The 288358-nt window shown below is 40.5% G+C and overlaps 1 protein-coding gene across 2 annotated transcripts; it reads right to left on the bottom strand.

The window, feature by feature from the left end:
- Positions 1 to 18540: 18540 nt before the first annotated feature.
- Positions 18541 to 221477, bottom strand: ASCC3 (activating signal cointegrator 1 complex subunit 3). Of its 2 annotated transcripts, XM_088665994.1 has the most exons (43): positions 220789 to 220912; positions 218476 to 218609; positions 215973 to 216121; positions 213628 to 213778; positions 209949 to 210532; positions 201181 to 201301; positions 199914 to 200121; positions 197695 to 197836; positions 193743 to 193868; positions 177986 to 178186; positions 177375 to 177515; positions 157746 to 157910; positions 151269 to 151445; positions 148742 to 148813; positions 127836 to 127970; positions 115334 to 115525; positions 114777 to 115001; positions 104674 to 104793; positions 101458 to 101622; positions 100139 to 100225; positions 98188 to 98364; positions 96921 to 97146; positions 96358 to 96512; positions 95678 to 95776; positions 94916 to 95084; positions 92333 to 92553; positions 91904 to 91989; positions 90977 to 91143; positions 90722 to 90867; positions 90310 to 90430; positions 88730 to 88872; positions 77042 to 77179; positions 76807 to 76927; positions 75319 to 75451; positions 74143 to 74268; positions 63795 to 63906; positions 63330 to 63464; positions 41178 to 41402; positions 30782 to 30933; positions 28959 to 29100; positions 20229 to 20438; positions 19439 to 19614; positions 18541 to 19337 (listed from the first exon to the last, which is right to left on the bottom strand). In XM_088665994.1, exons 3-43 carry the CDS (start codon positions 216060 to 216062, stop codon positions 19190 to 19192), a joined length of 6630 nt encoding a protein of 2209 aa, XP_088522120.1. In that variant the 5' UTR covers positions 216063 to 216121; positions 218476 to 218609; positions 220789 to 220912; the 3' UTR covers positions 18541 to 19189. The 2 variants fall into 2 exon arrangements, with proteins under 2 accessions (XP_088522120.1, XP_034965216.2); XM_035109325.3 differs by lacking the exon at positions 218476 to 218609 and having other exon boundaries at positions 220789 to 221477.
- Between the last annotated feature and the right edge of the window lie 66881 nt (positions 221478 to 288358).

The raw sequence follows: 288358 nt of genomic DNA on the forward strand, positions 1-288358 counted from the left end.
AGAGCAGGCAGGCGGCATAGTAGTGTGGATTGTGTTTGCTCTCTCTACTGATCTGAAATGAAACGTGCCTCAGTCTAAAGCCAATTATGTGCATGCTCAGGGGGGCAATGCAGCCACTGACTAGTAAAATTTCACGGCCCGGAAGGCGATGTTTTGCTAAGGCGACTAGTGGCAAAATAATTTCCTTCTTTTGCACAACTATTAAAGGCACCAGAGTCCTGCTCCTCTATATATGCAGAGAGAGAGAGAGAGAGAGAGAGAGAGAGAGAGAGAGAGAGCACTTGGGGACGTGGTCCTTGATTTAATACCGTTAGGTGTTTAATCTACCCTGATCTGCTGTTTTGTTTGTTTGACAACGGCTAAATGTTATGCAAGTGGAGTTTTCGGATGGGGGAAAAGTCCTCCTAGAGAGGCGTTCCCCGTGGCTTAGATATTTGTACGCCATAAAAGAAGGAGAATGTGGATTTCTCCAGAATATTTCTATTTGGAAAAACTGTGTTTGGCTTCCCCCTTTTCTAATTGGTCCTCTCCTTGAAACTTTGGACACAGGCAAGACATAATCATAATAATTATTCCAAAAATGCCCCCAAATTATCGCTTAATATGAACCCAGATCTTGGAGCCTTTAAGCTCCCAAAGATACCGGAGATCATCTTTCCCTTTCTTCCAGCTCTAAACGGATGCAGGAAGAGATCACAGCTTCCAAGTTAAATGCGCTCTGGGTCAACGTGCCTTCCAAGGGAGCAGGCGCCTGAACTCGAAATACATTTAGTGGGAAAGCCTATTTGCCAATAGACTGCAGTCCTAATGCATTCCTATGAGGGAGTTAGTCTGTGGGACTTGTGTGAGTCAAAGTGTTTGGGATCGGCTTGCACCATGGCAGTTTACAGCCGAGCCTAATGGTGGTAAATTTATTCTATTCCTCAAGAGGGTGGTAATCTTTAGTTTGTTTGTTTGTTTGTTTGTTTTGCCCGATGCAAAAGTGATATCACTAAGAAACCAATGGCCTTCTTTAAAAGCCAAAACAAAACAGAATTCAACGCGTACAGCTTTAAGTTGGGTGGGAGGGAAAGGACGGTCCAGGAGGAGAGATAAATAAGAAAGGCAATGCCATTCCTTCTCTGTGGGCCCATCTACACGCCCTGCCCGGCTCAACCGAATACTGAGCTAAGCCGCTCTTAATTGGGGGGGGGGAGGAGGAGAGAATCGGTTTCAATTCCAGTAGCGGAATTTAGCCAGGGTGGATCGGGCAGAGAAGACGCAGCTCCCAAACGAAGCTATAATCTCTCCAGTAACAGACTGGAGGAGATGATTTCATTAGAGGGAGGAAAGGAAGTGCCATTAATTCCTTTCCCTCGACGGGTCCTTCGCGGACCTGCGATTAAGGCCACCGATTTTTTTGGGGGGGGGACCCGGGGGAGAGACTTTACCATTGCGTCTTTTCGTCCCTTCCGCTCTCCCGTCGCTCGCAGCAAACCCTCTGATCGACAGAGGGGCGAAAACCGCGCCAGGGCCGCGCCATCCACCCACCCCTCGTACGTTATCACTCATTTGCGAGGCCGTCTAGGAGATTGAAACGCGCGAGCCTGAGCTCAGAAGGAACCTGCTGCAGTCGCTGTGAGGGACAGGGCGGCCTGCAGGAGGCTTCCCCCTAAAAGAGACCCCACTGAGGTCTGGGGGGGAGGCTCAGTCCCAACCAAGTGTGCCAACGCGCCTTGGGCCTTTCAGGCTGACGTGCTGCTCCCCGTCGCAACTTCCGACGGCTGTTTGGCAGCCTTGATTCGCGGTTGAAGCACGCAAGTCTGTCCCCCACGAAACGACAATGCGTCGGGTATCTGTGGGGATTTGGCTACTTGGAGAGGGGAAAGGACGGGAAACGGAGCTAGCGTGGATTGGGGCTTCACTAAGGTCCTGGGGACGGTTCTAATAATGTGCTTTAAATTGTTGTAGCCCGCCCCTGGGACTTTAGGGTGAAGAGGGGGTAATAAAATAACAACAAACACCACAGCTACCACCACCACCACCACCAGCAACAACAACAATACTAACAATTATAATTATTATAATAATATATTTAATCAATTCATTGGTACCTTGGGCTTGCGGGTTTAAACAGAATAATAGAATCATAGAAGTGTAGAGATGTAAGGAACCGTCAGGGTCGTCTAGTCCAACCCCCTGCAATGCAAGAATCTCAACTAGATCATCCATGACAGATGGCCATCCAACCTCTGCTTAAAAGCCTCGAAAGAAGGAGAGTCTACAACCTCCCAAGGGAGTCCACACCACTGTAGAACAAGCTCTTACTGTCAGAAAGTTCTTCCTGATGTTTAGTCAGAATCTCCTTTCTTGTCACTTGAATCCACTGGTTCAGGTCCTAGCCTCAGGAGCAGGAGAAAACATACTTGCTCCATCTTCCATGATGTGACAGCCCTTAAGATCTTTGAAGATGGCTATCATACAAAACAAGAAGAAAGAAATATGCTTACGTTACGTTGCTAATTTCAGGATTGCCAACTCTTTCAAGCGCCTTAAACTTTGGCTGCAAATTGTCCTTGAATTGCTGCGCTGACTTTCCAGCGTGGCTGCAAAATGCTGGGCCTACGGCACTGCCTGCCTGCCTGCCTGCCTGCCTGCCTGCCTGCCTGCCTGCCTGCCTGCCTGCCTGCCTGCCTGCCTGCCTCTCTCTCTCTCTCTCTCTCTCTCTCTCTCTCTCTCTCTCTCTCTCTCTCTCTCTCTCTCTCTCTCTCTCTCTCTCTCTCTCTCTCTCTCTCTCTCTCTCTCTCTCACACACACACACACACACACACACACACCAGACGAGCAGCCGAAGGGCTCCTCTTAGCAAGCAACGCTGACAGTCAGTCCGATCCACAACTCACGGAGAGACCTAGGAGCTTCAGGTGATGGAGCTGCGTTCATTTGGACCAGTGTTTCAGGGGACTTCCCAACCCTCGAACAGCTGCCAGATTTCCGGGGCCTTGGGGACAGAGGAGTGATGTCCAAGAAACGGATCAAACCCCAACACCCCTCCTTTGAGGAATTAAACATTGCTGCACTGGTGGCAGCCTGATTGAATGAAGTGGGATATATTTCCCATATATTGCAGTGGTGCAGCTATGGAACTTTAGGCTTTGGGCTTAATGATTTTACACCCCCCTTCTTCAGAAAAAAAGAGATGACAGCTAGCCATGCTGCCTTGGGGTGGAGGGGTGTGTGCGCGCTCTCCTATTCATTCTGCCCTTGACATAATTGACCCAACCCACATTACTTTGGGTTGTGCGTCGTTGCCAATGGGTGGAAGTTCCAAAAAGTTCATTGATGCCTTTTAGGAGGTGTCAGAAAACCAAGTTTTCAACTTGTTATTCTAAGTAACAGACAGCAGAATTACTGACATATTTTCTTGAAAAGCTGCCCTTTTCAATTCTAGCAGTGGTAGTTTTGATTCGTTTTTATCTCTCACACAAGTTAAACTAGTTACAGGTAGGTAGCCGTGTTGGTCTGAGTCGAAGCAAAATAGAAAAAAATTCCTTCAGTAGCACCTTAAAGACCAACTAAGTTTTTATTTTGGTATGAGCTTTCGTGTGCATGCACACATGTATCTGAAGAAGTGTGCATGCACACGAAAGCACATACCAAAATAAAAACTTAGTTGGTCTTTAAGGTGCTACTGAAGGAATTTTTTTCTACAAGTTAAACTGGAATACTGGAATCCCAGCCAAAATGAATCCCGTTCCCACCCTGAAACAAAGGGACACTCCACCCTTACATACTTAGATGCCACCCATTTGTGTTTAAATGTATAGCCCAGTTTCTGCTGTCAAACAGAACCCCATGCAGGTCATAGTCATACCAAAATTGAAACAAAATCACAGGAAAAGAGATAACAACATAAAATAATGCACAATCTACCCCTTCACTAGTTGTGGGGGGGGAGGGAGGGAGGAAAGGTGGGGAATTCAAAAGATGCTTGTGTGGCAACACTTTGCTGACAAATACAGCTGGACCAAAATACTGTTTGACTCCTACAGGAACTGTGGGCAAAAGTTGTCCAACTTTAGGCTGCAATCATAGAAATGGGAATTTTTTTTTATTAAACCTGGTGGGGCTTTCTTCTGAGTAGACATGCACCCTGTTAACTTGCCATCCTATGCACACCTTCCCACCTGCAGTAGGACTTGCTGCTGTGTAAATAGGTTCAGGGTGCACAGTTCCCAATTCTGAAATATGTTCCCATTCTAAAGTCCCACAGTACATACACTACATTTGCTGCACCCTAAAAAAATGTTACTGGCGGGCCACAAGGTAAGCAGCAGCACAAACACTTACAAGTTGCAACACACACAAGCTATCTGCAGCCCACCATTTCTCCTCCGACTCATCCCAAAGTATCCTGCAGCCCATTCACAAAAATAAATACAACTCTAATAAAAAAGAATGGGACGTGGGTGGCACTGTGGGTTAAACCACAGAGCCTAGGGCTTGTCAATCAGAAGGTCAGCGGTTCGAATCCTCATGAAATGTGGAAGAGGAGAACCACCTGAAGCTCCTTGGAGGAAAGGCACAATGTAAATATGCAAAATAAAATAAGAACGGAGCACATGCAAGGCATGCTTTGCATATAAAAGAGGCTAGATTCGATCTCCAGCATGTCCAGGAAAACTCCTGCCTGCAAACCTGGACAGCAGCTTCCAGTCAGGGCAGACAATACTGAGCTAAATAAGCCAGTGGTATAGAGACTGAAAAGGGATGCGGGTGGTGCACAGAGCCTAGGGCTTGCCGATCAGAAGGTCGGTGGTTCGAATCCCCGCAATGGGGGGAGCTCCCGTTGCTCAGTCCCTGCTCCTGCCAACCTAGCAGTTCGAAAGCACGTCAAAGTGCAAGTAGATAAATAGGTAACGCTACAGCAGGAAGGTAAATGGCGTTTCCGTGTGCTGCTCTGGTTCCCCAGAAGCAGCTTTGTCATGACCTGGAAGGTGTACGCCGGCTCCCTCAGCCAATAGAGCGAGATGAGCGCCACAACCCCAGAGTTGGTCACAGAGTCGGTCAGGGGTCCCTTTACTTTTACCTAATAAAAAGGAAATAATAGATTAAATATTTATTATCAAAAGTTTCACACTGTCTGCTGTTGCCCTCTGTCCTCTCTCTAACAAGTACTAAACAAATAAAAAAACACCAACAATTCCCAAGCTTTTTAAATTCCCCTCTCCTATCTGCTTACAAAGAGTGCTTTGAGTTGTTTGGAGGTGTAGCCTTGAAGGAAACAGCTTTGAGCATGCTCATAATATCTCCTGGGTCTGCCCAATAGGTTGGCGAGTTAATATTAGATATATTGGCTGGATTGAGATATTGATAACAGGAGAGAAAGGAAAACTACAACTAGGGCAAATAGTCAGTAGCTCTGGCAAGATAAAATTCTCTTTTTCTGCCTGGAGAGAGATGGGCGAGGTCTCCTATCCATAGCAATATGATTGAGAATGGCTGACTGGTGCAGAGAGGTGATTAGCCAGAGAACAGGAGATTGACAGAAGAGTATCCAGGACTTTACAGTGAAAGGGGTTACGGAGAGGAAAAAGTGAAGCTTTGAGATAAGGGGCGGGGAGATTAAAAAAAATACAGGGCATTTCACTTTATTAAATAAATAAAAAATAGATAATGAAATGTTATGAAGAAGGAATAAAGTGCTGTCTGAATGCAGCCTTTGTTTACTTGGGAACCCAGGTAAATGTGCATAGAATTGCAGTCTATTAGTATCAGGGCTCATGGAGACAGTGAACCCGATGCCTTACTTAAAAGTCAGTCAATTGAACCCAGGGAAGGAAAACACTAGCGTAGTGGTAAATTGTGAAGTGTAGATCCATGCAAATATATAGCATGGTGTCATGGCAGGATGACAGAGAGGAGGAAGAGGATCCTGGCGAGGGGTGTAGCCGGGACTGGGGCACACTGGGGCAAGCAGGGAATGGGGAAGGAAGTACTCATGGCATGATGGAGGATGGCAAGGGGATGGAGGTCAATATACAGGAACCAGAGCAGCAGGACCCATCACCAGAGCCAGAGAGGGCCCTGTCTCCATGAACACAGTGGGCTCTGAGGTGTAGGGAGCAGCAGGAGTGGCACTCTAGGAGGCAAGGGCCCACAGCTCAGGTCCCTAGATGGCCAGCTGGGGCATGCTAGCTCTGGGAGGAGGGGTGTGATTTCTCTGCTGGAGTAGGCTTGGAACAGGTGAGGGTCACCTGCCTCATCAAGCCCAGATGCTGCAGTCAGCATGCAAAGTACCAAAGGGCAGCAGAGCTGAGGGGCTGTGTCTGCTCAACTGCCTGTGTTAATTGACCTTGGCTTGGATGTACCTGGACCTCTACAGGACTGTACTTTGTGGGATGTAATCCATTGGGAACAGTCAAGTACAACATTCCTTGGTTTGCTAGAGTGGACATGCAAGGGAATGTTTGGTCCAGCCAGTGGATACTTCCTGTCCCTCTTGGCCAGGGGCATCCTTCCTTGCATGTGACTTGTAGGTGGGCATGACCTTTCCAGACCTGGCTAAAGGTCCAGTCACACTGCCACCTTTCTCTCTTCCATCTTCCCTTTCATCCTGCAAACTTCCTGGACTGCTAGCCTGCAGTCACTAGGTCAACTCCCATATAGGGTAAACCTATTTGTACATGTTTGTAACTTTAAGCCTAAAGCCTGCCTTCGGGGATCACACTGTGCTCTACCTGATTGTAGGTAAAACTACTTTTGTTACTTATGAATAAGACTGTGGTGTCTTTATTCTTTTAGGAGGGATTCAAAAGGGGATTTTACCAGGAACACACAATTCAATCTGAGCTAGATTGAACTGTATAATAGTAAAAGGCTCAGACAAGTCAGCAACTTGTTTTCTGCTGCGTAAGAAGGGGAATGCACCCTGCTAAGTGAAGGAACTTGCTAGCACAAGTTAGGAAGGATATTAAAAAACAATACCATATCCTCTCCTGCCACCCTCAACATTCCCACATACTTTGGGTTTGGCTTGAAGTTTTTTCCTAGTTATAGCAGGAACACTTGGGATCTCATTTGATTTCTGAAGGAACAGGAACCTTGATTCAGAGAAGAAAAGGGTGGGCCACTCATTTCACTAGTCTCAGGTGGAATTGTATTTTTGGAGAGAGCACTTCTGGACTCTTGCAACAGTATGCATAGGATACAATCTCTCCAAGACTAGGTCTACCTATCAATGGGATTGCATACAACTATTCAAATCTGTGATCAAGCACCATTTGCATTAATAATACTTAAGGTTGCCTAATCTCTTCTGAATTGTGTTCCTAAGTGGTCTGAGTGTCCCAAGGAGTGGTCTGAAAGCCCATGATGTAATTCTACTATTCAAGATAAAGAAGTCCGCCTGGGTGGGAAGCCACGAGTAAAGTATTTGTAGGCTGCTCTTGAGCAACTGTGTGGTAAATAGTAGGAAAAAACCCTAGACTCAGACTAGAAATACAGTACGTGGATTCAAATTGCTACTCCTTGGTAAAGTTCATTGGGTGCCCTTGGGACAATCACAGCTGCCAGGAGGATGAAGATAGCTCTTGAACCTCAATGTGTGAGGACTGAGCCAACCACAGGCTTGCCAGAAGAAAACTGCAAATAACTACTGCTACTAAAAATAATAAAATAACACCATTGCTCCCTGTGACAGTTGTCCCCAGCGCATGCGAATACAAAAACAATAATATATGTATTTTTTAAAATAACTGCTTGGAAGAAAAGTAACATATATACAAAGAAGAGAGAACTGGGTTCTAACAGTACTCACTGTGTTACTTTGTTTATAATATTATATTTTAGCCTCAGTTCCCTAGCCCTAAAATGGGAAGGGTAGTCCGTTCTCTTGAGGAAAGGAATGCTACACCCAAAAGAACATATTGCTTGCGCTCTGTGCTATTTGAAGTTTTATTTATTTATTCCAGACTTCTAAGGAACATCTACAATTTGCATTCTTGTAACCCGGAGCTGAGACCCGTTTTGAATGTAGATTTCAGATTTCTATACTCAATCCAGATGTACAACTGGCTTTGCCCTCTGATAGCGTTTTCTTCTACTCAGCACCTTTTACTGTTCCTGGTAGAAATGATAATGAGAAAGTATTCCAGCAGGAGGAGCTGGTTTTGAAGCAAATGGATTCCATGGCAACTCCTGACTCTGCATGACACCGAGTAACAAGCCTCTGTGCTGGAAATTGCCTGCATTATCTTCCTTCCCAAGATCAGGTCTTTACGTAGGGGTTTCCTTGTTTTAAATCAGAGATGTTAAGAGTTTCGCATTCTGTGCACGGAGAAGCATGAAAGGGAGTGTCTGTCCACGTCGAAATATACAAATAGGCTACTATCCATTGAGCTTCAGGGGTCTCCCGCCCCCCCCCCCCCATGCAGCTCTCAGATAATGATGATGATAATGATAATAACAGCTGAGAAATGCACTGAATTTGGTCCCTTATGAAAGAAGGCGCTTCTGTAGCAGCTGAAAAAATACAAGCGTTGATGAGGATCAGCAAAATATGAAAGCTGAATCACATTTGGATTGGGCAAGCAGTCAGCAGCAGCAGTAAAACTTGATCTGGAGCAGCCCAGTAGGCCTGCTGTACTCTGAAAACAAGAAGATGTTCCAGTGAAAAAACAATTTGTGTTTCCCCAAGTGGGCTATTCCAGGAAACTTCAGAGGAGAGAAGGTGGGCAAGACATTGCATCTTTGTAATCCTCTGTGCAGGCTGGGCAGGTATTTACAGGGGTGCTGCAGGCACCACACAGGTAAGTGGCATAGGGCTGTCATACGTCCAGATTTTCCCAGACATCACTGGGATTTCAAAGGTGGAGTTGACGACTGGGGGGGGGTGGGCTTTCTGAAAAGGTGGATTTGTCCTGGATCTTAGGCATGTCAATTGAAAAATCACATTTTTAAAGCGTTTTTGTAAAAACAACAACAACAACAACAACAACAACAACAACAACAACTCCTCAACTTTCGGGGTTGAAATATGGCAACCCTAAAGCAGCAGGACTCCCAATCTTGCTAAGCATTCTTTTTTATGTATTTCCAGTTGGATCTGGAGGGTTTCAGCCAACCTCAAGGTGGGTGTGACTCGAATTACAGTTCAGTAATAACTAATGCTTATTATGCATCAAATAGCCACTACTAAACTAATAAAATGACATTGTTGTGAACTTTTGGTGGTAGAAACAAAGCCAAACAGGGCCACTGAGAAGCAAGAGGTACAAAGGAGGTTTGCAGAAGTACAAAAAGTCCATGAAGATTGAGCATGCACAATGGCAGTGGAATGTTGTTGTTCCTGCAAGGGGACAATGACAATAAAGTTTATCTTATCTATCTTATCTTACCTTATGTTGACCATCAGCTGGAAAAGGAAAAATGAGATTTGGGAGCAGGAATGGAATACCCTGCTTGAACTAATAATAATAATAATAATAATAATAATAATAATAATAATAATAATAATATTTATACCCCACCCATCTGGCTGGGTTTTCCCCAGCCACTCTGGGTGGCTTCCAATAAAATATTAAAATACAATAGTCTATTAAACATTAAAAGCTTCCCTAAACAGGGCTGCCTTCATATGTCTTCTGCACAATTTATGGGCAAAGAGGAAGGTGCCTGTTACAAGGTGAGAATATACAGTAACATTTTGTTAACTATATCCATGGATGAGTACCAGCATAGTCAGTTCCTGTTTCTGACATATAGCTAGCACAAGGAATTCATTTTTGTGATCGATAACTGTTCTGATTCATGTATTTCATTCATTCATTTTACCTATATTGTTTTGAATCATTTATTGTACTTACTGGGTTTTTCTGTGTTTAGTAATTGTTGTTTGTATCTTTTCATGCTTTATTGTTCTTGTCAGCTGCTTTCAGCTCAAGGTGGTTGTTCGGAAAACAGCATAAAACTATGAAATCTAATCAAATCCATGTTGCCAGAATGCCGCCCCCCTGCAGAATAGAGATACATCTTCAAGGGAACGGTTGTGCATTCTCAAGCTTTGCAGAAGGACAGTTGTTTGAAAGAACAGCTGCCTCCCAAAAAAGGCCAATGAGCAATGAATTCTGACTATTGGGAAAATTCAGAAAAACCAGGAGAGGGAGAATGGAATGGAATCTATTGGAAGAGGGCTGGCTGACACTCTGAACACAACACTTAGCAACATTTTCGTTGCAGTTTCCATTTGTTACTCCTCCTCCTGCTAATACTAGTGCTAAAGAGCTTAATCTGCTTTGAGTTCTCTGTGTCTGCAAGCAAACTGACAAAATTCAATTTTTTCTTCAAGTCTTTGTATTCTGTGCTTTAATTTGATTTGATACTTAGGAAGCAGCCTTATAACAGGATGGAAGCCTTCTCCATCTTCCCTGGCATTGACTACCCTAGCTATGGTCTGAGAATATACCTTTTACACGATCTTTTCACAGCCTAGGCCAAGGACTGTCAACAAAACAAATATCTTTGTTACTTAACAGAGCCATGATCATAGTAAGCTCCATGACATAGGATCCAGAGCTCTCTGACTTGACTAGATGTACAGATTATTGTTGTTCAGCAAGTAAGCAGTGCCATATGTTATAACATGGTTCCCATTATGCAACTATGATTGTGTAATGGGAATTCATAAACAGTATGGTGCATAGGCCTTTCTGGTTGGTCTCATATAATATCTCACAAGAGTTATCGCTGTTGCATTGGAACAAAGTTGTCATTTGTGGTTTGTGTTTATATTATATGGCTCTGTTAATAACAGCAAACATTTCTTTGTGGCAAATGGCAGTCAGCATTTCCAGTAACTTGCGCTGGGAACAAACAAAACCCTGCTGCTTCTAAATTCCTGACTGGGTCAAAAAACTACCTCCTCCAATCAAAAGGAAACATGATCCTTGTTTGGGGAGGTTGCCACCCAGCCAATTTCAGAGGTCCATCTTCATTTTCTTTTTCCTGAAATACAAAGTGAAATAAAAAAAGACAAATGAACTGAATCTGAACGGTAAAAATTCAAGAGAAATGCGGGGAATAATTTGAATACCCAAGCAGTTTCAGTGCACATCATTAACACACACACACACACACACACACACACACACACACTCCCTTCACTGTCCAATTCCTACACAGGAATTTAAGTGAAACTTAACTTTCACAGTCTCAAAAACCCCCAGATGATAAGTCAGAAACTGACACTGGGAGTGATCTTACACGGAGTAATTAATCCCTAATGATGCAGAGTTGCTGGCAAATAAACAAAGTTGGGTGACCCCCCCCCCAGCAACCTTCCACCAAGTGTAATTGGCAACAGAAGTTTGTTCTAAACAGAAGAGTTGTAACACTTACCAGCAGGGAGGAAAGATACCACTGGAAGCACAGTGAGAAAGCATCTCTCAGTCTGTGCCAATTAATGGGCTGCACTACTGCTTCAAGGTGTGAATGCTCATGGTCCGAATAATCTAGTTTGCAATAATGGCTTCTAATATGTTAATAAGCAGCGAAGGAAAAGCAGTGCTTCACATTTCAAGGGACATGTCATGACAGCGGTATATTAAGTTTATATATAAATGTAGGGTTGCACACAGGGATATGTCACAGTCTGAGTACTCAGATTGTCCAGAGGGGTGCTGCTAGTTGTTCCCCATGTAACAGAAGCCTGACTGGCCTCCTCTAGAAGTCTGGCATTTAATATTGCTGGTCTGATGCTCTCTCTTCCAGCAGATATTTGGCAGGCACCCTCGCTTTTGACTTTCAGTATACCACCCAGATATTTTGTTGGAGGGTAAGACTCTCTTTTTTGTGGTTTGTTTTAAAAATAAATAAGTAATGGTGATGATTTTGACTTTCAAACATCACTTTCCACATTCTTTTCTGAAGTTGAGCTAAACATGTCAACAGCTATTTGGAAATAGCAATGCAGCCATTGTTAACTTCGATCTCCTCTGACTCCTACACAATTCATTTTGAAATGAGCTTGCATTTGTGCACTGCGATTGTACAAATGGTCTTTAGAAAAAGATTGAAGGCAACTGGCTCTGCATCTGGAACCCAGATCTGAACATGGAGGTTACAAAAGCAATGCAGTAGCCATTGACAGATCTGCCCTCCAAAGGTAAGAGTAGGAGTCATCAAGCCCTTGAAAAACACAGAATTTGACTTGTGCCATGATTAGAATGACCATTTGAACCAACTATGTATCTAGGATCTGTTCAAAGACTTTGATTTCTTGAAGCAGTAAAAACATATTTTCATCACATCAGCTGTTCACACGAATTCACATCCCTTTGAATTTTTATGCAAGACAAACTCCAAACAAGAATTGGAATGACTTTAAAATAAACAAAATGCAAGTTCTGAGGCAGAAATTTTAGTTCCTTCAGCATCTTCCAAAGCAGGGTCCCAGAAACCCCTTTCATCCCTTGGGATGCATTCCTTTCTGGAAGACACATGCCACTAGCAGGGCAGGGCCAGAGGCAAAAGTGAGCAGAGCAACAAAAGTAAATTGTTACTTTTACATAGGTGGGCTAGTGTTTACACCCCACTAGCCTCCAGCCACCCATCAAAGCAAGAAGCACCATCAGGAGTCAATAACTCACTACAACCAAGCAAAAACACCCAAGGATGCAAAGTAGGAGTGGTAAGGGATGTGGCCTAGAGAAGGGCCAGACAGAGAAGACCAGAGGGATGTATTTGCCTCATGGGCCTGAGGTCCCCCAGCCCTGTCCCGAAGTTATTAGGAAAAATTACGGGTCCTTAACTGGAGATTACTGAGTAGAATTTTGAAACAATATGCAGCTTACACAAATAAGTGCTTCTGTGTTAGTAGTGTATAATGGCAACTACTAAGCAACGTGAAGTGCAAGAAAAGATTTGAGCTTTCTTCAGTTGCCAGCAGCAGATACAATTGCAATTTTCCAAGTATACAACATCAGATAAATTGTTCATTAGGAGGCCTCATCAATGTGGAGAATGGTGGAGCCAAGTTAAAATGAGAAACCTGGAGCTTCAGTAGGAGATACAATCCAAGACCCTTACTAAGATATTTAATTGTTATGCAATGTAATAACTGTGTATAATCTTTCTTGTAAAGGGATTATTTTCTGTCTATAGTAAGAAATTCTCCATAAAGTTAACTGACATAGAGATCCAAGTGGGAGATTTGCAAGAGATCTTTCTCAAAAGAATTCCTAGCATGGAAATTATGCTCGCTCATTTAAAGGCCCAGTTGTTTAACCTCAGCCTGATGCCAGTCTTCCTTATGGATTTTCAAAATAAAAAAAACTACAGATTTTCTTCAGTGCAGGCTGGTTGTGTCCCAGATCCAACAATGCATGCTAAAATACACAAGGCAGAGTTAACATGAACTACTGACATTTTTATAGGAGTTGGTGTTGCAATTTAAGAGCCGTAAGCCGTAAGTGGTCATCACTAAATGCTGGCAATAAACAAGAAGGGATCACTAATCACAATAAATTTTCCAAGGGACACTGCAGGAGAACACAAGCCTTTGGTTTTCTACACAACAGTCTTTCTTAATTAAATCTAGGCTAATATGCTCAAATAAAAACCATGTTTTTAGAATTAAGTGTGTGGCTCAGAATGGAAAGGGTCATCCTTCTTACTGCGCAAATGTGCTCTCATATCATATGCAATCTTACAAACAGTTCAGTGAACTTTGGCCCTGTAGAACTTAAGCCCTCAATAATTTCTATGGTTTCTGTCCGAAGTATGATTGTAATGGACCATGTATTACTCTACTTCAGAAGAACTGAGACATCCAAATAAACCAAAACACACTCTGCCACTTTTTTTTAAAAAAATAAGAAAATAAAGACTTAACATCTGTTCATGCATTTGTCCTGGAATACAACACTTTATGCTTGGCAATTGTTTTAAAACTGTACAATAAAGTTTGTAAAAACAAAAAACCCCATAAAATAAAATGTTGCATTACATTTTAAATATAAGGTTATAAAGCAATGAGCTTGGGACCAGTTTGGTGAAAAACCACATTATACAAGCTGGAATAACTACTTATTAAGTTTTGAGATCTGTAGATAGGCTTGTGAAACTGTTCTGATGTTCTTTATCTCTCCCTTCGATAGCATTAAAATGACAGCACTTCAGTGACATTTTCCAGTACATGAATATCATCTTTCAGCTCTATAATAGCTTCCCAAACATCTTTGGTTTCCATCTTCATTTTCTCTCTCTCCATGTGGCGCCTGAGGTTTTAGCTGTTGGTTGATTAAGATGTCATTTTCAACATCTCTTACCATTTTCTAAATCACCATCGTTAGTTATATGATCACTCCCTAATTCCTTGTCGTTTGTTCCAAGATAATTCTCATAATATTGGAAAAAGGCCTGTCACACAGAATTACGCTTTGCCTTTAACCTGCAAGGTTTATCAGGGAACAGTAAAAATATATCTACATACCACACATAAATAACTACCACGTCAGATGTTTAGTGTATATTTTTCCTTGGTTTATAATCCTCCTGATCGATTATGATTGCACAGCCTGCTGTCTGGAATATACTGTATATAAAGTTTGCTTAGGAACTATTTTATATAAAACTGATTGCAATAAATTTGCCTCCATTAGGTAGACTGTGAATTTATTTTACAAAGCCAATATTTTTTTGCAACCAGGGTATTTCAGACATATTTTGAAAACCTAATGTCCTAAAAACATATCAAACAACACTAAGTGACGAAAGTAATATGTGAACACAGATATTTGGCATGAAAAAACCTGCTTCATTTAAAGCGCAACTTCATATTGTGATAATAGGCGTCAATGAAAAGCATTACATATTTATATATGGCATGTAGTTTCCACATAATCCACATTTAATGGATAGAACAATGCTGCTAATGGAAGTCAAGTTTTATTCTTAACTGTCTAGTCTATCTCCAGCTCAGTCCTGTATGGGGCTTCGCTTCACTAGACTGGTGTTGATTTTTTAAAAAGTATTTTACAGCCTGGTGAAGTAGAGGTAGCCACAAACTCAAAAGCACTCCAAGGATATACCATATATATTCGAGGATAAGCCTACTTTTTCAGCACCAAAAATGTGTTGAAAAAGCCGCCCTCGGCTTATATTCGAGGTAAGGCGGGCGGTGGCGGAGAAAGGCACAGGACTGGGGGTTCAGAGAAGCGCTGTGCGGCGACTCTCCAAACCCCCGTCCTATGCCTGCTCTGTGCGAGGTGGCGGCAGCTGGGAAAGGCATAGGATGGTATTTATTTTTATTTTTGAAATTTACCAGTAGCTGCTGCATTTCCCACCCTCGGCTTATACTCGAGTCAATAAGTTTTTGACAGTTTTTTTGAGGTAAAATTAGGTGCCTTGGCTTATATTCGGGTCGGCTTATACTCGAGTATATAGGGTTAATTTCTTGAGACAGTTGACCCCTGCATCTCCGAACACTGGTCCTCCTCTTAATGGGGAGGAATATTAAGATAGATATTAACAATTTTTTTGTTGTATTGCCACCATTCAGTTAATTATGCATCACACTGATTTAATTCTGTGAAGCAATTGCTCTACAGCTGTGGACATTGCAAAGCCATTCAATTTATTTCCTGGCACCATGAGGTGTATAGTTAAAATATCATAGCCTTTTCAAAAATGTAGATTTGGATGCAGGTCGAACACAATAAAAACTATCCGCAGCTCTCTGAGGATGTTCAAAATGACTGGATATATTTCCCACTCTCTCAAAAATTAGGGCATTCTAGTGGGTGTGTTTAAAAAAATGACTTTGAAATTGTTATTTTTTTTCACTGAGGAGCTGACCCTTTGAAACTATCCATTGTCTGTGCAGGGATAATGAAAAAAATCAGGTAGGTCTTTTCTTTCTATGGAAGGCATTCAGAAATACCCTTCTGTATTCTCTGTGTTAACTTATCTGAAGCACAGTGAACATTTATGTATACCCTCCAAGGAAAAGTAAGTACTTTCAGGTAAAGAACAAAAGCACCCAGTATTGCAAACCTGAGAGTCCTTGAATAGGCTCTTAAACATGTTACATTAAATAGTAGGATTTCAAAGGCAACGAGCAAATATGCTGCACCCCAACCAATGTGACCAAATGAGCATGGTATCCGCATGTGAATTATTATGTTTGCAATAAAATATTTTAAGAGCTCTATCTCGGAATATGAGACAAGTCTCAGCAACATCATTTAGTTGTGATACAAAAGGTAGCAGAATAGAAATATTATTGGCATGTCATCCCGTGATTATTTATTAAACTTGTATGGTAAGGTAAGGTGACCTAAAAATAATGTAATTATACTGACACTGGAAACAAAGCACATTTTTCTGAAACTGAAAAACCTTAATACTGAATATTGTGGTGCTTTCTATCTAGCTCCCTGCTGCTGTTGCTGGCTTGTTAAATGGGTAAAGGGAAGCGAAACGCTATAGCTGCTGCTCTTGGACAATACATAGGCTCACAAAAAACAAAGCACACGGTTCTCCACTACTGGTTCAATCCAGACAAGATGGAAATAGTTTTAGATGTGGCGCATCAATGCAGATGCGGGTTCATCCTGCTCTGGAGGGATTTACATTGCCCCTAAAGAATCAGGGTTTGCAGCTTGGGAGATGTTCACTGAGGCAACCTTGTTGGTAGAGACACAAGTGGCTTTTGCAGCGCAAACAGCCTTTTGTTAGCTTTAGTCGATATACCAACCACAGCCACAACTGTATGGAGACAGCCTTCCTTCAGTTATCAGTGCTCTGGTAACCTCCTGCTTTGATTACAGCAATGGAATCGCCTTTGAAAATGATCCAGGAGCCTCAGTTGGTCGAGAACAGGGGACACGACTTACCTGCGACTCTGCAATTAGCTCATATTACGCCAGTGCTTTGTCAGCTGTCCTGGATTCCAGTCCGCTTCCAGGTCCAATTCAACATGCTGGCTTTAACAGAGAAAGCTCCAAACACCTTGGGAATAGGTTACCTGAAGGACAGCCTCTTCCCTTATGGACCAACACATACCAGGAGACCACTTTTGGAGGCCCTTCTTCATGGACCCCCACCAAGTAAAGTTTGGCATTGGGGAAGGGGCTTTTCAGTGGCAGCACCTTGGGTGTGGAATGCTCTCCCAGAGCACACACTTTGCTGTATTTTTGGCAGCAGATAAAACCCTTTTTATTTTCTCCAGCTTTTTAAATTCTTGATTTTTATATCGCAAACCTATTGAATGTATTTCTAATGTGCTTTATCGTAAGCTGCCCAGATAACTTTATATGCCACCCAGAAACAAACAAATAAAAATACCCATTGACATCGTTTTGTACTAGCTATTAATTAGGCCTTTCTAAACACATTTATCAAGTGCAGTAGCTGTGTTTGTTTTAATGAGGAATTTTTTAGACCCCCAATAAACTTACCAGTATAAACCACTGCAGTACCAGTCACTCTACAGACATTAAACATGCATTGCTACCGTATATTCCGGTGTATAAGGCGACTAGGCGTATAAGACGACCCCCTACTTTTCCAGTCAAAATATAGAGTTTGGGATATACTTACCTTAATGAGTATATCCCAAAATTCCAACGCACACCAATTAAAAATTTTCTGTATCTCTTCCTTTCCCCGCTTTTTAAACACCAGTAAATGAAGCCAAAAGAGAGACATCAGTGCTTAAATGCACAGGTGTTTAAATGCACTTACTTGCAGGCATGCTAAGAACTACTTGAACTACCGTAGATTTCATTCGGAGGGAGGGGAGGAGAGGTGGGGAGAGGGAGAAGGGGAGGGAGCCTGCTCCACTGGCACTCTGTTGTTCCAGGCACCGAGGTGAGGGGGGGGGAGAGAAAGAAAGAGGCTGCCGTGCATGTTTTCTTTCTGTGCTTTTCTTTCCCCTCTTCCTGCAGGAAAAGAAAGCGGCAGTTGCTTACACACGCGTAATTAGGTGACGCTTTCTTTCCCTGCAGGGAGGAGGGAGGAGGGAGGAAAGCTTCGTGCGTCCCCTCTGCTGCACGGAAAAAAAGCGGCTGCTGCTTACATGCGAGTAAGCGGCTGCTGCTTTATTTCCCTGCAAGGAGGAAAGCCCTGTGCGTTCCCTCTTCCTGCATGGAAAGAAAGCGGAGGCTGCTGCTTACATGCGAGTAAGCGGCTGTTGCTTTCTTTCCTGCAGGGAGGAAAGCCCCACGTATCCCCTCTTCCTGCACGGAAAGAAAGCGGCAGCCGCTTACACGGTCGCTGCATATGGCGGGGATGCGCTTGCGGGCCGTTTTGGAGCTCCCCCCACCATATGCGGTGACCGCAGAATCTTATACCCGGCGTATAAGACGACCCCCCAACTTCTGAAAAGATTTTCCTGGGTTCAAAAGTCGTCTTATAGGCCAGAATATACGGTACTTTACATTCCTAATTTCAGCTTGAACTCTTTTGTATGTAACCTCAAATGGCACAGCCTATTGAATGTACAGTCAATTTTCAAGTCCTTTAAAAAGGCCCGTGTACAATGACTTTTCAAACGTATGATGTGCTTAAGTGCTGAACTTTATTACTATTTCCTATACATTTTACACAGAAAATTCTGAGATGACAAAATGTGCCACAGGCATTGTCTTCAGTACAAAACCTTGCAATGTACCTCAGCAACGTTCCCCCATCGCCATGTCTCATAAATTAAAGGGGGGAAAGAACCATGTACACAGAGTGGCTGTGATTGAAATACTTCATTCATGCACAAACCATCCATGCAGTTGGAACTTTCTTGCCTCTTTGAGAGCTAGTTTGGAATCTCCAGCTTACTAACACATAAATGGTGTGTTTGGATCACAGAAAGTGGCTGCAATGATGATTTCAGGAACACTAATGAAAAGGTTAAGTTTTTGCAAATCAAAGGATCTGCTCCTTTCATATCCTGACCTGCCAAAACCAACAGTGGCAATATACATTAATAGGAAAACAGAGTCGCTTTGCAAGAAACCTAGAAAATGATTTATTTTAAAAAATGCAACCCTTTTATTGGGTAAAAGGCCACTGTGGCTAACTCTGTGTTATCAGAATCAATACAGTAGTCACTTTCAATTTCCTAGGTGTCGAAGTTGGATGCTGATTGCACTTTGGCAAACACAATTTCCCTTTCCTAGAATGAACATGTGCACAGGTGAGTACAAAGGCCATGTTAGTTCAGAGCCAGGTCATTTAAGGCACCAGAGATCTCTGTGTTGACCTGTGCTGATGTATTGGTTGGTAGGGTATTCAGATAAATGTCATACTGTTGGTCCATTCCGAGGTAGCTGTCACTCATAAGATACAAAGTGTAGATATACCTGTGATAAAGTGAAAGAAAATGATATCAGTTTGTTTCACCCCCACAAAAAGAAGTCCCAGTTTCAAAAACCAAAACAGCTTTCATTCAGTAATATCTTACTTTCCAGGAGTTTCTGGGGTGTAAAAAGCAACTGAAACCGCACTCTGATTTCTGACATATCCAACTCTTTTCAAAGCAACAAGTTCCTTTTTGTCCACTTCTCCGAGGATCAAGAACCACCCTTCGTCTTTAGTCTTGGGGAACCGTGGCGCAATGGCTTTGCTGTCTTGCCTGCCCTGGAAGGAAGAAAATGCACATTTATGGAATGACCACCCCAAAATTTCTAAGTTGTGCGCAACAGTTAAAAAAAAAGCAGAGTGGGAAAAATCAAAATTAATTGTAAAAACAGAATGTGGACTTAATATATGCATTTTAAGCTGAAATAGAAAGGTATTTGTGCATGGCTCCTGGTTGGTATGAGCTGTTCATCTTAGTCATGGGTAACCACTAATATAGACTCCCCCCAATGTTCGCATTGATTGGGCAGGAATATAAGGAAACAGGCAATCCTTAAGCCAGGTACTGGCAAACTCAGCCCTCCAGATGTTTTGGGACTACAGCTCCCATCATCCCTAGCTAACAGGACCAGTGGTCAGGGATGATGGGAGTTGTGGTCCCAAAACATCTGGAAGGCCATCGGGCTTAGAATTCACAATACGGCGAATACAAGCCCTACCCATGTGATTTTTCAAGCAAAATAGTCATCATATGAAATTGACCTGATGAAGCCATACCATGATGACTCTAGGATATCCAAAAGGAGGACAAGAAATGGGCATTAGGCACCAGTGACTGGGACAGGGAGAAAGAACAGCAAAAAACCCACAAAAAAAACAGTACAAAAATCTACCTTGGTGTAACCCATATGCAATCTCCTCAATTTTATCTGGAGGACATATTCTTGGTCCGCATGCAACTTGATCCACTTTTTGTTATCCCGCATGTTTGTTGCCAGCATTGGGACAGGTAGTTCATTCTGTTCTTGAACTGCTTCGTCCGAGCCACCTTTAATAGTCATATTAACTTCTATAACAGGCAAGTGGGACAAGAAATGCCAAGCCTGTAGAGTAGGAAAAACACAAAAAATAAAAGTCTCCCAAACATTCTCACAACTGTTTTTGTTTTTCAATTTTATGTGCAAAATCTCATTATGTAATTATGTGTTTCATTCTGGATTTTTGCATATTACAAAACTGCTGTCCATTATTCCTTCGCAGGTCTTAACTTTCCATTGCAGGGGTGGAGAACTCTTTTGGCCTGGTGGATCAGATCACTATCAGTCCCCACCCCTATGGGCCAACATTGACATTAGGACACCTTTGCTAGGGGAGTAAATGGCAACCCCCTACCCTCTCCGGGGGTTACGGAGAGGGGCCGCTGGCCCGCGATGCCCCCAGACCCACTCCGACTGTTTTTGGAGTGGGGGGAGCTTGGGCTGAGCACTTACGAGGGCCAGGACTCCCGGACGCTAATCTGCATGGCGGGGATTTCCATGGTTAAAGAAGATAATTAGGCTTAAATCTATGGACATACTTCAGAAGGAGGGGAAGAAGCGCTGTTTACTGCTGAGAAATTTATGCTGCTGAGGGAGAGGAGTCAAAGATTGTACTGCATCTGGAAGAAGGATTGATGGGGACGGAGCGATAAGGGAAGTGAGTTTTTATTTTTTTTTCCTTCATATTGTTGCCTCGTACCTTCCCGGACGCGATGTCCTGGCTTGTTTGGAGTGAAAGAGAAGCAAAAGACTGTGTGAGTTGAACTTTATAACTGTTGTTACTGAGCATATTTTTTAAAGATGTGGAGTTGCCGATGAGAAAAGCCCCCCCCTAGTCGGACGGAAGGAGTTCTGGACGCGCTCGGAGGATTTATGAGCTGTGACGCACTTTAAATTGGAGCAGCGACCTGAAGCTAAGTTCAGCTATAGGGCAAGGAGATCCATTAATTTACCAAGAGTTTATGGTTTGATGTTTGGGTCTCCTGCCTGAAAAAGCTGTAAATTCTATAATGATCGTAAATCTTCATGGCTATGAGAGAAAACGAAAGTGATTTGAGCTTTTTAAGATGGCGCTGCTTCGGGCTGCTTCGACGCAACAGGGAGCTCCATTAAGAAGATTTATGGGGAGGCTGGACTGATTAACTCACACAGGAGAAAGAACATCTGTGAAACTTTGTTTGATATTTATCTCAGCAGCTGGGAAACAATCGGATGAAAGTGGAAAACATCTATGTGACTGTAAGGGGAAGATCTGGATTATTATGAACTTGGAGGACGATTTGAACTTTAGAAAAAAGACGGCAGTGGACAGTTGCGAGGAATTCCCAATTTCTTGAAGCATGGGAACCCAAATAAAAAATTCTTTAGATGATTTGGCATAACATTCGGTTTGATTGATATATATATGTGTATAATTTGAAATATTGAATGTGATATAATTGGTTTTAATTGGAAAATTAATAAAAATATTTTTTTAAAAAAAGACATTAGGACACCTTATGATTGACAAGTGTGTTGTCTCACCCGCCTGCCTAAGTCCCTTGTGCAGCATTTTCCAAGCGTCTGAACGTCATGCAGTTGGCAGGCACTTGGGAACTGCAGAGCAGGGGGATTTGCCAGCCCAAAGTGGCAAGCGTAGGATTAACAAAGCTGCTTACTACAGGAACCAGCTGTGTGATCGAGATCCCCAGGAGGAACTCAAGACATGCAGCTGATCTAGCTGTGTCTCTACCCATATCATGTGAGGAGGTGCGGTTTGGCAAAAATGGCCTTGTGGGCCAAACAGGGACCTGTACTGGGCCAACTTTGTCCTGTGGGCTGCAGGGTTCCCACCCCTGCTCTGTTATCAGTCTTTTTGATTTGGCTCCTCTGCTGCATTGGGATACCAGGCTCTGATACCTACTTACTCTAGAGTTCAACAGATCAGATTGAAAGATTTGCAGAAAAGTGCAACCTGCAATAGGCACTCATATTATATCAACGGTACCCAAATTATTCCCCTTTCCAGCTGCTCACCTTCCCTTAGTACTGAATCTATTGGTATAACCACAGGACAACTACTGGGTAGGGAAGAAGATAGAGAAATCTCTCCACTTTTAATTTTGGTGAGAATTTTGGCCTACAATCCTAGATGCCAAGCATTACGTACCTGAAAGAAATCTTATACCACTAGTTTAAGGGAGGCTCCTCTGCACGTAATGCTACTCTATATGCTGTTTGGATTGTAGGGCATGTATGTTAATGAACAGCTAATGAATTAATAAATAATTAATGTTGCCTGATTAAAGAAACTTAACCAATTAAATAGTTTTAATTGAACCATCAATTAATTAAACCTGCATATGACCAAAACAATAAATTTGAAGAAAACACCTACTTCGTCTTAAGCTAGTGCATGCATCTGCCTTCTTGGATGAAGCGCTCCCTGCTATGTGACACCAGATTTTCTTCCATTGTGGCTTTGATTTAATGGAAGGCCCTTTGTTTGTGCAATGCAGAGTATTCCATTTAAAAAATTATTCCCCTTGGTTATCGCAACCTGCCACACAATATTCCACTCTGTCACAGACGGTACCCCAAAACTCAACCACTCTGATGTCTGTTGGAACTCAAACTCTGCCAAGAATTGTATCACTAACAATTTCATTTCCCAGAAGGTGTAAGAAGCAACAAGCGGGTCATCTCTCTTGGCCCTAATTCAGGGGTCAGCAACCTTTTTCAGCCATGGGCCGGTCCACCATCCCTCAGACCATGTGGTGGGCCGGACTATATTTTGAAAAAAAATATGAACGAATTCCTATGCCCCACAATTACCCAGAGGTGCATTTTAAATAAAAGCATACATTCTACTCATGTAAAAACACCAGGCAGGCCCAACAAATAACCCAGAGATGCATTTTAAATAAAAGGACACATTCTACTCATGTAAAAACACGCTGATTCCTGGATCGTCCATGGGCCGGATTGAGAAGGCTAGCCTGAGGTTGCCTACCCTTGCCCTAATTGCATTCCTGTTAATCATGGGTATATGGTGAGCAATGATCGAAGCTGAGTGGCAACAGGCAAATTGTTAGAACCACACAAAAAGTAGCTAGGTTTGCTATCCTCCAGGTGGAACAAACTTAATCAGGGGTGGGCAGATTGGAGGTCTGGGGGACTAAGTTTTCACACCGACTAACTCAGGGGCCAGCTTATTCAGCCTCTCGTGGAACTGAGAATTTCAGTCAATCCCCAAGATACATCCTGATGTGGCATCATTACCCATTTATGAGGGACGCAGAAAAACATATGGCAGGCTGCACACAGCTCACAGGCTGTGATTGAAACAAAACAGGCATATGCATGTTTGAACATACAACCAGGTACCACACACCATTACATTAAATGCAGACACACAAATTAAATGGCTTATCTGGCTTTTCAAGAGCTCAGAAACATGGAAGATCCATAAACACACAAAACCAAGATTGGACACCAGCACTCTGTGAAACATAGCCCTAAAATACAAAAATAGATGTTTCAGAAACATCCACCCCTGAGTCTTTCACACAAGGATATGGGCTGGAGCTACATGTCACAACTGCCGTGGTAGTCCAAGAGAGAGGAAAGAAACATGGGTCAAGGGTAGATCATTCCTGAATCCCTCCAACATCGATCTCCAGTGCTTTAGGGATATTTCTCCATTTCCGTAAGAGTCAATGGGTCTGTTTGTTTTAACATAACTGCTAGAATTGTCACCATAAATATTTCACTCCTTAATTTGACTTTGCCAGCACAAACAAAGCAAATATGAAACCCCCGAGGAGCACTACACATGCTTTAGAAAGATTATTTTATGTCCATTTTTTATGTAAAAAAATTGTCTTACCCCTACTGATTAAACTATTCTTCTATAAGCCACTGAAAACTACTTATAATTACATTCTGAATTAAATCTTCCCAACATAATCCATAATGAGTGAGTCACTGAAGTGCTAATTAGTGATAAGGCAAACCACAGAGAGTTCAGAGGATCAGTTCAGATAATTACCCAAAAGTTCAAATTCTTATGGAAAGTTATCCACATTCTAAGTTGCTTACTGCAACCAAAGTGGATTGAATCTTTAATGTCCTTAAAATAGTTAGCGACTATCACTTTTCCTATACTTTTTGGCAGTTTTCAGGACTTCCTCAAGATCAAAAGTTCCTTACATTCCGGATCAGCTTTGTATTTCAAACTGGAGCTTTAGTTTGAAGTGAGCAAGGGCTAAGCCTTGAGTAGCTTTGGCTGTGCCCAGAGATTCACTTCTCTATGTGCTACCTAGTGCTTGCTCTGGGTTTTGGGCAAGATAGTCTCTATGTATACCTGAAGGAGCGTCTCCACCCCCATTGTTCAGCCTGGACACTGAGGTCCAGTGACAAGGGCCTTCCGGCGGTTCCCTCACTGCGAGAAGCAAAGTTACAGGGAACCAGGCAGAGGGCCTTCTCAGTAGTGGCGCCCACCCTGTGGAATGCCCTCCCATCAGATATCAAAGAAATAAACAACTATCTGACTTTTAGAAGACACCTGAAGGCAGCCCTGTTTAGGGAAGCTTTTAGTATCTGATGAATTACCGTGTTTCTCCAAAAATAAGACACCGTCTTATATTTATTTTTCCTAAAAAAACAACAACCACGGTGGCTTATTTTCAGGGGATGTCTTTATTATTATTATTATTAAGTATGGTACAGTTTAACTGACAAGGTTAAACTGCCTATCACTATGGCTTATTTTCGGGGTATGGCTTATTTTCGGAGAACGGTATGTATTTGAATGTTTTGCTGGAAGCCGCCCAGAGTGGCTGGGGAAACCCAGCCAGATGGGTGGGGTAATAATAATAATAATAATGGTCCCCCCCCACTTTCCACTCTGCAACAACTCAACAGAGATCATAAGTGGGCTCTTTGCTGGGATGTGGGTCCTTGGGAGATGCCTGACCATGTTCAAACTCACCTTTCCCCCATGCTGGCACTTATGCTGACACAGGCACAGCATTCTTTAACCATTTCCCCATTCCACTGAGTACAGCAAACAAGGTTCTTTCAGAACTTTCACCTTATTCCCTTAATGGCTCACTTATTTTCTGTGACTTGGCTTGTACAGAACTGGGCGGCTGAGGGATGCAAGGGGGGAATTCAGACAGAACTTCTGTTATAGTTCTCACTTGGCCAGGGTTAAAAAGCTTTTCCTCTGTGCCGGTTGCGTGGCACTTGTGTGGCTCCCTATTCTCCCAGTGTCCAATCAGGTGCTTGTGGGAAGCACTCAGTGACAGCCTGCTGGGAAATGGGCACTGCCCATTACTGCCTAATCCATCAGTCAAAATGTCTTTCTTAAAAAAATGATTTTACAAGTCTCTTAACTGGAATTGCAACTTTGATAGCTTTAATCTCCATTTCAAGACAGATCTATTGCAGATATTTCAAATCAGGATTGGAGAACTGTTTTTGGCCAGAAAGCTACATCTTTATATCCCTCACCCCTGATATGCCAAAGTTCACAGGGGGGCAGGGCCACCCCCTTTTTAATTACCTGGCGCTGGGGGATGTTTATAAAGGGCTTTCAAATGCCCCCCACTTGTATTTTGAATCTTCATGGAAGTTTGAAGCAGAAATGTGGGGGTGGGTTTTATTTTTGAAGGCCTTGTGAAATACATGCTCCTACCCTCTGTCAGCTGATGGGGTAGGGTGAAAATGCATTTAAAAAAATCCCCTACAGTTTCTCCTTCAAATCATGGAGGTTTGAAGGAGAAGCACTGGTGTGGTGTTGTTTTGTGTGTGTGAAAGGTTTCTCTTTTTCATTCCTCCCCTACCCCACTGCCTCTGCTGCAACAAGAAGGGAGAGAGAGAGAAAGTCTACATGTTGAAATCCAGCTCCCTATATCAAACTTCTGTATCCTTGACAAAATTGAAGTGCTGCAAACTCTTTGCGGGAACTACGTATTGTCTTAAGACTAAGCTTTGGCCCATATAAAGTGATGTGCTTTAGAAAAATTGTACAACAAAACAGTGGGCAGGATCTACTTTACTGCAGGGTTCCAATAGGATTCTATCTTACACTCCTTTACTGGAATGTTAAGGGGACTGTGGTAGATTGGTAGGTACCAGTATGTTTACCTTGTGTTCATCCAGCACACACAAGAGGCTTCCAATCCCCCAAACATGCTGTCTACCATGTGTAAGTGATGGTGAGGAGGAGAAACTTCTGCCTCTGGATGTGTTGAGAGTCACTCTTGCCCATTCAGATTACTGTATGTTCATTTTCACAGGTAATTCATATTTTCTTTGGCTTCTTATTTATTTGGTTTAGAAAGAGGCGAATGAAAAATTAAGCCCATTAAGCCCTGCAACTTATTTCTGTGATAGTTTCTCTTTTAAAAATAATGACAAATGTTTTAGAAGCATATTTATATTTGGGCCTGCAAAGCACATCCATGGGCTTCATACAGATGTGTTGCATGGCCACTTCAAACTCAGCTGAGCGTTTCCTTCTAGGTTGTAATATAATGTATTTATTTACACTTACATGCATCTAGATGTATAGTGTAAGCAGAGTTTATGTTATTGACATATTAAACAGACACATGAAAGATATGGCCACACCACATACACAAAAGCTATTTTTGAAGAAACTGCTAAGACATTTCAATACCAGCCAAACATATTTATCTGAGGATTAATCTTCATCTATTGAATCAGACACGAACACTACCATGCATACAATTATTTAATTAGCAGCCAAATCCTCTGCCAGTCAGCCGCTGTTCCAGGCATACTGATGGGGAGGGAGATGCAAATCTCACAGTAGTACTGCTTTTTCTCATTACTACTGCAATTAGCACTTAAATTGATGCTTTAAACATACTAATTTCTGGAATAATTCAGGATTTGTATGTTACCTGGGATCGTCTCACTGCAGAGACGACACCAGATTGCTACGCAAATTGAAGCACTTTTGAGCCAAATAACCATCATCGTATCAGACAGAGCCAATTTGCATTTGGTTTTTAAGATAACAAAACGGCAATTTATGCAAATAAATTAAGTTAGTTTACTTCTGAGTTTTCCCTGAACTAATTATAACAATGTTCTAATTTTTCAACACATCTACAACTTGGACTTAAGTCAATTGTATATTATGTTAGAAATCTGTTGTTAAAGAAGGTTTTGTTTTGATCTTAATGCATTTTTACTCACAATTTTGATGACATTTTATATATAAATACAATTGTTGGTAATGGACATTAAAATAGTTACCTTTTGTTTGGAAGCAAAATTTTAGCTTATCTGAAATTAAGGAGAAAAGTGCGAAGGACATCCAGTTTTATATTTAGGTAAATCACTAACCGCTCAATCTAACTATGTTTACCAAGAATTCAATGGGGCTTGCTCTCATGTAAGTGGGGTTAGGATTGCAGCCTTAGGGTACCTGAAAGAAAACTTGAAGATTTTGTTTTTAGTTAGCACCTGCAGTTTAACTTTACATTCCTGAACCCAGAAAATGCTTCAGCTTGCGACAATGCTATAACATACACAATCTTTTAACAAAGTATTTTTCTTTTCCTCTCTAAAAACACAGGTGGCAGATTCCTCTGATTTAAGGGTGAATTAAAAAAAATGTTAGAATGTCTCTAGTCATAGTTCTGCTACACTTGAGTTGCCCTTGGAATACTAAACTTAATTTCAGCAGCATTTTCTTCTTCAAAATATCGTAGCATACCATTTCTCATTGACATGCAGTTTACATCAACTGTGTGCAGGTATACCCAAGTACAGTACAAGATATGGAGGACCCACACACATAAAAAACCCCAACCCTGTGCAGCAACTTTAAACACAGATTTGTGGTGGGCAATTCGTGTATTGTGGCTACCATTGACAAACAGCACTGCTTACAAACACAAACACACACACACACACACACACACACACACACACCATCATGGGGTTCACCTGCATAAGCCCTAGAATGTGACTTAATACTAGCTCTGCTATGCAAACACTATTTGATGATTAATATATTAGGGTCTATTATATATTAATATATTTGCTTCTGTTATGTGATGGACAAACAAAATCAACCTCTGCAAAGACAATCTTCACACACATGCTCCACATGCAGCAGACAAGTAACATCTATGTTCCATGGTACTGCATGTCGATCCCCTCAGCAACCTCTTGTAGATTTCAGAAATTGGAAAGCATGTTGTACACAAATGGTTCATGGGCATTTGCGGAAGCCAGGACCTGTGGCAGAGCAAGCCAATCAAGAAAGTGTGTGTGCAGAAGACAAAGTGTGTGCCATTACCTTGTTACCTGAGATTATGGCAAATACATTTAGGCTTCAGTCCTGAATTTCTGGTCAAAACTGTGTGTGTTTGAAGTATGGAACACGTTAGATTGAATTAAGCTTTTCTGCACCAATTGTTGAAATCTTAGGTTTCAATTTTAGGTGGATTAAATATATATGTATGCAAAATCATGTTGCTCCATTGAAAGAGTGTAAAGTGGATTTGTTCCATATATATTGACCCAATAACTTTAAACTGTACCCATGAGAGAAAATGTTACCTGTGTAATGTGTGTGGCATGGAAATCGCGGTCTACAATGGAAGCAAAAACCGACTCTTTCCCATCACATGCAGCAATCAGTTCAGGAAGACATTCAATAGGCCCTTGGTAACCACCTTTCCTTTTCCCTTGGTTCCAGTTCCTAGTAAAACAGTAAAGATATATCCAGTTAAGAATTGAAGCTCAGGAAAGGAGTTTAAAAAGAAAGGAAAAAGGAAAGTTGAGAAGGTGAAACTAGAAATACACATTTTAAGATAAAAGAAGGGAAAATCTATTTTAAGTGGAGCTTTGTCTTAGAAGTTCACATCAATAGCCTTATGTTTCAATGAATTTGAAATACAAGTTGCACGAACACCACCATACTGCAAGCTTCATAGTTTAAAAACAGGGTAAATGAGAGACTGTGTATACCACAGTCCGAGGTCAAATAACATTAAGTAGTTACCCTCTTGCTTTAAACTGGTTTAATAAGGAAGAAAATAGCTTTACCATGCAGATTAACATTATTTATTTCAATTTAACATTTAAAATTAATAAGATGACCATTTCTGCACATATCCTTATGCATCTACAACTAAGGCGAGTGTAGTTAGTGGTCCACTTATACAAATTAGCACTCCACTCTGAAGACCACCCAGAAACCTATATGTATCTATCAGCAGATTACTGTATTTTTCTGTGTATAACACGCCCCCATGTATAAGACGACCCCATTTTTGGGACCGCAACAATTTTTGGGGTGGGGTGGGGTGGGGTGGGGAAATTGTCCAAAATTGTTGAGCTATTTTGTGGGGGAGATTTCCCAGAGTTATTGAGCTTTTTTTGGGGGGTGGTCACCCCCACCAATTGCTCTACAGCATGCCCGCCACTGTAAATCGCATGCATCGCCGCGGACACCTATCGTCTGCACACTTGCCGCAAAAAGCCCACGTGACCACTCAACGCAACCACAGACGATAGCACGCCCAATCGCTGCTGCCAATCTCCTGCTGGCTGCTGCCACCAATTGTCCGCCCCCCCACCCCGCTATATGTGAATGAATGAAACTTTATTTGTGTCAGCCATCGGCCATAGCAACAAAAAAAAACATTGCAATATACACAGAACAAAATAAATAGTAGATTATATAAAACACAGTTTAGGGTCCTGAATCAGCAGTCAAATAGTGGACCTTATTCTGATTGCCCCAGCTAGAAACCTTGCAACCTTTGCAGTCATCTGTTCCTCTTGATCTGCCAGGAGAAAAGACACTTTGGCAGTGGTTGGGAGACCCAGAATGGTCAATAAAAGACTTAAGTGTTTTTCGTATGGAATCTGTTGGAATCGTTCCTCAAGTACAGTCGATGCTATACGTATATAAGACGACCAACAATTTTTGCCTATTATTACTAAGGAAAAAGTTTCATCTTAGGCACAGAAAAATATGGTACTTACAAAAGATCAGGTAAGGCATTTCCATAACATGATGAATAAAAGTGCTTCACATTTCTATCTTAAAATATTTGATTGTGCCAAATATTATCAGTCATTGATAATATGAAGCAATGTTTCTGCCATCTCCTCTCAGAGACATGGGTCAAAAGCGAATCCACAAATGGAAAGGATACAACTGAATACACTCCCAAGTGTTAGACTGGAAACTTTGAAAGATCTGTGTTAACATATCTGTTCAGCCATAATGAAGAGGGTGGACGTAAACTGGGAGTATGTAGTGGGAATTACCACAATCAGGACTTCACGAAATGGTCCTGGCTCACATGTCACTATGTGTGTGTGGGGAAGCAAGGGATATCTGCATTCTGTACCCAAGAAGAAATGCATACCTGAAGAGGTGAAGATGTTGGTATTCAACGTTAGGTAAAGTAAGCAAAGAGGAGTCATGGATCCATCGCCCCTGAATCAGCATCTGTACCAAACTGGTTATGTTTAGAGCAGTCACCAACCAACCTTCGTTTGCTGCAATATCCAGCATTGCCTAAATCAAGAAGACGACAATTTTAGTTACTCCTTATCGATTTCTCACATGATCAATGGAAGCCACATAATGAGAAATAATATGATATTGTTTATCTTCACCTGGGGGACCCAGGTGGCGCTGTGGTTAAACCACTGAGCCTAGGGCTTGCTGATCAGAAGGTCGGCGGTTCAAATCCCTGTGACGGGGTGAGCTCCCGTTGCTTGGTCCCAGCTCCTGCCAACCTAGCAGTTCGAAAGCACGTCAAAATGCAAGTAGATAAATAGGAACCGCTACAGCGGGAAGGTAAACGGCGTTTCCATGTGCTGCTCTGGTTTGCCAGAAGCGGCTTTGTCATGCTGACACATGACCTGGAAGCTATACGCCGGCTCCCTCGGCCAATAATGCGAGATGAGCGCGCAACCCCAGAGTTGGTCACGACTGGACCTAATGGTCAGGGGTCCCTTTACCTTTACCTTCACAGTAGTTCTGTGAGACTGTGCACTATTACTTCCTTGTCCCCATTTGGGAAACTTAAGAGAACAGAATTAGTACTTCTAGACTGAGATCCTGTGCAGTGGTTCATAAGCATATCTCTTTTTTTTAAAAAAAGAAAAGTGCAGGTCACATCTTGCCTGAGGAAAAGAAGGAAAGCATAAAACTGTCTTCCAATACAACTCTTCTCCAGTAAGGTGGGTTATAGGGGTTGGCACGATTTTCCATACCAGTGTTAATGGTCCCCAGGACAATGTTAGCATGAGAAGCAACCATGTTGCCAGTATCAACCATGTGAACCATTTCCTTTGAACAATACTGAAATTAGTCACACCACTGTTGAGAATATTTAAATCAGGGTAATGTTTATACGGAGGTTTTTTTTAGGGCAATCACATGGGAGTATACCTATACATTTTCCCTAAGAATATTAGACTTTTGCAGCAGGTTAAGAAAGTACACCGCCCTACAGTAAAACCATCAAAATCACGTGTTGACATTAGCAGTAGCTAAAGGCTATCTAAACTGTACATGATGACAAGTGTACAACTGCCAGAAAAAACAAGAAGCATTCAAAGAGGGTTGAAAAGCTTTAGTAGGTTGACGTTTCATGAATATACCTGGAAAGCTAATCACTGACAGCATTGGAAGCAGAAGGTTTTTTATTTTCAGTATAAGTTTTTGTTTTATTTTATTTAAAAAATAAATACAGGGAGCATCTGGGCTGCATTTTGATGCTAAAATGTATGCTCCAGACTTCTTATACAGCCCACTAGAGGAATGCTAAGCTGTCTATATTAGCCTGTACATTTAATCAAATGTTTTACAGACAAACAAAAGGCAGCATTTACTTAAGGCAAACTAAACAACGAAATCTTCTTTAAACAAAGGAGTTGTTTACACATGCAGAGCTATTTCAATTAAATTACACTGATCCTGGAGAAATGTTGAGTTTAAAAGGTACACAAAGCTGGTTGCAGCCATGGGGGAAGAGATTCAGCTTGGAAACGGTAGTTTATGCTTACCTTTCAAAAGGTTTATTTCTGACCAAGTTTGCTTAGTGTTTGCTAAGGACCAATGTTCAAAACTATTTTGCCTACGGTTCAATGTCCTGTGAGCTTTTGATTTTTTATAAGAGAAAATGGTGTCCAATGTGATTGTAGGAAACAACACTGCTACCATAACACTCATTGCATGACACTGTGGATTTCAGATGGAGGCAAAAAAAAAAATATGGACAGGAAGGTAACTTCATATTTTTTAAAATGGTGATTTCCAATCTCTCTCCTCTTGACACAATCATGTAATACAATTTGAGGAGGACAACTTTTTAGGATTCTTCCAACTGGTAAGCATTTAAAGGGGTGAATGGCCTACTCAGTAGAAAAATGCATGGATGACTTTTTGCATATGTTGGATCCTTACTTCTCTGCTTCCATGGGAGAGCGGAACAGTACAAACCACTGCATGCCTAAAATGGGCTATGCACTCTGTCTAGCCAGCACTACATTTTCAGCCCTGGATGACCTGGAGGTGGGTGGGAAGAGGAGTGATTCCCCCCCCCAGCTTTTCCAATGGACTCTTCCTGAACTTTCAGTTGCTTACTTATAGCACCAGTTTGGACCATGCAGACATTCACTTAGCTTAGGCGTCATGGTACTTACAGAAAATACAATATCTATCCTTTGAAAAAGCCTGATCAGCATAATTTCTCACTACTCATACTTCTGGGGTTGTGGCTGAAAAGTAGCGAAACGCGGAAGGGCTTAGCAAACCTCTCTTAGCATACCACTTCATTGCTTCAAACTGCACCCACCCCAACACCACTTTGAAAAAGAAAAGATGTGTGGGCAAAGATTTGTGAGGTCATTTGTCTACCCTGATTTTCTATGTAAATCCCTATAGCTGCCTTTGAGAGGGGGGATGGTAGCCACCTCCGCCCTGCCAATATGCACCTTTCACTGTTGTCTTTTTAAAATCGATGTATGGGTGAATTAGTTTCAAAACTTGCTTTGACCTTTATCATTATTGGCACCATCACCTGCCACATTAACCACTACAGCATCAGAGGACACCACTGTTTAACACATTCTGCCAGTTACTGATGTAAAGCAACAAACATGCATGTGCTAATGCACAACAGGTTTCCTCTAGCAACAGAATAATGCTTAGATGCATCATAAGACAATTGAGGACAAGCATTGCTGGTCCCGGCCACTCCATCCTTCTTATCTAGAGTTGGGTCTAAAAGAACTAAAAAAGAAGTGTGAGTGCATGGAGTATAAATGGTAAGGAAGTACAATTTGTGACACTGCACATTATTACTGATCACAGGGCATGTCTTTAAAGACATTAACCTTAGCTTCCAATTTCCTGGCTTTGTTGAGCTTGAATCAACACAAGATAGCCTTAACTCTTTTACCCCACCTACTGACCGTACTGAAATTTATGCACATAGACAGCCGTAGTGATAATATTCTCATAGTGTAATATACAAATTCAGTGTGTGAAGGGGAGAGGGCTTTGGGCTGCACAATGTATTCTATTGGCACTTTTTCTTTTCTTTTTCCTCGCTAAGCAGGTTTTTTTTTTGACAAAGGAATAAGGACCTGAGCAAGCAAATCTACAATCTGCCAGCTGCAGAAATTTGTTATAGGATCTTCTGCCACACAGAGAGCTTTGCACAAATTGACAGCCGTTTATTCGTATCCAATAAGGAATAACAAACGCTTGAGTGTGTGGGTGTGTTCTACACAGTGCCTAAGGCCCACGCGGCAAATCCTCTTTCCCCTCTTATTCTGTGCTCTCTCATCCATAATATTTATTCATAGCATCTCTATCCTGGTGTGAAATCCAGCACAGGGACATTGTGAAGAAATCAGAACCGTAGCCAGATCATCTCCTTCCATTTGCTGCTTGGAAACCCATTCACATTTTCATTCATTAGCTAAGTGCAACACGCATAAATGCTTAACACATCAATGGAAAATGAAATCCTTTCAAATACTCAAAGTAGCAAATTGAGTCATTCTGCTTGCGCTCTCCAAGTCACTCAGTCACATGTATACTAGAGCAACTAATGGAGAACATATTTAAGAGATCTGATCCATTCTGTAAATACTGATTTTGCACCTGTAGCCATCACCATAATAGTATTTTTTAAAAAGACAACCTATTATCTATTTCTTTGGTGAGGTAAAGTCCTTCCTTTTTAAAAATGAAACAAAAATATCATATTTATTTTGCATTTCTCATAATGCTTAAGTATGTTTTGTGATGCCATTAACTCTGTGCTGCTCCGTACGGACAGGATCACAGCTAGAACCCTCCTTAGAAACACTGGGTTCTACAGGCAGCCTTGGAAATGACCTCAGCCAAGGTTGCTCTTATTGGCATGAATAGTAATTCATTAATATCTGGCACTGAAATGTCAGAAGTCGTCGCACTGAAACAGGAAAAAGGACTACTAAACCAAGAATTCCTGACACCCAAGATGAAATATCCAAATGGTACCATCCTGGAGTTAGATACTTTAATGATGCCCCAAATTTGTAACCTGAAGCAACCACCTTGTTTTGCCTTATGGTAGTGCAAGTTGTGGAGCAGGTATACTGTAAGTGTATATTGTATATTCTAGTGGAATAGCAGATTTTTTTTTTTTACATTGACACAGAATAGATTGAATACTTTGAAAGCCTGAAAGTTCTATTATTTTCATGCCAAGATATTAATTCAAATTCCAAATTTTAAATCAGGTTTTACCATACTTACTTGAGTCTAATGTGCCATCAGATCTAATGCACACCTTAATTTTCGCAAGGTAATTTGGCCAAAAAAGGTGAGCAAAGATTTGAGTAAATACGGTATTTTAAGTGAAATTCTTTTGGGTTGAAAGGCACATGTGTTGAATAAAACAGCCACATTTCTTTGTGTGTGATTATATTATATTGTATAAATATAGAAGATGCTCCAACAACTAGCAACAGAAGCATTAAATCATGTGAAGTAACTTCAATGAAATGCAGAGTTTTAAAGTTTCTGAAAAAATTGAAGCCAAGGCGGGGAAATTGAAAGTTTGTGGAAAAACTAAAATATATGCAGTACTTAATTAAAAAAACAAACAAACCAAAACTTACTTTACTGCTATAAGAATGTAACATTTATCATGTACAACTCAGAATATGAAATTGTATTATTTGGCATATTTATGGAATTTACAGCTACAAGTACCTAGTTTTGTTAATGCAAAATTGTGACTATACTCAGCAGTAGTCAACTTCCTTCTGTTAGCCATGGTTAGAGTTCACTTTCTATCCAAACTTCCAGATATTTCATCTTAGGTTTGACACCCACAAAAGGTGTTGTTGTTGGTTTTCTTTTTTGCAGTTTTGCTCCTACCTTCTAATGTTTTTATTTTTCAAACACTGCTGCAGTTTCCTGAACTGCTGGAGGGAAGAGCTGAAAAGTTGGCCGTAAGGAAGAGGCCAAGTCAAAGGAAAAGCAGAAAAGGACAGTTGCTTCTAATATCACCAAGCTAGACCAAAGGTCATCAGAAGGCGGCAAGCAGCAATTCACAAGCAAACAACTTATGAAGATGGCAGAACCCTCTGGGTGCAGAAATTTATATTGGATTTGAGTGCTATGTATGTCAGAATTCTCATTCCCTTGTGCTGGAGATCATATTTCATTCCCCCCCCCCGCTGTGTTCCCCCAAATTTCCTCTCTAGCTTCTTCTGTCCCCCCACCAGCCCTTCATATCTCAATTTAAAGCAGATGATATACTATGTAAAAAACATATCTGTGATATCACGGATGCCCTATATTTGTCTACATACAGTGGTACTTCTGGTTATGAACTTAATTTGTTCCGGAGGTCCGTTCTTAACCTGAAAACGTTCTTAACCTGAGCTACCACTTATGGGTACCTCCCGCTGCCACCGTCTTGTGATTTCTGTTCTCATCCTGAGGTAAAGTTCTTAACCTGAGGTACTACTTCCGGGTTAGCGGAGTCTGTAACCCAAAGTGTTTATAACCGAGGTGTTTGTAACCCGAGGTACCACACTGTACAATTATTTAAGATGGGCATTCAGAGACTTATTAATTGTGCAAAGAATTAAATGAGATAAAAGCAAATGAAGTGCTCTTTTTATAAGGTAATCATCATTTACAGGTAATTACTATTCCGTCAAAGCTGCATTAAGATGGTAAGTAGATTTAATTAAGGAAAAATAAAAATAGAATTTATTACACAAGCTGACATATTTTGAAAATACTTATCTCTCTTGTCACAACATGCATCACTGGATACTTTCTTCAACAGACATATTCATTATAGTCAGCAAATTAAAACAATTAATTTATATTTCAGTGGAAAGGTACCTAAATGCCTAGTGCTAAGATTTGCTGCTCAGGATAATAAATCCACATATCCACAACCACCAATTACCTCCGAGAATGAAAAGACATGTGCACATAAAGCTGACCCTTCCAGTGAAGTGAATGGGAAGTCTGGACAAAGACTGCATAAGCTATGATAATGCATAGCTGATTTGCAATTTGTCTGAGTTCTATGTCTGTGTACCACAAGGATAGATCATGCTCCACATTTTAAAGCCAATAGTCTTGTCCACAGGCACAACCAATTTCTTCCAATGATTAAGTGAAATATAGAAATATTCCTTCAAAACCCAAAAGCATACCAAATTACAAAATTCTAATCCACTTGCCAGGCCACGCTCAATATTCTTGGAAAAGGAAAATCTAAAACCCTCCCCCCAGTCACACCTGCACCTTTTGGGGGGGGGAGAGGGAGGGAGTTAAGGTCAATTTCCTTAGAATATTCAATATTTTGTAAATAATTAAATATTTATAGTGTTTCAGAGAATTCCTCTCAATGGCAACAGTTGTTCACAATAACTTTCTCCTGAACTTTTAGCCCCGTAAGGTTAGCATTCAGGAAGCTCAGCTGCTATCTAACAAACTTAATTAATCAAAAAGTCATTTCCGAGCAGTAACTATGAGTAAAAGTGCTTCAAGTGTGCTAGCAAGCCTACAAGTTAATCAAAATGCTAATGCAGTACAAATTAAAGTTGTGATTAACATTTCACAGTAGCTGCTTAAGTGAATTGATCACACAAATGGGTTAAGCATTAGTCATTTTCTCCAGTGCCAACTGGGAAAAGATTTGTCATGAGTTTTGGGGAGGGGGAGAGAATTGTACATAAGGAGAGAACCATATCATCAAATTGTCACCAAATATACTACCACATAGCAGTACTTACGGCTACCTGGGGTGTTTAAAAACAAACATGTGGGGGGGAAAAGCTTAGACAGATGGAAAGTAACTCTGTATAGGCAATTAAGATTTTTTTTTAAAATGACATGCTCATTTGAATCTATTAACCATAGCTACAGGGAAGGATTTATTAGCCATAGTACAGGGAAGGATATTCACATTTACCCCCTCTACCAAGTGACTTTTTTAAAAAAGGCTAAGGTATCTGAAAGACCCAGGAATAATTATCTGCACATGGAAATGTTTGAAAATGGACAGTAATAATGACCAAGTGGTTCCAAAAGAAACATGTAGCTAGACACCCAAACACGATGGGGGCCACAGAAGAAAGATGTATGGTGAAAACTGGGAATCTGGATTGAATGGAAGGGCTTTTACTTGCCAAATCCACTTTTGGATAGAAGTCATGACTTTCCAAAATTTCTAATCAAGTTTTTGAGCTATTAAATTGGCCCAAATATGGCACTATCAGAGCAAACAATTATTGCACAAATAAACAACACACTAGGTGCAACATGCACATCAGGATGCATATCTTACACTATATTAATGACATACAGTATAAAATTAGCAGAGGGCGAGCCATGTTAATCTTTTGCAGCAAAACCCACCAGTCTCGTGAACCAAAAATACTAACAAATGTACTTAATTTGTTATTATGCTTGTGCCTTTGTGGCATGCCTTCATATGCATGAAGATAAGTCTTAGTTGGATGGTATATAAAGGAGAAAATTGTAAGGTGGAATTTGACTGGCAATGAGGTGCAAAAATCACAGCCAGTGATAAATTAGCAATAGAGGCCTGGCAACAAAGTAGTGACAGAGGTCAGGCTTATTATTTCTCCCAAAGAATAATTTTACAGACTTAGTATTTTGTCCGAAAATTACACTGTGTGTGAAACTGCTATCTCGATAAAGTCTGTGGGCACTATTCAACTACCACATTCTGTCACTGTATTTTCATTTGCGCAACATGACTCCTCCCCCTGCGCATGCCCCATTTAGAGATGCCCTAAAACAGATAAATGGGGAGAGGAGAGGTGGAGAGAGGTCCTGTGCTTAAAGAGAAATCCTTGTGGATGGAATGAGAGGTTTAGTGCTATGTCGGATTTCACCGTCAGGATGGTTTCTTATTTGATATGGGGTACAATACTTTGGCCACCTCATGAGAAGACTCCCTGGAAAAGACCCTGATGTTGGAAAAGATGGAGGGCACAAGGAGAAGGGGACGACAGAGGACGAGATGGCTGGACAGTGTTCTTGAAGCTACAAACATGAGTTTGACCAAACTGCGGGAGGCAGTGGAAGACAGGAATGCCTGGCGTGCTATGGTCCATGAAGTCACGAAGAGTTGGACACGACTAAACAACAACAAGAACTCAGATGGGTATATTGAAAGTACAACACACATGTGAATCTGCCTACTAATTAAAGGGTAGGTATGCATAAACAGCTGAATTTCTCTATAAAATATATGCAAGTGGAAGGAAAAGAAATGAATTCCTACTTCCATTTATTACAAGGGGCAACACAATTATTTCTATCTACGCCTGCCTTTCACAATGATGGGAGTTCTCGTCAAATGAGAAGCTGATCTAAAGTCCCCCCCTCCTGTGTGTGTGTATAGTAGGTTTTCTGATTTGGATGAGGCATTTAAAAATCATAAAAACCATGGAGTTGCATGGCAGTGAAAAATCAAGGCATAAACACCTCCCTTAAGCAGTTAAGAAATACAATTCTAACATTCTCTCAATGTACAGGTACCCTACTGAGATGTGCTTAACTCATCCATGGGCAAACACTTCTCAAAGGTTAAGACCGAGCACCATGACAGTCTCACTACTTGGCAATGGTAAAATATTTTATCAACAATTCTACAAGTGGAGGCTCACTGCCAATCAAAATGCAAAGTGGGCAACTGTCAGATTATTTCTCAGAAGTAGTGATTGCCCTCTGAGTGAAGAACTGAAAGGTATTACTACTTCAATTACCTCTTTCAATTAATACAAATTCAAAAGGCGGTTTCAAACAGCAGAATGAAAACTAATCACTGAACTTGCAGTAATAAAGTATTTGACGCAAAGAAAGAATGAGTGATTTCACATATTCTGGTACAATAATAATAATATGATGACTTTAAATTACTGAAGCTAACTTTTCAGCACCGCCCCCCCCCCCAAGAAACTCTTATTGAACTAATGCCATGCAAATGCTCAACAATACAGATAAGAAACCACACACACTTTTAACAGAAAAATGGAATACGGTATTATTTTTAACACACATATTATTTGGGAAAAAAACTGCTTGGGAACTTTATTGTTGTAAACAATGCTGGATGCCATAGTAACAAGGTAGACTTCTAAGCAGCTGAATCGAAGAATCATGAAAATTAAGTTCTTGGGTGCTTAAATGCACAGAAACATTAATGACTTGCTTTAGGCTTAATATGAAGCCAGTAAAAGACCAATAAATAAATTTCACATATCCAGCACCCCCTGAGTATGGCTAGCACATGTAGCAGAATAAAGTGGTAGAACAGACTGTATCAATGTCAGATGGGAAATGGGGAATACAATTTTGAATGCTCCACTGTATAGAAGCACCACCTTTAAAGTTTTAAAAGAGAGACTTCAAAGTTTTAAAAGAGAGCAAACCCTAGCATATCAGAATTTTTTCCCCACTTTAGCTCATTCTCTAATAGGCTTTCTTTTTTAAAAGCTTTTTTAAGGAAGTTTTTTTTTACAGCTAGTAAAGTCTTTAAAAAATGTGATCCCCCTATCTGCGAACTGAAATAGTACAATCTATGCTAACACTTCATGACTCTACTACTTTATTCTGTTGAATGTGCTGATCAGATCCAGTCTAATGTTTAAACGCAACATTATCTTGCTTCTCTTAATCAGCCTTCTCCATCCTGGTGCCCTCCAGATACTATAAAAACTCCCATCAGCCCTAGTTTTAATTGTGTTCAATTGAAGGTACGCTTGCTGTCACTGGAAACTGAGAAGCCAGGGTTCCAATTGGTGAGATTTCTAATCGTGTTCAATTACATGTGCTTACAAACCTTCTTCATATGTTTGTTCTAGTTACACAAATATCTGAAGAGGAGCCTGCGCATTCCGTTCTCTTGAGGGCGGGGCTTACATCCACTTCCTTGTCCCCATCTGTGTCTGCCTAACCACAACTTCTGAGGGATCAACATGGACTTTGCCTACATCTCAGCCCTAAATTAACACACTACATTCTTCTTCTTCTGACATTCCCTGCCTAGGGGAACCATTAAAGCCTACCTACCTCACAGGACCGTTGTGAGGGTGCACAAAATAAGAACTGCAAAGTATTTTGTACAGAAAAATGCTAGAATGCCGTACTAATGTAATCTCTGTGAACAATTCAGGAGCATTCTTGGATCCATATTATGACAGCGATCAATAGCAAACCAAGCAAGTGATCATAAAAGAGTGCAACTGTACCTGACATATTCTAATTGACTGGTCTAACACCGTCTTGGTATCAGTGACATAATCCGGGCACGGTAACAGAGCGTGTTCAAAATGGGCTTGCATCAGAAGATGGGTTTTTGTGTGTGAACTGTCAAAAGAATGCGTATTGACTTCAACGGGGACATGTTTGGCCAGTTCACTGTTCATTTGATCTTCATTATGTCGTACTGGAAGGTCTGCATACTCTTCAGCATCCTTAATAATAATAAAAGGGGGGGGGGAGGAGAAAGAGAAGAAACGTTAGTGCAGAAAACATGATGGCTGTGATCTACAGGGCTGTGAGCTTGCTTCTGCAGATTTTGTTGCTGTTCCTTCCCTTCACAACAGCCATTGTGTCCTTCAATAAGCAATAAGCTGCTCACAAGGGCAGGGATACCCTCTGGATGGCATCTGATGTACTGCAAGAGGCTGCAACTAGAAGCAAACATTGGGCAAGTTCCACATGTGTCCTTAAAGCTCTCCTGCCAGAGGTGGGGGGGGGGCAGAAGAGGTCTCACTGGGAAGAGCAGTGCTTGGGGAAGAATGGATAGCGTTTACAATATTCTACTACCCTGTTTCCCCTTTTTTAATACATAGTCATAAAGTAAGCCATGGCAGGGTTTTTAAGGATTTGAGAAATATAAGACATACCCCGAAAATAAGCCATACTTCTGCGCCGCGGAAACCAACCCCCACAGGCACCTCCACTCACAGAGTCACTCCATGCGGCCGGCACTGCAGGAGCACGATCAGCTGTGAAGCGGCGCTCCAAGAGTGTCGCTTAACAGCTGATCGCGCTCCCGCCTTGCTGGCTGCATCCCCGTGCTCCGCCTTCTCATCCACTGCCGTCCCTGCTGCTTCCGTGCTTGCCGCCACTGCTGGGCTCACTGCTTCTTCCTTGCCTGGCCCGGCCAAGGAGCCTGGAGCGCCCTGCAGCAGCGGGCGGAGCGCCTGAGCCAGCGGCCTCCGCCTGGCCTGGTCAAGGACGCCTGCCGCCCCGCCACCTGGAACCAGTGGCTGCTGCAGCACCGAGCACTCAAGAGAGCCCAGCGGCGCCCTGAGCCATAAATACCATACCGGCAATAAAAAAAAATAAGACACCCCACCGAAAGTAAGCCACCCTGTGTTTTTTTGAGGAAAAAAAGTTATAAGACGGTGTCTTAAAAAAGGGGAAACACGGTATTTTTGCATTTATTACCAAAGCTAGCAGGTTTCCCACCAGAATGTTCAAGAGAGAGCTTTGCAATGGCAAAATCAATACTTTTAAAGGGGGAAAGGTCTCTCAACTTTTAATTTCACCAAATGCACAATTAATATGGTCAGGTTTCCCCATCATTTCTTGAACTGTAGATCTCTGGGACAAAACGGCTACATTTCTCACAAATCCACAGGAATTAAATGTTCGCCCAGATGAATCCTCCTTCAAGCCCCACCTCCCCAAGAAGCTGTAAATACATTAGCCAAACTTCAGATGTTCCTAAAAGACAATGGAACTTTGCTGACATTGTTGAAATACGGAGGCAGAAGGAAGGTTTAACTGTATCCACTGTTAATATTCAACAAAAGTATTCACTTCTGATTATAAACAATATCACATGTTGTAGCAATGCTACTGCCAAAAGGTAAAAGGATGTTTAGAAAAGCTTTGAAATAAAGTTTATGTTTCTTAAAAAAAATAAAAATCATGCTCTTTAAGCAGGTTTCTTTCTTCTTCGTCATAAAAAGACTGACTGAAGACAACTGCTAACTAATCCTTGATGTCTCTGCCAGATCTCTTGTGAAAACTGTGGTCATTTATTTTCAGAACCTAAAGGTCACCACCATTTTAAGCCCTATTGAATTCTGCATGTTTGCCTCACTCTTATTTAACTTGCACCCTTTTAAAGATATTTTAAAGAATATTTACCAAGGAGATTTTCCCCCTCCCACTCAATACGGCCTAGCAGCTACAACTGGGAGACAGACTAGGCTGGGGGGGGGGAGAGGCTGGAGTAGGGAAGGCAGGGTCAAAGGAGTAGCTGCAGCTTAGCTGGTATTTCTGCAAAAAGAAAATAGCTCCCGAGACTCCTTCCCTCCCCCCAAATACAACCTGTTTTATTTACTTCCAAAACACTCCTCTTGTTTCAAACAACTTGCCTACTTCATTTCCTGTGTGTGATGGATGATTGTAAGTGAAGTTCATTTTCTTATCTGCATCATGTAAGTAATTAAAGGAAATTGAGAATGGGCACTGAAGCTTTTATACAACTGGGAATGAAGCTGAATGGAGGGCACCAAGGTCAGCACAGTCCATTATATTTTTTTATGCGAGAGGCCGGTCTGTATGCCCTGTCCCTGTTTGTTTAGTGTAGGCAGGACAGACTGCTAACTGCAAATCTGTGCTTCTGATTTGCCCAGCTGTCCTTGAATAAAGACATCTCCCACTGCAAATGTTAAATGACAGTGATTGACAACCTGATGATGAACTCTGCTTGTAACCCCCTGCTACTGTTTTCAGATTGCACAAGGAAAGACAGAATAAAGAAACATCCTCCATAATCAAATCAAATAGGTCCGGCTGTTCACTCTGTATTTTCCATTTGGGTTTCCCTTTTCAGTACAAACCTTATCCTAGTCTGCAAATGCCGTGGGTTCAACAATGGCAGTCTAAGCACAAAAATATTTTGTTTCATTATAGTATTGATTTCAACAAAAAGTTGGCAATAAAACTACTTTCAAAACCCAAGGCACTGAAGTCTACAATTTTAGGGGAACAATAGACAAGAACATCCTTACTTGTTTTCTCTGATGTTGCTTTGAGTCCTATCATTTAGGACACAAATGAAGTTGAAAGTTGAACAATTCCAACAGCTAGAAGCTCTTTGATAACTCCTCTTGGAATAACATACAATTCTCCCATAATTTCTATATTTTGTCCAGAGGCGGGGAAAGTTAAGCAACTGAAGGCAGATGCCCTGGACACATTTAACACTCACGTTGGTTCTTCACCACCTTCTCCCCTTCTTTCTTTGGCAGGCTGAATGGAACCCAAGGTCCATTAATTAAGCAGTCACCAAGTTTACTGTGTGGAAGTTCTAACCTACAGCACCCTCACTACACAATCCATCACCTTTCTATAGATTTCCAAATGCCTGAGGACTGAGTTGACTCACCATGTGCCAGAAGGACATCCCAGTGGCCACACTACATTTTTTAAAGTCACCATCATATGTTAATGGGCATCCAATTCCATCTCTACTATTCACTGCTCAAAAGGCAGTGGTGAGTAGGAAGTAATTCATGATTGTCTACCAGATGTGCTTGTCCAAGCATTTTCAGGTTCACCCCAAAGTGACTGAGGACTGTATCCGCTGATGGCTAGGCAACCACAAAATCCTCCTCAGTTTACTCAGTAACTGAATAAGGTCAGTTTGGAATGATTCATGAAAGCATGCAAAAGGGGAGGATCAGTGCAGAAAAAATAAATTGTAATATGAGTGAGAAGAAGAGCACACTGAAGATGACATAGACCAAAATGAGGGTAGGAATAAAAAATAAAAATAGGCTTCCAACATCCTAGCTTACAATATTTGCACTTTCATTTCCACTGCTAATAATTGACCGCAAAACCTAGATTAGCACAAACCTTTCTACCAACTGTGGAACCTTAGATGGGGAATCTATGGTTCTCCAGATATTGCTGGATTACAGCTCCCATAATCACTGACCATTTGCTATGCTGCCTGATGGAGCTGGAGTCCAACAACACCCCAAGAGGCACAGGTTCTCTGCCATTCCTTTATTAAAGGTTTTACAAATGCCCTCCAAAGCATCATCTTTTTTCAACCTTTTCCCATCATGTTACCTGTCAACAGTGCCTTTCTTCCAGAAAAAGAGGTGCTGGTGCTGTGTACCCATGAGTACCCCCAGAAAAAAGCACTGCCTGTCAATTAAAATATTTTCTTTACTAAATGTTAGCACAATTTTTAAAAGACTGATTAAAAGGTACACTGTCAGTAATAAAATTAAAAGGCCTAACCTAAAATCCCTAATACGACTAATTCTAAATTATGACTATGCAAACATATTCCCAACCGTGCCTATGTTTAAAACAAACAAAGGCAAATTTATTGATGCACAGAGTGGTACTCAATTGAGTCCCATCAGCGGAAGCGCTGATCAAGGACTTCCTCTTGTGTAAGGGGGCTTTCCCTCCTCTTCCCACAAATGCCCCTGAAATTGGCCCCAGAGAAACACAGCGGGGGTGGGGTGGGGGAAGATGGGAGATTCTCTGCCTGGAAAGCCAAAATACTTGTTCCGATGGAACAATTGCCCTAGTGTGATGTTGAATTCCTTCCATTGTATCTGAAGGACTGAGAACACATGGCTTTCTTTCTTTTATTTAACAGGCTGGGGGGAAAAAAGTCACTGTGAAATTAATTAAATAATAGGTATCACATGTAAGCTCTTATTTCTTTCAGTAAGATTATTCTTCTATTCCAGTGATTTAAATAAAACAAAGCATTCAATGTAGATTTATACAGCACACTAGCTCAAAAATATAAAAAGCTAATAGGTAACACATTTCATAGTAGGCTAAGGCTGCACTCCTTTGCATGCTTGAATACAATGAGTCTTGCCCCCAAGTAAGCATGCTAGAATTACACTGCAGGACTGTAATCCTATGCAGACTAACTAGGGAATAAGTCCCATTGAACTCAATTATGAACAAATATGCACTGGATCAGGCTGTGAGTAAGAGATGTGGGATGCCATGATGATGCAGGTGACAAAAGAAAGCCTTATTTATGCTAAAACTTAAGTTCAGCTATGAGAACCGGCAAAGCCTTTAAAGTTAATGAGTTCTAGACTTTTCGGACCAAGCTGATTAATTTGTAACACTGAGGCTTTTAAGCCAAACCAAATTAGTCTCTCACATTCCTGAAGCTTGTTTCCACTACTGAAGGTGCAAAAGTGTGCTCTTTACCAAGAGATCGCAATATTGGCAGATTTCAGATTTCACTTATGTTTAAATTGGAATTTGAGGTCAAAACTGCCAACAGGTGTATGCAGTTTTAGATCTATGTCATTTTAGGATGCAGGTTTCATTTTAAAACTCTACCAGTGCAGAAAAGAAGAGTATGCACAAGTCAAAGTAGCGTATTTGTGAAAGAAATATCTTGTTGCCAGTGATGTTTAGTGATATCAAAACTACACATTTTTAATGGACTCCCCCCTTTTTAAGGAATGCGACAGGTCAATTGTATTTAATGTCAACTGTGCTGCAGAATCTCAAAAATTATTGCATTTACCTCAACTTTCTAAGCATCTGGGTAGGCTTGCCTAAACAAGAATGTTTTTAGCAGGTGCTGAAAAGAGTACAGTGAAGGTGCCTGCTTGATCTCAATCGGCAGGGAGTTCCAAAGTGTGGGTGATGCCATACTAAACAACTGAATTCTTACACATGCGGTATAGGTATTATGTGGCACCTATAGTAGTGGCAACTGCAGTCTGATGCTGTCCAAGGCAGCTAAGATATCCGACTGAACTGGATTAGCCTTGGAATTTCAAGGTAGCCACACACTCTTTTTTTTTTTAAGTTAGGCCTCTTACTCTAATTCGTTGCAAAAGAACTGGGACAAACTAGCCATAGGAGTGTATAAACAAGCTACTACTCTGCGAGCACAAGGGAGCACCAGTAATTAAGCACTGAGAAGATGGTAAGGAGGCAATTTAAGCACTTAGGTGAATTCAGCAATAGGTCAAGGAAGGCAGGGAAGTAAACATCCATAAGACTATATAATATGGATTAGGCCAAAGGCCTAACTTAGTCCAGCATCCTATTCTCACAGTGGCCAACCAGATGCTTATGGGAAGCCCTCAAACAGTTTAAGTACTCACTCTGTGAAAAAGTACCTATTTTTGTATGTCCTGAATATTTCAGCATTCAGCTTCAATTGATGACCCCAAGGTCTAGCATCTCCCTTTCCAGTTTCCCCACACCATGTGCAATCTTATGCATCTCTGTCATGAAGTCCAACACTAGGAAGGCCACAGATTCAACACCCGATTTATAGAAATGCTATCTGTTCTACATATAGGACCGGCAGTGGATTCTCAATGCATGGATGAAAAGGTGGTGCTAGATAAGGGGTCAAGATATGTCAGACACTGGGGGATATTTTGGGTCAATATGACCCTGCTAAAAAGAGAAAGGCTTTATAATAGAGCCAGACAGCTGAAGTGTAAAATCAATAAGGTTTCAGAGCAGCTTTCAAACTTGCTTCTAGGGGGAAACCAACAAAAGCTGGAGAGCACCCACTTTGTAACAACTCATCCTATCTGTGATGATTGTGTGACTGCTTCAAATTCTCAAAGTGCAATGGAGATACACATTGCTGCTTCTTTAGCTGCGATTAATCCAGCATGCACATAACACCAGTGTTTAATGAAGTAGCTGGGGTACAAAGATGTATCCAAGAGGAAGTTTTAAAATCACAAGTGCCTGCGGGAAACGTACATAATGCCAAATGGCCTACTTTTTTCTGGGTGGCCACACTTGGCTCTGACTGCTAATGATGTCTGGTTGTTAATCTCTGCACATTCCACTGACTAAAAGTGTACTGAACATAATCTAATATCCCTTTGTATTCACACAGTCTCATCAACCCCCAGAAATGTTATATTAGTCTGAGACACAGCCAGCCAAACGCCAAACAGCAATTGTTAGAGCACATTTACTAATAGAGTAATCCTAACTCCTCACCACCACCACTGCAGCTCTACAGAGCTGCAGCTGCTGCACAAGGTGGAGACAGGCCAGCTCAGACTGACCCTCCGAATACCTTATTTTGTGGCTTACCACAAGCAAGCCTGACATCTGCTTGCATGTTCAGTGGCTCACAGGAGGGCATCTGAGTCTGCAGAAGTGCATGGAGGGACTCCTACTCTCAATCCAACCCCCTCCTTTCAATTATTTTAGCATAAGGGTATGCGTGTGGATCGAAGCCTAAGGCCTAAAAGGACATGTACGATCTCACTTTCATTATCTCAGAGGAAGGAAAGCAAAACAAAACAGCGCATTTTGGATTTTGTTCTTTTCCACCCTTGTCATCAAACATCTGACACAAAACTCCCATTCACTAGCAATACTTCATATTACCATCCAATACTTTATCATTCAACTCTTAGACAGCACATTAAGTGCAAGTTTGATTTATAAGCCCATACATATATGTACTAGCAAGCAGATGGAATTAAGTCAGGCACAGATTTATGAGCAGCAAACAAACTTAGCACAAGGAAATGTCGCTGTTCCAGTGGCACCAAGTAGTACCACTAGTTAAAATTAGGTCTGTATCAGTTAATTCTTCTTACAACTTTCTATTCTTCTTACAACTTAGAGGAGTTTATTTCTAGTCCATAAAAGAAGATTGGCCTTCTGGTTCCAGCTTTATATTGCACATGGATTTTGACGATTTAGAAGCACATGAACAATTTTTTTCTTGTTCTGGCACATATTCAAGCACAGTGAGGACAGCCCTCAAACTGAGGACAGATATGAGTGTGTCATATAAATTTGTAAGGGTTTTAAGTGATAAATGCGCATGCTCTTGCTTTGACTCTATTAAACAATGTGCTGTTTGTACCTTCAGGGAGATTTTAAGGTCCTTGGCATGATCACTCTTAGCAAGCACCAAATCATTTGAGAGCCTGTCTAGGCATCACAGGCAAGGAAAACTCTCAAAGTGCTGGCTAAGGTAGGGTGAGGATGTTGCTTCAGGTAGCAGAAGCCCCCCAGGCAGCATGCCCATGGGTGCCCTGTCACCTCCATCAGCGGTGGTGACGTGCCGCCATTAGTGCAAATTTTGGGCAAGATCACAACCATTTTGGGTGAGATATCACCTGAAACCAGTGTGATCTTGCCCCAAATCAGTGCCAATGGCTGTGCCGCTTCTCTGCCACTGGTGGATGTGGCAGGGTGTGTAGCAGAGCAGGTGGCAGCAGAAGAAGGTGGCAGGAGTGGCAGTACTCCCCATTGCATCGCCCCTGCTCTCCACCCAACACAAGTCTCAGGCCTCACATACCCAGTTAGTGCCAAGCACAACATGCAGTACAAACAAAATGGACGATGCATTTATTTTAATGAAGTATTTCCTTGGACCCCTATCTCCAAGTGGCATGTGCTTAGGGGATACCACATTCAAATAAATGCAGTGCAGTTCATTTGATATTTTATTCCTATGAGAAAGAGAGGCACTGGAGAACCTGATATTTTGAGCTGACTGCCCATAATGCAAGATATGAATAAGCCTTGAAACCAGAGTTCTCTCTTCAGTCATGTCGGGATCATGCCTCACCCAGCAGTACCGTGTTTTCCCTTTTTTAAGACACCGTCTTATAACTTTTTTTCTCAAAAAAACACAGGGTGTCTTATTTTCGGTGGGGTGTCTTAGTTTTTTAATTACCTGATGATGATAAGATATAGTTTCCTTTTCTGTACATTACAAAAAGGGAAGAAAACAAGAAGAAAAACTGGCTTAGGTGCTCCGCCCGGCCGGACACTCCAAGCGCTTGGCACTGCGGAGCGCTCAGTGCGCTCCACGCTGCAGCCGCCAGTTCTGGGCGGTGGGGAGGCAGGTCTCCTCGGCCGGGCCAGGCGGAGGCCGCTGGCTCAGGCGCTCCGCCTGGCCCGACAGAGCGCTCCAAGTGCTCGGTCCTGCGGAGCACTCGGCGCACTCCATGCTGCAGCCACTGGTTCTGGGAGGCGGGGAGGCAGGTCTCCTTGGCCGGGCCAGGCAGAGGCAAGACTGCTGGCTTGGGCGCTCTGCGCGCTCGTCGCTGCAGCAGCAGCTGGCTCCAGGCACCGAGCCAGCAGGCCTCCTCCTCCTGCTGCTGCAGCCAGCGTTCTGAGTCCCGCTGGTTGGTTGGGGCGCTCGGTGGTCTCGCTCCACACGGCATGGAGGTATGTCTTATTTTCGGGGTATATCTTATATTTAGCAAATGTTTAAAAATCCTGCCATGGCTTACTTTATGGCTACGTCTTAAAAAAGGGGAAACACAGATGACTGTTAGCCTTTTGCAAGTGGTAAAAGGGATAGCTTTGCTCCAGTTGGCCTTTAAGGTTTTTTTTCTTAAAAAATATCAGATGAAATTAATGTTTTAGCAAAGCTGAGCGAAAAGGCAAACTCTTCCAAGGGTTTAAAGAATACCATAAGTTCCTGTTCTTCTAGGTGAAACTGTTTTAAACTGATTTTAACATTGCATTTTTGTATTGCTGAACCTGCCGTGGTACCTTATGGAGGAGAGAAGGTAAGAAATGTAATGGGTTCTGCTTTGGGGGTCACTAGACTAGGTTCTGGTTCCCCTTGCTACAGTTCACCGCTTCAAAAATAAATACCGTATGTATTTGGAAATGTGTGCTCCTCCCACCATCTCATGTTGCCCTTATATACATATTGTATTTTGAGAGTGTGGCAATAGGAATGGAATGGCCACAATCAAATATTTCCCTCTGCCAAGCAGTATTTGCTGGGCTGTGATATAAGCAAAAATCTGCTCTTATTCCCTAGTCCAAAGGGCATGAAATAAGTTTCTGTTTGAGATTCAATCTTTATGTTCCCAACGTCAATATCAACTGGATCATACAAGTTTACTGTCTAGACAAGAAAGAAAGAAAGAAAGAAAGAAAGAAAGAAAGAAAGAAAGAAAGAAAGAAAGAAAGAAAGAAGCAACATTAGTTAGACTAGGACATGTGATCAGAACCAGCCAAGAGACTGAATGTGGGAAGGCAGCCGTATAGGAGTTGCTGACAGTAACTCTTTGACACACATTATATAGTAGCCCAAGTCCTGCCAAGGAGCTGGAAGGGAAGAAATGCAGAGCTCCAGTTCTTTTTGTAGTCTTGTTTTCCTTACTCCTTTCTCCACCCTTCCATCCATCATGGAGAGAGGACCTGCCTCAGGCAGAAAGGCCAACTTTTAAAAATTTAGTTATGTTTGTTTGGTTTCCGGCCATCAGTAGTTTAGTAAGAAAATGACTTCTGTAAGTCAAGCTGGTGGAATTCATTACTTTGAAAAGTACGTGGCTGAAAACAGACTGTGCTATGACCCACTTTTTCTTTTTTTGGATTAAGGAATTACTATTATATGACCATGGCATTTATGTAACAAGATTCCCTTTCATACTGTACATGTAAAATGTTGGTTGCACTAAGACAGATTGTTCCATGCTGTCCCAAACCTACATCTTCTTGTTTTTGTGGAAGCTCTCCCTCACATAAACAAATAAATTAATGTTAGATGATACAATTTTTAGCACTGTGCGTAGTGATACTGTGGCACATGCACGTAGACTTGAGGTACCAAACATGGTGCTCATGAGTAGTATGGGACACTCAGACACCTTTTTGGTTCCCATCAAGCCCCTCTGACTGTCCCATAAGTGTAAGTGTAATTTTCCCTGCTTTTTTTGGGTGGGAAGGTTCTGAGGACTACCAGTTCTTTTTTTATGAAATGGGTACATTGTAGTACCCCACAAGAATTTCAGAGAAACACAAAGCACTGCAGGCTGCTTTTTAGCTGCATGTTATGCTGCCATAATTCATCTTCCCATTCTTGCCTGTGTTGTAAGTTGTGCCATGTATATAACATGTCACATACTTTAAGCATGTTGAATGCATATTTTAACACCCTGATCCCATTAACATTAAAAACAGCAATAACACAACACTCATGAGAAGTACATTTCTGCACAGCAAGACATCTCTATGGCTCCTTAAAACCCCCTGAGCGTTTATTTAGTTTCCAACTTTACCTCCTTACCTAACTGTGCAGAGAACTATGGATGGCATCTGTAATTATCAAGGGATCAGGAATCCAAATGACCTTTCCCACTGTGAGAGAGCACAGGAAGGTCAAACTTAGTTAAAAGCAAGGCGGACTGACCAAAAGTTCAGAGTTCTTTTGGGGTGTGAACTTAAATTGCCATGCTGTAATGAGCATCACACCATAGCGAAATTAGAATATCGTACCAATGACATTTAACACTTAGCACAGAATCAACAACAAGATCCGCAATTAGAGCAACCTTTTCCACAAACATTTTATAGATATTAGTTTCACTGCCACAATGAAGCATGTAAAAGAAAAAGCTACACCTGTGGATGTATTTGAATGGAGAGGGAATAATTCCTATCAGAATGAACCTTGAAGGCAGACCAAGAGTAATTTCATGGTAGTTTCTTTTAGAACCTCCTGGAAAATCTTTGAAAAACTTTTATGTAATAATTATATTAATTCCTCACATAAAATTAAACTCTTTCTCGAGCTCCTACAAACCACTGCATTAAATGAAAGGTTCTGAAGTGATATCAGCATAAGGCATAAAGTCTTCATAGGCCTAGGATGCAATCCGATTCCTGTGCCACAATAAAGTTTTTTTTTCATTTTTTAGTATCTTTTTGATGTGAAGAATGCAAAGGACTGTAAGCATCTGAGGAAAGGTTTCTGGCTAAGTATCAACAAAACTGCTATTATCCATGATAGCTAAATGGGAATCTCTGTGTTAATATACTTTTTTGAGTACCAGATGCGATGGACAAGCAATATGAAAATCTAGAGTATTCATAAAAATTCTCAACATGGGGGAAAACATAGACATGAATCTTTATCACCCTACGTCCGTCTTCCCCAGATGTTTGGGACTCCATCTTCTATCCATCCCCAGCTAGCATGACTAATGACAGTCCAAAACATCTGCAGGACACCAAGTTGGGGAAGGCTATGTATCTGAGCAGCAGACCAGACTTTTCATTGGTAAACATGAACGCAATGCCATGGTGCAGAAAAGATCCTGAGAACCTTGACAATATTTTATTCCAAACAACTTTCAATATTATATTATACACTGATAAAGTGTCCAAGGACACTTAAAAAGAATGTCTAGGTTTCATGGTTTAAGCTGACTTGTCAGGAGAAAAAGAAGTTTTAACTTACTGCAGTTCCATTAGAATGTCTGCCCATGTTTTTAAGATTAATAGACTGTTTTGGCACAGTTTGTATGAACCGATGACAGTAATAAAGCAGTACCAGCAGATTTGCTTAGCAGCTGCCCAGAAGGAAATAATCGGTCAACTTTTTGTTTCAGGCTTTGAACTAAATACCTAAAGTTAGAGGGAAGCAGACTAGAGCACATGCCTGATAAAGTGAAGAACTCAACTTATTTGGCCTCTGTATGGTGCCAGATATATGTTTCAAAGTATTCAGATGCAGGTTGGGAACATCACAACTCCCAACATCATAAATTGGCATGATATACAATGCACTTCTTAGTTTCCCACAATCAGTATGATGCGAAACATACTCATTCCAGTGAATTTTACTTCAACAGAAGCATATCCAGGACAGCACTGTCTACTGAAAAATTATTTTAGAGCTATGAGTCTCATGGAGATAAGGTTTTTCAGGGCTGATACACACACATACTGCATAGTTACATCATTCCAGCATCATTATTATTTTATTTACTGAGGACCAGTAAAAACAAAACCTAAACATGGACAATTTTCTTCATTGTTAAGGATATTTTAACAGCAGTTATGGGAGCCTTGGTTTTCCAGAAGTTGTTGCACTGCAATTCTCATTATTATTCTCATTATTATTGACCAAGCAGGCTGTGGCTGATGAGAATTGAAGTCCAACAAAATCTAGGTAATGCCAGGTTCCCCTAGCCCTGTATTACAGTTTCTATTGCCTGTTGGTAGGGTTTTTTTTTAAAAAAACTTATTTTTAAAGACAAAATCCTGAAACTAGAAGTGAAAAATAGGTTTGTTGGAATCCTGGACTCAGGGAATGCCTGTGTAAACAGGTACTAGCACAACATCTCTCAGTTGCTGCCTGATCTTTGCTAGCACAACAGCCCCCAACAAGTCTCTCGGGCTACTGAACACACAGCTTTTATCAACTTTGCCTTGGCTCCTGTTTGCCACAGTTCCTACATCCTCACCTCGTTTTCCGGCTGCTCAAACCTGAACTGAGGAACTGAATTTGGACATTCATTCAGTCAGTTCCCATTCTGAGCACTGCTGGGTCTGGGAGTCTGAGGCCCCTGGTTTTCCTTAGGGGAACCTTGCTCAGGAGTGCTGTCTCCAGGGGGTCCAGGGGACTCTGGGCAGTTAGGATCCAGTTCATTCAGGCTTGGTGTTGGGGCCTGTGTGCGCTTACCACTCCAATGACTTGTCTTCCTGATCAAGCTGATACCTCCCTCTCCATATGAGTCCTGCATGCTAGTCAGGGTTATTAGATAAACCGGGGATAGCAAAAACTGATTTTTACTACCAAATTTCACAAAACTAAACCAGTTTAAAATCAGCCAGTAACTTGGCCCATTGTTTTGGTGAGCATAAAACAAGCTACCAGGCAATATTAGCAGGTGGCTTTCATCCAAAGCAATGTTAAGCTTTTAAGGAAAAAAAATAATTCACTGTAAATAAAGGATAAATCTCTATTTCATTAACTTGGTTTAGGTGTTTTGAGCTACTAGGAGTACAGTATGTTCCCACTGAGCCATATCCTCTAAAATAATGGGGTTACGTGCAGCTTTTGGGGGTGAGGGAGGGGGATAACCTGGAACTTGGCGGTTTTGTAAAAGGGCTGGCAATACCGACATTTGATAAGACCTGTAAGCTTAAAATTTCTACTCAGCTTACATTTCTATTTGCCACTTGTAAAAAGAAAAAAAATCTAACTATTAAGACAAGATCTGCCAAGAATAATAGAGGAAGATAACTGAAGAGAGCTACTTTTGCTGTGATTCAAACTTGCAAGAACTTCTATTAAAAACAACAAAGAAAAAAACAACAAGAGATTTTCAGTACCAGATGTCTGGGAAGATCCCATTTGGATTTGAGCTACTTAAATTTGCAATCATGTATTTATACATCTAGCAGAGCTTCTGTTTCTCCTAGAATCTGAAAATTAACTAGCTTTGTAGCATCTTCCTTGATCTGCCACCCGTGCCCTGAGGATTAGAGACTCCACCTGAGCTTGTTTTACAAGCATAAGAGAAAAAATTAATCTCTGCTGGCAGCGATCCCACTGGGATACTGATGAATAATGATATCCCTCTCTTGCTGCCCTCTCAGTCCACTAGAAAAGCCACTCTAACCCAGCAACGTGGAAAATGCTGAAACCATTCCAGCTGTGGATTAGCAGGCAGTCAAGCATCCATCTGCTCTGTGTAAAGCGAGAGAAGGCAAGCATACATTCTTATACCTCACACAGTGTTCACGACTAACATCTTTTAGAACCAGTTAGATAAATATTAAAAGAATCTTTTAATGAAGACCTAAAGTGCTTAATCTATTTTCTATAGAATCATACCATTTCTAACACGATTGCTCTGGGGTACTCTACATTTATTTATTTAACAAAATGTATACACTGCTCGAGTGCAAGAAAATCTCTAAGCAGTTTACAAAAATATAAAATAAAACATTAGAATTCTCAGTAAGAAACAGTTAAAAGCAAGTACACAAAAGCATTCAAAAGACTAATAAAACACATGTAACTTCTACATGTCTGGACACATCTGCCAAAACAAAAATGTCTCAAGCGGGTGCTGATTTATATAACCTTATCTATCATACAAATAGGGCTTGCCAATCAGAAGGTCGGCGGTTCGAATCCCCGCGACGGGGTGAGCTCCCATTGCTCGGTCCCAGCTCCTGCCAACCTAGCAGTTCGAAAGCACGTCAAAGTGCAAGTAGACAAATAGATACCACTCCGGCGGGAAGGTAAACGGCATTTCTGTGTGCTGCTCTGGTTCACTAGAAGCGGCTTTGTCATGCTGGCCACATGACCTGGAAGCTGTACGTCGGTTCCCTCGGCCAATAACGCGAGATGAGTGCCGCAACCCCAGAGTTGGTCATGACTGGACCTAATGGTCAGGGGTCCCTTTACCTTTACCTTTTATCATACATATGCCGAAAACCTCCAAGTCGTGAATTGGGCAGTTCATTTAAACTATGAAATATAGTGAAAGCAACACAGACGGAATTAAGTAGAGGACATTTAAAATTAATCAAATTTCATCTTATTTGTGGAAGGGGTAATGCCAGGCAAACTTCTTGGGATCAAATTCTCACAAAAATCAATGGGAGTAACTTACAAATAAACACGTCTGAGGCACAAGGCAGTCTTGTACATTTACATGGGAAATGGACCATACTACTTTTTTAAAAAACCCCAACATGCTTCACCAACATGTGTCACAAGATGGGTGAAGTGACAAATCCAGCAAGCTCTTTTAGAATTTTAGACTTGCTTTGTAAGTAACAGTAAGGCCAGAATAACATTCTACTATAAAAGCAATCACGTTATAGCCTATTTCTATTAACAATGCATTTTAGTTTTAGAAAACATACTGTACTAAAGGTTACATTTAATTAAGTTACCAGTAATGCTAGACATAATGGGATGCAGGTGGCGCTGTGGGTTAAACCACAGAGCCTAGGGCTTGCCGCTCAGAAGGTCGGCGGTCTGAATCCCCACAACGGGGTGAGCTCCCGTTGCTCGGTCCCAGCTCCTGCCAACCTAGCAGTTCGAAAGCATGTCAAAGTGCAAGTAGATAAATAGGTACCGCTCCAGCGGGAAGGTAAACGGTGTTTCCATGCACTGCTCTGGTTCGCCAGAAGCAGCTTAGTCATGCTGGCCACATGACCCGGAAGCTGTACGCCGGCTCCCTTGGCCAGTAAAGCAACTAATAGTCAGGGGTCCCTTTACCTTTATATTTAATGGTAGACATGGTGGTGGTGGTGAGATCTGGAATGAGATTCAACTAAATTGTTGTGTGCATAGAACAAGCTCTTCTCCTGCAATGGAACTTTCCATCTCTCATCTTCCTCCATGTCCCCAGCACCCCCCTAAATCTGCTCAGTGGGTTTAGAGGATACATGGGGGAGAAGAGGGGAAGTTTCATTGCACAAGTGAATCTCATTCTGTGCATATACACCCTACTTAGCACTATGATGAATTCTACCAACAGGCATTAATATCACCTCTAGACCTCCATTATAAGAAACTGAGAAACAGATGGGTCATACTTTTCACCATAAAACTCTTATATCTTACTTTATCTCAATATTCTTTTACCTTTGTTTTTAAATCAGCTAGTTTAAAGAGAAGTGAAATTAGACCATGGCAAAAGAACGATAAAACATTTGTTTACCCTGAATTAAAAATAAGCATAGAAGGGTGATGTATATTCTTTGTTTCCTAAATGTCAGGGTTTTGTGCTTTTGAACTTGGTTCCACTCTCTATCCCTCCCACCGCCCCTAAATTCTGTGCTGCATGAAAAATACGATATGCCACATTCAGTCAGCAATGAGTGGTGGGCATTGTCATCTTGATTTACCTACTGATTGTGCTTTGCTGGGAAGGCAGAGAACACCAGGTGTTTTTAGTTTAAAGTTAGCTTTAGAACTAAAAGGGAGAAAAAAGCAATGATGGAATTACTTGTGTCTGGGGAGACACTCAGAATTAAGGTCACGGAACTATGGAATGCATGCACTGAAAAATACACAATGCCACCGTATTCTGGAAAGATGACTTTAGCTTGGAAAACTGCCCCATTTACTCAGATTATAGAAAACCAAAACAAATGTATTTATGTGTGAGCACTATTGTAAACGCATTTCAAAACCTGAGCTACAAATCAGTAAAAGCTATAGTACTTAGATTTAAGTAGAATTCAAAGTTCCAGACTATTTCAATATTAGTTATACATTTAAGTCAATAGAAGAAGCACCATACTCTCTGTGAGTTATATGGCTGCAATGGCATAGAGTAGGTATGCCTGATACAGTTTCAGTCATAGGTGCTGGCTCCAGGGGGCTGAGGCTCTTTGGGCCCCCTCAGTCTTTGTTTTTGAGGCCCACATTGTTGAGGTCAAAAGCGGAGCCTGGCACAGATCAACGCTAGGATGTTGCATTGGGCCCCCTCAATAGACTTTGGAAGATGGTGCCTTTAGTTTCAGTTGACACATAGTAATGCATATAGGGATGTGGTTGATGCCCATCTTCATCTCCCCAAACCACCAGAATCAGGTGAGGCAGTACAAGTGCTTGGACCATTTTCTGAAAGCAAGAATGGGCTGGAAGAGGGCCAATATACTGAAGGCGAATCTTCAATAATATCTAGGTACTATTGGGAGATGGTTACTATGTCTGGAAATTGGGGAAACAGCCTATCCTATATAGAGACCATAAAGTTTTTTAGTTGGGGGTATTCCTTGATCCAATCCATCTCTGGAGCTTAGATGGGTTCAGTGGAATGGGGTGCCTATGCCTAGGTCTTACTGGTATGCCAGAGGGTGTCATAGCACTGTTTTTGCAGGTGAAAATGGATAAATGCCCAAGTAACCTCATGATTATATTACTGTAATAAGCATCTGAAGACAATCCAGAGATGCAGCTAGTGTAGAACGTGACCACCTGAGTTGTGAGTGGTGTATCTAACTGGAACGATAAAACACCAATTCTGCATGAACTGCATTAGCTGCCAATATGCCACCAGGCCCAATTCAAGCTTTTGATGCTAACATTAAAATCTCTGAAAGGCTTGGGCCTCAAATATGTGGAGGAACAGCTCTCACTGTATGGGCTTTAAGTTCTACTGGGGCTATGAGATACTGCTACTGTAAATAGATAACAGAGTCCAAGTAATCAACAACTTATAGCTTGCTGAAAGTTCCAGGATCAGTGTGCCTGGCCAGTTCTATGAAGCCAGTGCCCTTCTTTGCTTAAGATACTGCTAAATACAGTTAAAATAATAGACAATACCAGGGAGGTATTAAGAAATATGCAGCTTAGCTTGGGAGACTGGGTGTGTGCATGTAGAAGTGACACCACCAATTCCCAGGGGAAACACAAAGATAAATGCCTCTAATTTCTCCCCAGCCTCTCTTATCTCCCTTTGCCTTAAATTACTATCATTAAGGAAGGGGATGGGAGAAGAGAGAGGCTCAGCTCCCCACCCACTCCATGTGGGTAAGCTAGATTTATCTAACATGGGTAGATATATTTCTCCTTGCCCAAGTGAGCCCTCAGCATGCAGGGCTATCAGCATCTGTGATGTGTGTGTTGCTAATAGGATATAGATAACCCTTTACAAGTTGTTTTCAGTTTTGAAAGGCTACAAAATAGAAAGACCATTCACTCTATCTGAAAGTTAAAGCATTTTAGAAAAGAATCACACAAACATATTCAAGATACATAAAAACCTTACAAATAGATTGTGAACTACACAACTGTTATTGCACCCATGTTCATGTTTTGCAATGTTGACATGCCTTTTTTCACTGTGGCCCACATTTTTCACTGCCAGCATCATTAAGAGATTCTTCAAATTACTTTTTAAATATCCATCTCCCCAAGGACTTTCACTTGCATCTAATTAGAGTACTTGCCCCGTGCCATGTAATTCCCTGTTGCCAAAACTGCTAAATGCTCCAATAACTAAGTGAGAAGGGCATCAATGGAGCAAGACAGATGCAATGCCACTGGTTAACAATAGAGGTGTGAAGTGACTCCCTTAATTATAAAGCTCATTAATGCATAGTGTTTAGAGAGAGAAAAAAACACAGCTTGGTGATAATTCTGTTAAAGTGCCTAATGCCTTCAACACAGCAAACAATTGCAATAAAAACTTCCAATTTGTATCTTTGGTTAAAAAAAAGCTGGGAGAGTAGCTTATCTAATAATTATGAAAACCAACATAAAAATGTTAAAAAAACTAAACTTTAGGCTGAAAGATAAACCATTAGCACAAAAAGACTTTACTCAACTTCCAGAAAAGCTAGGATAATAGTTTACCTAACAATTATGAAAACCATCATATAAAAATAATTATAAAAGACCTTTAAGTTGAAATTATTACCACAAACCACTTAGAAGCGATTTTGGCATCTAAGCAATATAAATGTATTGTTGTTGTAGAATGATACTTCACTCAACGCAATTATACCTTTTAGGTTAACATTTATACTAATTGAATATTCAACTTAAATGTGGGATTTAGTCTTACTCATTTTGGAATGGTAAATGGACAATTCACAAGAATAGTAAGTGTGAGGGGCAATTTTGAGTGATGAAGTATGGCAAACATGATACAACTTCTCCAAAAAAGCCAGTGTTTGAATACAACCACTGTGTGTACCCACTAGATGAGGGATTTCAGGATGCAGCAAAATGAAAAAGGTATTTCATTACAACCCTGAAAATTCTTGCCCAGTGCACAAAAACCTAAATCAGAACAACTTACTGAACAATCTTGAATTTCTTCAACGAGAAGGAACTTCTTCAACGAGAAATTGAACTTCTTCAACGAGAAGGAAAACATCATTTCTTCATGTATAACAGCTTTTAATTCATTTATACCGGTAATAATTGTGGCAATCTATGTTTGAGGAAAATGAATCCTTGTTGATTGTTGGGCAGACTTTAAACCAGGTTAGTTACAGGCTATTCCATTTTTTATGGCTTTTACCAATATATTTCACTAAGGTTTGGTCCACAAGTTTGGACTGAACTTAGTAGTCAGCCATTATTTCATCAAATCATAGAACCGTAGAGTTGGAAGGGACCCCAAGAGATTCCCATGCATCTTGGAATCCCTTCTCTTTGGGTATCTCTGACTATGGGATCTCTCCAGTAGTTCCTTAAACTTTCCGAAACCGACCTTCTTAAAGTCCAGAGTGCATGTCTTTCCCTTGCCTCTGTATCATGAAACCCAGGATGACATGATTATGTCCTCTCAAGTTTCCCAGTACTTCCATGGATCAGTTCCTCCCTGTTGGGGTCCAAGAGAGATGATCCTCTTGTTGCTTCTTCCACCTTCTAGGAAATGAAATTGTCAGCAAGGCAACGGAGGAATTTGTTGGACCTTACATTCTTGGCAGAATGTCCCTGATATCTGTCGAGTCCCAATTGAATTTTTGAATGTCTTGTAATCTCGTCTAGGAAGGCATCATCCAAGTCTTCAGTCTGGCTTGGAGGTCTATAGCAGGTGCCTCACAGTAAAGTCACTGCTGTTTCCGTCTTCTCAGTTTTCATCCATTTACTTTCTATCTGCCTTCCTTGCTCCAGGTCATGGATCTCTTCACAAATGTACACATCCTTCCTCCTCCTCCTTTTCTGTTTGGTCTATTCCTCTTGAACAGCTTATACACCTTAATTTCTACATTCCAGTCATGAGTCTCATGGGGGATCCAAGCTTGAAAATCTCCATTCTCCCCCTGCTTGCAAAGCAGGATCCACACTTGCATAGCCACCAGAGAATGACTTGAGCATCTGTGTGGGCTGCCCTTAAGATCTCTGAATGCTGCAGGCAGTCCACAGCCTTGGGTTGCTTATATAACTTGGGGAAAGGATGTTACCATATCATTGCAGTTTAATATAGATGGTCACAGATTATTTATATAGCATCATCCACATACCAGGCAAGAAATTCAACACAGTGCTAAAGTGATTGTTCCATCAGAGCTAGCATTTTTGCTTGCCAGATGAACAATCCTTCCTCTCCTCCCACTCTGTGCACTTTTCTCACCCGATTATGAGCCAATCTTGGAGTAAGCATGCAGGGTGGTGCAAAGAGGTGGGAAAACGCCACTGTGCAAGTGAAGTCCTTGTGCAGGCTTCAGATGATGAGAATCAGCTGAATATCACCCATAATACTAGACTGCCCTGCACCATTTCAGAATCTCCCAACACATAGGAGAACACACACATGCACACTGGGCAAGGGACTAAAATGAATTTTAGTTCAGCCCTTTTCCAAGACAGAAACTTCCACACCAACTTGTCAAAAGTCAAATCATACAATCTAGATGAACTACAATTAAAGATCAAGTGGACTTCAGATAGCAAAAAAAAAAGAGGCCTACAAGTTACAATGGGGGAAAAGAGAGCTGAAATTACAGTGATTGTCTCATTAATGGACCAAATCCACAGAATCACACAGCTAGCAGTTGAGCACACCCAAAGGAGTTTTGGATTTTGATTTCTAAAACTTTATGTCTCCCCCATTGCCATCCCTGACACATGCAAAACTTCTTTTGAAACTGAAGGGCCTTTCAAAAGTGGTTAGTTATATGGAATGGGGTTCTGCTGTTCAAAGGGATGAGTCACAAATTCCACTGAGGGTGTGCCCAAAGTAGCTCTCTGGATCTTGGCCAATAGGTTTCAAGGTTTGGGGTTTTTTTTTTTAAAAGAAAATTATACTACTGTATAACATGTGCTCCATCTTTAATAACAGCTGCCTTTGGCTGCCAGACAATACATTAAGCTGGCATGGACATAGTTTAAAATTAAAACCATGAAAGAAATTTCCATCATTATAACATGACGTCTAACAATACTCAGCAGTGTGAAATATTTCTTTGAACAAAAGGGTTATCAAGATAATTACTCCAAGAAAACAATACTTTACTTTCAACATCTGTACATTCCTGTACTATCACTGTACCTTACTTTAAAGATTCCCAAATTGAAATGGATCAAGACCTTTTATTCCAATTTATCTAGAATCTGTATTATTTTCTTGTCTGCTGCAAGGCAAATGTAAAGGGTTTCAGTCAATTGTGTTGCTCCACAAATGGAAAAGGCAGGCAGACATCTTACTGCCATTTCCCCCCTTTTCCCTACAGCAACCTAATCCGAAGGGTCCTTCACCTTCCAGAAAATATTTAGGGGAGAGTGCTTCTGCAGGGGGTGGGGGGGGGGGAGAAGAAGAAGGGAATTTGCCAAAAATGGTCTCATTTGTCTTCCCCTGATGGAGTCCTTTCACCAGTGGAGTGACATTGTTGGACACAAACAAAACAGATGATTTAACCAGAACATACAGGTGGTGACCAGTGCTCTAGAATGTCATCTAGTTTACAAAGAAATGGAAGGACTAGGAGAAAAATGAAGCTGTATCAGCAAATGTACCGTCTTCATAGTTTTTGCTACACCACCTATGATTGCAATAGGTATGTCAATATCCTGGGGGAGTGGTCTTCACATCTGTATGTCCTATTTCATTATAGTGCTGGATGAGCTAAAAATTACTTCATTTGGATTAAGAATTATTTAACCCAATAATTAATCAAACAGAATAGCAACTTACTGTCAGAACTGAGAGCAGATCTTCAACACTAGATTCGGGTTTCAAACGATCCTTGAACATCCTGACGGTTGGGTGCTTCAAATAATAATATGACGCAATGCGGCCATGAGTCAGAGGTTCAATGCTGTGGTCGTCCTGTTACACATAGGGAAATATATACATTTTAGATAAATACTGTATGATTCAAGGTGCTTAGTGCCTTCCTGGAGGCAAGCACATTTTATGCAGTATTCTAATGGAGGTGTTATGTTTTAAAAACTTCACAATAGCGAGCCACAAATACATGTTACTGGTTCAAATGCCAAAGGAACTGCAAAACCTCAGTAGCTGCAACGGGAGGTCGCACAGCAGCCTACATGTATTTCATAATTCAACAAACATCAGGATGAAAGATAATCCCTAATAAATATTACGGCTGCCCAGTTCTTCTTTTCAGACTTTTTATGAAGTATAAATTAGCCTTACCTCCCCCAATTTAATGCAGTAGGAGTATTCCAGATCAACGAGTGATTTCTCCACAAGGTTTGAAAGGAACTTGTTCATGTTGTCATGGCTGACGGCATCTAAGTTATAGTAACTGCGTAAGTGAAAATGTAATAGAGTTAGATGCTTTGAAAATATTGCTGACACAAATTAAGGTTCTTGTAACACTAGCAAAGAACATGACTAAAGTAAGAGTGGTCATGTATTATAGGTGGCAATCAATGACCATATCCAATGTTACATATGCCTGATTGTGATTTTAAAATGATTGCAGGGATGTGGCCAGTTAAGATGACAAGAAGAGTCATTTCCAGCCCCATATGAACCTGGAATCCCATAAATTTTAAAAAAATGAAGGTTTCATTGTCAGGTTTGACCTACCAAACATTACAAATATGTATGGTTATTTTCTGGCTGCTGGAAGATACCCAATTCCACTCATCGTCTCCCCAGTAGTGCTTTGAAGATTACACAACACACTGAATTATTTTGTACATGTACCAACAAAACTGTGTTATAATTTTGTACTATTCCTAATTATTCTGATTTCTTTTCTTGTTGTTCTTGATGTAATACTGTTATACAAATCAGGAATGTAGTCATTGAGATAAACATGTAACAAAAACAGATCTAAAACAAATATTTTATTATGGACTGCTGCATAAAATAGGCCAGTTTCCTAGCAATAAGAGCAAAATTCATGTGCTTTTTATTATTCTTGAGCAGATCACATAAGAAGCTAGTTTACATGATTGCATTATTAGCTAGCTGAATACAACGTGTATATTTCCTAGAGACTTTGCTATGTAGGATGGAAAATGTGAAAAAATGCGTGAATAAGTCACTTTAACAAATCACTTCTGTAGCAATGTGTGGTTTGCAAATAAAGAAATAGAAGTGGAATATGAAAATGGATTAGCTTAAAGCTTTAATTTTAAAAATCAAGTAATATAAAACAGTAATGTGCCTCAGCACCGTTATAGTCTTATTTCATGTTTCAGTTTCTGCTCTTAATTCTTGCACATTATCTTTCTCTTTTTCATGCATATGAACACAAAATCTAAGTGTTCTTTGACTGACAATTCATTAACTTGCTTAAATAAGATGCAATTTGGATCACTATTCTTGCTTGTCCATATAACTCCCAACAAAACTGATGTAATGTGCTAAAAACAGTGGCTTGCTGAGAGTCCAGAGATGGGCTTTCAATCAGTATGATGCTGAGAATATGAAATTACAGAACTTTGGATAAAACAGACTTCAACTACTTTAGCCATAGTCCTGCAATTTCATGATCCCAGAATGGCAGCTGAGAGGTCCAATGGTGCTAAGTTAGTACACATTGTAAACATAAACAAAATCCTCCCAGTAATAAAGGAGGAACAAGTGAGACAATGGGTGAGAAAAGAGGAAGCTTATTGCTCAGATTAATCACTAGAAGGCTTTTATTTATTTAATGAAATGCACTGTTTGACACTCATGCATACACAAAAAACCTGGAAGTGGAGCACTACATTGCGATAGATTATGAAATATGTTTTTGAGTAGAAAAAGCAAGGCTGTTTTACTTAATGTGCATTAGAGATGGGTGTTGTCTTAACTGCATTTCATGTGAATGGCTACTTATCATGGCCACATAAAATATACAAAGATAAAACCAGTGTAGAAAATATACAAAGATAAAACCAGTGACCACCAATCACAAGCTTATAAGGGAGTGGCGGGTGGCGCTGTGGTCTAAACCATAGAGCCTAGGGCTTGCTGATCAGAAGGTCAGCAGTTTGAATCCCCGCGACGGGGTGAGCTCCCGTTGCTCGGTCCCAGCTCCTGCCAACCTAGCAGTTCGAAAGCACGTCAAAGTGCAAGTAGATAAATAAGCACCGCTCCAGCGGGAAGGTAAACAGTGTTTCCGTGTGCGCTGCTCTGGTTTGCCAGAAGCGGCGTAGTCATGCTGGTCACTTGACCCAGAAGCTGTATGCCGGCTCCCTCAGCCAGTAAAGCGAGATGAGCGCCGCAACCCCAGAGTTGTCTACGACTGGACCTAACGGTCAGGGGTCCCTTTACCCTTTTTAAATATTCTAATTAAAAATGTTATGTAAAATTTAATGAAACCACATGTTCAGTAGCCTACATTCTGATTTAATGAAGCCATGATCTAGCCAAAAACTAAGAGACTACAAGACTTTAATTCTCAATGGGATTGGTATGTTTAAATCTCTCTCAGTTGAACCTAAATATGCTTTACAATACGTACTCAGATTTAAGTTTGCAGAGTTCACTAGGACTTACTCTCAATTGGGTATAAAATTGTAGCCTAAAAGTAGCTGACTCGCACAAGCCAGGATCAAAAGAACTACATCAGATGCACCCAAATGATTAAACATACCTAATAGGTTTTTAATTTCCTCCCCTTTCAACAGCAGGCCCCAGGTCATATCACAAACTGCTTTTTAAACTCTCCACATTTCAAAATAGGCTTCTCATGTGGCAGGAAGAGCTGAACTTTAGGGAATACAAGTCTAAAGTTTGAGTGGGTGCACAATACTAGTTTTGCTGCTATTTGAATCCAGATTTCTATTTCCCCCCAGAATGTATGTTTCAAGGATCTGTTGTTTTGATATACCTTTGTGCTTTAAAGGTAACTGTTAGTAACTACTGCTGAAAAATGATTTATCTTAATTGCAGCACTGTTTTTAAACCTGTATATTCAAATAAAGCTACATTTATGGACAAGCCTATTCATTCCCACTCAGAATAAATTCTGGAAAGTTTAGTGGGGCTACATCCAGGTAGAGGTTACAGGACTGCAGCCTAAAACTGGAATTATAGATAATTTAATGGTGTATGAAAATGATTTGTCGTGATCCTACCAATATAAGGAAAAGCTGAAAATCTTTCTTTTGTTTAAGGAGCGAATTTTGCCAAGCCTTTAATTTTGTTTTCATAGAGTTTGGTTGTTTTTCTAGTCCCAACACTAGACACCTTTCACAGCTACAATATGGCACTAAACAATGGCTAATTTAGCAAGAATGCAGTTGGTGAAATAGTTGAAGGCATTGTATAATACAAACCATTTTTTTTTAAAAAAAGCACTTCAATCCGTGAAAAAAAATATCACGAAAAATACAAAAACTATGGCACTTTTTAAAATAAAAAAACCCATAGCTCTTAATATACCTTCCTTTTTTAAAAAGAAAAACTCAACTAAAGGAAATCCAAAATAGTCATACTTCTAGGAATCGTAGGTTCCAATCCTTAACACAAGAGAGAGTAAGCCCCACAGAACCCAGTCAGCCTAAGTGTTGAGTAAACAGGCGCAAGACTGAGCTGTATAGGTAGGATTTCAAAGTCATTTTCATGAGATCTCAAGTGAAATGCTTCTTTCTGTTAGACAGAATAGGAATCCAACCAGAGAGATTATGTACTTCTCAGTTAAGATTTTATTAATCCAATACTTTAAAAAGCATACCACAGAAAATCAGAGGTGTTTGAATGCTCATACGTTCAAAATACACTATATATCAGCCCCCCGTTTCTGAGTGACTGTATTATCTAACTATTTAATTACAGATAAAGAATAAAAACAGTGCAGTTTCATGGTCACTGCATTGAATCATCCAGTCATTATTTCCCCTCTGCTGCAAACAGACAACCCACCTTTTTGTCAGCGCACCATTTCATTTATTTCACAGTGAAACCCAGTTTCACAATAATTGACTTGTCAGCAGCTCTAATTTATGAGGCTGGGCTCTGTAAGCCTTCTCCTATATTCTGCTCAACCTGCACACAAGCAAGGTTGAATATTTACAATGCTGTTAACAGGTGCTGAGTTGTTTAATGATTCTAATAGCCAGAAGCGTACTGAGAAAGCCAGCGGGATCACAATTACAGGCTGTTTGAACACAACAATTACTCGTCCCCTGAGAGGTGTGAAAGTCAAAGGCAGTTTTATACTAACAGCATCTAGCACATGGGGTAGACAGGCTAACTTCCATTAGTAGCCCATTGGGAAAAAAGCAATAACAAACCCCTAGGTACCGTAAAAATTTACAAAGTACATAACATTTAAACAATCAAAACAATGAAGGAAGAAACTTTTCCAATTTCCTTTTAAACAATATATAAACAAACAAACAAACAAAAACTCCTACTGCTAAACCTGATAATATATATAGAATGAACTCAACGGGAAACATGAACTTGTTTTTCTAATCTAAGCCAGTGTGGCATTTCACCAGCTGAGAAAAAGGGAAACATGCAAGGACATAAAATGCAGATGAAGTTACACTGACCATTTTCGGTTTAATGTGGATTGTGGTGGCAATTGCTTCCTGTTTGAGTTTTATGTAAACCTGATCCAAGATCTGCCTGGGAAATTTTTCATCAGCCTTGAAATGGTAGTGCTATAACTGTCAGGCCTGTGAAGTCATTTGTTACAAACACCATGTTTTTTATGTTCAGATTATACGGTAGTAGTAATGACACAGATAATGAAAGCGAGTCCCCGGGACAACTGAAAAACACTTTAAGAAAAACTCTTGCTTGTAATCCAAGTATTTCTTGGGGAAAACCACAAGAGCTCAGCTCACAATAATTTGTTGAGATTTGCCATTTTAAGAAGGAAATTTAATTTAAAGCACAGGGTAGACAAATAGTTATCTTCTCAAAAGGTGTTCTATTGTATTCACTGAGACATGCTGCAACTGAGATGATTTTTCTAAACGTGAAATTTACTAAACCCAGACCACGGATATGAGGCTTAGATGAAATCTATTATTCTAAGCCTATCCCTGATGGATGGAACACTGGAGAGATGATCCAATCAACATATTTTCTGGATCTAATCCACGAGTTGTAAGGCGGTTCAATGGGAAGGAAACCAAGATACTCCCTTGAGAGCAACCTCATTTGCAAGAGAAATAAGGCTTATGTCATTGAGTAATATACATTGAATGACCATCATTATCATTTCGGAATGGCAATCAAAGTGAACCAAATTCATTATTAAAATGGCCACCAACACTTAAAAATACTGTATCTCTGGCACTGACAATCTGAAATATTAATAGAGCCATCTTGTTTTATCATCTCAGAATATTTTTTCTTCACCAATTGTGATTCCCCCCTACTTTTTAAAATATTTTTTCTACTTTAATTGTGAAGAACTCAGATGGGGAATCTGTTACTAAAAATTACTATTTTGTGAGTTTAATGTATTTAATGTAATTTCTAAGGTGCACATCTTGCAGACTGATCATTATGAAGATCCTTCAGCCGTATCAGGGTCCCTTCCAATTCTACAATTTTATGTAATTCACTATGAGGTGAGGTGCATTATATGTCTCATCAGGTAGAAGATAGAATGACTGGGAACATCCCAAGAAAAGAAAAACTAGTTCAATGTCTGACTGAAGGAAAACTAGAAGGACGAAGGACCAGATATAGCCACATATGAAAGAAAAAGATGGGAGACAAATGCCAACCTGGGAAAGCTTATGTAAAGTAGACACAGTTGATAGCTGGGAGGAGCACAAAATAGTGAATGATCACTAGATTTAAATAATTAAACAGAATAACTACACAGCTGGTAGTAAATGGGTGAGATGTATTAGAACCATTAGATTCAGTGTAAGATTGCTATGTACTTCTAGAGGTTATGGACTGCACCTTCAGACTACATTTACAATTAGCCATTGCAACCTGCCAGCAGTGCTTCAAGGTGAGCATTTGATTTCATTTCAAACATAGACCTGGACCTCTAGAGGAGAGTAGGACCTAACAGTACTTAACACAGCCTTCATATTCATCTTTACCCACAGGTAGGTCTCACTGAGTCATATCTAACATTAGTCATACTCACAATAGTCCCACTGAAATTAATGGAAATGACTGGACCCATTAACTCCAGTGGGTCTATTCAGAGTATAATTAAGTTAGATACAACCCATGATGCTCAACAGGGAAATTGCAGCCCTAGAATTATATATAAATGGCAAGCCTTTCACTTCATTATAAGATAACTTGTGCATCAAATCAAATGCCCATTTGATTTATAAATTCATATCTTCTCCTATTACTTTACTGGCATTTGAGATAATTCCATGGCCCTTAATCTACTGTTCTTTACTTCTTATCTGTTTATATACTGGTAAATTTCCAGTAGTTTATTATTTTAGTATTGTATTTTACTGTGTGTGGCTGTTGTAGTAATAATAGTGGTTGCTATTGAAAGCAGCCTGGGGGCCATTCAAAGAGAAAGGCAGAATGGAAACTCCATAAAATAAATATGTTTTTTATTTTCAGCCATATAGGTTGAATATAAAGATGGAAGAAGGAGTAGCTAATAATATTTTTGTTAATAGAACATGTAATATATTACCTTACAGCCTGCTTTTCTTAAGAACAGACAAAGTAGGTTTTGGTTGAACCAAAAACATTTTGAAATGCTACGGTCTGAATAAAATTGGGGGGGGGGGGAACCTACCCCCTTCATAACATTAGCAACAGCTACAACACACTGTGAGACATTTGGTTCCTTCATCAACACTGCCCAACTAATTTGTGGTCTATTTATAATCTCTATTCAAGCAAGGAGTCATTCAACATTCCTTTGAACAAGGCCAGCTGCCAACTAGCAACACTAGCATCAGGGTTTTTTTTTTTTGCAATAGCATTAAAAAAAGCATTTTCACAGACAGAACAGATGAACTAACAAATAAGACCACAGAGTTTTGAATCCTTTTTTTAAATAAAAAAATACGTCTATTGCATCGTGACAAAATTACTTCAGTATCTGTCAGCAGTTAATTTTCCTGTTGTATGTGTTTAAGAAGCACTCAGGTGGAACTGAAAGATAGTAGCTCATTTTTAAGATATCCTAAGCATTATCTAGGGGACACAGGTGGCGCTGTGGTCTAAACCACAGAGCCTAGGGCTTGCCGATCAGAAGGTCGGCAGTTCGAATCCCTGCGACGGGGTGAGCTCCTGTTGTTTGGTCCCAGCTCCTGCCAACCTAGTAACCTAGTAGTTCGAAAGCACGTCAAAGTGCAAGTAGATAAATAGGTACCGCTCCGGCGGGAAGGTAAACGGCGTTTCCATGCGCTGCTCTGGTTTGCCAGAAGCTGTATGCTGGCTCCCTCGGCCAGTAAAGTGAGATGAGCGCTGCAACCCCAGAGTCGTCTGCGACTGGACCTAACGGTCAGGGGTCCCTTTACCCTTTTTAAATATTCTAATTAAAAATGTTATACAAAATTTAATGAAACCACATGTTTCATTAAATGATTTAATGAAGGCATGATCTAGCCGAAAACTAAGGGACTTCAAGACCTTGATTCTCAATGCGATTGGTATGCTTAAATCTATCTCAGTTGAACCTAAATATGCTTTACATAAATATGTTTCCATGCACTGCTCTGGTTTGCCAGAAGCAGCTTAGTCATGCTGGCCACATGATCTGGAAGCTGTATGCCGCCTCCCTCGGCCAGTAAAGTGAGATGAGCGCCACAACCCCAGAGGCATCCACGACTGGACCTAATGGTCGGTGGTCCCTTTAACTTTAAGCATTATCTACAGGAGCCGAAATCTGGAAAAGTTATTTGTGTCTCTGTTTTGTTGAAATCAAGGGGATTTAAGTGAGGGGAGTAGTGGCTAAGCTCATTTAAACTGCACAGATTTAAACAGGTGTGACTAAATTTCTCTGTATCAGGACAAGTGAATTAAAAATTTTGATAAATGTTTTCAGATACATATTTTCACTGATTCCCTGTGAAGAACACACTTCACAACAACATATCAAAATAAAACATGTTAACATTTAAATCCATACCAGAAATATTAGTACATAGGGCCATGGGGATTGCTCTGATTGTCCAAAAATGGAGTTTAGTGCAATCCTAAATCTGTCTACTACTCATGAGTAAACTCCCAGGAGATTTTGTTTAGGATTGTTCCTAGCTATGGAAAATACTCCCCAAGGAAATAAGGCAATCCTGTCCTTATTTGCATTCAAGAAACATGTAAAGACTTGTATTTATTGATTCATGTTTTTGGCTGATAGTTTTATGTTTTTACACTACAGGTTTTAGTGGCAGTCTGCAATATGTTAGTGTGTTGTTTTCATGCAATTTATTATTGTGAGCCCTCTTGGACATCTTTTGGGGAGGGGCAGTGGGTTATAAATTCAGACTAAATAAATGTAATAGAGTTGTCCTTTTAAAAAAATATCATCACTATAATATTTTGTAAAACACTTTAAGCTTTCTACACCCCCTCCATCAAGCGGTATATATAAATTTTAGGAAATAAATATAATTAAAATATTCACAGATAAGGAGTGGCTTCAAAAACATTTGTTCCACAGATGGACAGTATTCTGGTGGTGCTCTTTTAGCCATCTGTATTTCAAGACTGTGGTTAACATAACTTTCTGGTATTCTGGTGTAGTCTTAAACTCTCTAGGCCAATCATCAAGCTATTTTGGCTAGAAGAGATGCACTGGTTTTTAACAGAACTGGAATATTAAAATCCAAGTTGTGTGGGTTTTTTTTATATAAAGAAAATAGAATGATTCAGTCCTTAAGAAGTATAATTAATTTTATGATAATTATTTAAGATTAATGCAAGATGGCCAAGATCAAATGAGCCACAGAAGTAGTTCCAAAAGCTGAAGGGAGCTTGTTTTTCTGTAACAGCAGCCTGGCCATACAGCCTTTGAAACTGACGGAAGTTTCTGAAGCAGTTTGTGGAATGGCATGGAAAGGTCATTTGTTCAAAGACAAATTTCTACTGGTCTAGGGAAAGCAGCTTGTATGAAACTCAGTAGTTCTTTGGATCCTGGCTGAGAGCTATAATTTGAGCAGCTTAAGTAACAAACCAAGCTAACAAGAGCACTTGGATTTGAACCAATGTGTGTGGGCTTGGTTGCCAGTTAGCATGATTAGAAGAAGAAAAAGCTCTGTCCTAAGTAGGGAGGGAGGAATCAACCAGCTATTTATATATTCTCACTTGGCAACATGCAAAACTGGGCACTTATATACCATTATTTATAACTACAGTAACAAAATAAAAAGCACTTTATATATCATGCATATAGGAATTACTTAGCCCCCTACAACCAAAAAAAATACCACCATCATTGTTATTATATTTCTTACCTGCCCTTCACCAAGATGCCCCAAGGGCAGATTACAAAAATTTAAAAATACAGTTTTAAAAATAAATTAAAAACAGTACCATTTGAATAAAATCCACAGCAATGGTGATCAAGATACAACACCTGTACTGAAATAAATTCAACATGACTAAACCCTAAGCTTCATTTTGAAGATAAAATCATTTGTTTCCACCAGGACCTTGACTCCACTGTTATAGCAGATGAATCCCAAGAGGTGTCCAGAGGGGGTTCCTATAGATGGCATGCAAGCAAATCCTGCTTTCCCAACCAGTGAGGATCAAGGGCTATGCATTTATGCCTACATGTATATGTAGACAGCAGAGAAACCTGTGGAACGTTGAGCACTCACTCAGCCAGGACGGAGTTAGTCTGCAACTAAGTGACTTGCAACACACTTGTGGAACAACAGGGAGTTCGGGTAAGGCCAGGCCTCTGAGAATGTGCAACTTCCATACTTTCTTTGAATCGGACCCACTCTCCTGCCCCAATATTCTTCAAAATGAAAGGGAGCGAATCAGATACACCTCCAGATGCATTTCTGAGTTTAGAATCAGTAGACTGCCTGCAATGGAATGTGGACTCAGAGGTTATCCGTCATCTACGCTACATCAAATGTGTGTCAGAGTGCTCATTCCACTGAACAAAAAGCAGTGTGGATAGACAGCTTTTACATCTGGATGTAAATTTTGATTTCGGCCTACTGTCTCTGATTCGGAAAGTGATACATAAAGCAAAGTCTGCTTCCATGAGAGGATCTCAACAGCTGGACTAGGCAAGAAAGTATGTGGAAGGGATGAAGACAAGCAAGGGTGAAAGGATTGTCCTCTCCCTCTTTCTCTTTTTTTCAAAGCTGGGATGTAACCAAACAAAAACAGAAAAAGGAAAATACACAAACTGTACTTTTTTATTTTTAAGAACCCATCTTTTTGTTGGTCTAGTTGTGATTTCTGTAGTAAACAACGGTCAAAGTGATTTACAGTATTATTACCAATCTATAGGGTGTCTACAAAGTTTCTATTTTACAAAGAAAGGACTTAGATAAAAATATAGTGACATGGCCAGCATGTCCATAAGCGAGAAGGGATATGAACCAAGGTAATCAAGGTTCCCTACTATGCACACTAAACTTCACTGGTGCTCAATTTCTTAGCGGCTCACCTTGGATTCATGATAAGGCGACGGAAAAAGTAAGTCCAGGTGATATAATCCATTGCATCTTGCTTTGAAGTTATAGTTCCAGCTGCAATTTCAGCATTTAAGTGATCAGACAGAACTTCCAGTAAACTAAAACAAATAAACAAAAATTAAAATGGCACCATTTCACTTAGATTAATTGTGGAATAGTATTATGTTCTCAAAACACTCAATTGGAGTGGGTAGATAACTAATCTTATCTGGCTACAGATGTTAAAATCTGTAAAAACTGGCTGCAGTACCTGGACTGATTCTAGTAAGCACTTTTTTTCTTTTAAATTAAGTTACTTATAGACTGTGCAAGACAGGAGTGCCTGGCGTGCTATGGTCCATGGGGTCACGAAGAGTCGGACACGACTAAACGACTAAACAACAACAACAACTTATAGACTGCCTTTTAGGGCAACAGGACCACAGTATCTTTTAAGGAGAAAGCAACTTGAAATGGATACGACTTTAGAGCCTGTCTAAAATGGGGAAATGGCATTTGAGAAGGATACTGCTATTCTAACACCCGCTATCAGCCATTATGCTCATAGATGAGACATCTCTCTGCCTAGGGGCTACCAAAAATCACTGGACTAAAGGGCTGAGGATCTCCTAACAGACACTGAGACACCAGAAACTTTAAAATGATAATGTCTGTTTGTGAACAATGTTGCTTTTGTTGCCACTGTTTCATCTATTGTCTTATCCATTTGCCTTTTTAGCTACCCCACCTCCACAGCCCAAGAACTTTCTGTGTTGGGATTTGTGTGTGCAGCTAGGAGCAGGAAAAAAGGGAAGATTTTACTACAGATACAATGTTGCCATCCACCTTAGATACATGTAATCAAGACTTAGTGCCAAAAATCCTAACTAAAGTCTACTCAGCAAAGGGATTTTCAGCAAAGTCCAATTGCATTCAATGAAGCTTACTCCCAGGTAAGCGGGGCTAGGATTGCAGCCTGACAAAGGAATTATCTTGGCAATAGGGTGCAACTTGGAAAAATAAATTGAGTACCTAGGAGAAACCTTCACATGAAATGGAATTTGGACTATCTGAAGATGATAATTTTTCAGTTTGTAGGTCTGTGAAATACAGTGCATTTGTGAATCACGTTTCCCCATATTAACTGTGGTATTTATTTATTTATTTACCTTGATTCTACTGGGAAAGGTTCATAAAGAAATTTTTTGTAGAAGTCTTTCTTGATGTCATGAACCAGAATGACTGCTTTTCCTTGATCATCAAACTGAGGCCTCCCAGCACGTCCCATCATCTGAAGAACATCTGCAAATGTAAATTGATGACAACATTAAGCATAGTGCAGAGTACTTTTTTATATTAAGGCAAATGTTCAGATATAGCACCACCCTTATAAACTGCACAAATATTGCTTAAAAGATATATGAAATATTTAAACTGGAAAAAGGACCAGAAAATTTACACTGAAACTATTTTTTTCCTAATGTTTCTTTGCAAAATCTGGCTACAAGCTCTATCTGAAAGTTGAACTCTGATTTTGCAAAGTCTCAATAAAATGAGGTTTGGTAATCTTGTTTCAAGGCTGCCAAACACCCCATCCAAATGCTTCAGCAAGACGCCTCACCCCAAATAGCCTTTGTTCCACATGGCTGATACAAAACTGACAAGTCTAGCATACAAATATATGAAATTTCCTTATATTTAAGACCCGGCTCTGCTATCTGAAATTCTTCTTAAGTGGAGATAGCAGATCTGTGTGCAAAGCATGGACTCTACCCCTGAGCTATATCAGTTCACATAGTTTCCTATACTCTTTTCAGTGGTATCCTAGGGTAAAGGTACTGGCCCTCTCCTAATATACTTCTCTGTTCCCATTTAAATAGTTATATGTTGATATTATTATTTTTTTATGAAGTAATGCTGAAATCAAAACAAAGACAAGTATTCCCCATCTAACCTGCAATGTTGCAGGTAAGAAACTGAAACTAAATGCCTGGCTACTCTCATATGTTTTGAGATTAAATGATTAATTAAGGCAAGTTAATTAAGATCAGATTATTATTCATCCATATAAGATATCTAATAAGCTATATATCACTTGCTTGTAAGCACTTTATGGTATGTTTGTTCAATAGTGACTTAAAAAAAATATGTTTTACCATACCCTCCCGATTTGTTCTCTCTTCTCAGATATTGTTCTTTGCTATCAAATTCTGCTCAATTATTCCAATTCAGTATTCTCAAAGCACAGCTAAAAGTTTACCATGTAGTAGTAAGGAATGTGATGTAGTATGGTTAAAGAAACTGAACAAAAGATACGGCAACTCTATTTCAACTTCCATATTTAACTTCCATGTTCATGCAAAATAAAAAAAAATCCAGTAGCACCTTAGAGAACTACTGTAAGTTTGTCATTGGTATGAGCTTTTGTGTGCATGCACACTTCTTCAGATACACTGAAAGAGAAATGCACATGAAAGCTCATACCAATGACAAACTTAGTTGGTCTCTAAGGTGCTACTGGAAAGAATTTTTTTATTTGGTTTCGACTACGGCAGACCAACATGGCTACCTACCTGTAACTAGTTCCATGTTCATGGATATCAGCAGTTAATTATAACATGTATATTTTCTAAGAAATTTGTGATTTCTGACAATACCTGTAATTGGGTAATCAACATAACGCCTTGTTTTTCCATCATAAAATTCTGTCCCTTTAACAATCACTAAATGTGCTGGAAAATTGACACCCCAGGCTAATGTGCTAGTAGCAATAAGGACCTAAAAAGAAAAGATATAAGATTTAAAAATATATAAAGGAACTCTGTGTGAAGTAAACAGAAGTTTAAGAAATGAGTAAGAATATCTCAGTATAATGTTACAGAACAAGCGTACTTGGATTTTGCAATTCACAAATAACTCTTCAACAGTTTTTCTGTCTCGTTCATGCAGGCCAGCATGATGGATGCCTATTCCAAAAGCAAGGGTCAGTTTGAGATTGGACTCCCTGATTGTTCCTATGATGACACTCATCTGCAACACAAAAAAGGATTAACCTAAGAATCTTTCAGAACATTTCCCCCCAGCAATAGGACATTAGTAGATACTTATCAATATACTATACAGTCTTACTAGTAAACAAAGGGAAAAGACAGTCTCTTCATTAAGGAATTCACAGGAGAAGCAAGCAAATATAGAAGCATAAGGAAGGGGAGGGGAGCAACTCTGATACACTTTATACTTGATTTCCCCCTCTTTTCTCCATTTCCCCCCATGACTGCCTAATTTAAACAGACCATCAGTTCGGTTTTTATATCCTTTTTCTTAAAATACTCTTCCACTCTTATAATTGGAAAAAAGTAACGCAAGTCAAAGAGAATGGGAAAGTTAAGCGATGTGTTGTGATTTGGAAGTTAAATTTTCTTTTTTTAATGGTACTGTATATGAATTAGTTGTATACAATTTATTATCTATTTAGGTGATTTATTTCTTCTGTATTGAATTTTAATGAATTAAATAAAGATTTGTTTTTAAAATTTTAAAATTAAAAAAAAAGGAAGGGGAGGGGAGCAATAAGCTATACAAACACCTTTATAATGCACTCCACATATTATTAATATACCGTATTTTTCTGTACTAAAAGAAATTACTGTAGGCAAAAATTAGATGTTGGCTTATACACGGATAGTGAATGCAGAGGGGGGGGCATGTGTTTAATGGCAGCAGCAAGCAGGAGATTGGCAGCGGTGATTGGCTGGGTGATTAGTAGCTGCAGCAAGGCCAATTGGCGGCTGTGGCGAGGTGTGCGATCGGCAGTGGCTGTGGCAAGTGATCGCCAGTGGCGGGCAGGCAGGTGAGCAATTGACGGAAGTGACCTCCCCCACCCCCCCAAAAAACTAAGCAACTTAATTTCTTATTTTTGGGTTAAAAAATAGGGGTCATCTTATACATGGGGGCGTCTTATACACGAAAAAATACAGTAACTTACGAAAAGCTGTGCTGTCTGGAAATAATGTGAGTGGCATACTGAAAGTTGTATGGTCTTTAGTTCATGGCCTTTTAAAATAGCCACACGGTATAATAGTTAAATTTACATTTTAAGAAACCTTTCATAGTTATAGAAACACAGGGTGGTATTCAACTAGCTTTAATTCAGAGTAGACCCATTGAAATTAATGAGCATAGCTGTGGTAGGTCCATTAATTTCAGTGGATCTACTCTGAATAAAATCTAGCTTAACACCACCCATACAGTTCAACTAACTGTTAGTATTAGTCTCCAATTACACTCCTTTCCAAGTGGTATTTAATGCCAGCTACATCAATATTCTATGCTGAAGATGCAAAACTACAACACAGATACATTGCATGTATTTTGGTCATGCCTCCAACTAAGACACTTCCAGATTGCTGTACTAGAAGAAACAAGTATATAAAAGTAAATGTTCCGCCTCTGCACAGTTACATACTGCGATACGTAAAATACCTTGTTATTTTAGAAGACAGGGAAACGGCACACTTTTAAACAGCGCCCCATATGGTAATTAGTTCTAAACTGAAAAAAAATCAATGTGCCAATAGTAGACAAATAGACTGTAGGAGTATGGGATGGAGTTCAATTGTTAAAACTAAACAATATTCTTAAAGTATGAGAAGGGGGACAAATTGATGATAAATTCATTGAGAAATGGAGCCCATTTATTGCATATTGCTACTATAAAACACAGGAAAATGCTGAACTATATCTACTGTTGGGTACCTTGGTATTGTAAGAGACCAATCCTTTGATTCAAAGAGCATAGACATTGTAAAGATGTCTGTAAATTGTTTTTGTAAATGTTGTACCTTCTATTATTCTTGCTATACTACTTGCTATTTGTCACTTAACAAAAAGAAAACTCAATAAAAAAACAAAAAAACAAATTTCATGAAACTGTCTATCAAGTACAACCAATAGACTATTTAGTATTATCTCTGCACTGGCTGGCAGAAGCTCTCCAGGTTTTCAGATGCAAGTCTTTCTGAGCCTTATCTAGAGGTGCCTTGGGGGCTTTAATAAACACGAACAACTTCTGAACATCAAAACATATCTGTTTTTCTATTTTATATTTGAGTAAATGGTAACTTGCATCATGTCAACAGATAATACCAATATTACGGGTACTATATACTTGTAAAATTGTGGCAAAATGTTATTTAATTCACAAAACTCACAAAATTAATACAATTATTCATATCTCACCTATTTAGACTAGTTTATCAAGCCAAAAGAGCCAAATATAATGTAAACCCCACAATGATCTGACAATGATGCACAACAGGGAACCCTGTTTTCTGAAGTGATGTTTTGGTTCTGCTTGCTGCCAATTTACATGATCTGAGGAAAGCTCCTAGATCAGCCCAAGGATAGAAGCTGCTACCCAAATGCTTATTGTAAATCACTGGAAAATGAAAGTTTGATGTGTGCACCAGAGTATAGGATGGAAACATAAGGAAATCGTATATTTACAGAAGCTCAACTGGATGGGTAGAATGAATGAATACAGTGCAAGGAGATAAATGCAACGGGAGAAGAATAAAAGTAAGGCCGTTGTTAACATACATCTTAAACAAAGACACTATTTTATAGTGCCTATAACTGAGGGAGCCCTCAGTTTTCTGTAAAGGAGTAACAACTGATATTTTGTGGGGGGGGAGTATGGGGTATGAATTCTTTTGAGACTTCTAATCACTGTTCCAAGAAGTAAAATAAGCTTTGTGTCTAAGAGCCAACATATCAGTGGGATAGTTTAATCAAAGCCTTTGATTTTCAAACAACTTTTTGAGCCAGGAGCCAGTCATTGCAAACTGCCTGCCTCACAATGGTTTGGGTCCTGTAGCTAAAACATTTGGTTCACTATTTGGGAAGAAAACATGACTTGCAATGATATTTAAAAGGATCAAGTATACATTCATTGTATTTGTAAGTAGGGAACATTGCACAGATCAGCCACATCCTTTTTAACATTGGCTTATGTTGCAAGACCTGCAGCAGTGTAGTTATAGTGCTATTTATTCTAGCTCAGCATCAGTGAAATGCTCAGACCTCCAAGAAATATAAAAACATGAAATTGTTTTCTTGTTTACTTTGGCCAATCGACTTTATACTCCCCCCCCCCCCGGTTGTTATCAGAGTTTTAAGCACAGAACATCTCTTCCCATTACACTGCTGGACATTTATTCACAGAGGAAGTTCTTACCGTTTGCTGTGATGATGATGTTATTCAACCCCTCCCAATCCGCCCACTGCCTTTGTACTAAAGCAATGTCCTGCCGTGCTGTTAGCTATACCTGCAAAGCTGTGTAATTTAACACAGCAAAACTAAAGGACCCTTAGCAGGAGTGCTGGCATATGCACTGTGAGCCTGTCATTCTAGCAGCGGGGAATCTTGGCCATTTTTAGCAGACCCCCCTCACTTTTAGCAGACCCCCCTCACTTTCACATAAATCAGTGCAATAAAAACCAACAACTCCAAACACCTATTTTACCCACAACCACATTCCACAGCTTTAAAAATTCTCAAGACAATTTGTTTTTTAGAAAACCACTTTCCTGGAGCCTATTTTTGCATGCATATTCCATTCACCTTATAAAATACGACAAAACATGAGGAATGCTAGAAGGACAATTGCCAGATCAACTATGCTGAGATAAAAGTTCTCGTGAAACCTCGGAGATGGCTTTCAGTGCAAGATGTTTGCAAACTGCCCATCTCAAGCATGAAGCAAACTTTAATGATTTTTCTAGCTTTGCTCAAGACATCACTGCCAAAAGAAAACCTGTCAATGGAATGTGTACACATTAACACACGTACATAACAGCTCTTTGGAAAGCAAGAACAAGTGTTAACCATGAAAAGGCACAGTACATTTACCAGATGCATTTGTTATCGATATTAATTTGAAGCAGCAAGAAAACGGTGTTTTCAGTCGCTCAGCTAAGGTTTGTTAATTTGAAGTGGGCTGGTTAAAACATTAATATCAATAATCAAAGAGACCCAACCCACTCTGGTGTGACCTGTTGATTTTTAAACTCTGGAAATGTGCCATTTAAAAGTTATCTTTGAAAGATGCACCTAAGATTCCTTTTGTAACATAAATAATTTTTTTAAAAAAAAAAAGTTGCAAGGAGCGGGAAAAAAATCTCATGACAACACCAGCAAGATTTTTCTCAAACTAAACCACAGTATTTCTCTCTCTCTCACTCCTTCCGCACATATAAAATTCTGAACAATTTAATGTTACCAGGGTTTAAAAATATATTTTTAAAAATTTATTATACCTAAAAAGCTTTTCGTAGAAAGATAGAATTCCATTTAAGTAGATACATTACCCTGAGTCTGAAATTCATTCCAGTCAGGGTATAATTCAGCAAGTTGATGACAACACTGGCTCCAAAAGAAAGGAGGAGACCAGATTGGACAAGAATGAGCTAACAGATTGTGCAGCCCAATTCTGTCCCTTTGAGTGTGATATATTGTTTCAAGATGCTAAAACCCCATACTTTCTCAAAGCATATCTGCCGCCCTGGTTTTCCCATTTTCGCAGAATCCTCATTATTAGTACTCTGTACCCTTTTCAAAGCACATCAGACCCAGACCATATGCTACTGCATAAGGCTTATCGATTGTCTGAAATGGCTGGTAAAAAAAAAGATGGGCTGAACAAAAGAATCAGGAAAGTTATGAAGCCTTTAAAAGAAAATATAATTACACATTTCACATCTGGCACAGATGTTAAGTTTAGTTAAAGTGCTGCTGCGTTAAAAGTTAAATGGCATTTTTTTATGATAAAGCACAACACTGCAGAAGGAAGAGGCACTGCAAATCCTGAGAAAGGTCCCCCACTACACGGATTCAGCCCACACATTATGTTGCTATGCCTCATTCTAAGCACCATCCATGCAGCAAGAGTGGGGCTTGATCTGGGAGGTATGTACTCAAATCCCCACTCAGCCATGAAGCTTCCTGGGTGACTTTCACCCCGTTACTATTTTTTCAGTCTAATCTACCTCACAGGGTTGTTGCAAGGATAAAATGTGTATCTTGTCCTAAGATCTTTGGGGAAAAGGCAGGATAAATACGTGCAAACAAGAAACACATACGCAATCTTAATACAAATGAATAGAATTAAAAAAATTGAATTCTAAAATACAGAGAGATTTATTTTGTATTTTTTAAAATTTCCTGCTGAATCTGTCAACTCATAGAAAAGGTCCCAACCCAGTCACAACAAATGTTTTAATTTTAAATTAAAAAAATAAGGTGAAAGCCTAGCTAAAAAAATATTGGGTTTAAAATAGGAGCAAATGACATTATTTTACAAAGACAGATTTCCAGGTTTCCTGTGAGTGGAGTTCTGCTCAAGGGACACTTCCTGACTCAAGGAAAGGGGGCCTCCCCCCCATTTTTCTTTTCCCTTTGCCTCCCGAAAAGCTGCTCTAAACAGTATGGGGACCCCGTAGAACAGAATAGGAGCCAGTGATGTGGGCTGCAGAAATCATTTCCCTCCTTCCTGTTGTGGCAGCTTTTGCTGAATCAGAATCTCTTCTGCGAATGGAAAGAGCTTTTCTATTTGTGGAAGGGCATGCCTTCATCCAACCCAAACGTATTTGTTTCAGAATATTAAAAGCCCCAAGAAGAAATGATTAAAGAAATATATTTGGGTGAGATCCAGTCTGCCATTCTGCTTGTGAAATGGCTTTTGATCTAGCATAGACATTCACCGTACTAACGTGAGAAAAGGGAAGGCTATTTGCCCCAAATTCCCTCCACACTGCAGACCTTTGCACCCCCAAAAAATCTGTTCCAAAGGGTTGGGGTACTCTCCAGCAAGGGGTGGTAGAGGGCCTGCAGACAGAAGGGACAAAGAGAGATAATCACCTTTCTTTCTCTCTTTCTGATGGATTAGAATACATTTTGTGAACAGAGCAGCAGCATTAAATTTCACCCACGAACTACAGATTGCCCTAACATTGCCTTTAAAATTGGAGAGAGAGAGAGCTGTCACAACATGTTCAAAACCACTCTATTTTTCTTTCTTTGAAAATCGTATTGAAAATATTAAGTTATTGGTATGAATGTTAGAAGCAAAAGAATATGCTTGACACTCTCTTGACACTCTCTAAACAGAGCAGTTTGCTAAACTTCTATTTTTAGATCTATATAGGAAGCATATTCCTTTGTATACATGCACACACATTCTGCTTCATATTCACAGCTGCACATGCATTTTCCTGTTCAGAAGCTATAAAGGCCTCCACCCCCTTCCACAATATGTGTGGTAGTCTTTTCAATGTTCTTAGCAGGAACTGGATGAGACCTTCCTAAGGTCTCATCCAATTCCTGATAATGTCATTGTTTAAAAGGTGCTACATTAGCTTTATTAAATTAGCTGTAGTACAATCTTAACAAACTGTAAATACACTATGGAAAGAGGTTGCAATCGCAGTTTAAAAGCCACATACCAGCACTAGATTTCCCTTCTCCTCATGAGTCTTATCTGTTAAAATTTCAGACTATAGTAAAGAGAATCAAATGCAAGCAAATATTAATTTAGTATGTTGCACATTTTACATTTGCAGAAAACTAGCTTCTGTTTTCAACAGGATCTTTCCTAAGTAAATAACATAATACTTTAGGTTACACAGGACTGAATCTGTGGGTGACCTCTTTGCAGTTTAGGAGTTACATACACCCTATAAATAAATCTCCTTAATTTTGTTTCACCTACACTGATCAATCACAAGGATTGTGATTAAAGACATTAAAAGCAAATCAAACTACTGGGTCTAGTGAGGCTATACTACTATTGCTTTCAAAACATGAATCTTCAGGGAAACTGTCATAGACCCCTTAAACAGAAAAAAATATAACTGTTTCTCAATACTGTGAAAGTTTGTTCTCAATACTGTGAGTACATTGCTCATCTGCATCTGGCTTTGGTCACTATGACCTAATCATGTGTTGCTTGTGTGTAGGGAACACAAATACAAACCAGTGCGGGGACACACAAAAAGCAAATGTGTGAGCATCTCCTCATTTGTAGGGGGCTCCCAGTAGCACAAAGCCCTTACGCCAGAAGAGAACCTCACACATTTGCTTTTTTATACAAGCAAGACAGCCCCACACAACATACAGTTAAGAAAGATGAGCTGATGTTGGAGCAAAGCTAAAAGTGCCGTTCCACTCTAGCTGGTATACGTGAGTAACACTTACATAAGGCTGTCTCTGCTATATCTGTCAAATTGTCAGGATAGCCTGGACTGCTCAAACTGGCGACACACCTAGCAATTTACTATCCCCTTTGTGCTCTAGCATGCAACAGACACCACAGGATATTCTCAGAATGGTACAGCATGACATATAGGTTGTTTCAGGCCTTGTGTTGAATGGGCAGCTCCGTCTACAATCATCAGCTGAAGAGTTTTGTTAAAAAAGAATGAAATAAAAGGCAACTGACCTGGATTAATCAACTGGGATTTAAAAAGTGACAGTATTAGTCATCTCCTACAATTGCTCCCAGCACCTGTAGTGGGGTAGGAGAGCTGAAAATAATGCCAATGTATTTCACATCTGGCAAACAATGTGCCCCTTTTGTTTCAGATAGTACATGGGTAGACAAGTCTAAAAAGCCCAGGACACCAATTGTCACAGCCCTCTAGCAGCTAGGGTGGATCATTTACCAGGAATAATGTATTTAGCATTATCTCTGGAAGTGTATACTTGATTCTGACCAAACTGAGCCTTCTGATGTATATGTTGCTTTAGAAAGCTTAGTTCTGTCTACCAGTCTGAAATAACCAGGCCAAATGATGCCTGTCCTGAAGAAGATACTGAATCTACAAATCTATTTGCCCTCATAGGAGGTACGGATGCTCAGCAATAACATTGTTTACATCAGGGGTGGCCAACTCCCAAGAGACTGCGATCTACTCATAGTTAAAAACTGGCAGTGATCTACCCCCCTTTTTTGGGGTGGTGGTGGTTTGGGTCAAAGCTGTTGAGCTTTTGCAGGGAGGAGGTAAAATGTTGAGCTTTTTTAAAGGTTGTTCAGCTTCTTTGGGGGGAGCCAATGATCTACCAGTGATCTATCACAGACGTCCAGTGATCTACCAGTAGATCACGATCTACCTGTTGGACATGCCTGGTTTACTTGAACTATCACAACCAAAGTGGAAGAAGAGGAGACTTTAGAACAATAACACACAAAAAATTAAATCCTACAGATCACATCTGTTCTGCCAAGGTTTTTATTCTGACTTGCTGCTGCTGTACAGTGATTTTCTGAGGACTGGCTCAGTAGAAAAGTAGAAGGTAGAAACTATTCATGGGGCCCAAACAACTTGCATCTGTTCAATAAGACACCTATAACCACCTCCTAGCCGAAATAATTTAGGTCTAAAATTGTAATTGTAGAAGAATTTGATAAAAGCAGATCACTTGACATCAAAGCACCTAAATAAATGAAAAGTTGAAAATGTGCTTTTAAGGCAACCAACTTTCAGAGTTGTCTATGAACTTGTATGTCAAAGCTTCTAGAATTCTTCCACTGATTTCAAAAACCCTTCTAAGACTAGCATTGCTTCTGGGGGCTTGTCAGTCATTTCCTAAATCCTAACTGCCTTTGGATAATTGAATGTCCTTAAGTAGTCTCTACTTTAAGAGCTATTCAAAAGGAGAAACTATTTTATTAGCACACAACTCAAAAATCTTGCCTTCATCAGTTCTGTTCCATGGCCACTGTGGATATCACACAAGCATCTCTCTTTTCAATGACATCTGCACAATGAATCCTCTTTTTCCTTGCTTATGCTACAGTACAATTCAGATGATCATGTGCTGTATTAAAAATGTTTGGATATAAAGGAAGCTCTCCCAATGCACTGTACACCCTGTCAAGTAGTTTTTCCTGTCCTTAGGAATGTGTTAAAACCTAAGGGCCTATATCACTTGCAACTCTGAAGATATTCAAGTAAGGATTTAAGGTGTCAAATTAGTAATAACCATTGTGAACCTGACGTTATCTTCTTTGCAATTTTGTTCTATTTCATTTACTCTTATGTAGCTTCAGGTATTTCAACTGATTTCATTGAAGAGGAGGAAGCAGCAGTACTGAAACAGAGTTTGTCGAGTTTTCTCTTTTGCTTTGTGGATAAGAATGAAAGGCCCACTAAAATATAATGGCCACAGCCACAAAATGGCTCCCATGGGATGCATGGCCAGTCACAAAATGTAATGTACCCTGTATGTGAATTGGACCTGTCAGGGGACCTCCCTACAGGGAGCCTCTCCCCCATCATCCTGACCAACACTTCGCCCAGCGAGAACGGCAGCAGCGGGTCAGGGAAAAAAAATGAGGATGGGAGCGGAGTGGAGGAGGGACAGCTCAGCGATGTATCAGAGCCCCTGCACCATTCCAGCCAGCAAGTAGGAGAGGGAGCATAGCCGCTTCCAGCGCCCGAATTGAGGCGCACGCCCAAATGCAAGGTTAGAGGGCGGTGTTTCGGGGTGCCCAAGCTTTTATGCTGGCCCCGAAGCAGAAGGGCGCCATTGCCGGATTCTGTGAGTGACTAGGTCATGTTTTCAGCTATCTCTGCACTGTAAATACTATGCACAATAAAACCGTTAAAGACAGAACGGACTTGGGCGTATTTACTCAGGAGTAGCCGCAACAATCCCCTGACAGGACCCTTCAGCCCACCTGCACATGGTGGGAATAATACTGTACTGGCCTAGGTTACAGGGCTGTTATGAAGATTATGATGATGTTGAAAGTACGTGAAGCAGTATGAGCACTGAAATGTGCTATGAATAGAAATGCTAGGTATCAGCGTGTGCTATCTTATGTACACCCATGCATAAATAATATCCAACACCTGCACAATTCATGCAACTGATGATGGCTTACGCAATAATAATTGTATTTGCTTTTATGGTGCAACAAGACCCCTGGGATGTTGTAATTTCATAAGTATCTTCCTGACAATTTCCCTCCTCCTCTTTTACACAATTGCCAAATTTAATTGCCAACATTTTTGTGCTGTTGTGCTGATGAGCAGTTTTTTCACACCTTGGAATTGGAAGAGTATGCTTGCATCTAATGTTCTCAAAATTCCTGACACGCCGGGCACTGTGCACAATGTCCCCTTTCTGCTCCAATCAGAAGATCTCTAAAATAGTTCTTCTTCAGTTCATTTACCCACCCGGTGAATTCTCCACCCATGTTCTGCTCCAAATTAATTCTCCTTCAACTACACCACATTCATCATTATACCCCATACCACCTTTACATAAATACCTCTTAAATTAATTACATAAATACCTCTTAAATTAATTACATAAATACCTCTTAAATTAATTTAATTTCCCAAATTAATATCCTATCAATAAAATGGTCTGTGGACCTTTTTAAAGGATGTCATATAGAGGAGGGAGAAAGATTGTTTTCTGCTGCTCCAGAGAATCGGACACGGAGTAATGGATTCAAACTACAAGAAAGAAGATTCCACCTAAACCACTGATGACAATTATAGTTAACACTGCTTTAGTTAAAATTTTAAAGACATTACCATCTAAGGACACACTCTGGAATTTTTAGAATGTCCAAGGGAAGATGTGACATTTAGCTAAATGGCTAAGAGATACAAGGTCATTTTCATAAGACAAAATGGGAACTGTTAAGTGACAATTTATTCTTAAGTATTTTACCATACTGAATATGTGCTCTGAATCGTTTGTTGCTATTAGCCAACTGAATTTGATTTCTAGAGTACCATGTGCAATACACCACAAGCCACCTAAACATAGCTAGCTAGTAATTGAAGTCTAACCCTTTGTGCACTACTATTAAGAATAGGGTGCTCAGAACTTTTCACTCAATGAAACATGAAGACAGGGGTTGGGGAGAATTCAACCACTCAATTTTAGCATCAGAGGTAAATCATCAGTTTCGAAGCAAACTACTCGCCCCCACCTAAAAAAAAGATGGCAGTAAGTTTTACCAACTCAGGAGACTCCCTAGGCACAGAGAAGTGTGTAACTTTGTAAATTAAAATAAAAGGGAAAATTTAAGCACTCCAAAAGCAGCCCTGCAAGGACCAGTGAGCTTCCAGGGACTTATGGAATGTTGATGGCATTGGAATGTATATAAATGAGAAATTCTGGAATAACTCTCCCAGCCATCTGCAGTGCAGGGCATTCCAGCTTCCCATTGAGTGAACTTCCATAGTTGCTGCTACCTTTTGGTTTTGGTAGGTGGAGCACACAGCTGCTAAATCATAGCTATGCTATGCTGGATTGCTTCATTTGTTACAGGAAGATTCCATCCTGTCCCAGTGAAGGGGGAATCTAAAGGAAGCAGAAGTTGAGCATACTGTGCAAGTTTAGTCTATCCTTGAGATCTGTTGTGAGATAGAATGCCAGGACGTCAAGTTGAAGAAAAAAAAAGCAAATAAAATAGAAGGGTGGTAAAAAGAATTTGGGAGGAAGGGGAAAGAAGAGAAAAAACAGAAATCCCCTTAATTCAATTAACAGAAAATGTATACCTCTCTTTCATCCATATTCAGCCACTGTTTTGGATCATCCTCAGTTGCCAAAAAAGCAATCAACTCCAAAGCAGTAAGTCTAGTCTGACGTCTGGATGATACAAATATAAGAACTGGCTTCGCTGGAGAATGACTCCTGATAGCTGTGGAAAACCAGAAATTCAGAAAAATGCAACATATTTCCTTCAGTCAGCAATCCTTGCACAATCCCTTTACATCAGCCATGGATTCATTTGAATGGAAACTGCCTGTGACTTAAATTGGTATTTTTATTATTGTTTTGTTGTGCTTTTGCACTTCGAATACCAAAACAAACAAGCCAAACAATCCAGTTGTATTTTTTAAGTATGGAAAGTTTCAGCTGGCAACAAAATTTTATGGGCTGTGAAATGGAGATTATAAAGGAAAATGTTGACACATTCACAACCATATTATATCAAACAAGTGTAAAGAAAACCTCTCTATAAATCAAATTTCTATAGCAATTTGATCAATCAGCCAAAGTTTTAAGAGCAGCACCAAGCTACTGTTTCAGATACTATCATCAATATGTACCACATACTTGTTTAAATGCTAATGGATTTGCTGAATATAAAATGATTTTATCCCTTCATGCAGTCTTCTGAAGTTCCACTTAATTTTAGGAGAAATCATGGCAAAACATTTCTGCAAATGGAAACCAATGCATGTACACGTAAGTACGATAGGAGACAATGTAAATATTGTGTCTTCGTATAGAAATCAATATATCTATTGCCTAAAGAAATCTTGACAGCTAATGAATTTTTGTTGCTTCTGGAACAGGTGTAGCTGAACAGCTCTGGACAGATTTATTGTTCATTAGTGTTTTTCTACAATACTCCTCCTTGAGGTGTAAATAATCTGAACTGCCAAGATTGGTCTCCAGTCCCCAATCAATACTTAGTTTCTGTCACAAGGCTAATTAGATCAGCTAAAAAGTCACCTCACAACTGTCGCCTTACAATCAACAGCAGTTCACATCACAAAATTTATTTGGGGACTTCTTTTTAATTGATATAATAAATATTCCTTATGGAACGTACACAGAACATGTTTCAATAAAATATGAAGGTGGTTCTTAAATCTATCCCGCTTGCCAGTTTAAGAATAAAGTATTGAAAACAGAGACATATTTGGGCACATTGAAAATTCTGAAGTTTATGGTTATTGCCCTGAAATCAGAATTATGCAAGCTTAGCTTGACATGCAACTTCTGTTTGCAATTTTTTAATGCTTCCACGAGGAGCAAATCTCTTACTGAATTAATACCACAAAAGGTTTTATGTTGTAAATCTTAAAATATTAATAGAAAAATGTTTACACAGTGTCAAATGTGAACGGTAATTTCAATTATTCTATCTGAAATACACTGAAGTTCCACTGACATGTGTGGTGCTAGCATATTTAATGTACGAGGACTGAAGCTGGGTAATGCTGCTGAAACAAACAAAAAACCAAAACCTTCTTCTTAAAGCAAACCAAGAAGATACACAACAACACATAATACAATTTGTCTATCACAGACTTATAAAAATAAAGTTGTATCTTTGGATGCATACCCTGAAATGCTGGCTTGTTCATGCTAGCCATACGAGGACAATAATGCTGGCCTGGGAAGCCCTGAATGTGTACTTCCAATGGAACTGGGCGCACTGAGGGCCTGAAGTTGAATAGCCCCATCTAAAGAGAAAATGTATATATGGTTAATCAGCCAATCACCCATTCTCACCACCCTTCTGAGTAATACCCCCACCCCCACCCTCTGACTATACATAAGGGTCTGGTGACTTCTGTTTCAGTGTATCTGAAGAAGTGTGCAAGCACGTGAAATCTCATACCTATGACAAACTTAGTTGGTGCTACTGGAAGGAATTTTTTTGTTTTTTGTTCATGCTTAAGGTTGTTTTTATCCCCAAACCAATGCCAGAGTGTTCCTCTCAAAAACAAGTGGCATCCATGTATTTTGCATACCTGATTGATATTTAGCCAATCGGCAAGATCCCTGGCATTAGCTAATGCAGTCGACAAACCAACAACTCTGACAGGCTTTTCTGTGTGAGATGAGATGAAGTTAGTACGAGACACAATAACTTCCAGCACAGGGCCTCTCTCATCCCCTAGGAAAGGAGGAAAAGGAAAACAGACATCAATATTCTTTAAAGTTCAACTCGCAATGCCAGAGCACACTTCAATTCCAGCAACAATAATGGTGAAAACGATGCTCACCTAGCAGATGGATCTCATCTATGATGAGAATGGAAACTTTTTGAACATAGCTTCTGTTCTGCCAGCTTCTGCTGACCCCATCCCACTTCTCTGGTGTAGTAACAATGAGGTCAGCTTGGGCAATTGACCTCATATCAGGAGTCACATCCCCTGTCAACTCCACAACCCTGTAAAGGGAGTCAAATGGTCATTGTGAAGCAATACAACACAGATTCATATCCGTTTTGGAGTAGACAGTAGGGCCAGAACACCAACCCTTAATATAAACATGCAGAAAAACCCCAAACCCTTTGCTGCCCCTGAATGCAAGGATGAATCAACAATAGGATCCCAAGGCTGACTTCCTAATCCATCACCCTAGCTGAAAATGGAAAGTAGTCAATCTCCATTCTAGTTGTAGTGGCTCCTTTTACAGACAAGATCAAAGCTGGAGTTGTCAGGAAAGTGGTAGCCTAGAGGTCAGTCGGGAAAAACAAAATTCATTCTAATACAGGACCATACTTATCCATGATGACAAAGCAGAAGATCTTCTATCTACCCTAGTCATGATTTTTCATAAAGGCATCCCTATTATAAAGTTATTTCAAGGTGTGATGTATAATATCTGAATATTTATGACATATACAGATTCTTAGCTAATGCTAGATCAATGTACAGGAAGTTTCTGCTGGGCTAGGATCAGTATATATGTATGCTTGTTGCTGCTTTACAAGTTTTACAACTTTACAAGTTTTACTTGTAAAGACAGCACAATTCTCAAAGGACAAGAAGTTCTGAAGAACACAACTTCCTTTTTTTATGCTACCTGTTGACAATTCTCTCGACATGGAAGCTACCCTTTACCTGAATATGCTTTACCTGTTGCTTTTCTTTTCTTTTTTTACAGAAAAGTTTTATTTCTGACCATGTTAAAAAAATCAAGCTTACTTTTTACCAAGCTTTTCTTCAATTCTAATTTTCCAGTCTTCAATTCTCTCTCGCACCAGCGCTTTCAGGGGAGCAATATACACTGCCTGCAAGACAAAGGAAGCAGGAAAAAGTGTGAACACACAGAATCGCTGCTCTATTATATGTATTATATTGTAGGTTTATAAAGAATAAGAACATTTAAAACAACTACGACATATTGTGTTTACTTCCTTGCATTTCTCATTCATTGGAAACAAAAATATTCATATTTAGTAGTGGTTTTTCCATTTCACAAGTGTGGTAAAACATTTTTTAAGGGAAACACTCAGATAAGAAAGAAGTGTTCTTACACAATAGCACTGTCATTTGCATGGCAAGTTCAGAACTAATAAAAAGCAGAATAAAAAAAGCGAACATTTCTCAGGAAAATAAATGTTTTTTGCAAACCTTGGATGTCGGATAGTTGTTGAAAATTCTGAAGATAGCCAGTTCTGCTGCAACTGTCTTCCCAGAGCCAGTGGGAGCTCCAAGAAGAACATTACAATCTGTGTGATAAAGTGTATGGAATATCTGCGTCTGAATTGGGTTGAAATGAGTGAATTTGTACAGGGCTTCATACTCAGGACGTCCCAAAGCTGTGATAGGTAAAGGCTGGAGATCCAGTAATTCTAAAAATTGAGGAATTACGATTAGTATATATTTAAGCTTGCAATAAACAACATCACATCGTTTATAATCTCAGCACCAAAAACCCTGGAAAACACATAATATATGAACCAGATTGTGAAGGATGCTGTCCACATTGTCTCTTCAAACCTATTGAAATTAGATCAAAATCTGCCATATCAAAGTAAACACAACCCATCATTTATAATTAGAATAATTAAATCATGGAGGAAAACACTGTGGTTCAGGAAAAGTATACCGAAAGCCTTGAAAAAACTGGTGTCTGCTTATACAGTAGCAGTTTATTAAGAGAAAAGTCTTAAAATACAGTTGTGATTGGGGGGGATTCAGAAGTAGAAAAAAGAAACAGTGATGTATAATCAGATTTAATAGTACAAAAGCACATGGAAGTACTCAGTACTTGCATGAATGGAAGGCAGCAAACATAACTTACTTCACTACTCTTTCTCCTTACAATCCCATGCACCCCTCAAATCCCTCTCAGTATAGTTTTTTTTTTTGGGGGGGGGGCTGTGTTATTAGGGTCTACAACGGGGGAAGTGACCAAAACTGAGTGGAGGGATCTTGCTCCAATGGGTTCCCCTACAATGTTCTCCCAAAGTTTCCATGTCTTGCTCATGACTCCACCAGAGGAGAGGGGATGAGGGAATATAGAAGCCCAAAACTCACTCAATGCTAAACCATAGTTAACTTCATGTCTGAACATGGTCGTTATGTCCTATGCCTGAAAATGATACAAATAGGACAATGGAAGATCTCCCATATTTGGACCTCTAAAAATCTATTCACATGTGCGGGTCTGAATTATGATAATCTCAAAGTTGTTCTACATGGCAAGGCGCGTGGCGGAGGACTGATGTTTTGGTGTTACAGGGAAAACAGTGTTTCTTTACAATGAAGCAAAATAAACAGAAGCTTCTTAATATCTAGGGGGGGGGGGAACAACAGTTCAAAAGAATGGGCCCACTCTATGGACAAGCAGTGGTGAAGCTGAGACCACAACATTAGTCCAAGCAAAGATAGTTTGTTAACTTTATTGCCATAGTAAAGAAATGACAAATCACCACAGAAAATTTGATTGATTGATCAGGATAGACCATATCCCAATTATATTTTTAAAATGCAATGAGAAATTCAAGAGAAAACAACAGGATTATATAGAACATTCTGGAAGTATCTGATTGCCAAACAATTATGAGCTATGGAGAGCTGAAGCTCTGATATGTATATAACGAGACTGGATTGGACTTCTATTAAATTAGTCAGGACTTGCATCGATTCTGTTACACAGATGCTTTCTTTGAAGTTATGTTTGGCTCAAGATCTCAGTGCCTCTTTTAGGATGCTTCACAGTAAGGTATGGACGGAGAGCCATAAAATCTGCTGCAGGACTTAATATTCACAGCATACTTTTCATAGATATTTCAGAACTCTTTCATCATTCCCTGCTAATGCTGTGATTTCTTGGGATCTGTCCCAAGAAGAAAGGGAGAAAAGGCCTTTTCTTGATCTTTGTCTAGCAGGACCTCTGTACACTTCATTGTTTCAGAGGAACCAGATGGGAATGGCAGTCAATTACCATAAATCCTGGAGGTCCCCTATCTGCTGATGTGTAAATATCTTTTTGTTTCTTCTGAATAGCACTCATTGATCAGTCAATTAGATAAATAGGGTACACGTTTAGCCAGACAGCTTAGGTACAGCACAACAATGGCTAAACACATCCCATGCACGTATGAATTTATACATGCAAAAACAGGGAGCTGTCAGCTCCAGACATGTACATTCTGAATGCACTAAGCATACTGGATTTTAAACAGGGATGATGACAAAAGAAGTCTATACAATAATAGGCACACTGATGTTATATCTCTCTGGTAAACCTAGAAGCAGCAAACAAATGCATGTGCCACCTGTTTTTGATTTTGTGACTAATAAATGTGGGGAATGAATAAAATAATGTGAAAGTAGTATTAGTTCCTAGATAAAACAAATAGTATAGTAAAGAAAAAAATTATCCCTCTCTTTTACGGACAAAATATATTTTTACTAATAGCACAAAATACTGAAAATTCCACTTCTTTTAGTGTTTTGCTCAGAGACAATTAGAGAAAAATGTTGTAAAGCATAAGACAATTTGCTGTAGCTAAGCGAGAAGTTTCAAAGATTCATTAAAGATTAGCTAATAGATTTCACCGTTGTAAAGTACTGACAATCTAAACTAGCAACAAGTGAGGAAGGGAAAAAATAAACAATGCTGCATTTTATCATTTTAGGATGAATGATCGCCTTAGAAATCAAAATGACCTATGACTGTGCAGGAATGCTGCTCTCCTTTGTTACCTGTATGAGGTGGATGTCTTTCTGGCAAAATCAGATGCTGAAAATTGATGATACAGACAGCCTCAGCTCCTAACCATCTATCAGATACAGCCCGGATATAGTATTGGGATGGAAGTGGTTCAAAAATGGGAATTGTGAATACCAACAGCTGAGCCTCTTTTGCAATGACCTATGGTAAAAATAAATGTAAAAAATACACATACATACTACAATAATCACTCTCCAGATGGCAAAAATTATGTTGCTCCGTATTTTCATGTAAATGCAAAAAATGAAATACATATAAGCAACCAAGCATCTGTTTATATTCATAAAACACAGTAAAACAGAAGAGAAGCAATTCCTCTCTTATGGTTCTTTGGGCTTTAGAGACAGATTCTGTACTAAATGGCTTAACACAATAGGATTGGGCTCCTGCTTATTAAGTGATTTCTTTTGATGGAACTGTAGCCAGTAATAATCTGTATTGACATCTGTAATAGAAGGTAGTGTCACATATTTGATTTTTCATCTGCAAGTAATTGTCCCTTCAGACACACCAGAAAGGCAAATCCTTTATTAGATTTTATTTTAAAAGTGATGCCAGTGAATGATCATGCAGAAAGCCAATTTTAGCGTGTGAATCTGAAAACAAAATTCAGACAGATACTGGATACCTAATAAAATTGTATTACAACATTTATATTAAATTGATGTTTATGGAAGTCTATCCCACCACTTTACGTGGTATGTGCTTTGAACTGCTGTGTACAATACATTTACCTGCTTTTTTTGAATAATAAAATATTCTGAATGGTAAATATGATCATTGGTAGGGTCTTCCACCCAAATCCACCAGGGCTCTCCACCTGTTCCATGTACCTAGTTGACAAAGAAAATCCACACTCATTAAAAATATTCTAGCTCTGTTAAGACTTTCAATCTCCACATTAAAGTAAACTGGCAAGTGCATTATTTTGACTGATGAAAAAAGTGTTGGTAAAATGTCTCAGAATACCTCTGCGCCTAACATTAGCAAGGCATTATTTGAACCAATTTAGTGTGGAAAGGAAGGACTCCTGTCTACTACTTAGATGTCCCCATGCAAGAATGTGTGGGACCAGCAGATCTTTTTTTCTTAGTAGGCTTCTTGCAAAAAGCTGTGCTTTGTAGAATGTTCAGTTTTCCTGGAGTCATGGGATTGCTTAAAATTTACCCACATGGTTGGCAACATTCAGTGTGATGGATGTCAATTTAGAGGCATAGCTTCACGACCAAAATGCTTCTGATCTTAGTGAAGCAAACTACAAGATTCATATACCATACATCAAAATAATCTGAAGTATAGGCAAGGAAAAGTTACTTTAAAAAAATCATGCTAACTGGCTGTGTGTTGAGTCAAACCCAGAGGAGTCCAAGTCATCTAGCATATTCTTCAGGCTTTATGTTTTAGGCATCTTTACCTGATCGCTCCATTTGAAATCCGAAGTGATGTTCAACCTAACTCTCAGCACAGTGCGTGTAATTGGCTGGATGGTGGCTTCCATTGTAATGGAGGGGATTTGATGGACGCACTGTTTGACCTTTAAGCCAATATTCACATGATGAAGCATATGACCTGCGAAGTAAATATAAAACTTGAAACAAATCTGCATTTAACAGAAGTCTAAGGGAAGTGGTGGGGAAAGGAGGCAATCACACAACAACTTTTAAATTGGCCGAGAGAGAGAAATATTGCTTGGCCCAAAGACCTTGTCCATGTCATCAGGTCGTATTTGAGCTACATGGGACTCGGTAGAAGGCAGATTAGTATGTTTCTAAGAACAAAGCAGTGTGCATGCAAGTCAATATAAATTTAGGTTGTGAGCCTTTATTACAGAGAAGTATTTTCAGTAGCCTAAGATTAATACCACAAAGACCTCAGGATAAGGATAGGATTGAAATGCAAGCAAAACAGTAAAGACAGAAATAGAGTAGAGTTCAATCTAGTCAAAACACACTGACTTAGCTTTTTCCTATATCTTACCGATTTCATCTTTCCTCATGTCTTTCAACTTATCAATAGTGAGATTCTTTTGCTCCAATTTGGAAAGGACTGACGGTGGCAGGACTGAGAATTGTCGCAGAGGGCTGACCCAACCCCACAATCGCTTGTCAATTACTTTGCTAAGGTTTAGTAGCCGGTATGTCATTGCAGGCCAGCGTTTTCGAAGAGCCACTTCAAAAAGAGCTCGGACAATACGTGCTGCATTCTGTAGGGCACAAGCAGGTAATAAAATGTATTGTTATGTCTATTCCTTATCCATTACAATAAACATACGTTTCAAATGGAATGTTGCAACTATGGATGACATTAATTGATCATATTTATTTCGGCCAAAAACCCAGTGTAGACTACAATTTAAACTACTAAAACAAACAAATGGCAAAAATATTCTTATCCCAACTTCAGGGAGCTGACAGCACTAACTTCCAGGCCTGGCCACCTAATTTCTGCCTTCCCTCGGGGGCACACAGAACTTTATGAAGGGATGGTGCCCCAACATGGACCTTCAGGAAGGTCTTTCTCTATTGTAGTATCCATATTATGTAATTTTCTCTTGAAGAGGCAGCTGGCAGCTTCACTTTACAGCTTCCAACAACAAGCTGAAAGCTACTTTGTTTCACAAGTCATTTGCTGAGAAATTATTATTTTTTAAAAACGGCTGCTTTATCATCTTATCTGTGCTACCATATTGTATGTTATTTATTTGTTTCTTGTGGTTGAACATCGCCTTGGATATGCATTTGAATAGAAAAGCTTTTAGTCAACAAAGAGCACAAAGTTTGTGAAGAAAATACAGCAAGAGTTTTCAATCAAGGTTTTTTGAAACCCTAGAGGATAGGGTTTCTGAAAGCCACGATAATCTACCATGATAAATCTTGCCTTACAATGACCAACCAGAGAAGTGAGCATTGGGTGTATTTTAGTCTGACTCTTCTTTCCTGATTGACAATGGTTAGGTCAACAGGTTTTATAAAATAAGAGAACATTTCCATTGTCCTGTGCAATATTTCAGGGCTTCCCGGCAGATGCACAGAGCTCCTCAACAAACAACGTGAAAAGGATCCCCTGTGGGCAATAAGCTCTCTCTCTCTGCGCATTACATATAGATCGATACACACGCACACAAAGCTATTAGTTTTTCAAATCCAAATCTCATGTCAAATGTGTATGGGCTTGAACAAATGGGACCTCTAGTTTTCTGTGTTTCTGGGGTAAGTCTTCATTGAATACATGCACACATTCATACCTGTGCAACATAAGCAGAATCAGAAATAAGGGAAAAGCTGTCCATCTCTCCTCGGCTAACGTATGTTTGCAGAAGGATATTTATTTTCCCGTAACTGTTCTCTACACCACCAGGAGCTGGAAGTTCACAGAAATCACCCAGCAAGGCTTCGAGCTCTTCTATTTCTTCTTCTCTCACCTGAAACACAAATTAATAGACTTTGAAAAGACTGGTGCAACTTGTTAAATCTTCCACATGAAAATTAAATGTCAATTATCTCTCAATAAATGTGTTTTTAAACAGTCTACAGTTTCTGAAAAACAAGTCTCCCAGCACTGTACTTAATAAAACTTAATTGAAACTATCTTAATAATGACACAATTGCATTTCATTATGCATCACCTTTTATTAAGGTTGCCATTGACACATAAAAATGTGATATGCCTCAAAAATTAAGTCTTCTGACCGTACCATCCTCAAACTGATGAGATTTCCCTTTTTATTTGACCAGAGTATGACCTCTGTCCTTCTGGATTAGGGCCAACCTGAATTAACATTAAATGCATTCATTAAAATCATATAGTTTGCATGTGGCATATTATGTTCTTAGCTCAAAACTCTGAAGTACTATGATTCATGGTATTAAGGTTTTCACTGTTAATAAGATTAAGTCTTAATGCAAGTAAAGAAATATTCATATCTACAGTTTGAATAATGCATAGTATTTCAAATTTTCACTCATACTTGCAAAACAGAGCATACATTTACATATTCTTTGATTTGCTGAAAGTCTATTAGTCTAAAACTTATTTAAAGAGGGTAAATGTTTGGAACCTGCAGGGAACCATACAGAGGCCGTTTCCCTTAAGCCCTGACCAGCTCATTCAATATGAAAGCAGAGCAGAAAAGTCACAAATGTCACTTGAACCATTTGCAGGATTTCTCAATCATCCTCCAATTATTTCACTTCAAGAAGACCCCACTCTGTTAGCTACTGAACTACAGTTTGTTAACATCAAATCTTTTCCTTCACTGGCACTTGTCCACAGCTTTTGAATGAATAAAGTGGCTGAGGTTTCAATAAACATGAAGCAGCATCTAAACTCTCATCACAATGTCAGTTTTGCCGTTCTTCCTAACTTTTAGGAACATTTGCATCCAGATTCAAAGCAGACTTTGGGAGATTGCAGTGATTTGATATTTTTTAATTTTAAATTTTGCAAAAGAAAGTGACTATTCTCTAATGCAATGCTATCCAGTAAAACTCCAACTCATCTTGAAAGGATTTCTTTATAAAGTACACTCAACCTCTTCCCCGTTTCTTGAAGAGCTGCCAGAACAGAACACTCACAGCCCTCTTGGTTGCATTCATCATTAAGACTATTCACTTTAAAGTGAATTCCATGAATTAAAAACTGGGGGTGAGATGAGATGTAGCATGAGCAGGCATCTGCTTGCGTAACAGGGTTTCTCCATTCTTTCTCTCTCTCCCCCTCCCAACAGCTCTCTGCACACATCCAAAACCTGCTCTAGATAGTTGAGAAACCCTGCAGAACAGATTCTGGAAGCATGGACAGGGGCTGCAGAGGAGAGAATAGAAACTGGAAGTCTTTTTAGCACTGGATTTCCAGTTGTTGCACTGGATCAAGGGAGGCAGACATCACTGAATGTTGTCCAGGGTTAGGAAAATGTACTCTAGTTAGAAAATAAGATTCTGGCCTAAATCATGTATATCTGGCCAGCTGTACTCAAGGAGCCCCTGTTAGTGTTGGCTTTAGCATTCACCACACTGACAGGTACAACACTGTGCATGGGAGACAGAGAGATGCATGGAGCTGTCATTATATATGAAACATGTATCTGTATATATACAGAAACATGAAGAGGTTTTTGTATCCAGTAACACACCCACACCCACACCCCTTTCCATGTGTAGGAAAGAGGCCTTTAAAAAATGATGATGCGTTCTTACCTTGATCTGTTCAAATTCCTCTGCTTTAGACACTATAGCAAGAATGTCACCTTCTGTTTTATGAGCATCAAACAGTTCATTGAAAGTCTGCAAAAAAGAGAGGTTTGAGAATATTTATCAATAGTGCCAATCTAGATACAAAGTGGTAGAGATGGAGAACTTACTGTCAACATCGCCGCTCAAAAGAAACCTTTATTTTAATTTTGAAAAGCTATGAGGAGTTTTGAACATAGGAAGCATATATACTAGTTTCACATTGTGCACTTTAAAGCATTAGCTCGAATTTTGTTAAAGGAGCTTGCTACACACAGGGCAAGATTCTTCTGAGAAGTCAAGTCATCAAGGTGTCAATGGTGTATCCATTTTTTAAAAACTGAAAGTATAAGGTGTTGTTGTTTAGTCGTGTCCGACTCTTCGTGACCCCATGGACCAGAGCACGCCAGGCACTTTTGTCTTCCACTGCCTCCCGCAGTTTGGTCAGACTCATGTATACTAAAATGTGACTGTGTCCAAATATACTTCAATGGGACTGTATGTTCAAAGATGCAACATATTTCAATTAAGATCCTCATAGTAAGTCTTTCAAATATGGAGCAACAAATACTAACACTTTTCAGAAGTGCATATCACTTCTGCAAACACATACACAAATGTTCTTCCTAAGGTGTTGGAGAATTATGTCAGAAATGGAAATGGGAGCTGAAATTGCCACAATTCAAATGTTTGTCCAAGGTCAGTAACTAAATCATACTAACAGTATTCACTCTCTCTCTATTTTTAGACTGCAAATAATATGTAAATAATTGTTATTTTAGGCATTGGATTCAGTGTTTCCTTTCCACTGAAATGCACTAAAATTAATTACACGATTAATTACATTAGTTCCAGCCATCATGGATCGTGAGACAAATAATCAAGATTTTAGTGGAAACCATGCTGCTTGTGACCAACACATAACAGGACAGAAATCACTGCCTCCTTACAATCCCGAGTTCTGCAACACTCTAATTACCAAAATGTCTTCAGAATATACACATTTCCAGCATGTTGAATAAGATGGTGTTTTCCATAGAGTCAATCCTACCTTACTAGTAGTTTTTTTAATAACCCTCCCTTATAGAATAAGAGTATGCAAACTATAATGTTACACCAGATCAAGTCCCCTCACCCCTCCAGAACTTGGATTTAAAAGCACATAAGCAAGCACAGAATTGTAGCTATTTATTTTATTACAAATCTAAGATGAAGATGCTGTTAAACAGATCTTTGTGGCGTTATTTCAAAATATGAGAAAGTGTGCAGAGAAATAGCATGGGTACCTCAATTGTATTATATTTAATGTAGTAGTGGCTGGCAATTCTGCCTAGATCTGTAGAAGAAAAAAATCCAGTTCTCTCTTCAAAACGAATCATCCGAGCTTTGTCCAACTTTCGGCCAACTTCAATCACTAGCTGCTCTCTGTGCTTCTCTAAGCCTGGATCCATCTAAAATACAGTAAAGCATTATATATATTAATCTGTCCCCTGTCCTCCCACTTTTACAGCTTCAGATTAATATATGGATATGCATACATAATACAATTTCATTGATTTCATTTGACTCCGTTCAATTTATCTGGAATATTTAGAACTGAAATGCTTAATAAGTTTGGGATGTGTCGGTATACATAACTTGACAATTATGGATAGTACTAGTGTCATTCAGCCCGTTAAGTAACGGGTGCTAGCCGGGCGGGAACGGAGGGGAAGCCCTGGGACCGCGCAGGCGTCGCCTCCACCGGCGGGGATGTGCGTCGAGGGCCCCAGGCTCCCCCTGGGTGGTTTGCTGTGGCGGCGGGCGGGCGGTTTGTGTGTGTGTGCGCGCGCGCGAGAGAGATAAGCAAGCGGGGCTTCTCCAGGACGCGCTGCCTGTGCGAGCTAAGGGAAAAAGAAGCAGCCGTGAGAGGGGAAAGTTGCGGCTACGCTTCCCTCCAGTTGAGCGGGGAGTGGCGGCCAGAGCTTGAAGGGTGGGAGGGCGAGGGAGGGAAGGAGGCAGGCAGGAGGTCCGACATGGGGCAACTTCCCCTTCCCCTCAGAGTCGGATTCTCCCCCCCTCTCCAAACCGTCGCCAATTTCCCCCACCATTTTGTCTCCTTTCCTCTTCGGACACTACCCACCTTCTCATAACTCCACCTTTCTTTACTTTTTCTTGAGGGGGAATCCCCAATGGTGCCTTCCATTATGTCCTCTCAACACCATTCAGGGGGGTGGGGTGGGTGGGGAGAGAGCGCGTGTGTGCGTCCAGTCTCTGCGTCCAATCCCTGTGTCTGTGGGGCACATGCACAGTAGCGCAAACCCAGGGACACAGGGAATACTGGATGCAGAGACACTTGCACTTTATTATATAGGATTAACAAAAGGTTAATTTTAGAAGAGAAGAATGAATTGTAGCTGTTGTTATTATACTAAATAATAACCAGGTATATTGATGGTTTGAAGAATATTTGCAAGATATGAAATGCAAGGGGAAGAGGAACTAATTTTTGTTTCACTATTCCTAAAATTGCGCTCACAAAATCAAGCTTCCCCTCTAAGATTAAACCCATCCCTTTGAAACAGTGGGGCTGGGGCCAATTTGTTCTGGGCTCAGAGATGAAAAAAGTTTTAATTCAGTGTAACCACTTGCAGAAGTAGGAAGAAGTTACTACAAACAACTACTGAATGTTAGCATAAAGCTCTAAATCCCTTAACTGTATAAAGAATAAAAAGTCTCATTTTTTCTGTAGTATATATGAAGACAGGCAAAGATTCACTGTACATAGAATTATCCCCTTTTTCCAGTGTGGGCTCCTAAAAGTCTCAATATCTCCCTATGAGAATATTCTGTGTTATAAAGCAGGCATCCCCAAACTTCGGCCCTCCAGATGTTTTGGACTACAATTCCCATAATCCCTGACCACTGGTCCTCTTAGCTAGGGATCATGGGAGTTGTAGGCCAAAACATCTGGAGGGCCACAGTTTGGGGATGCCTGTTATAAAGGATCTTTTCAGAATTCAAATATATTCAAGCATTCAAATATATTCAAGATGAATAGAGGGAATTGGATTTTATTTAATGTTATAGGAACATCTTAAGCAAACAATAGGTACTAAAGGCAGATTTAAGAAATTTTCTCAGAATTTTATATTTGAGCCTGCGCAGACTACATACAGCAGCAAAGACAAACACCTGCCTTTTCAGCATTTGTAAACGGTAAGTCTCATTAGAATGTGAAAGTAAAGAATAAATTATCAGCCATAAAAAGGAGAAAGAGCCTAGCTTTGACCTGAGTGTGGTCAAATGATACCTTGTGGGACAAAATATTATACTTGACAAACTATCCAGTCGCTGCTCGTAGCTATGATGTTGCAATTCACTTCCAAGAAAAATGGGTTTTAAAATTTTTTTTAAAAGGATTCTACCAAATAATTATCATAATCACTTTCCCCTACTGAAGTTTTCTCAAGCAATGTGGGATGCCACCAATTATCTTTTTGTAACCAAGGTAGACAAATTATTATTATGCTTCTATGAGTAGTGGCAGGGCTGGATTTAGGTTTGATGAGGCCCAAAGCTACTGAAGGTAATGGGGCACTTTATATATCTAGATTATTTTTCTCAACAACAAACTTTCACTGTTTTTTGTGTTGAAGATATGCTATATGGTAATTTATGGACCTAATAGGTATCTAAAGCCATTTGCACATAACAAAATATGTATTTTATCAAAGTAATTGTTGAACTGAAAAACAATTAAGAAGAAGTATATTAATAAAAAGGTAAAGGACGCCTGGCAGTTAAATCCAGTCACGAACGACTCTGGGGTTGCAGCGCTCATCTCGCTTTACAGGCGGAGGGAGCCGGCATTTGACCGCAGACAGTTTTTCTGGATCATGTGGCCAGCATGACTAAGCCGCTTCTGGTGCAATGGAACACCAAAACCAGAGCAGTGCATGGAAACGCCATTGACTTTCCCGCTGGAGCGGGACCTATTTATCTACTTGCACTTTTGGGCGTGCTTTTTAACTGCTAGGTTGGCAGGACCTGGGACCGAGCAATGGGAGCTCACCCCGTCGCGGGGATTTGAACCGCCGACCTTCTGATCGACAAGCCCAAGGCTCAGGGGTTTAGACCACAGCGCCACCCCCATCCCTTGGTATATTAATAGTGAAATACAATGAACATTTTCACATTTAGTTTTCAAAGCTTATATTTAGCACCGAAATACCGAGAGAGATTGCTGCACGAAACCAGGTCTGAATATGATGTGTGCTCATTTGACTGTATTCTGTGTGTTCTGCCTGACTGTTCAAAACTTTATCTATCAGGATGTCTCAGGAAAAATAATTCAAGTTGCTTTCCTTTTTACATTTTGCTCAATGGAGTATTTTCCATGTTTTAAAGCACTTAGAGGAGTTGCTGACGTCAGGAAAAGCAGCACTGGCAAATATTTAATCTCCCATCAGGAAAGGATTATGGAACCAGAAAGCAGGTTAGTTTTTTCATGCATTTTCTACCTGATAAGCCTTGTGACTGATGCCATATACTAATGGGTTTGCTCTCATCCGTACATAAAGGTAAGTGTAACTTATCCACTTTACTGCTTCCTCGACATTTGTCACTGTTCCGAGAGCAATCTGCAAGTAGGAAGAAATAAATTTAAATTTACATGTTAATTTGATATAAAGGCAACCATAAATTCTATGAGCAGGAAATGAGGAATGCTATAATGAAATATTCCCAAACTGACAAATTAAGGGGCTTCGATTTTTTTTAAATAAAGAATGCACCAAGATTTATCTCACAATTTATTTATTTGACGTATTTCATCCTATGGCTTATTCTTGAAATCAGAGGCCCTGATAGAAAGTTTCTCCACAATGGCAGTTCCTTCACAGTAGGAGGGTCATATTCTGCCAACAAACTTAGAACGCAGTACACTTGGAAAACCAGATTATGCATTTCAACCTTACTCTGATGTTTTATGGAAAATGTTTGCTCAAGTGTCCTGGGCATCAACAGGATATTGAGTTGCATCCAGTTTTGATCCTTCACTCACAGAAGGCTTTTTGCTTTCGTGGAGACATTCATGAACAGAAGAGAGAAGGCAATTTCTTCTGATTCTCATTTCCCCCTATGGCCTCCCATCATGCAAATGTGCTAAAGGAAGCTGGAGAACTCACTGGTACAATACGGGAGGTTATAATCTTGCTTTCTGTATATTGGTCTGGGTTTAGAAGTTCCATTCCATAAACAGTGGGAGCTTCAATTCATGGGAGCAGAGTTCTACTCACCAAATGATCACTTTCAAATGAAACTTTGGATCCTACTGCATCCCATCATCATCTTGGGCGTTAAGATTTTTGTACAATTCCAAGTGGGGAACACTCTTCTATTTAGTCATATTTATTTAAGTGGGAATGCATGTCAAGGTTAACAGATACATACACAAACACTGAAGTGATGCCACAGAATTTATGTACAATTTTCTTTTAAAAAAACAACAACATTTCAATTATTTGATTATTTTACAGCTCTATCCTCTTTTCTCTTGAACTGCACATCTAGCTAAAGGGGTTGTTTTTAAAAGGGCAATGGCAGAATGGAAACTACCACAATAAGATAATTACATGTCACCCCATATGGCTAGAATATATTGCAATATGGACTCTCCAAGTTGACTCATACAACACAAATGCTGAAATGTGATTGAGACGTATAGATAGGCCCTAAATGCACACAATGCCGTTCCAAGCACCAAACTATATTCAGTGCTATGTAAAAACCAGCACCCAAACTACCCAAAGCACCAGATTATATGGAATAACTAACAAAAAAGTTCATGAGATAAATTCTGAAATTCCACACCTTCCTTGATATTCACTTAGAAATTAGCCTCACTGATTTATATGGAAACTAGTTCCAAGCAAGTGAATTTATAATGGCAAACCTCGCATCCCTAAAAAAGCACATTTACTTGAAAATAAGTACTACCAACTCATTCCCCAAGAGTCTAACCATCGTAATCCAATTCTCCTCTCCAAAATTATCCTATAAAACATTTCCATTCGTTCTAACACCCCAAGCTTCTATTTTATCATAAACAACGTGTTCTCCCAACCGAGCCCCACAACCTGTGTCAGGATGACATGAAGCTGTTTAAAGTATCTTTAATACGAAATTCTCCAACTGCATTAATAGCACCAAATTTTTTCTGAGCCAAATTGTATCTCTCTGCTATCGTGGACATTTAAAGTCAAATAAAGGTTATTTTGATATCTGAATGGGGCCGCATAGAGGTTAAAAATGCAGATCTACACTAAATGAGTGCATCTCCATCCAAACGAGAGGAAAAAAGGTACTAAGCCACGGGCATATCACACAATTTGTTACCTAAACTAATGTATGCATTTGATTTCTGCCCATGATTCAGTGAAGTAGGCTACTTGCTTGTTCTATTTCGAAAGAGTGAAGGCATTTCATCCTATTACACAACAACATTACTGCTCCTGGAAATGATAAGCTTTGGACTATTGAAACTATAACACTCCTTTCAGAAAAGGTAACAATGTGCTCCTTCTCATCATGTTCTCTCCCTGCCCTGCTATGATAGCAACATTGGCCTTGCAAAAATTTACCCATCTGAACCAAAATGCTGCTTTTAAAAATACTGTATGCAGCAGGCAAATATGCAAAATAGCCCTAAAAAAACCCTCACTGTGGAGTTGCACTCGTTAAACATCAACAGGGCTACTACAGAACGAATGGATTAAAAGACTGCAGCCATGAAGATGTTAAACTCTTTAATGTTATTATTATAGCCCTTATTGAACACAGATGGTGCTGTAGAACAGAAACTACTTTTGAAGATATGCTGCCACCTTGTGTCCACTTCAGTGCCCTGTCGTCTTTTTTTTTTAACAGAGAAAAAGGAAAACTGAGCTGAAACCATCTATTTTGTGTCACTGCTGCTTTTTAAACACCTCCCATTTCAAGGGGGCACAGAAAAATATACTGAAAATGTCACCTATCTTTTTTGTTCAGGTCATGTGCAAAGGCCCCAGGGAACTGTGGACACACAGACCGTGGAAGCCCCAGAACTCCGGGGATACAAGGGAGCAGAGAAACCCATTATCCTTGCATGATCACACCTGGGCAGGTTCCAGACATGAGCTGCCACTTAGGCAAAATCTCTTTGCATACTGTACTCTCCAATCTATTTCCTTAGCAGGCATATTCTGACCTCTGCCACCAGTCAGGAATCCATGCGCCACGGGCGTCAGAGGAGGGCCGGCTGCATCCCCACTTCTCAGGAAGAACATAATGACAAGGGGGACACCAGCCTGCCCCTTACATTGGCCAAGGAAAGGACAATTACAGGAGTTTGCTTCCTGACACCTTGCCAAAAGAACACTATGCTCCAACATCCAATTGCCCTCAAGCTGCAGAAGGGGTGGGAGGGAGGAAAGCAACGTTCTGGTTCCATCCACTGGCCAAGAGAACCAGGACCGCCAACTGGTATCCAAGGAAGACCACCAGCAAAGGAAGATCAGCCTAGCCCAAACTGGATTTAAATGGCTGTAGTTCACCATATACTCTAGGCATTTATGACTCCATCCTTTGGCCAAAAAGGCTCAAGAGTGGTTTACAACAATCTATTTTGACTTTGTTTTGGCCTTGAAGAAGAACTGATCTCAACCTTTCCTCTCCACATTCTGCCCCTTGTGGGTCTTGTTCTCTCTCTCTCTCTTTTTTAATAATAATTTTTATTCATTTTTTCCAAATTAACAAATAAAACAAACAAAACAACATTTTTGACACAGTTCATCTTAAATTCACTCATCTCATTTTGCTCTGCTGAGCTTTGACTTCCCTCCCTCCCTTCCCACGGTTTTCTTGTTTACTCCTGTCTCACAGTTTATTATTGTCCTCACTTCAATCAATTTGTAGGATTCATTTCAATCCTGCAAGTGTTTTTAAACTTCTACAGTTTTTCTCCATATAATCCACAAATTTACTCCAGTCTTTTCAGAACTTTGTCTCTCCCTGGTTTCGGATCCTGCATGTCAGTTTTGCTGATTCAGCATAGTCTATCAGTTTCATCTGCCACTCATCAATCGTTGGTATTTCCTGATTTTTCCATTTTTGGGCCAACAAAGTCCTGGCCGCGGTTGTCGCATACATAAACAGTATTTGGTCTTCTTTCGCAATCTCCCCTCCCATGATTCCTAACAAAAATGCCTCTGATTTTTTGGGAAAGGTATATTTAAAAATCTTTTTCAATTCATTATATATCATTTCCCAAAATCTTTTAACTCTGTCACATGTCCACCACATATGATAAAATTCACCATCTTTTTCTTTACATTTCCAGCAAGTTTTACTACTCATTCTATACATCTTAGCCAATTTTACTGGTGTTAAATACCATCTATACATCATCTTCCAAACATTCTCTTTCAAGGTGGTACATGCTGTAAACTTCAATGTTTGATTCCACAATTTCAACCACGCATCATATTCAATATTATGCCCAACATCTTTTGCCCATTTAATCATAGCATCTTTTGTCCCTTGTGGGTCTTGTTCTCTTTGTTTGTAAGCCTGGGCCTGTTCCTTTCCTCTTTTTGAAAACTCATGTGAACGGCTTTGGGAGAGAACAATTGTCTGAGAAGTGGCATAAAAATATAGTAAATAGATAGATGGATAAGTAGGAAAGAGGGACTCTGCCTAGACTCCAGTTCCAAGTATGAAAGCTGCCATAGGCATTGCCATACAAGTACAGATTCCCCTCTCCCCAAATCTTGGGAGACATCTCTGAGCTGTGCCCTATGGCGGCACCTTAAGAAAAAATCATTTGGGAGGTGTTGGTATACAGGACTTGGACACAGAAAGAAACACTTCATTTTGCGCATTTTGTTTGGCAGCTTGGCAAACTCGCAAATTTTGACACTCAACGCCGCCACCCCACCCACAATAAAATGAGTTCTAAGACAGGGCTTGGAAATGCTTTTAAATTCTGTGAATGATTCATAACTACATAACTAAGAACATTTTATCATAACAGTTTTGTTGGCTTATTTCCCCCAGAAACTTGACTAAAAAAAAAAGCATTGTATTGCCCGCTTGATAAGGAAAACCCAAAGTAGCAGGTAGAATTCTGCTTTTTTTTCTCTTTGCAAAGCTTAATTGATTTTGTTTGTAGGTAGGCAAAGAAGTAACTGTTCTTTGCTGTTTACAAGAAAGGAAGGCAGGTGCATAGCTCTGTTAGTACCAACATATGCCAGAGTAGATAACAAAACAACTGCTATGTCCAACTGCCATTAAAAACTGTACACATAGATTAACTCATTTTCAGAAACATAGACTATAATAAGTTAAAATAACTAGCAATGCTGTTCCTGGAGTAAATAATTATTCATTTATTATGTTTATAATTCTATTATTTTAAAAAAATCATATAAACAATCTGAGAGATTGTAATGTGGATTAGTTTTGTCTCCATGCCCTTTCCCCTCTCAAACCAACCATACTTGTGCAGATCATCAGTAAATGTACATCATTACAAATGACCTTCTCCAAGATAAGCGTAGAGGACACTGTAATGAAAGAAAGATCTGCACAGAAGATGTAAAACACTTTTAATGAACTATAGCCCTGCGCAAAAGTTACTGGTTAGCTGAAGTATTGAGCACGATAATTAAATCAAAATTTGCAAGGGGGGAGGGGAAATCTGGTGTGTGAAGAAGATTGAACATTTGCTTTCAAGTGCTTCATCAGCATAGTCATGCCAGTTTGCTTGTTTTGGAACTGCTACTATATTCTGAATGGCCATCTATTTGCCACAACATACCCAACAAACCCCCCCCCCCACAACTGCTCAATATTTTATGTCCTGCCTGAATAACCTTCAATTTACTTGTTATTTTTAAAGCAATATCTCTGAACTTATTTGCCATACTCAACAGTGGGAGACATGCTTCATAGTATGTTAAGTCCTTAACAAAAGCACTATTTCAGATCCTTCCAGAGGCCTGTTCCTCTCCCCTTTTCTCTCTCTATAAATTACCCCTTCATGTCACAGACCATGCTGCAAACATCTCGGCATCAATCCTGAATGCTGTGCATACTGATAATTCCCCTCACTTTTCAGATATGTTTAAGGATGCCTGGTGTTGCACTACTGTACCATAGCAGGCTATTTATATGAAGCCAAGGCAAGGTTCTCCCATGTCCCACCTTGGAGCACCCTCCCCACCCATTGCCTCCCTAGCAACACACCCTCTCTCTGGGCCATGCCCCTCATCAGCCCTGTCCTTGAACTCTGATGGTGCCTTTTGCTTGCCTGCATAAAGGTCAGAGACTTGTTTGTGAGCATGCATACAAACTAGCCTACTTTAAAAATGTACACTCTGACACTGGCACGTGACCCCACAAGGTTGCCCAGCAGGGAATGTGCCCCTCAGGCTGCAAAAGGTTCCCCACCTTGCTTCCTTACGAGCACCCAGCAGCTCACAATCCACCAGATTCCTTTGCAGAGCTTAGGTGCAGTGGCCCAAGATTGAGAGGCTTCTCTAAAGTGAGGTGTTGGGGGGGGGGGCGTGTGTGTCTCGGTTTGAGTTCAATCATGTGCCACTTCTTTTGAACACCTGAAGACTCACTTTTCCAAACTAAGTATTGGAAATGTATGAGCGTATCAAACAGAGAAGAGCTTTTGCTTGGTCTTTTAATAACATGTATCATTAGTATAATCCGTAACACCTATACATAGCTTATTCTACTAAAGATTCTGATTTTTGAGTGATGTTGCTTATGTAGTCAAAATGGCACCACACACACACACACACACACACACGCGCGCGGTGCCAGGTTTTGGGGAATTCCAAGGTATGCAAAAGTAAAAAACATATTTAGAGAGAAAAAATCCACTGTGGGAAACTACGTGTTAAGAACTGAGCGTGCTTAGCAGCCATGGAAGGCTGACTGACTATTCCAGGAAGTGGTTACAAAATTGAGTGGGAGGGAAGACAGAATGGAGTATTGTGGAGGAGGGTATGGCTGGCTAACTGGAGTAAACCAACAGGAGTGCTCCAAAAGTGTCGACATTTTGTTTCAGGTTCTCATTGTTCTATTTCTAGTTTTCAGGCTGCGCATGCCGTTGCTTATGCAGTCAAAATCCCTAATGTGAGCCACCACCCATGATGTAAGAGAGAGAAGTTACCAGAGCTCCAACAATCTCAAATCCATCTTGATTTCTGATTAAATTTCTAAATCACCACAACAATTTACAGCAATTTGATCTAACTCTTTTTCCCTTGGAATTTTTTTTTATTTTTTTTAAACAGTGCATAGGGGGTGGGCACTCTGTGTGTTAAAAAGCTATTCTTGTCACTCAAAAGAAAACAAACCATTTCTGCTGGGACGCACCTGCTTACTTTGTGAACAAAGGTTTCAGAAAGCAATTTCTTGGGTCTCTATATAAGCAGCAGGCTACCAGATAATGAGTGATGTCTTCCACCTGAGGTTGACCACAAATACAATGCCTGTCTGCGTGGGACCTTCCTGTAGCAGCCATCTAAGACTGCAGTGGGCTTAACTCGGAAATGCAGCTCAGTAAAGGCATTTCTTATGGAAACTGGTGAGAGTTTGGTCAGATTACTATCTCTAAAATGCTCTGTTCTCAAGAGTAGATACGAAGAGAAAATCTGGTGTTTCCAATTAGTTGGAGGTCCCTTCTGGATTCTAACCAGAAGACCCAACGCCTTAGAACAGGCATGTCCAACAAGTAGATCGTGTTCTAGATAACTGGACGTTTGTGGTAGATCACTGGCTCCCCCAAAGAAGCTCAACAACTTCGGCTCCCCTAAAAAAAGCTCAACAACAACTTTGACCTGAATGCCTGCTGAATGCCTTAAAAACGGGGCTTTCCTCCTCCCCAAAAAAGCTCAACAACTTTGACCTGAACCCCCCCAAAAGGGGGTAGATTACTGCCAGTTTTTAACTCTGTGAGTAGATTGCAGTCGCTTGGGAGTTGGCCACCCCTGCCTTAGAACATTCCACATTACAACACTGTGCTGCATGTCCTACTTGCCCATCTTGTTTTGAAAGCCTTTCTTTGTTTTAAACCTAAATTGGCCTTTAACAACCAAGTGTCTTCCCACTGGGACTGATAAGAATGCAGTAGTTTTAATTATGAGCCACTGAAGCACGGCCTTAGACCCAGCTTAGTGCAAGCGGAAGGCAGTTACACACCTATACACACACACACACACACACACACACACACACACACACACACACACAGGATTTCTGATGTCCACTGACGTATGCCATTGTTCCAACTGTGACAACCCCCACAGCCACATCAAATACCATTCTGGAGGCTTCCCAGTAGTTTTTGGGGAAGTGCAGGGTATTGCAACAGGAAGAGAATGGATGCAACATCTCTTTGTGTAATTTCAACAGAATTGAACACAGAGAAGCAGGTGGTACTAATTGCTCTCTGCGTTACTTTTGCTGGTAACTTTATTAGGATTTCTCCTGATGACTCCAAAGCAAAAGCTAGTTAAGCAAGAATGGAAGATATTTATAAGATCATCTGAGCTGAAAGAGATAAATGATTGAGTTACAATCAAGAGAAACGAAAGACTTTTGTAATTGGCTTGACTTACAATTGATTTTCTGTAATCAAGCAAGTACCGATCTTTCCTGGCTTGTCATGTCAGCAGGAAAAGTCATGTCCAGTGTTCCAGAGTACATAAAAAATGATGGTTTCATGGCCCTGTCAGTGCTTCACACTTTTGCTTTTCAGCATTTTCAGTTACACCAGCTGAGATGCATTGCTATTTTCACTAACATAAGTTTATTAGAAATCATTAACACACTTCAACATTGACCCTCAGTTGTCGGAAACTGGCACAGTTCCTGACCATTGAAGATTAATTTTATGCTTACTGTGCACTAGATCTTTTAAAGCATAATTAAACTTTTACGAAAACGAAATTGCATTTTGGGGTGGTCAAAGAAAAATGAATGTTCTAACTTTCTTTCTGCTTTTTTTCTGATATGGAAGCTAGATTGCCTCCTGTGGTCAATGTTCAAAGCAGTATGAGGCAGTACATGCATGCCCATTGTCATAATAGGGAGCAAAACAAAGGTCAGGACCAGGAAAGCAGTCCTTCACTGGTTTGTCTATATTGTTGCCTCAAGAATATGGCATTTTACTGGAAGATGGGAGGGAGGGGAAATAGGAGAGTGACTACATCTGGGCGCCAGGCAAAACATTTGTCTTCTCTTCTCCCAGGCCTCTGGCTAATTAAAAAATCTATGGCATTTAAACCATGTGTCAGGTGGTGGCGGTGATTACTTTTGATTGTTACTGTAGTATGTATTTTGTGTTTTTGTATTGTAAACCACCCTGTGATCCTCAGATGAAGGGTGGTATAGAAATCTAATAAATAATGACACATCTCAGAGGGCAATTGGCATATCTATCATACAAGGTAATGCCAAATTGCTCAATTTTTCAAAGAGATGTAAACATAAGAAATGCCCTGTTGATTCAGGTCAAAGGTCTATCTACTCCAGCATTCATTTTTTGGTCAACAGATTACCCTGGGAGGTCCACAAGCAGGGCATGAGGACAATAACCATCTCCTCCTGTTGCTCCCCAGAGATGGGTATTAAGGGTCATGCTGCCTCTGATCTTGGACGTACTATATAATAATCATGACTAGCAAACACTGATGGCCTTTATCCTTTTTTAAAAAAGGCATTTGTTCTCACCCACAATTGTTTCAGATCTAAATCAACAGCACTGTGATGGGTACCTGTGTGAATCTGCACACTATGCTAACATAATCCTGACAAATTAGAAGACTGATACTATAGCTTCTAATATTAACTACTTCTTCTTGACCCAAGAAACACCACTCACACCATTCTCATAGTCTAGGAGACTATGGGAAGGAAGCCCTCTGCAGCAGCCCAAGAAGCACAGAATTCCACACTTGTGCTGATCCTCCCTCTTCTGGGCTCTTATAACCTGACAGAAAGGTATGTGTCAGAATCCTAAAAAGAGCAGAGTTTAATGTGGAGCTTCAAAAATGAATTGGTCTATCCTCACGATCCGTCAAACGTTGCACAACTCACTTGTTTTGTTTTTACATCTGCATGTGCAGATTGAAATCCACTTGAGAAAGGTTTGTACAAGGAGAATAATCAGGAAAAGTATAATCCCTTCTTGTAATATGTAATTATCTCCTCTTTGGACCAACCTCTTACACACAACACGCTGCAGTAAGAACAGCCATTAAATCTTCTGATGTGTTGAGCGTCTTTTAAAAACTGCTTGAGAGCTGTTAAACCAGACTTGGTCTTATTCATAAATGGCTAACCACATTAAAAAAACAATTCAGTATTCTTGATTTAGACTCTACAGAGCACTCCTACATTTGCAAAATATGTTACCCAGTGTCACTACGCAAACCCTGGAAACTATTTAGTGAAGCTGCTATAATTTAAGAATATAAAGACTACTGAATTTTCCTCACATTTTCTTCATATTGGTTTCAAAAGGGTAGTATGTATTAGCTACGCAGAATAGCTTAAGAAAACGTACCTCTGCATTCAAGTTGTCTGCCAGACTTTCAAGAAATTGGCTCTCGATTGGATTCTGCTGAGTAAGCAGGGTCAGGTAATGGCTGAGTTTGTCATGTGTTGTAATAATGACGCCTTCTCCAAATTTGTCAAACTGAGGTCGTCCAGCTCGACCAAATATCTGCATGACATCTAAAATTCCGAGGTCAACAAAGGAGCCTCTTTTTGCAGCATAGATCTGTGTTCCCTGGTTGACGAAAAGTTAATAAAAATTAACATAAACACACATGAGTCTAATCCAGATGAGCTGAAGACCAAAATTAGGCAAATACAGCAGGATTTCAGGAGTGTACTTAAACTAATCCTTCCATAATCTATGATATATTTAAATCTTTACTATCCAACTAGATTCCCAAAGGAGAGAGACAGTTTTTTCAAGCAACCCCGTTCCAACATTACTAGATAAGTAGCAGCATACCTTACCCCCACAAACCTACCCTTCCTTTTGCAAACATTGTTAAATATATGACACTTTATAGATTTTTTAATGGCTGATATGGAGAGAGGATATGCTCTTACCTTAATAATGACAGCATGAGCAGGAAGATTGACACCCCAAGCTAATGTAGCTGTACAAACCAAGACTTTTATATATCCACGAGAAAACAAGTTTTCCACCAAACTTCTGTCTTGCCGCAGCATTCCTGCATGATGAATACTGAATCCATCAGGAAACATTTCACGCATTTGCTTGTTTCTGGATCTTTGAACCTTTTCATGGACAAGTGAAAAAATAATATTTACATTAAAATACAATAATCCTGGCACATACAAAATTGCTTCCAACAAAATAACCACAGATAGGATGCAAATAAACTGCTCTTCTAACCACATTAGTGGTTTGTTATTGCTGTTACTGGAAATGGATATTATTCATATTGTTAGTTCTATATCCCTAAACAGTAAGGTAAAAGGTAAAGCACCCCTGGACAGTTAAGTCCAGTCAAAGGTGACCATGGGGTTGCAGTGCTCATCCTCGCCTTCAGGCGGAGGGAGCCGGCATTTGTCCACAGACAGCTTTCCAGGTCATGTGGCCAGCATGACTAAACCGCTTCTGGTGCAAGAGAACACCGTGACAGAAGCCAGAGCGCACGGAAATGCCGTTTTCCTTCCTGCCGAAGTGGTACCTATTTATCTACTTGCCACTGGTGCACTTTCGAACTGCTAGATTGGCAGAAGCTGGGACAGAGCAATGGGAGCTCACTCCATCATGTAGATTCGAACCACTGACCTTCTGGCTGGCCAGCCCAAGAGGCTTAGTGGTTTAGACCACAGCGCCACCCATGTCCCATTCCCTAAACAGTACAGGCCATGAAGGCCAAATGGTGTAAGAGACAGTAAAGCACTGTTTAAGACAAATCACAGGGCAACTGGATGTTTTCCACTGCAGACTGCTCCGCAAAAAATTCCACCCTTGCAGTCCAAATACGCATTTTGAGACTCACTTCTTAATTTACCATGATATATTTGTATGATGTTAGTGCTGCTGGCGTGGCTCATCTTAGGTCAGACTCTTGTTTCCTAGTAATCTAGGAAAGTTGGATGTCATCCATAAATAATAAAGTCAAACTCAGAGCAGATTTACTGAAATCAGTGGATTTGATTTCAACGGGTCTACTCTGACAAACATTGGCTATCACCCTATGACTTTAATTTTAATGGAAGTAACTCTTACAAAACCATTCTGATTCAGAGGACTGACTTACGTCTCAGACAGCAAAAACCTGCACAAATTGAAGTTTTTACAAAGAATATTGGGATTTCATAACATCCTTGCGGAAATGAGCTCATATTTGTGGGCCAGAAGCTGAGCTGCAATGCTTCTACAGAATTGCCAAATGGATGTATGCTCAAAGGGGCATTCTCAGGTCTTCCTTGAGCAGCACAAGTAAAATACTCAGTGTAGAGGGGCAGTTAATAGGCTTCTAAATATGCATAGCTGCATATTTCAGTTGATGCATGTTTTGGAACAGAGGAACGGACGTAAAGATAGCATCCCAAAACAAAATTGGATTATTTGCATTCCAAAAGATTGGGTTCTATTCAGATACTGAATAAATTTCAGTTACCAAATGATGTAGTTCATCTTCAAGAATGCTTCATGGTTAACTTCTGAAGAACTGATATATTACTATGACATAGACCTCCTTCCTTTCCTGAGGTTGTAGGCAGTAAGAGGAAGCCCATTTTCCAGAACAAACATTTCATGTCTCCAGATTTCAAAGGCACATTAGAAAGGGACTTCTGCTGAAGACCTTAACATAGCCAACCAAACATTACGTTCAATTTACAGCCTGGGCTCAATTCCTCACTTCCTTTTCAGTAGCTTCTAAAGTATGGATGCAGGACTACAAATTACATTTGAAGGCAAAGAAGAATAAATTGAGATTTCAAGGGTGCTCTCTCAGGATTTCCATTAAAAAACATAAAACTGGAAAGACTGCTAAAGCTGACTTTGCTTCAGTGGTAACAAAGATAAAAACATGCTCCAAATTGTTCCGCCTCCTAAATGCACACAATCTAACCAACAAAACACATTCTGAAAAGACCTCCGGGTATAGGGAGGAATATAAATTCAAACAATCAATCAATCAATCAATCAATCAAATAAATAAATAAATAAATTCAATGGTTGGTAACCAAGTCCCAACCTACATATTTCAGAGTTCTTTCAAAGTAAACTGATCCTCCAAAAGTTTGAACAATGCCCATTTAGCAACCTTGATTTAATGTTGTCCACAGTGCAATAAACTTACTGGACTTTCACTATTATTGTGTATAACCTTTAGGATTAAATCACAATTAAAGACATTTCTGATTATGTTTGTTCAACCTTATGAACCAGGAGATTATACATAATTACAGTTATACCTCCGGTTAAGTACGCTTCAGGTTGAGTACTTTCAATTTAAGTACTCCATGGACCCATCTGGAGCAGATTAATCCACTTTCCATTACTTTCAATAGGAAAGTTCGCTTCAGGTTAAATACACTTCAGGTTAAGTACGGACTTCCAGAACCAATTAAGTACTTAACTTGAGGTACCACTGTACTATAATAAAAAATCTGTTACGAAGTTCTAACACTAAAGCTCATCTTCTGAGGAAGTCTACCAACATACACATCATAAGCTGCCAACTTAAGTATCTCCTCAGGCCATAGACATTTCAGGCAGTGAAAAGAAAAACGGGCATGGCTGGTGTAAGAAACAGAAAAAAGGATAATGATATGGGGTTCCTCTCCTTTCTTGTCTGTTCTCTCTCCTGCAGGTGCTATCTTGCTCCTCGACATCAGCTCCCAACAAGGACAAGTGGGTCATTCTAGGCAATGGCAGATCACATTGCACCATTTCCAAGGAATAGTCCCTTCCAACTCTGCAATTTTATGATTCTATGAGAGAGTGTAGCAGGAGTTGTACATTGTTTCACAGTCCAAAAACAAATGACCCAAGGTGGCTCATATGATGGTAGTCTCCTCCTCCCTAGGTTTTTTTTTGTTTTTAATGTTCTCATACAATCTTGCATGCAGAGAACAAAACAATGTCATAATGATGTATCTTCTCTCAAGCAGTAACCAAGAGAGATTAATTTTACTATTGACACTTCCCCTCAAAATACCTTGTGAAGGAAAATGCACAATCCTAGAGTGCTGCAGAGATGGTGCATCACAGGGAAAACAGAACTCATATATCAAAGGCAGCAACAATAACCATCTTAATGCAGAATACAATGAATATGTAATACTTAGGAGTATCTAAATAATAAGTACATTGTAAGCTGATGTACTTTGGATTAAGCTACTTTTCTCAATTTACTTGAGTAGGATTAAACATATTTATCAGGTTATATCCATGAGACTTTCACTCATGCAATGGGACTTTCTCTTCCTCATTTCGCCCTGTGCACTCTCAAAACCTGTTCCAGTGGGTTGAGGGAATCTCCACAGCAGATTCTTGGGGTGATTGGGGGCAGGGCTTCAGGGGGGAGGAGAGGTAGGGGAAACCCTGTTTTGTGAACTGAAGTCTGTTCTGTTTACACAACAGCAGCATAAGATTCAACCCATTGGGTAGGAGTTAGCCAACGAGTCCTGTCAGCAGACACCCGCCCAAGGACGGCTGCTTGCACAATGTGGCCTTCCCCCTGTGCGCGCTCACAGTGGGGCAGCCAGGAGAAGCCTCAGAACAGGGAAAGGCATGCCAAAACGCTTGCCCTGATGGAACAATCACTTTAGTGAGATGTTGAATTCCTCCCATTATGTTATTTATTATGGGTTATATTCAGATTAGTGGAAGGAGAACCTGAAGCATCTGCAGGAAGAAGGAGGGGAAGTGATTCCTCGTTCTCCCTGCATCTCACAAACAACTGCTCAGAAGTTAGGAAAATGATGCTGGAGGGCTGCAGAGGGTAGGGCGAACCCACAAAATTCCCCTTTCTCATATACTCTCTTCTCATAGACTCATAGAATTGTAGAGCTGGAAGGTACACCAAGGGTCATCTAGTTCAAGCCCCTGCAAAGCAAGAATCTCAACTAAAGTACCTGGTTAAAAACCTCCAAGGAAGGAGAGTCCACTACCTCCTGAGGGAGTCTGTTCTACTGTTGAACAGCTCTTCCTATCAAAAGTTCTTCCTGATGTTTATTTGGAATCTCCTTTCTTGTAACTCGAATCCATTGGTTGGTTCATAGCCTCTGGAGCAGGAGAAAACAAGCTCGCTCCATCGTCCATATGACAGCCCTTTAGATATTTGAAGATGGCTATCGTATCTCCTCTTCTGCTAGATCTCAAATCATTTTGTAAAGAGAATTGCAAGCCTGGATCTTACTCTATATTTATAACCAGCATTTCCTATGGTGACATACCTTACAGGGCAGCTGCGAGGAAAAAATGAGGTGGAGTAATGTATCTCAGTTTATATAAAGTAGTTATAAACATGCCCTTTATAATACGCAATCAGCTGCCAATATACATGATTAATAGTTAGATATCTAGTCATACTAGTAATCTATGAAATGAGTAATACCAAATTTCATTATGCCATCCTGAACAACTCTGTCATCCTATAAGCAGATGCCATACCCATAGAAATATTAGGAGGGTTCAAAAATACATACGTAGTTATCTGCTTTTGAGGTGGCTATATCTTTCAAGAACGTACATTTAAAACATTGACATCAGGAGACAAAGGCCAGCGTCGCCCAGTGGATGGAACATTAGGGTTGGATCATTGACAGCAAGGTTCACAAGGCAGCCTCTGCCAGGCTCAGGTGTTCAGATATTACAGAGAAAAGTGACGAAAAAAAAGGGGGGGAGCTACCTGTGCTTTTGCTTTCCCATTTTTTACTGTACTTTGCAAAGCAAGATGTAAATGTCTCAGCTATAACTGAGATCTTACTAAGAAGGAGAGAGAGAGCAAATACCTGTGCTTTAGTTTTCTGGGCTTTCCTCTTTTTCATTCAGCCTAAGATTGGTGGTCAACAAACTGGAAATTGGTTAAAATAGCTTACTCACAAGGCTGCAGTGCAGGGAAATGAGATTATAAACATCCCTTGCTAATTGAAACATTCTGTGTAGAATGATAAACACAAACTAACCCCAAATAAATAGACTTCCAGTCAGGCCAACACAAGAAGTGGACATGTGATTCTTACAGGACTACCCTACTCAAGTTTACTCCGAAGTCCCACTGTGCTCACTTGGGCTCACTGCCTAGTAAGTGTATTTAGAATTGCAGTCTTAACGTACTACATTTTGATCTACTTTCCTGTGGAGTGCTGGAGGATTACATACATCCAGCCAGGTGCTTGTTAAATTCTTGCAAATATACAGCCAATTTAGGCACCTGGCATTGTTGAAGCATAGAACTGGCACCAAAGAGACATTCATTAGTCCTCAATGGTGTTGTTTTGCAAGTTTCAGAGACAAACAGGTAATATACATAATCATCCAGTTGTTTTATACCATCAAGGCATATTTAACAGGAAAGTGTAAAAAGCAACTACACTACCAACAGGAAGGCATTATGTTATTTGGAACATCTGTTACCATTTATCACCATTGAGCATGTTTGAACACAATGGCCCAGGTTGGATGATCCTGGTTTAGTAACCTGAGATTCAGAAGTGTTTTCCTCACACAAGCTGCTTTGTGTGAGTTGTGATTAAACCAGGAAGTTTTTAACCATAGTTTCCCATTTTGTCTGAACCAGCTTCAGTCCTTAAACCAACTTCAAACAATGGTTAAGATCCTGTCTTGTTCTGATGCTGGTGAGGATACTTTCCCAGTTCAGGCAACTTATGGTTAAATAGAGACTACTTGGTTTGATGACTGCATATGGTGAAGGGAGGAATTGAGGGGCTGTGTGTGAGAGCAAGAGACTTCTGCAAATCTTCACTTAAGAAACCAATATATGATCATCTAAATACAGCCAATAACTGCAGAAAGTATTGACCTTGTTAAAATCATTCCATTGGTCACATTCTCGCTCTCACCAGCTTAAAGTAAGAATAGAGGAAAGGTTACTTTCAAAGTGCTGAGTGAAGAAAGTAATCAGAGTATAAACAAAGGTACTAATACTTAAAAAAATAAGTTATTAAAAGACAGCAGCAACCCAGATTATATACTGAAAAATGCCATCAAAAAATGTGCAACAACAAAAAATTCCACAAGGTGGCTCTCAATACTATATATATGCATATACCGATTACACACACACACACACACACACACACACACACACACACACACACACTCCACATATTTTAGTGTTACATTAAAATGTTTCTGTTCTGAAGATAATTTTCAGTTTAAAACTGATTCAAAACTAAAATGCTGGTATAAGGCATGTGACACAGAAGTACATTCTTGGTGTGAACAGCCAACTCAAGGTTCACATAATAGATAAGTGGCTAGAAAATAAAAAACAGCATAGCAAGCCTTTATAAACTTGCAGGCGGTACTTTATTTATAGATTGCTTCTTTTCAACCATCACACCAGCTCAACAACTTTGCTATAAAAAAACAACTTTTGTGTCGGGATATTCACTTTTTGAAATATGGCAACCATAGACTAGGGAGACCAGGGTTGGGATTCAATGAATGAGTCCTGTCGGTGGAAGCTCTGTGCAAGGACTTGTGGTTGTACAAAAGGGATTCTCTTCTTTCCTCCTCCCCCTCCCCATGCCCCTGAAATTGGCTTTGGTGTGGGGTCAAGAGAACTCCCGGAACAGCATGTAGGTGGAAGAGAGGGAAGCCAAAATGCCTTCACACAATGCTGACTTGAAGGTTCAAATCCCTACAAATGAAGCTCACTCAGTGACCTTGGGCCGGTCATCATCTCTCAGCCTAGCTAACTCACAGGGTTGTTATATGAAGATAAAACAAGCAGGGGAGAACTACGTAGAACTCATTGAGCTCCTTGTTCCACGCCCCTCATCCCTAGCCACTACTGAATTTACTGAAATGCAACTTGAAAGACTCTATGACAGCTGCCCATGGTTTAGCATTACAGTAGCACCTCGGGTTACAAATACCCCAGGTTACAAACACTTCGGGTTACAGACTCTGCTAACCCGGAAGTAGTGCCTCGGGTTAAGAACTTTACCTCAGGATAAGAACAGAAATCGCATGGCAGTGGCGCAGTGGCAGCGGGAGGCCCCATTAGCTAAACCTCAGGTTAAGAACGGTTTCAGGTTAAGAACGGACCTCCGGAACGAATTAAGTTCGTAACCAGAGGTACCACTGTATGTCATAGGCACCCCTAGCCAAGAAATGTGTTTGTCTGATAGTTAAATCTTAAGACACTTACAGCAACTCCCATGGTACCCCGGATAAACATTTGCACATGCTTCTAACCTCTAGGCATCTGTTCCAAGGTCTGTGCCCTGTGGAGCAGTTGCAGTAACAGTGGGCCCTTGCCCCTCCACCAGCTTATGTACCCTCACCTGACGGGGTGCATGTACGCAACCTGAGACTTCTCCTGCACAGAAGGCATCACTGCTCTTCCCTCTTCATGCCTCTCCTGGTTCTAGGAGACAGCAGGGAGAGAAGTGGCGGGGATTTGACTGACCCATCCCTCTCCTGAACAGCCTCTTCCCCCAACATGCCCATCTCTGTATGACAGCCCTGGCCATTCCTCTCCCCCTGCTGGCCTGGTTCCAGCCTCATGGCCAGTGTCAAACCCCATAAATGGCTGCCCTCCTCTCCTGGATCAATCCCCTGGCCTCCTGCCTCCGTCACACGCTTGTCAGAGCCCTGCCAGTCCCTGACACATTATGTGTGAAGCAGGCCTTCAACTCTGATTAGCTGCTTTTTCTATAAGCCACTGTTTTCCAGATCCTAACTCTCTCTTTCTCTCTCTCTCTCTTTCTGTGTGTGTGTGTGTTCCTTCTCTGTCAACTATTTCCAATTCTTAATGTTTCTGAAAGGGATTGACATCATCCATAATGCCTGAAAGCTTTAGTCGAGAATAAATTCCTGAGAGTAATTCTTAATTACTTACAGATGTCTGTTAATTCCTATGAGAGTTTTTATTTCAAAATTGAAAGGGCAGGTTGTCTCCTGTCAGGCTCTTAAAAAATCCACTGGCTCTTTATTTTGTCAAAATGTTATGCTATGTGGAATAGGAAGCTGCTGAAGTAAAATAGACTCTCTCTTCAATGTCATCTTTCCCAGCATGAGGACAAAAGTAATTTTGTTTCTAAAACTTGAACGAATTTCATTATTGACCGGTATCCAAACAAATTAAAATTTGTTAATAATTCATGGTGTGGGTTATTCAGAGTGAAGGGGAAGATATGCCTTCAACTACCGTATCCCATCTATCCACACATGCATGTATGTGTACATACACACTATCACTGTGGGTCTGCCTCTCTGCCATATGACTACTGTGACAGAAGAGTCTGCGTGCCCCAATTAAATCAGGGCAAAGTCAAGCCAACCTACCAGAGTCAACCATGTCCCGACAAAGCTGGGTTGCTTCTCTATTGGCAACCCATAAGACACACAATTGAGGTTGGGAACGGAACTGTCCCAGGAACAGCAAACCCTATGACCTCCATATGTTGTGGACTATACTCCAATCATCTCTAACCATAATAGGTGGGGCTGATGGGAGTTGTAGCCCCAAATATCTGGATGACACAATGTAGATAACCCCAGACTATGGAACACCCTCCCATCAGATGTCAAAGAGTATGGTATCTGACCTTTAGAAGACATCTGAAGGCAGCCCTGTTCAGGGAAGTTTTTAAAGACTGTTTTAACGTATTTTTAATCTTTGTTGGAAGCCGCCCAGAGTGGCTGGGGAAACCCAGCCAGATGTGCAGGGTACAAATAAATAAGAATAAGAAGTCTAATTTATAATGTTTGGTTACTTATGTTTGAAGCTAGCAAATATCTGCTTTAAGCCCCCCCCCCCGCCTCCATTGCTATATTAAGAACAGAAAAATGAAAAAATATTGTAGAGCTGCACTCAAAGTTCCCATTGTTCATAATTTCATTTTTTGGATGGATGTGCTGGACAGTTCACAGCACAAGCCAACAATGAGAGAGGAGCAAAGGGCCCATCAGCAGGTTGCTCTTTCACATTAAACCATAGTATATTTTTGCTATGATGGATAATGTAAAGCGCAAACAAGGCCATTTACTCTTAAGAACACAAGTTTGTTTGGCCGCAGTCGGTCCCTCCTTACCCAATCCCTAAACTTTATTTTACTGAGATATTATCTTATTTAATTACGCCAAAGATATTGCCAGAGTATAGATGGGAATATGAACAGTGTTAATTAATAACACCTCCTATATCTCATTCTCCTATATTTATTAAACACTCCCCCCCATTTTATAAGTTCATCTGCAGAATTTTGTAATTACCTGCTTAGCAAGACGCAAACCAGATTAACTTATCTTTTACTGAAAAAGTATTATTGTTCTCAGTAAGCAAATAAGATAATCCTTTTTTTAAAAAAAAACTAAGTCATTTTCATTCAGAACATTTAAAAATAATTCTTCACTAATAGGAATTCATTACAAGATTGCAACATGCTAAAATCAGAAGGGGAGAGGGGGGGGGGGAATGCAGAAAAGGATGCTAACAGCAGAAAGCCCAGAAGCTTCTTGGCAGCCAGTGCAGATGGACCAGGATTGGTGTCATATGCTGAAACCGTCTTGTCCAAGTGAGCAACTTGGATGCCAAATTCTGCACCAGCTGAAGTTTCCAAATCGTCTTCAGATGCAGCCCCACATATAACATGTTGCAGTAATATAACCTAGAGCAGGGGTCAGCAAACTTTTTCAGCTGTGGGCCAGTCCACCGTCCCTAAGACCATGTGGTGGGCCGGACTATATATACAAATTCCTATGCCCCACAAATAACCCAGAGATGCATTTTAAATAAAAGGACACATTCTACTCATGTAAAAACATGCTGGTTCCCGGACCGTCCGTGGGCCGGAATGAGAAGGCGATTGGGCCGCATCCGAACCCCAGGCCTTAAGTTGCCTACCCCTAGAGGTTACCAGAGCATAGTCATCTGAAGTTAGGCTATCTCTGTCCAGAAAGGGGCACAGCTGAGCCACCAGCCAAAGCTGATGAAAGTCGCTCCACATCACTGAGGCCACATGAGGCTCAAGCCATAGAAATGGATCCATGAATAACCATAGTTTAGAGGTTCCGGGCCCTAAGGAAGTCAGACTATCCCTGTCAGGGCCTTTTCAGTGATGGCTCAAACCTGGTGGAATGCTCTGTCCCATGAGACTAGGGCCCTACAGGATTTAACCTCCTTCCGCCGGGCCTGTAAGACAGAGCTATTCCGCCTGGCCTTTAATTTGAACTCAGCCTGATCTTTTATTTCCCTTCTCTTCCCCCTTCCCCCTTTTATGAAGATTACCCGCTCTGGGACCCCACAGCTAATTCTCCCCTGGCCTCCTCGCTGGCCCAAGTAGGTCTAATTTAGCTAGCTAGCGCTGGTGACTATCTAATGTTTATTGGATGGATTTTACCCAAATTGCTTATTGAACTGGCATTTTATTGTTATTCGTGCTTTTATACTGTATTTTATGCTGCTTTTATGTTGTATTCCAATTAAGAGTTATAAATTTGTTGTTAGCCGCCCTGAGCCTGGGTTTTTGAACTGGGAAGGGCGGGGTATAAATAATAATTTATTATTACCCAGAATGGACTCCTTCCTTAATGTAGGTTTTTAAGCATATGTTGGATGTCCATCTGTCATTAATAGTTGGGATTCCTGCATTGCAGGGGGTTGGACTAGATCAGGGGTCAGCAAACATTTTCAGCAGTGGGCCGGTTCACTGTCCCTCAGATCTTGTGGGGGGCTGGACTATATTTTGAAAAAAAATATGAACAAATTCCTATGCCCCACAAATAACCCAGAGATGCATTTAAATAAAAGGACACATTCTAGTCATGTAAAAACACGCTGATTCCCGGACCGTCCCGTGGGCCGGATTTAGAAGGCAACTGGGCCGGATCCAGCCCCCGGGCCTTAGGTTGCCTACCCATGGACTAGATGAACGCCAGTGTCCCTTCCAACTCTGCAGTTCTATGATTCTAGGAAAGCCGCTGACATTTTAAGCAAGGTTATATCTGAAGCAAGCCTTTGATGTGCTCTGCTTCGGTTTTGTTATGATAAATGTTTTGCATAAATGAGCTACAAACTACAAATGACTCTTTCCTGCAAACATCAGCAGATGAAAACATCTCTTTTGTTCGTGTGTCTCACAGGGCAGTGAAATAGCTCCATTAATTATCACTAATGAGAGAGCAACCTATGGGTTTTAGCAGCAAACTGTCATTTATGGAAAATAATATTAATGTTTTAGTAATGTGTCGCTGTATCTTAACAGATGGATTTTAATTAGCATGACATGTCAAGGAGTACCAACAACAACAAAAAATAGTGAACGCACTTAAATCCCATGTTGAAATATTAGCAGACAGCACACGTTCTTCCACCGTAAATTAACCATGGTTGAACTTTGCAGCCACAGCTGGAGCCAGGGAGAAATACAGAAGTCAATGGTAAAGAGCTTGGTGAATAAGTAGAACAGGTAAATTATTAGTAATGTTTCCAGTTGGTTTGGCAAATGAAGTCAAGGATGCAGGCCTTCACTTCTCCAGCCAGAGCCAGTTTCCATGCTACCGGGGATCATGGTTAGATAAACTTATGGTAGGAAGACACGTTTGTCAACTGACATGAGCATAAACTCAATATACACCTAAAAGTACTCACAGAGCAACATCTACACTCTATTTAAGACCAACTTAGAATGCCAATGATTCACTCTTGGTAAACTACCACAACACTAGCATTGATTAACAGCCAGCAGCTGCCACAATGTGAAATACTATCAGAGATACGAAATATTGTGAATATTTTATTTATCGTATTCATATCACATCTCTTCCCCTCCCCCCCAAGGAAACTAGGAATCCTACAAACAGGGGCCACTTGACACTATATTCATGGGTGTAGGTGTCATGTTGTTCTAACTAAAAGATTGAGGCCTTTGAGAAGAATGCACATGGTGCTCCTTCTCGGTGTGAAATTAATCTCCTGGCAACTTAAAAATGGTGGCATGAGAAGGAACCAAGTTGAGGACAGCTCTCATATAGTCAAGACCTTGTGATGTTTCCAAGGTGTTGCAAGAGGGTTAAATGGTACATTGGCTCCCATGCTATGAGGCAACAGCAGAAGTCTTATGGATTACTGCTTACAATATGTTTCGACATACATCTGCCTTGCATAAATCATGAATGCCACATTCATGTTTAAAATACTGCTTTCATCAGAAAAAAAACGTATTTGTAGCCCTAGAAGCAGACAAAAGGTAAATGCAATGCTTGTGAAATTTAACCCTTAGTGTCTTCAAACACAGAACAAAATGTTTAATCCATTAAAAAACAAAAGAAAAACACACCGTGGTAAGCAGTAAAAACAGGAAGATATTAATGGATCTTGTTTTGGTAGGACATCAAAACCAATTAGCCATAGAAACCACTTACTTGTTTTTCTAGTTGCCCATAGTCAGGACCTTGGGTTGGTAAAAAGTAGCAAATGTGACCATTATTTTTAGCTTTCTCACGAAGAGCCATTGCAGTTCTGACAGTAGCATTCCGAGCATGAACAAACACCATCACCTTGAAATAAAAAAGATTTTTCAAAAATTATTTAGCAATAGGAATTGGTTAATAATACTAGTGGTTTAGGACTAAATTAAATAATAAACACATAGAAGTCATTTTAATCGGGGTTAGTTAACCTCTGGCCCTCCAGAGACTGTTTGACTCAAATTCTCATCAGCTTTCGCTAGCATGGCCATTGATCAGGGAAGATGGAAGATGGAGCCCAACAACCTTTAGAGGTCCACAGGTTATCCAGCCTGTTCCAATTTAGAACAAACAAATAGATGGTATGTACAGCAAATGAAAGCATGAACACTTTCCCCCCTTTTCTTTTTCACAGTCTACAATTCAGTTTCAGAGCTCTAACTTAGGCTTAGTCCTCACAAAGAGCATATGAGGTCATACAAGTAGTGCGTGGACCACTTTGGACTGTATATGAGTGCTCATAGGCTTCAAGAACAAGATATCATCACATGTAGAAAACAAGCATACCAGGGAGAATGATATTTTAACTGCAGTGTGTATAGCAACGTGGGTGACCCAGGGTTTTAGCGTTATAAGAGAGAAAAATGTATCCCTATTCTCTCTCCTAAAATTGTATATAGCTTTATAAACCCGCACTACGCTACCTGAATTGGATGGCAACAACTTCATTTACTTCAGGACTAAAACTTTTTTTAAAAGGAAAGGAAAAGACCAGCCTCGATCCAAGACCATGATGCACAGTACTTTCAAAATATATCTTTTTATTTCAGTCTACTGAATGAGCATATAAAACAGAACAACCCTGCGGTTCTAAGCGGGTTAACTTAGCCTGTCCTAAGTATGTCAAGAGATTTTGTATTTTATTTTATTTCAGTGGCTAACCTCTATGCATTACATTATGCAAATAAGTTGGGAAAAGTAATTTGGAATAGAGAAAAGTGGTTCCACGGCTACAAGCTGTGTAATTAGATCTGTACTCTGAAGTTCAAAGCTAGTTCTGGTGTCTCAAGAGCTGAGAGCTTGTGTAGCTTTTCTTAGGGAAAAACTAAGCTTTTAAATGACAAAATATGCAAGCAAAGCACAAAGGAAATGTCTCCAGGTTAACACTACACAATTTTATGACTATCGGGGGGGGGGGGGAGGGAGGGATTAACAAATCTTGCTGAAGACTTTTTAAAAACACTACTGAAAGTGGTTTAAAGGAAGAAGGTGATACTTTCCTTGAACAGAGGTAGCTTTAGCGAAAAAGAAGAGAGAAATAAATCAAAAATATATTTCTTACTATGTTAAAAATGCAACAGTGGATTCAATTTCTACCAAATACAGCACCTTCTCCCTCATATTCTGCGCTGGGTGGCAACAAACAAACAACTTGAAGCAGCTTTCCCCAATCTGGCGCTCTCATGAACGACAACTCTCATTGAACCCAGGACAATGTCCACACTGTGGGGAGTTGTAGTCCAACAAGTTGGTTAGAGCATGGTGCTAATAATGCCAAGGTTGCAGGTTTGAACCCTGTATGGCACAGCTGCATATTCTTGCATTGCAGGCGGCTGAACTAGATGATCCCCAGGGTCCCTTCCAACTCTACAATTCTATGTGAAGTGAACACCTTTGAGACACTCTTGTCACTGAACATTCCATTTTGGTAGCACTATTTCCTATTCAACCTTTCTGATGGGATGGCTGACCACCATTATTAAGACTACCTACAAATGTGGATATTCTCAAAACCAATCAATCAATCAATATACTTTATTCGACCGATAGTCAGAAAAAAAAACATTTCTCAATACAAAGATAAACATATAAAACTGAAGACATCAGAGGGATACATAAAAATATAAAACTAAAGGCATCAGAGGGATACATAAATGGGGTATGACCGCGCTACTAAACCTCCTACAGATAACCCACATCAAGACATTCGATTATACGTTTCCGACACTTGAGCGCCAGGAAGAGGAATTTAGCCACTGAGAAGGTTATTTTCCCAGTGGGCTTGTTTAGCAAATATGCTGCCTGTTGTTCTCTTGGTCGGGAACTAAACTGAGATAAATACGGGTCTATAAGATATTGCCTTAAATCATTATAAAAGGGACAACTCAATAGAATGTGTTCTGTGGATTCTACCTCACCCAAGGCACAATGGCACATTCTCTGACCGTATGGGACTCCTCCAAAGCTTCCCCTCAAAACCGCTGAATCAAGGACATTCAGTCTAGCCGCAGTAATTAGTCTGCAGTATTCCACGTAGTGGATATCCGCCAGGTAACGGGCTGGTGCAGACCGATAACCTGCTCCCCTAAAAACATCCCAGATTTCACGCGGGCTATGTCCTCCTGTCTGGCGATATCCCCCAATCTCTGAGCGATCATCGCTTTAGCGCGGCTGTATGTCATGGACTCAATATAAAGGGAGGACAGACCGCACTTTTGCACTTCCTCTACCACTTCCCTTTCCCATGGAGATTTAAAATTATCCCTCAGAATCAGGGGGGCCAAACCCATCGGTCTAAAACATAGTTTGAGCCATAGCCATAATTTTGCTTTCAGGGCCACATACGTAAAGGCTTGGCAACCGGTCTCCAATCTCATGATCGTACCCGCAACAGAAGGGGGGATCCTGAGAATGGCCCTGAGGAATTGTGATTGGATAATCTTCTCAAAACATTTCCAAATAATCTCTGGCTAGAAAACCTAATCATTTTGTTGATCTCAGTCATTATCATCAAAGAGTCTGGTGGCGGCAAAGGCAGATTAAATGGTGACATTTTGAAGCTGACCAGTTTTGGCACAGATCCTTTTCCTGCCCAGTGGAGCAGGCAGTGGTAAAATCCTTCTTCCGTGATGCCACTGCAACTGAGAATTATCATCCTGTTAAGAATTTCAGTTTATGGTTAAACTAGTAGACCAGAAAAACACATACATTTTTTTTTGGGGGGGGGGTGCTTTATCCAATTTTGATGCATTTTTGCATCTGGTATATATATAAAAAATTAATTCAGCTTGAAGTTGAACAAACACTCAAATTTTGATGAGCAGAAGGCTTCATCTCATGCCCTTTGATTATCTGTAATTAATATTGATCATCACTAGAGAGGAACGCGTAAAAACTAGACGCCACTTCAAGCTCAGCCATGTTAGTTCTCGGTGATTAAAGTTAGCTCTGATAACTTTGAATCAATGCCTCCCAACAGGAACACTTGGCAGGGTATAAATAATAATAATAATAATAATAATAATTTATTGTACACCAATGTGGCAAATCAGCATCATTCTCCCTTCCAGATGTTGTGGACTGCCATGTCCATCATCCCTGACCACTGGGCATGTTGGCTGGTGCTGATGAGAACTGCAAATCACAACATTTAGAGGGCACCATACTGGCTATCCCTGCTGTACACTATTTTTCAAAGCCTCATTTCCCTGCAAGTTTCCCCAATGTATTTTCCCCAATGTACTTTTGGCACAGAATCCACTTATGTTTGAAATATTTAGCTTAGGGTAGGCATGGACAACCATCCTACAACAATGAGTGCTTTTATGCGGGGCTGCCCTTGAAGCTGTCCCAGAAACTCCAGCGGGTGCAGAATGCTGCAGTGAGGCTCCTCACGGGGTCCCTGCCATGGGAGCATATTCACCCAGTGCTTTTCCAGCTGCACTGGCTTCTGGCGGAGTACAGGGTCAGATTTAAGGTGCTGGTTTTGACCTTTAAAGCCCTTTACAGCCTAGGACCCTCGTACTTACAGGACTGTCTCTCCCGGTATGCCCCACAGAGGACCTTAAGGTCCATAAATAGTAATACCTTAGAGGTCCCGGGCGCGAAGGAAATCAGATTAGCCTCAACTAGAACCAGGGCCTTTTCAACCATGGCCCCGACCTGGTGGAACGCTCTGTCTACCGAGACCAGGGCCCTGCGGGACCTGATATCTTTCCGCAGGGCCTGTAAGACAGAGTTGTTCTGCCTGGCATTTGGCCTGGAGCCAACCTGATCCCCTCCCCCATTTTCCCTCCCCCTTTTGTATGAGGCTGCATTTTTATAATTTATAATTTTAATTTTAATGTATTTAGTCTTGTTGTTGAGTTGTAGTTTAACTAGTTGTTTTATATTTGGTGTTAGCCGCTCTGAGCCCGGCCTTGGCTGGGGAGGGCGAGGTATAAAGTAAAATTTATTTATTTATTTATTTATTTATTATTATTTAGCAAAAAGTGTAGAAACTGTGAGCATTTATTTAATATTTCTTGAGTGGCTTTTCCCATTCTGATAAGGAGGTCACAAAGTTTTCTCAAACTAGGTTTTTGCCTGTCCATGGATTGTGGGAAGATTTACAGTTCAGTGCTATCAATATATTCAGCCTTAAAAAACTTCTAAAAAACTTTTGCGTGCAAGTCAGTCAGTGGTGGCACACTGATGGTCTACTACTTCCAACAACAATCAGCACCTTTCCCCCTTCCTTAGTTTGTGTGTATAAATAGGCAAACTATACTGGGATGACAAAATCGAAAGATACATTTATCACTTCAAGGATAAAGAAAAGGGAATGTCTTTGCTGTATCTTTAGTGAAACAGAATTTTAAAGGACTTGATGTCTGCCTCCCCCTGACCTACTTACTGTTCTCTTCCATTGAATTACTCTCTTGCTAACAAATCTCTTCAGTGCTTGACATCAGCTTTGAACCCTGTTACATCTAATAGTCTCCATGGCCATTGCAGATGCTGAAAACCCTGTTAACCATCAACTTCTTCAATCCCCCTTTGGACACTAAAAGTTTCCTAGGTTCACGTATACTTGACCACCAAAGCAAACGATTTCCAAGATACTGTACTACCTAATTTAATTTCAGTTCTATAAAATGGCTAGCTGGTAACAAGCAAGTAAGACATCATTACTGTGTGCTTTGTACAAACTTTACATCTTGCCATCTAGATTTACAGAGCTGCTTTTGCCCCTTCAACATTTGCTGAACCACAGCAAGTATTGCAGCAAGCACTATTTTAGCCAGATGATACATCTATCTTGTTATTGGCAGATTCCCCTGCCGACTTCTAAGAGACAAATGATGAACACCTACAGATTTTGAAGCTTATTAGCAATATTGAGATTGGCTTTTTTCTGGCCAGCTGGATTTAAAGTGCTATTCAGTCTTTATTTCCTCATTATGGTTTCCTAAATAAGATTACAGCCTAATCAGGAAAACTTTCAAGTATACCAGACCACACCATCACTGGTGATTTAGTTAAAACAACTTCTGACAAGATGAACGGAAGAGATAATGGTTGAAATGACTGCAAAGCATTTGTTTCTAGGAGATATTCTTCAATAGCCTTAAAGTTGGTATTTCAAATATGCAAGTCATATACTCCTCTAATTCTTCCAATGCAACTGGATGAAGGATTTTGCCAGCATTCATATGCAGTTTCCTTGAGTTTTGGCTTGTCCTACTATCTGGACCATGGGTGGTTTATCTTGAAAATATGATCTCCTTTGAAGGAGAAACAGGCCGTGTAGCCCTGCTGCTGCTGCTAAGTATTTCACCTGCTTTTGATACCATTAACCATGGTATCCTAGGGGACTATCTCTGTGGTTTGGGAGTTTGGTGGTTCCTATCCTATTTGCATGACCACCAGCAGAGAACTGGGGGACTACCCGTCTACATCTTATGGGGCGTTGCAATTGAGTACCCACATTGGGAACAATCATCAGGAGGTTTGCAACACTCTGATCTACTTTTCTATTTGATTTCAGTCAAGAAAGGCCATACATAAGCTGAACCACTGTCTGGATGCAGGGGTGCATTGGATGAGAGTCAGTGAACTGAAGCTGAATCCAGTTACAGAAGACACGCTATGGGTAAGTGGTTACCAGGTCTGACAACTGGGGTGTGTGTGGCCAGCCTATATGGCCTCCCTCTGGAAAACAGGTACACAGATTGGATCCATCTTTGTCTATGGACCTAGGCAGCCTCTGTTGTAAAGAGTATCACCAACTTTGGTTGGTATGTCAACTACACCCTTTGCTGGATTGGGATAATTTAGCCACTGTGACACATTCATTGATAGCATCATACCTGGACTATTGCAGTGACTCTATGTGGGGCTTCTCTAGTTCAGAGATTGCAGCTTATGCAGAACACTGCAGCCTGGGTGGTGCTCCTTATTGGGCATATATCTTGCCAGTATGGAGGAATCTTCACTAGCTGCCTATTAGCCATTGCACCAGTTTTAAGGTTCTGCTACTAAATAACTCTGAACAAGGTTACCTGAAAAACCATATTTCCTTCAAATGCCTGCTAATGGCAACATGTTCAGCAAATGGAACATGGTTGGTTTTGCCACAACCTGATGATTATCAGAGGAGGGCTTTTTCACTGGTGGTACCAGTGTTGCGGATAGCTTTTCCTGCTGAAATATGAGAGTTTCCATCTGTATTGGCATTGCCTCTTGAAAACATGCCTTTTTGGCAAGCATTCATCTGAACCTGAACTTCTAGTCTTATTGTTTTAACTGTTTTAACTGCCATGCTTTTAAACTTCCTTGATTGTACATTTTAGTTGAGGAAGTTTAAATGGTTTGCTTGGATTATTATTGTGTATTTTAATTTTGTACAGATTTTATAACTGATTTCATAGTTGTAAACCACTTAAAAGCCATTTTTGCATATAAGCGGTTTATAATTTAAATAATCATGTTAATTTATTCCAAACTGTGGCCAGCTGGTTTATTTAAACTGTAATTTGGAATAAGCCATGATCCCTAGAATGAATAAAACAAGTCAAGATCAGCCAAAGTCCATCTCTTAGCCATGTCAGTATGAGAAAAAAGTAATATACAAGTCTGAAGGTCACTGCAGCTCCCTCCTGCTATTGGACATAACATTGTTTGTATGCGGTGCAAACACAACCATGGACACATTGCATGCCATCTCCTACTGATCAAGAAGTTCATTAATGGTAAAGGCTCAGTATAATGACTCGACTGCCTGTACATACATAAAGCTTGCTGAACTAATACTGAACTAATACTCCAAAAGTTACAGACCAAGGTTACCAATTAACTATTTAATGACTCCATTTGTTGAAATTGGAAAACATAGTGAAGGAATGCCAGCATATGCCATATAAGCAGTACATTTGCATTCTTTTTGAATTTACTTCAGAATTGAATCAAGAGTAAAGTTGATGTGAAATGTGGTTAAAAGTGGAAGATGTGCGAAAGGGACAGAAACAAATCTCTCATGTCATTTGTTATTTGTGCTGTAACTTATACGTTTACAGCTTTGAATCTAATTCTTATTATTAACTTTCTACTTACCGTATATACTCGAGTATAAACTGACCCGAATATAAGCCGAGGCACCTAATTTTACCCCCCCCCCAAAAAAAAAATTGGGAAAACTTATTGACTTGAGTGTTCATCACACCACAAACCGGCAGAAGAGGAAGGAGCAGCCTGAAAGGGCTCTTTTCGGGCCGCTCGTCCCTCCGCCACCGCCTCTGCCGCTCGGAGCAGGCATAGGAGCCACAGTTGGGAGAGGCACAGCACAGCACAGCGCCTCTCCCAACCACGGCTACTGTGCCTACCCTTGCGAGAGGCGGGCGGCGGCGGGACCAGCAGCGAGAAAGGGCTCCTTTTGGGCCGCTCGTCCCTCCGCTGCTGCTGCCCGCCTCACTCGAGTATAAGCCAAGGGGGGCTTTTTCAGCATAAAAAATGTGCTGAAAAAGTTGGCTTGAGTATATACGACAATTTGTGAGGCTGGAATAGTCCTGTATAAAGCCTAAAACTCACTTGATTGAAGAAAAATCTAGAATTCTAATGGCAAAGCATGACTTCCAAAGGTAACTTTTGCAGCTTAAAAGCTTGTGGGGTAATTTATATTTGCATAATCTACTTTATTTTATTTATTTATTTATTTTAGCAAGAATCAATTTGTTACCAGCTAGCATGCAAGATCGCCACTAATGGCATATTCACTACACCTTTAGAGCATTAAATCCAGAATTAAAGGCATGACATATTTACTTACATCAAATTAAATTATGCACACTGAAAGACAGAAATCTTCTTTCCAGCTATTTTACTTATGCAACCATCTGAAGCAACCAAATGCTTAAAAGTACGATGATACCAATTCTGAGATAAGGTAAACAGAAATGTAAATAGCATTCAAAAATGGTCATACAGTGGTACCTCTGGTTGTGGACATGATCCGTTCCGGGGTGCCATTCGCACCTCGAAAAGTCTGCAACCACAGTGGCGCTTCTGCGCATGTGCGGCGAGCGATAGAGCGCTTTTGCGCATGCACGAACCGCGCAGAACACTTCTGGACATGTGTGAAGTGCGCAGAAAGGTTCTGCGCACGCGGTGAAACCCAGAAGTAAACACTTATGGGTTTGCCGCGTTCTTAACCCCAAAAACGCAACATGAAGCATTCGCAAGAAGAGGTATGACTTATACTATGAATATATATAAAAGGCACAATGTTACAAAAACATAAATAAATGCTACCATATATCCTAAATTTTACTCTATGAGAAAGAGGAACATTTAGCACACCAAAGGGGGTCCAAGTCAGGATGTGGTTTGCTTTTATTTTATACCAATGTGCACTTGCACTAACTTATACTGATCCCATTGGTCATTCTGTTGCCCATTCACACGGTTTGAAGAAATTCCTCTAAAATTCTTCACAGTCTGATTTTTGTTATGTTAAATAATTTGGCATGCTCTGCAACGTGGCTTAACTTCACTTCTCACCCCACACCAGACTATACGATTTAGTTAATCCCAACAGGGATTCTTTCCTCCATTGTGTACTGTCCATTTGCTTCCTGTCCTTAGCCAAATTACTGATCTATAGCACAAACAGATCTAACCTGCAACTACAAAATTTATAGGAGACTTTGATCTACCATAAGCCTTTTCAAAATCCAAGTATGGAGAGCCTGAAGGTTAAACAAGATTTTATTTTTTTACTGTGACACAATTGATCGCTTAATCTTTTGCCAGCTTCTACTGATAGGTAAACATTCCTGTCAGTAACAATTCAAATATATAGAAACAGCAGTGTCTATTCTGGTACAAAAATTAAGCAAGAGTGGCTAGCCTATTGCCTTGAAAATTTAAGTCATTAGACAGCTAACAAACACATTTCTGTGGATGCCAATGAACTTGAAGGGTTATTATTCAAAATTACAAGCAGCCCAACCAACCCTGGAATGAGGAAAACTAATAAATATTCTGACTACATATAGCCAGACACCCTTGTTATCTTCTCCCATATGCTCATGCACTCAATATACAGAGAGTGTATTATGTATAGGTGTATTGTATACAACTTATGAGGGTGCCTGGAAAAATAAATATATAAATAAATAAATAAATGGAGAGTTGGGAAAACCCACTGTTCCATTTATTCCCCCCCCCCATCCCACACATCTAGTGGGTTTTCCTTGCTTGCTGGGCTCTGGGAATGTCATGGGACAGCTCTGGAAGCGTCTCAGGTCCTTACTGCAACTTTCCCAGAGCCTGGTTAGCAGCCCTCCACGTCGGATGGTAGGGGTGGGGTCGGTTCTGGGCTTCCTGACTTTGAGCCATTTTGTCTTTGTCCTGGAACCAAACCCGCAATACAGAACACAGGTCCTAACTGCCCCTGCTAAAACAGATTATATTTACCGACAAATCCCCCTAATAATATTAAACTGGACCACAGCTATATTGCTTTAGCAGGTGGTAAAGGTAAAGGTAAAGGGACCCCTGACCATTAGGTCCAGTCGTGACCGACTCTGGGGTTGCGCGCTCATCTCGCATTATTGGCCGAGGGAGCCGGCGTACAGCTTCCAGGTCATGTGGCCAGCATGACAAAGCCGCTTCTGGCGAACCAGAGCAGTGCAGGGAAACGCCGTTTACCTTCCCGCTGTAGCGGTTCCTATTTATCTACTTGCATTTTGACGTGCTTTTGAACTGCTAGGTTGGCAGGAGCTGGGACCAAGCAATGGGAGCTCACCCCGTCCCAGGGATTCGAACCGCTGACCTTCTGATCAGCAAGCCCTAGGCTCAGTGGTTTAACCACAGCGCCACCTGGGTCCCTTTTTTAGCAGGTGGTACATAGCTTAAATCAGGAGTCGGGGAACCTGTGGCCTGCTGTTGCTGGTCTACAGGACTGGTCGGGTTGATAGGATTTAATGTGGTTGGGAATCCAATATTTGAAGGACCACAGATTCCCTACCCTCTAGAATTTTCATAATGTGCTAAATATGTTATATGGTTAAACTGGCCTCTAAGGAACTAATTTGATTCATTCATATTCATGTGCAATGGACCCTTAAAAAGACTTACATGCTTAATATTTTTTAATGCTTTACTGCAAAACACCTTGAGTGAGATGTATATAAAAGGTAGTCTACAACTAAGGTGACGGATTCCCCCAAAGCCTACAGCCTACCACAAGTGTCCCCTACCCCAACGGAGAGGAAGTTCCTTAAATTCATCAGAAAACTTCAATTCCCTTTCCAGCTGAGCAGCACTTTCATGCCTTCCAAGTTACTTCAGGCTTTTTGCCTCATTACCTCAGAGAGGTGAAGGAATCTGCCACTCTGCTCACCTCTACACTACTTGTCACAACAAACAAACCCAAGGCTGCAAAAAAAGAAGAGAAAAGCAGGTAGCATAGGACAGTTCTGTCATATGAAAGCATTCAGACACATCAAATATTGCTGAAAAGCACGACTATAAACATATGGCTATGCCAACACCAACCCACAGTACAGAACTGACTGAGTGGCTAGAAGGTAAATCCTAGAGTTTACCTAAATCTACCTGTGTAAGGTTGCATTTAGACATATTCCTTCAGGAGACTCAACACCCTACATTACACGGTCACTACAGTACATAGGAAAATCTTGCTGATATGCATCCTTCCTGGGGTGACACCCCAAGTAGGGGCTGGCTATGACGAGAGCCGATCAGCACTTTCCAGCTTTCCTCTTCAATGTCGGAACCCACCCTTACACCAAATAAGGCAAAAAAAAGGGGGGATGCCACTAAGCACAGACTTTTCAGAGAGGAAGGAAGAATGTTACTTAAACTGGGGCTGACATACTATGAGCTAATGTACACTTTAAAAATAGCAGCCACAGGTTGCATCCTATATACACACAAATGGGAGTCAATCTCATTGAACTCAATGGGATTTACATCTGAGTAGTCACACAAAGGATTCCATTGTTAACGTGACTTCAAAATGGTCCTAAATACTCCTAAACCCAAGTCAAGTAAAAGACAGAAATTCATCTCTATATTATGACAGGCTTGAAATAAATACAGTACAAAAATTAAAAGAAAATGCACATTTGAATAAACTTAAAGGAAATGCAGCTAAGCAACCTGGAACCACATTCCACACAGCACTCACTAGTTATTGCTCTCCTACCTAAAGGACAAATTATGTTTCCCTAGCATTATAATATGATGGTTTTGAGCATTGGGGCAAGCGCATGAACACCAGCTGCAAAGCAAAGGGTCCAGAAAGAGAATGGAATGAGAGTTGTTGTGAAAACACGTTGGAGGTGGCAATGCTGTGGTAAAGGTAAAGGTAAAGGCGCCCCTGACCATCAGGTCCAGTCGTGTCCGACTCTGGGGTTGCGGCGCTCATCTCGCTCTATAGGCCGAGGGAGCCGGCGTTTGTCCGCAGACAGCTTCCGGGTCATGTGGCCAGCATGACAAAGCTGCTTCTGGCGAACCAGAGCAGCACACGGAAACACCGTTTACCTTCCCGCCGGAGCGGTCCCTATTTATCTACTTGCACTTTGATGTGCTTTCGAACTGCTAGGTGGGCAGGAGCTGGGACTGAGCAACGGGAGCTCACCCCGTTGCAGGGATTCGAACCGCCAACCTTCTGATCAGCAAGCCCTAGACTCTGTGGTTTAACCCACAGCGCCACCTGGGTCTCACCATTAATTTTGAGGATGAGTATTTAAGTGTGTGAGCTGTATGGGTGAGGATGGCAGGTACAAATAATATGTGTGGGAAAGAAAGGGGGTTTCAAGAATGCATAAAGAGGATTGCAAATGAAAAGCATGGCAAATTTTTGCAGCTTTCCCCTTCTTGGGACTGTTCCTGAAGCAAAGTGATTTGAAAAACCAAGCTGTCTTATTGACACGAAAGAATGCTAGCTGGTTCTACAATATGGAAAACTAAACTCCTCTTGCATTAAAAAAAAATCCCTTAAAAACACCACGTACAAATTAGGAGTGCATGCACTGCAGTTTATAGATCAGGAAACATCCATGTGTGAAATTAGAAGAAGTTGCAAGCAGGTCAAAACTAAAATGTAATCATTAGTTCAGAAGACACTACTCAGCAGTGCCACTGCTCTCCATTCCTGCAATTTCTGTCTATAATAAAAGCAGTAATATGCAAAGTAACTAAAGGCTGACATTCTCAACAGCAGTTCTCGCTTCAGTGTTATTGTTAAAGCATCATTACGCATTAGTGTATTATATTAAGAGTTTTATGGATGCATGTAATTTTCTTCCCAATATGACAGGAAACATGTGAGAACCAACATGCTTTACATATATTTAATGTTTTGAATGTGTATTCTAGTCTTACTTTGTAGGGAAGCACACCAAGTCTAACATAGTGCTTCTCAACCTTTTAAAACCCATGCCCACTTTTAGGTAACAAGAAAATCCCACGTCTCCCTTCAAACCTAGCTTTCTGAATTATTTTATTCAAAATTTCAAAAGGATTGAAATATTATGAATTTTAATTATTTTAAAATTATACTGTACTTTAAAAAAAAAAACACATCTGCACCTACCCTAAAACCTTCATATCTCCCTCTGGGTGGGATGGGGTGCCCCATCTTTTGAAAAGCACTGTTTTAAACATACATGATTAAAACAAGCCATAAAAAATGCAAAATCTGTTGACTGCAAGGAAGGATTTTATCAGTTAATCAACAAATGACAGTCTAAATAACACATTTCTGCTTCTCAATACGTATGATCACTGTTAAATTTGTTCCTTCTCTTCCCCTCCTGTAACACAAACTAACACTTATTCCATGATAAGGTGGTCAATTACATATTGACACAAAAGAAAAGAAAAGAAAGTCATCACTAAAACAGAGGACAAAAGAGAACAGTAGTTTGCATAAAAACTGTACAGTATATCCTAATTTATATGTACAGATGCAAATTTATGTAAATAATGTAAATATTAATTATATCATCATAGTGGAGCTGACTGTGACCAGTGACCTATGTTCCTCTGCTATCTGAGTGCTGCTGATGCGCAGCTTTAAAGCTTCTGCCCTTCCTTCTTATGGTTTCTTGGGTTTAAAACAGATCTGGGTTGGACACCTTTCAAATAGAGTGGGGTGGGCCACATTTGACAGCCTGAGGTCACATACCGTTCTGATCAACCTCCTGGAAGTAACACACCAGTGGAAAGCAGGGTCAGACACAAAGCGGGGCAGAGCAATCAATGAGAATTTTTTATCTTGGCCTGGGGTTCCCCATCCCTGAAATAGACTGTACTCTGAGAGCCCTTCAAATAGTGTCTCCTCTGTGAAGCGGACATGTTGCCACCCTACTCCATTATGTCAACATCACATTGTTCTGGTTCCTTTATTGTATTGGGAAGTGTTGTTTTTATTTGATAACACTTTAACATTGTGAGCTGCTTTTGAGTTGAGTTCAGATTGGTTTTTGGAAAAGTGGCAGAAAAATATACAAAATCAAATCAAATCAGAGTTTTCCCACTCCAGGTTCAGCATTACCTGCTGGTGGAGGGTTTTGTTTTGTTTTGTTTTAAATTCACAAATACGGTGTCATTTCCCCATCACCCATAACCTAATGTACTATATCCTAATGTACACCTATATCCTAAATGTTGGGCTTTGGCTGACTTCCTTCTGTGGAAAGGAGTTCACACGTGGTGGCCAGCATAATGGGCACTGAAAGTTATAGGAAAGGAATGCCACACTTTCCTCCAAATTCATTTCCCCCTTCCCTGTGTCTTGCTGGCTAATTTAAAAAAGCATCCTATGCTTTCCATGATCCTACCTAGCTCAGCCCCACTTCACCAATATATTGACCTCTTTTGCCCAAGACTAGTCACACTAACCTAGGGCAGAAGGATGACTCTTGATCTTCCATTTGAAAACAATAGTAACATGCTTGTCAGGAACCTAAAAGAAGAAACTGAAACTAAGGATCTCTTCTTCCATCTTTTCCAAACAAGAGAAAAAAATAATTAAAGATTAAACTAGCAGGCATAGGAAAATATTCACCGGGGGAGGGAGACAGTTAACCATTTGGAAAGGGAACTCAAAGCAGCATCCAATGTCATACTCAAAATCTTTTGAGTATTTAGATTTTTCAATTAGAACTGTTCCAATACATTTTTAGTAGAAATATTAAGGGAGCAGGCAGTGCTCTAGAAACCTACAGCTTTCGTAAACACAACCGAGAAAGCAAGTCAACTCTGTATGCAGGTTTTGTGTGTGCGTTTTTTCACCTATTTTTTAAAGGTTTCCATAAAAGAGGGAAAAACACAGCAAGACTAAGACATCTTGCCCTTTCGGCAAGTTAACGCAGGAGGAGGGGCTGAGGGAAGAATGCTATCACTGCGCTTGCATTGAGTAATTCAAAGTGAAGCCTACAAACGAGACATCTCATTAGTTTGAACAGATGGATAAAAATTAAAGGCTGATTCGCCAACTTCTAATTTCCCAATAGCCAAGAGGAGCTCGAAGTCTTGCGGAGCACGACAGTTGAAAAATCAACATGAAAAGATTTTTTTCCATCTGTCATAAGCACATGCCTGTGTAGAATAAAACTACCTCCCACTGTCCTTTATTATTTAATAGCAGTAACACATGCAACATCTATTAATGAACACCAACATACAATATCATCTGAATATCACACGCTACAACCTGTATTACAGTAATGGGACTGAAGCAAACCAGCATGAATTGCAGATGTGAAAATTGTGCCTTGTTAGGATGCTATGTTCTTTCAGGAGCTAAGAATAGTAGATAAAGGATAACCCGTGGATATAATTTATCAAGCTGTCAAAAAGCCTATCACAAACTATTAATAAATCATAGTAGCTACAGTAATGCAGGTAATAATAAATCCAGTCTTAGTTTTGAGTATGGAAAAATGCATTGCTTCCAAATTATTTCTTCATAATGCTATGCTTATTCTGCCAATGCCAATAAAACACTAATATTTTTAGACACCCGAAGTGGTGATACCAAAATAAAGTACCTCCAACAAATAAGTAATACCACCACCTTTGAGCATCTTCAAAGAACAAGTTTCCTCCCACCTCCCTGCAACATAGGATTCCTTTTTTGGCTGCATTTGAGATGTAAATAAAGTCAGTGGAACTGAACTACTAGACATGACATTGAATGCATAATTTCTTTAATGTGCACTTTTAAACTGGAGTGTGAAAGTATGACTGTGTATGCTGTTGACTCTGGCTCCAGGGCTTCTGAATCGGTATACACACAATGTTACTCACAACACAGAGCTATCCTGTGATTTCTTTAGAAATACTGCTGTTTGATGCCTTTCCTAACAACAACAACAACAACAACAACAACAACAACAACAACAACAACAACTTTATCACGGTCATAGACCAGCATATGGAGGGAGGGGTAGAATAATTCAAAATCAATCTCAAACTAGCTTCAATCTGAAAGAAAAATTTATGCCATCTTCATGTCACAGTCAAGCTGAGGTGTACACTTAAGACAGCCATTGCGCATGTGTGAATGACAATGCATGCACAGATGACTACTTCATTGAATAGAAATTGGAAGGGGAGCTCCTGGAGAAGGGAAACCATACGGGCATCGAGTTGAAGACATCCCCACCCTCTCTCTGTTGTGTACAACGGTGTGCAAATGTGGCTTGGAACACAGCAAGGCAAAGGAATCTCACTGCCTTTTAACTCTCACTATGTACACAATAGTAGCTTATGTAGCAGGTTAGGAGGGAGATTTTAACCTTTTCCTCCTCTGCCAAAACCCTAATGAAAATGGTTTCTTTGAAGTTGCTATTTGCGTCGAGGCAAATAGGCCCTAAAGGAATTTTCCTCACAATGAAAATAAGCTGTTTTGAAAGGAAGGATTCTCAGCAGTTCTGCAGCAGGGTAGGAAAGGGTTAAACTTTCCCTCCTTGTATGCTTCCAGCAGCTGCTATTTCCATTTCAAACAAAACAAAACAAAACAAAACAAAACAAAACAAACACATTACAGGGAAAGACATATCTGATGTCACAGGTGGTTTGGGTCCTAGTAAGGCTAGTTATTTCTGACTTCCATACAATTCAATCTAGGGAATCCCCAACCAAATGTTGAATGGAAATGTCTAACACAATTAGCCAAAGCTAAGAACCACTATTAAACTTCTACAATCTGTCTCATGCATGCTTAATGCTTATGGAGTCATTAATGGGTCCATGGGTGTCATGGCAACCATGACATCTTCCATTGGTGCCCATGAAGCCTCTGTTTCCCTCCACTCATTGGCCCCTTGGTCAGGAGATAGTGAGTGGTTATCTTTTTGCCCCTTGAAAAGTACATAGAGTTATTTCCTCACTTCCTTGTTCAGCTTTATAAGTTTTCCAACGCTTAGATTAATTGTACTGCACCACACTTTTACACAGATCCTTTGGAAAAGGGATGTGCACTCTGCCTCTCAGGGGACTGATCCTGGGGAGGGGGTGAAAAATGACCAGGCAGAGGGCACCCTTGACACTCACTCAACATTCAAAATTTGCCCACAGATTTAAAAGGCCTAGTGACCTCTGTAGTAAGTTCTTACACATTAGAGCAGGAATGGGAAATTGCTGTTCAATGGCTCTGAATTCAGATTGCGGCTCCCCCTCCTCAGTCTTGCCTCCCACCCCCCGCCCCAGCAAATATGATGAGAGAAAGTTTCCGTAGGCACCAATGAAAACTCCCCACCCCACCCCCCCTAAGCTTAACTGCTGTGCAGGGAGCAATTTTAAAATCTCTCTCTCCTCTTTCTGTGCCAGGAGGAAGGGTAAATGAATGGCTCCACCCACTTCTGACTTGGGCCTCCATTCTGGGTATGCGGTCCCCAATGAAATTTTCACAGAGGGTGGAGTTCAGCACCCCCTGAGAAGGAAGGCAGCTCTCTACATTGTGTTATAACTTATAAAGCAGGCACAGGCAAACTCAGCCCTCCAGATGTTTCGGGACTACAACTCCCATCATCCCTAGCTAACAGGACCAGTGGTCAGGGATGATGGAAGTTGCTAGTCCCAAAACATCTGGAGGGCTGAGTTTGCCTATGCCTGTTGTAAAGTGTTTGATCTTCACAATCCTTGGTTTATTCAACATGAATGGGCTGAAAAGTATCACTTAAGTACTAAAACTTTGAGAACCTAGAATTATCATTTACCCATGTAAGTTGTTTTAGCTTGTATGTTCAAGATACATTTCTAATTCCTTTGTTTGCTTCTGATGTAAATTCTAATTCTCTTACATCTGCCTCCATTCCTGTGGTTTTCTTTCTTCTTCTTTTACAAAAAAATATAAATCTGTGGCAGTATAATAAAATCTTATTTCCTGATCTGACAGTAGGAAATGGAAAGAAGATTACCTGCTAATAAAAATGAACTCTTTCAACAACGAACAATAATTAGTGCTGAATATCAAACTAATCTTTAGGAAGTTTTTTTAAAAAAAAATATTATATATTAATAGCATCTGCACTTATCCCATTTACAACAGAAGCTGCTCACCTAAGTATTAAAGAAAGTCACACTTACCTCACTTAAAAGATTACAGTTTCCAATGTGTAACTGGCTACATTACATGAAGTTAATATTTTTCATTCCATATTACAGGTAATGGAACAACAGATAAAATGCTGATTTGATCAGTTCTAGTATACAGTTCTGTTTCTGTAATACAGAACTATCTTGAGGAGCCGTCATCAGTAAAAACAGACAATACTGGGACAAGTGGCCTAATAGTCTGATAAGGCCACTTCAGCTATTATTTCAATATTATAACTCATGCACTACTTTAACAATCTCGGTACAATTTATCACAAAATAATAAAACAAATCCACCTTATTTTGTACCCACAATATTTAAACCATGTTTAACTACATTAAAATGGCATGGCTTTATTATATTGGAGACAAGTGAGAAGTCTACCCCTCGGGTATGTATTACAGTCAAAAATCAAAATATCGAACCGTGCTCTGAGTACAGGAAAGAATCAGCGCAGTCCCCAAACGATTGATGAAATGGAGTTCCAATTCTTACTTTTAAAAAAGGGCAAGTTATCACATTTTCCTTTAGGGAATTCTGAATGAACAGCTGTCAAATTCTATAGAGTTTTCTAAAAGGTAGCATTTATCAGTGTTTAGGTTACATGTAGGGCATTTTTAAGAGAAAGCAAGTAGGATGAATTAAAAGAAAAGATTATAAAGGTCTTATTTCTATATCTATCTCTTTGGACATATATCTGAAACCATTCAAAACACATAATTCAGGAGAAACACAGATTAAAATTCATTTCAGGAGGAAAACACTTTCTTAGTAGCTGTAAGCCCTTGGAATATAGATTTGGTAACTTGTCATGTATTAGGAAAGAAACCAGTTTTGGAGAAGAGGAAGGAGGAAGCATGTATTAAGGACACCGTATGAAAACAGCTAGAGGCAGCTTTATTATAGATTTACTAGTAGTAGGTGGAGAGGTTTTATGTCACACTTTTAATACAGTACATTATAGAAAACAGACTTTAATAATAAGTGGGGTTATCATTCAACATCTTTTGCTGCCAGAATGCTTGGCACTTCTAACAGCAAAAATAACAAAACAAAAAAAAACAACTGCAAAAACATCAGACTCTGTTCGAAGCACACCCAACAAACCTCCCCCCTCTTTTTTTATAAAACGTCTCAGTATACAATCATCATTTGGAAATCCTGTGTTTGTGCCATATATGGTACATATCCACTCTCCATGCTATTAAGATCAGTGAGACTTATTAGTCGTGACCCATCTCAACTTTTGACCCAACTAAAGCCCTGTTAATATTTTCAAGTAGTTATGGATGCTGAATGACTAAAAGCCCCACCTAGAATGCACATCATCAGCTCCAGAATCTGATAGGCACACTAGCCCCCCCCCCTCTCTTTTCAATTTTTATGGAGAACTGAGTGGTAGTAGATAGAGCTCAATTTTATTTTCCGTTGTTGTTGTTTAGTCGTTTAGTCGTGTCCGACTCTTCGTGACCCCATGGACCAGAGCACGCCAGGCACTCCTGTCTTGCACTGCCTCCCCCAGAACACTCCAAATGTTGAGTAGTTCAACAGCATTCTTTGAAACAATGCCTCCAGGCACAAAAAATAACAGCCCTAACTAGTAACCATCATTTCCACCCTGGAATGAGATAATAGCATAGCCTTTGAATTACTGCAATGTAGTCAATGGGTTAGTCTTGAGGCTACAAATGGTGCAGAACATAGTGACTAGGTTGCTTGTGGGAGCAGACTTCCACAATAAAACATTGCCTGCGGAATTTGCACCAGTGGCCAATCTGCTACCAGGCAGTTCAAGGTGTTGGTACTAACATATAAGGTCCTATGCAGCTCAGGTCCAGGTTACTTGAAAAACTGTCCTCTCTTACAGTGGTACCTTGGTTCTCGAACTTAAACCGTTCCAGGAGTCCATTCGATTCCCGAAACTGTTTGAAAACCAAGGTGCAGCTTCCGATTGTCTGCAGGAGCTTCCTGCACTCAAGTGGAAACCACATCGCACATTCAGCTTCCGAAAAACGTTCACAAACTGGAACACTTACTTCTGGGTTTCGCAGCATTCGGGAGCCGATTTGTTTGGGAGCCAAGCCATTCAAGAACCAAGGTACCACTGTATATATTTTATATATCACTGCAGTCTATTAGTGAGTTTCTCTTGCAATTTTCAAACATCTCAGAAGCTCACTTTCCAACAACTCAGAAAAGGCTTTCACTGTGGCTGTCCTTGTTCCATGGAATAGCATTCCTGTCAAGATATAATAGGCACCCACTATTTGGACTTTTTGTTCCAGCAGGCTTTTCCAGCTGGATCAATGGGTGCCATTTGTCAAAAAATGCCTATTTTGCATTGTTTTAATTTTGTTTTAAGTGTATCTGCTGTTTGTTGTGTTTTTAGCTTCTTGTTTATTGCACTGCTTTGAGATGATTGAGCAGAAGGTGATAAATAACAACAGTAATAATTTTTGGAAAACAAAACAGTGCCCACAGAAACCAATAATCAAAAAGTAACCAAGGGGTATAAATAGGATAATGATAGTGAACATATTTGCACCCATTCTGATATTTGTTTTGAAATGAAAGAACGTTGAACCAAATGGGCTGCATTCAGTTAATTTTTCATCTGGTATGAAATGAATGCATAACTTCAGTGGAAAAATACATTATTTCATTACAGCAGGGTAATTTTTCTCAAGTTACTATACAGCAGAAGAAGGGCAAATAGCAAACGACAAGTGGAAATAAATTCTACATGTGCTTGCATTTGCATTCTGCAGTATTTGATTGTGCAGACTTCCTTACATGAAAACCTTTCATTTTTAGAAGCTTTTCACCGCCTCCAGAAACCTCAAAAAAGGCCAAGTCAGCTGGTTTCCTGAATAGAACGAAATCCAAGTGTTTATGTGTGCAAAGAATAAATCCTTGTGGATATTCACAAGCAGGTTCTAACTTAAAAGCCAATGAATAAGCATACCTGATGTCCAGCTGTTACTTGCTTCAAGACATTTTCATAACAAACTTCATCCATATTATTCAGCTGCTGCACCTGAGCAATACAACACAAATGCTTTATTGTAGTATCAAAATGTAAAAGACAGTATTCCGATGCTACCAACTTTAACGTGGCATAATTTTAAAAATTTATGATGTTTTACTAATGCTTGATGAAGCCATACTTTTATTATATTGTTACATATTTTTCTTTCATTGAGATGCCGTGGAAACAACGAGGTACAGATATTAACACCAATAACTTAAAAACATTTCTTCTTAGAGAAGTTCTGTTCCTCAAACTAGATCAGGTCTGCAGCTTGCCTTGATCTGTGTAGTGTGAAGATTTCCTAGTCACTATTTCCAGGTCATTAGCTGCATTTGAAACATTCTGAAGTCATCAGAATGACACCACAATTTCAGTGAGTTCCAAAGTCCTACTAGAATGCAAGGCCAGTGGCAACCTTTTGTACTTATAATATCAAATGGAGCCCATTTTTAAAATGGACAAAACCAGCTTCACCAGCTGTACACCACTACTGAACAAACAGGTGCCCTATAGCAGTGCTCCCCAACCTTTTTATTGCCGCGGACCAGTCGACGTTTGATAATTTTACCACGGCCCGCTGAGGGGGGGGGACATTGATTGTTTATATTTTATTTAGATTGTTTTGATTTAATAATTTTAATTTAATTGTATTCAAATGTTTCTTGGGCGACCCGGTACCAATTGATCCACGGACCAGTACCGGTCCGTGGCCCGGGGGTTGAAGACCACTGCCCTATAGGATCACGGAATAAATATTCAAGATTTGCAGCTTCATGGTTAACAGACTGCCTTAGCAGTCTGGTTGCTGTTAAACCAATCAACTGATGCAAAGCTGCAATTTGCATCATTTGCAGAGGTGAGGTAAAAGAAGACTTAACAGAGCAATCCTATACATGTTTTCTCAGAAGTAAGCTAGAAGTCAATGAGACTTACAACCAAGTAAATGTGTAAAGCATTACATACTAAATTGACAGGCTGAGGCGAAGCGTGATGTGTGAACATGTTCAGTGCCACACGGACATAGAGCATGGGACTGTTAATCTCAGGATTGTGGGTTCGAGCCTCACATTGGGCAAAAGATTCCTGCACAGCAGAAGCTTGTGGTACCTTCCAAAAATATGATTCTATCAGTCTATCCTTATTCAGACTCCTTATCCTCTCCAGAGAAAAAACTACTGCTATCTGAATAGTCACTTGTGCTGTCTCTGGATGTTCCTTCTGAATGAAAGGAGAGGATGGGGGGGAAGCCATCAACTTACCTGGATAAACCTGAACTTTAATTTCACAAGCATTTTGCACTATAGAACCCCTTGTGCCTCTTGACTCTTATGCCTTAACATTGATAAAAGACAGCTTCAGAGAAGTAATCTGATATTAACTCTCTATTTATATTAATAATTGGAGAGTAGCATAATTCCTGATCACACTGCAACACAGCTAGCTCTACCTGAGTTCCAAGGGGGACCTAATTCAATCATGAAGGCAGCAACAGCTTAAAATGAAGCCGGGGAATTCATAGTCATAGCTGACACTCTGTCCATAGGACATCATTACTAAAAGGGTAGTTGACTAAAGTGAATAAATAACTCACTAGCAAAGAAATGAAATGCAAACTGCCATCTCTGTTATCATGGCAAAATGTAATCATGAAGGAGAGAAGGGAATTTGACACTATTGAGCAAGGCAAAGAAGTCTCAAATCCAACTCTCAAATGCAAACTTAATGAAGAGAAACAACAATATTCCAAGGAAAAAGTGTCGCTGGATATTTCTTCCAACATCAGCAATACTGTGCTGCTGTAGTATTATGCAGGAACACATAGGAATCAAACAGGAGAACTGAAAAGAGAACTCCAAAGCAATTCCCATGCTTACATGTATTTATTTATCATAATTACTGTGTTGCTGGGTAAAGTCTGAAGCAGAAATTCACACATCTCCCCTGTAATGAGTGTTGCACAGTGACTAATAGTTTATTCCTACGCAACTTTAGTCAGAAGTTCTATTGTGCAATTAAAACTGAGGCTATGTTCCAAATTCAAATCTCAACTCAGCAAAAGATTCACTCTGTTGCCTTATGGCAAACTGTAGATCCCCATTTGATAGATAGGGACCTTGTAGGTTTGTCATAAGGATTGCCAAGATAACATACGTGAATCACTTTGAACAATATACACATGCTAACATACTGGATATTATTTATTTACATGTCCGTGAAACATACAGGGCATTTTGTAGAGTTTTGTAAACCAAACAAAAATTTAATAAGATCCTGACCTCAAAGTAGTAGTCAATCTAAAGCTAATGCTGAAGAAGGTATTACAAGGAAGGGAGAGACAAAGGGATGATAATATGAGAAGGATTGTGACTACTACAGATATATGGGGAAATACTACTTGAACATGTTCCTAAGAATGGTTGTCTCAACATCTCATTCCAAATATTTTATAGCAAAACTCTACCTTGTTAGTTGTCTTGATACCAAGAAATGTCTGTCCAAGTGGAACAGGCCGAAAACGACCATCAAAATAAAACAGTCCAATATAGGGATTAACATGCAGAAATGTAGCAACATCAAGGTAATTAGGTAAAGTGGCTGAAAGGCCCAAGATCCTAATCATGCTTTGGGTAGATTCAACCTGTAAAAAAAGAAAAGAAAATGTCATTAAATTAGCACATTTTTTATTAAAGTCTAGAGTTAATATCACCCTAATAAAATATAAAAATAATTTCCACATAAATATATACTGGTAAATATGTGTGAGTGGATACTAATATTTTGCTCAATGTGTAGTACAGCAGGAGTCCCCCCCCTTTTTCTAACAAAACCCCCAAGGCCCAGCAATTAGAGACACATTTAAAAAAGAAGATTTGAGGGTGTGTTGTTGTGGTCAGAACCTGAGCAGAACTTGTAGTCCTTTCTCAAAAAACCCACTTCTGATTTAGATCAACTCAACTTTGAAAGCCAAAGCCAAGTTGCTTCCATGGTTAAACAACTGTGAGTCAGAAAGCTCTAGACATACTGCAAATCAGTTCAAATCAGACATACTGCAAATCAGTTCAGTTCTGGCATTAAATGAGGCTTTAAAAATGCATCTTTTTACTATAGTCTTCGCTTATAAGAATTTTTGTGATCTACAGTACTTCATTATCTCTCATGTAGCTACTTGTCTGCGCCAGCTCTGCCTGTGGTTCTATCGCAACATTTCTCTCTGAGGGTCACTTTGTGAAATCTTAGCTCTGAAAAGCAACTAATAAATGACCAGAATGAACAAACAAGCCACATCACTCAGACATCTGCAGTAGGTCCTGACAGACCTTGCAGTAGACCCAGCACTTATCTATAGAATGTGCTCTTAAACCGTGGCACTAAGAACTGTTCCTGAAGTGTGTATGCTTCAGACAGAGAACACTTGCAGTAAGATCTTCAAAGCACATGAAGTTCAGAACAAAAAGAAGCTGAACAAAGTTGATGATGTTAAAGAACCTAGCAGCATTAAATTTATAAAGCAGAGCAAGGATTTTCTCAGTTCATGTTCAAATCCATTAATTCTGATATTCACTTGAGTGAGGTCAGAATTTTATGGAAACTTGGTATTGACTGGTTTAACCTCTATGTACCTTTACTGAAGCTGTTTCCTGAGCCAGTGTTTGAAGACTGTGGTCAAATGGATGGGGGAAGAATACCTTAAAACTGAATCCAGAAAACAAAACAAAAAAAGAGGTGAGGAGGAAGAGGAGGAACGGCTGTGGTCTGGAGAGGGAGAGGTCTGCCTGTGAGTGATTGTATCCCTGTGATACAATAAGGAAAGGGCCTGGAGGATATTCCTAGATCCAACATTGATTCCTAAGTTGTCTGTACAAATTGTTGCTAGCAGTGTCTTCTTCTGTCTTTGGCTAGTAAGGGGGCATTTCCCTTTCAGACGGATCAGATGGATCCGTGGTTCTGGATCTCTCAGGCTTGATTACTACAATGCACTTTGCACACGGCTCCCCGCCTCCCAAGACAGTTTTGAAATTTCACCTGGTACAGAATGCTGCTGCATGTCTTCTAACAGGTGTTGATAAGGTACCATAGAAGTCTTTCCAACCTTTTCTGTGGTTGTCAGTTTACTCCAGGCACCTAACTTACGTATTTCTTTCAAGGGAGAAACCTTTTTCTATCTGTTTTAAATCTGTATAGGTGTGCTGTTCTTGTGCTTATTGTTTTGTTTTTAAATTTGATGCAAGCCCCTTTGAACTGCTGTAAAAGAAGTAGAGAAGTAGACAGACAGACAAACAAAGAGAGGCAAAGAACCAACAAGGACTTGTTTTTCATTTTTTTAAAAAGCAATTTAATTTGTACACCAAGTAGTCTGAAGGCAACGCTGTTCCACATTATGATGGTAACACCGAAACGGATTTGAGTCAAAGAGCAATCCTGTCATGATTTATAGGTGTATCTAATTGACAGGTAACTGTAACAGTGTGAGGAAATATGGGAACCGTATAATTTTTGCAATTACTGAAACTAGTGCATGAAAAAGAAAAGAAGGGTGTAGGCAGTTTTTATGGTTCTTTCCAAAATGTTTTTCAGTGACACCTAATCTTACTGCAAGTAGTTTGAAGGGGAGATCAGTACCATACAGTAATATGGACTGTTCAAAGTGGCTCTCTGCATGTCTTAAAATGGCACCATTGCACTGCATGTGACATTAAAAAAAGTTAGAAAGGCATTTTCGATAAAGATAATAAGTTCAAATATTAAACAACACTTTTAAGGTTCAACTCCAGCAGCTTTAGATGCCACATAGATTGAAATGTACAGTACTAAAAATTTAACATTTGATTATAGCTGCAATACCATGCCATTGATACTGAATTTACTATGACTAGGAGTGGAAGAATTCTGAAGAGAGATTATGAGATTAATTGGAGACACGGTTGAATACTTTAATCCCTCATGATGCAAATATACTACCATTGAGTTATTTTAAGGGAATTACCATTTAGCTAATTGCAGCAAAGATTTCTAAAGCTGCAAAAAGGGGCGGGATGTGTTTAGTGGCCGGTGAGAAGATGCACCACCACCAGAAGATATGGTTCCAGAAGATATGGTCAACAGCTTTTATGACCCAAGTTTTCTTAAGAGCATACAGAGACAGACAACAAAACTCACTGAAAATTGAACTTTTTAATGATGTATTAGAATGACAAATTATCAAACTGACGATTAACACCATCAGGTTATGCTTTTAGCATTGCTATGAAAGCTTATTTTTAATTAAAATATACTAAAAGTCTGCGTGGTAATGTTTTCTGCCTGAAAATATTTACTTTGGATTTTGTGAGTATAGCAAATCTTACCTTCCAGTGGTGGGAGAAAGCCCAACATACTTGCACTCAACACTCTTGGGCACACATATACACAGGACAAAGAGCTCCCCACTTTCCAATCATGTCCCCTTTCCACTCACCAAATGATCAATCTGATGACCAGTGAAGAGCCAATTAGCACTCCTATCAGAGCTGAACTACCTCAATACCATGTCTTTCTTTTTGCAGCATTCAGCAAAATTGGGGAGCGTCAGAAAAAACTGCTTGGCGGGTAGCCTGATCCAGTCTCTGGCTACACACACTGGCCTGAAATCCATGTTACCTAGTCAAGGCCCATTTCTAAACTCCCCATCCTGTTTCTCCTTTGCATTGCAGCAGTGGGAAGAGATTTTTGCAAGAGAGAGGCAGTGCTTAGCCCATTTCCTATCTGCCACTTTTCCCCTACAGTCCTTCTTCCCAGTGTTTACCCCTCAGCCAAGCTTCCAATTTTTTTTTTTTTGCATTCCTGACATTGAAAGAACACACCAGAACTCCCCCCTCCCGCCCAGTAAGTGAATGGAGATTGACAGCTAGGGTGGAGGACTGTAATTTTGGAAGACATAGAGATTCAAGTCCTACAACAGCAGTATTTACTAACATTAAGCCTCTATCAGGAAACACCATGCTAAATACCTTTATTCAAGACAAACAACAACAACAACAACAACAACAACAACAACAACAACAACAACAACAGTGGGAGTCAGAGGGTCATATCTGAGCACCAAATTCCATCTCACAGACTGTTATGGGCCTATGCAAGCAGGCATTTCTACAATTATGGCTAAATATTCAGGGTTTAATTATGTATCCATCCTTAAGTGCAACAATGTAAAGGTACAAAACCGCAATAATGATTAGCATAGAAGTTATGCACAAAAACCAACTTGAAAGCATATGTGCCTTAACTATTCAGAACAAAAATGCATTTGTTACTAGGCAACTACCCAACTGAGTAATGCTAAACATGAGTTAATTCTAACAAATGAATTCTGGTGTTTAAAGTACTCTGGCCTCCTGAGCCTCTATTAATAGTAGTCTTAAATCAAACAATAGAGGGGAAACCCACTAAGACAACACTCAGAGCCTTGTAACTCTGCAGTATTCTGTGATGGATAAACAGTTAAAAAAACACAATCAAATTTCTTTGAGTGTACCATAACACATGTTCCTGTAAATGCTAGATAGAATGCAAGAGAATTCTAACACACATTCAACCAAGCAAAAGTTCTGCGTTTTTATTTTATTAATTAATTATTTTAATGAAATTAAATTTCTATATTGCCCTTCACCCAAAGAACACAGGGCAGTTTACAATAGAAAAACACAAAAATACATACCCATAACAACAAAAACAATACCCCCCAGTTTAAAAGGTCATAGATTGTTTAAGTAAAAGGCCAAGAATGATAGACAGAGGCAGGACTAGAATATGTCTAGAGAGCATGGGCAGTATTCTACTAATGTGTCCCATCAGCCCAAGGATTTCCATGTGTTCAGTAGGACTTTCCCACCATGCCCTCCCCAAACCTGCCCCAGAGAGTTCAGGGAACACATACGGTAGAAAAGACTTAGGGTGGGGGACAAGGAGGTAAAAACATTCCATTGCTGCAGCAGAAATCATTGCACTGATGGAATGATTGGATTCCACACCAAGGGTTTTCAGCATTTGCACTGAAATTAATACAAATTGAATGTCCTATTTCAATGAGCACACCACCGCTTCTGGGTTTCTTATGGGGTCAGCGTCCAGAGACACCTTCTGGCTTTGACAAATTGATCGCTGAATGGGTAATGCAATGAACAGCAGCAACCCACCACTAATGAGGGAGAACGCAGGAGAAGTCAAAAAGAGAAGCAGCGTAACAAAGGGACAGTGGTGCAGATGCCTATTTAGAGAATAGAAAACCCTACCAAAAAAGTGAACCTATGGGGCTTCAAAATATATTCTATGATTCTATAATCAGAAGCGTTAGCTGCCTTAACAAAATCGAAGCAATGGAAGGGAAGAGCTAAATGTCTGAGAGAGGAAGGCTTCCGTTTCCACCGTTGCTGCTTAGCCCCCTACCACCACAAATCTTTCCCCTTTCACAAGGGTAAGATTAGGGAATTGGTGTGGGGTACAGGGGGCTGATGTGGAACTCCTTTGTTCTTATTGCAGACCTGGACAGAGCTCACAAAAAATGCTGAGTTTCTCTCTCAGACTACTCCAATAGAGCTTAGAAAAAAGAAGCCAATTTCAAACTGAGAAGTGGGGGGTGGGGGTGGGTAGTGGGAGACTTTTGCCATCACTAATTTAGACAAAATGTCTATGTCAGAAAAGGTAGTCATCAATGCACCAGCCAAATGATGACCAGAAACTTAGAAATTTAAAGTGCACTAATTTGCTAAGTAGATATTACTGAACTGCATGGTTTTTCTGTTTAACTTTTTTCTATTTTAAACATTTAAGCATTTTCATCTTACATCCCTGTTATTTTCAGGAATGCACAATTTTAAACATCAAAGCTACAATTAGTTTCAGAAGAGTCTTTTGATGTTGTATCCACAGCATATGAGCAAAGCTCAAAGCCTTTTTCCACTAAAAAAAGTTTTGTCAATTCAATTTAAATATCTTGTAAAAGGAACCTTTAGAATTCACAAAGTGCATAATGTGCAATCGTGTTTTATACCCTTTTAGCTAAGGTCACATCAGCTTTTACCCTGCGAGATATGTAACTTGACCCCTGAGTTGAAGGGACCAAAATCTGAGCTCAGCAAAGCACATCAAAAAGACAGCTATCCTCCAACCCTCAACAACCATCTTATATACTGCTCTAATTCACAGTCGAATGCAAAAGAAGAAGAAAAAACACCCTTGAGTATTGCCACTCTTCCAATATTTGAACAAAGAATTGCTGAAAATTTTAAGCACCACTTTAGCTAACATCTCCTTCGACCAGAGGATTTCATTTTCACACCTGTGTTATATTTAGTGTATAATGGCATTAATGTTTCTTAACCAATGTTTAAATATCATAAGAGTACTCAACACTTTCTGAGGGTTCCATGTGTCAAGAACTGTTCAATTTCAAATATGAAATCACAGAACTGAAACTACAGACAGGATTCTGCGGAAGCCCTGCACAATGGGGCTTGATCCCCTCTCTTCTTCTCCTGAACACTCCCAACACCACGCCCCCCCCCCCAATTTGTAACAGGGATCTTTTTTTGCTTCTTTTGGTCTTCTCTTCCCCCTTTCTTTACTCTTCTTTTTTTGTATTCAATTGAAATGTTTTTACACTTTGTTTCATTTGTATTTGTATAACAATTCAATAAAAATACTTAGTGTGTCTTATTTTAGGAATTTTTTGCTATATTTTGAATTATTCCTTATTTTAGTCATGTTAGCAAAACAGAAAGTTTCCAGATTAACACATTTTCATCCTTTCCCCTCTCTGTTGTCTTTCGCAGCAGCCTTAATTGACAGCTACATGATCTGGAGGCAGCTTAGGCACAATGAAGGAACCAACTAGAATTATTTGACTTCTCCATGTTCATTCTAATGTTTAATTTGGCTGCTCGAAAAAGGGTTTTGCACATACCTGACGTAAGGTGCGTGCCACTAAACTTTCCAGCACAGGTCCTCTATCTTCATGTAGAAGGTGCACTTCATCAAGAATAAGGAGCTTCACAAGTTGGGAGAGGGCTACATCTCCAACACTCTTCCTTGTCACAACATCCCATTTCTCTGGAGTGGTCACAAGCATCTGACAAAGACAAAAGGAGCAGACACATTTTAATTTATTTATTTTTTGCTGATTAAAAAAACCAAAACAAACAAAAAGAAATGGCTAATAACAAGTTTGTAAACCAATGAAGTCAAGCTTATTCTTGCCAGAGCAGAATTCCACTGCCATTTTGTGTTACAAAGCACACTGGACTCAAACCACTTTCCTCTGATCTCATTCTGAGCTATCCAATGTGGTTCTTACCTTTGTACAGTAGGCTGTATTGAGGCCATACATACAGGACACCCATACCTACCTCCATTCAAGCACATAAGAAGTATCATCAACACAATCCAAGGACACATTCTAGCCAGGAAAAAGAATTCAAGGAGGGCATGGAGCAGGGTCAGTAAGAGGTATGGCCAGGGGAGAGGCCTAGAAGGCAGAATTCAGTCTCCACGCCTTAAGTTTCCAACTTAAGGCGTGGAGACTGAATTCTGCCCTCTAGGCCTCTCCCCAGGCCATACCTCTTACTGATCCTGTTCCATGCCCTAAAACTTCAGCTAAAACTTCTGAGTTATTCAAAAGCAGTGTTAGAAACTGAGATATAAAGGCTAGGCGCTAAATGGCACCTTAAACCTAGGTTATGGGGGCAACAACGGAATGACTAGGCGCACTTTTTAATAAGATGAAAATCAATGAACTGCATCTAAAATATCATGTTCATTTTTCACATGGTCTAGTTCTGACCCTGCTCACCCCCCTAATATTCTTAAGAGGGTCTCTTCTCCAGCCTTAAGAGAGTGACTGGAAGTGGGGAGGCAGAAAAAGACCACCCTTTCCTTCCATTTTGCAGTTCTAATCTGAAATCTTAGGTGCAGTACAGTACTGCATCCAGAGCTTAGAAACTGCTCACCCTAATGAAATTCCCTGTCGCAAAATGTGCCTAGAACAATGGGAGTTCCGAACACTGTTCAAAAGCGCTTCCTTCACATATAAGAAGAACTTTGCAGATGTGTAAGAGGCAGATATCCCAAGCAAAGTGTGGCAACACTATCATTCTGAGGCCAGGTTCTTGGTAGGTTTGGAAGGGAAGTAGATTTTAATCTGATTAGACATCCCCTCTCAAACAATGCAGTTCTAAAAGACCACAGCCCCAACTAACATAAAAACGGCCGAGATCTCTCAGACACATCTTAGGTGCACCCAGCTTATTTCTCATCTAAAAAGAACAGCAGCACCATTCCCCGAGAAAGTTGTGCACCTGGGACTTCTCTCACTGACGCATCATGCACTGACCTGCTCAGCTGGCCTTAGCATAGCACTGGAAATCCCTATGTACCATTCGGTAGGGAATCTAGGAGTCAAGGCTGTGGCTGGTAGACTGGCAAGTCCCCAGAGGACATTAAGGCCAACAAACCTTCATCACTTAATCAGGAAATTTCCTCCTACCATCCGATATATTTTGCCACGCAAGGACTACACCTGAATAAAGCTTACTAGGCAGTGTGTGTAGCTAAAAGGATGACTGTATCCATGAACCTCTTTAAATATGCCACCATTTCTGTACTAACACTGCAGGATTAATCATGTCCACCAGAAATTCAGAGTAACTTCCTGGATGTTCACTGCCTGGCACTTATTGCTGAGATTTGAGAGAAGTTATCTGTTGTATATTTGCATCCCTGTAGTAGAAGTGATAAATCACCAGCCTGGAAATAATAAATCTGAGGTTTCAAGGACATGAAAAAAACATTACCTTCCTCATTCTGTAACTAGAAAAGCCAACTGATACCCATTAAAGCAGGACTTCCTATATAACTTTAAATTCAATAACTACCTTATAAATGGGAACAATTCTAATCATGCTTCAACTACTATACAGAAGGTGCAGCTTTAGATGTTAAAAAAAGGAGGCAAATTCTCATGTAACTTAAAGCGGAAAAATATGAGCTTTTGTTTATTAGCCAATTAATGACTGCATTTTTCTTCCTACACTTGAAAATGGTGCCTACTGGTTAAATACCAATGTGGCCTTTATAAAAGCAATATCTTCCCCAACCAGGTGCTCTCCACATGCTTTGGAATATAACTTCCAGAATTGCCAATGGTGAGATGTTTTTATTTGCTGCCCTGGGCTCCTTTGGGAGGAAGGGCCTGATATAACTGTTTTGCTAGTCAGCATAGTGAATCTGAAAATGGACACTGTATTCTTCACTACCTGTTGTTAGTAGTCATTAATAGCTTCCCTTATGTAACTAGCTAACTTTTAAAGAAAAATTATCTAAGCTACTAAGCTGAAGGTGGCCCTGTTTAGGGAAGTTTTTAATGTTTGATGCGGTACTGTTTTTAATATTCGGTTGGAAGCTGCCCAGAGTGGCTGGGGGAACCCAGCCAGATGGGCAGGGTATAAATAATAAATTATTACTATTATTATAAGCATCACATATTTTGTGGTAAAAGACTCTATTAAGTTGGTACTGCTTTTTTGTTTTTGTTGTTGTCATCTGCCAACCAATGTGAATGGATGCCCTGAAAGTTCAACTTCTAATGAAGTTGGTGTGTGTATGCTTGCACACAGGTGCGCGCACACACAATTATACAAATATTTCAGTCTCAGTCTACTGAAACCTCAGCATCTAATGTATTTACTGATACAACTGGGGGGTTATTTAAACATGGTCAAATTTTAAGGATGATGGCTAAAACAACCTTTAGTACAATCAGCTAAGTCTAAATGTTGTTTGAAAAGTGTAATGTGTGTAAACTTTTCATCCATGATCCTGTAAAATGCCATGGGTATCTTTCTTCACACACAAGCATATGCAAGTGCACAGTCACCTATACTACTAAATGCTATACTATACCTATACTACTTTTACCTTTATACTGCTAAAGGTGGTGGTGGTTATTGTTTTGTTTGTTACTGTGTTATGTCTTTTTTGTTTTATATTGTAACCTGCCTTGTGATCCTTGGATAAAAGGGAGGTATAGACAAATAAATACAAATACAAATTTAAGAAATAAATAAATCTAAGGAAACCAGTTGGAGTTGCCCTATGTTCTCTTTTAAATGTGTAGGCTGATCTAAATGAATGTATACAAAACAGAACCAGCATATTTTGTTTTTTAAAAAGAAGACAGCTAATAAATCTCTATGCCTATGCTAAGGCTCACAGTGCAATCTAATGGAACGTTTATAGATGCTGCAACACTCTATCTGTGGAAATAGAGGCAGAAATATTCTGCTTTTGTCCACTTTCCAGGCACACCCCTCTTTATCCAAACGAACCTCACTGAAAGTACTGTCACTGGCCTTATGGCCAAGCCAGCTAACAATCTACCCTAACAATAGCTAACAATCTTGCTAAGGCAGATAACAACTTATTAGAGGCATAAGATTCTTAGAGCTATTGCTGTATTTGCACTTTGGCTATGGTTGGATTCCAGGGATACTTTGAAGGGACTTTCAAACACCCTACAAGATTCATATATTGCAGAATATGTAGAGGAGAAACAAATGTTCCCAACTACTAGATTATTCCACCAGATTATTTGTTTGTTAAATTTATATCCCACCTTTTCACCAAATGATGCTCAAGGAGGCTTAACATAGAGCGTAGGAAGCTGTCTTATACAGAGTCAGACCACCGGTCAATTTATCTGAGTTTTGTTTAACTGATTAGCAGCAGGTCATCCAGATTTCAAAGCACTTTTCCTAGCCTTACCCGCAGAGACTGGACCAGGGAGCATGTGCTCCGTCACCGAACTTTGACCCTTCCCTATTAAATGCGGAAGTTTAATGCAGTAGAAAATGTGGTTTCCAATGATGTTAACTTTTAGACTGACTTGCCTGAGAAAATGAGAATAGCTAGTGACAAAAGAACAAATCAAAAGCCGAAAGCTCCAAGCCAGCAGTCATAGCCAGTCAATTGTCCCTGCATCTCTCACAAGTAAGGGAAAGGGACTCATCCCCCGTCAACAGCATCTGGTTGCGCGGTGCGGAAAAAGATGAACATGTTAGTCACAAAAGAATTAGATTCAGAGAATCGCAACAATACACTGTGTACAGGGAACATACTGCCTTCTTATGTAATGACGGTGGCCTTTAATGAACCCACTCTAACTCCAAATAGTGAGTGTACAACCAGCATTTATAAAATGCCATCACACCACTGCAGATGTAACTTATTACCACTTTGAAATGAGCCATGTCAACCACGAAAATTAGCAGCTGTAATTTTCATAGAACATTAATTAGCAAACTGTGATGAAATATATTTAGCAAGGCATATTAAGAATTTAAAGGTGTGAAATGCTACAAACGCAAGCTACTTAGCTAATTTGCCAAAGCTAAACTGGTACTGCTGCGATCACACACTTCCTTGTACCACAGCCCTGCTGTCACAATTTAAAATAAAACAGATGCATATTTTCTTTTTCTTCAGTTTTAAAGTATTTAGACACATTCGGCGCTAAGCGTAAAGCTCTTTTACGGCTGCATGTTGTAATTAAAAGTTGCTGATGGCACTCTAAATAACGACGTGAATTAAATGCGGAGTTCTGTATATTGTTATTCTGAAGACAGTGTGAACACATTGAGCACAGCTGCTGCGCAGTCTCCAGCATTGAATTTCAATAGGACTCTGACACAAACACCATTTAAACAAACTGAGGGAGAAAAACAGTGCCAGTGTCTGATGGACTGGACCCAAAGTTAAAAGAACAGTGCATGTCTTGCTAGACAATGCTGCTCGTTTTCAGATTTATGACTAAGGATTTAGGCTCCTGCGAGGAAAGGAGAACAAACAGTCCGGAGATTTCCTCCTCTAAGTGCAGTTGTGTGAGTTGTTTCATCTCTGAGGCAAGAGGAGTAGTTTACTGCTCATCTTGCCTAGAATTCTAACACTGTAACCCAATTACCTTGTAGCACTAAGTGCCAAGGCATGGGGTGGATGAATGAGGGGTTGTTTGTTCCTCCCCTCCATTTGCTGCATAGGATAGCTGGGGAGGAGATTTGGGCAAGAGCAGGTGTGCCTAACATGTAGCCATCCAGATGCTGTTTGAATCCAACGCCTATCAGTCCCAACAAGTATGGCCAATGGTCAGGGATAATGGGAGGTGTGCTGAGGAGAAGGGAAAATATATCAAGTCTGAAGAAGGACCTTTAAAGTTTCAAACAGTTTAGAATTAGATTTAAAACACTGAGCTTCCAAAAGTGGGATACTGATTATGGTTGTAAGATACACTTTTCAGGTTAGCTTCCCCAACCTTAAACCCACCATCAGGATATGGTAAACCAGGAATAGGGAATTTATGGCCCTCCAATTGTTAGACTACAACTTGCACCATCCCTGAGCTCTGGAAATGCTGACGAGAGATAATGGGAGCTGTGAGTCCAACATCTGGAGGGCCACATGTTTCCCATCCCTGCGACAAACTATTAGGTCTTAAGCACACCCATGTCTACCACCCTACTCCAGTTTATTATTTCCTTCTGACATATTCAACATGGCACCTAGAGAAATGCTCAGTTCTTGACTGGGTAAATATGTTTCTCAAAGCATTCGAAAATCTCTATTCTCTTTCCAATTCAACTGTCTTTCTGGTAGGCACAAGACCACTAGTAAAATTAGCTATTGGAATGAAGGGTTTAAAAAAAAAATCACATGTTGTGAGGGGAATCAACACCCCCAGTCCAACTCTGTTTGCAAGAAAATATTCAAATACAGTGGCACCTCGTGTTACATACTTAATCTGCTCCGGAGGTCCGGTCGTAACAGGAAACCGCTCATAACATGAGGCGCGCTTTCTCTAATGGCGCCTCCTGCTGCTGCTGTGCCGCTGGAGTGCGGCTTCTGCTCGCATCCTGGACAAAGGTCGCAACAAGAAGCATCTACTTCCGAGCGGAGCGCATATCCCGCAGCATTCGTAAGGGGGACAGTACGTAACACGAGGTACCACTGTGGAAGCAACTCCCCATTTTTGTGCAGTCAGCATGCATACAACCGCTGGTAAGCACAGAGTTTTTGGCACTGCAATGGGGCAGGGGCATAACAGGCTTACGCACGTTCTGTTGACGCGAGCGGTGCCTTGGAATGTAACCACCCACGTAAATATGTAGTTGCCTGTATAACAACAAGAAGCTTGCCTAGAAATGCACATCTCTGCTCACATCAATACATTCATCTAGGACAGGCGTGTCCAACTTCCAAGAGACTGCAATCTACTCCCATTACATGTGTGTGTGTGTGTGTGTGTGTGTGTGTGTGTGTGTGTATGGCAGAGGATTGACCAGAGGTGTTGAGCTTTTTTGGGGGGGAGGAAGAGCCAAAGTTGCTGAGCTGTTTTGGGGGGGAGGTAGAATCAAAGTGATCGGGATCGACCAGGGACACCCCGTGATCGACTGGTATATCACGATCGACCTGTTGGATATCCCTGACCTAGGAAATGCAGTTGGGGCAAAATGAGCATTACAGTGGAGCTGGGTATATAGGCTGCCCATGAGAAGTGCACATTTCTATGCCACTTGCCCACGCTGGGTTGGGATAATTATAATTTGTTTTGCCATCTCTTCTTTCTTACAGTGACCATGGTAAGCTTCACAGACAGTCATAGCATACTCATTTCAGGATACTGGAAAACCATATCATTTTAAAAAGAGTTTTAAAATACCTTTCTACAGCCATGTTTTCTCTTCCCAGTGAGCAGCACTGCAAAGAGTTTTCATTTATATCACTATTACACCACTTCAGTTCTCTCAGCACAGAAACAGCCAGGAAATAAAGTGTCACATTTGGTTAATGGATTGAAACTCATGCAAGACATTTCAATCTGGTTTTCGTATTAGGGCATGGCCAAATAGAAATGGGCTAACTGTCAATATTTTGACTGTCAACTTACATTTCTCTCTGTCCATGTAATTTCTTCCCACAGCCTCACTTCAGTGGTGCCCAGATTAGTATTAGGAACTACTCCAGAACTAGTTCCATCACTGGGTAAGCATAGAATAAATGTGTGCAGAAGTCTAAAATCGCTGGTCAATTAAAAAATTAATACCAGCTAACAAAAGAGCAACATTTAAGACTTTGGATATAGATATTTAGGTTCCAATCCTATGTCGTGTTACCTGGGATTGAGTCCCAATGTGTGAGGTGGGACTTACTTCTCAGTATACACAGGATTGCAATGCAACAAAAAAGTATTGTAAAGGCTGCTATTGCTATGCTAAACCTTTGCTCGTTTCCATCTGCCCCCCTGCCCCCAAGAATGCATTAACGGGAAGCATGTCACAAAGAAGCAAACCTAATTGGCACACTGCCAGGACAACCTAGTGCTATAGTGCAACAGAAGCACGACCAATCCCCATTCCTCAAAATGGGAACTTTTTTTGGCATGAAAAGTTACAGTCTTTCTGTAAAAAGCTATGGATTGCTACAGATTCTACATGACCATCTAGGAAGTCTAAGGGTGCAAATCAACTGGACTGCAGGAACGCACATGTCCATCCCAGTATATTCAAGAGCAAAAATCAGCCTGATAGCACACTGAGGTGGTCTCTGCAGGATTCCTAAAATTTCACTTAGTAACTACAAAATTCCTATATCCCTATATCTTTCCTATATCTTTGAAATACACTTATCTGGCCAACTTACAAGAAAATATTAAAATCACCATAAAGTTACTAATGCATTAAAATAAGCGAAAAACAGCACCCTTATAAAAGTAGCATCCAGATACAGATCAACTGGAGTTAAAAAGTGAAAACCCCAGTGAAAATAAAAATGCATTCACCTCATGGTAGAAAGACACCAGACTGCCAGGCTAGCATTCTGTGGGGAGAGAAATTTTTGAGCTGGGCATCAGCACAGAAAAGGCCTTCCCCCACGTAGCCACCTGCCACATTTCAGATAGAGGGGGAGACCACAAAAGGATACCTTGTGAAGTACAATGCGCTCATAATGGCTCCCTCCCGGTTAATCTAAGAGCTGTATTCTGAATAGATCACTGAGACCAGCTATCTCTGTTCAAGATGGAAAAAGATGGAAAAACAAACAAGACGTTGAAGCCCTCTTCATACAGATTTCCACATAAAACCAGAAGTCAGGGAAGATGCTCACCCTCAATTTAAACCCACCAGTACAGAAAATAAATCCATGTAAAGATAACAGAGGATAGCACAGTTTTCTTGTGACATCTCAACTATTGCATGCCAGAAGTGGGTGAGACCATAAACAGTGGTGGGTTTAGAAATGGAATAGTAAAGATGGTAACAAAATGAGATTCTGCTGAATATGCATGGCTGTTTAACTGGGAATAATAGTTTACCAACCAAATAAACTGATTAAGGCTTGCACCTATATTTGTATAATAATCAGCAAACATATCCAAAGATAAAAGGACATAAGGGAGCAGAGAGGAGAAAGTGCAAAGAAGGAAGGATAAGATGGGGGAAAGTCATCAGAATAAAGCATACTACGGTATACTGATAAAAAGCAGCATCAAAACAGTATTTCAGGACATTTTTCTAAGGTAAATCTGTCTACACAAAGCACATTTTTAGCCTCCAGAACAAAAGAAGAGGAACAGCTTGTGTGCTTTGTGAAATCCAACACTTGTATTATAAAATACATAATTAGCTCTCAGTCTGCAAGTTTAAATAATGATTTAAATGTTTTAAACAGGAGAGAAATTCCATATTATTATCCTGCTTTCTTTGCTCTAATTCATTTCACTAAACATGGTTATATCAACTCCAATACTCCAGTGTCAGCTTTGACTGGTGCCAATAAGCTCCTTAATCAGGTATGACAACTTTCAGCTAGCGTGCCTCATTAGCACACAGCAATCCTGTTCATGATTTTCTCTTTCCCCCCACATTTCACTGCCCATTTTAAGAGGAGATGCTGTCAAAGTGTGAGGTATAAATCAGGCATGGGAAACATCCAAGCTGCAGGCCAGATGAGGGCATAAACCGCACCTACCTGTCCTACGCCTGATGTCAAATATAATTTCAGGTATGGCACAGGCATGACCCCCGGCTGAAAGTGAGGTATGCAGGTTCCACCAATCAGTAGCATCTTCAAATCCCTTGTGCCTTTTTTTGGGGGGGGCAGGAATAATTTTTATTAGTTTTCCAATATTCCCCTAATAATTGCCAAATTATAAAATTATTAGAAAACCCTTGTGCCTTTGCCTGCACAGCTTTATTTCAAACCATGTGACAATGTTCACCTACTGAAATGGCCCATGGGAGTTAGGGGAGGTGAGTATCTGTCCCTCTGGCTAGATCAGATTCCCTACCCCTGAGTAGTGAAAGCTGATTTACAATTTGTTAAGAAAATATTAAATTCTGAAATACGGTATGAAAAAAAAGTGATATAAAGCAAAATGAAACAAAACCAAGTGTTTCCCTTTTCCTGTACATCACAGGTACCTGACTGATTGTGATGGAACACACACACAGCTAAGAAATCCTACCATCCTATTATCCTGTCTTCACAGAGGGGATTCCTTACATCCAGGAAATGCATTCTGGCTTTCCAGCATGGTAGCTTATTCTATGACATTGTTAGACTATTTGTCTCGCTCAGGATTCTCTGCATTAACTAGCAGGAGCTAACTTACTCTTTCAACCGTGATAACAGGGTTGAACTTAAAAATATTCTGCATTAACAGCACATGCTCTGCTACAAAGCTGAAGTCCCTACCCACTGTTTTATTTCAGACCTAAGTTCTAGTACACAGAGTCAAACTACATGTTGCAAGACAAGCAAAGCAATCCAACCCCGTTTGTAATGGGATGGGAGTGAGCAGCAGTGGAGAAAGCCGCGCGGGTACCTGGGGCGGTGCACCCAGGGGTGGGGCAAGCCGCCCATAGGGGTGGGACAAGCCGTGGGGCCTCCGGAGTCTGCCTTCCCACTCAGCTGCCCTACAGCTGGGTGGGAGACAGTGGGCGGACCATTTGTGCAGCGCGGAGCCTGCATGCGCCTAAGCCACCAAGTCTCTCCCAGAAGAGGCGCATGGCTGGGGCGTGCTGCAAGCCCTGTGGTGAGTGCCACCTGGCATTTTGTCATCCCCCTCAGTGGGGGCACCCCGTGCAGACCGCACCCACTATAGGCCCTTCCTCTGCCCCTGGGAGTGAGTTGGGGATGGAGAGATATTTGCAATGAAGGATTGGCAGATATGTAAAATGCTTAACTGTTTTTAGTCAATTTAGTCTGTTTTCTTTGTTTGTGCCAACTGAGTTCAGAAATGCAAATTAAGCCCAGCTGGAGGATGAGCCTCTGACAGCTAATTTCAGAGGAGACTTGGCAAGTGTAGGTGGGATAAAGCACTACTTTTCCTGATCTGCCCCCTAAAAACCCTGCCTCCATCCTGCCTGTGAATTTTATTACTTCAGCAAATGTGAACTAAGGGTCTCTTCCTTTGCATACTGCAACATATGCATGAAAAATAGTCCCTCTGCTTCCCCCCATCTTCTCCATAATGTAACAGATGAATTAGCTCTGTGGTTCTTTCATTCTCAAATATGACCTACTCATTCTTCATTAGAGACAAATCAGTGAAGGGGATTCATTCCTGCAACATTACACCATTCCCAAAGCCTTGGAAAATCAAACTGGTGTTGTTGTTTTAAAAAAACAAAACAAAAACCCAACAACAATTCAGCAGATACACTCAAAACAAAATCAAAATACCTAAACAAAGGCAAAACTTGTGCAAGGAAAACAAGTGCCTCAGGGTTATATTCTGTTGGTATCGGTTAGCTGACAGAATGTAATTTGATTCAGGCTTGGGTCAGAAGAACAGGGATCAAGGTGATCATTGGTGCTTCCCTACAAAAAACCTCTGCTCTTGATAGCTTGGGGACACTTCAAAACAGCAGGGAGATGATGCAGAAGATCACCTTCATCCTTGCTGCTGCTACTGCTGCTGCTTTGATTCAGCAGTCTTCCATCAAGACCTTCTGAAAGCAAAGAAATGGCAGGAGGATGCAATCTGCAGAAACAGTGTTTAGACTACTTAGCTTTATAGAAGCTTTAGCTTCCCATTTAAACTTCCATCATGTTAAGATTGCACACATTTCAAATTTAAAAGCAGAAATCAAAATTAAAAGATTGCTGATTTCCCTAACAGCAAGTTGGTCAAACAGGGACTAAAATCACGCTGGGAACAATCTTTTACGGCTTTTAACATCTGGGAGGTAAAGATTAATTTGTGCATGTCAATTAAGCAGCTGAAGTAAATTCAATCTGATGGCTACTGAATTGGCAAACAAAATTATTCTGCATGAATTTCAAAAGAAAGCCCACTACACTAGACTGTTATAAAGACATTTTTCATGCACTGATACTATGGTTATATATAATATCCAATTTGTTCTTCATTTCTGCTTTTAGATTAAATGTTAAGTACTATTGGATTCCTCGGTGTTGTTTCCTATTCTATATAATCATCACAGTAAAAGACAGAATATTTTTGTTTTTTAGAAAAAGAACAAAAAGAAAGCAAGCATTACTATGTTCTTCCACTTACATTTTGCCACCCCTCCCCTACTCTCCACATTTCTCACTATTCAAATCCATTTCTCTGCTCAAGAATATTCACTCAACAAGCACAGCTGTTATTCTGAAATCTTTACAGCTAAATCAAAGATAATTGGACTTTAGAGTACTTTTAAATTGTAGCCTAGGAAAAGAATCTAGCTTAATGCATCATTTGCATTACCTATAAAGACTGCTTTTCTATCCTTTTAAATTTAGTGCTTTTTGTATGGGGGGAGCACAAAAGAGTTATACAGTAGTTTTACAGATATGTGGAATTCTTTGCACAAAAGGGCTTTATGAGAAGCTATTAAATCTTGCAAAAGTAAAATAAAATCAATAACCAACTCTGGGGATTCTACAATGTTTAAAGTTATTAATACAAGAAATGAACTATTTCTCATAAGTGGGTCCTATTTGTTTTACGAACAGTATGTTGTAAAAATCATATTTGCACTCAACACACAGTAAAAAGGGTCATCATTTGGTGAGATTTTTTTAATAAAAAAAACCCTATAGTGCAATCAAGCATTAACAGATTCACAAAGCAATTATATAAAGGGAATTTAGTAAAGCTTGATTGTTATAGCAGTTTAAAATGATACAAATCATTATACCCAGTGTTTGCCTGAAAAAACAAATAATGAAATGTTGCAATTCTGGCATGAATTTGCACACAATATCACCACTTTGCCACAGCAGTCAGTATACCATATCCTAAGCAGTTAACACATTGGCATAGAAAGCCCTGCAGCTGTACTGTTAGGTATTCCACATCTGTCTCTGTAAAAATATTATTAATAAGTCTAGTAGTAACAAGTCGGCCATTTATTAAACAAGCACTAATTGCAATCATATCTGGCAAAACATTGCAAGGAGGGCAGCTAGTTATTATTGGTGTTACTACTTTTCAAGGAGGAAAAGGGAATTCTGCCTTTAAATGCTTTCCACTAGCACCCAGAGCACTGAACTGGAAGCTGCTTTGGTGCAACTCTGCAAATGATCACCAGAGCGAGCGTCTTTTGGTCCACAGGACAGGTGGTCTGCTATTCCTCTTCTCATCTTGACCTTCTGCTTCATTTCCCACCAGATGACGAGCCCTCTTGGGGCAAGGTCTCTCTCTTTTTTATGTGGAAAGCAGAATAGGTTTTAGAAATTCAAATTGATGTTTGAGATACTAACTGTCCTAGTAAGCAGTTACAAGAGAAAAGGCTTCAATTGAGTGAAAAACATTTTAAAACTTTGTGAGGCAGGTGCACTTGCTAAATAGCTTATTCAAAGCATTGCCAGTGGTTGACACCTGCAGTCTCAATGCTGTGTTGTGAAGGGCAATAGGAAATCACCACACTGATTTCCCAAATCCTGCAACAATCCTACAGCAGCACCATGCAAAAAGCATGAAAAGGGCCTTTTGTAAGCCAGAGATAATAGAATCATGAATTTTGAAGCAAAAAGTTTTTCCAGCATTTCCCTAAAGGTTCTTCTTTCCATTTATGAAGCCTGACTCTGAAAAAAAATAACCTTAACAGATTTTGATTTTGCATTAATATAAACATTTTAAAAGATTTTAAAAATAAAAAAATACTTGTCAGGTGATGAAATGTCACTTCAAAATGCTTGCCTGCATGAATTAATACATTAATAATTAAATAATAATAATTAATATGTATGTCAGGTTTTACAAATATTAAATCAGATCTAAAACTGACTAGGTAAACTTTCAGAGCAAGGATGGGGAGCTATTCAGATGATGTTGGACTTCCAGCAACCATCAGCTGCAGTCAGCGTAGCCACTAATGAGGGTGACAGATGTAGTTCAGAAATATTCAGAAGACCACACAATCCTCATTCCTGATTTAGGGGAAGTGTCACTAATTTAATCTAATGTACTGTGCGCTTTATTTGAAATAAACATAAACATAAACTATAAACATTCTTTTAACCAACGTGGAGATGAAGAAAAGGTGGGTGAAAGGTTTTTAGGCAAAAGCTTTGCTAGCTTTGGCTATACTGAATTGAAAAATAAAACATTTAACCTTATTTTTTTACTTTACAAAACACTAGCTCTTTTTCTGCACCATATACTGGATTAACAGCTACAAAAATTAAGAAACACATTTTGTTCACCTGCAGGTGACACTGTTGGACCACTCCATGAAAACACATAAGCAACAAGCGGTAAATATTCCTTTTCAGCATGCTCAACTGTTTTGGACTGATGAGGGATCCAAAGAAAAACATTATTTCTTCTTTTTATGTTAGCCCTTTAAAGTTGTTAAACAATGAACCTCAGCATAGCTATTAATTTAACTATTTCATTTTTAGGCCTACTAACACTGATTTTTTTTCCAGACAGTGAGTAAAATAAATGGAAGAGTGTGCATACTTGAAACTAAATCTTCTAAGCAAAAAGCCTGCTTCAATCAACCAGAACATATATAGTTTTGAAATAAAAAAGCCTTTATTATAAAAGGGGATTAAACAATTTTGTCATTAAAAAAATAGGAGAAGGTTCACAAGGAAAGGAGGCAGAACAAAATCAACATACTTTAAAGGAAAGTCGTATTTTGGCAAATCTTCTACCATTAGTAATTAAAAAATAATAAAATATATACTACCTTTCCCAAAATTCAAGGCACCTTACTCTGCTCTTATTTAGCACTTACTGAACGTTCACACTGCTTTGTACAAATCACCTCCCTCCCCTTTATTGTCCCAGTCCAAATTAGGATCCCTTGGCTGCCATTTAAAAGGAGGAGGAGGAATGCAGTTGTGGTCACAAATCTAACACATTGTCTAGCTGGGTTTTGTGCAGCATTAGAAAGTACAGTAGTTTCATGTTATAAAGGTCTAATCAGGAGAACGAGCATGCTCGCAGAATGGTACAGATGACTGTTTTGCAAAGTGCTTACTTGAATACATTGGCAACTAGTAATCTGCCACCATCACCTGTTAGTGTGTCACAAGCAGGAACCTTGAAAGCTGCCTTATATTAGGCCTGTCCATCGAAACCAGTACTGCCTGTTAGGACTGTCAGTGGTTCTCCAAGTTCTAATCAATCCTCTTCCCTTGAGATGCCGTAGATTGTACCTGGGACCTGCTGCAACGGAGTACATGAGCTCTACCACTTCGCTGCCCAGGTGTAACAGTATTCCATATGACAAAGTGATAAAGAAAACCCACAAAGGGTGCATGCAGAGGGTAGAACTCAGCACAGTGCTAAGTGGGGCATGAGTGTGGGGCATGAGGTACAGTCACACAATAAGACTTCTTCCTTCTATTGCCTAAAACAATTCTGGGTTTCCCCTCAAACCCCCAGAACAGTTTTTTTTTGGGGGGGGAAGCAGGTGGAAGTAGAGAGGGGGGAAGTTAGGTTGTGCAAGCAGACCTCATTTTGTGCATGGAACAACTAGTTGAATCCTGCCTTGAGCTCTTTGTGCAGTGAATCAAGCATAAAAATGTTTAGATGTTGTAGTCTGAATGACATCTGGCAGAAACTTTGCCAGAAGATGGGATGGGCAAACGAGTAGATAGTCTTGGAGTTCTGCCCTAAAGACTGGGGGCAGGATTCACCTAATGTGTTCCATGAGCATGAGGCATGCTGTGTCTGCTTGCCCAATGGGATTTTCATGTTGTCCTCCCCCTCACCCCCTGAAATAGCCAATGGGGGGGGGGAAGAACCTCCAGAACAGCATGCAGGGGAAGGAGAGAGGGGATCATTCTATCTGGCAAGCTGCAATGCCTGGACAGATGGAAGGTTCACAAGAGCACTGCTGAATTCCTCCCAAAATATACAATCAAGTGGGATGTAACACTTTATTCTGGGGCACATAAACCACTTTACTATAAAGATGAATCCATAAAGGGAGAACACACAGTGTGAAATAAGGAAGACTTCAGATTATAAAAATGATTGCATATGAAAAGGATGTTCAGCTCCCTATGGAGAGCTAGACATTTTTCTAGGTATCTTCAGCCTCGAACACCACTACCAACCTTTGGGTACATTGTGCTACATTTGAAAAAAGACACAGACATTTTTATATTTCCTTTTGTAGTTCGTTTAAGGGGGGGGCGACAAGAATCTAATTTTAAATAGGGCATGCCTTTCTACCTTGTGAATAAAAGAAATTACTTTCAGCATAGCTGTGACACTGAGAAATGCTGCAAGAGATTTCTCAGCAAAGGAACAAGGCTTCCTCTTTATTAGCAATAGCTTCTTGATGTATTTTGGTATTGCTACAGGTCCCTGCCCAAATGTCGGCCAAAGGCAAATATTCTGATCCCGAAGCTCTGTGGGTGTGCAAAACGCTCAGCATTAGTTTTTTTCTCCATCTAGTTATGATGGAAGAAAATACAAGTACAGTATTATAACAACTGTTTTTTTTCTTTTCAGATGTAACATTTTTAAAGGGGAACTTTTCTTGGCAATGTCGGGGTCTTCAGAGGACCTTCTGTGATTCCAGTTGCTCCTATTTATGTTCAAAAGCCTTTATTCCAAAAGGTCTCACGTGTAAAAAAATAATAAGCGGGTCCTAAAAACAGCAAACATTAAGAAACCAGGCTACCCCACTTGTACTGTCCTCACTATGACAGTGCACAGAGTTGTGATGCTGATGTGAGGTGTGTGAGAGGGAGGGAGGGAGAGAGAGAGAATATGTGTGATATATGTCTATAGTATTTTAATTAAAATAGACCTTTAATACTAGAAAAAGATACTCCACAAAGTGTCTGTTCAGCGCATCACCCAGTTATGAAGGCTGCACATCAGTGGTACTGGGCTTCTGTCTTTCCATTCCTCCATTAAAAAACCAATAGTTTTTTTTACTGCCAGGTGGTAGGTAGAAAAGGGGTGAGGAATCACAGAGTATGAATTAAAGACAAAGGTGAGCCATGGGAGGATACACATATCTGGCTCCATCTCGTGTAACATTTAGGAACCAATGGCCCTTTAAAAATTGCAAGTGAAACAGCAGTCATCAGGAGAAGGAATGGCAGAGTGAGCAGAACAGCAGCTAGGCAACCAACAACCTGAGTAATTAGCAATTCCAAATGGAGACTATACTGCCTGAAAATACAGAGATTTTGTCACACATGCTTAATAACTAAAAGTAAAATAAATAATAAAATTATTACAATCACAATTATTATATTTCCAGAAGCGAAACCATGTTTGTCTGTTTCAGTTTAAGTTATAATACATTTGTTAGACTTTAAAGTGCCACAAAAATACTCCTAGTATTACATTATATGCTAGCAGGGAGTTCCCAGCCCTGCATAGTATTCTTAAAAACAGAAAATATTGTGAATTTTATTTTTTTTTATTTTTTTTTGGTTTAAAAATACTTTTATTTCAAAATTTTTAAAATTACATAATAACAAACCAGAAAGAAGCAAAATACAAGAATAAGAACCAACAGAAAATCCTCAAATAAGAAAAGGAAGAAAGAAAGAAAAAAGGAAAAAAAAGAAAATTCAAAAATCCCTCATTCACGAATTTACATAAATCATATCTTGTACTAATCATGCATACAGTATACAGTATATATGCATACTGAAAAGAACAATGAAAAATTAAAGATACCAATAGAAACACAGATACAAATAAGAAAAAAAAGGAAAGTATAAAGAATATAAAAAATATAAAAAGTGCTTCCGATTGTCTGTCCACTGTTGTTTTACAATATACTCCTCTTCTTACTTGTTACGTTCCCACTTTCCTTTCCGGCCAATTCCGGATAGTTTTTCTTACTTTAACCTAACATATATTATCTCTTTGTACGGATCTTAGTTTATTGTGAATATTGTGAATTTTAAGTGGGTAGTGCACTTTGTGAGTTAGAACCAAACACGTCAAAAATCAGGTAAAATCAAGAGTCACCTTTTGTCCGCCACCTTGGTTCAAAATGGCACCTGACACTCAAACACTATGAGAAACTGCTGTGCACACCTGAAGAAGCCCTCGTGTCAAGTTTGGCGATGATATCTCGAGAGGCAGATAAGCCTACGCCAAAAAACAGGCCAAACAAAAATGGGAGCTGTGCCAAAAACTGTTCCCTCTGAGCAAGGCAGGAAGACATTTGGGAAGTGAGGAATTCTAGCCCTTCCCCACACAAACCATCAAGTCCACTTTTGCTTACCCAAAGTTGGTTGTCGCCCTCCCCTTGAAGGGAAAAACTGCATTGTTCCCTCTTCTGTCAGAATCATTTGCCACTGGACAGAAAAGCCATCATGGCTGAAGTGTCTGAAGTCCATCAGCGGACAAACCCATCAGGGTGCTAATCCATACAGCTCAAAAAGTCTTGGTGTCATTTGCCACCCTCAGGGCTCCTTGCTCTATTCAGCTCTGACACGTCCGTTGTCTGCTTCACTTCTTTCTACTGCACTGTCATCACAAAAGCAATCCATCTACTAATCTTTGAAACAACAATCTGCTTGCCCCCTCCAAGCTATTTCCCCCTTCAAGAAAAGCAACACTGCGCGAGTAACTGGAGAAGTGCCCACTTCACTGAAATATTAGCTTACACAAACAAGTTGTATTTTCGCAAAGTAATAAACCAGTTATATGTAGGAGTTGTGCTACCGACTCTCATTATGGATTTATTAACGTCTCTGTCTCAGAGTTTCAAACATTACCTAACATAATAAACCACATCAACATCTGTCTCACAAGTGTGCTTACCACAAATCTGATTAAAATAGACATTAATGCTGCTCAGATCTTTACAGAAAACCTCTATAAATGAGCTTCAGGAAACTAATTCGCCCACTCCACCTTTTCTACTATGTGGGGAGACAATATGTAAACAGACAGTCCCTGCTGGGTTCTGCTATGCACAAAGAACTGTGAATGAACAAAGGCAGCCATATTGACTTAAGAGTGTCTGTTCACCAGAATAGATTTTTTTGTGCACCCACGTATCCACTGCATGTGGCACTTTTACAGTTGGAAGCTCAGTGTTGGAAGATTCAGTACTTTTTTCACACAGCACATAGCTCAACTATGGGATTCACCCCTACAAGAGGCAGTGATGGTCGTCAACTGGAATGGCTTTAAAGGAGGACCAGACAAATTCACGAAGGATAATCAATGGATATAAACAGCTCTCAATGGCTACTAGCCACAAATGGCTGCCTCCCTGGTTGGAAGCAGCATGTTTCTGAACATCAGTTGTTAGGGAACACAAATGGGGAGCCTGTGCTCAGGTCCTGCCTGTGAGTTTCCTGTAGGTACTTGTTTGAGCACTATGAGAAAAGCATGCCGGGCTACGTGGGCCAACATCAGGGCTCTTCCTATGCTTACACAGAAGCTGAAAGCTCCATTTGTGTATTTCTAGATCTGTTCGCTTCTCTCTCAGATCTGCAAGTGGTAAGAGCACTGATACTGGTGCCATGGCACAAAACAGTTTTTCAGAGTCTTCCAAGAGACGCTAGGGCCACTTGGAAGTTCATATGGAGTTGGTTTCCCAATAAAAGTATCAGTAAGTAAGAACAAGTTTCACTGGATGACTTATTTCTTCATCACTACTGTTTATGCCTTGGCAGTTGAAAGCATGCATACAGTGGAGTGGCGTGTGTGATCTATGCTCATGCAAGGCACTGGTGAAATGCAAAAGGCATGGATTTCTTTTTTCTCTTTAAAAATTTTATTTTCTAATTTTGGATTTTTTTTAGACATACAAATACAAAACTTCCCTATATATATATATATATATATATATATATATATATATATATATATATATATTGACTCCACCCCTTTTGCAGTTTCTTATCATTTTTAATACTGCATTTCCTACGTTATTCGATTTATTAGCTATTCCCTGATTTTTCTTTAACGTTGCATTTAACTTCTTGCTTTACGTTAATCCTGCTAACGAGCTTAAATGTATACAAAGCACATTTATACACTACTGCTTGCATCCATCAATATATTTATGCTTGTCATGTAGCATACCTGGGTTCGTAGAATCTCACTTTTCGACAACTGCATATCACCAGTCAGCTCTTTCACTGTGATGCCTAGTGGCTCCAGCCGCTTACTGAAGTAATTTGTCATCTCAGCTGCCAATGCCTTCATAGGAGCAACATAAACAATCTGTACCAAAAAGGAAACCAGTTTGATAAATGAGCAAAGTGTACAAGACTGTTGGTTTTGCAGCAACTGATACAAATCACAATTTATTGTGAAATATTATACCTAGCACTTACAGCAACGGGGGAAAAACCTAATAGGGGTAGATGGAAAGTGTTTATCGGTGCTGGATAAGTGTGCAGCTTTTTAAAAGACAATAGATTTTGTTTACACGGGCTTATCATTTTGAAAATTGGTTCTGCATCAAAGCTAAATATATTTTCAAAGCTTTTCACATGGGTAATAAGATTTTCAGAACAGAAAAAGGAATTACATAACAGAGATGAAGTAAATCAACAGGCTCCATCTCCGTGTGACTTGGGGAAAACACAATGTCCTTGAAAACTTCTTGAATCCATATAAATGTGCACAACTCTATAATGGGCTTTATCTTACAAGTTATAAAGCTGTCCTGCAGTTCATTACATTCCTACCTTAAACTCGTCCTTTTTGATGACTCCTTGCTGAACATGCTGACGGATTTCATGCAAAACTGTTAACATGGCAATGTTAGTCTTTCCAGCTCCAGTGGGCGCACAGATTAGCATGTTTTCATTTGTATTGTAGGCAGTTTCAAAAACTATGGACTGGATTCGATTTAACCTTTTCATGCCCTTGAAAGCAAGTTGCCCAATCTGCAAAAAAAAAGTCCAGAAAAGAAAAGAAGCATTCAACTAAATAATTAAAACAGTTGCTGTTGACAAGGACTAAAGTGTACAATTCTCTCTAACTTTAATTTGTCCAGTTCATTGTTATGAACTACACCAGGGTGGAGAACCAGATACTGGACTCCTGGCTCTCATTAGTCCCAGCCAGCATAGCCAACAGCCAGGGATTATGAGAGTTATATTATTTGTCCAACTTTTATTTATGTTTATGTATTTCTTACCTGCAGTTGATTCTATTTGGTTTACATCAAGGTCAACAAATGCAATCAAGATAAAAACAAGTTAAAAACAAACAATAAAAGCAGAAATTGCTTTAATTGCTCACTCGAATAAAAGTCTTCAGCTGTAGTCACAACAACATCTGGAGGGCCCCAGTTTCCATCCCTAGACTACATCACACCTAACATTCAACTAACTGAAAAGCATAGTTTCGCATTTATCCACTCCCTTCGTCACTTTTCCCCCCTCCTCAGGTCCTCTTAGTTGTCATCACCTGCCAACTTTCTTTCCACTTCACTACTAAAAATAAACATTTCTCACAACTTTCCCCTTAGTCACACTTCGTTTCCTTTCAAGTTCAGCTAAGATTACAGTCTACCACTTTGACCAAATCAAACAGACCATTATTTACTTCCCCTCCCACTTTGGAATCAACTTTTTTCTTCTAACAGCATATATCTTGTGGCTTTCCCCTCTTTGATACGGACTGATAACAGTTCATTTTAGGCAATTTATAAGCAAGTAACGTTATAAGAATGCTATGCACAGTGCTGGTTGGCCCATCTCAAACGGAATATTATTACTTATTATATTTCTACACCAACTTTCAACTGAGGATCATGGGATGGATTTCAATATAAGAACACAAAAACGCATACCATAGTAACAAACAAAAACAATACCCCCCCTCCGCCGTTTAAAAGGCCACAGATTTTTTTAATTAGCCTGGGAGAAGAGGAAAGTTTTTGCCTGGCACCTAAAAATATGTAACAAAGGCACCAGACAAACCTCCCCGGGGAGATCATTCCACAAAGGGAGAACCACCACAGAAAAGGCACATTCTTGTGTTGCCACCCTCTGGACCTCCTGTGGAGGAGGCACATGAAGAAGGGCCTCAGATTATTATAGCATGGTCTGGGTCAGTTCATCTGGAGAGAGTTATTGCAGTCTTGAGACATTTAAGGCTTTATAGGTCAAAACGAGCACTTTAAATAGGACCCGGAAACTATTTGGCAGCCAGTGCAGCCAAGCCAGGATTGACGTTATATGCCCAAACTGTCTTGCTGCTTTCAGCAACCTGGCAGCCAAACTCTGCACCAAACTGCCTTTAGAGGCAACCCCATGTGTAACTTGTTGCAGTAATCTAACCTAGAGGTTACCAGAGGATAGATGATAGAAGAGAGGCTATCCCTGTCTAGATAGGACATAGCTGGACTAACAGTTGAAGCCAATGGAAGGCACTCCATGCCACCAAGGCCACTTGAGGCTCAAGTGAGAGCAGTGCATCCAGAAGTTGCCTCAAGTTGTGTTTGAAGTGGGTAGGGGGAACCTGTAGTCCTCCAGTTCCTGCTGGCATACAATTCCCATCATCCCTGGCAATGGATACGGGAGTTGGGACCAATCACAACCTGAGGTTCAGCAACCTGTGGTGGGTCACAGGCTCCCCCCCCCACTGTCAGGAATGTATGGTAAGAGAAGCAAATGTTAAAAAGCAATTGAAATGACTACAGGGATCAAGCATCTTCTGTACAAATAACATCAGGACTTTAAGTATACAGGGAGCAGAGAGGACGGAAATATTGTTATTTTATACAGTAAAACAAAAACAAAGCAGTTTTAAGATTTCTTCACAGGAATGCACAATAAACCTATGAAACCTACTACCACAGAATATTAACATGTCACTATCGTCAATGGATTTTTTTTAATTAAATGAGATGGTAAATTCATGAAGGACATATTCACATACAGTGGTACCTCGGTTTATGAACACAATTGGTTCCGGAAGTCTGTTCATAAACTGAAGTGAACTTTCCCATTGAAAGTAATGGAAAGTGGATTAATCCGTTCCAGACGGGTCCACGGAGTACTCAACCTGAAGTGTACTTAACCCGAAGCATGTGTGTAATTGGTTCCGGAAGTCTGTTCATGAACTGAAGCGTTCATAAACTGAAGCGAACTTTCCCATTGAAAATGATGGAAAGTGAATTAATCCGTTCCAGATGGGTCCACAGCGTTTGTAAATCGAAAATTCATAAACCGAGGTGTTCATAAACCGAGGTTCCACTGTAGTAGTATATTCCCGACACTCAGATAACAGGGCACAAAGATGTGGGGCATGCAAACTTTCCTGGCACATTAGATTGGCCACAGATACCAGAGAGAATCTTGAACTAGACAGATCATTTATTTCAGCTAGCATAAGTGTTCTACAGCTGTTGTGCAAGATTATGCGTGTTAATATATGCAATCTAATTTTTTTAGTAATTTCATAATCATGCTAACTGGGAATGAAAAATGTGCTCCCTTTGTTTCTATCGCAGTTCTCAGAAAATTGCCACGTGAAAAGCCAAAGTCATCTTAAGGTTTTCTATTCCAGGTGTGATCAATTCATAAGTGTAGAAGAAAAAGAGAAGGGCAGAAACAGTTTCCAGGAGAAGAATTGCTACCGACATGCTTTGAATTATTTTTTTTTTAAATGGTTACACCAGACAGAGGAGGAAAAGTAGTAGCACTGAGCAACAGCAGATTTTTCAAGATGGGCTGGCAGTCTGTCAAGTCACTACTCCTAAAAGACGGCAGGAACAAGGAATCAAAGCCCAGAAAGAATGAAGCGATCTTGGAAAGCTCTTCAAACATGAACTTCTAAGAGACGGTGGCATGAGGAAAGAGAAGGAAACACAATTCATGAGAACAACCTAAAGAATAGTCTGTTTGAGCAACATACCTTCAGCTGCAAATCACTGCTCAGGAACCCAAGTCTCTATTCTTGCCTGCTTGCAATTGATCAGTTTGCAGCAATGGGAAAATAGGCAAGGGTTAACCCAGGCATAGGCAACCTTGGCTCTCCAGATGTTTTGGAACTACAACCCCCATGATCCCCGACCACTGGCCCTGTTAGCTAGGAATCATGAGAGTTGTAGTTCCAAAACATCTGGAGAGCCAAGGTTGCCTATGCCTGGGTTAACCCTTTCACCACTTCCCCCCTGCAACCCCATCCCCTCCCCTCCGCCAGTCACTTTCCCTCACAATGCAATAAATGTATCTAGCTGGCTACAGGAGCTGGAAGATGTAAAAAGTAATGTTTAGTGGAGGACCAGAAAATACTTCGCTTTTTCTGCTGCACCCCATTTAATTAGCCAGCCCCTTTGCAGCTGTTTCAAAACGACCTGAATTGCCAAACTCAGATCTGACAAATGATCTAGTTTTCTGTGTAAGAAAAGGCAGGAGTCACCATGCTACAAATGCGAAAAGCTGAAAGGTAAGAATGTTGTTATTCTTTTCCATTGTGAGGTATGAATATGTCTACTTATTTTTGAAATCTAACTGTAACAGGAGCTATTTCTAATCCTTATGCCAGAGAATTCTACATCTCAGTTATAAAATTTCTTGTCTGTCCTGAACCAATTTAAGGGCAATTCTAACTACTGGAAGTCAGCATAACTTACATTAGTGTAAGTTATCCATTCCAAACGCTGTTCAGAAGCCTGAGAGGGCTACTGACACCTAACCCAGCAGGTGAATATGGGCCTGAGTTCTGAGACTTGAACCCTAGGTCATATGACTGAGCTGAACAGGGAGTTGGAATAGACTTGAGCATTTCCTTGCCTCACACCTGGAATTTGCAAATTTTTAAAGTTAAACATTAATCTGATTATGGCTTCCCTTTCTCAATGAAACCTTTCCCACTTGTCATGTATTCCCAAATTCATTGCTACTTATGACTCTTGCTTGGTTTGATAAGAATCAATTGCTTTTGAACAACATGTTTACCTAACAAAATAATATGAACAAGCAAAATGGAGAAGAGAATTGAACTTAGCGATGGCTTTGATTTGCCTTGAAAATTATCAAGTTTGTTCTTTCCCTGGACATCTTGCCCATTTGGACTTTTATGGCTAATGGAAAAAAACTCGGACAGTTTAATTGTGCAATGATTAATGGGTATGATGCTGCCAGTTCTTATGAGTTGACTCTTTTCAAAGGTTTAGCAGCAGAATTCTAGATTGCTGTGTAACATCCACTTATTAAAGTAGGTTTCAGGAAGATGATTTATGATAGTTGTAAGATATTTTATCCCAGCTTGTATTTGTCCCTTAAGTCACACTTTGAATATGAAATACAAAGGAGTGAATAGAACAATATCTCATTGATACCTAGTTGCCAGCTAACCTGTGGTGGTACGTTAGGTTTGTGCCTCAAAGGCATTGGGTTTAAATCTAATATCCCTGGAGGTCACAGAATGCAAGGAGCTTGTCTGTTTCGGGAGTTTATTGTTCCTCTACTCAGAGTTGCATTTGATTTTACCATCCATTGATCTGCTGAAATGTTCTGAAAAAATCCAGAGTCAACCTATTCTTCAAAATTTGCCTCTAATAGCTAAGAATTTCTTTGCTGGACCACAACAATATCCACCTATTCCAGAATTCTGCAGCTGAGAAACAATTTAAACCTGGATCTCCTACAGTAAATCACATAATCAAGAGGATTTGATAATATATTAACCAACCCAAAATCCCTCTGGTCCAATATGTATTTCCTTTGAAGAAGGTTCTGTGGGACCTTAATGTCAGCCCTGAAGTGTCCAATGGCTGCTTATTTCCTTCATTCCGCTGTTGATTCTGGCAGCAACATAACATCACATTTGCGATGAAAAGGCTCTGCTGGTGAGCAGTTGCACTTCTGGATCATGACAGGACACAGGAAAAGCCAATTAGCCACCTGCCAGCTAATCTTATGCCTACAGCCAACATTGTCAGGTCCTGTTATTGTAGATGAAAACAGTTCTGCTGTTTGTGTTACAAAAATAGTGATCTACCCTAGTTTCTCCTCTGTGCCACTGCAACAAGCATCAACACCCACTTGTTAGAAAAACCAAGTGGAGTACAGAGTGAAGACGGCAAATTAAAACTGGAATATAAAGAACAAATGCAAAACTATGTTTGGCCATGCAAACCAATTAAAAAATTCACCCACCCACGGTTGTCACTGTGACAAGACATGACCAAAGGCTTCTCTCAGCATCCCAGCCTCTCTCCTTCCTTAGATTTACACCAATAACTGAACCGAGCTCTTGGATTGCAAAAACAAACCAGCAACAAAGAACTGGGGGATTAGTCCAACTCTTTCTTTAAGCTCATAAACTACAGATGAATACAGGTGCAATAACACCTCAGGACACAAGTTCAGGTTCAGATTCTGGCTTGTTTCATCATAGGCACAGCAAGAGTGTGGGACCAGAGCCTTGGGGGTCCCACTCTTCATTCACATCAAATCAGTTTTGTTTTAACATATAGTTTACTGGGAAATGCAACTGGCCCACTGCTTTTATTTTTGCATGTTGCTGTATTCATGTTTCCCCACTAAATAAAATTTACTTTCATTTGGGAAGAAAATAAAGAAGCCTGCGGTACCTTAGTTAACCAAGTTATGGAGGCATGAGCTTTCATTTGCCATTTGTCTACTTCATCCAATGCACAAAGTAGACAGTGAAGGTGTTGAACACCGCTGCCACCCACGTTGGGGCAACATTCAGAATAAACTGCAATGCATCGTAGATTAAGACTGCCTTTGAAGACATGTCAGAAGCTTCAACTGGTCCAACACTCAGCAACTAAGCTCCCAACCGACATGAAATTTAGAACAATGGTCATCAATTCTAAAACAGCTTCATGAGCTCTCCCTGCACTTTATAGGGAATAATCTATAACATTTTACTTTGGATAGGAATACTTCAAGAACTTCCTGTTCCTATATGAACTAGTTGGCTCATATGAAAAGGAAAAACTATTCCCAACTTAGTGAGGTAAAGATTGGGCCTTCTCTGTCAAGACACCCAGATTATACAATACCCTGTTATGAGTTATTGACACAGGTGTGAAAACCCAGGACTTTTAACTAAGGAACACTGTAAATTTATGTGGAGCCTGTTTTTAGCATCGTTTTAGCCTGCCTGCTATTTTACATGCTGTTTTAACTACTATATCCCCCCTTTTATATCTCTTAATTTAACTGTTTAAAAGTAATAAATTGCAGACTCTCATGAGTCAAGAGAGTTATTAAACAAGGTGGAGTGCACAGCTTCCAAACAATGTTTAAAGCTACATTGGAGTGGGAGGAGAGAAAAGCTTAACAACACATTCAACAAAATGCCAGGTCACTGTTGTAGGAGGTAGCTTTGCTGGTATTCCCTACTTTTGCACAGCTTGAAATTAACAACACGAGGATGCGTGGAGGAGAGTGAGGATTAACCCTGTGTCATCCATAACTAAACTACGAAAATATTCAACAGGTGCCCGGTATGTTCATCCAACCATATTCCACTCAGCCTTGTAATCACATTAGAAAACAAATGTGCTGTCCAGAAGAGCACCTGGTTCGCCCTATTGCGCTTTAAGCTCTTGGAAAACATGATTTGACAGCAACAGAAGCACAAACTGGTTGGAAGGTGTGCTCAACAAACGTGTATTTACTGCGAAATAAAATGGTTGAGGAGAAAGACTGTGAGTGAAATTTCTTTCTCTACAGGCACTAACTAATGGCACATCTTCCAGCTGTTCAGGCATGAGTCACGATTAAAGCTCTTAACAATCTTATCACTTTAGAGATCTCCACATGTACTGAATAATGATTTTCAGAGTACATATTTAACTTGCTTGTTCTCTTATGATGGGAGATAAACCACCTCCTTCAAGCTTGGTGCTACAATATCTATTTAACAAAAAGGGGAAGAACTAACATACACTACTTTAAAGGGTAATTATAGCTGACAGAGATAATAAACGTTAACCCATCAAGTAGGAGTGAGGCAACACAGAATGGAAAGAACATTCTTCTGGGGGGGGGAAACACAAATGTCGTGAGCATCTACTTTTTAGGAGTGCACTTGTTTTTTCTTTGTGTAAGCGTTCAGGATCCCAATAACTCTTCATCAGGTTAGATAAAAAAACAGGGCAGTGGGCATAAAGAAAAGGCTGTTCCTCAAGCCATGTTTGTATGCATTTTGTAAGCATCTTAAGGTGGAACATGAGAGAAAATTCAAACAAAGAAAACTTTTTTTTGCCTTAAAAACTTGAAAACCTGCACAATGTTTTGTGACATTTTGGTTGGTCTACCTAATGTTGGTATTACCTAATGTGTATTTTGGATTTTTTTCCCTTATGGGTCGACATGGTTACCTTTTCGTTTGTTTGTTTGTATCCTAATTTCGATCTCACAGCCCCAAAACAAATCACCTACTGTGCCAAAATTAAAGCAAAAATATATTAAAATTGATAATGTGACAAAATTAGTACCATTACATCAATTTGCACAGAAGTAAAATTGGGGGGTGGGGACTTGGTAAATAAAAGGCACATCTCATATTGATGCAAGCTATTTACTTTCAGTCAGAGAACATAGAAATAAAAATATGGAAAAGCTTCATCATGACAGTACCTTCTCTAATTTTGTGTCCTGCCATGTCCCCCATGACACCCATTTTGTGCTATTCCAAATCCCCTTGGAAGCCATTTTGTAACTGGAACCCACTGTACTCTGAAAATTTGAAATGTGCCCACTGCATCAAAAAGGCTGACAACTCCTGTCATAGATGATATCAAGTTGTGACATCCAAATTACAACATGGACTTCTGTTTGCACAAATAGGACTTCCCCTTTCTTCCCCTGACAGCTCACCCCACTTCACCAGAATCTGCTACAGAAGGCTGGGAGACCTTTTGGGAAGAGCATCTGGTATGCCTATGGAAAACTCCACAAGCACATCTTGGAGTTGGCCGAGGGCCCACAGGATCCTAACCCTACTTCATTCCACAGACATATCCCAAAACATGGCCCTATCTACGCCAGCCCTGGAAGTGGTGTAGTTAATTTCTTCCAGTTGACTGCAATGGGGGAAGAAGCACCCCCTCAAAAAGGTAAAAAAATAAAGTTTCCCACCTCTCACCCTGGCTGCTATGCACTGATAGGACTTAGCAAAATGTGATAGCTCAACCAAGAGATTCCCCCTGCTTCCCCCTACAGAAAAACACCCATAAAATTCCTCTGTAAACATCGTTTCTATTTTAAGTGTGTTTTATACTTTGAAACATTCTAACAGGCAAATTCTCCAAGTACCTAAAATATTATCAGACATTACTGCTTGTTCTGGAAAAGAATAGTTTCCCTAATAATTATCATCTATAATTTTTTAGGGCACATTATGTATATGTTCTTAATGTCTAAGACTGAAGCAAGATGACAGTTCGTTATTGTTATGAACAACATACTTTTAATATGCAAAACCTTTAAAATAATTAAGACTGTTTCTACTGTTTGTATAACTTTCATCAAGCGTGCTACACAGAAATCTTAACTCCAGTTAATAACAGTGTTCAAACACTAGTTGTGTCCTAGTAATTATATGGGAACAAAGCAGAAACTTCATGTTTCCTGAAGTAGAAGTTACAAAACAATTGCTTTTAGAAAAACCGAGGAAAACTCCTTACATTTTAATTTCACCAAACATTTTCCTGTTTTTGTTTTCAATGTGAACAAAAATGAGGTGTGGATTTTTGTTCTTAGCTAGAACAAATTAAAAATCAAATGAAATATACTTTGTGAAAGTGTAAATGTATGGCTATAATCTGAAGCACTTTACTATTTTTATGCAGGTAAAACTTGTGCAATAGAGAAATGTTCCGCACTGCATGTGCAGATTGCCCTCCAACTTGTATAAGAAGGAGGCCCCACAAGGTGTGTGTAGCTCCTCAGGCAGTTTGAAACTGACCTAATTTATTGAAACTTCAAATAAAAGAAACGTAGCCTGTAACACAATATAAAAGTATTTCATGTGCAACTTCTAGAAATCCGTTTTTTAAAGTCATTTGAAGGGGCCACATTCAAAGTCCTTCACTAGGTATCTAGGAAAGGGTCGTAGCTCAGAAGTAGGGTACATCCTTTGTATGAAAAACACCCCTGACTAAATTTCTGCCATTTTCAGGTAGGGATAGAAAAGATCCTTGCCTAAAACTTTGGAGAGACACTGCTGGTTAGTGTGGAGCTGGGGTGGAGAACCTGTGGCCCTCCATATGTCGTTTGACTACAGTTCCCGTCATTCCTGACTATTGGCCTTGCTAGCTAGGCCAGACGAGAACTGAAATCCAGCCACATATGGAGGGGCACAGGTTCCCCATCCCCGATGTGGACAATACTGAACTAGTTGGATCAAGAGTATAAGGCAGCTTCTATGTTCCTGTTCTAGGAAACAAGTAAGAAGGTTGTAGAATGAGGAACAAGAGGAGCAAAGATAGACTGGGAGTTTAACAAAAGACATATGAACCCAGATCACCTATTGGACTGACCCTAGCAATTCCATGACATTTGCTGTAACAGCTATATTTGAGTCTCAAGAATTCTGAATATTTATTCCTCATTTACTCATTTCTATGTCCAGTGATTTTGAGCATCTCTGGGGCTGGTCCTGGGTACCTCAATTTATTAACATGGATATCAGGGGCACTCTTTTGTTCAAATTTAGCTTCCGTCAATTCCAGCCAGTCTGGCCAATGATAGGGGATGGAGTTGTAGTTGTAGTACAGCAATATCTGAAGCCACATGTTTTTCACCCCTGCATAAACCCAACCCTTCAGACTATTAGCACAGTTGCAATTCACCACCATTACCACTTTAATCCAGAACTCTCCCTATTTCCCACATTTCAGCTACAGCATGGCTTGAGACGCTCCAGCACCCTAGTTTCTCATTGGTTTACATTATACATATTCTGTGTCCAATTTTGTCTCTGGACCAGCTCAAGGGTTGATGAGCTACAATGCATTCTGAGCTAAAAAGTTTCAAACTAAATGTTTATTTTTACTCATTTGTAACTGCACCTTTCGTTACACTAACACAGGAACAGCAAAGAGAGAGAGGAAGCCATATTCAGCTGTACAATAAACCGTGGAATACTAACTGATGTACAAATAGAGAGCATTGTTTACAATCAATAATGCAAATGGAAGCTTTCTACTTGGTAATTAATACCATGATTAAAATCAATACCCATGAGTCTTATGGCCACATCCCTTCACCACCAATCCCTGATTTTATAAGTATGTTTTAAATTTTAAAAGCCTATTAAACCATATTTTTTCTTTTTTTAAAAAAAGATGAACACATTAGGAAATACTCCACAGGAACCAACACTTTGCATCTATTTTCTACATTAACATTTTTCAAGATGTCTGCTTAGCTCTCATGAATACATTGTGCCTAAACAGCAAGTGAAGGTGTACTGTTGGTTAATATGAACTCGCTACTCACTGTTCTTTCATTGCATGCCTTCTAATAAAGTGCATTTTGCTAAACAAATGTACATGATTCTTGTAGACAGTGATACTGCATCCATTCCAACAAAATGCATGTGCAGCAGCTCAGTCTATATAAGCATTTTTTTGTTTTTGTCTTTGAATGCTGAAACCCTTTTTGGAAGGAATGGAGGTGCCTGAATCTGATTTTACCCCCTCACTTCTCCCAAACTGATCAGCACAGGATTCTGGATATTATAGAATCATAGAATTGGAAGAGGCCACAAGGGCCATCCAGTCCAACCCCCTGCCAAGCAGGAAACACCATCAAAGCATTCTTGACAGATGGCTGTCAAGCCTCCGCTTAAAGACCTCCAAACCTTCTCTTCTCCAGGCTAAACATACCCAGCTCCCTAAGCCGTTTCTCATAAGGCATCGTTTCCAGGCCTTTGACCATTTTGGTTGTCCTCTTCTGGACACGGCATGTCAGTATCCTTCTTGAACTGTGGTGCCCAGAACTGGACACAGTATTCCAGGTGAGGTCTGACCAGAGCGGAATACAGTGGTACTATTACTTCCCTTGATCTAGATGCTATACTCCTATTGCCAGTGGAAATTTCTTAAGCCAAGGTTTGAAGTTGGTTTAAGTTCCTGGATTGTACTGAAACTGGCAATTATAGTTTTCCAGTTAAGACTAAATGGGAAACCTTGGTTATGATGTAGACTTCCTTGTTGAAATTGCAGCTCACCGCCTAAGAAGGTCTGAGTGGGCTGCATGTGTGAGCAAAAGGCTTGTGCATATCTTGCATTAATGAGCAAGCATAGGCCCACCACGTGGCTCAAGGTTTCATGCAGCTGAAGCCATCCTGGGGAGAGTGGCTCTGTAAGCCCCTGCTAAATAAATGCAAGTGGTCCTGTGATAGGGTCTCATCCAGTATTGAATCCATCTGCCTGATAAAGCCCAGCTAGCTGCAGCCAAACAACTGGGAAGTTCGTGCCAGAAGATAATCAGCCTACCATCTATTTTCAAAACTTGCTTTTATAAACATTTCAGATATGTGGCCCCAATACGTCTAGGCAGAAGGAAAAAATAGCTCGACTTCAAAACAGGAAGAAGATAAATTACAATATTACATCAGAATATCTGAGCAAAAGTGAAGGTCATTAATGCTGCAATTTATGCTATCCGGACAGCTCTTAAAAGATGCATAAATAGCATTTTAAAATTTTCACTTCTTAATAATGTACATGGTTATATAAATGACTGCTATATATAAATATATATAGCACCCTCCCCATTACCCGTTGCAAACAATAACTTGTTCTGCATTTTCAAAATCAAGCAGTCCTGCCATACTAAAAAGTGATAGTGTTCAGTTAGCTCAGGAACTTCTCTAGTGCAAGATATGCACCTTTCAAACAGAGCTCCCTTTGTCATCGGAACAGTTTTAAGGGGATGTGGAGGTATGCAGGTGGCAGGGGAATCAAAGCTTGCCTCCTTGCCCTGTTATGCCAATGGATTTCTTTCAACAGCAAACAGAAAGAGCACTGGTTACTCCCAACAGTAAGGATTTCCAGGTTATTAAAATATTGGTAGAAGAAATGTACACTCTCACTCCTGTCCCCTCCCGCTTGTTTTGCTACAGAATGTTGTCATGGCTGCACACACAGCAACAATATTCTTCAAAAGACATCAGTTACTGTCAAGCTTTCATGAAATACCTAAAAAAACCAATAATGATTGACCTCATTCTTCAAGGGAACCTAAGAAACAGTCAAAACATCCTGAAGGGTGACGTCAAAAGTAAAATTTATACATTAATATGTCTGCCTTCAAACAGCCCTGCTTATTAACTAAAACCATAAAAGCAAGAAAACATTACGGAAAGAAAATGAGGGTATTGATTTTGTAATCATTCCTAACCATTATGCAAAGAAAAATAAGTACTTTTTTATTTATTTAGGCCATCGATTAATTACAGCAAGTGAAAGAAAATGGAAATGACATGAAACAAGGAAATAAATCCTATCACGGCCATCCACTTTAGGTAACAGTGGAGCCATTCATCAACAACATGGATACGGTAAGCCTTTCTTTAACCTTAGGAGAGCGGTGAAGAGAACAGGTTTCACCTTGTACCGCAGCCCTGTAAATAGTTTCAAAGCGCTGGCTTACACACTCCCATTCCAGTACTGCATATCAGCCTCTACCTGCCGGCTCCTTGCTTGTACCACAACAGCATTCTATTTTTGAGGAAGAAAGAGCATAGCGGAAGGCATGATAGCATCACAGCAGTCTGGACAGCCCAGGATAAACCAGTGCAAAGCTTTGCATTAGGCTAAAAAAGAATTCCACACAACCAGTCTTGGCCATCCTTCCTGACAGGAAATAGGACTAGTCTTGACAGTACCTCTTTCTTTCATATCAGAAGTACGCTCTGGCAAAATGCCAGAGAAACAGCAGCATGGGCTTTGCACTGCTTTGTCAGGCTGGCAAATACTAGGCCTGTAAAAACAGCCTGTGGGATGCAGGTGGCGCTGTGGGTTAAACCACAGAGCCTAGGGCTTGCTGATCAGAAGGTCTGCGGTTCGAATTCCTGCGACGGGGTGAGCTCCCGTTGCTCAGTCCCAGCTCCTGCCAACCTAGCAGTTCGAAAGCAAGTCAAAGTGCAAGTAGATAAATAGGTACTGCTCCAAGCGGGAAGGTAAACAGCGTCCATGCGCTGCTCTGGTTCGCCAGAAGCGGTTTTGTCATGCTGGCCACATGACCTGGAAGCTGTACGCCGGCTCCCTTGGCCAATAATGCAAGATGAGCGCTGCAACCCCAGAGTCGGTCACAACTGGACCTAATGGTCAGGGGTCCCTTTACCTTTACCTTAAAAGCAGCATAAATTACCTGTGGAAGGAGGGGAAGGCCACCATTCACTTGGTCAGCAAAGGAAAAGGCAAAACTTCTCTTTGTCCCAAGTAAGCAGCAAGATTTCAATACCTTCAAAGTATACACTTCAGGGATGCATGAAGTAAGCATGTTATACGGGAAAGTTTAGCAAATTGAACCATTTTTCTTTTTAGTCTGCTGATCCCCCACTGTTGTGGGGACTGCCTCCAAGGCAGGCTGGACTGAAAGCCACAAGTTTCAAAACATTATAGATCAACTGTTATCCAACCGCAGGCATATTTCTAGGGACCCTTTGCATTTTAAGCAAAATGTGTGAAGGTCATCCTTTTAATTACTATGATGCCAATACTCCAAAATCACATGTAATTTTCAAATAAGAGATGCACTCTGCCGAAGTATGAAATCCTGCAATGGGTACTAAAAATCCCAGCTCAACTTCTAACAAGCAGCTTACATGACTATGCTCCATTGGATAAAAATGTTGGGAGAAGCGTAGAGGAAAAGGTCACAAGTACAATAATGTGCCTCCTTTAGCTCTGAAGGCTTATGGCATAGCATTTCAGTTTTCCATCTGCCATTGGAATCTATTGAAAACCAGTTGACAGATGTCCTTTTACCACCTACTGGGCATCGTGTAACCAAAATTAAGCACTTGTGCTTTTCTAAGTGAAATCAGAGAGCCCAAAGTGCTAAACATTTGCTGGATGATGCCCAAAAGCTAATGCTAGAAAGAGTCCACATCAAACATTCTGCATTATTGTATAATTAGTACAATAAGGAGAGAGGTATGTAGAAAAAAAGGACTGTATGACCTGAATCAGAGAGAAATAGATTTAAATTCCTGTTCAGTGGGTTGTCTTGGTTACATCTCTGCCTCTTAGACTAGCTTGTAGCGCCTCACAAATAGTTGGGGATCAAATGTACCCCCCAATATTATACTTTTATGTGGCTCACTCCTTAACTTCATGTTCCCAATATCCCACCATAAATTACCATGTAGCAATCCAGCCCCAGCACCTCAAATCTCGAGGAAAATCTAGATTTACTCTTACAGCATTTGAAAATCAGTTTTAGTCCTAGTGAAAGAGGAAACTCAAAAACTAGGCACACAAGATGCTAGGTGTCAAAGAAACTGTCCAAAATGTAGCTTGCTAGTTAATTCATGTCTACAAATACTTAACCCAGAACTTCTTATTGCCATGTCATGCAGCAAAGGAGCACAGAGGGGAACTTGTTTCTTTTCCCAACAGATAAATCCCTTAATATCTCGACCAACAGTATCAGGGGTCAACAGTATCCCACAGGTTTACAAAGCCTTTTTACAAACAAAATTAAATCTCCATGCCCCCACCTCCAGTTAGAACCTCCCTGTGAAAAACTATTTTATGTATGTTTTTGTAGTTGTTTATACTTTACATTGTGGGATGTTGCTGACCCCAATTTCTTATCAACTATGGTGTATTGCTGGAAAAAAGAAAATTCTCAATGAAGGCATAATTCTTTAACTTGTCATGCTTCATACCTACCCTTGAAATAATTTAATTCTCTGATTTTTGTAGCATGCATTTGACACACAGACACCTGCATCCAGACTGAATAAAGATTATGTATTGACATAGGGTTAAGGCAGATTACATTATCAAGTTTTCAACTAAAGAAAACTGATCTTGGATTTGATGTTCTACCGCCTTTGCCACCCCACCCAATAAAAGCAAGCAGTTGTCTTTTTTTCTACTTGTGCCATGCTGTAAAGTGTTAGAACATGTGAGAACATTATGGCTTGAATCCAGAGAAGTTCGAAGAAAGCTTGGCCTGCACAATGGGGACTTCTTGGCCTTTCTTCCCCACTGCAACCTTCTGTGCCTGCAAAAAATCCACTGTTGAGTGCTGACAGTGAGAGATGTGGGGTGGAGTGGCAGTGGAATGGGGGTGGGGGGTGCTCAGTGATGTGCAGCTTGTCCAAAACAATCATTGATCCAACCTGATATCAATATTAAACCACACACAAAAATTGAATTTATCTTTTTCTTTCAAACACGCCCGATTCAATATTGATACAATGGAACAAAAGTTTGTATACATGTTCCATAGCACACCACAAAAGTTAAGTTTTCCTCACCTCATCCAAATCGTTAATGTAAACTGGTTTTTCCTCCAAACCAATAGGCATTGGTTCAGTGTGAGGGATCTTTACTTCTTCATACATTTTGTTATTTTCTCTCTCAATACCTTCTGGCAGAAGCATCTGTGAAAATTAAGCAGGAGAAAAGAAAGGGGGGAAACAACTTAAATCAATTAGCTGAATACATAATGTTTTGAAACCTCTCCACAAATGGGTAAAAATCAGTTTGGAGAGAGTCCGGAAATAACACAGCTAGTAGCAAAAAGCATAAAGTAGCAAAAACTAAGCAAAACAAGTTCCTGGAATTCCATGGGAAAAAATCAGTCTCATCTCCACTACAGATTTTTGTGGACTTTAGGGGATTATTTTGGGGTTCTCCAAATAAACAACAACAACAACAACTCAGTTTTACATGAAGGTTTCAAAGTAAGCCTTCTAGAGGAAAGAGAGAGATCAAAAATCTATATAGAACATCAATTAAATCTTTCTGGAAATCAAGGTAAAATTGAATCTGTATGCAGTTATTTATTTCATTGCTTCAATTATATTAACTCTAGAGAAAGCCTTCTGCTTGTGATTTGATTTTATCTTGATTATTTCAAATTTCCAAGTGGTAAAAATGTGTAAGCAGACCAGAAATTGAGTAAGTGGTTTGGAGAAAGTCATACTGATGATCACAAAAATGTGCATCCGCAAGGTATTTTGTTTCTTGCTGTTTATTTCATGAAATGTATAAACCTCTTGATTGTAAAAAAAAAAAAATCAAAGCGGTTGCAATACGTGTTTTAAACACTTGCATTTTGGGTGGTAGTGACCAGTTAAGTTAACCAGATTTATTAATTCTGTTAGGAAAAGAGCTTGAACTACAAAAATTTCATACTACTTAATTCAAGCTACTGGTGGACATGTTCTGTGCCACAAAGTCAAAGGTACAGGATCAGTAACCATATTTCATTAAACTGACCACTACTTTAAATATATTGCCACGAGCTTATTTATTTACAGAAAAGTCTATTTCAAAGCACAAAGTGCTAGATCACCTGCATGTCCTATTTCATAGTATCTTCTCTTAGATGGTGCTGAAAGAGGAATTCAGGAAGGAAAAGGCCACCACTGATTACTAACCATGATGGCTTTGTTCTATCACCACTGGGCTGAACTGTTGTGCTCAGATCCTGCTTACGGGCTTCCCAGAGGCATCTGGTTTGCCACTGTGATAACAGGATGCTGGGCTACATGGGCCACTGATCTGATCCAGCTGGGCTGCTCTTGAACTGTTTTGTGTTCTCTCTCTCCCTCTCTCTTTCAAACCACATTTGGAGGCATGCTGTAGGTTTCACACTCCCTCATATCCTTCTCTCTCCTCCCCCACAGCTTTCCCCCTGCTCCCCATTGTAATTTTATGGCCAACCAATTTTCTCTACCAACCTTTTAAGCAAGGTTTGCAGATGTGTTTTCGAACTCTACCTAAAAGCCATTCACACCTGTATTGATGGTATGGCATGAAATCACATACGAGATCAAAGGAGAGAAAGTGTGGGCATGGGACACTTGCCCGATCTCTTACCCATGGCTAGGAGGTAGAGAACAGCACTTGTTTCGATTTCTAATTAACATGGAGCTCTAAATCCAAAGGCTGGATTTGGAGGACGAATGCATTCTGCTCTGTTTCAGCTGGGAAGACTTGAAATGCTGTAACCTGACAAGTCACCAAAACCAGCTCCACTCGGACTTCCGGTCTGCCGCCATTTGCCGCCAGCGGGGTTTGCTTCGGTTCCCGAGGCACCCATCGCCACCGAGGAGGGGGGGGTTGCGTGGGCGCCGCGCCCCCCCGGAGAACCCCCAGATTGTGCGTTCTGGGGCCATGGGAAACCCAGCGGTGCTCCAAACAGCCTGATGCACGGTCCGGAAAGCTCTTTTTTTAGAGCCCCGAGAGCCGGTTGCGTATGGCGGAGCCTTGGGTCCTTTGCTACCTCGGCGGTGAGAAGCTCCGAGCTGGAGACGGAGGAGCGACAGATACCTCCAAAAACTAGATCTGGACTGTAAGTAAGAAATTTATTGATTGGAAAAAGAATTCGGACCTGGGAGGGGAATCTAAAAGAAACGGAGGTCGTTCCCCCCCCACACCGGGAAGGCTATGCTACAGCGAACACCCCCGCAGCCGCTAAAAGCGAAGAGGTGTGGATCCTTCTAAAAAATTGAACTTGCAATCCCCCCCTTAGGTGGCAGAACCAAGGGGGAGGGAAAAGTATTATTTTGGACAATCTGCAAAATTTATAATTGAAATAATAAGCCCCCTCTGAAACCCAGGGGCAGGAGCCTGAAATCACGACCAGCCGGTAAATATAAGGACTTATAAAGAGAAAGTACTGTTAATTGTTGAATTTAAGATACCACATCGAAATTGATTTGGAAAGAAGATGATTTTTGAATAATTTTGGATTAAACAAAGAAATTAGCCTATGTAATACAGCACCACCTCTGGTGGATTGAGAGACATTTCCCACGGTAATACGAGACGACAAAGAAGGCAGCCAGCCAAAATAACCATGACGCAAATAGAGGAAGTTTGTCTACAGGACATTCTGGATTTTATTCGAGAAATGTCAGAAGAAATACGTTATGGCAAAAGAATTTTCCAGTCCCCAGAGGAAGACCAACAACAGTTACCTCCTACGGAAGTTCTGGAATTGGAAGAAGAAAGAAAATCAACACAACAGATTGAGAATAAGGAGCAACAGACTGAGAAATCAACGCAACCTGTGAGAGAGGAAACGTTGAATAACCACCTGACATCAGAAGAATATGCTCAAGAGAGACCTGAGGACTTGGTCCGCTCTGTGAGAGAGGGGGACCAGACCCCAGAAAAGGACAGCCAAAATGTCGTAGGAGGGAAAATTTTGGTTTGTACCCCCCCAGTGAGAGAGAGGGGGTGCAAGCCAGAAGAGAGACTGGAAACTATAGGGGACAGTGAAAATGAGGACAAGAGTGAGAGACTGGATGAAATGTTAAAACAACAGAATGGGAGGAAGGAAGATCAGGGTGGTCTGGAATGGTTAAGAGAGGGTGTGGGGTAAGAAAGGTGCATAAATAGATTAAATGGATGGATAAAAGGTTTGAATTTGGATAGTATAAGGATGCTGGTCGGGGAATAAGGGAAACTGCTACCAGGGGAGGGGAGGGGGTGGGAAGTGAGATAAATAAGAGAAGGGGTATATTAGAATTCGAAAGTAGGAAGGGGTATTTCTTTTTAGGGGGAAACTAGAGGCTAAGGGAAATTTAAAGAAATAGTTAAAAAATAAGATATTGTGAGAAATATATTATTTTGTATAATATGAAAGCTGTAAAGATAAGATATGAAATGGACCCGGGTAGGGAGGGACGGGGAAGCCTTTTTTCTTTCTCTTTTTTTGTGCTTGTTTTTTTTTATATATATCTTTTTTCTTTTCTTTTTTCTTTTTGGATTTTTGTGCCTGTTAAAAAACCTCAATAAAAATATATTAAAACAAAAAACAAAACCAGCTCCACTCAGGAACAACTTTAATTCACAACCATAATGTGACAGCTTGTAGCAATGTCTTTAACTGCTGGGTGGTCCATTATATATATAATCCCACCAATAGTCCTTAAAAAGATTGTTACACTTTCAATATTCGAAGAAAAACAGTTGAGTATGGCAGAGGCTGCCAAGACCTCAAAACCACTTTAGTGGAACTAATGGCAATGAATTCAGCAGGATCTCTCTGGAATAAGTGACTTCTGGCTGTCACCAAGATTACCAAACATGCAAGTGCTCATTGAGTAGGGGGAAATATTATTAAATCAACGTGAAGACAAATTATTGCCTCCTTTGAGCAGAAAATGTGTTTCTTTTTAATATACAAATGGTTTCAAACAAGTTTTGCACTCCTTCAAATGCAGAATTTAGAAACAAACACCAAAAGCATACCTTCGATCCTCCAATAAATGCTGAGGTTCTCCTAGCTTCAGCTTGAGAGTCGTAAACGTGAGGGTAATGAATTTTTTCAAATTCTGTGTCTCGCTGTCTGCCTAGCACTGGCACTGTGCGGGCATTCAAAAGCGCTTGTTCTCTGTAATCACAAAATAAACCACATTATAATCAAAAGGTTATATTATGCAAACTCAGCAAAACATTTACGTGTATCACAGTTGTTAGAAACACCTTTTACTTGAGCAAACCTGTATTATAAAATGAATGAACCTCCTATTGAAATACACAGGAACTAAGAAATTTCTCTCAGTTGCTTTTTAATTCAGTAAACCTATCAATATAGAATAACTTTTCACAGCCTGTTTGGGAGTTGCTTTTTTAATTATCTACTTGTTTTCCATCTTTTCTTTTTCTTTTTAAGTAGGTATAAAGCCTGAAGTTTCAATTAAATTTGGCTTTCTACAAAGGAGACTAACACCCAAATCTGACTGCTTAGGCGAATTCACATGGAACCTTCCTCCCACCATGCAAATTCAGCTTCAAAATAAATATTCAAAAGAGAACAAATGTGACCTGAAACAAAATGTTACAGTATGTAGGACTAGCATCCATTCATGCCCTTCTGCAGGATACACCATTCCATTTCCCCGCTGGTTTTTTGTCCCTCCCACATCAGCCAGCATTCCATGCTGATTGGTAATTCACTCCTGGTATACCAGACGAAGGCACAATAGTTCCCAATAGCATTTTTTTGAATGTTGGCCCTCACAAATCACAAAAAAAGAAGTCGGGGAGACTGCAAGAAGCTTGGGCCAATTCATGCACTGAGCAGCTTTTATAGATGGGGAAGAAGATTGACAATAAAACTTTACAGTGGAGAAAGATGGAGTCCTATCACTCATGTAGCAGCCAAGCTAAAATTTGTAGTACTATTACTTGCACCAAAATACTGATAAGTAAAAAGTAAGCAAAATGTAATATGCTAAACCCAACACTGTGCAAGGAGAGGAGTTGGGTGGAAAAAAAGATTGTAAAATGCTGGTCAAACCAGGAGCACTCTCTCTTCAGGAAGTACTGTAAATAATGAATGGTGCTCGTCTTAATTAAGGTGGTGACCAAAGGGTGAATAGCCCAGAAATTTTCACTGGACGGGTACATACAGTGTTGGAAAAAAGGTTGAAGGGGCAAGGGAAGTAGAAAAAACAATGGAAAGAAGAAAAAGCTTTTGGCTTTATTATTACACACCTTACTGTTCCCTGACAAGTCTCTAATTGTAGCCCAACCATCATTCCCTCACTTCCTCCACTGTATTTCCTCATCTTCTCTCACTACCTCATCTTTCTTGTACACTTTATATTCTTCACTTGTACAGAGTAAAGGACATAGCCTGCCCATTAAAGGACATGCCCCACTTGCTTTCTGCCAGGCAACATCTTTTAAAGAGGGGAGGAGGTTCTTCCTTCAACAAAGAAAAAGGAGCCGGCAAGGGTAACTGTGGACTGGAGGGAAGCTGAGGTGATTTTCAAGCCAAGAGGCAGGCCTAGATTAAACAAGGAAGAGAGTGCAGCTCTGTTCTGACAGCCAGCTAGCGTCTCTCCCCAGCAAGCAAGAGTTTGTGGCCAAGGACAGTCCTCTGCCACCAGAGATATCCCCCAGCAGCATAGTGGTGCTAGCCCTAATGGGCTGGTTCCAACAAATATAGGGGCAAAGTAAGGGTCATTCCATCTCCCACTCCCTTCTGCACTGATGCAAGGTCTCTACTATCCATTCTTTCTTACCACTCTGCTTCCGCTAAGGTATCTGCCTAAATACATCCTATTTTAGAAATAAATATTGTTATCAAGCTTTCTGTACGCCCCACTCCCCATCCATAATACAACGGCAATGTGAAAAAGGACCAATCTAATGACGAGACAGCTGGTTTTAATACAATGAATATAGACCTTATATGTTTTAAACTAAATGCACAGTGCCCAAGAATGATAGGGTGCCTTTTGCATCTTTACCTCTAACCTGTGTGGGTTAGACTGTGGAGAATATAATTAGGCAGATCACTGCTCTTTTGTTTCATACCAAAAATAATCTGTAGTTGTAATAAAACATGCCCTGAAGGTCAGGTCTATCTAATCCCTGAAGGTGCACTAAGAGAGAACAAATGCTTACTGTACATTAAAAGTTAACAAGAACAGCGTTTTTCCACCGATGGCATTTATTACCTTTGACTGCGGAGCTCTTTGGGATCAAAGCACATTCCTCCATCGACAAAAACGTCTCCATCCTCCCCAGTTCGTTTTTCTCGCCGGGCATTCCGCTTTTCTTCACGACGATATAGTTTCATTAACTGCTTCTCTTGTTCAGACTGAATTGTTACTTGACAGCCATAGTTGGGCTTAGTGTTTTCTCCAGCAAGCTTCCTGCACTGTTCTGCAACATGGAAAAGGGTACAGCTATTTGTAGCATCATGCTGTCTGCAATGTGAATTCTTAGCAAAGTTATTAAATTTATAAGTAGCCTGGAACATTATTTTTTAAAGTTGGGGGGGGGAGCTTTCTTTTGAGATTTCCAAAATATTGTTAGGTTACTTGACACATTCTGAAACATTCAGTTCACCTCACATACTGGGAAATAATTAGCATTGGGGTAAGAAAGGAGGTGGATACAGTATAACCAGCTTGTCTTCCACAACACATTCAACCTCATTTGAATGACTGAATCTTAGCTTAATAAACTGAGATAAGAACAAGCCTTTTGGCTGCACACACAGCCCCTTCACTCCTTCATTTACGGAGTCATCAAACTAATCAGGAAGGTTTCCCATTCCTAGTTTAATCAAAACTAGGAAACTATGATTAGTAGCTTCAGAATAAACTAGGAAATTAATACAATTATGGTTTAATATCTTGGTTTGTTGTTGTTGTTGTTGTTACTATATATTGATTTATACCCCACCTTTTCCCTTCAAAGTGACTTAAAGCAGCAAAAAAATCAGAAAAAGCAATTATTAGATAAGAATTAAACATTAATAAATTTAAAATATCTTTATTAAAAACATACTGATAATTAAAAAAAAAAACCAGCATGGCACCACCCTTTTCATTAAAAGCAGTCAGTTCCCAGTAGCCCATTCCAAAACTTGCCAATGATAGTTTCTCTATTTCTTTCAAACTATTAAAACTATAGTTACAGGAAGACTTTCTAGTTTTCAGGCTCATGCAAGGGGAGAAGAGGCTTCATCATGTTTCAACCCATTAAGCTGAGATGCGATTGTGTGTACTCTCCCTCACAATGAAACTATATACCCTTAACTGTGGAGTTAATAATCCCACTAATAATTTAAAAAAAAATACACTAAGATAAGTTATTTTTGGATGTCTGCCATCCATACCCATGACCACCTCTTTCCCCTGTGTGAGTGGTGTTGTTAAGTGTTTAACTAAGAATTAAGCCATGCAACTAATAACACCCTGTGTGCTATTACTTTACCTTGCAGAGATTGCAGTTTATAGTCATTTGGTCCCGAGAAAGATCTCTCCACAATTGGTGATCTGTTCTGGAGGAGTTTCTCTATGAGTTCAAATCCCTCAGGTCCTAGCAGCTCAAACAACTAAAGAAATTGAAGGAAAAGCCATTGCTTTAGTATTATCAATTATTGGATGAAATATGCTTTACAGAATTGTACTTGTTCACAACTTCCAGGCACTAAGCTGTGATCAAGAATGCTATGAACAAGTGGAGCTCCCACGACCCATTATCACATATGCTGCTGCTATGTGTGGAGGATACTTCCACGGCTGCATTGAAGGATGCCCCCCAAGAGCTGGTTTTCAGGAGTGAAAGTTTCTGTCTGTTTACACAGTTTCAACACGCTATCAAGCAGCAAGCATGCAGATGGCGGCTGCTCTCAGCACTGACAAAACTGACTGCTTACGAGGGATATTATGCAGAATCCAATCCAAAAGATGATTCACACATGGCAGCCCAAGTTCACACTAGGTTTCTGATTAGTGCTGGGAGATGAGTCCAGATCAATCAAGGCATTAAAAAAAAAGACTTTCTTTTCAAAATATCAGTTCTGTTGGCAGAACAGTTGATCTGTAATGTATAAATGGCAATCCAGACTTAATGAGGACGACACACACAAACACACACACACACTTCTTTTCAGTACAGATAAAAGCATAAGGCCAGATTCAGAGTTGCACTCCATTTACTACACATTCCTGCAGGTAAAGAGTGGGGAATTTTTCACCAATCCCGCCAACCCACCGCCACAAATGTTCTGCAGAGGATTGACAAAACCACCAGAAAGCTGTAGAAGGTGGAACAGGGGGAAGGTAGGGAGGGAACCAGTGAAAATCACCTCCCTTTTCTGACCACAGGAGCACTCAACAAGCAGAGCAGGAGTCTTTGTAGAATGGAAATTTCACTGGCAAATGGAAGCAGACCTTTGCAGAGGGCGATTGTGATGTCCGGATATAACACATCAGCTTCCACATAAAAATTACAAAATGCCTGGAGACTAGTAGGAAATGCCCCACCCCCACCATGCACATGTCCCATAGGGTCAGCCAACAACCCCTCTCAGTTAAATCAGGCTATTCATATGGAAGTACATAGTGGTAATAGATCCCTGTTAACTAGTCGACTGATCTGAGGGAAAGTTCAGTCAGTAGAGCACGAGACTCTATCCCAGGGTTGTGGGTTTGAACCCAACATTGGGGAAAATATTTCTACACGGCAGTGATTTGGACTACATTATCCTCGCGGTCTTTTCCAACTCTACAATTTTATGATTCTACTTATAGATTTTACTTATAAGCTGAGGGTTGCCAAACATATATATTTTGCACATTCATACTTAATATGTTAAATTTACACCTAAAAAAGGAAACATAAAAGTTTCCTTTACCTTTTTCATTACTGACACTGCCTTTTCATACATAAAAGGACACATATGGATCAGACTTTCACAAATGAAGTGATTGTTTCAATACTGCAAAGTTGCCACAGCCTTCCCTCCTTTCACACAAACAGAGGCATGGAAATCCTTTGTGCAACATGTCAGAAAATGTATGATTAACATTAATTAAGATTGTTAAGCTGCGATACTCCACTATCAAAACGCCAATGAATCACAGTAATCTCGTGAACTACGCATTTCAAAATGAAGCAACCCTCCCAGTAAAGCTGTAATTATTAATAGTACCATGACACTATTTTGATAAGTTTAGAATGAAGTGACATAGGTAGAATCCTTTTCAGAAACAAGAGAAATTATTGCCTTTATAGTGCATTGCCTTTATACTGAACACCATTGGATATTATTCCTTCCATGGCATATGAAAATCACCTTCCTGGCCATAGGCAGATGTCTAGATCAGGAACAGCCAATTCAGCAGCCACCATATGCTATTTAGACTTCCAACTTCCATCTGCCCTAGCCAGTGTGACCAAGTGCCAAATGTAACATCTGGAGGGTGCTACATTGGCTATCCCTCGTCTAGAGCAATTGTATTTGATATAAGAAAATATATCAGGATCCAAAGCACAGCATGCTCAAAAAATCTTTTGAGCTTTTATTTTTCAAACAGCAACTAGCACACCATGCTGGCAAGCCACTTTTGAGACGCTGGGGGCTTTAAAAAGCAGCTTCTCATCATATGGCAGGAAAGTCTGCTGGGGAAAAAAAGGCAAGAAAAAGTGTACCTAAAGCAGATCTTTGGATCTCAGCCACTGTATTTGCATCCATTTTCATCAGTTCTAGCAAACCACTAAAAAACTGAAATTCCCAACCCCATTTGCTACTAAGTAACTTGTGGAGATCTGCCAGTTGATATAGGTCTATATGGCCCCTTGTGAGATGGGCAGGTGTGGTGGAATGCTACATGAGGAAGATAACACAAAAAGGGTCCAGAGTAAGTGGTGCATGTCCAGACCCAGTCATATGTGCCAAAAGATTTCTATGAACGACTGAACCTGTAAGCATAGCAACTGTAAAAGGTATGTCCTACTAGAAGCTTTAGATTACATGACACATGTCCGCATCCTACGCTGTCATTTCCAACCTGTTTGTGTAAGGTTGTTTGAACTGCAAGATGATCACATGCTCCTTAGACATATGAGATGTTTGGACCCCTGTCAACCTTGCCAGCAGATATAACATACCATAGCTGTACTTGTGACACTGTGCAAAACTGACCACCCCCATTAGATCTCCCACGTGTCTTCAACACATGAATGAAAATACCAAAAGGAGACACTTCAAGTCTGAGGGGGAAAGCTCTACTTCTTTTTGGTCCATCACAAGTCAACAATGAAACTGCAGTCAAGAGTAGCTCTGTGAAAGATTGCGATTATGTTGAACTATGTCATTACTGATATCAAAACACTCCAGTTCAACAGAGCATGTGCACCAAAACTGAGGTAAAATGGATAAAACCAAACACAGCCTTCATTGCACAGATTATTAATAGGTACTTTTTCCTCCATAAAAACAAAACAAAACTCAGTTTCGCTATTAATATTAACTGTTGGGGACTTACATATATAGGTAATCAACTTTAAAAAATCTTCTACTTATTTTTGCAAAAAAATTGTCAGTTTTCAAGACCCTAATTTTAGTGTCAGTTTTGTTATAAACGCCACTACCACCATTTCAGAAGAAACCAATTGATTATATAGTGGATCAGAAGCTTTGCTCATGGTAGGACAAAAAGCAGCTGCGATAAAAATGCTCCAAGTAAACCTTTGGTTCCGTTTCAACTAGGAAGAAAGGCAGCAGCTGGAAGGCATTTGGGAACATTGCATGTTGATTCATCTAGAGGGAGAGAAAGGGCACCAGCTAATATCTAGAAACTAAGCTTTGGATCCTATTGGAGAGCAGCTTGCCAGCAGGGAGCAGAGGTGGGCTGCAGAGTAAGATTTGGAAGCATCTGCTTTGGGACAATTAAAACCCAATTTCCCCACTGTTATAAACAACAGCGCATGCTAGATTTTCAAACATTTTCCTGATATTAGAAAAAAACCTATACATAGGCATGTACTAAAACAATATGTGTTCTATGAATTGTAAATAAATGACACATTCCTACCAGCATACATTTCTTTACTTGATAATGTTGATCTACATTAAACCCAATTCTAGAAGCTTAGAATGCTAAATGTAAATTATAAAGCAGATTAAAAGTAGATTAAAGTAAAAAACAGCCATGGAGCATTGAAACTCCTTCTGAGTTTTGCCAATCTCTCTGTGCTCTTTATGAACCCGCCCCCGGCAACAGACTCTAACCTACATTTCTTCCTGGCCTTGCCTGCTAGCTCTCATGGTTAATCAAACTAAAATGTGTGATCTCTTCCTGAAATGAAAAGGCAAGCAGACATCGTTAAATGCCCATTGGGCTGTTATGTCTTGAACTTAGCCCAATTAGGCTCAAAAGAAAGGTATGTAATATGGAGAATCTATCAATACCCAAACTTCCCGATAGAAAGTCTAGCTCAGCCTTGCCCAACCTGGTGGCCTCAAGGTGTTCTGGACTACTACCGGTATCAGCAAATGGCAATTGTAGTCCAAAACATTTGGAAATAGCTCCATCATTCTCCACCTAAATTAGCCAACTGGCAACAAACACTGCCATAACCACACTAGATCCTACTGATGGGCATGATCTCCTTGTAGCTATGCAGTAAAACACACACTGAGTACACAATGTATTTCTGTCTATTCCTAGGCATTCATTAGCACCCCATCTTTACTGTACAGTGGCCTGACTATTTAGCTATTTTTACTTACTGAGAATGTCCTCAATAGCATTATTGTACTGAGTTTCATAGGGTAAGCTTTCTTAAGACAATGAAAACGTACCCTATGAAATCAAAAGACAGGGTACCAGAAGCCCAATACTCCAGCTACCAGTAACAGGACTATAAATTACTATGATGATTTTGCCCTGTGTTTTTCTTTAAAAAAACACCACATTATGTAAATATCACTGCCGTGAATCTGTATTTGAGTTTTCAATCTTCCCTATCCTTGATGGTGTGATGAAAGAACAGAAAAAAAGAAAACAAAAGCATTTAAAACTCTTGAAACAGATTGAGTTGGCTGCAAAGTAAGTGAGTCATGACGAAGCATGACTAACGTGTTCTCGATCCAAACCACAGTTCCAATTAAGAACTCATCAACTTAATGAGATTAGTAGAGAATACCCCCAATAAAGCATGAATCTTTATTAAGCATGAATCTCTTAAGAATCTTCTTATCACATCTATTCAATGGGCCACGATTCCTCCCATCTGCAACAGGAAAATAAAGAAAGTGACCTAACAGAGTTCTTGTAAACAGCAATGGGATACTCTACACCAGGCATCCCCAAACTGTGGCCCTCCAGATGTTTTCACCTACAACTCCCATGATCCCTAGCTAACAGGACCAGTGGTCGGGGAAGATGGGAATTGTAGTCCAAAACATCTGGAAGGCCAAAGTTTGGGGATGCCTGCTCTACACCAACACACTATATCCAATTGTCAGCAGCACTTCTTGAATTAACATTCTTCCCCTATTCCCAAAAAGTCCCACCCCAACAAATAAATCTATCTGCAGTAAAATCAGTGCACTATTTAGGAAGTAATTCGGAAGATATTTATCCATGAAGATGTTCTGGTTCTTCAGTTTATGTGAAAAACAGAGTAATGTATTGCAACAAGGCAAGGAAACTTAAAATAATTCAATTTCTTCCCTTTAGTGCTGAATATACAAAATAGCCTATAGATCTCATTTGTGCCTGTGAAACACACTTTTAAGCTTAAAATGTCAAAGAACCACAAAGCAGCTCAAACACTCCCAAGAAAATAATAATAATAATAATAATAATAATAATAATACCTGAAACTATTAAGAGAGGCACCAATACAAACAAAAACGGAGAAATCACATGTAGATATAGCCCACTATTTTTAAAGTGGACATTAGTTACATTGAACCAAAGCAGTTGGAGCACTAGTTCCCAATTTTTTGGGGGGACACTGCCCAATGAGCCCCATAAACTCATCCCCAGCGCTCTTTACCCTCCTCAGTAAAAAGCATTACTCAAATTAGCAGTTTGCATGACCCACCAAGAAATATAATAACACAATAATATTCAAAACAGTAACAATTAATTGTGCATTTATTCAAAATTCAATTTGAACTAAATCATGCTCTGCATAGACCCACTAAAACAAACAAACTTAACTTGTCCACTGATTTCAGCATGCCTATTTCTGAGTTAGCCAGATATAACCCAACATATACAATTTTACGAAAAGGGCTAGGTACCAAAATCTTATAAAGTTTGCCATGTTTATATACAGTTCTTGTTAGCTGAAGGTGCAATTTCTATGGTTAATTTCAATAACAAATGAGATTCTGGGATACTAAAAGAGCATGTGACCCCAAATATGCCAGATATATAAAGCTAAATAAATAAATAAATAAATAAAACTAACACTCTTATAGCTCAATAATTTCAGTGGAAAATGAGTATACTGTACTCAATTTTGGGCAGGACAGAAGCCTGTTTCGTTTATTGTTTATACTATATATATTATACTATATTTACTGTGGTGGTACAAGGCAAAGTTCCATTGTCCTAGGCAATGTACAGATACAAAACAAGGATGTTTTCTGTTTATAGTATTTGTAAGCTCAACTTGGCAAACAAAACAAACGTTGTAGAAACAGCAGGATACAGAAATTAAATTGAGAGGAAACAATTATACAACATTCAACAGTGAAAGAGACAACCTCAGCTTATGTATGGATGCCATCACAGTAAGGGAAGTTCTGGCAGCATGCTGTCTCCCAGCACAAGGGCAAAATATGAAGGTGTTTTCAGCTACTCAAAGTAAGCAAGCACTTGGAAACTCTACTGGGTATCAACACAACAGGAAAGATAGCAAAAGCCAAGAAAGGGCTTAAAAGCTGTTTGTGCTTAATACTGTCAAGAATGGGTAACTAGTGAAGCATTCACAAGAGGCCAGTCACACTGTAGAGCAGAGATAGCCAACATGGTGCCCTCCAGATGTGGCTGCGTTCCAACTCTAATCAGTCCCAGCTAGCATGGCTAACGGTTAGGGATGATGGATTTATTCTCCAATAAAATCTGGAGGTACCACATTAGCTAGCCTGCTGTAGGAGTTATAATGCATCTTGCAGCAGCAGCAAATAAGATGGGAGCCATTAAGAATGAACAGAAAAGATGATAAGAGCCCCTTCACTTTTGAAAAGCTACACAAGGAAAAAGCAAGGGCCAAGTTACATGCAGCACCAAATGATATGTAATCTTTCCCTGGGGACTTTGAAAACACCCCCACACAATGTAGTTAGTTATTCTGTAACCTGATTTAACAAAAATCAACAGGAGCAGAGGGGAAGGGGGGGAACATTGGGGTGATTTTCAGCGATTGGAGAAAAACACAGTGGAAAGGGTTTTTAAGCTCCTCGCCCTGCCATAAGTGCTCTGAGACACATTGCAGCAATCTCTGTGACTTAAGTTTGGAACACAAACACACCCTCGCAGGCCAACACTACAAGCAACATGCCTATTACAGGTAGTCTGGTACCAAGAGCAGATACGGAAGGAAATAAAGATTTGAAAGACCTTTTTATTTTTGAATGGAATTCTTTTACCAGCATGTTAATGAGTTCCAGCAGAGGGAGCTATGGTAACATGCCTGTAACAACTTCGAAATGAACCAATTCAATGAAAGGAAGTAACAGAATGGTGGGAGACTCCAATTCAAACTACACATCCCCAAACCATGTGATCCTCAAGGTCCTAGAGGGTTTAGGAAGGTGCATTTGAAATCAGGCGGCACACTGCTAAAAACATAAAGACCACTGACAAAACAAAGCAATTAAATACATTAGTAGCAGGAGATTGTCTAGACCAGGCTTCCTCAACCTCGGCCCTCCAGATGTTTTTGGCCTACAACTCCCATTGATTGTAGTCTCAAAACATCTGGAGGGCCGAGTTTGAGGAAGCCTCCTCTAGACTCTAGAGAGGTGGTTTGGACCCTTAAATGACAAGGGAGTCACCTACATGCTTTGGGGTTTGAACTGGAAGTCACTGACAAGCAACAAGACCTTGGGGTCATAGTGGATAGCTCACTGAAGATGGCAACCCAATGCACTGTAGCTGTGTAAAAGGCAAATTCCATGCTAAGGACCATTAGGAAAGCAACTGCCAATATCATAATGCCTACGCAACTGTGGCGCGACTGCAGTTGGAATACTGTGTACAGTTCTGATCCGAAAGGGTATTGCAGAGCTGGGAAAGGTTCAGAAAAGGGCAGCTGAAATGATCAATGGGATGGAGCAAACCCCCTGTGTGGAAAGGCTGCAGCATTTGGGACTTTTTAGTTTACAGAAAAGGTGAGTAAGAGGCAACATGACAGAAATGTATAAAATAATGCACAACATGCAGAAAGTGGACAGAGAAACCTTCTTCTCTCTCTAGAACTTGCGGCCATCCAATGAAGCTGGAAGTGGAACTTGCTCTCACGGGAATCAGTGGTGGCCACCAATTGGGTGGCTTTAAAAGAAAATTAGTTGAATTTATGCAGCACAAGGCTACCAATGACTACTTCCCACAGTTACTATGCTTTGCTTCCATTGTTGGAGGCAGTAGGCTTCCTGGAAACCACAGGAGGGTTTGCACTCAAGTCTTGCTTGTGAGCTTCCCATAGGCATCTGGTTAGCCACTGTGAGAACAGGGGGCTTGATGAAACGGGTCACTAGCCTGATCCAGTAGGCTTTTCTGATATCTATTTCCCTACTATCTCTCATGAGGCATCCTGTCCTTTACAAAAGAATCAAAAGGGAAACAGCACATAAAACCCAGTCTCTAGGTATCAGTTTGAAATGCATTTTTTCTCAAAACACAGCAAACCTGTTTCATATATTTCCCCATTACAACTATTGCAAGAAGCTGAAGTACTACCACTTCACAAGAAGCCAGCAGAAAATTAGCCCCGGGATTATTCTCAGGCTACTTTACAAAGGAGTGGCTTCAAGAAGCAGCAAGCTGTTTCCATATTGTTTTCTCTGACTCTCCCACCTCAGGCCATTCCCAAGGATTTCCTGAGCATCAGGCCAGGCTTATGAGGATGGGAAGAACAGATGCAGTGGTAGCACAAGTGGGCTCTACTTAAGCACGCTCTGTTCCAAGCCATTGATACTTAAGGCAATACTGAAAACATGATGCATACTGTACCTCATTCTGAAGCTCATCACCACTTTTATGCGAAGCTAGCATCTCATACAAAGTGCAGCAAAGATCCTCTGTTGTTGGGACTCCAGGGGTTTCTTTTAGTGATTCACTCAGGTACTTTCCAACCTCACACCACAGAAAAGAATCATCCACTTTGTCCGATGACTTCATGCCAGAGCTTTCATCATAGCCATTTGGGAAACGTTCCAAATGGTTATTTAGAAATTTATTAAAATCCAAGCTAATACCTTTCTGTTCATCAATTTCACCGTTTACTGGCAGTTCTTCAAAGTGATCCAAATCATACATGTCAAAGGAAAACGCGATGTTTTTACCAAAACACAATTTCCTGTCATCGTTTTTGTCTTCTGTCATCTGCAGAAGGCCAGCTAGCTGATCTTCTGTGAAATGGGAAGCAATCCGATAGGTGGCTTCGTGGGCTTCCGTCGCAGAGGATGAGGGAAAGGGCCCAAACATCTGTTTGATGGCTTTTGTTTCCTCATGACCAACACATTCCTTTGTGTGAAATGTTTTAAAAAGGAAAACAGCACCACTTTCAATGGCTTCCTGACCATTCTCAGATCCCACTGTTCACAGAAAAGAAACCCAGAAAAGATTATAAACACCTACAGTTTAAACCAGCTACCTTATACAACCACCATATTTGAATGATTTTTGTGACAACCAGGTAAGTGGCACAAAGCAAGAATATAAACTGAAGAATAAAACTCTTTTGAAGAACTGAAGTCCTAGGAATTTGAAAAATAATGAGATTCCATTAGATCCAATCTACAGGTAAACTTTATGCAGAGCTAGTAAGCTGCCAGTATGCATGTATGTGAAGGTTTGAGATGGGTGGGGTGGTTAGGTGGAGAAGGGACATAGTTTTGTAATGCTGCCCTCATTTAAAGCTTCTTGCATGTAATAAACTAGAACAGTGCAAGAAGGCTAGGCTAGCCATCTCCCTAATGTGCTAGGATTATCACATGTAGGTAGCACTTTACATAAGAACGGCATCATGCCTCCTACTGATGCTTTTCTAAATGTCTCAGAGATGCTGCTGCAGGTGAATTTCTGTGTTTTTTCCTTAGGATATAGGCAAGGATGAGCTCCACCTTTAAGCTAGAATACCAAAATGCAATTTAGACACTAAACTCATGAGTTTGATCACTTACCTCCCATCCCGGCCAGATGGGCGGGGTATAAATAATAAATTATTATTATTATTATTATTATTATTATTATTATTATTATTATCCTTTCAGTTAATGACAATGACTTCTCTTTCCTATGCTAAGGGTTTGGGGTAGTAACTTCAGTTTTCACCCATCCTCCTCCTTGCCTGGTTGTAGCTGATTTTCAGCCCCAGACCAGAATCTGCCACCTTTCTCAGCACCCAACAACCCCCAATTTGCAAATATAATGCCAATGTGCTTCAATAACTTAAAGAGGAGATGGGGGAATGAGAAGCTCTACAGATGTTGCTTGACACCATTTCCCCTCAGCATCAGGTAGCACGGCCATTAGCCAGGAATGATGGGAGCTGTAGTCCTGCAACATCTACAGGGCAACATCTACAGGGAGTTGCACATGGCCAGAAACAGCAGAGCCTTGACCTAAGTGAGATATGCAATTCCCAGGATATCCTCTCAACCCCACCACCCCAAACCTGTACTTCAGCAGACAAGATATGCAGTCCGCTTTGCTGAAATGGCAATGAATGGGAGCCGCGACGATTTTTCAGCACAGTCTCAACATTTGCTCACAAACTTCAAATAATAAATCCATTTTCATCCTTTTGACATTCTTTGTACCAGCTTTATTTTATGAGACTGAAAGTAGTGCATCAAGGACACCCCATGCATCAATGATCTGAATTAATGTTAAGATGTTCTACTGGACAGGTATTATAAGCTATACAAGTCTGAAGTTATACATTTAACATTTCTATATAGAAATATTTAGTTACAGGTAGGTAGCCGTGTTGGTCTGAGTCGAAGCAAAATAAAAAAATTCCTTCAGTAGCACCTTAAAGACCAACTAAGTTTATATTTTGGTATGAGCTTTCGTGTGCATGCACACTTCTAGTGTGCATGCACACGAAAGCTCATACCAAAATATAAACTTAGTTGGTCTTTAAGGTGCTACTGAAGGAATTTTTTTATTTTATATAGAAATATGTAGAACATGTAAAATATGTTCTATTTTATATAGAAATATGTTCTTCTACAGCTAAAACCGATGCAAATTCACATTGATAGGTTAAAACAACAACAATCAATTTTTACTTATGATCCTTTTCATCAAACACAGGAAGTTGTCAGGAAGTCAGTAGGCATGGGAGGGGGGAATATTGTTTCATTTTTGTTTTAACTATTTATGTTGTGCTTTTATTCTTTTTTTTTATCTTGTGAGCTGCCTTAAGATGCCTTCATCTGCCTTCAGATGAAGGATGGTATATAAATTTTAAAATAATAATAATATAATGATAATAATAATAATAATAATGCCAAACTCTTTTAAAAAAAAACACCACACCATTCAGTATGATCACTTCAACACTTCAAATCCTCAGCACTCAGCCCCTCCATTGGTATCTTTCTGGTACACAATCAGGACCCTGTAAGCTAAGAGTAGATGGCCCATGCTCAGAGTGTGGCCTTCAATTTACCTTTCCTTTCCCACATGCAGAGTGCTAAAATGAAGCCTACATGTATTTATTTAGAAGATTCATATCCCACTTTTTGATCAAGTTATTCTCAAACTTTTTTAGTTGAGATTATAATAATGTGAGTGCACAACACACAGGCAAGAGCCACACAACCTTGCAAACCTTAGTCCCAGCCCAGTATGCTTCTCCTCAGCCCTGTGGTCCTACAGACAGTAGGAACAGAGTGTTCTTTCTGGCCGGGAGGTGGGTGGAAAGAAAGCTTTGTGCATTTACAGAAGCAGCTGGGGGATGCTGGTTGGTGTCTCACTATCAAATTGCTTTGCAACGATTTTGAAGACTATGCAAGATTGCTTACATTAAAGGCATTAGTGGGGAAAATAAGGCACTTCATTAATACTTGAAGATCAAATATTATATCACATACTATTGGGGCGAATTCTGCCAGTAAACATCTCTTGCATTAGGAGCAGAAAGAAAGGAAAGAGGATATAATGGATGTGCCATGGCCGGTACTGTTAGGTGTAGCAATTATGATGTGGCCGGGGTAGGGGGGTGGGGGGAGGTTGTGTGCCTTGTGCCTTTGTTCAGTTAGTCTGAAAAAGGGAAAACAGCAACGATTATATGCAGCATGGTAAGTGCCTGTGGCTTTTCTAAATGTACCTATCTGGTATTACACCGAAGAGGGGAGATATTTGGGGTATTAAAACTGTAATCCCAGAACTGAGTTTTTTAAAGCTGTTCACTCCAAAGTTTCAGAGATTCCCCCCTCCCCCAAAAAGGTGGTTTTTAAAATGCAAGGATAATAAGATAACTTTTGTGGACTCATCTGCAAAGCTAGCCTAATTTCATCATACCATAAATATTCTACAAATAAGTAATTATTTGTAGCAATCACAGGCTTGCAAATGATTAGAAGCCTTTTAAATGTTGCAGCTTTTTGTTCTGCAAGACTAGACTACAGTGTGGCTCAGTCATCTACAAATACTATCCCACTTCTAAATTACCACTTACCTATTTGTTTGGAAGCTTGTAGTATTGTCTTTAAATCTTCAAGTATGGATTGTTTGTTTTCCTTGGCTGAATTTTCATCAACAAAGCTAACTATTTTCTTCCAGGTAAGACCAGACTTCAGTTGCTCTTCTTGCAATTTGGTTCTTTTATTCTGAAGATATAGAACACAAGTAGTCAGAAAGGTTCAGGGTTTTTGGAACAAAGGTATTCTATATGGTAAGAAAAGGAATGTTTTCAAATACTTCCAAACGCTACCTACCTATTGCTTATTAGAGCTGAAAGTTCCAAATGCTAGCACATTATTCATGTGTTAAAAATGATTAGTTTTAAGACAACACCTAAAAATCTAGTGATAAAATTGCATGCTTGAATCTCACATTGTTCTCACATTGTCTAAAGCATTCACCACGCTTTAGCCACTCCTTTAAACTTGACTGGGGAAAGGGGGGGCGGCAAGAAGAGCAGCTGTTGCCGGGCAAAGTTTAAAGCAGTGGTGGCCAAACTTGGCCTTCCAGCTGTTTTGGGACTACAACTCCCATCACCCCTAGCTAACAGGACCAGTGGTCAGGGATGATGGGAACTGTAGTCCCCAAACAGCTGGAGGGCCAAGTTTGGCCATCACTGGTTTAAAGCACTAGTAAGAGATGAGCTTTGAGAGTAGCTTTAATTCTGAACCATTCTTCACTCATGGCTCTATAAATTTGGGTTCCAACCATAGTTAAGAAGTAGGCCTATGTTCAGGCATATTGCTAAGTGATGGGCTAATTTTATCCAAGGATTATAGAATTATAAATTATGGTTAACGAGTATAGTTATAACTGTTGTTTATAAACCATAGTTAAGCTGAGGGGCCAAGTTTGGAAAATCAACTTTAGCTAACGATTAACTAAATCATGGCTTATAAACCATGCAAATCTATCTCTAATGAGTGACAATGGGATTCATGAAACATCTTCTATCTAAAATTTGACTTCTCCCTATTTTTTCCCTGCACAATCTTCCTCTTTCCCCAAACTCCTCTCTGATTTGGGAAAATATGAAATACAACTGACTGATCCATCCTATACCATTTCCCCCCTTTTTCAAAAGGACCCCACTGGAGAATGTAAACAATTCTCCTTCCCCATCACTGATACCACCCTTCATTTCAGCAGCCAATCACAGTCCCTTTTTGAGATTCGTTCCATTCTCATGCAGTTTAGGGGGGCGGCGGCTGCTATTGCCATAAAAAAACAGGCACCTAAAAAAACTGCACAGATTATTATTAAATAGAGCTAGTATTCCAACTCCTCTTTGAGAGCCATCAGAAGATTATTTAAGAAAAAATGCATTAAAGTGCTGTACAGTATGTTCCTTAAATTTATGCTATATTAGTTGTTGCTGATGCTTGTTTCAGTGAATGGATTCTCTTTTAATGGTTCATTTAGTAGTGCACTTACACAATTTCAAATGACATGAAAAGAGAGGGCCAAATTGATGCTCTAGTTATAGTGATGAAAGAATGGAATAGAGGTAAGATTAGAGGAGTTACTCTGGGCTTATAGCGACATGACGGAAATCAGAATAAGCTCTGAAGTGCTTGGGTAGGTGTACGCGTAGGCCTAGATGGCATATCAGTATCAAATTGCAAGATGCCAATTTGTTTCTTTTCAATTTACTTTGAACAGAAGATGCCATTGGCTGGCAACGACTATTTGTGCTATTTCGCCTTTTGTTTCAGGAGTGTCTGCTATTGGTTAAAAGTTTTAGCTTTTCACTTTCTAGAGAGATCAGCAGCTCAGTCACCATAGCCCATTAAAAACAAAGCAAAAGGCAAATACAGTCGGATTATTTTCTCGTGTATATACCCAGTGATGTGGGTTTTCTAGAAAGTTTTATCTGTTTCAGCCTGCCACTCCACTCATGAACCTGGTAAGACCTCAGATCTCATGGCATCCCCCGTGGTCTGCCTAATTTGGCCTAGGAACTAGACATTACACTTGCCTCCTCTACAGATTACTGGTTGGCCAGTGACAGACTGAAGGTCAGAACTAACCCATAGAACGTCACACTCTGGCATGTCCGCAGATGCTAGCAATGGAAAACTGTAGGAAAATATTGCACGCACATCCAACTGTGTGACATTAAAATGACTTTTCGAAGTTACAAAATTTATGGCACTACTGCATCCCTTCAGAGCTCCATCCTCTCCTGTGTGAGCTTTAAAAAAAGATTAATGTTTGCAAAAAAGAAATACATAAAGTACATAATCTGAGGCAAAGCTGTTGACAAAATGACTGAATATAATAAGCAACTAAAAACATCAAAATAATTCTCAATATTTAAGTTTTGAACAAATAATTTACCGTTAAGTCAGCAGATTCTTCACTGTAATCATCTTGTTTAGTGACATTTGAAAAGGAGCGCAGGGCTCCTGTTAGGCGAGGAAGGGCCATTTATTACCCATTCAGTGATCCATATGATGAGACATTAAATTCATCTCCAACAGGTAAACCTCCAAAAAAAACAACATCAAAAACACAGTTAAGTTTTGCCAGTGCTTTGGGAACTTCTCAGTTTAAGTAAATAAACTATTTTATGCAAACAAATGGATGTACACTCAGAGCCTCTGTCTATAACCTATGAAAATTCTTGAAGAACAGGAGAGATCCTTACAGACTGTAGACGGGCAAATGTTGTCCCCATCTTAGAACCGTACAATCATAGAATCATAGAGTTGGAAGGTACCCTGGGGATCATTTAGTCTAAACCTCTACAATACAGAAACATGCAGCTATCCCATACAGGGACTGAACCTGTGACCTTGGCATTATCAGCACCATGCTCTAACCAACTGAGCTATCCAAAAGTTATCTTCAAAGGGGGGGGGGAGAAACCCAGGTCACCAACCAGTCAACTTGACATTGATAGCAGGAAAGGTCCTAGAGCACATAATTAAACAGTCGGTCTGTGAGCACTTAGGAAAGCATGCTGTGATTATTACAACCCAGCATACGTTTCTCAAAAGAAGTAATGTCACATGAATCTCATGTGAAAAGGATTTAGGGGTCTTAGTAGATAGACGACAAGCTTCTAGGCTGCACCAACAGCTTCTAGGCTGCATCTACATTGTCCTGATCAAGGGAAATAATACTACAGTGCTGCTCTATTTTGCCTTGGTCAGACCATACCTGGAGCACTATGTCCAGTTCTGGGTACCACAATTTAAGAAGGATGTTGACAAGCTAAACTGTGTGCAAAGGAGGGCAGCCAAGATGATAAAGGGTCTGGAAACTGAGCCTTATAAGGAGCGGCTGAGGGAAGTGGATATGTTTGGCCTGGAAAAGAGGAGACTGAGATATGATAGCCATCTTCAAATATCTAAAGGGCTGTTACACGAAAGATGGTGCAAGCTTGTTTTCTCCTGCTCCAAAGGGTAGAACCCAGACCAATGGCTTCAAGTTACAAGAAAGGAGATTCCAACTAAACATCAGGAAGAACTTTCTGACAATAAGAGCTTTGAAACAGTGGGATAGACTCCCTTGGAGGGTGATGGGACTCCCTTCCCTTGGAGGTTTTCAAGCAGAGGTTGGATTTCCATCTGCCATGGGTGCACTGCAGGGGGCTGGACTAGATGATCTTTGGAATCCCTTACAACTCTGCAATTCTATGATTCTGTGCATAGGATTGTACTTCGTCTTAAACCAGCAGGCAAGAACTTTAGCAAAAAGAAATTACTTTAAATTATTTGATGAAATAATATAACACAAGGAGCATTATAAACTTATTATAAAATGATAAATTCGTTTTCACTAATTAACAGATAAAGCATACATCCACTGAGTAGGCAAATTTCTCATTTCTCTCCAACCATATTCAGCATTAAACATGATTCAGGTTTACAGTTTCACCTGTACAAATCATGGTTAACACTAACCAGGTTGTTCCTTAACCAGGGATTGAAAATATGTTTCATTGCCCAGTGCAACTTGTTTGAGTGGTATCATAGTCAGCTTTGGGGCAGATGTAATACTGAACCATAATTATGGCTAATGAGGGGATAGGGATTTGCACCAGATGGAAGAACAGAGTTAAGTATGTGTTTCGAAGGCTGGCTCTGAATTTGTAAAATACACGAAGCCAACATTACATCTTCACCAGGTCAATCATGGAAAGGAAATGTCAATGATTTAAGACATGCTGATTTTGTATGCATAAATGCTTACAGGACTCCATTAACTCAGAAGAGATGTGGTGCCACAAAGGGCTATATAGGAGCAAGGAAAGTCACCTCTTATTGCCCTTCCACCAGTGGAAGCCTCCCATGAACAAAACTCTACTCAAGGGATACTCCAACCACCAGGAGAAAACTGAAGATCCACATCAATATCTTTTCCTTAAAATAAATTGTTGAAACTATCAAGCAACTGGAAGACTTCAGCACCTGGCAAATTGAAAAGGCTTAAATTCTTCAAGCAAGACTTCCGTAAGCCAAGTGAATAGGGAACAAGCCCTGCTTCACCTCCAAAGCAAACCAAATAGCTGTGCTCTTGAATAGGAATAAAAGTATTGGTGGTAGCAGCAACCTACATACACATACCTAAAGCCAGTCACCAAGAAGTTCCCAGGTTCCTGTCTCCTCTCTCCTGGGCATGTCATTCTCTCTTGTCATTGCAATTTTCAAAGCCATAGAGAACATAAAACTCTTTTAGCTACTCTGCTAACTGAAGAGCTTTTCTCATACTTTCTTATGCCCTTGGATCATACAGTACTGGATCACTCACTTATAGTCAAGAGACTTTTAATGCTCCTGCAGAAGAGCACTTTCTTAACACCAACAATTAATTTTCCATTTTGGGGACTACTTACTAAGATTTTTCCAGCCTTTGCAAAACTTACACAGAACAGATTTTAGTTAGATGGATTACATGTGAACATGATGCTGTTATCAAGTCCTTTTGTTCCACCTTCATTTGTCAAGTCTTATTTGGTCCAAAAGCTCTCTGGATGGAAACAGAAGTACCACTTGCTTTACTTTAGGTGTCAAGTATGGAGAGAATGCTTTTCCTATCCTCAGAAAAATTTAATGGAACTTCATTACACAACCATTTGAGTCTCTATTTATGGTAGAATAAGCTGGAAACCAAAACAACTTCAACAACAAATCAAAAGATTAAAGCAGCACATACCTTTTTTACTAATATTTATAATGGCTTCTCTTCCAAAATAACACTCATGTCTGCAAAACGCTCAAAAGCTACTTATTTGTAATCTTTCACCCACTATGTCTGCATTGTTTTCATCTTACTATAAACAATGGAACCAAAAGACTATTTATTTTATTCCTATTTAACATAATTTGTATACAGCAGTTTACTCAAAATGTAAAATATACATTAAAATGCAAGATTCTGCAGCGAGTGTGACCAGCTTATCAGAAAAGACTACAATTAAAAAGCAAATAGGTATAATACGAGCTTTAACAGGGAAAGGGGCCCCTGACCGTTAGGTCCAGTCGTGGACGACTCTCATCTCTGGGGTTGCGCACTCATCTCGCTTTATAGGCCGAGGGAGCCGGCGTTTGTCCACAGACAGCTTTTGGGTCATGTGGCCAGCATGACTAAGCCGCTTTTGGCGAACCAGAGCAACACACGGAGACACCGTGTACCTTCCCGCTGGAGCGGTAACTATTTATCTACTTGCACTTTGACGTGCTTTCGAATTGCTAGGTGGGCAGGAGCTGGGACCGAACAACGGAAGCTCACCCCACCACAGGGATTTGAACCGCCAACCTTCTGATCAGCAAGCCCTAGATTCAGTGGTTTAGACCACAGCACCTTACATATTCTTAATATAGGCAGCTGCCTTATACCAGGTTACTTTTTTACAACTAACCCAGTGTCGTCTACTCAAACTGGGAGGTTCTTGCCAGTGTCTCTGGTAAAGATCTTTGCCCGATCCATTTAACTAGAAATGCCATGGGGCATGTAAAGTGTGTGTTCTGCCACTACTGTACCTCTGAGCCTCCCCAGATTATATAATCAGGAGTATTGAGCACACGCTTTACGTAGCCTGAGTAACAAATATACCAAAGGTAACCAGCCTTCATTGGCCTGAGGGCCACATTCACTCTGGGGCTGCATGTCAGCAGTGGGTGTGGTCAAAAGTGGAAGTGGACACCCAAACTCTTGCACACCTCTACACACACAAGGATACAAAACCAATTCCCCACCTTCTCAGCTGATCCATGTGGATGAACTAACTGACAAGCAGCAATTTGTGTGGAAAGGGACTATTTCTCCACTTATCAAATAACTGATGTGGTGCACAGGGAGGAAGTGATGTTGAGCTCTCTGCTGACTGGTGTGCTGTATCTACTTTTTTCTTTTACAACCACTGCCAAAATCAGTGGGGTGGGGAAAAACTGCTTGGAGATGCAGTAGATTAGAACCTAATACTGTATAGCACCTATGGTAGGGGCAGTACTATTAAAATGCATTAATTGGCTCAAGGCCATCTACTTTGACTTAGTCAATGGGAGCTGAATGGAGATGGGGTAAAGTAGCAAGTCATGACGTCTTTTTCCAAATATCCACCTATCCGCAAGTAGGAACCCAGGGCCTCTCGCAGGCAGCCCGATTTAAGAGACACCAGGCTCAGTTTTCCTTTAACTTGCAATGCCAGTCAGTCGCTTACCCCCCTCAGCGGTGACAAAAGCGATCCCTTGCTTACTTGTTGATCTGCCCCGTTACCCAATGGACTTTACTCTCAAACGGCCACGAACAGGACCAGAGAGAACAGGGAGTCTTGCCTGCAATAATAAACACGACCGGGACCGAGAGGCAACCCTCACACCCAAGTGTCACTAGACCAAAGTCGCACACGAGCAAACGGGCACGCAGGGTTGGGCTATGAAAGGCTGCGATCCCCGTCCTCTTCCTCGGGAGCGTGGGCCACTGAATCCCGTGGCTACAAGAAGGGAAGGAAGCCACTAGAAGCGAGGGACGGGCCGCAGACTTTCGCTGCCTGGCTTCTATCCCGGCGGGAAACCCTGCACTGGGGGTGTCAGGGGCGCCTGGGCTCAGCAGGGCTGAGTCTTTCTCTCTCCCTCGCACGGAGGGCGCCTCCTGCTCAGCCCCCAGCCGGGAAGCGGTTCCGTCCGGCGGCGGCTGCCCGGCTTACCTTCTTCGCTTTGCTGCCACGCCGCTTCTCTCCCATGGAGGGCCGACGCTTACTATTTCGACCGAGCCGCTTCCGGGTTCCTCTCCTCGCGCAGCCGCGTTCCTCCCCTTCCGCCGGTTTCGCCGGCTGAGCCGAGGGACGCCGCGTTCGGAAAGCGCGGTGACGGCGGCGCGGCGCTTCGGCCGAGGCGTCAGCCAATGAACGTCCCCTCGTTATGGAAGGCTCCGCCCCCTTATCCTCAACACTTCGACGTGCACAAACCGCCCTCGGAGAATCCGACTTTCTCTTTCGTTTCCTGATGCGCCCCAGAACCGAAGACCAAATCTGTTGCCGGCAGGAAGAGGGGCGGTGCAATCCTGGTTGCTTCTGACGCCGCCTCTGCTTGCGGGATAATAGTGGCAGCTGCCTATACAGTATATAGGGAACAAGCGAAATTCAGAACTGTGGCCGAACAGCGACAGCCGGCTGCTTCCCAGTTGCCGGCCACATCTTCTGCGTTCAGGAGACACCAGGTTCAATTTCTGGCATCTCCGGGTGGGCGGGGAAAAATAATAAATTATTATTAATTATTATAGTAGGGTTGGGAATCTGCCAACCTAGCAGTTCGAAAGCACGGCAAAGTGCAAGTAGATAAATAGGTACCGCTCTGCCGGGAAGGTAAATGGCGTTTCCGTGCGCTGCTCTGGTTCGCCAGAAGCAGCTTAGTCATGCTGGCCACATGACCTGGAAGCTGTACACCTGCTGCCTCGACCAATAACGCGAGATGAGCGCCGCAACCCCAGAGTCATCCACAACTGGACCTAATGGTCAGGGGTCCCTTTACCTTTTTAGGGTTGGGAATGTCTTGGGTCTGAAACTCCGGAAAGATGCTGCCGGTCAGTACAGACAATGCTGAGCTAAACGGAACAGTGAATGGTTTGACTGGTATAAGGCACCTTATTGCAAACGAGTCATTGGGAATGAGTTTTTTTGGGTTTTTTTAAGCACCAAAAAACTTTAAATACAGATTAAATAGGGGGAGGCAGGGATACGGGCTGCCGTTTTGATGCTAATGACATTGTGTTGACTGTAAAAAAGTCTGACTCTACAATGAGCACGCATCTGAAAGCAGACAGAGAATGATTCTCTGAAACATATTTCATATCAATCAGGAACTGGACCAGAGGATGGAATTTTCCACTTTTTATGTCAATTTCATTACATAGATTATGAAGGCCTGTCATGTAGGCTTACCTATTTAGGAAAAGGTATAACTTGGATTTCTTTACTCAGGTGACTTTGACACATTTCAGGACATTCTTTGAAACATTCCAGATGTGCATAGATCTGCAGAGTAAGTCAAGCCGTTTGACCAATGGATTTGAGCATACCCTGTTTCTCATATTTTAAGACATACCCATAAAATAAGCCATAGCAGGATTTTTAAGCATTCAAGGAATATAAGCCATACCCCGGAAATAAGACATAGTGATAGGCGCAGCAGCAATGCTGGCCGCGGCAGGAGGAGGAGAAAAAATATAAGACATCCCTTGAAAATAAGCCATAGTGGGTTTTTTTGAGGAAAAAATAAATATAAGACGTGTCTTATAATATGAGAAACACGGTAGTATTGTGACCAGATATTGTAATTAATAAACTTCCTTAAATGCCTTAAGGCTTTTCTCCCTTCATACACTCTGCATGACATCAAAGATGTTAATCACCACCCCACACTGCTAGTTTGGTGCTACCCTATTTTTACTATACTTGTCTTTCAGTGGGTTTTATGTAAATAGAAAAAAAATATTTCTCACAACTTTTTCTTTTTAACTTTTCAAAGTTCTATATACCACAGTGGGACTAAACACTCTCTCATGTTACAACCAGGCTGCTGTCCAATATATAATAGAACTGAAGCTCCAGCCAAAAGAAAAGCATGAATGACAGAGGTGATTGTGGTAGGGAGGGGAAAGCAGGCAGATAAAGCCAAATGCACAGGCTTCCCTTTGACAGAAGACGTCTGTTCAGATCACAGTGTACAGAGTTTAGTGACATGACGTGCTGTTGCTTGATATGTCAAATGTGTCACCACGACTGGACTACAATTTTAATTCTGTAGTGCACTATGTGGAAGACTTCCACTATTAAGCTACCACATGTGGGTGGGGGGGGTTCTACTTGTGTTCCATTGGTTTGTTTTAATGTCACTAGGTGCAAGATCCAATTTTTTATTTATCAACCGCCCATAGGATCCACAGCTTAATACAGTATTAATTAAAAACTGCCTTTCCCTCCTATCCTTTATACATTTCCTCTGCCACAATTTTATTCTAGCTTGTTTGACATAGTCTCATGTCTCTATCCCGTGTCAGACTCAAATACTTTTATTAAACAGAACATTATAATTTTTAAAAAACACAATTTATTATTATTATATTCATTTATGAATTGCATCACATGAGACATCCCAAAGTGATTTACACTATACAATTTAATATATAATTTATTTACTTTCAAGTAGCTTACATTTTCAGTTGGATAATTGTTTAAATAGGTTTCAGTCGCTATAAAGAGGACAATCTATGCCCTTTTAAAATGTGTTGGGGGATGATTTTGATTATGTATTCTGTGGTTTTATATTCCGATTTTATTCTGTTAACTGCCTTGAGACCTGCGGATATAGGGTGGTATATAAATAATAATAATAGTTGGAGGCTACCTCTAACCCACACCATGCCAGGTAATACAAAGCTGGCAGAAGCCAGACAGTACAATGTTTACTAGCTTCTGTTAGTGGTGCAAGGGGTGAGGAAGGAAGGAGCCTCCTTTCATGAGAGACATCAACCTGCCTCCCATTGGCCACCAAATGCATCATGCACTCCAAAGTCCCCTTTCTAGCTCGAGGCTAATTTCTAGACCAGCTCATTTAACAGAAATATCAGGGCACAGCAGCTCAAATTTATACTTGGAAACTTCTTTTCCTAAACGAAAGCTAAGAGTCTGGGCCCCTTGCTGGTATTTTGGAGTCCTGTACAATTGACTTATTTGCACTGCCATAAATATGTCTCTGCCACATAAGAATACCCCTCTTGAGTCTACTGCTGCTGTCTGTCTGTCAAACTTACTTCAGCTTTCCTCTGAAATCTTAATTTTATGCAGGTACTTGGAAACCCCCAATGACAGCTGAGTAGCTAACCACCAATGAATGTTGCCTGTGCTTTGGGGGATTTGCACATTTCACACATGACCCTTCAACACGCATGAGAAAGGAGTGAAATCTTTTTTGGTGGTTGACTCATACTGCCCTGGGCATGTGCTTAAGGGAGTCCAGGATCTGGAAATTCCAATGCATACCAGGATCTCAAATTGAATGCCAAGGCAGCAGATTTATTAAAGTGAGGTAGGAAAGGGAAATTCAATTACACAATAAATTTGGTACAGTATATTAAACATAAATTCCCCTTTTGCCTCTTACCTAATTCCTTACTGCATTCACATTAAAATGGAGAATAAATTCTCAGAGTGGGGGAAAGAGAGAGAGCTATGTTAAATGCATATATGAAAAAAGATGGGAGCATGCCAATTTGGCACCTGACTCTGGAAAACAGAGAAGGGGTTAATCATTTACCTATCCAGTGTTCAGAGGAGATCTTGCGGCTGTAAATTGATATTATAGTGTGGTATATTTATATACCGGTACCGCCTTTTAGCCCAAAGGCTCCCAGACAATGAGAATAATAATAATAATAATTTCCCCCAGCCACTCTGGGTGGCTTCCAACTGAATATTAAAAACAGTACAGCATAAAAGTACAGTACATAACACATCAGTCAAAACAAAGCAAAAGGGTGATGTTGTGTGTGAATGTATACATGCCAGCACCAGGTTCTTGGGTGATTACAGCTCCTGGTGTTTGGATGCTGGTCCCTTGTTTCTCAGAAAGTTTGGTGGTAAAGGTGTTGGCTTATTTACCCAGCTATGTCATAACCCAAGGAGTAGTGTCTGTTGATTGCAGAATTGGTGGGTCTTGTGTTTGACGAGGAAATTCTACTTCCTGGGATTTATCCAGTTTAATCCAGATCAACGTTTTCGTTTAGTCAGTTCTGTCAGCCTCTGTACTGCTGCAGCATATCAAAGTAGAGAGCTGGGAACTCATGTCAATATGTCAAGGAGGATGATTCCCAGCACACTCCACTGGTTTCTCCAGTTTCGTAGTTCAGTGTCTGGAGACTAAGAATGGGCTGTCAGGTTCCATGGGGTGGGCTGCCTGGGAATAAGTGTGAGATGCACTTGGGCAGGTATCATTTGATGAAAAGGGAAATTAGTGCCAGGAACTCCCTTGTGAAGGTGAGGTCATAAGTCCCAGGGCACCGTTGGTCTCAGGCATGGAATGGCAGGCTATGGAAATTGAACCCCCTGCCTGAAACCCTGGAGAGCTGCTGAATGTAGACAGTACTGAGCCAGATAGACCACAGGTTGACCCACGATACGGCAGCTTTCCTGTGTTTGCAATCAGACTGTTAGCCTGCTCCCCTAATCCCACCTTCTTCGAAATATAATTCATGGAAGCTAGTGGAGCTTCTAATTCAAAGTGTTTCGTACTAAGGGTGCAGTTGTTACAGCATTTGTTAAACAAGCAACACCACTTTTTGCATGTAGTGCATATCCACATGACTAGCAAAATGGCAATTTCCTTTTTCATTATGCTGTATTATGCTTAAGACAATTTAAAATTAGCACTGATTCACTCTTCCTTTGTAGCGAGAAAGGAAATGCAGCTTTCCTTTAAACACTCCAGTGTGTGCAAACTGGAGAGCAAAAGCCACCAGCTGCTGCCCACTCCTTCTGGGCAGCCTGCCCTGTGTTCCTGGCAAGAAGCTGGCAAGGATATTTTGAGCAAGATACCAGCAGGATGCCTCATCTTGTAGTAAGGAAGATTTGCTCCCTTTTTAAAAATCAAACTCAGTGGGAAATATAAACAAAGAAGAAGAAGAAAGTCAATATAGTAAAAATAATTTTGAGGTTGCCTGTTTGGGGAGCTTGGTGGGCCAAGAGAAAGAAACCCCACAGTCCCAGACAAGTCATTGGGAAGGCAGCACCTTCAAAGGCAAACTGTTTTAAGCCTAAGCTTTTGAATTCCCAGAAAATTCACGAAACAAAGAAGTAGTTTTAAGCCAACCTAAACTGCAACACCACTATTGCTGTGTGATTCTGCACCCCAAGGGTATCAGACCCAGGGTTGTATCCAACAGTGTTGATCAATTGGGGGTAAGGCTTTCATTTGTCAGAAAAATGAGAAGAGAACCAATTTTCAGTAATTTCCCTTCCCCCTGAAGTCACCACCCTCTAAATCTACTCCAGAGGGACTCTATAGGTCAGGTTCGGGGGTCATGGGGGAGGGAGGGAGGGAGGGAGGCTATCGACAAGAATGGTTTCCCTCCCTGTTTTGCTGATGGAAGCCTTACTGACAGCTGAGCAGCACAACTGGATACAATCAAAAATAGCTTTTGTTCTTGTTGATAATTATCTGAAGGTTATACCATGTGATCAGCTTTTAAAAGATTTCTGCCCCCTGTTTTCAGCAAACAGGTCATATTTCAAGTTTTTACTCAACACATCTTCCTAATAGATGGCACACAAAGTAAGGCCTTGGGGTGGTTCATGACAAATGCAATTGGCAATAAATGCTTTTTTTCTTGCATCCCTCGTTATTCTCCCAATCCAGCAAGGGTGATGTATGCATAGATCTAGATTCCCGCTTTCACTTTACCTTTTGCAATTGATCCCACTTATTCTGAAGGATGCTGTGGAAGTGATTTTTTTTTTTCATGTTGTTGTTCGAGACTAAGACTATGTTCATTTTGGTGAATTAAGCAGACTGTAACATTAATTATAATGCAGATAATTTATTGAACTATATTTAAGATAATCAAGTACCATGCAACAGAGCCTTAGTTTTTCTGGGGCGGCAGGTGCAGCTAGCCAGGGTTTTTGCCCTGGGTGAAGCCTCCAGAGTGGTGCCATTGAGATTCAACCTCTGCGTGTTTGTTCACAAATGGTGTGTGTGTGTGTGTGTGTGTGTGTGTGTGTGTGTGTACCAAACTGGGTCTTTCACCTAGGTGAAATAAAGCCTAGTTTCACCCCTACTGTGCAATGCTGTGCCTTTTAGGACCATATACTAAGCCAAACCATTGCACCTCCCATATACAGTGGTACCTCTGGTTAAGAACTTAATTCGTTCCGGAGGGCCGTTCTCAACCTGAAACTGTTCTTAACCTGAGGCACCAGTTTAGCTAATGGGGCCTCCTGCTGCCGCCGCGCCGCCGGAGCACGATTTCTGTTCTCATCCTGAAGCAAAGTTCTTAACCCGAGGTACTATTTCTGGGTTAGCGGAGTTTGTAACCTGAAGCATTTGTAACCCGAGGTACCACTGTACTTCAGTTGGGCTTGCACTATTACTTTTTCTACAGTCTATAATAACCTCTTGCAATCAGCTGGGGTGGGTGGGTTATTAGCATTGTATTTTTTCCTAGCCCTTAGGATTTTTTAAAAAATATTGAAGAGATGGAAGTTGGGAAATTTTGGTTTTAGACTAGCTTGGATAGCTACATCAATCCAATAAGAAAATGTTTGTTTAAAAAGTCTAATAGAAACCTTAATGACTGCTACCGAAAGCAATTTACTATGAAAAAATGGTAAGCTATTATTTGGTGCAATGAGGCTTTTGAGCAATTTTCTGAAAATGTTTCCCTTTCACTACTCAAACAATCTTAGGAGCTTCAATTAATTATTTAACAGCACCCAAAATAACAGTGTTCTCATTAAAATTGTAACTAGCCTTTAATGCTTTCTAGTTGATGCTGGTGTAAACCGATGTCAGATGTTGAGCCCGTTAGAAGCCCTGGGGAGGGGAGGGGAGCAAGCTGGGCCAGGGCATGCTGGGCTTATATCCTGTGGGTGCTGCCATGAGATTGGCCGGGAGATTTTCTGGATCCCAAGATCCTATTTGGAACATCCTGGGTAGGGCTGCCATCCGAGTTTGGGCCCAATTTCTGAGGATCGGGCCCTTCCCATTTTCTTCTGGGGTGGGATGCTTTTGCCGGAGCAACTCCCACAGGCTTCCTAGGGTCACATGACCAAACTGGCTTAGGATGCAGTCTAGGTTCCCCTCCTGTCTCTCTCCCCCCCCCCACTGAAACATCTCTTTTTTTGTTTGGATCCCCCGGACACAGCTGCGACAGGAAAGAGAGAAGGACACATGCATATCTTTGGCTAAGCCAAGAATGGCGACACATCCTAACCTGCTCATCTTGGTGGAACTTGCTATAGGATTGCCCCCATAGTCTAATTTTTTTAAAAATAATAATAATAAATTATTAAAGATTTTCATGGTATACAAAAGAACGTGCAGCCCCCATAGTCTTCTGTGTAGAAGTAATATTGTAGTCTCTCTCTTATCCTCCTATTTAAACTCACTTTCCCCAGTCTGGTGCTCTCCAGAGGTTGCTGGAATACAACTTGCATAATCCCTGACCATTGGGCCATACTAGCCAGGGCTAGGCAGTGTTAGCCCTCTACATCTGGAGGAACTCAATATTTGGGGATGGCTGACTTAAATAAGTATTTGTGTTATATGACTTGGAAAAAGCCTGCAAAACAATGGATCTTGTAAATTACATTGATTCTGATATTAATATTCTTGTTGATACGTGTTTACATTTAAAATAAGATTAAAAATGCTAAAAGAATTTGCAGTTTTGTATAGACAAGCAGCAATTCTTGGCCTAAAACTAAACTGCCATTCATGCCATCTCAGTACACCACAGATAAACCTAGACTATTGATGGTGATATCCAGTTAGGGCAGGCTCCCCAAACTGCGGCCCTCCAGGTGTTTTGGCCTACAACTCCCATGATCCCTAGCTAACAGGACCAGTGGTCGGGGAAGATGGGGATTGTAGTCCAAAACATCTGGAGGGCTGAAGTCTAGGGATGCCTGAGTAAGGGCATTCTCATACCCTTTGATGTTAATAGATTAACACAGCATTCCAAGCCCTCTTTGTGCCAGGCTAGTAGAGGGGTTAGCTTGGGCTCAGCACCCAGACCTTCACATAAGAGGCTGAAGTCAGCCTCTTATGTGAAGTGATGGCAGTGTCACTCTGCAAGAGCAGAGTTCTGTCTTCTATCTGCCCAATGAATGGGTGGATTAAAGCCCCAAAATGGGCTGTTCTGGGGATGCAGAAAGACTTGAGTTGCTTCCATCACACAATAACATCAGGGCCAGTTTGGGTCTGTTTGCTGCACTATCTCAAGGTTGGCACAGCAATCTGCCTTTTCTCCCCCGACACACTGTGACTGCTCTCACACACATGAAAATGAAAACAACCAAGATGAACAAATTTGTTATGGCATAAGCCTTTGTGGACAGAGGCACCTTCGTCAGATAAATACCATAATATATGGGATGCTAATCACAGAAAAGTCATTAATGTAACATATTAATGTATTTCTCAAAAAAGATATGCCTTTCATAAGAAAAAGGAAACAAGTCAATGTCCAGAATGGCTCAGCCCTTTTCTTTTGGCAGAGGCAAACTAATTTACCCCACCCTAGTTTTATGTCCCTTTGAGGTTGTGGTGATTTTTTTTGTTTTGGCAGAACCTAACAGACATACTTGACTTGTCATTGATCTCCACAGCTCTCTCTTTTGTGATGAGTGTATCAAGCAATTGAAACAAAACTCCTCTCTGCAGATGCTACTGTTAACGGAAATTGTGAGAAGAATCCTAAATCAGTGTTATTATGTGGGGACAATGCAACTTCCTCAGAAAATATCCAATATCTCTATTGCCCATGATTATGAAGCTATCATACTGTTCGTGGCAACAACAGCAGTGCACCATACTGGGTTGCTATCATTTAGAATCAACTGTCATTCTTCCCTAGTGATCTTGTTCCTGTGGCTTTTAATACCTCTTTTCAAAATGACAGGAAGGATCTAAGTGGTCTGTGGGCTCTTGGGAGAACTGAACACATTGTGTCTCCCAAAAAAAGGTATTGTTGCTGTGTAACATTTGCAAGTCTAATTTGCTTCTGTAGTTATTCTTTATTTGAGTACTAGTTAAGGAAATGGATCTGAAGTCTCCTTTTATCAGCTATACCGTAACTAGAAATATGTTTAAAGTTTTATTGCAAGTTTGTAATTAGATTGCAAAGTTGTAATTAGATTGCAAAAGTTGGTATTAGTGATGATGATAGTAACAACAACAACAAAAACAACAAATTTCTTGTTCCCCATTCTTCTGTCTAGGTTGCCCCAGCCACTGTGGGCAGCTTCCAACAAAGTATAGTGGAACACACCAAAACATCAACCATTAAAAGCTTCCCAAAACACAGCTGCCTTCAGATGTCTCTGAAAAGTCATATGATTGTTTATCTCTTTGACACCCGACAGGAGGGTGTTCCACAGGGTAGGTGCAACTACCAAGAAGGCCCTGTGCCTGGTTTCCTGCAACTTCATTTCTCGCAGTGAGGGAACCATCAGAAGGCTTTTGGAGCTGAATATGGGAGTGGAGATGCTCCTTCAGGTATACAGGGCCAAAGCCATTTAGCACTTTAAAGGTCAGCACCAACACTTTGAATTGTGCTCAGAAACATACCAGGACCCAATGCTGATCTTTTAGGACTGGTGTTATATGGTCCCAGTCACCAATCTAGCAGCTGCATTCTGAATTAATGGTAGTTTCTGGTGGGACAGAAGGCAGGGTCTCAGCTGGTGTACCAGATAAAGCTGGTAGGCAGCTGCCCTAGACACAGAGTTGACCTACGACTCCAAGGACAGTTGTGAGTCCAGAAGGACCCCCATATATATCTTGGCACTCATTACACGAAACAAACCTCTGCAACAGGATCTCTGTAGTGTCTTATACATATTTGTTTAATGAAGTATTCCAGAATCTGCACTTTTCATTAAAATATGTCAAGCAGTACAACATACAAAGTTGTAATAAAATTTGCAAAAACATCTATAAACCGTCAAGGGGGGGGGCTGTAGTTTTTCTCTGGAACTTATACAGCACATCTGTTACTCTTGCTCCTAAGGAATACTGCTCTGATGAGGTCTGCCTCAAACTGGCTCTGTAGTGCAAGGGTGAGTAAGAGGTAGATCTGGATCCATTGGCATATCTGCAGGTCATTTGATTTGATATTTGTATTCTGCTTTTCCAGCAACTGGGCTAAGTTCAAAGCAGCTCACAATAATAACAATAGCATAAAAAATTAGCATTTCCCCCCTACCAATATAATCTTGGGGGGGGGAGAAACCCTACCCACAATAGCACAAAATAAGGCAAATACACACAAAAAACCCTCAGCAAATAATGACAGCAGCTCAATACAAACTCACAATAATTCAAAGTCACTTAAACAAAATTCTATTAATTTGGAAATAATTTGTATACTAATTGGGTTAAAATCTGGAAAAACCATAAAAAATAATTGGCAAAACAATTCAAAAATCAGAAATGGTTACTGATCAGCAATCCAGTGCTTATTTGCAGTAGATCAGTAAGGGTGTCTGACTCCCAACTGGTTAATAATAGCAGCACCAAAATGATCCTGCCCCTGTAATGAAGATAGTTTTTGGTAAAGCAGGGGTGGTTGTGTGTAATGGAAAGAACTTTGAATTCTGTTCAGTTCTAGCACATAAAACCAATTCCTGGTCTTGGAATTCTTTAATTCTAAGTGTATAAATATGTGGTTCCAGCTGATACATCTCAGGGTTCTAATAAAAACAACAACAAAGTACCAGTAGATCCTGAAAGTCCAAAGTTTGCCCATCCCTGGTGTGGGGAATGCCATGTGTTTGTCAGCCCTTGAGACGTGAAGTTTCATTAGTGCAACGGGGAACATGCTGTCTTTCTTCAAATGAGGCACGGGTCAGTTTGAATATTAGGGTAGCATAGCTGTTAAAAGAGCCAGGACAACACTTGCTTTTTGACAACAAACCATTAGGTAGATTTAACCACTATTCTTTCAGCCCCTCTCACCTAAAATAAGGGGCTAATAATGCAGGCTTCCCCTGTAAGGATTAGTGTCCTTGTGGCATTTTAGAGACTAACACATTTATTATTGTGTAAGCCTATGAAAGCTTAAGCCATAATACATTTAGTTTTTAGGTGCCACATTTTGGGTGTTTGTACTGCAGCTAGGGATGGATGACTCTCAATTTTGGTTTCTCCTTCTTCTTCCAGTCTTAAATGCATTTGTCCACATTTCTGCTTCGGTTTGTGCGTTGGCTTGTATGTGTGTATAAAATTTGTCAGCATTTTAGAATGAACTTCTAATAAGCAGATTTCTGTCAGCATTTCCCCTAATACAATGCATTTTGTATGCTGTTTTCACTAATTCATGCATTTTATGCACACTTCCCTCCCCAATATATGCATTTCTATCCAAATTATTTACTCGGAAAGCTGACATTACAAAATTTGGGGAAGTGCAATTTTCACAGGCTAGGGCATGCAAATTAGGTAGTTCCTCCTTAAAATCTAACCAGAGCCCTCTGAAAGCCAAGGTAATATATGCAAAGTACATTGAATGCTCAAAAGTGCTATAGGACTGCTAAGTATTCCTCTTATGGCTGCACGTGCACACAATATACATGAGCTGCTGAGCCATGCTGAGCTCATTTGCCTTACGCGGCTGCTTCCATCAACTAGTACAACCGGATTTTCTTCTCTTTACTGCTACAAGCAATGCCGCCTCTCCTTTCTCCTTCTGAGGAAGGACCAAAGCCAAATACTTTTATAAATGACAGAGCTTAGCCAACCAATTCCCGCCACAATAATAGCTCACAGTCATTAGCCTTGCCTCCTGTGTCCCGCTTCGCTTCACTTACATGCACTGGATATACTGCCAGCCTCCCTTATCTCAAGTGTATCGCTTGTTGCTCCTCACACAGCCCAAACAGCCTCAAAAGCACCATGGAGTCAGAAACCACCTATCTTGATTATTGCTCTTATCTGTGCTCTTGCACCTCACCAGGCAATCTCATAGTAATTCATCCAGTGAACCAAGTGGAACTTGAATATGAGCCAAACAACTAAGCCCTACTATGAGTGTGTGGAGGCACACAACTTCCTGGAGCCTAAACAGAATTTTGTCAACTAGTCACATTTATTTTTATTTAAAAACAACTCCCCGTACCAGCCTTAGGATTAGGCAGTTTGGTATACTAGATAAAATATGGCATGGCACGTTTTTCATATAATTATAATGCGTGTGCGGTGCAATCGAATGCATATTTACCTGGAAGTAAGTCCAGCTATGTCCAATGAAGAACTTGTTTTTACTGGGCTGTTTTATTTGTGTTGCTAATAAACAAATGATAGAAAGCACTGTGTCCAGGTGAACAGTCTGAAATACTGTTCCTTTCTGGCATAATTTGGCTAAGTAAGGGTGCTTTCAGGTAGTTTTAATACTGCAAGCAGGTCACTGACATATTATAAAAGACAACAGGATTTTTTAAACATAGCTTATTTTTCCTGGCCATGAAACCTTTGGATTAAATGCAGATAAAAATATGGGCTGTCATTGTGGGTGCTGGAGAAAATCTGCATTCACAAGCAGCACCAACCACGCAAGAAACATCCATTTTGATGCACTCCATATAATCTTTTGGATGTTTTGTTATAACAACAACAACAAAAAGATAACCGTGTAGTAGGGAACATGTTTTAAAAACAGAATTCCTTGGGAAATGAGATATTTAGGATGATCTCATTATATTAACCTGGCATATTAAGTATGTTGTTAGTGTTAATAATTAATCTGTATACTGCTTACCTGCCAAAATGTGGTTTACAAGCATAAAATCAGCTATAAAGGCCATCCATAATTAGAATAAACAAGAAAACATTAAAAACACCCATTTTTAAAATATACCGCAAAACAAACCCATTAAAAAGTTTAACAATTAGAACAGCTGTCTCAAGAAGTTCAAGTTCAGGGGAATGCTTCTCTAAACAAGTGTATCTTCAAAAGCTAGCAGAAACCAATACGGATGAGGCCTTTTGTAAATGGAACTGTAACCTGATTTTGTTTGATACAATGGTTGTGGGATTTTTTTTAAAAAAATGAATCAGCCTTGTAAAGGCTGGTTATGGAATCTGCTGTTATCATCATTGTCGTCATCCTTACCACAGCCTGCTATGTAAAATGTGTTATTTCTATCCAACCATGATACTGGTGGTCTCCTTTTAAACAACCAACAAAGGCTGCCTTCCTTCTTGGCTTTTTGTAAAGGGTACATGAGCAGCTTTCTGAACTCTTGCAGGCAAGCCTGTGACTCCAGACACCACATTTGCAAGCCTTTCCACATTCATCAGTGCGCACAGAATCCTTTGTCCACCAAATAAACTTTCCATGTTATGATGGCGATGATTTTTTGTTTTGTTTTTGTTTTTAAAAGGCCAAAATAATTACTGAGTAGCACTGTTTATAATTAGTAATTTGCTTGAATAATATGACCTTGTTTTCTGTTTTTAGAACGTTTTGACTAGTACTGATTTGTTTGCTAGTTGTAATCCTTTGAGTGCTTAATGGGCACAGAATTCCAATAATAGCTTGCTTGCAATTTGTATTCAACGTAATACATTGTTTCATTACTGCATGAGTCATTATTTTACTTGTATGGCATTGTTTCATTCTTTCTTTGAACAAGCAGGATTGTAACAAAGTAGCCGAGAGTGCAGTCAATTTGCCCAGCTAACTGCTCTCTCTCTTCATATAACACCTTTGATGTATCTGAAATCAAAGTACAGCAGAAAGTTAAGCAAAAGTTTGCACGCATGTCCATTTCCCCTTTTCTTACCCTATGAATCCTATGGAATGTAGGATGGGCCTTGCGGATTTCATTAAACTCTCACTCTCCTTTCTCTGTGTAATTTGAGCACGGACAAGGGGCTTAAATAGCCCTTGAGTATTTATTTCACTATACATGGGAAAGTTGGGTTGATGCAATGTGGGGGTGGAGGAAATCAGAATGTGTATCCTGGTCAGGGCACATTTTATGTTTGCTTTACAAACTAGCACTGTTTACACCACTACATAAGGCAGGCATAGGCAAACTCCGGCCCTCCAGATGTTTTGGAACTACAATTCCCCTCATCCCTAGCTAACAGGACCAGTGGTCAGGGATGATGGGAATTGTAGTCTCAAAACATCCGGAGGGATGGAGTTTGTCTATGCCTGACATAAGGAATCCTGAAAGCAAGCAGGCATTAGGGAGCTTTGGAGAGCTGTGTTTCGCCGAAGTGAGTTTGCTGCCATCAAGTGTGGAAATGGATGCTGTCCAGTTTCCAGTGCTGAAGTGAGATTCGGAGTTCTTCCAGAGAATCCAGACTGTCACTATTTTCAAGTGGGATTCAATCACATGCCCCAGTGCTCAAAAGCTACTGGGACAAGTTCAGGGTTCTTTTATTAATTTCCAATGCCCTCAACAGTTTGGGTCCAGGATACACGCAAGACTGCCCAATTCCTTATATCCCTGCCTAATTACAGAGGTCTTTGCAGGAGTCACTGCTAGTGGTCCCCCATGGTTTGAATGCATAGCTTGTAGCCACCAGGAGTCATGTGTTTAGTACAGTACTGTGAGCCTAATTTTATGGAACTTCCTTCCAGTTGAGGTCAGACAGGTCCCTGTTGAACTTCCAGCACCTAATGAAGAGTATATATATTTCCAACAGACATTTTTTTGTATTGAGATTCTATAGTTTTACCTGATTTTTTACCTGTACTCTATTGCATTACTTGTACACTGCTTAGAGAGGATAGTAATTGTGTGACATATAAATTGTCAAAATAAATAAACATACCATCAAATTCAAGTTGCACAATTACAGTTTATTAGGAAGCCTTGCAAAACAACCCCCCACAAAAAAGGTTGGGCTTTTTGCAATAAGGAAAGTGACAGGAAAATGATGTGCAGAGAACAGATTTTCTCACCTCACTGCTCTCCTCCACACTTTCAAAAGCCCCTGCTTGGTCGTGTGAACAGAATTACTGATTTGGGGGGGGGGAAGCCACTCTAAGCTTCATATGTGAACACAGCCACTGATCGCTTCTCTGCAGGTTGTATTTTTATAGGAAATGTGTCAGTTACCTCCAGCTGTTTCTGTGCTGAGATGACACAATCAAGTGCATTACAAGTTTCCAAACAGCAGGAGCATATAGTACAAGAACAAACTCTTGCAACACTGGCATATGTTTCCTGGGTGGCATAAGCCTACAATGGGACTGTAGCCTGGGGAGAATCTAATGCAAGTTGAATGAAGGCTCTGGAATGCCGATAGTACCAAATTTCAAACCAGAGTTTCTTCCAAATCGAAGCATGTCTGATTAAAGGGATTCTTCAGATGTTTGTATTTCAAATCTTCATTTTGACCTATTAATGTATTTATGAGCTTTTATGTGGGCCTTCTTTTAGATATTATCAAGTTTACATTTGAGGTTGAATCTAACTAAGGTCCCAACTATACTATGCATTGAAAGCAACAACATAACCACTTTAACAGGCAGTTTCCCCCAAAGAATCCCAAGAACTGTAATTTGTTAAGGGTGCTGAGAGTTGTAAGGAGACCCCTATTCCCCTCAGACAGCTACCATTCCCAGAGTTCCCTGGCAAGAGGGAATGATAAACCGCTCTGGAAATTGTAGCTCAATGAAGGGAACAGTTGTCTCCTAACAACTTTTAGCACCCTTAACAAACTAAAATAGTCCCCAGGATTATTATTATTTTCGGCAGGGGAGAAGCCATAACTGTTTAAAGCAGTATGATATTGGTTTAAGTATATAGCACAGAAGGGCCCTAACTTATACCCAGAATAGGATCATTGAAATAAATGAACATGACTCATGTAGGTCCAGTCACTGGAGTCTTCAGTAGCCTATTTCCAGCCACAAACACATTGTGCTAATGACTGAGGCATAAATCCCCATCACTGCATCTCTGGAGCAAGAAAAAGGTCCAGCTGTTAAATTTTTACCTGTATGCATCAGGAAAGAGCACAAAACATGCAAAATAAAAAGCACCCCAAGTTTGACCATCCTGATATAAATACAGTACTAAGTTATTACAGCAAGGAAATAATAAAATACATTTTGGTGCTTCCCTTATCTGCTTTATGTCACATCAATCGAAAGACAGATTTATTGTAGCATATGAGTGTAGATTTCTTCAGGACAGGTATGATTATTTTTTTAAATAAAAAAACCCCTCTTATTGTTTAGATACAAGAAATGCACACTGTCTGTGCACAAACATAAAACAGATATATTGCAACACTTGAATATTGTTTATTTTAAACCCTCCATACCTGTTTTATGTTGGAAATGAGAGCTCTTTCAATAAGGAGGCATATTTTTCTTCTTTGCTTTGAAAGAAAAACATGGGCTTGGATTACACTGTGGGGCAAGGTGGAATAAATAAACTCGCATGCCATTGTTCTAAAGAGGGAAAACACTGTGTTGTAAAAAGGAATTACAGCTTCTGCAAGCAGGTATGCACATCCTCCCACACAAAAGCCAGATCTATTTCTATAAAGATGGATTTGGAAGGGTCTCAGGGCCCCTGATGCAGACACTTTGCTGAAGCTACACAGGTGGCTATGAATGTCAGTAGCCTCTGGCCATGAAGGCTATGTTCTGCCTCCACTGCTGGAGGTAACTACCAGGAACCAGAAGTGGAGAACCTCTGTTGCACTCAGCTCCTGCTTGCAAACTTCTCATAGGCATCAGGTTGGCCATTGTGAGAACAGGATGATGAACCAGATGGACCTTCAGCCTGATCCAGCAGGGCTACTCTTAGGTTAGGAATGAAGGAAGTTGCCCAGTCAGATCATTGGTCCATCTAGCACACTGACTGGTGGAAGCTCTCCAGGGTTTCAGCAGGTAGGCATGTCTCCTAGCCCTACCTGAATATGCCATGGATTGAACCTGGGACCTTCTGCATGAAAAACCATGACCCCCAAATGTTCAGGCCTGGGTCTTGTGAGCGCTCTGCTAAGATAGCACCTGTCAGTTCTAGGTACACAGATATGGGTTCCATCATTGTGGTAGAAAGGTGGGGATATAAATCAGAAACTCCCTGGCTTAATATTGTATTTCCTGGTGGCATCAGGGTTCAGTGGCAAAGGAGTGGAAGAGAGTTGCTCTCTGCTTCATCCCCTGCTGCCAAGTCCCCACAGAGACAAGGAAATTGCCAAAGAGACCTCTTCAATGATACTGAAACAAATTTCCTGATGGATGGGATATCCAGAAAACCACAACTCTTACTCATGGTCTTTTTGGCCCTTAGGTAACAATGGCATGGTGACAACAGTGAGGAATATGAGAAGCAGCAGCAGTTAGGGGTACCTCCCATGCATTTATCTCTAGCACAGCAGAACAAGGAAGCAAAAATGGGGTGTACAAGTTTATCTTGCCCAACTCTTCCTCCAAAGCCAGCAGTGAAAATCTTAATTTTAAAACAATTTCTGTTTAGTGTTCTGTCACCTGTCCTTTGGAATGAAAAACAAATCAGTATCTGGTTGCTATTGCAAATGAGGGTGGTTAAAGCTGCGATCCTATCCCACTTACTTGAAAAAATACCAGTTTTTATGTCACCTAGCAAAATGAAACTTTTGCATGAACTGAATTATTGAGCCCCCAAATGTTATATGTAAGCTGCCAGTTTTTGCCTGTAACTACCCATTTTGGGCCCAAATGCCCATTAAAAATGTTATTGGGATGAAATGCAGTTACTCTTTACTCATTGTTCTTCAGACCTGAAATAATTGTTAAAAAAAATATGGCAAACAAGTGGATTAGGAGAAGGATTTATCCTTAACTACCATTGCCCACCATTGGCTCTAAACAGTGAGCTAAAACTAATAACAATTTTGCAGTGTTGCACTCAGCAATCAATGAGTCATTTAATAACTTGTTCTTACTTATGCATTTGCACTAAAATAAAACACTTTTAAAAACCTCCAGATCTCTACAATACAATCCTCTTGAATACACACTAGTTCTGCTGATGTTAGTGGCTTTAGGATTGGAAGGGGGAAAATCTGTTTACGTTAAGGACACACACAACTTTTTAGAAGGGGTGTTTTCTGTATAGGGTGACTGGTAGTGATGCCAACTCACCAGAAAAACAGCAACAATGTTGAATAAAATAGGTTCATGTTCTGCAATTCTGTGATTTTTTTTGTTTATTATTTGTAACTCATGAAACGTCTGTTAAACTGTATGCATTTTAATTAAGTCCTGAATACTTCTACTCAGTTTACAAATTAACAGCCACTTTTTAAACAGGATCTTGTGCCTAGAAGTTTTTAAAATAAAAATCTAAGCTTTGTGTCTGTGGGGGTAAAAAGCAAAAACAGGTCAGTTTCATGGCTTTGGAGCCAGCTGACAAAGAAGCAAGGGACAAAGTCTATTTTGTCTCATCTTTTTTATTTTCTTGTTAGATGAATAGACAACTTTTGTGCTGGGCTCTACCCGTAGAGCCAAACCTGCTAGAATCTGTACCATGTGGAAAGATGGTCGCTATGTTGAGCAGATGCAATGGACAGCAGAGATTTGGTACCTTTCCCTTTCTGTTGTGGGGTGAATTTTGGCAGAGGGAGGTTGCAGTGAAAAGAAAATGTAGCTGCTAAAATAATTTATTCTATAGGAATAATAAAGGAACATCTGGTTTATCTTCATAACTTATCCCTGTGCTTAAAAAGCATCATTTAGGATTTTGGAGATCACATTTCAACATCTTTTTTGCTCTGAGTTGAAAATGGGTAGCTGTTTGTCTTGATCAGAACCACAAAACCTGAGCCCTCACACCCTCATATTGCTGGAGCACAACTCATCTCCTGACCAATAGCTATGCTGGCTGAGGCTGGTGGAGTTGCAGTCCAACAACAGGTTCCCAATCTATGATATGGATCTACACAATCTACTTTTGAATTCACAAGTGTTGAATTGCACTGCTATTCTACATGTTTACTTTTTATGCTAATGATTTATAAGCAGCTGTGATGCACTTGTAGAATAGCGGCTAATTATGAGAAGGTTCAGCTTCAACTTATTGTTCATTGAAGGATAGTATTTTAGGCCCTTACATCCACTGTACTCACTTATAGCAAGGTGGAAAGATAACCTTATCTAGGTTTTTCTCTAGAGACTTCACTATTAATAGATTTGAAGATAAACTAGGGAGCTAATCCACAATTTTGCCTAATTAGCCACATCCCAGGCTCTCTCAGGAAACATCATGGCGAGGCAAAAAGCACTATAGTATATAGACCTCACATATGTACTGCTTACATAAAAGATTTGGAATGTAATTCTCTGTGCTGTTCAGCTGCTTAAAACCAGGGGACCCAACAATAACTTCAGGTTTGTGTTGATTAAAACAATCAAACTGTGAGTAGCATTGCAACCTAGGAAGGCAGTGCAGAATGTGGTGGAAGTTCCTGGTACAAATCTGAATTTTACCATCAATTAATAGGGACACGGGTGGTGCTGTGGTCTAAACCTCTGAGCCTAGGGCTTGCTGATCACAAGGTCAGCGGTTCGAATCCCCGCGACGGGGTGAGCTCCCGTTGCTCGGTCCCAGCTCCTGCCCACCTAGCAGTTCAAAAGCACATCAATGTGCAAGTAGATAAATAGGTACCACTCCGGGGGGAAGGTAAATGGTGTTTCCATGTGCTGCTCTGGTTTGCCAGAAGCGGCTTAGTCATGCTGGCCACATGACCCGGAAAAACTGTCTGCCGACAAACGTCGGTGTGGCATTTCCCCATTCTTTTGGGATACGTTTGTATTGGGAGAGAGAAAGGGTTAATAGGTTGACCAATAAGAAAGCTGAGAGGCGGAGCCTACCTGATTTTGCAGCTCAGTCCAAAGGTTTTGGCAGTTAGTTTGATTGGTTCTTTTGGGAGGGGAGTGAGTTATATACAGGGACAAGACTGAGAGGTAATAGAGTGACAGCGTTTCGAATATATTTTGAATCTTGTTTGTGTTTGAAATAAACTTTAATCTTCATTGTTAACTCTACCTGACTGAGACTCAGTACTTCACTGGGGAGCCCTGGGTTTCCCCCCCACAAAATTGGTGGCAGCGGAAGAATAAAGAATAAAGTCAATAGTCCATGAAACGACTGGGGGCTCTGTACGAACGCTGCAGTCGGCTCCCTTGGCCAGTAAAGCGAGATGAGCGCCACAACCCCAGAGTCGTTTGCAACTGGACTTAACTGTCAGCGCTCCTTTACCTTTTTAAAGGAGTGGCCACTATCTCTCAGCCTCCCAGCCTTGCTGATGTAAATTCATGATAATAATGCCTTTGCCTTACTTATACGATCATTGCAAAGATTATTTAGGTTACATATTTGAAGTACTTTAAGCATTTAGGGGGGGGAAGCACTATGTAATACTCAGTACAAATACTATTATTAGTTCTATGTCAGTAAATGATTAGATCAATATCCTTGGCATTTCTATACAGCAAATTAGGTTTGTTAAATTCAAATTAGGTTTTGGCCAAAGAATCAAACCTATTGATCTAAAACATTCACTGGCCAGGACACATTGAATATATTCCCCCTATAATTCTCAATCTAGATTTTAATTTGGGTTCTCCTGGCAGCTAAGTATTTCTGGAGCTTAACAGCTCCTGAATATTAAAGACCTTTTTACGCTAGGATTGTTAAACGTGTCAGCTATTCTGGTTGGGCATATTAAGAGAGTGCCAATGGGTGGCTGACCTTGGCCATGTGGTATTTGGTGACTGAATCAGTGGCACATGCAGGAACATACGACATTGAATCAGACCATTGGTCTAGCTCAGTACTGTCAGTACTGTCTACCCTGATTGACCATGGGAAATGTGTTGTGGCAGCAAGGAGAAGCCCCTTGTGATTGCATTCTCTCTCTCTTTTTTTTTTAAATAATTAAATCTTTATTGATTATTTCAGATAAAAACACACATAAACAATTACACACGCGTGCTCATAAACAGATGTTTCTAAGTTATGTTTCAAAACATTAACAATAAAAACATCTTTAATCGAAAAAAAAATATAGATAACTTAAATAAAGGAACTCGAAAAAAGTAAAAATAAATAAATAGATAAACAGAAAAGAAAGAAGGGAAAAAGAGAAAGGAAAGGAAAGAGTGAAGGACGAAGAAGTTAAAGAAAGCAAAAAGAAGTAGAGAAGAAGGCAGAGGCTGAGAAGAAAAGAAAAAAGAGAGAAGAAAAAGAAAAAAAAGTAATAATATTGACTTCCACCGCTTCATCGTACAGTAAGTAAATTAATACATTCTTAACTTAACTGTCTTTTTGTCCTTATGTCGACACTAGAATAAATTTTTCTTATTTTCATCCTATAAACATCTCATTTCATCAACGACAGGGTTAGTCCAAACATAGCCAGATTTTAGTTCCCAGACCTTGTTTACCTAGATAATCATTTAAATATCCCCATTGTTTCCTTATCAAGGCTTTAGGTTTATTGTTAATTACATCCGTCAATTTTGCTAGTTCCAGATATTCGCAAATTTTATTAATCCATTCACCCTTTGTCGGGATGTCTGTACTTTTCCACTTACTCGCGACTAGCATCCTGGCAGCAGTTGAAGCGTACATAAAAATATTCCTCCTTTCACTAGGAATTTCATTGTACAAAATGCCCAATAAATACATTTCGGCCTTTTTGGGAGGAGACATTTTGATCAGTTTTTTAATCTCTTCATGGATTAGTTCCCAATTTTTTTTTATTTTGGGACAAGCCCACCATATATGAAAAAAATTGCCCACTGCATTGTCACATCTCCAGCATTTATCACTACACGAGTTGTTCATTTTTGCCAATTTGCTAGGCACCATATACCAACGATGGTGCATCTTCATATAATTTTCCTTTAGAGTAATGCTGGCGGTAAAATTTATACCCTTAGTCCAAAAATTACTCCAATTCTCGTGTGCAATTTCATAACCCAAATCTTGCTCCCATTTCAACATCCATTTTCCTTTTGCATCTTCTTCCAATTCTGTGGGACCTAATAATTTATACATTTTGGCTATTGTTTTTTCTTTACTTAACAAAACCTCTTTTTCAAATTTAGTTATTTTCATTCCAATTCCATTACATTTAATATCTTTCTCATATGTCGCTTTTAACTGAAAGAATTCTAGCCAGCTTATTCCTCTTGTTTTTAATATTTCATAATCTTTTAATTTTAAGGTATCATTTTTTTCCTCGATCATGTCTCTATAAGTTGGCCAGACTTCTTTTTTGTTGACTCTCAGGGTGGCATTTGCTTCTATCGGAGAAGCCCAACCGGGTATTCTATCTATAATTTTATCTTTAGTTCGATCCCATACCTCTAGTAGCGCTTTCCTTACCAAATGATTCTTAAAACCATTATGCATTGGGACTTTTCCATAAAATAGATAACCATGCCATCCAAATAATTTATCCCATCCTTCTAAATTTAGAATTTCTATGTCTTTCAAAATTAGCCACTCCTTAATCCAGCTCCAACATGCTGCCTCATAATATCTTCTCAGTTCTGGGAGTGCAAATCCGCCATTTTCTCTTGGTTTTATCAGATTCTCCATTTTTATCCTGGCCTTCTTCCCCTGCCAGATGAAGTCGGCTAGATCTTTTTGCCAATTCTTAAAGTGTCTCAATCCTATCACTACTGGAATGTTTTGGAAGAGGAACATCATTTTCGGTAATATCATCATTTTGACCATTGCAATTCTGCCAGATATTGTTAATTTTAATTTTTCCCATTTTCCCATGCTCTCTTTGATTTCTTTCCATTTTTTGATATAATTATCTTTAAACAAATTAGAATTATTATTCGTAATCCAAATTCCTAAATAATTCACTTTATTTTCAATTTTGATTCCTGTTAATTTAGCCAATTCTTCCTTATTCTTCCCTCTCAGATTTTTCACCAATAACTTGGATTTTTCTTTATTTAATTTAAAGCCCGATACTTTACCGAATTCTTTCATTTTTTCTAATGCTTTAATAATACTTTCCATGGGATTTTCAGTTATTATAATCAGGTCATCGGCAAATGCTTTTGTCTTGTAACAGATTGGTCCTAGATTTACTCCACTAATTTCTTTATCTTTTCTTAGTGCTATTAGAAGCGTTTCAAGTGTTAAAATAAATAACAAGGGGGACAGAGGACAACCTTGTCTTGTCCCCCTTTCAATGTTAAAGTCCTTTGATATCTCATTGTTGATAATTAATTTTGCTTTCTGTCGTTTGTAGATGGCCCGAATTCCGTTCAGTATTTTACTCCCCATATTCAGACTTTCGCAGGTCTTAATCATAAATTGCCAAGACACGCTGTCAAACGCTTTTTCTGCATCCACTAAAAGCATTGACATCTCTATACTTGGGTTCATTTCCGCATACTCTATTATATCTAAGATTGTTCTCATATTATCTTTTATTTGTCTTCCTGGTAGGAAGCCAGCTTGATCTTTTTTGATTATTCTATGTAAGACGGCTTTAAATCTATTCGCTAATACACCTGTGAATATTTTGTAATCTATATTAAGAAGCGAAATTGGTCTATAATTCTTTATTAAATTCAAATCTGCTTCTTTTTTGGGAATCAACGTAATAAACGCCTCCTGCCAAGAATTCGGAATCTCACCTTTCTCTAATATTTCATTCATTAATATCCTTAATTTTGGTATTAATATTTCCTCTAGTTTCTTATAGTAACTCACCGAAATTCCATCGGGACCAGGAGATTTCCCCTCTTTTAAATTTTTAATAACCTTTTTTATTTCATCTTCTTTAATATCCGCATTTAATAATTCATATTCTTTCGCATTGATTTCTGGTATATTATTTTCCAATAAATATTTATTAATTTCATTTTTATCTACACATTCTTCTTTATATAATCGTTTATAGTAACTTACAAATCTATCTTTGATTTGGTCTATATCGGTTATTTCGTTTCCCTCTTCAACTATTTTATTAATTATCCTTTCAATTTGCTTTTCTTTTACTGACCAGGCTAACAATCTTCCCGGTTTATTTGCCTGTTCGAAATATCTTTGCTTCGTCCATATAATTTTATTTTCCACCTCTTTGTTAATCAAATCCTCTAGGTGTCTTTGTAACCTTTTAATCTGTTGTTGAATCTCTTCATTCTTTAGGCTTTTAATTAATTCCTTCTCTTTTCCTCTAATTTGTTCGTTTATTTCCATAATATTTTTCTTTTTTTCTCTTCTAATCCTGGCCATTTGTTGCACTGCGAACCCCCTCATAAACGCTTTACTTGTCTCCCAAATCACATTTTTGTCTGTACCTTGACCCTCATTTATTTCAAAAAATTCTTTTAATAACTCTTTGGCTTTATTTACCCTTTGTTCTTCTCTCCATATTTCGTCGTTGAGTCTCCATCTCCCTTTGGTTTTATTCCTAAATTTTATTTCAATTGTCACCGGGTTATGATCCGAAATTGATTTATTTAATATATCAGCCTTGTCTAAGTATAACATTAATTTTCTTGATAGCCAAATGGCATCTAACCTGCCGCCTGATTTCTGCGCGTCTGAGTAATGGGTTATGTCTCTCACACTGGGATTTTTTGTTCTCCATGTATCGTGCAAGTCAAAGCTTTCCACCAACTGGAAGAAGGATTGTGGTAGTCTGCCTGAGTTGTTTATTCTTTCCCTTTCTGTTCTGTCCATTTCTGTGGACACTACCCCATTCCAATCCCCCATAATCATTATATTCTCTCTTACTTGATCCCATAGTATCTCCTCTACCTTTTTATAGAATTCTTCTTTTTTATTATTTGGGGCATATATGCCCACCACCATTATTTTCCCTTCACCAGAGGTTATTTCGATTCCCAGAATTCTGCCTTCGTCGTCTTTAAATATCAGTTTTGGTTTCAATTTTTCATTTATATAAAAGACTATTCCTCTTTTCTTTTCATCTCCCGAGGATGTAAATTCCAAGCCCAACCTGCTGTTTTCTAGTACTCTAACATGATTTTTAGTTATATGTGTTTCTTGTAAACAAATGATATCGTATTTTCCCTTTTTCAATATGCATTCAACTCTGTTCCTTTTGTATTTGCTATTTAGTCCATTGACATTCCATGAGATACACTTCATTATATTTGCCCTTTATTATTAAAAAAAATAGAAGAAAGAAATTATGGAAGGAAAGACAAATGGCTCCCTTTGAACCCTCCCAAAATTGTTTATGGGAGGAGACAAAGAGAGTCTTTAAGAAAGAGAGAAAGAAAAACCTTAATTCATAGAAAATAAGAAGAACACCGGCCTCAATCCAATTTTTACATTCGGGTACTAGCTGATTTTCGTTCCTGCACTTATTACTTACTTTCCCCCCCTGCCTCAGGCAATTTTTCTCCCCCCAACTCCTCCCAATATTTCCTCCAAAAACTTCGTGTGTCGTCAACCGATCTGAATGTTCTTTTCCTATCCCTATAGGTAAAAGTAAGCCCCTCCGGGAACTCCCATTTAAATCGTATGTTGTTCTTCCATAGCGCCACAGTCATAAATTTATAATTTTCCCTTTTCTTTAAAATTCTTGATGGGATTTCTTTCATTATCTCCACTGTTGCTCCATCGATGATAAGTGGATTCGATCTGCCTTTCATGAGGAGTTTATCTTTGAGCAGTCTTGAGTTGAGGAACATCAGGCAGTCTCCTGGCCCTTTCCTAGTTTTATTTTTGCTTGGACGTATTCTGAATATTTTTTCAATGTCTAGTTGTAAATCCTCTTCTTCCACTCCCAGCCAGTCTGCGATAGCCTTTGTCAACTTTTCTGCGATGTCCTCGTCATGATTTTCCTTGACTCCCCTCACGCGGAGAATTAGATCTTTCTGTTTCATTTCCAAAACTGCCATAGCATCATATATTTCTTCTTTCATTTTCTTTAATTCATCAATCTCCTCTTTGTTTTTCTCCTGAAATCTTTTTAAATCCCTTTGATCTTGTTGTATTTTTTTCATTTGCTCTTCATGTTTCTGGGTTTTGACTTTAACTTCTTGTACAGTAGTTTCCATCTCTTTGTTTTTGACAGTCAGTTGATTTATTTGTTCCAAAAGGTCTACAATTAGTTTTGAGTTCTTTTCTATTTCGGAACCCATGTTGCCCATTTTATTATCAAGTGTCTTTATGTTTCCGTCCATCATTGTGATTTTATCTGTTATATTCTTTTCCATCCTCTCCATGAAGGCTAAGAGCTCCTTCGTGTCCATATTGCTTTCAGGCTCCAAAGTTGTAGATGTTCTGCGTTGGTTGCCTGTAGCAGTGTTCAAACCGCCTGTTAGACCTTTTCTTGATCCCATTGAAGATTATTTCTGACAGTCTTTTAGCGTCTTATCTCTCTTTGTGACGGTCTTTATATGTTAGGGAATTCCCTTCTGAGTCGTTTTTATTTGTCCATTTTAATTATCTATTTGAAAAATAGAAGTCTATTTAACAGTTGGCTTCTCACGACAGTCTTTGGTGTGTAGATCTAATTTTCCAATTCTTTTTTATTTTTGTTTTATTTTTGTTATTGTTTTTTATTATTATTATTATTATTTATTTATTTTTTACAAGCTGGTAAGTTATTTTGTCAAATTATTTTCACCTGCCTTTCTCTTTTTGGCCTGAAGGTGGTGTTTGTCTCAGTAGCCTGTGTGTCTTCTATTCTCTATGTTGTCTTTGCTCCAGCTGACCACCCGTGTCGCTGTTCTTGGCTGCTGTTGCTGCTAGCTCCTCCTGGTTCTCTCTTTATTATTCCTCTCCTCACCTTCTCTTCCGTTTGCTCCCTGGAAGCTTCCGGCAATGGCGGGCGCCTTATTGATTTATTTATTTATTTTATCGGCTGCCGTTCCCCCTGGCGTTTAGGTAAGTCAAAGTTTTATTTTTAGCCAGTTGTGCTCGTATACTTTAAGTTGTTTTGCTGGGTGGTTTTTCACACCGTGTCGTTTAGGCTGACAGACAGCCGCTGTACTTTGAAGCGATCCCCCTTTTCGTTTTAAAACCGCACTCTGGATAAATTGCAATTAAAATTCCTTCCGTCACTTCTCCCCCACAAGCTCCGCTTCCACTGCTCGGAGTCTGTGTTAAGTTAGTAAAAGCGTCCTTAATCTCCTTAGTTTCGTGGGAGGGACGGCTTGATCTTATCAGTTTTTTCTCGGAGAGTACAGCGCTTCCTCGCCGGGGTGTGGAGCGTTGGCGCTGGGAGTTTAGCTGCCCTTAAGCGCGGAGGCCCCCCTCTTGTCCCTCTCTCGCCTTCCGGTTTGAGCGTGGCTTCGAGGGAACCCCTTAATGCGCAGCTTTGGGCTCACGCCCCCAGGATCCCCCCCTGGGGTCGGGAGAACTCACGCTTAGTTTCCCGTTGTTTTTTTCTCTTTCTCTCACCAGCGTCGGTCTGCCTCAAGATAGCAAGAGCGCAGACCTCAGAGAGCTCTCCAGGGTTTCTCAGACAGGAATCCTTCCCAGCCGAGTGTGGAGATGCCAGGAACTGAACCTGGGATTTTCTGCATGCAAAGCAGATGCCGTACTACTAAGCTGTAGAACCTCCTAAATGACACATATGTATTGTTACAAAGGTTGCGCAGACACACCCCAATCTCTACTGAGTGGTAGCACAATTCCAGGGAGTTCCAGGCACTTAGCCAGGGTTGTGTTTCATTGGGAATCACCCCATCTGTCTATTCATTCCCCTATACCATTGTTGTTATTGTTGTTGTTGTTTTTTAAAAAAACAGCATTTTCCTGTGCCACACCATTCCCACATTGCCCTGGCAACCTCCCTCTCAGTTACTGGTAGGGTCTTTTGTCTTGCAAGTTGCTTTTGTGATGGTTTAATGGCAGGGCCACAATCTCCTTCTGCCCCTCTGTCTGGCAAAAAAAACAAGCTCAGCCTGTCAGCTCACCTTCATTATCAAAGTTCTGATTAAAACCCCAGCACCCAAGAATCTAGGAACCTGACACTCAGGGCTCTGGGCAATCCTTGTTCCACACTAACTCATAACAGTATATTTGCGTTCATGTTACACACAATGGGCTAGTTATATCTTCCTTGTAATTCTTTAGAGAAGTCATTTTTCAGCATTTAACCACCCTTCAATATCAAATATTCTCATTGTGAATTATCTAAAATGATATAATGCCATAGAACAAATTGTATCTTCCATTTAATCTGTCTTCCACTCCCTTCACTGTACCTATATGGGTTTGAATCCCTCTTCCCCACTCTGCGTGACTCCCACTTTTTTTTAAAAAAGGGCTCACACACAAATCTTACAGTTAACATTATATAGCGTTTGGCACTTCGGGCTGTTTGAAATGGAAGTTTCTAGAATTCGTTAGTGAAGAAGGCCAGATCTCAGACTCTGCTGCAGTTGAGTGGAAAGGAAAACAGAGTTAAGTGTAAACAGAGCCTGCTATTGTTTGCTATGGGTGTGTTGACAGAAACTAGTCATATTGGAATTAGTACAAAGTAATGAAGCGTGTGTTAGTGGGCTGCCTGTCACAATTGTAGACAGTGCGGCATGTGAAATTATTCAAAATATATCTCAACATCCTATGAATAAATATGATGTGGCAGCAGATATCAGAGATTGTGTCAGAGTTAGGAGTGACTTTTTGTTTAGACTAGAGCTGAAATGCGAAGGGGCTATATAGATACACTTTACGATACCCAAAAATAATCAAACAGCCTTTTCTTATTTTATTTGCATGTCTACCTCTCAGTCAAGACAATACAGAAGGCATTATTATTATTATTATTATTATTATTATTATTATTATTATTTCTATACCATCCTTCATCTGAAGATAACAGGGCAGTTTACAATATAAAAATACATAATATAGTAACATACAAAAGCAACACCCTTGCAACAGTGTGTTTGTTTAATTAGCCAAAGGCCTGGGAGAAGAGGAATGTTTTTGCCTGATGCCTAAAGATATGTAATGAAGGAACCAGGCAAGTCTCCCTGCAGAAAGCATTCCCCAAGTGGGGAGCCACTGACAAAAAGGGTCATACTTGTGTTGCCACCCTCTGGACCTCTCACAGAGGAGACACATGAAGAAGGACCTCAGATGATGATTACAGGGTCCGGGTCAGTTCATGTGGGGAGAGGCAGTCTTCAAGGTATTGAGGTTCCAAGCAGTCTTACGCCTTATAGGTCAAAACCAGCATTTTGAATTGGGCCTGGAAAACAATTGGCAGCCAGAGCAGTTGGGCCAGGATCAGTGTAATATGCTCAAACCCAGTGAGCATCCTGGTCACTGAATTCTGCACCAGCTGAAGTTTCCAAACTACCTTCAGAGGCAGACCCACATATAACATGTTGCAGCAATCTAATCTAGAGGTTACCAGAGCATAGGCAACAGTAGTTAGACTTCCCCTGTCCAGATAGGGGTGCAGCTGGGCCACCAGCCAAAGCTAATGGAGGGCACCCTGCGCCACTGACGATGCCTTTCATACTTTTCATTCTTTACTAATTTAGAGATGTTCTACAGCTTTTTCATCTGCTCTATTTACCCTCCAGGTCAAAGAAAGTTCTTCACAGGATCAATATTCTTGTAGTTAAACACTAAGCAGAACATTTGTGGAGTCCCAGTAAGAGGGAATTTTACTCCACCACAAGATCTCAGCTATACTTAGAGATAACAGCATTTTATGGATAGCAAACCTAAGCAGGATGCTATTTTCATATCTTTATAACTGTTGCACAGCTTCCCCTGAGAATGGACTAGCATGCCCAAAATGCATTAGGAATCTGCTTGGCATTAAATCATTTCTACACTTTACCAGTTTTCACCTTTGCATTTTTTTGGGGGAAACTGAGACTTCCTTTATCTCACTCATCACAGCAAGCCCTTTGGGAGGCCATTTCATACAATTTCTATGAACAGAGCACTGAAGCTGACTGGTACAAGACCACCAACTGAATCCATTATTACTGCTTTAGGTAATATATGAGGCATTGCCGTTTCACCTCTGCCTAACTGGCCCAGAGTGGCTTGAAGGGTTCTTAACAGGGCCAATTTTCTGCCACTCTGTTAATTTGAATAGGGCTATCCTTTGTAGTCAATATTGATTCTGCTGCAACCCTTGGGTGATGTCCTAATGCTTTAGCCTCCTTGGATAACCAGCAGCACTTTATTGCTTAGCGCAACATGATTTTGGTTCTGGCCAGGAACCCCTCTAGGCCAGAAGCAGGCAACCTGCAGCTGTCATTTGGCCTACCACAAAGCGCAGCAGCTAGAGAGCCTCCATAGTGACACCCTAAGCACCTCACTCTGTGATTGGGTTGCATGTACCCAATTTGCTCTTCCAGACTCTTCTGTAAAGGTACAGCAGGCAGTGATGAATAGGTGGGGGATGTGACAGAGGCAAGTACTAGAAATGTGAGAGAAACAGATAGAACGAATGCCAACAGACGATGCATGAATTGAATGCACACTGGTGTGATTGTGTGAATGGGTGAGAAAGAGAATGGATGGTGAAGGCAGGAAAGAAGGGAAGATAGAGGGAAAATGTCCTCACCCACTTTTCCCTCTAAGTTTAACCTGCCAGCTCTGGGTTCTGAACACTTTTCCTTGAGCACATGCAGTCCTCAGCTTCAGAATGTTTGCCCACCTCTCCTGTAGGTTTGCCCCTAATGGATCAGGAAGAACTGAAGTGGTAGAGTCTGCTGCTCTGTCATCTCAGGTAGTCTCTCTACCACATTACTTTACCATCTCGTGAATTTGCCAGCTTATTTTCTTTCATGTATAATTCAGGTCAACTCACCTTCTGTTTCATATCTCATTCTCTTAAATGTTTCCTGCACCCTGAGTATACTACATTAGGCTTGTTAAGTTACCTTGTGAATTCTTTGTGGACTATTACCTAGAATGTTTCCTGTATATAAAGGAAATAGAATGAGCTGAATGGGGAGGGGCTGAAATGTATGCAGCCGACTCTAAATTGGAACACAAATATTAGTACCTTGAAATAGCAAACGCCTTGGATAACAGTAAAAATTCTGGCCTGTTTTACTCTTATGAACTGAGACTTTGCATTAAGAATCTAAATAATGAAATGACTCATGGTGGCCTTTTGATATACTTGTGAAATTCAAGTGTACGTAACGATCTGTTTAAATTTTGTACACATTTAATGGTGGCTTTTATGGAAGCAGCTAATTAAGGTACCTTATTAATGAGACTACAATAATTTATCAGAATTGAGTGATCCACACATAACAAAATAAAAATAGAAGAAATTGAACATATTTCTGTTCATGTATCTAATAGCAATTTTACTCACAAGATCCACCAACTGAGGGGTGATAAGATACATCAGAAACCCTACTAGGTTGGTGGAATGCAAGATATCCCACTGCCATGACAGATATGTCAGCGCAACAGTCTCTAAAGACACACTGCTGGAACAACTAAAATGGGGTACAGTCAGGAATGAGACCTGGACAGCACAACAGAGGAACACTCTTGTACCATGATCTGTGTTCCTCCAGACTACAGCTATGTTGCTGGCACGGCCCCAGATTTGGTGGAGAGAATTTCACTCCCATTGAGTACAATTGCAGTGAGGGGATTCAAACATAGTCTCCCCTGCAGCCCTACCAACCGTGCCATGACAGAGGAGTAACTCAATATCCAAACACAGCTCACCACCACCAGACAGAAGGCCAGAGTTCTGATGATAGGGCATGCAGCATGAGGCTATATTTTCTTCAGGTCATGCACACTTTGAGCTCACAAGGAGGAACTCTAGTGAGGCAAAGCAAGGGGAAATGAGACGTAATACAAAGAGGGAGAACTTTGTATGAACAACCTGGCCTCACATGGGAACATGGCGAACACTGCTTTTCCTCTTCTCTCACAAACACCTATGATATATCCAACTCCTATTAGATGTGCAGACCTGCTGTTGTGGCTCATTGGTTGGGTAACTGCTTTCATTTGCCTCTGTTGCAATGTTTTTGAGCAGGCATTCCAAAGCTGGAAGGGGTTGAATTCCTGTCTGGCTTCCCAACTCTGTGCCCTGTGCCAGAATTAGGGCACCTGTGGCCCTCTAGACACAGCTAGACTCCAACTCCCAAAAGCCTCAACAAGCACAGCCAATAAACAGGAAGAACAACAGGAAGAAGGGCAGTTCTTTAGCAGCTGCTGCAACTGCAGCCTAATCATTAGCCGCACCTGTGCTACCAGATGCTGCTCTGCTTGCAAGGCCCAGGCTTGTTCACTAACTTCCTACAGCAACCAACTGAGGAAATTTCTGCTTTCCCTCCAATTCTGAGCTCATACACTCCTCCTCCTCCTCCTCTGAAGATGAGAAATCAGAGTCCAGGTTCACAACATGAGGTTCTCATCCTTGCTTCACACAGTGAGTCATGATGCTGTTGTCATTGTGAGTCTGGTCTGGTTGCATGTCCTGCTCCCTCCCTTTCACTAGTCAAAGAGTCCTTTTATTCCTCAGTGGGTCTTGCAACCATGACCCAGGAGAGCTGTGTATTCGTTGTGTGGGCCGCCTGCCCAGGTAGCTGTATGGATGCTGTGTTGTGTATGCTCTCCTTCCTCCCCATTGTGTGTTGTGATTCAAAATGGTGGTTATGAATAGCACAACAAGGAGACCCAAGTTTCTGCATGTAGGGTTGCCTGGAGACTGGGCAGTAGTGGGGCCATTGTTGCCTGTGCTACTGAGGTTTATGGAGTAGGGGTGCTTTGGGATTTTAAGTGGTATGTGTAGGGGGCGATATAGAGAGGTCGGGTGGGAGTGTGTCCTCACTGTTGTCAGTCCATGTGGAGGGGCATATGGGCATTGTTGCTACAAAAGTCCCTGATCTGGCTGTGCTTCAGTGGGCACATACCCTCCCAGGCTGAGGGCATGCAGGAAGGATAGGGAACCTGTAGGCCTTCAGATGTATTGGACCTCCCAACAGACCCAGGCAGCATTGCCAATGGTCAGGGACTGAGAGAACTGAAGTTCAGAAACATCTGATGGGCAATAGTTTAAACAGTTTAAACTGAGGAACAGTTTCTATCCAAATGTGATTTTGGTTTTAAATGCAGTGTAAGGTAGTCTTTATATACCCCCGTATATTGTCTTTAATTATGAGGTATCAGAGGGTGTTTTTTTTGGGGGGGGGATAATCAGGATGGGATAACAGGCTTGTTGGTTTTGAATGTCTGATGTAGAGGTTTTTTTTCAATTTTGTTGTTCTGTATGGTACAATGACAATAAAGATCACCTACCTACCTACCTACCGGTATCTATCTATCATCTATCTATCATCTATCTGTGTAGAATATGATGGCCTCTCTGCTGGCAGAATGGATTCACCCCTCCTCTCTCCACCTCCCCATATAATCAGAGTATAGTATTGATCTGCCTGCTCTGTTTTGCTTTCGTTATGGACTTGCAGTCAGGAAGACTTTGCATGGGTACACATGTGAGTACAAATGTGGCGCCTGAAAGGAATAAAAGTGTTAAATCAAATCTTTTGACAGACCGCAGAGGCTATCCAGAAGACCTGTACTGCTATGTAGACAGTTGGCTACAATCTGTATTTGGCTGCCTTATTAATAAGCCTGAAATTTGAATATGTAGACTGTCTGACAGGTTTCCTGGGTACTGCTTTGACTGGCAGATTTATTCTAGACAGATGACTGCTTTACCTTTTTCTCTTTGGTAGATATTATCCTATTTTGCTCACCATGTGATGCTGATCAAGTTCCTTAGATCAGTTTTCACCCTGGATACAATGCTCTTCTGCAGATGTGCTTACATTTGTAATGATTCAGACTGATGGTGGTGGGTTTTTTTTTCTAAAGAAGAAGAAGAAGAGTTTGGATTTGATATCCCGCTTTATCACTACCCGAAGGAGTCTCAAAGCAGCTAACAATCTCCTTTCCCTTCCTCCCCCACAACAAACACTCTGTGAGGTGAGTGAGGCTGAGAGACTTCAGAGAAGTGTGACTAGCCCAAGGTCACCCAGCAGCTGCATGTGGAGGAGCGGAGACGCGAACCCGGTTCCCCAGATTACGAGTCTACCGCTCTTAACCACTACACCACACTGGCTCTCTAAACAATAGCATGCAAGAAAAATCAAATATATGACAGGAGGGAGGGAAAACCTGGCCCTGGGCATACCAAGCTAATAGCCAAATTACACTTTTTAGCCTTAATTAATGTTTTTAGTTCCCTTAGTTCACATATGTGTTTGAAAGATATATTCTGCAGTGGTAAATACTGCCAAAGAACACACAAAACACCAGGAGAATGTTAGCAATTCATTGCCATGTTTGGGTGGTGTGCAGTACAAGGTGGGGGTGGAATTGAGATGTTACAGTGATAGCTGCCCTTGCTCTGTGAACTTATCCTCCTACAGAAGAAACATTCAGCGAATGTAGGTGGGTGTAAAGTAATTAAATGCAATTGAGGTTCAAAAAGGCTGAGTGAAATCTGTACAGTCACATTAATCAGGCAATGACTAACTCTCTAGTATCTGAGTTTTGCAATCAGTGGTGTGCACCTGTAATCTGGTTTGTGGAAATCAGGAAGGTAGCTATGAAGTTAATTTTAGCTGCATCTAATAAAGGAGTGTCTGCAACACTAAAGAGCATCAGGCATATGCAGTGTTTTCAGCTAAACTATTTTGTAGCCTGGTGTGCTGTGCAGGGATGCTTAGAAAGTTGGTTCCTTTCAAGGCATGCCTGTAGGGAGCAGAGATAACGGGCACAACTGTAGGGAGCGGAGATAACGTAATCCCCTCAATATTCCTTAGCAGGGGGCTCAGCCTCTCTCCCCCCCCCCCCAATATTAAGGGGACGGAGGAGGTGGAATCGCTGAGCCGAGTGTAGCACAGCACATCAGACTCCTCCTGAGTGCGAGAGACGAGGAGCCGTAGCCATTGAAGTTGTGCATACTAGGCAAGGCCTGCTCCCGATACCATGCACTGCTGCGCCCCCAATCTTCAGCCCAAGGTGGTGCCTCTGCCCCCCTCTCCTAAAGAAACTTGTGTCTTAACCCCAGGCTCACAGTGCAGAATTTTTTTCCATTAGGGTATAGATCAGTGTTTATCTTCATGCCTTTTGTGTAGCAGCACAAGGGTTCCATGCATGTCAGAAAGGGAGTTGGGAAGAAGAGAGTCTGACCTTGTGATGGCCACCAAAATCACATCCTGCATGTTGCTTTAAGCAGCTTCCCCGAACTTAGTGCCTTCTGGTTGTTGTTGAACTACACAGCCTCCCATCAGTCCCAGCCAAGAGAACCAATGGTTTGGGCTAATGGGAGTGCATCATATAATGGAAGGGTGTTTAAAGGCTCCTGACTGAATAGGAGCGGGGCCTACCTTCTGCCTATGTGTTCCTTCGATCTAGTTCTCACTACATCAAAGCAGGGAAACCAGTGTCTATGCCAGGGGTCAGCAAACTTTTCCAGCAGGGGGCTGGTCCACTGTTACTCAGACCTTGGGGGGGGGGGGCTGGACTATATTTTTTTGGAGGGGATGAACAAATTCCTATGCCCCACAAATAACCCAGAGATACATTTTAAATAGGACACATTCTACTCACGTAAAAACACGCTGATTCTCGGACCATCTGCGGGCTGTATTTAGAAGGCAATTGGGCCGGATCCAGCCCCCAGGCTTTAGTTTGCCTCCCCATGGTCTATGCCATACTCTCGGGTACCACAATTTAAGAAGAATATTGACAGGATGGACCGTGTGCAAAGGAGGGCAACCAAGATGATCAAGGGTCTGGAAACAAAACCTTATGAGGAAATGTTGAGGGATTTGGGTGTGTTTAGCCTGGAAAAGAGGAGACTGAGATGGGTTGTAGAAATGTAATATTCTATTTGTGTAGCTGTGATTGGGGATCTGCCTGGAAAACAATTATGAAGTATAACTTTATAAGAAAAATGTATGGCTACAAATTTCAAAGAAACTTGATAGCTGCTTAAAGGCACACTGAAGACGTGCTTCAGTCAAGAAATTGGAGTAATTGTTTGGAAAGGCCATGGTTTGGTTTACCATAATGTACATGTTGCTTGCCCTTTTCTGTTTGTGTTGCTGTGGTAGATGTAGCTCACTATAGGTACAAGACCCTGATTTACTTCTTACTGCTTTGATCTGGCTAATGCTTCCCCTCACCCCCATCTGACATCTGCACAGCAAGGAATGATTGCACTCTCAAGGTTCCTAGCCTGGTTATAAAGTCTTCTGTAAACCAAGTCAGGCATGTGCCTAAGGAAAGATTAGTCTCTCTGAGCAGCTGTTCTTGCAACAAGTGATCCTATGTGCGCACATGATTTCATCAGATATTCTGGCTCTCTGAAATTAAATATGCTTACTACACTTTGCAGTAATCTAACCTCCCCTGTTGATCTCTTGTATAGTCTGCATGGTCAGTTCTAGACTATTACTGTACTGTTTTCCAAGTGGGATTCAAACACATACTGGCAGATTCAGTATGAAGTAGACTTGATTATGTAATTAGTTTTATGTGGATACTGTCCTTGAATTCAGTAAGGAAGTTTCATGGGTGCTTTCTGGAGTAACCTATCACCAACATTAACACCTGTGTTGAAAGTGTTGCACTGGTTGCCAATTTGTTACCAAGCTAGATTAAAGGTTTTACTACTGGTGTATAAAGCTACTGTATACAGTTCTTGACAAGAGTACAGTGGTACCTCGGTTTATGAACACAATTGGTTCCGGAAGTCTGTTCATAAACTGAAGCGTTCATAAACTGAAGCGAACTTTCCCATTGAAAGTAATGGAAAGTGGATTAATCCGTTCCAGACGGTCCGCGGAGTAACCGTTCATAAACTGAAGCGAACTTTTCCATTGAAAGTAATGGAAAGTGGATTAATCCGTTCCAGATGGGTCCGTGAAGTACTTAAACTGAAGCGTTCATAAACTGAAACATGGGTGTGATTGGTTCCGGAAGTCTGTTCATAAACTGAAGCGTTCATAAACTGAAGCGAACTTTCCCATTAAAAGTAATGGAAAGTGAATTAATCCGTTCCAGATGGGTCCGCGGCGTTCATAAACCGAAAATTCATAAACCGAGGTGTTCATAAACCGAGGTTCTACTGTACTACCGGTATGGTCACCTGAGATTTTTGGATAAATATCTGTTGATGGTGCCACACATTTCTTGTGGATTCTTGCACATATAATTTAGCAAATTAGCAATCATAGTTGCATTTGGTTTCCACGAGTTGATTACTTCATTGTTCAGAACATATACTGTCCATCCGAATTTATATTACTTTAACATTCTTGAAAGACAAGTAGTGTCTTCCATAGAGCCACTGTGAAATTTATGTAAAGTCAGAGATTATGGCTGTTTCCAGGTGACAGTATTTTGTAGACTCAGTACTATTCATGCATCAAAGTTTTTGCAGGGTCTGCACAACTCTGCCAATAACAAGATGCCATCTCATATCCACACACACCTATTGAATTTGGATTTACCACTTCTTGTTTTTAACCCTGCCCCCCTTTTCGCTTAGCTGATTTCCAGCAGAAAACAGCACCATGCCCATAACAAACTGCTGTGTTGGAAAGCATCCCATGTTCCTAACAGGCAATCATTTTCCTCTACTTTTTGAAGAGGTTGGCTAATTGTACCATGAAAGTTTTCATATTGTATAAAAATGGTGTTTATTTTATTCTTCAAGGTAGCCTGGGATATGTGAAATCCCCAATGATTAGTGGTTCAGGCATTTAAGGAGATAAATAGCTAACGCTGCTCTTGTTAGTCATATTGGGGAGAATATGATTCACTAGTTATGACTTCAAGGTTAGACAGAAGCATTATGAAAAATGAGGAATAAACAAACCATTAACCATTGATTGGACATCGTAGATACAAATGATTCAGATGTCCATAAGACATCAGGTCCTTTGTATTCTAACATATAGCAATGTTCTTTTTCATGAGAGACAAATGATTCTGTGCAGCTTTAGATAATATTTATTCCATGCATGTACCTTTTATTGCATGTATTGTTCAACATACCCTTGAAAACAGATAAGGCCTCAGCAGATAACTAAATAATCTACTAATTTATGTCTTGTGTAATGAATGCTGGCAGAATTCTGTTGCTGCATATGCTTATAATGCTGTTATACAAAACTAGTGTGAGGCCATGCTAGGAATATTGGGCACAGTTCTGGTCACCTCACCTAAAAAGAAAAAAGGATGTTGTGGAGCTGTAAAAGGTTTAGAAAATGGCAACTCAAATGTTCAAGGGGGTGGAGCAACTATGAGGAAAGTTTACAGTATCTGAGCCTTTTTAGTTCTGAGAAAAAGCAAGTAAGAGAGGACATGATGGAGGTGCATAGGGTTACACATGGTATGAAGAAAGTGAATAGAGAGGAGTACATCTCCATTTCTCATCATACTTGAAGCCATACAATGAAGTTGAATGTTGGAAGGTTCAGGCAGACAAAACAAAGGACTTCTTCACATAGCCATGCTTAAATATGGAATTTGTTCCCACCAGCTTGGATGGTTTTAAAAGAAAATTAGACACATTCATGGAAGATTAGGCTATCATTGGCTATTAGCCATGATGACTATGTTCTACCTCCATTGTCAGAGTCGGTATGCCTCTGAATGCCAGTTGCTAAGTATAGCAAGCAAGGAGAATGCTGCTATGCTCAGGAATTGCTTTTGGGTTTTTCATAGGCTTCTCTGTTGCAGCTGTGGGAACAGGATGTTGGACGAGATGGCCCTTTGGCCTGATCCAGCAGGTCTCCTCTTATGTGTGCTGGAATAGTCTATTTGCATGTGTAATATTTCCCACACAAATAATTTTTGCTCATAAGAAATGTGATATAAAATGGTTGGATTTAAAATTAAGTTATTCAGGTTTACAGCAGTGATTCCTTTCTCTTGTTTTTTTTAAGTGGTGTGATCAAGGATTAATTGAAAGGATTACAAGGGTGTTTTGCTAAACTGTGTTTAGTTTCATTACACTTTTTAGCATTCAACTAATGAGGAACTGAAAGCTAAAACTGGGCTATTAAAACTAAAACACTCACACTGTAGCCAAATAAAAATTAACAGTGGCATATAGTACAGAAACAGCAAATGTCAGCAGAAGGAACTACAGACTCTGCAATACATATTTTAAAAATTAGCTGCTTAAACCAGTCAACCATTAATTCTGCCTTAACAGGACTAGCATAGAGATTTCATGAAGTAGGATTTGATTCACAAATCACTTTGGCACCACTTACTTTAAAAAAAAAATCCTACCTAATTTATGTGAGTTTCACACATTTCCATTCCCCAAGGAACCCTTCTTCTAACATGAAATGGTTCCAGCATCACTTCTATGACTCTGAAGTGTGCCAAATGTTGGCTGGGGCGGAGCTAACGAGAAAGTAACTCTGCTGTCTCAGCTCCAAGGAGAAAAGAAAATGCCTTAAAATTCTAAAGTGTGTTTGGAGCATCAAAGAACTTGGGCAGTGGTTCTAGGGTGACATACAGCTATTAAAGCTCCAGGATTCAAAAAATTGGAGTTTTTTTTTTTTAAGATACAGGAAAAAATAATCAGCTACTGAAAATAAGCGTTGCATATTCATGTGACTTTTGACTGACTCTCAAGTGGTAACCACACTGGACATTCAAGTTGGTTCAGTCAGACATGATTGATGACTGTATCCTCTGAATAAGTCTATTGACTCTCATGGGCTGTTTCATCCAAAATGCACTCCCCACATTTACATTGAACACAATGATGACATTCTTAATTTGAACAATTCCAAAGGCATAGTTGAAACAGGAGGCCAAATTCAGTGGTCGTGATAAACCATCAACTGTCAGTGATTTTACATTGCCTGCTTTACATCAGACTTGAATCTGAATCCGGCAAGCAACTAAATAATTCAGTCTTCTAACTGAAGATTTTTTATTTTATACAGCTGTTCAGACATCAATGTTCCCTTTACCTCCCCCTTCATCTTCAGAAAAATACTTTAAAAATCAACCCTGCTTCCCCACCCCTTTCTTATGTTTAGGGAAAGCAATGTTTAAAAAATGCATTCAGTAAATAAACCCCTGGTCATTCAGGTCATATGTCATGTATTTCTGTAGAATCTCTTTGTTTAGTTACAGAGGACTAAATAATTCAGACTGGTGGAAAACTTGTTATCATTTCAGTCTGCCTCTACAGCTGTTTAGATCAGGAGAAGAGGTTCTTGTCCTCTTCTGAGGACAGGGAATGGATAGCTCAGATGGATGGCATTTAGAAACAAACAAACACAACAAAGATGGATGGGATATTTCGAAAGCAGTACAGCCGCACTTTGAAAATGACCATAGAACTTCTTTGTATGGCAGCACAGAATATGATTGTTTAAGCTCCATTACATCATGCTGTGCTACATTGTGAAGTGGAGTGACTGCAATGCAATTGAAAAGTAGCTGATATCAAATTGCTTAACAAAAGGGGAAACATAACATAAAATCAAAATGGGCTGGAATAGAGAGCAAAAATGGTGAACTGGAGAGACATTTCTGTGCCCACCTCTCTTATTAAAATGCTGCCGACAAGTGGCTGTAGCCCCACTAAAAATATACTGTGTCTGCCCCTTATCACCTTCACTGAGACCATCCTAATGAATAATAGCTGTGCGAAATTGATACCATAGTGATGGATGTGATATATGAATCTGAATAAAGTACATCTTGCTGTGGGATTTTGAAGTCCCCATTAACTCGTGTTCATCTGATTGCTTCTATATAAATATTAATTTTATAAAAGAAAAGAAACCTAATCAAGATACCTGACTTTGGCTCCAAACAATATAAGATTCAGAAAAATGGCACCACTATAAACACCACCATCTTCTATGTGTAGGTTGGCAAGATATTATGATATTTGCTGTATCCAATCAGAAGCAGTGTTAAACAGAGCAAAGTTCTCAGCTGTGAGCTATTAGGCCAGGCCCTCATCTATGCGTTTCTCTTTATGTAATATTCTCTGTCCAGAATGCCAGGTCCCAAAGTTCTTTAGCTCCTGCACACAGACAGGAGAAGCCAACAGGATGTGATGGGTGACTGGCAGAAAGATGGAGGGACACACAGCATAATAACTGGGGGCAGAAGTGAAGTTCATATGACACTCACTGCATACGTTGAAAGAACATGAGGCTGCTAGTTCTCCCTTGCAGATGCCATGGCACTGCCATACATCCTGTTCTTCCACTCATATAGCAGAAATTCCTGCTCCTTCTCCTCCTCCCCATCTGAGCTCTATACACATACTGATTTGTATATGTAGAACTCCTCTACATGGAAGCAGACTTTAGCCCAATTAGGGCCACACTTTGCATGCAAGATCTGCATGCATGTGTACCAGTATGCAGGTGGACCTCTTCCCCATGGATAGCAGGGGACGGTTTCTCCTGCTTAGATGTGGCTGTGGGGTGCAGTATAGAGCCAAGATAGTTCATACAGTGTGCAACCCTGCTCACCTTATTTCAGAGGAGGGCAGTCATTTCAACCTCCCTATGGAGATCCCAAGGACAGTGGAAAAAACATAGAAGTCCTTTCTTGCCTTTCCCCCAAAACAAATGAGCAAAGGCAAGAGACACAGGTAGTCTGGGTTACAAATTTATACTGGATCCATAGAAATGGTGCTTGGGCAGTGATTGTGCTGAGCACCAAGGGCATGGTTTCCAAAGCAGTGTTCATGTGGTCAGCATCCCTGGCAGGAGTCCATAGCTTTCAGCAATGTTTAGGCCAGTTTCCAAGATGTCTAAAGTAAACAAATCCTCTTTGAAGTAGTGGGCAACAGAAAGCCAAGTAAAGCATCTATCAGAGGGATGGATACATGAGTTCATGAATTGGATGAGGATTCTTAGAAGAGAACCATCTCAGAGTATGGAAAATCTCATGTAGGTGGCGTGTAAAACCGCCATTCTGCCACCTGACCTAGAGCCACACAGGGTGGCATGTATGGTGTCCAGCCATCAATGCCAAGACCATGCATACTTGCTCCATCAGACTGCAACTCCCAACAAGGTACATCTGAATTCCATTCATCCAGGTAACGTATAAATAGAGGCATATGGCACCTTCCATTAAAACCTGGTAAGTAGATAATTTCAAGCTTTAGCTTTGCCTGTTGACGGGTAATATATACCACAAGGAGCAAAGATCAGCTCATTTGCACACTGCTGGAGGAAGGAGTGGTCATTAGCTAGCCTACAAAATGCCTGCTTCCTTACAGCCAGCTGTGTCGGTCACTACATTTCAAAGCTTTCAGAGATGCAATTCCCAGGCATAATTCACATCAGACATTGTAGCTTAAAAGGATTTTAGGTTATCTGCTTCTGGAGCAGAAAATGTAGCTCACTGTGAGAAAAAGGAGGGGTGTGTGCGCCCAGGGTTACACTCAGCTGCGATCTGAAAAGAGAGAGTATTAAAAGAAGGAGCTTGTCTAGCTGAACTAGATTTGGCTAGGTGGTCAAAGAAAGATGATGTTTTGTGGAGTTGGGTGGAGGGAAAGACTGCACAAGAACAGAAATGCTGCTTTAAGAAAGATGATTGGAATCCTATGCAACAAATGAACAAGAAATGCACATCTATTATCAGAGGACAACATAAATAATATGGAAAGGCTTTCATCTGAATGCATTTGAAAGGTGGCACTCTTTTGCAGTTTGGGAGAAAAGAGCTAGAAGAAGACTTTGGACCACCACACAGACTTAGTAAGCACTATCATGAGATGATGCTGTGCAAGAAATGTTGTGAGGTGCCTTATGTAGCAGGCATCTAGAGACCCCGTGTAAGAAGAGATTGCACGGCACCATGTGCTATGTGGATTTGAGTTCTTTTTTTCTCTTTTCTTGCACTAAGCCTGTCCCATCTATTTTCCTGCACCTGAAGGCATCTGCCTACACCAAACACAAGGAGCCTTCTGAAATGACACTCTTTGACCTGACCATCCACCACTAGCCCAGAATTCCTCCTGAGAAGAAGCTGCACTGTGTAGAAAAATGTGAAGTCTTCCTGCTGATGCACCTCAGAATCAAACTTGGCATATTTAGTTATCAGGGACAATAACACCAATGTCTGGGTATTTATGACTTTGATGTGAAATGGCGGCTTTTGAGCCACAGAGAAACAACCAGTCCTCACAAATAACTCCAGGGGGTCCTCCACATGACCCATATTCATTCTGATTTGCTTGTACAAAGGTTAGACTATATCCAGTCTTTATTGAGCATTCATTCTGATTTGTATATGGGGCAGTTATCCTACAATAAGCTTCCATGCTGATTTGCTTGCAGAGTGTTTATATTTATTTCCGCTAATCATTCATTCATTCATTCTGCACTTTTCAGTGTATTTCCTTGTTACTTTCCTAACTGCAAAAAGTCTGTTTTATTTTTGTTTTTAAAAGTGGATTTCTTGTGCAACAGGTGGCGTAGCACTTTAATCAAGTTTAATTTCACAAACCTAAATTTATAGTATGCACATGAAACCCTCACATGAAGCAGGGACAGTCTGGAGGCTCTCTAGGACTGAAATGAACATTTCCCACAGCTGTAGCAAGCAAGTAAAGGCATAGGGTGGTATTCAACTGAATAATAGTGCTAGCACAAGCAATTGAACATTCCCCCATGTCATCCGTTAATCTGCTCCAGAGGGTTGAGGAGAAACCCCAAACAGATGAAGGAGGCACTTGTTGGGAGGAGAACATTCAATTGTCTAAGGAGGAATCCTTGTGCTGACAGAACATCTACCTTTTTGCGACATTGAATACAGCCCATAGCTTCCAGCTTTGTTTTCATGTCCTCAGAAAGCTGGTTGTGCTTGCGTCTGTCCAGGTGGAATGTGCTGCTTATTGCGCACAGGGAAATCTTCCCATGATGAACAGTGCACCCAAGAAAAGCTGCCTTTTGTGTCACTCAAGCGTTGAAGATATAAAATGGCATCCCTTTCTCCGCAAGTTGTTGTCTGGCTGCATCCATACCTTGGTCTTCTGCTCCTATTAAATTCAGCAGCCAAATTCATATTGACTGTAATAGGAGCAGAATTAGACTCATATTGAGATATTGGAACTGCGTAGCTCATGCTGTCAGTAAGATTATGAGTTCCACCATCATCTCGTTCCCCTGACATCTGTCTCTTTCAGCATATAAATGAGCTCACTCGCAACACACTCATACTTCAGGACATTTATACATCTGGCTTTATTGGCAACCAAAAGGAATGTCATGGAGTACTGGAAGCCTGACAAACCCTCTAGCTTTTATAGCTTGGATTACAAGTGTTCTCAATTTAGCCTCATTAGAAGGCTAAATTGATGGCACAGAAAAGAAGGGAAAGGAATATATTTTTCTTGACCGTTTCAGATATGAAATGCAAGTGACAACATGGTCAATGAGGCGTAACAATGAAGCCGGAACAATCCCCATAGCTCAGCATTGTTAGCTCTGATGGTCAGCTACCTCTGCATGCACTTGGCAGAAATGACGTCAGCCAACGCTGTGGCCATTTGGGTACCGATGCAAGTGTGGTGGTATTGATTGAGGCAAAGGAAAGCTAGCCCTAAACTTTGACCTTTAGTAGCATCCTTTCCCCATATGTTACTTTGAACATGCACTGTTCATCATCTGATCCAGATACTTTGGCCTTAGGAAGTTGACTTATACCAAGTTGACTTATACCAACTCAGGCCATTTGTCCATCCAAGTCATTGATGGATTTCCTACCTACCAGGGAGCCTCCATTTTGGGTGCTGCTCTGCCCATGTGTGGGCACCGGAAGTAGGGCAGAGCGGCACCAGAAGTCGCTTCTACGCATGCCCGGCGGCCATCTTGGTCAGGTCAGGTCAGAGCGGCCCCGGAAGTTGCTTCTGCACAACTTCTGGTGCCACGCCACTGCTATTCCCGCATTTTTCAGCGGGAGACTTGGCAGGTATGTTCCCAACAGCAGAAGAGGAGGAGATACTCCTCTACATCCTCTTGCACTTACTGCAACTTTCTTCCAGGGGGCTGCGGGACCCTGGAACTGTGGAGAGAGATGTTGGCTAAAATTATCCCCTCCTCCCTTCTGCCCAGTAGGATCCAACTGCTGGATCAAAATCTTTCCATGTGTGGGAAGAGCTATTCAGTTTGAAACCATATATAATCACCCGGAAAAAATCTTCTAGCTAGCAAGATCGTGTTATGTTAACTGATCACATACATCAGAAATAAACTCCTAGGGAATTGTTCTCTTGTGTTTAACGTAGCACTGATTCCTTGTTAATTGCAGTTAAGATATGAACCGCAAGCCTCAGCAAAACATATTCCTTCCATGCAGCCCTTCTTATCTTATGGGCTATCATTGGCATTTGTAATCCCTATGTACTTGGGTCCTGAAGAATTTCACTCTTAAATACAGCCTGATCCTACTAACACAGCAAAGGAATATCTCAGAGGTGTAAAGAAAGGAGAGACAAAAGAGCTGTCATTTTCCCTTACGCCCCTCCTAAACCAACCCCACTGGCCTGAACAACAGTACATGGTCATATTCATGGGTGTAGCCAGGGGGGCAGGGAGGGGCAGCTGCCCCTTCTAGATCAAGGAAAACAATAGAAATACTTAACCAACTGACCATTCATGTTGGTTCTCCCCTCCCCAAACAAAAGTCCTGCCCCTCCAACAAAGTCCTGTCCCCCTAACAAGAATCCTGGCTATGCCCGTGGCCATATTTGTATTCCTGTATTACCAACATGAGTGTTGACACTGAGGATGAGAAATAGTGGCATGCCTATGGCTGCACAGAAAGTTGATGGCTGAGGTTAAATTGAGTTTACATTTTCACAATCAAAAGGTATGGCTCGTTGTTAGAAGCACTTCTTTAATTCCCTATCACAATAACACAATAACCTTAGAATAGCCCTTAGACTTTAGCCTTACTGATTAAAACTAGCTGCAGCTGATTCATCTGCTAATTAAAACCCTCAGCCCTGTAGCTGATCAGGTAGCAGCACTGCAGTGGTGTGGAATTTTTTGGTATCTGAATTTCACACTGTTGATGAAAATTCAATGTCAATATTTGAGAATCAAAATTACGATCCAGAGTAAGCAGAAATACTATGTCATTACTGGGCATATTGATCTTGGTGGATCTGTGAATTGGAGCTGTTTTCATTATTCAGTGAAGTAACAGAAAATGAGTTGGACTTTGTTTAGCCTGGCACATGCATCATCAGCTGCATCTAATTGCAGCATCTTCTGACAGATGATGATTTATAGTACAGAAAGCACAGTAATTTTTATTCAAATGCCACTCTGATTGTCTGTAGCAACAGTTTACTCAACTGCTCATTTCTGGGATAAACACATCTGACGCGGGGGGGGGGGGGTTAGGGGAAGTAAATGAGTAGCGCTAGAATGGAGTCACCTTCGGAGGAAGTTGCATTTTGCTCATGGGGTGGGTGAGTTTTAAGCAGGGAGCTGGTCAACCAACCCTCCCATGTTTCCTAGAGTTAGGGTGCTATGTGACTCCACAGAATCAGTAAGTGGTGGCTGGTGGGGAGCAGATGGGGACAATTTGTTTTGATTTTATCCCTACCCTCCTCCTTTATGAATGTACTGTGGACATTCAAGCAATGCAGTAGTATAGTTGCTTAATAACTAACTGAACTCAACCTTGTGTCTTTGAGTGGTTGGGAAATTAAGAATATGACTTGGGGTGGTGGGCAGAGTTCACAGGTCTGCCAAGCTATAGATTTGGATTTTGCAGGTAATTAAAAATATAGGTAGGACCCTGACCTAGTCATCAACCTCCCCTGGTATGAGCAGCCATAACTGTCACTCATCTCTAAGTGCCTATTTTATGGAACCAAAGTGGCACTGCGCACACACCAGAGGGAGATATCAGCAGGCCTATGGGAACCCCAAGTAGAAATTAGGGATGCCATACATCTGGGATTTTCCAGACATTACCGGGATTTCAAAGGCGAAAGTGATGTCCGGGGGGGGGATTTCTGGAAGGTGTTGGTATGTCCCGGATCTTTGGCAAGTAAACCTTGCTGGTGTGTGTGTGTATGGAGTGGAATATTCTGGAATAGGGCATAATTGGTTGGAACAAGTCTCTACACTGTGTCATTTTGCTATAGCCTACTTGTATGAGCAGATTGCCAAACCCTTTTCAGCTTGTCTGAAACCCTGGAGAACCACTTCAATTTTCCCTTCCACTGCCCTTTTTTACTAACTCTCGGTGACCTCTTCCATGCTAAGAAGCCCATCTCACCTGCTATCCCATATCACTTTACCCGAAAATCAGTTATCTGTACTGTGGTAAAACCTTGCCCAGTTTCTTTTGAAAAACCAGAATGTATGACACCTACTTATCTCACATAGCACTGCCTTCTTCAAAGAACTCCCAAGGTAAGCATGGGTAGCCATTGGCAGAATCCATGCTAGTTGTCCTTAATTGAAATTGGCACCTGCAGGTGTGCTTCTGCAAAGTCCTGTATTAAAACATATCTCCCTTTTCCTGCCCACGTGAAACTAATATATCTGTTTTACAGACTCCTAGGTTCAGCCCTTTTACATTATTATTAAGTGAAATATTGTCACCAAAGCTTTCAATCTCTTGACTACGATAAATGAGTTGACATGTCACTTATGGTCTTGGATATTTTTCTGCTTCATATTTTGGTATTTTTAGAAGTAGGTTATCATATTCACATGTGTCTAACACAGAGAGTTATGGCAATGATTTGAAGCCAAATTTGGAATGCAGCTTTACAGGTTCTTCTTGATTTATGCCCAGATTTCATAGTGAATTTATTATATTGCCCTGAATACAATATTCAGTCCAGAAATGTATTTTGTTTGTTTTATTCTCTGTAACTACAGTATTTGACCTAACAACATATGCAAGTGAATTATGATATTTATGCATATATCTTTTTATATTTACATGGATGGACAAGGATTCCATTTCATGCATGGAATTTGACAGGTCCACAGACAATAGGGCTGTAATCATATGCACACTTAGCGGAGAGTAAATCTTATGAAACACAGTGGGACTGACTTCTGATTGGGATTGTGCTATAGGTCAATCAATGGCTATTAGTCATGATGGATATATGGACCCTCCATATTCAGAGAAGACTTAAATGGCCTTAAAAACTTTGGAGGAGGGGTGCCTTAGAGCCCCATAAGACCTCAATGGCATGCAGTGTTGAGTGATTGAGTGGGGAAATCTATTAAGTGAGTGAGAGTAGGAATGAAGTCCAGTGTCTTGAATGGAAGAAGGGAGGAACAGAGACATTGATACAAAAATGGCAGAATAAACCATCTCACTAGGTTGGATAGGTTGCATACAAAACTTAACATCTATACATGTATCTGTCCTGGAAGGAGCACTTTATGCTTGGCAACTGCCCATATACATCAAATGAGAGATCTAATATCCTAATGCACCTGGGATTGAGCCATGGTGTGTTCATCCCACCCACCCACCCATGTACGTCCCCCCCAAAAGACAAAATGGAATAACACAGCACCCCAACAACCCATGCTGACTGGCTTTTGGGTGGCAGGCCAAAAAAGGGGGGTGATAATAGTAGTTTCCTGATCATGTATATTGCCCTGTGCTTGTTAAGGATCATTTTCATTGCTTGCTTACCATGAAGGAAGGTTTATTCTATAAAAGGTTAGGAAAATTACAAAATCCCTTTTGTGAGGGAGCCTTCAACATGTCCTAAGTTCATACCTAACACCAATTTCCTTCCCCCTGCATGGTTCTTTATATCAGTTCCTTGTAAACAGTAAGTGAAAATCGAAGCTGTCAGGCCTATCTTCAACTTTTACCATAAAGTACACAACCCACACATTATAATTTAGTTCTTCTAAGCAGCATGGACTTTTTTCCTGTAGCTCTTGATAACCAGAAGTTTGCTTTATCTGTAATAGTTATACCGGCTGGCTTCTGGATTTTTCCATTAGCCCCCATCTATACACTGCCCATCACTTTTAAAAAACCAAGCTGTGATAAAACACTGTTTTAAGGACCACCATCATTCAACCTGAACATAAAATGAACTGAGGATGGGAAGCAATTGTTCAGCAATTACAAAAGAGAGGGGCATTAATAAAGATCTGAGCTGATTTAAATTTTAAAATACAAGCCTAATCTAAAAAGAAAAACAATCCCATTTTGGATGAAAGCTAGTGACAGATGAATCTCTCAATTTAGGTTTGCTTGCTTCTCACTGTACCAATTGTAAATTCCATTTTCCAAATTTTGACATCACTTTGCATTTTTTTTTTAAATGAAACACCCACTTGAAAATTCATCATAATTTTAGTATGAATTTCTCCCATTGTATGCATGTTAATATGCAGTTTCCCCAGTGCAATGTTATTTTGACCAATGCACACATTTTTATGCACACTTTACCCTAGTATATGCATTTTTGTACACAATACTTGGCTGGAGAACAGCACTGCAAAATTTGGAGAAGTGTGAATTTTGAAGGATGACATGCTTCTTTTCACATATTGTTTTGGAAAGTGTGAATTAGGTGGTCACATTTATATGCAAACTAAATTGACTTTCTCTCCTCTTCCCTAGTGAAATCTTTGCAACCCCCATTTAGAGATACTTTTGCATGCAGCAGGAAACCATAACTACAGAAATAAGCTTTTGTTTCCTCCCCCCACATCTGATGAATAAGAATTATGCAACCAAAACAAAGGAGAAGGCCCCCCCATCAATAGCTCCCCCCACCTGCAATAGCCTTGTATGAGAAAATTTCCATTTTTTTGTTCTGATGAAGTATGAAATGGGATGCAATCAAGATCTCATTTAACAATGTGAGGTGTTTGGAGAAATGGTTGTAATTGTCACACCACCAGCTTTTATACCAATTTCATTTTTCCAGTGTGTGTAGGGAGGGGGGGGGTCCTGTCACTTTTGTCTGTTGCTTTGATATGCAAAGAATTGTACATCTCACAGTACATAGGAAACAAAGAGGACAAGGTTGTTTTTCATTTTCTACCTTAACCCTGAGTATCATCAATTTCCTCAAGCCAGCCAGGTATACTGGTATACTGGTGTGAAACTGATTATTCCTTCTGGTAATATTTATAAAAGCCATCACATTGACACTCAGTTTTATTTACTTTGCACAAAAGCTGCTCCAAATGATAATTGTGTAAAGAACAAGGCATCAGGTAAATAGTCCCTACACACTTGGAAATGATTAAAAATGCATTACACATTTATCTGAGGTTTAGCTTCAATGTCCTGTTTTCTTTGAATGCCAAGCTTGGTGGGAAATTTTGAATATCAGCCACAAGCCACAAGCTTTCTACTATTTAATGTAGGATTGCGCTTCAATTGAGCCATGCCAAAAACTGCTGGATTTATCTTTATGCTTGGATTCCCAGGACACAGAGGCTGAAACCCTACACACACATACTTGGGAGCAAGTCACAATGAAGTCAATAAAACCTTCTTCTTTTTTAAGTAGGCATGCATTGGATCCACTGAAAATTTCACTTTTTTATACTACTGGTACATACCCTCTAGAGCTGTGCATGAGCCCTCAATTCAGTTTGGAGCCTAATCTAGCACTTCAGAATACCCCTGATCCAAGCTAGGATGGTCTGGGACTGGACTGACTTGACCTGGATCTGGGCCCTGAGCTGATTTGGGGATTGTGCACAGTCATGTGGTCAGGAGAAGGATACACTTGTATTCTCCCCACCCACCTACACAAGGCCTCCTGAAGGACAATGAGGTATGTTTGTTCCCTGAACCTATTCCAAAATTGTATTTGCTAAGGATTAAAACTACCCAGCATCCAAATGATCTAGAAAGAGTTGCTTATTCTGCATTTGTGACACCTGCACAGACCAAACAGACATTAAAAGCACCCTAAAAGACACTGCAGTTTATCAAGTCAGTACATAAACTAAAGGCTTCTAAGTAGGTTGTGACACAAGAGACTGTGCTGGCTAAAAAGTGTCATGATTTATCAAAGCCTTTGTCCTCTGGAACCATTAAGACATATGATCCCTCCCCTGTCCCCACACAGGGTTTGCTTATTTGTTTGTTTTTCAGTGTGAAATTGGACGCAAAATGTGCAGTTGGAAGAAAAACTGTGCAGTTGGAAAGCTGATAAAATGCAGTTGTAAAATAGGGGCCAAGGGACAAGACACATTAGGAGTATGTGTTTGTTAAGCACAGGCAATGACTGGGCAGTATGTACACAAATCCTATAAGTGTAGAATGGGCTCAGTTTTCATACTTAAAGTGCCTCAACAATCTTGAGAACTCCCACCTTCTTTTTGGCCAGAAACTTCTCTTCTGCACCTTCATCTCCAGGCAGGTAACACTTCATCCTTGTAAATATCCTTAAAATACTCATGGTTGTGTTCCTATGTTCCTTCTTCTGCAACAGCTGGTTTGTGGCCCCACTTAGCCAATGGTGGCATATTATGATAGATGTAAATATAGAAGTTTCAGGAGCTGCTTTCACTCAAGCACAACCCTTGCACTTATTAGTCTCTCAGAACCAGCACTGTGTGGTTCGTCAGAGAGTATGTGGGCAAGGATCTTAGCAGTGATCTTGTAATTTGGTGACTCTGCAAAGAATTTGACCTTTGCCCTCAAAGCCATGGAGTACAGACTCTCAACACACTCAATGCCAAATATTTCATCAATGGATTTTTATTTTATAAATTGGTGGAGTGCTGCACTCACCATCCCCGTAAACATGAGAGACAGAGCAAGAACTTCAGCTGGGTATGGGAGGCAGAGGAAATCCTGCTAGTGATCTAGCCCAGAAAATGACTACTAATTTATTGATCCCTGTTGCCTTTCCTCACTAAACGCCTCAATTTCCTAGCCAGGACTTTCATATTGACCAGACCAACCACAGGCCTGGACCAAGTCAGAAACAGAACATTTGGAAACCTTTTGGAAAAGCTGGTTGGAAGCTTGATTCTGAAGACAATACAAGATCCTCTGGCAGAGGGGACCAGTTGCAGAGCACACTGACAACGACCCACAGCTTGGCCAAACCCATCAGATCAAAAGAAATTATTCAAGTCCCTGTTTGGGCATGAAAAGCAAGTACCAATCTGACTCTGGCTTTGCCAATCTGATGCCACTGAGTTGTTTGGCTGAAGAAACAACTTGTACAGTTTCTTGCTATTTTGCTATGTTTTTTAAAAAAATCATCTTTCAAGAGATTTGTCTCATTTGAAGGTATTTTTCAGACAACCCATAGATCAACATATACTGTATTGTAGTAGCTATATTGAGATTTTAGTAGACCTGGCAATAGGCATAATGATGGTAGCAAAGCAGGAAGTTAGTAGCACTTAAAACTGGTTGAAATTTGACAAGGGAGATCAAATCCTTAAATGAAGTGACATACCTTGCTAATGCTAATTTTTCTAAAAAATACACTTGTATTATGGTCTGATCCTATGTCCCACAGGAAGGTGGTCAGGGGCTGTTGGATACTGCAGACCTTTCTCTCCTTCACCTAACAGATATCATTCTTTGATGGGTAGCATGATCTCTGTATCCAGCAGTGATTTGAACAGAGGCTGCAGGGGCATCAGATGGGGGGAGATGGGTCTCTCTCTGGGCTCAGAGTTGACTGTGGAAGATAGGAAGATCACGGTGTCTGTGCTTCGAGAAATACTCCCAGATCACCCAAGCCTATAGAGACCCTCAGGGACACCTTCCCTGAGCCTGATGCCTCCCACCACACATCTCTGGTCCAGGCCAGAAGGTTGGTCCTTTAAAGGTCTTGTGTTCTCTCAAGGAGGTAGAGCCTGGAGAAGGTAGTCTGGAGGTGAAGGCATAAAACACCTCCGTGTGATAGCAACCTTTGTTGCTGACTTGAAGCTGTCTGTGTCAAGCAACCTTTGACCAACCTTACTTCCAGCCTCGCCATTTCCCCCGCGGTTTCCAGCATTGGACTACTGTAGAACATGACTGTTGGCTCAGCTGCAGTGACTATCCTGCCGAAAGTGGTTTATAAGTGGGAAATTCAAAAGTGGGGCATGTTGGGGGAGGTTTTGAAATCTGCCAAATCCAAAGTCCCCTCATTCCCCAGACATGGTAGAAACTACACAGATTATTATAATTTTTTAAAAGGGGAAAAACCAACAAGAAAATAAAGGCAAAATAAGGTTTAAAGCCCCCCCCCCACCTTATGCCCTGTCTACTGCAAGCATTGTGAGACTTAAGAGATAGCAGCTCCTCTGCCAAATGTCCACAAGTTTGCTTTAATTATGTTAAACTGTCAGTACAATCCTGAATATATCCATCCAGAAGTAAACCCCTATTTATGTTCAGTCAGACTTATTCCCAGGGAGGCCAGTATGTCTTTCCAAACTTGGTGCCCTCCATATGTTCATATCTGCAGTTCCCGTTATCCCTTCCCTCTGGTTGTGTTGGCTGAGATTGAAAACCATTGGAAGTTGGGCTGCAACTCAGCTTACAGAAAGGGGTTTGCATGGATTCTTAGAGCATCCCTGTACATTTGACTTCTATGATGACCTCTCTATCCTTTGAAGTCCAGACTGATACATCTTAGGTTGCATCACCTCCAATTTCTGTCTCCCTCTCATACTCCTCTTTCAGACCTAGGGATGAGAGGGCATCTTATGAACAAGCATGGCTGCCTTTTTCTTCTCTAAATTGACCAGAACTAGAAAGTTTTCTATCTAAGTTATGTACTTCCTAGAATAAATGTCTTTATTATTATTTTTCTCTACAAATATCTCATTGTGTGTGATTGCAGCCGGTAAAGTCTACTCTCTAACCAGATTCACAAGCCACACTCAACATACCAAATTTCAATAATCTGAAGGGCATCCAGCTGCCTAAAACTTTGTGATTGATGTAGAAAGAAATGTGATCAAAGGCAGAAGGATAAGTATATAGTGGATTGGATTCTACATTCCAATGGAAATTTTATTCTGTAATGTTTCTGATTGCGTTGTCTATGGAAACAATATAATTTTAACCACCTTTGGGATTTCTCCCCCCCCCCTTTAATGCATGCTTCATTGATGATCAAGACCTCTTCAGAATAGCTAGGGAAACATCTCTTTGCAATATAAATGGGAATGCTGTTCAAATAAAGTTCAAGGTAGATTCCAGCAAACATTTCAGCTTCCCTCACAGATTGTGAAGGCTCATTGAATTGCATCTCTTTGCTGACAATGAGAATGCAATCACAAGGGGCTTCTCCTTGCTGCCACAACACATTTCCCATTCTCTCCCCTGACAGCCTTCTTGCGGAACCTCAAGTAGAATTTTGGCCTTGGCCTTTGGTGTTGTGCAAATCTTTTGAAGTCGCTGCCTTCTGCCAGATGCTGGAATCTTACTGCTTTTTGGTGCCATTATCCCAGGCCTCAGAAACCCTCCATTTCTCTGCCACTTTTATTATAGCCCTGTTCCATCTTTCACACTATTATGTCTGTTTAGTTCCAGAGCAAACAATACAATCGTGGCAACAGGGTACACAGCAACCATCTGAATTGATCGGAGCTTGCAAATCCTGCCTTTTGTATGCAGCTTTAACTACTGCTTCTGCTTCTGCAAAACCAGGAAACCATGTATTTCCACAATGGGAGTTAATGCTGATGAATGGTTTGTAAATAGCTTTGATGAGCTTGGGATAACTGCCGGCATTATTCCACAGTACTTTGCAGAATGGACAATAGCCCCATTAACAACTGATTCACATGAGCTGGCAGTGTTTAATCACATTTCCAACACAATATAGCTCTATAGCTCTTCAAATAACAATTTTCATTGGTTTGCAATGAAGTGTTTTTGTTTTTTTACGTAAAAAATGCTTTCTATTTTTGTGACTGTCCATGTGCGCCTCACTTCCATTACATATATTATATTACCTCTAGCTGACAATGTCTGTTACAGGTGCAGCTGTGCAAAGTGTGGACAGCAAGTTTTTCAATTTCTAAAATTGCACTAAGATAGAATTAATCATTGACTATACAGATAGGGCATATTGCAGACAAGGTGAATCACTTTTTGAGATTCAATGCTTCCAATGAGAGTTAAGGCACATATTTAAATCTTTCCCATTTAAACCAATGGGATATATTTTTTGTTAATTTTAGCTAGGGTGTGCTAATAATGATTATAATTACTGCTCCCTTTTTCGTGTTATGGTCCTTTCCCTTCCTTATACAGTACATTTTATTTCACAGCAGCCTCTTGAAGTAGATTAGGTTGGAAGGTAACAGTGTCTGCAATCCCATACCTGGGGGTAAGGCGAACTGCATTTAATGAGACTTCCTTTTGCACTGATATAGGTGTAGGTCTGAAATGTTAGTCCCTTCATCTTCATCTCCAGCTGTAATGGAGTCAAGCTCAAACAGTGTGTGCTTATATTCACCCTTCCCTTACTGGAGCATCTCTTCCTCCTCCTTCTGTCACCATCTCCACTATCTGAATTTAGATTTCTAAACTCCTTGGGGAGAGTCCCTTTCTCCCACTTTTTTGCATATGAAACTCAACAAATCATTATGTGGGTGCTGCAATATTTCAAAAAGTAAAAACCAGGACACCCAGAATGTTGTTGAGCTTTTTAAAGACAAACCCCAAAGTTGTTGAGCGATTTTTTGGTTTACTTGCCGAAGAACCAGGACAAGCCACCTTCCAGAAATTCTCCCCGGATGTCACTTCCGCCTTTGAAATCCTGGTAATGTTGGGGAAAACATATATCTCAGCAGCCCTCTTGCACCTCTGCCATTTGTAATATGAGGATAATATTAATATAACAAACATGTGTTTAGTAGCACTTCAAGCACTTAGAAAAAGTGCTGAATAGTTAAGTAATGTCTGTGGAATGCTGTGGCTGCCTGCTATGGTATTTTTCTGGAAAAGAAATGGATTTTAATTCATTTAATATATTAAAAATTCCTAGGAGCTGTGGCCTGTTTGTCTGTCTCTACTGTTGCAAAGTGTTACTTTCCCCTTATTATTTCATGTGCCTGTATTCATGCTTTTCCCTGTCTCTGCTTTTTAAACTCTTTTAAAAGAAATTTTGTTCTAGTTTTGCCCCAGGTTCTTCAACAAGGTCTTGCCTAGCAACTTAATGTTTAAGCTTTTAGGAATGTGTCTGTTTGTTACTCTTGCAATTGTGTTAGCCAGCTATTAGCCCTGATAGAAAGATGCTGTATTCTGGCTATTACCGGGCGAAGTGCCATTGTGAAAGTTGTTTAACTTACTGCTGCATTTGTGTGTTAACTAATGTTTGTCACTCTGTTGGACTGTACCATCAAGTGGTTATTGGCATAGTATACGAATGAGCCATTGCAGAGTTTTCATATCATCCTGTGTAACCCCAAACAGTGCTTCTCAATGGATTCATTTCTCCCAATTGAAGTGCTGAGTCAACATGTAATCAGTAATCAAGTGATAAGAAATCAAATGATGCACAAGCATCTGTGAACCAGCCCTGTGAATTATGTTGATTCAGCTACCGCAAGACCCCCTTCTCCATCCTACAAAACTGGCATTCCATAAAAGTTAGAATCATTAACTAGTGAGAGGAATTTATGCTGCTTGGCTCCCCGAGGCGGTACATACGCAGACCGCCCTGGTGCGTGCATCATGATGTCACGACGTGGCCTGATGCATGCATCATGATGTCATGGGGCACACACCCGGCCGGACTGTGCATGTCCACACATGTGCAGTCCATCCGTGGTGGTGGTGTGTGAGGGCGGCAGCGCTCCGCGAGAGCAGCTGCAGCAGTGGGAGAGCTCCGTGAGGGCTGCTGTGGTGGTAGGCAAGCTCCGCAAGGGCGGGTGCATGCTCGGCTGGAGGAGGCGAGGGGCGGGCCAGGGGCCAGCAGTGCTGCCCCGCGCGCTGCCCCCACCAGACTGGAGCCAGGGGCACCCCTCCCTTGCTACGTGCCTGGCTGAGGCTCCAATACTTTGGCCACCTCATGAGAAGAGAAGACTCCCTGGAAAAGACCCTGATGTTGGGAAAGATTGAGGGCACTAGGAGAAGGGGACGACAGAGGACGAGATGGTTGGACAGTGTTCTTGAAGCTACCAACATGAGTTTGACCAAACTGCGGGAGGCAGTGCAAGACAGGAGTGCCTGGCGTGCTCTGGTCCATGGGGGTCACAAAGATTCGTACATGACTAAACGACGAAACAACAACAAGCTGAGGTTCTCCCCCACAACATGAAGCCTGCCCCTTAGCATAAATCCTGGCTATGCCCATGTGACATCAGTGTGATGCCACATGATTGACAGATGGAGAGGCCTGCTATCCTGTAAAATTCCCCTCTGTGGCTTTGCAAAGTGCCCTTAGAAGCAGCCTCTCCTCTTTCAAAGGTGGGGAGGCTGTTCCAAATAGTGTTTTGCTGTGGTTCTCATTTAAGAAGCTCTTCAGTAAAGAGGATTGCCTCATCCTTCACCACATTGGCTGATGTGAAGGGAGAGGGTCCCAACTTTGCGCAGTGCTCCATAGGTGCCTGACAAACAGCTGTTTCTCAGGTGCTTTGCAAAAGCCCTGCCATTTTGGCCCTCTCTTACCTGTATTATTGTATGTATGTTGCCTGCATAGAACTTAGGTGTACATAACTCAAATAGATATATTTGACCTCCAGGGGCTATGTTTGCTAAGAACAATTTAACACCAGAATTTTAGAAATAAAATATACAAAGCAGATGCTCAATCACTATGTTTTTCTTCTAGAAACCATGTGCGCTACAATCTTGCAACTATATGCAGCTGCTTACATAAATCCAAGTGTTATATTTCACCTCTTCTTGCCTAGCTAGCTAAGCCAGAGTTGCAACTATGGTCAGCTAAAGAATACTAAGTACGGTAACACATGATATAAGCTTGTAAAACTTTAATTGTGACAAGGTGCCCTTAAACCAGAATGTACTTGTACTGAGTTTGGGCAGGGATGTATTTCTACACTTCACCCAGCCACTGCTGTGAGGATGAAACCTTTTTGCTTTTATTTGTACTTATCTGAGCCTAGGGAAAAACAAGGTCTAGGGAATTTTATTGCTGCTGTGGTTTCAGCAATTACATGAGGGGGGAAGTCCCAACTAAGTTTGTCACAACCATAAACCCTGTAAGAGAGAATGCTACAGACGTTTCTTTTTCTGGGTCGGGATGATAATTTGCATGATCCTGGAAGATGCTTGTCCCATTACTGCAAACAAAATCTGAGAGCACAGTTCCAAAGACATTTACACTGATGATGATTCACTGAATGTAGTGGAATGCTTTTAGCATTAAGCGATGCTCAACCACTCAGCCAGTATTCTACAGCTCTGTTCCCCTGGCACCCTCATACACCCCTTTTGGGGCCCATGAAGTTCCACTGGCCGTCCCAATTTCAGGTCTCCCCTTTCCCCCTTTGGGTTGTTTCATTCAGGCTGTTGTTGCCTGGGTTTTTTGGGGTGGCGGTGGGAGTGCCTGCCTTTTTGTCTGTGTTTTGTGGTGACAGGTGTTTCTGAGCATCATTCGTTTTTCTTCCATGAAATGGCTATATTGTGGTACTCAAGACAGATTCTTGGCCTTCTGAATGTGTCTCTGGGCTGAAAAACTTTGGGTAGCACTACTGCTATCCTCCACTGTTTTGTCAAATCTTTGCTACGGAGTCAGAATGGAAAAGGTTTCTTTTACAAAAGCCAGAAAGAATTATGTAAATGAATATATTATTTAATTAGGAATAGGCATAATGATGGTGCACAAGATGTTTTGAAAACAACACTGTTGTTTTGTACATAGTCTTTAATGTTATGAATATGTTTAAGTATCTTTAGGTGTTTGGGTGGGATTCAGCTAACTAGCACCGTCCATGGAAGCCCTTGCGTAACAGGGCTGTATTTATTTATTTGTAAAAGTATTTCTATACTGCTGTATCATTAAAAAAACCCACAGGAGTTTACATTAATATAAAACATAACCCTCTCCTCTCCTTCCCCCGCACATGACTAGTTTGGGGGGGGGGCAGGAGAACCCCCAGAATAGCACACAAGGGGAGGAGGGATACTTCCATCCAGCATGCTGAAATACTTGTGCGAACAAAATGATTGGAAGAGCATGACATTGAATCCCACCCTCTGCATATTCTGTGCCGGAACTTAAACAAATATTTCTACTTCTCACAGAAAACTTACTTTTCTTATGAAGAATTCGCCACCACACAATAGTCTGATGCCTATGAACTGCGCTACTGCCACCTTGTGCTAAATGCCATTCATACCAGTGGGTGTGGTGTGACACAACCGCAGACCTCATGGCGATATGTTGTCACCCTTGAGGCATGTGTGTGCTTCTGCTCCCCCATGATTTACCCAGGAAAACGGCAGACGAGAACTGCGTGGCAGAATAACCCCTCAAATTTCATCATCTCACTTTTCTGGGTTTACAGGGTAGCAAACATATGTTTTCTAGAAGCACTTGGCATGAAAATGAGGGCTAAATTTCCACAAGATCCTGCTAGATTTCCAGAAGAGACTTTCACATAAAATGTGAAAATTATTGGGTATGGAAACATTGGGAGAATGAAATAAAGCCTTGTCTGACTGTAGCCTTTGAGTAGGCATGGCGAGCCAGTAGTTTTACTTATCCCAGTAAGTTCTGCTCTTACATAAATGAAAGGATTTGCTCCCAATTACTATTTGCCAAATTATTAAAAGCTCTCATGTTCGAAGGGTGCATAATTGGATGCCTTTCAGAGGATACACCCAGCCTTTCTTCTCTGGATGAAGGTCACAGGATGAGTTTAGCAAAAGGGTGAGCCCACAACACACACCCTACAACTGCTATAATTGCCTTGCCTTTTTATATATTTATAACATGATATGTCACATTGTTTCATAAGGGTTGGCACTTCCTCTAGAAGTGGAAAGGGTTCTCTTCAAAGGCAAAGCAGAGAGTCAGTGAGAAAGCACTATCACTTCAGATAACAACCACCTGTTCTATAAGTAAATGGAACTCTTAACACATCCTCACCATGCATTTAGAGCACGTGGCTTCCCACAAAGAATCCTGGGAACTGTAGTTTAATCATTCCCAGAGTTATTATTACCAGCACACTTACCATAACAAACTGCGGTTTGTGGATGTGACTAAACCAACCAAGTCTTGCTTTATTAAGTCCTGCTTCTCACCTGAAAAGCCAAATGACTTAAAATCTACATATGGCATAATTATAATACTGGAAAGAGCCCCCCCTCTCTCTGTGTGTGTGTTGGTGTCGTTATAATGAGCTCACAAGGAGGAATATCAAAGTGAATTCATAACCTTGAACTTTAATTGTAAATCTTTAGAATAATTAAAGTGTCTTGATATTTTATACTGGAGATAACTCTGCTAGCTTGCAGATGAGACGAGCCACATGCATAGCTCATAAATCCAAAGGATCATATAAAAATGGAAACATATTTTTTTAAAATTCCATTTTGCAGTTTATCATTCTTTGCATGGTCAGGGCTAAATAACGGTTTAGATATGCTAGCAATATACATTTACATTACACATTGTATGAAAAGAGACAGTACTTTTATGCCCATGACTTTGAAGGTGTCCTCTTTCCCCATGCAATCTTTAATTTAAAGCACCATCTATGTATTACAGGAGGTTGGACTAGATGACCCTCGGGGTCCCTTCCAACTCTATAATTCCATGAGCATTCATTATCCCCCCCTTCCCCGCACACCAATAGATTGAGAGAAACACTTGTTCGACCCATTGGATTCAATGAAGACATTCTTATAGAAGATTTATAGACTAACACTTTATTGTAGAATAAGGTATCAATTTGCTATGTAAAATCTGTGCATCTTTAAGGTGCTTCAAGACACCTTGCTGGCCACATCCAGTGCACAGCTAGTGAAAACACACTGGTGGAACAGCTGAAATGTGGTGGAACTGTGGAGAGGATGAAGGCAGTACAGTTTAAGTACTCCGTGGACCCGTCTGGAATGGATTAATCCACTTTCCATTACTTTCAATGGAAAAGTTCACTTCAGGTTAAGTACAGACTTCCAGAACCAATTGTGTACTTAAACTGAGGTACCACTGTAGTCTCTCATTGAGACTATGACCACACCCACAATGACAACTTTACGTCATCACTAGCACAAGGAATATTCCTCCTGTTGAGTTAAATGGGAGGAAAAATAAATAGGCCCACTCCTGCCATGATGGCTATATGCAGATAGCCAATGCAGAGTACAGAACAGACAGCCAATGTGGCACCCAGGGCCGTCTTTACCTTGGGGTGCAAGGGGTGCGGTGCACCCGGGCTCCAAATTCTGGGGGGGTGCCAAATCTTTACCTACTGCACACCGGTCCCTCTCGATCGGTGGCAGTGAAAAGCAATGGAGCGAAAGTCCCTGCCCTCATCCTCCATTGCTCTGTTACTCCGTAGTGTCTAACAAATAAAAGCAGTTTTTTCTGCTGCGTCGTTACAGGTGAGTGATTCCGCCCTAAGAAAGCTCAGCAACTTTGGCTTCCCCCCTCCTAAAAAAAAGCTCAACAACAACTTTGAGTTCACCCCCCTTAAAAAAAGAGGGCACTTGGCAGATCTTTGCACCCCGGCAGCACATATGCTAAAGACGGCCCTGGTGGCACCTTCCAGATGTTGCTGCTTAGGAACAGCTGGATCAGGCTCATGTTGTTCTGGTCAACCAGATGTTATATTACAACTCCTGTTGTGCCTCACAATTGGCCATGCTAACTGCGGCCAACAGGAGTTGTAATTGATCAACATCTAGAGGACACCACATGGGCTACTGCTGGTATAGAATGTGGCACAAGTCAATACTTGATCACAACACATCACCTGCAGTAAATATTTGTGACTGACCAATGCATAATGGGAGTCACAGGAAGACCACAGCTCAAGCAGTAGGAGGTGCAGCAAGGGCCAATACCTCTCAGACCTTAGGATACACTTACTTAGGGCTCACAATGGGGGACACCGGTGATGGGGAAACGAGGCCAAATTACACAATAAGGGCACACTTTGCACAAACTGCCTGTCTCCAGAACATACATAGGGACTTGAAAAACATTGTTTCTTTTTCTAGAACCCTTACAAGAGTCTCACCTTGGAACTGCCCAATGCCCAATACCCACTCTACTCCATGAACTAGAGCAGGCATCCCCAAACTGTGGCCCTCCAGATGTTTTGGCCTACAACTCCCATGATCCCTAGCTAACAGGCCCAGTGGACAGGGATGATGGGAATTGTAGCCCAAAACATCTGGAGGGCCGAAGTTTGGGGATGCCTGATCTGGAGGCTCAAAGTTTGGGGATGCCTGAACTAGAGGTTCAAGGAAAGAGCACCTGTCCTCACCAATAAGCAAAGACAACCACACCATAAAGCAGGCCTACGCAGAGGAAGGGGCAGCTGCTCCAGGGCTCGAAGGGCTAAGCCAGCCAGGGGCCTGGCAGACGTACGCTAACAAGACTCCTGTCCCAGGCCTCAGGCAAGCTCTGCATAGGCCTGCCACAAGGTATAACAGCTACAACTCTTCCAAATATCTCCCTTCAGTAGTGGCTGCTGTGCTTACTAGGAGGCAGAGGTGGCAGGTGGCAGAAAGGTCAGCATGGTGCTAACACACTGACAGGAGCAGCAGTTTGGCTCTGCCAGTGCATTTGCAACACAGCCACCTTCCAACAGCCACCCTCTACCTCCAGGTAAGTGCAGCAATGCCAGTGATGAGAGGTCTGGTAAGCTTCTCTGCCCCTCCCTTCTGATTGCTACTATTTTCCTTCTGCCTCCTTTGGTATATCCACATGCTGTTTCTCACCCCAGGCATATGGTTGTAACATTTTTGCCATCCAAGAGTAGGGAGCAGTCTCTCCCACACGAGGGGAATACTTATTCCCACACATAGGTAATCTGTTTGTTTCCTACTGAATTTCCTTCATGGTATCTTGACTAGAAATTTGTTTGGAAAATAAAAATTCATGGGTAGGAGTTGCATCACTGCCAGGTTGAGTTAATAAAGGGGGAAAGGCAGTTCCTAATTTTAAAATGTATTATGTAGCATCCCACTTAAAAGCTTGAGTAGACTGATTTGATCTTCTTAGTTATTAAATATGATATGACTTGCAGCAGCCGGTATACTCAGATAATCCTCTATATGTTTTTCTTCTCCTCCATGGAAAGAAGAAGGCAAAAAAGATAATACAGTTTTTTTCTTGAAATCTTAGAGGTATGAGATTAAAAATGGGAGAAAATAATACTCAGTTTTGTCTGTCTGCTTTAGAATATGTAAAACATTGTGAAGCTTTGTTATAACACCCCCCCCCCCAAATCAAGCTGGGACAAAATGCTAGGAAATATAAATAACTAGGTCTTTCCAAGATAATTGAATTATTATTTCCCAAAAAATAAATGAAAAGTTGTATTTATGTGTAGCATCCAAAGTTGTGTGAGCAGTGGGGCTTTCTTCTCCATTTCAGCACCCCCAAGCTTTTCAAGAGTTAAAGTACAGGCTACAGGCCATGCTATATATATATATGTAAATGGGAATGTCTTAAGCTGTTCCTAAAAGATGAACAGTGATGGTGCCATTTTCTTCACCCGGAAATTTCCATGATGGTGCAGAGAGTTAGGGTGCCAAGGCTCTGCTGCCAGATCCCCCAGTTTGAACCCCTTGGGACCTCACCTTACATTTGTGGTTATAACAGTGTTTGACTAGGCTCTAGACAAGGGTCCAAATGCCCAGTTGACCGCAAAGCTTAGAGACCTTAGGCCAGTCACTACCTCTCATCCTAACCTACCTCACAGGTTGTGAGGACCAAATGGGGAGGGCAAGACCTATGCACATCACCTTGAGCACCTGGGAGGAAAAGTGGAACTTAAGTGTTTTTTTAAAAAATCACTTAATCTTTCAGTTTGATTTTTTGATTTACGTGAAATGGCCCCATCAACCATGGAATACTACCCTGAGGAGGTGGGGATACACTTGATCTGCTCCACCATTCTGGAGGGCTGTGAAAAAGTTTTTATTTATTTATTCTGTCATGTCTTTGGATTATAACCTACTTTGAGCTGGATTTTTTTTAAAAACCACCTGTCAGGTAGTTGTAATGTGTTTGTGTGTATTTAGTTGTTGCACGTTGACCTGGATCTTAACTTCTGGGATTGAAGATATGTGCATGCAACATAACCACTGTCCCCAACCTCCTACTTCCTGCTATTGTCAATTGAGGCCTCTGGAAAGCTGCTCCAGAGGGTTGGGGGACCCTCCAGAATGGCAATATGGGATATAACAGAAGGGTTGTAGCTGGGGAGGGCGACTTGGTGAGAATTGGGACAGTGGTATCTTCGGATCCAAGCTACTGTTTGTGTTGTATATGTTATTATTACGTTGTGAAGTGCTGGGGCAACCCAGTAAGATGTGAAATTATGGATTTGGACGTCCCTATTTTCATCGGAGAAATGGTGGAGGGTATGTGTATACTGTACAATAGAAAAAGGTAGTCCTGAAACAGAGTAAAGGGTGCTGCTTCTTTGAGTGAGAGCACCAGCATTCATGCACAGCTCCATGAAAATGGTACTGATTTGAAGATTGTCAAGCAACAGGTCCTTTAAAATGCATTAAATATGACTGACTCAATTCACAAGGTGCTAAAATGATGTTTAAGATGAAACATCAACAAGTTTGTAAATTACATTAAATTTTTTACTAGGTTTCAATTATTTTTTATTATGTTGGATTTTTCAAGGAATTACGTAAGGGTCACTTCATAATTAAAAAAATTCCATTACAGTTGATCCTCTAGTAATATAAAGTGTGTACAATGACCTGACTGAAGGGGAAATGTTCTGATTAAGATAAGCCTGAGCTCATATGGATCACCTGGACAGAAGATAAAAGATCTGGATATTGCTTATGTTTCCTAGATCTCAATTGTATTGCTGGAAGGACTGCTTTTCCTCTGCTGCTGAAGCAGCAAAACATATCTAGGAATGCACCAGAAGGAAGAGAGGGTGGGAACTTGTTTAGAAAGAGGAACACCATCTATATCAGGCCACATGCCCAACTAGTCCAGCATCCTGTTCTGCCAGTGACCCAACTAGATGCCTATGGGAAGCTTACAAGGTTCCCAGGGTACTTATAAATTAGCGTTGCCATACTTCTGGAATTTCCCAGACATAGCCAGAATACTGCATTTGGAAGCATTGTCTGGGCGGAAATTGCTAAAATGTCTGGGGAAATCTGGACGCACAGCAACCCATGTCAGCAGGGACGTTTTGGGTGATTTATCTTAAAACAAAAGTCTTAAATATAAAATTACTAGAAAACAATGAATAACCAACTACAGAGAATGCTTTATCATTCATGAACATTTATTGGTTAGAGCAGCGTTCGGCCACCTAAGGCCCATGGGCCACAAGCGACCCATGGGGGTTGTTTAACCAGCCCATGGACCCCTGTCGCCCACGGGGACTGCCTTCTGTGATGTTGGCTTAGATGGAAGCTCCTGCAGCCAATGGGAAGCTGCACACGCCTCCTCCATGCCAGAAGGAGCGCTGGAAAAAGTGTGTGTGCGTGCAAGTGCACTCTGGCCCACTGCAGCATCTGCGGAACTGTGAACCAGCCCAAGCCACAAAAACCTTGCTGACCCCTGGGTTAGAGTGACATTCTCCAATGGGCCCACGTGCATCCCTAGACTCAAATTATTTAATGAAATGGGCTTTTTTTTAAACCTCACCCAATACATTAGGTTCATGAAAGCCCTGCTTAATCACTCTCATCAATCTTTCACCCACCATATAATTTTATTTGCTTTCCTTTTGTTAACTTGTCTGTCAGAGTTACTCAACCCTTTCACGATGATAAAATTTCCACTTCATGTAAGCTTGAGGTAGCTATAACTGAAAACTCTTGTCTGGGCCAGCCAAGTAAGGAAGAAGTAATTGAACATTCCAAACATTACTGCAGGGAAAATGATTAAAAAACATGATATCTAGGCTACTCTCAGAGTCAGCCGCTTGAAACATATTTTACATAAATCTGCACAGTGATGGCTGCATCATGGAATAATTACATGTGTATTTCCTTAGATTGACATGCTCTGAAAAGCATGTATACATGTAGCAAAACCGATGTTTGTGTCATGTAGTTGGTATATTAGTAATTATTCTTTGCACAGCTGTTTCCAGTTAGGAAATTTGCCATGTCTACTGCAGCCCCTTAGGCCATGCTTCTGGTTGAAATAGCTAATACCTGAGTTATCATTGACAGGATATTTCTTTGTAATATGGCATGCTTGGAGTATGATATGTCAACCACACATAACATTGCTGATGGATGCCTCTAGCTTCCAGAGAATGAGTGCCCCTAGATCCTGGTCCTGTGTGGGAACACACATTTATAAGCTCTCATAATAAATATGTGCACAACTAGGTGTAGATTTGCTGCTTTGGGGCTGCTGTCCTGAGATTCCTTGGAAAGGCAGCTCAAGGACCATTGGACAGACTGAGTCTCAGTTTCTGCTGCTGGAGACAGATCTATGATATTGGACAATGAGATATTAGCTGTCATATCCTCCCTCCCTGTTGCTGGCAAAATCTCCCAATGCCTTGAACCCAGTGTCAGACATCTGATATTGGTAGTTTTTAAAAAGGGTGTGTGTGTATGTTCAGGGCATGCTGAGGGAGGCCTGGCTTGGATCTGAAAGCCATTATGGTCCTTGGTATGCCTCCAAACTGGGGGCGGGGACAGACCTACTTGCTTCCTATTGGAAGGAAAAAATAACATTTAAAAAACAGCCCAGAAATGGATGGAGGTATGCCCAGCAGGATAAAAGCAAGTGAACTATCTTCAGATTTCACCCAGAATTGAATTTATGTTTGGTTGGAGGTGTGGTCATGCGGTTGCTCCAATAGTCCAGCTTGGAGTACAATCTTAGGTAGGGGCTACTTGGTCTTCAGAAATGTGTCTTTGTATGTATTTAATGCACCTCAGGAGTGTGTGCTTTGTCAATAAAGAATTAAGCTACTGGCTGTTTGTCCTCCATGGGCTGGGTGTGCTCAGGAGAATGTCCAGTGGTGGTGGAAAATAAAATACTCAAGAGATACGCTATTGCATTCTATTAATCCACATTCTAATTTTAAGCCAGTAGCAGTCGGGGTGGGGGATACTTGTTCAGTCCAAACTTTTGAAAACAAGCAAGCCAGTCTTTTTAAAGAGAACACCATGCCAACCATCTGTCTGCCAAGCATGTCTGCAAAGCTGGCCATCTGTTTCTTCCTTAAATGTCTCTGGTGCTGTGGTGTATTTTTAAAGAACATGCAAGTCTGCTGTTTCAGCTGATATTGTAGCAACAAACATGGTGATCTTTATTTTGAGGACTTTGGCTGAACTTTTTCTTGCACTGTACATATTACATGCTTCTAGCTTCATCCTGTGCAGGTTTAATTTAATTTATTTATTTTAACAACGTTTTTATACCTCTTGATTGTAATTACAGCCTCCC

The sequence above is a fragment of the Zootoca vivipara genome, chromosome 3 (genome assembly GCF_965207765.1).
Source record: "Zootoca vivipara chromosome 3, rZooViv2.hap1.1, whole genome shotgun sequence".
Taxonomy (NCBI): Eukaryota; Metazoa; Chordata; class Lepidosauria; order Squamata; family Lacertidae; genus Zootoca; species Zootoca vivipara.

Bases quoted from the DNA above. Each gene is read 5' to 3' on its own strand.
- ASCC3 (XM_035109325.3), bottom strand. From the start codon at position 216,062: ATGGCCCTTCCTCGCCTAACAGGAGCCCTGCGCTCCTTTTCAAATGTC. The intron at 151,446-157,745 runs GTATGTGCAAAA...CTTTTTTTACAG, and splicing joins TGGCACGCACCTTACGTCAG to GTTGAATCTACCCAAAGCAT. The intron at 104,794-114,776 runs GTACGTTTTCTT...TCCTACTTGCAG, and splicing joins CAGACAACTTGAATGCAGAG to ATTGCTCTCGGAACAGTGAC.